The sequence below is a fragment of the Falco biarmicus genome, chromosome 2 (genome assembly GCF_023638135.1).
Source record: "Falco biarmicus isolate bFalBia1 chromosome 2, bFalBia1.pri, whole genome shotgun sequence".
Taxonomy (NCBI): domain Eukaryota; kingdom Metazoa; phylum Chordata; class Aves; order Falconiformes; family Falconidae; genus Falco; species Falco biarmicus.
This window is the reverse complement of record NC_079289.1, coordinates 107,669,819-107,958,176: the sequence shown is the minus strand read 5'-3', so window position 1 is coordinate 107,958,176 and position 288,358 is coordinate 107,669,819. Positions and strand designations below refer to the sequence as shown.

At 40.0% G+C, this 288,358-nt stretch overlaps 4 protein-coding genes and 1 long non-coding RNA gene across 15 annotated transcripts; 2 read left to right on the top strand and 3 right to left on the bottom strand.

Annotated features, from left to right (window-relative positions):
- Positions 1–46,741: 46,741 nt before the first annotated feature.
- Positions 46,742–68,185, bottom strand: LIPI (lipase I). The gene is made up of 10 exons (XM_056329240.1): positions 67,927–68,185; positions 62,906–63,282; positions 61,166–61,274; positions 58,558–58,659; positions 57,028–57,117; positions 55,687–55,854; positions 53,992–54,084; positions 51,838–51,949; positions 51,289–51,462; positions 46,742–47,529 (listed from the first exon to the last, which is right to left on the bottom strand). Exons 1-10 carry the CDS (start codon positions 67,973–67,975, stop codon positions 47,418–47,420), a joined length of 1,386 nt encoding a protein of 461 aa, XP_056185215.1. The 5' UTR covers positions 67,976–68,185; the 3' UTR covers positions 46,742–47,417.
- Positions 68,186–71,809: 3,624 nt separating this feature from the next.
- Positions 71,810–122,967, top strand: RBM11 (RNA binding motif protein 11). Of its 7 annotated transcripts, none has more exons than XM_056327404.1 (32): positions 71,877–72,557; positions 73,891–74,292; positions 75,951–76,113; positions 77,030–77,108; positions 77,870–77,963; positions 84,679–84,740; positions 88,256–88,397; positions 89,746–89,903; positions 90,971–91,148; positions 92,711–92,965; positions 94,460–94,528; positions 95,120–95,257; positions 99,970–100,116; positions 101,406–101,490; positions 101,607–101,673; positions 103,184–103,310; positions 104,690–104,866; positions 105,396–105,563; positions 106,624–106,810; positions 108,434–108,503; positions 109,462–109,522; positions 110,708–110,927; positions 111,418–111,572; positions 112,666–112,821; positions 113,912–114,111; positions 114,955–115,081; positions 116,471–116,572; positions 117,523–117,666; positions 118,317–118,475; positions 120,698–120,864; positions 121,841–122,035; positions 122,523–122,967. In XM_056327404.1, the coding sequence occupies exons 2-32, from the start codon at positions 74,290–74,292 to the stop codon at positions 122,632–122,634; spliced, it is 4,167 nt and encodes a 1,388-aa protein (XP_056183379.1). In that variant the 5' UTR covers positions 71,877–72,557; positions 73,891–74,289; the 3' UTR covers positions 122,635–122,967. The 7 variants fall into 7 exon arrangements, with proteins under 7 accessions (XP_056183377.1, XP_056183378.1, XP_056183379.1 ...); XM_056327405.1 differs by having other exon boundaries at positions 71,883–72,016; XM_056327402.1 differs by lacking the exon at positions 73,891–74,292 and having other exon boundaries at positions 71,810–72,016.
- A 2,809-nt stretch (positions 122,968–125,776) lies between these two features.
- Positions 125,777–134,826, bottom strand: HSPA13 (heat shock protein family A (Hsp70) member 13). The gene is made up of 5 exons (XM_056327409.1): positions 134,726–134,826; positions 133,233–133,573; positions 132,105–132,318; positions 131,321–131,488; positions 125,777–129,228 (listed from the first exon to the last, which is right to left on the bottom strand). Exons 1-5 carry the CDS (start codon positions 134,748–134,750, stop codon positions 128,558–128,560), a joined length of 1,419 nt encoding a protein of 472 aa, XP_056183384.1. The 5' UTR covers positions 134,751–134,826; the 3' UTR covers positions 125,777–128,557.
- A 10,677-nt stretch (positions 134,827–145,503) lies between these two features.
- Positions 145,504–156,123, top strand: LOC130144813 (uncharacterized). Its single transcript, XR_008820255.1, has 3 exons — positions 145,504–146,273; positions 149,460–149,585; positions 156,028–156,123. It is a non-coding gene; the product is annotated as an uncharacterized LOC130144813 (long non-coding RNA).
- An 8,209-nt stretch (positions 156,124–164,332) lies between these two features.
- SAMSN1 (SAM domain, SH3 domain and nuclear localization signals 1) lies at positions 164,333–262,835 on the bottom strand. Of its 5 annotated transcripts, none has more exons than XM_056327728.1 (16): positions 262,699–262,835; positions 247,801–247,938; positions 240,020–240,060; positions 237,575–237,612; positions 236,012–236,098; positions 229,767–229,834; positions 225,035–225,103; positions 219,915–220,038; positions 218,386–218,759; positions 183,121–183,192; positions 182,391–182,549; positions 180,248–180,368; positions 178,064–178,215; positions 175,579–175,785; positions 174,424–174,574; positions 164,333–165,578 (listed from the first exon to the last, which is right to left on the bottom strand). In XM_056327728.1, the coding sequence occupies exons 1-16, from the start codon at positions 262,720–262,722 to the stop codon at positions 165,373–165,375; spliced, it is 2,031 nt and encodes a 676-aa protein (XP_056183703.1). In that variant the 5' UTR covers positions 262,723–262,835; the 3' UTR covers positions 164,333–165,372. The 5 variants fall into 5 exon arrangements, with proteins under 5 accessions (XP_056183703.1, XP_056183704.1, XP_056183705.1 ...); XM_056327729.1 differs by having other exon boundaries at positions 182,391–182,546; XM_056327730.1 differs by lacking the exon at positions 262,699–262,835 and adding an exon at positions 249,246–249,289.
- Positions 262,836–288,358: the final 25,523 nt, after the last annotated feature.

Below are 288,358 nucleotides of genomic sequence, written 5' to 3'. Positions count from 1 at the left end.
GATGGTTAGATTTTTCCTATTTAAACTCAGAAGCAATACAGGAACAGCATAACAGTATCCATACCACATGGGACATTGTCAGGGCTGCTATCAGTGGGCCAGAGCACTCCTGGTCCTCACTTCTAGCTGGTAGCCATCGCCTTTGTGAATAGAAAGTGAGAAGTCATGAAATTCCCCCTCACATCTGCAAGAGCCCCGTACAGAGAAAACAGAACAGGTAACCTGATACACCTGTCAGTTTGCAGACAGCTGTTAGATATCAACAAGTGAGATACCATCAGGGTTCAGAGACCACCTACCTTGCAGGCACACCTTCTGCGCTGTGCTACAGCACAAGGGGGAAAGTCACGTTCATCCTTTTCTGTGAAAGTGGGCTTGGAGTACGTGAGGCAGTAGGGCATGCCAGAATTTTTTCCACCTTCCTAAAACCACAACAGATTCATGAAGATGAGGGAATATTTAGTTGTGAAGGGGCTGGGAAGGCTGGAGAAAACATTCCCACCAACACTAGGCTCCTAATTTAGGAGGCGTCTTCCTATGTCTCCTCCATAGCCAGCGAAAAGAGGACCCCCTGGGAGGGCACTGGAGAGCACCAAAATTAGACTCCAGCTGAGATTCGCTGCAGTGTAGACGCTGTGTCTTCCCCTGGCTACAGGAGGAGGTCAGTGAGCTTGTCCCCAGTGAAGCATAAAATAGGCTGAGGCGCACAGTCGTGCTCACACGGACACCTCTTCCTCTCCAGCTCTCCACTGGAGCGCGTTCCTTCATCCATTGCTGGAACACAGTTTCTCGTGATATCAGAACATATGCCCTGTGTTGTGATGGCTTCTTCAGTTAGGCATGCCTGCCAGAAACTTACATGGTGTAATTACAAACTTTCCAAAACATATTTAGTAAGAGTGATTCAGAGCATCAGCTAGCAATTATTGATTATTCAGTAACATACTAAATCATTAATTCACTAACTTATAATCAGGTTTGCTTTCAGAACCTTTCAAAATTTAAGTAACTATTGATTCTTCCATACTCTCTGATTAAAATTTAAAGTGAAAAATGTAAGAGTTGTAATATTTTTTTAATTGAATTTTTTTAACATCAGATTAACGCTGTAAAGAAAACAACGTGTAGTGCTAAGAGAAATAAAAGTTACCTGCAGGCATACTGTAACTTTGAATTAATGGTACCTGAATGAAAGGCATATGTTTTAACGTAGGTATTTAGCATTTAGAGAGAACTTTTTCCCATTCTTCTGTGTATTGAAACTTATCAATTTCACTTTTATAAAACACTGCAGACGTTCATGGCAATTTCATTAAGACTGAATAGGGGTTTTTTTTCCCAAAAACGTAGGAATCTCCTTTGCAATAGAAAGTTTAATTATTGGATTACTTTAGCTTTTAAGATTTTTCTTACAGTTTTTCAGATGATAGTATCTGATACAGGAATTGGCTGTTTCACTACAAAGAGTAGAAAATAGTTGTGGAAACTATAACAAGTGGTTAAAAACAGTTCTGTTGCCACCCACCACTGAAAAAATATTGGTTTACTTCACAAATGACCAAATAAAAGTCATTTTTTTTGTTTGTATTCTGATGTTGCTGCCTTTAGGATTTACAGTTTCAATCCTTTCACAAAACAGCAGGAAAATTCAGTGCTGAAAGCCAAGATTCCTAAGCAAGGCACTTAGCCTTAAACTGATGCTTTAGAAAAAAAATACAAAGTATCAAAGAGCTCATAAAGAAACAAAAAGAAACCTCTTAAATCAGGTATGTTCTTTCTTGCAGGAAAATGAAATGCAGCATGGTGAAAAGTAGACATCTGACTTGGTTGCCTTGATTTCCCACACACACACACCCCCCCAAAAAAAAAAAAAAAAAAGCCACCTTTCCAACATATGTATATAGCATGTTACACAACATCAACAGGCTTTGGGTTAGTTTGAAATAGCCAGCTACACCAAACTTGCAGAAGTCTTGCTTGCAACCTTATTTATAATGCTCAATTTCCACATTCAAAACACATCCCTACATAGTCTCCTGCAGGTTATGGTTAGAACACATCCCACAAATGATCTCACCCAGGGAAAACCCACAGTCTGCAGTGGCCCATCTCACTAGATTTGCGTACCAGGGATACACTCACCGCTCACACACAGATTGGGTTGTACAAACGGGAAGGAGCTGTGATATCGTGGTTGTAGCAGTGAAACACTGAGTCTTACAAAGGCTCCAGGCACAGGCAATGGGCAGCTCATAGGTCTTCCAGCAAGACTCTCGTGCCTGGATTTCCAGAGGGGCAGAAAGCAAGTGCCTCTGTGCTGCTGGTGTATAAGGTAAGCTGTCTTCTTAGCACACTGTCCACATATATACCACTTGGTGCAACTTTCCCTTGGGCTAAATGTACCAAACTGTTTACAAATCAAGCAGGTCTTCCCACCACCAGCAGCAGCACCTGGTACAGTTTGTATTGCCTGGCACATGAGAGAAAGACTCCAAAGCCATACAGCCCTCCCCATTCCACACTGGACTGCATCCAGCCCTGCTCCCCCTCTACTACAACTGAAATGCAGCCATCATCACCTATTACCAGGCAACAGCATCCATAATCAGGTAACAGCACTTGCCAGCAGGTACTTGAACTGCTGTAAATTTACACCTGAGCATATCTAGTTTGTGCGGCTATACAAACATTTCTCACCAGTTGTAACATGCCCCCACCCCAGTTTATTCCAAGCATTGTGAACTTTGCTGAACCCAGACAGCACATCCTTTTTAGACACATCGAATCATTTAGGCTGGAAAAAACCTTTAAGATCATCAAGTCAACTGTTAAAACCTGTTTTGTAACAATCTTAAATGAAGCAGAATATAATCCACATTCAGTTGACACTATGATATTTTAGCCTTTAAGTCTTTCTGATTCATAAAAGAGAACAAAACCAAAGAGTAAATAAAACTGTGACCAATAAACATAAGTTTCCTAATTACACTCATTCATACAAACTGCTTTTGCATTAACAGATCAAAATCAATATAATTGACTTTTGTTCCATAAAATCATTTGTTTTGGTTTTCTTTGCTATCTCATACACTAAGAAGTAAACTTACAATGCATTAAGAAATTTCAGGTAACTGGCTCTGTCAATACAGCATGAAGGATGAGGAAAAGTGGGTAGAAGAGTCACATATTTTTCACAAAGTATTGGATCCCATGAACAAGTTAATGATGTTTGAAGGGGAGAAAATATGAAGACCAAAAGTTTTCAAGTTGCTGAGTGATAATAATGGTGCCATCTATTGTGCATCCATCACACTGAAGTGCTTGACACATATTTTGGACTGTTTTCATGCATTTTCTTTATGATGATTAATAGTGGCATTGTACCCTCTGAAATAGCAGCCCATCACACAGAGAAAGGTGTACTAAATTACATTCAGATGATAATAATTTTGATCTCAGGCACACATGGAGAAAATACTAAAAGGTTAGGACCAAAAAAACCTGTGAAAAATACTCATTTCTGAGACGATGGTCCACAACAAACAAGAGAAAAAGGAGCAGGGACAAAATGCACAGCTTGAAACACAAGTGCCTTTCTGAAGCATCCATTACTCTGATTTCTTTTCCCCACTCTACATGTACATTAGAAAGTGGTGAGGTTTAAGATGTGTTTTCTTTTGTTACACTTTGAAGGAGAAAGAGAAAAACTAGATAAGATAATTGCATTTCTGTAAAAGGATGGAATAAAAGGTGATGTGTATCACCTGCCCACCTCTCGCGTCCTGGACGTGCTACAGTGGTCTGTTCTGTCTCTGATACAAATCAGAAGTGCACAGAGGCTGATGTAACATGTTTGTTTCCTTCTGGATCCTTAAACATTTTGGCTAAAGCATCTCTTCACTTCTTTTAGTTAGCACAGAGACACTCCACTGGTGCCTTTTGGTCTGGTGAGACTGGAAGCAGGGTTTCCAAGCCACCTAAGGTGACCTAAACAATGTAAAGGTGCTTCATTGCAAGCATGCTTATGCTGATACATTTTAGCCTGCTGCCTAGAAGGATGAAGGCAGTTACTATGGCTCAGCTAACAAGCTCTAACCATAACTTCATCTCTTCAGAGGTGGAATTTAGCAGGGGAATTTTCAGAGTGCTCTGACTCAACAAGAAAAATTAAGGGGAAAAAATCCCGACTCCTGTCAGAAGAGCAGGCATAATAACTATCTGCAGGAGTGTCGTAATGTATATTTAATGACTGGAAAGCACTTTGAAAGAGCTGGATGTGTCATACACATACGGGAATGCTAAATCACTGCTAGAACTTGCTTGGGAACCCGTGCAGCCCCATGCACTCCTGGGAGCTTAGAAGCAGAACCATGCTACAGCTTCCCCAACATGGCAGCACAGTCACAGAAATCAATTATTGAGTCTCTTGCAGCAGTCAATAGATTCGCAAGTCTTAATGGAGAGCAGCTAAGGGATGGGAGATGGCAGCCTGATTTGCGGATAAGCTCAGGTGCACACAAACAGCATGGTAAAGCCTGAGTAGGTTCATCAAAGACTGCCACCTTCCCTAACTGCCAATGTATGAATAAATAAGTCCCAGTTGTGCTATCTGATATGCACAGGATTTCCAAATGTGCCTGAGAGCAAGTTTAGTCCCTGCTGGCTTTTGCTTTTCTTTTTTTTATACAGTTACAAATGTATGTAATAATATTTTACAGACTGTTTAGAAAAACTGAATTAGCTGGAAGTTGATCTATTTAATACATGTCAGAAAGGCATATAGTATATGTGTAAATATATATATAATATACTATAGTTAAGAGATCTGATAACAATTTAATAACTTACTATAGTGTTGTTGATATACTACATATTTTTACAGTACTACCAGTACTAAGGAATACTGGTACAGTTATTCTTGTAAATCCCCCCTGCCTAACCTAATATAATCTTGGTGGACTTGGAAAAAGAAAAAATACAGGGCAGAATAACTCTGAAGAATGAGAAAGGTCAAAAATTCACTGATTTTTTTGAGTGTGAGTGCCAACAGAGATTGAGAGATTGGAACAGTTTGTTAGGTTTTTCTTTCCTGCTACATTAGGTATGTAAAATCCAAGTGGCCATAAACCCCAGGGGAATGAGATCATTAATGTTCTACCCATATCAGTAACCACACCTTCATATATTCAGAGAGAGCATAATTTACCAAGAAGTGTTTTGAGAGTATTCTAGCAGGTTTTAATATTTATTGGAATTATATTTACATCTCTTTTTAAAGAATCTCTCCAGAGTTTAGCTGCCTGGGCTTCTATAGGATAAAAAGGACTACAGCTAGTAAATTTTAACATCCTCAGGAAAGTCTTGGCGTAACTTTCTTATGCATAACAATATTGCATCTAGTGATTTAAAAGACCTCATCCACCAGGGTTAGAAACATCTAACTTTGAGGGAAGGCACTTGCCGTCTGTGAGCTGCAGAGGCCTTTATTCTGAACAAGCTTCTTGAGAACGTCACCTTAAATCCATCGTTCATCCAATATTTTATATCAGTGATTCCAGGCTCTAGCTAGCATATTTCTGTGACAAAAATTTCTTGTTTACAGGTTGAACAGGGAAGGAAATTCTTCTAGAGCTGTTTGTTTGGACTTACTGCTGTGGGGCACTTGTCATATTTAAAAGAAAATCTAGCATTCTTGGAGGCCTTGGGTTTTGTAAGAATGTCCTAATGAAGAAAGCAAAGCTGCTTTCCACATCATGGTTTAAAACAGGTAAGAAAAGGAGAAAATATTATACTGTGAAAATCAGCATAGTATTTAACATTATTCTCCCCACAGCCCCATGATACCTTCCAGAGGCCCAGCCACAATTCCCAGTCAAACCCCATGAAGTTGTGAGATGCCAGGTACAGCTGATGAAGAAATTCTGCTAACTGAGAAGCAGACCAGCAGATAAAAGAAAAATCAATGCCTGAGCGTCAGTACAGAGTAATAAAAGCAATATCTCATTTTGACACTTTAACTGAGGGCTTTTTTGGGCAAAGACTACCATTACGTCTCTACTTTCACCTGTTTAACCCCTGACGTCAAGTTATGCTTTTCCATGTCGTCCAGTATGGGTGACTTCTGCCTCGGGTCCAGTTGTTTCTCTCAGGCTACTGCTATTCTATTTACTCCAAAGAGCCTTCTTCCGCTCATAGCAAGCTACATGTGCATTAGTAGGATATCAGAGATTAATTAAATATCGTGGCTGTGATACTCAGATAAACAGGTATTTAGGCTCCAGGGTTTTGGTTGGTTTCCCCCTCCCTCCTCCCAAAAGGTGCAGACAACTTTCTCCTCCTCACAAAATATTTCACCAGCAGAGACTTCATAAATAGTAATGTTTTGTTCCTTATAGTTTCTAGCTGACCCTGTAACAGGTTCTCCACCTTCAACACTTAAAGACAAAGCCCTTGAGGTGAAGGCAATCCTAAGTTTTTTCAATGAACTGAACCATAGATAAAGATTTAATCTGATGCCAATTCCCCATGTTCATTAAGATCAGTTATTCCACAGAAAAATGCACACATTCCAAAGGAACTGATGTCAGATAAACAGTTTCTCCACTGCTCAGATAGCTGAAAAAGAAAAACATAAGTTCAAAACATTCTTTAAACAGATGACTCGGCTTCCAATTTTGTAGTCATTTGCAACTTGTGAAAAAGCCTGATGACCTCTTGCAGTTGGGAAACTTAATTTTAGCACAAACAAGTAGTCAGTGAGGGACAGGGATAAAGCAAGGTAATAGCGCCCACCTAGCACTTGAACCTGCACAAAAATTTAAATCAGAAACATCAACTCTACTCAGTTTTAGTAAAAACATACTAAGAAATGGATTTCATCCATAAGGTTATTTATTTTCCCTTATCATTTCTATATAACTGGATATAGGATTGGTGGGATTTTTTTCATATGTATTCTGATCTTCATTTACAGCCTGCTTAATTTAGGAATTTTGGAATAAAGGAATCCTCCGTACAAACATTCTCTGTTGAATTTGAGAGCTCTACTGACGTCAGCACAGATTTTCTCATTCATTCTTAAGTCAAGGAAAAATGTGCCACTGACACTGACAACTACTCAGAGAAACAGCACACTATAAGTAATGTATCAGGGGTTCAAGCAACACGTAGATCAGGTGGCAGTCCTCTGCATACAGGTAAAGGCCATTTAAGAAAGGAACACCACACATTTACACCCAGTTTCTACTTATTAACTAAAAAGAAACCTATACATCTGTTTTGAGTTTTCTTCAACTGCGCATGGGTTATTAACATTACCAAGACTGACAAGCGAATGTACATTGTAACTGTTAGTTCTACCAATATCCTTATGAAAACACTGTGTCTATATTAATCATTCTCATTTCTCCAGCTCACATTGCTGATGGAGTCTTGGACAGGCAAATGCAGGTAAACACCTCCTACTTGCATCCAATTTGAACTGCAGTAGAGTACACCTACTTCTTGCTGCCCAGCGATGAGTGAATCCTTTGATAAATTTTGTCTCTGTACTTCTGGCTTACACTTTGGGTAACGGCCAAAAGCAACCACCTTTGCCCTTGCTATCTCCAGCTTTATAAAAATGCCAGAGAAACAGTGAAATGTGTACCAGCTGCAAAGAAGTACCTGAAACCTAATATGCACCATGTGACTCCAAAATTAATAACATTAGGAATAAAATAGGGTTGGTTTTGCACAAGTATTTTAATTCATTAAGTACATATAGTAGGTTAAAACTGAAATACGTGAGCCAGTATCAACAACTTTAAATAATAAGCTCTGTCTTTGGCTAGCAGGATAGTTATTTCCCCAGATTTACAGCTGGTACGCTGGCTATTCTTGACCCAAGTTTTTAAACAATAAAATTAGAAACTATTTTTGCAACCCCGAAGGCCTACGTAAGGACCCACCTCAAGTATTAATGTTCCTTCTTGAGCATAAATTCTTTATCTGTACACATATGTATGCAATGGACAGATTTCCTCTTATTCAAAGTTATGAAAAGTGCAAAAGAAAGGCCTCCTGTTGTGTTGGTTGCAGAGAGCTTAAATTTATACAGTTGGATTTTCTTTGGTGCAACGTACCTATACTGAAGTGCCATCAGACTCATTTGCATTTCTATTACTTCCCCCAAGGTAATTACAACTATTTTTATTGCCTTTTTCTTACCATTAACATCAACAAAATTGAATATATTATGCCAGTTTCAAATTAATAAAGGCAGCCTGCAATTTCCAATTTACATACTACACTCTAATACCTTTTACGAGCTCAACTGCTTTGTACAGCGTCAGCCATAATTTGAAATAAAAGGCTCTGGCATTTTTATGCATTCAACTGTAAGTAAAAGAGGACAAGCAAGCGAAACTCCGGTGCCCTTTCACCGTGCCAGCACTTTACCGATTCCTCCCTGAGCTCTGGCGCCGAGATTTCCAGCGGCGCCCGGAGCGAGCCCGGCTGGCGGCGAAGGGCGCTCCTGCCCCCGTGCTGCCCCGGGACGTGCTCTGCCGCGGGGCTCCGCGCCCACCCTCAGACCCCCGCCCGGGCGGACGCCCCCCGGCCGCCGCTCCAGCCCCGGCCAAACTTGGGGAAGTTACCTGGCGGGAGGCGCTGCCGCGGGGGCGCGGTGCGGAGCGGTGCGGGGGTAGCGCGGTGCGGGGCGGAGCGGTGCGGTGCGGGGCGGTGCGGAGCGGTGCGGGGTAGCGCGGGGCGGAGCGGGGCGGGGCGGAGCGGGGCGGGGCGGGGCGGGGCGGGGCGGGGCGGGGCAGCGCGGAGCGATGCGGGGCGGTGCGGGGCAGTGGGCACCGCCGCGCCCGGGAAGGGACGCGGGGAGCGGCCCGGAAGGAGGCGGCCGCCCCGCCCCCCGGGGGGCACCCCGGCCCGCCTCGGGGGGACTAACCCGCAGGATTCCGCCTGTCCCCGTCCCCGTCCCCCCCCTCCTTTTTCCCCCTCCGCCCCAGTCCCCCGGTTCTTACCTGGGCGGCGGGAGGGGGGCAGCGGGGGCCCCGACGCGCGGTCCCGGGAGGTGGGGCGGCGTGCCCGAAGTTTGTCGGGGCAGAGCGACGGGCAGAACCCGCCGGAACGGGAGCCCCCGGGGGGCACTGCCCAGCCCGGGCGGAGCAAGCTGACTCGCTCTGCTAAAGGGGGGAAAAAACGTGGGTGGGCGAGGAAGGAGAGCGAGAGGAGGGCACCCGTTCCGACGGGCTTCTGGCGGTGCAATTACCGCCGCTGGAGGGAGGAGTTCGTGTAATTACGGGCCGCGCTCCCGGGAAATGCGCCCGAGCGGCCGCGCGGCGCGGCGCGGCGGGGCGGGAAAGTTGCGGCGCGGCGGCGGCGGGAGCGCTCAGCACCGCGGACAGCGGCGGGCGGGCCGGCCCGGGGCGGGGGCGGGGGCGCGGGGCGGGGGGCGGCCCTGGCTGCCGGGTGCGCCCTGGTCCACCGCGTCCCCAAGCTCGCCCGTTCTGCAGCTAAATACCTCGAACGATGGAAAATCGACTGTGCTTCCAGGCGAGCTATTCCAACAGCAAATTGTTATCACCCTTTGAAGGGTGGGGGTTAACCCGCCTGGCAAGCCGCCAAGGCGCTTCTGCCAGCCGTCACCCGCTGAAAATAAGAATCAGGTCATGATTGCTTGGATAATCACTAATATGCTACCAATACAGATAAATTACATTTTACTGCACGTATTCTGACTGATTAGTGATCCGCTACTGCTGGCTGGTAAATACTGTCCATCCTATTCTGCAGCCAAGGACATGGGGATAGAGATGAAGAGATGGTCGAGATTACACACATCGAGCCAGATCCCTGCGTGACTCCAGATCTGAGTGTACCTACCTGTGCGATCCTCTTCCTCCCAAGGTCATTTCTTTCCCTCTTCCTTGGTCCTTGCGTGTTAGTGCCTCAATGACACTGCAAGCAATACCTTGGCCATTGACACTGGATCTTTTCTAGACCTCATGCAAGCACTGAAATATGATTCAAGGTCCTCCAAATTCAAAAAGTCACTATTGTGAATGTAATACTCCAAAACAAAGCATGGTTTTGTGTGGAACAGTCAATAAGGAGCATGAGAATTGAAGTGGACCTTTTAACTACACAGAGATGAGTGTTAAGCAAGCAGAATAAGAATTCACATTTTAGGGTCTCTCAATCAGAAGGGTGAGAATTCACCTTTTGTGAATCTCAGCAAACAAGAAATTAAATACTTGCTATCTTCAGAGTTCATGAAATATTAAATAAGCATTCCAGGACAACAAACAAACTTTGCTTCAGCATTGCAGAATAAGCGTTGCTACAGGAGTGCAGCTAAGTTACTTTGGAAACAAATATTAATATATTATGGAGAGAAAGAAAATTTTCTTTACTAATAATTCATATAAAGAGTAAACAGACCTCACCTCTTGCTGATTGTTGGAAATAGTTCAGAGATAAAGGAATCGGGTCAAAATAAAGGCAGGCTTGGGGAAAGTTCACCAATGATCAAGACAGACAAGAGCTAGGTAAAGTGAATCTTAAAAACAATACTGCATGACTCTTCAGTTCATCAACACTTATATGATCTATTTACGTGCATGCATTTTCTAAATACATGTACAACATGAGAACAGCTGTAGAAATGGAAGGGAGTATGGAAGGCTGAATGGATGGAAATCCTCTGAAATAAACCCCTCAACTTTCTAAATATCTACTAAACTGTGATAGCTCATGCATTCTCTGCCTAACCTTAAAAGGACTATGAGAACTGAAATGCTGAGTTGATTTTTTTCATTTTTATTTTTATTATATATGCAATTTCATTTTTTTTGTTATATATGCAATTCCTCACAGTCTTCCCAAGATTTTTACTGTTTAAAGTATATTGTAAAATGTCTTCTTTTCCTACTGAACTTCTTGTTAGCGAAAAAAAAAAAATACAGATATATACACACACATTTATACACATATGACAAAATGTAATGCCAGGCATTTACAACATTTTGCAAAATGGAGCAAAACCAGAGGAAATATAGACTTTGAAATCTCAGGATCTGAGAGGTAGACAGGAACATAAGCTTCAAAAAAGGTTTTCAAAGTAGTAACACACTTAAAATCACGTCATGCAAGTTTTCCCAACAACAGCCTGAAAGCAGGTGTGCCAATTAGTTTCATCACAGATTGTGCAGTGAAGACACAGGCCTCTTTAGTGAAAGTGTCTTGGAGCACATCCAGTACTGGTACATGACTATGGATGTGATTGTGTCAAAATCCAGGCTGCTATGGCTTCAGACTCACAAGTCACCTTGCTACACAGATGGTCTGAGAGATGAAGCATGGAAGAAGAAAGCTAAAATGCTAGTGGCAGAAGTCATGAACTGAATGTGTCCAACTGCACGAAGCAATGTATGACATATCCTGCTGTGGCAGAGAAGAGTTTCTTTGCTTCCCTGTGCTAACCACTAATTCCCAGTCAGGAGGCTCATTGAGAGTAGTGACCGGTTTGGTATGCTCATTTTACAGGACAATCAAAAACATCCTTATGGTTAATATTTGGCAGTGCAGGTAAGATTGCTCTAATATGGCATGTGTTCTTGGCATCTGTGGTGTCAGTGCAGTTTCCACAGGATACAATTTTTGCTCAAGTAGCAAAAAATCCAAGTTAAACAATGGCCAAGCAGTTATACTCAGAAATTATTAGGGACTGGCTAACGATCAGCTTAGATCAGAATTAAAATGAAATAGATGAATTGTGTATTATTTTTAAGACAAGGGATCTTCCTTGGTTTCCTCTGCTTTTGCTATAGATAGACAGCATCCTCTTATGTCAGACAGCAGACAAGTGTGGAATAGCAGCCACAAAAATCTTCCTTCAATGAAGAGCTTATAGTCCAGTACGGTAAAAGTCTTGATAAGAATAATGTACTTAGTGTGTGGGCAGAAAAAGTTTTATGTGTTCTTAATTATTCATTTCTTTGCTTCTAAGTGCTATGATTTAAAAATGATGTGATGTGTACATGCAGTGTTGATACTCAGATAACTTAATTGTTTTGGTAATATAACAAGGCATATGATGTAATGTCAATAGACTGCACCTTGTGTGAGCTACAGAGCTTTTCCATGTGGATGCTTATCCTCTAGTGACAAAGCTAATGATTCCCAATATGTGTACAGGGTAAGAAAGAGACTGCTGTGACAGACACTTAATAAATGGTTAAACAGATTGGTGTGAGAGTCAAGAATAAAACTCAAAATCAAATCTTGGCTTTGAACTGGTTTTGCAATGATATAAGCAGATGTGAAAGATTTGAATGTGAATAAAACAAGAAAAGAAAAAGCCTGAGGGAGAAAGAGACCAAAGTAATGCAGCTACTTGTCCACACATACAAACTTATCAGCTTCCCTCCTAAAAACACGCCACCAAGCAATACTAACTTTATTGTATGTTCCCAGTAGCAATCCAGGCTCAAAAAGATTAGCGACTGTAGGGCAGAATGAATTTCCTTTTCTAGGCTTTTTAGTAAAGGAGTACAAACTATCTAATTAAATTATAACCATCCAAGCGGGTATTCATGCCTTCTAACCAGTGTTATCTGAATTACTACCTAGGAAAAACTCTCCAAGTATACAGAAGATCTACATTTCTAATCATGTCACCTAAACAGTGTTAAGGGGATGTCTTGCATCTTTTTTGTTTTCTTTTTTTTTCTTTTTTTTTTGGTTTTTTTTTTTTTTTGTTTTCATCCATTTGTGCTGAAAGAAAATAGAGCCAGAGATACACGAAACAGAGAGAAAGGGAAATAAAATCTAGAAAGTTACTATCGTGGTGGCCCAGCCATTCAGGGTCAGTCACATTTATTGCTCAAGTCTTCCCCCAGGATAAGGGTCTAAATGTGATAGGTATCAACTGACTGTGCAAAGAGGAAATGCTCACCTTTATGTACCAATTGTGTTCCATATAGGTTTTTTAAACACATATAGTCTACTCAAGAATGTTCTTGTAAGAATCATCCTAGTTCTGCTGTAAACTGTATCTTCCTGGAGAGGTTGCAAAGTTGTTTGTTGTTTGGTTTTTTGGTTTGGGCTTGGGGTTGGTTTGGGTTTTTTTGGTTGGTTGGTCAGTTTGGTTTTTGTTTTTTCGTTTTTTGTAAGATACTAGTATTACCAATAGGTAGAGGAAAAAAAACAAATAACAAAAAACAAAACAAAACAAAACACCAACAAAACCAAACCAAACCAAACAAACCAGGAAATCACCTCTTGTAGTCAAAACAGGAAGAGCAGCTAGAGACACTGTCTTTCCTCTCAGTAAGCTGATATATATCTGTATAGATTTCATGAAGCCTGAACTTCATGTATGAACATTTGGCACATTGAAATGAATTGGTATTTTGACAATGATTTCAGCAGAATCAGAAGATTTTTAAACAATTTTTAGTAGGCATGAGGTAGGAATGTGTCAACAGAATGAGAGGAGGATGGAGAATAAACCATATATGTCAAACACCTCTAATTAAACCTGAAGTATGTGCAAATCACTACCATCATTGCTGTGAGTCGCATTATCTTTTTAAAAGTGTGTTTACTAACCCCTTTCTTTCTCCCCAGTTAGTCTTGACTTAAGAGCCGGATTAACGTTCTCCTTGCTGAAAGGCGGTGCCCATTTTGAAGGGTGTCTGACACGTCCAACAGAAAACTGATGGGACAAATAAGAGCAAACCCATCATTGTGATATCAGTCATATCAGCACAAAGTAGTGTTGCATAACCTGGATGAACTAAGGTCATTTACCTTTTTCCAATTACTCAGTTTAACAATTAAGACTTTGAATGATAATTTGATTTAAGTAGTGTCAAAAGCAGTTACACTACTAACAGTACTGCCTAATTACAAATATAATAGTGTTTTTCAGTGCAAATTAACCCCTAAAATCCTTATAGTGTAGAAGGTTATGCACTTTGATTACCTTGTATCTAGAATCTGACCCAGAATCTCAATTTCATAATGCCAGACCAACTTCTAATTGATTTTATATCACCATTGATTATTACAACAGTGTAAGACTTCATCCAATCGAGTTATAGAGGAGAGGGAAAAAATCTATCACAAAGATACAGAAGCATCCATCAAAGATGCATTTAGAGCAAATGGACAATGCACTTTTTTTTTAAAGTTGTAATTGTATTCAAGGGAATGACATTTAGCAGCCATTGACTCTAGGTTATTGAAATATCCGGTGACCTTGGCTCCGCTTCCAAATGGAAGGCAAAACCACAAATAAAACTGCAGGGAATAAAGAAATTAAATTTTGGTCTCAATTACATTGTTTTGAAAATGTTCAATAGTAAGATAATGATCTTAATTACTCTCACAGCTACCAATTTTGGAATCCGTGCTTAACCAAAACCCACATGTTGAGTAATCACACAATCTGTAAATGGACAGAGTTCAAATACGTAAGTGAATCTGGACATACTTAATAGAGCAGCACAACTATTTTGGTAAGAGCGTGGTTTTCTTGACAAAATAGTTATACCAGTATATGGCTTGTCTTATATACGCCTAACACATGCAACACACAGGCTACTCTGTTACTATGTAAGATTAATCTGTGGTGATACAGCTGTGGTCACATTGGATGGGCATTTCCCATCCTCCTGTATCCTGGCATTTAAAACAGTAAGCTGATGTTTAGCAGTAACACCTCTTTGATTCATGGAGCTACTTCTTGTAAGGCAAAATCAAAATCTAAAAGGAAATTTTTTTTTCTTTTATTTCAGAAGGGACAGGAAAGGGTAGAAGTTGAAAGCCAGGCCCCAAAGTTCCAGTTTACGTTATTCATTTACAGCTTGAGTCTGCTCACTGAATTTAGCTTTTAAGTAGAGGAGGGGGTGGGAGGGGGGGGTAAGAACAGGAGCTCTCTCCCTGACAGCACTTGTTACAGCAGCACTCCTGATTATCGTAATGGGTTCACTTGTCAAGTATGCCTTTCATACCAAAAGCAAGGCTGTTAAATGTGAAGTTGAAACTGTGGGCTTTCCCCCCACCCCCCACCCCTTACCCCTCCCCCCCCCCCAAAAAAAAAAAGCACTCTCCACATCAACCCCCCGCTGATGAGCATTAAAAGCATTTTGATGCTTGAGGGACTCTATTTCCAGGGGGATATCACAGCATCTACCTGTCTTTTGTTGCTTCTGAACACTTTGTTCATGACTTCAACTAATGAGTCAGCACATAAGATTTCTTTAAAAATTCACTAATAACAAAGGTTTAGTTTTGTCTCTTTTGACCAGTAAGTGGCATTCACAAAAAAGCTCGATTTCTCACTTCCCATTCCCAGAAAACAACAGGCATTCTACCAACTGAACTGAAAGCCTTTGCTCATCTTCTCAGCTCTTTGGTAGCAAAATTCCTTTAAAAATATATAATCAAAGGTCAGTGCTGGTTTTGTATCAGCCAGTAATCTGACCCTAAAACTACACAGTGACCAGATGAATTATTGGGTACTTTTTCTTTAACATGAGCAAATAAACAAAAAACCCTCAAACCTCAAACACTTCCTCTTCTGCCTCAGAGGCAAAAAACCTGAGCACCAGAGAAGAAAGCAAGCCTTTGGTTCCTTTTAAACGAACACCCCTGCCATGCCTGCTTCAGGGCAGGACTGTCACCAGCGGCTGCAGCAGGCTGAGTGACAGGGCACAGTGCTGAGGCAAATGCCAGTGGCCGCTGCGCTGCAAGGGGAGAGAACCTCAGGGCTGCCCCCAGCCATGGAGGTTACGTTGTGCTGGGAAAACATGTTGCAGGGAACAGATGGACAGGTGGGGAAAATCATAACTGAAAAGACTGGCAATTGCTCCTAATAAAGGGGTTGTTTATGCAAATAATTACACCTTTACAGTAGTGGGAGGGGGGTGAGTTTAGCCATCACAACCGAACCAAAAATATGAGGCTATACGAGGAGAAAGGAAGGAAGCCAGGCCATTTCTGATGCTTTCCAGTAAGCAGCTCTCAGTGATCACTGGATATGTGGTAAACCAATTCGAAATGGATTAGGAAAAACAAATTACCCCCAAAATAGCGATAGGGATTCTGGCACAAAATGTTTATTACAAACAACAACAAAAATATGTATTCCACTCCTCTCTATCTTCAAAGGTGTCTTTTGAAACCTCAGCAATGTTGTCAGGACTAGATTCACACACACAATAATGTAAGGACAATTAAAAGACTCAGGAAGGAGACTTATTTTATTTTATTTCAGACTATTATTAGATGCACTGCTTAACTTCCAGACGCATGAAACCACATTTCTAGGAGATGGAGGGTTGTTTGGTTTTAGTGTTAGGCTGGGGAAGTTGACTTTCTTCCTCTGGTGCAGGGTAAGTCATGTACCCGTATGCTAGCTACCTCCTTACAAGCACAGGAGAGATTAATGTTTGTATGCCCAACAGATTGCCAAAAAAAATTAACAATAATCTTTCTGTTTACTATGTATGAAAGGAACAAGCTTCCAATTGCATTTTAAAGCACAGATGAGTAGAGTGCTCTGTACCTCCACATTGTTTAAGCTTTATTGGAAAATAAAAATTGTAACTATTGTTCCCAGCCTACCTAACTTAATAAAGAACTAATTTATGAAGCATTTCTGAGGTACTTCTGTTGGCTTTTAAACCATCGAAACACCTGCAACTCACTTGAACCCTTACAGACCTGCAATTCTTTGCTGGCCCATTATTCACAGATTTTATGTGTGATATTCCATTACAGATACTGCAGGGCACCAGCCTGCTTGCAGAATTAAAAAGAAGTAGAAAACGGCATTTTAAAAAACAATTAAGAGGAGGAAGGGAATATGATTGGAGGAGGGGGTGGGGGTGGAACATCCCCCCCGCCCCCAAAGGGAAACTAGATTTTTGATTATTTTTATAAACCATTTTTGTCTAGGTAACAAAGAGAATGAGCTAGTATATTCAAAGAAACCTCAATTCCTTTTGCTTCTGTTCTGTAATAGGTGTAGTAAAAAATCATTAATATGTTTCTGAAAGATGGGGAGTTGGAAATATAGCACCACAGCTATTGGTTATGTCTTTTATTAGAAAGACAAGTGATTGCTCCAGGTTTTCTTATTATACATATTAAAGGATTAATTCTGGAAAACAGCACACAAAAGTGGGAAAAAAATCAATAGCAACAGGGATCTAGGGAATAGATTTAAAAAAAATCACAGGAGCTGCAACAGTTACTTGTAAATGACAGATGGAAAGCATAAATCAATAGAAAGCTTTGAAGAAGGTACCATAGGAATAGATTAATATATACTCAAAAAAGATTAATGTTTTGTGTACGGCAAACAAAACCAATGGAACCAGTCATCATGAAATGGAAAATAATATCACATCCCATAATACTTTGTAATGACCTTGATAGGAAGAATCTGACTGCAGAGAAGTTACATCTTAATTAGGTAAGAATTTGTGCAACTTTGAAAGCATTTCTTGATCCTCTACATTAAATATAGCTTTTTACCTGCAAACTTCTCATAGCTTAAAAGCATACCTCCTTCTGAATCAAAGCAAGACAGTGATAAATACTATAATTTTCATATTTTTTAACTGCCTTTTTACCAATAGAAGTCCATCGTTGAAAACAACTTGTTGAGACATAACTGGTCAGAAAGCTACCAAATCAGACTTTCCGGTTTAGAAAGAATGATTCAACATCATTCCTTTATATAACTTCCCAGAAAGTTCTATGACTGTAACTTCAAATTCCACAGGGAATTTCTACTACCAAGCATGAATATACTGGTTAGGAAGCTTAGAATAAGGAGGACACCAGTTCATCTGTTCTTCTTAGATTTGACCAAGCAAAGTACCTTGCATTCCACAGCTCAGAAGAAATATCCATAAGAACAAGTTATCACTATTTTATGAAGAGTTTTCCTATCAATTTGTTCCTGTTCTTGCTTACATTTGTGTTTTATAGAACATACAGCTAGTATGGAAAAGAAGACTCTGTGTGTTGGTAATAAAGTTTTAAATAGATACAAGTTCCAGGGAACAGATTCATCTGAGGGGATTTAACAAAACAGTGTTCTTGTTTTGTTTTGTTTTCTTAAAATCCTCTTTCATATATTCTTGTGAGTTCATCTTAAAAGCAGACAAGCACATATATAGCAACGCTTTTTCTGAAATTTTCCTTCTGCTGCACATCAAAGGACTTTAAATGTATGTAAAAATCACTTTCATTACTTTGATTTCTGTGCTGTAGTGTCTTGACCCTTGCACTGTTGCTAACAGAGGCAGCGTGCTCTTCTTGCCTTGAGCTAGCCCACTGGCACAAGTGGCACAAGACTGGACTACTGGACACGCTGCCTGAGCAAGGATGTCCTGAGCTAAATTTTGTCCCATAGCACCTGTGCTCTGCTTTTGCATAAGGACAGATGAGCTGGACAGCTGCAAATATAAGCAATTAACTAGGGATTCCCTAGGTACTGGTGATGGATCTAGAAACTTTTAGTCTGGAACAAACTGCTCTCCAGCCATCCTTGCCTGGCATAGCAGCTTTTCAGGGACAGTTACAATACATTGTAATTTGAGCAGTTTAAATCACACAGGACAGGGAAGCCTCCAAAAGGAATATTTAGAACAAATGCACCACAGAAAGTACCACGGGATCACATGCTTGGTGATACCTGTACCTTTTGAAATCTTAAGTGGCTTTTTCAAAAATTCCAGTGTGGAGTATGCATGCTTTATATGCATGATAGTTGTATCTTCCTCTTCCTGAATTTTCCCTTGCTTTACTGAGCTCCTTTTTCTTGCATCTGGCTGTTTTATCCTTGAAGGAAACAGAATTGGAAGTACACATTCTGCTCTGATGAAAGGGCAGAACACAACTGGGGAAAAATCTGGATTATGACCCAGATAATGAATGTTCATCCTCTGCTCTTTGGTGCTCACATCCTCATCCCTACCCAGCGGCTGTTTGGGTTTGAAACACTTGGTACGTCACAATCCACGCAGAGTATTTTTGAAAGGTTTGAGTTTATTCCATTAACTTTTCATGAAGAGAAGGTTCTGGACAAGCAAAAAGAACCATAGGGTCTTTAGACTTTACCCTTCCTTCTTGTGAGTTTATACTTATGAAATATTAAAGCTGGAGGAACCTGTACGGAAACCTTGTGGAAATACCTGCAGATTTCCAGACTGAGCAGGGAAAATAACAAATACTGTTTCCCCGGTTCTTTAATCCACTATGTAAGCTACTCTCATGTCTTCTTTTCATCCTTTTACATTGGCCTATACCTATATTAATGTCACTATCTATAGCTAGTGTTCAGCTATATCGTATAAGTCTACAATATTGCCTCCTCTTATGTCAAAAATAATTCTGTACTGCCTCAGGCAATTTTTCTAACCTTCCCTTTCACATCACAATGTTTAGGAAGGCATTTTGCTCTCCTTTTCCCAACAACTTCTTCAGCTGTACCCTTGACATATTTTAATCAAGGTTTCTCTCTGACCAAAGGATGGACACCTCTCTCTTCCAATTAGTTAATGGTTTCCCACTTTCTGCTGCTGCTGTTGTTGTTTCCATCTTACTCACCATTCTCCTTGACCTCGGAGCAGCTGGAACTCTGAAATTAGATCAGACAGGCTCATGCAACTCTCAGCTGCACAGAAGCTGCTACTTTAGTTTTGCTATGTGTGTCCAAAAATATGCCAGAATTCTTATTTTGTTGTATAAATTACAGCAATGGTAGGTGAGTATGGATGGACATGACTATTTCCTATACAAATGAAAGTATGAAAATAATACAAAGCAGGAGACAGCTGCACTTGGTTTTTTAGCACAAACACATATAAGACACATAAGCCTTCCTAAAGGCTGTATTCAAAACACTCCTCATTCAACATTACCTTAAGAACAGCCCTACAAAAGGAGAGCTGCTAATGACAGAATGGTAAAATATTCCAGTGATTAGGAATGTTTTTTTATTAAAAATGCTGTACTGAGATAACGACTACTAGGGAACTAATCTTTCAATTTCAAGTACGCTATCATTATAATGCAAGGCTCATAGTAATAGCAGAAAGCTGGTGTGGGGAAAAAGGATTTTGCAGAGACAGACAAACCTCTATTTTACTTACTTCTGCCTCTTGTGAAGCATTATGTATGCTCTTAAGTATGGTCTCTAACACTCACTGCTTATATTTTACAAAAATTTTAAAAGGATATGGGCTTTAGCAGCAAGTACTTACTAAGAGTCTTTTTCTGCATGTCATTTTCCCAGTTTTGAAAAGGTAGAAGGCCATGCAAAGAAAATATCTCCTGAACACCACAGCTAGTAAGAGAAACATAAGGTAAAAGTATTGGCTGCAAATGTAACTGAATGAGGTAAATGAATCACAGTTCAGCAAGTACCTGCCACTTACTACACTAGGTATGGCAGTGTCCATACCACTTACGTACATTAATTGATCAATTAAAAAGAAAATAACAAAAATTTAAAAAATCAAGCTTGCAGCAGAAGAAGTAACAATTATTTCTGTTATTTGCATCTATCTTCTTACTTCATACTAGGAAAAAGAAACCTGTTACTATTATTTATAGAAGACACAGGATGGCATGTTAAATCTTTTGCTCCTTAAGGAGCTGTGCAATTTAAGTTTTACACTCCTAGCAATGGTTCCTGTTTTACCTTGATCTCTCTGCTATTAAAGTAGGGCAAGATCAGAGAGATGTTTGTTAAGCAACTTCTCTATCACTTTCATATTCAGCTTGAGTTCCTCTTACTGTGACATTTCAGTTTCATATACATGAGGGTCAAATATAGGCTGCCTGAGCTCTTTCCAGACACTCCGGAACCATCCACACCTCCTCTTAATTCTCTTACATTTTGCCAAATAATGAGGAATCCACACCTTAAATCAGGAAGATGAGCTTTAAAGAGTTGATAAGGTTGAATACAGGAAAAGTATTTAGGTCAGGTTTTTCAACTCAGAAAGCCTAACTGATATGCCAATTAATCTAAGTCTGAATCCCAATGAATAATGAGGCTTCTATTTCTACAATGCCATTACTTTCATTATTAGACTAACGTAAAATAATTTCCGTGATTTTACTGATGTAACACAATGCTTTATGTATGTTAAGAATTTCAACCTTAAAACAGGTATGTGTTATTAAACAAGAAAGTGAAATACAGAGCTGCTGAGTTTCAGTGAAAGTTAAAGGGAAAAAATGAAAAACAAAAAAAGACATTACTAGCAGAAGCTGTCATGGAACTTAGAATTCCTGATAGCTGATCTGCCACTTAAAACCCAGCAATTTATCTGAATAAAAATGGAGAAACCAAAGAACATTCTCCAGTTGTCAGTCATGGTAAGAATGATATTCACCCAAACAGCAGAAGTCCAGAAGTTTCTGTCTATGTAAGTGTCCTGGTTTCAGCTGGGACAGAGTTAATTTTCTTCTCAGTAGCCGGTGCAGGGCTGTGTTTTGGGTGTGGTGTGAGAGCAATGCTGATGGCACACGGGTGGGGTTGGTTGGTGCTGGGTGATGTTCATACTGAGTCAAGGACTTCTCAGGTTCTCAGGCCCTGCCAGGGACAGGGCTGGGGGGGCATGGGGAACTGGGAGGGGACACAGCCAGGACAGGTGACCTGAACTGGCCAAAGGGATATTACATACCATAAGATGCCATGCTGGGTATATAAAGCTGGGGGAAGAAAAAACTTTTGTTTTACCTATTAAACTGTCTTGATCTCAACCCAAGAGTTTTCAAATTTTTACCCTTCCAGTCCTGTGCCCCATCCCACTGTGGTGGGACAGAGCAATCAGCTGCATGGGGCTTAGTCACCAGCCGGGGTTAAACCATGACAGTAAGAAAAGAGGTAGACAGAATTGATCCCGGTAATTGTTTTCATCATTCACTGTAATTAAACTAAGAGAAATCTATTCACTCAGTGGGGTGCCCGACCAAACCATTACTGTCAGGTCACAGCTACCATGCATATCAAATGTAGCCTGATAGAGTTCCTTAAGCTTCAATGTGATTTCATCACGTAAATAAATAAATAAATGAATTCACCTCAATTCTACACCAAGATTCAACCTCACTAAAAATAACTTCAATGGCTTAACATTTGGAGTACATTTAGGCAACCTCTCCCCATTCAGAAGTGTCTGTGGTTAGCAAACATAGCCTCATTTGGATTTTTATTGCTCTCCTGAAGCACATGATTATGTCTCCAATGGAAAATGGGTATTCCATTGGCCACAAATGTATTATTGCTGGTTTAGGAAACCCTCCCTCCACCGTCACCTTTTGTTAATATGATGTCTTTCAAAGCATTTCACTGAGTTCAGTGCATTTTGATACTTCTATTTAGTGTTTTGCACTTCCTTTTCAGTTCCATCTCTGCAGTGTATCAAACTTTGCTCGTTACATTTCAAGCAGTGGGGCAGATAGTGTCTGCTAAGATACACTTTCAATTGAGCATTCAAAGTGCCTGCTTAAAATTCCCTTTGAATATATTTTTGTTTAAAATAAGAAAAGCTTTTTGGCAAGCCATTAATTATCACACAATTATTTGTGTCAGACTGTCATAAGCAGTGGATGTAGCACTATAAACAGATTTTATATCTAAATAGCAAAAACCTACTGACCAGCTTTCCCACTGAAAACTTCGTTGCACAATCCTAAATGGAAACCCTGCATGTCCTATGTAAAAATTATTTTAAGCACCTTTTTCTTAACTGGCACACTGTTATAAATCTGGCTGTTTCCTTTAAAAGAAAAAATCTTTACCCTCATAGGCAGGTTAAGCCATGCTTCTTAACAGTCTTGCATCTGTAGCTGCTGTTTTACTTTGTATTGAACATGTAGAATTATCTCCACAGATAAACCTAAAAATATTCAGAAAAGATTGAAACTGTCCAAAAGCACCTTTCAGATGTTTTTCAGTAAGTCATCCTCACTTGAACCTTTGATAATTAAAATTCTGGCTGCTTCATAATTTTGAGTTAGAAAACATCAAGCACTGGGCATTGAACTTCTCTTTTATTTATACAGGACTCAATTAGGGACAAATATCACTGAGTTTCTCCTACTTATAGAACATAAAAAACTCATCATAGATAACCAGCTCTTCTTTTTACTGACCATGTTTTCTTCCTATACTGGTTCTGGCTGGGATAGAGTTAACTGTCTTCACAGCAGCCTGTATGATGCCTTGGTTTGGATTTGTGACTAAACAGTGTCGATAACACACTGATATTTTGCCTGTCGCTGAGCAGTGCTTCCACAGAGTCAAGCCTTCCTCTTTTTCTTCACAGTGAGTAAACTGGGGATGGGCAAGAAGCTGGGAGGGGCGACACAGCTGGCCCAAATTGGCCAAAGGGATATTCCATGCCCCATAACATCATGGGGTACAGGAAGAGGGGGTTGTGGTGAGAGTAGGAGGAGGGCAGCAGGGAGAGTTGGTTTTCGAGATGGCCATTGCTCAGAGACTGTGTGCACATTGGTCTGCTAGCAGGAGGTGGTTTATGACTGCTCATTCATCACTTTTTGCTTGTTTATTTGTTTTGCACCCCCTCCTTTCTTCACCTATTAAACTGTCTTTATGTTAACGCATGAGTTTTCTGTCTTTCTTTTTTCCTCTTCCCATTCACTCCCCTACACCATCACAGGGAGAGGGAGAGGGAGTGAGCAGCAGTGTGGGTGTTTGGCTGCTGGCTGAGGTCAACCCACACCACCTCCTAAGTTATTCTATGTATTTTCTCTTTCCCTGTGTCCTTTCTTGCCTGCCCAGCAACCTGTTCCCCAGGCTTGATCAAGGTCCTTGCTTAGGGACAGAATTGAAGGACATCATGTCGAGAACAATTCCCTCCTCTTAAGTTGTCTCATAGTACACCAAGTCAGTCAAATGTGCTACACAGGACACCAAGCTTTTAATGAAGCTTAACATTTTGCAGATGGCAGCTTATGATATAAGCTGATCCTAGTGTCACCCTTTTAGTAAACAATTTTTAAACTAATGGAATTGTTTCCCTGAGAAAGGCAGTTACCTGCTGCTAAATTCACACAATTAGTTCCACTCACATAAACTGATATTTCTAGTACAGACACCCATAGCTGAATCCTTCTTCGAGTGTCCACCTGAAACACAATCCAAACAGTAATTGCACTGTGTGTAACTTCAATCTAGCTAATTTGGGTATTTGTAACAATCTAACCATAGCAGAGCAGGCTTAAACTTTAGCTGTATTAACTCACCTGGGACCTCAGGGGAGGTGCTCAGCCAGACAAACCTGTAGCTTCGCTCAGCATAGCCAGACAAACCCACTCCAAGCGAGGTGGCTGGGGAATTTCACTTTAAAAATCTCAGTGCAGCCACAACCTATATTAGATGTGACGATTCTGTATATGGTCTCTCATAATACAATATTTTACAATTTAGTCTACACATTTGGTCTGTTTGCAAAAACCTTCTCTCCAGACACCACAATCACAAGGCAAGAGAGACTATTTGCCCTGTCTACTAGCCTGCAAAGTTTTCATTAAATTCCTGGAGGAATTTCAGGTAAGATAGTCTGTAACCACTTATTGGCACAATATCTCCTAAAAGGTCATTGATTATTACCAACTGTGTCTATTAAAATTCAATTTTGTATGACATTTTAAGAAGAGCATTGGGCAATAAACTGCTAAATTGAAAGTGTTTTTCCAAAGACGAGAAGGTAGCCACAAGGGAAGACATGCATTGCAGACCAGTAAGATTGAAATAAACTAAAATACACTATCAATCTGTTGAATTAATGCCGAGGGTTTGATACATTGTATTTGCTGTGATAGAGATAGCAGTTGTCACAGAAAAAAATGTAGCATTAACCAGGCTTGATAACTATTACGGTGATAAATGCTAATGGACCGGGCCATTCTTGAGATGCTCGTGACAAAGTTGATGTCTAACTTATTTCAGGTGGGCCTGAAAAATATTTTTCCATTGCCCTTTTCTTCCAATGGAGTCTACCATTAATGGCCACTGCCATAATCATGGGCCTGAAAAAGAAGTGAGGGCTGATGTTTCTTAGAATTCTTCCCCCATCACCCCATCTTGCAACAGACCTCCAGATCTGGTGCTGCTGGTGGCTAGGAAACCTACAGTTTTCACATACTACTGGAATAGGGAGAATAATTTTGCAAGAATGGATTACCCAAACAGCCCTTTAGCAATTTGCAGTGACCCACCGCCTTTCCAGTATGCTTTTGTTTTCCCCTGTTTACACAAGATAATATTAATTCAGAGAAGCTACTATTTACCAGTCTGCTGAATTACAGGAACAACAAAGCTCATGAAACGTGTTGTATGATGTTGTTTCCTATTTGAGCTCTCTGACGTGTAATAACTACATGTGAATTCTGGAAAAAGTTTTCCTCTGAGTAGGGCATTGGTAACATCTTTCTCCCTCACGGCTTCTCTGGTACTTAGCATTAAGTTCACCCCACAGCCTCTTTCCCTCAGGGTGAGCTAATAGTATCTGCCTCTTATGCAGCACCTACTGTCACAAAATGCAAAAGCTACTGTCTCTATAGTATCTTCATTAAAGAGAAGAGTTAAATTTCAAAGGAACAGTTGGACAGAGAAGCAGCCTGACACCATAACCTACATGCTCGCAGGGAACTCAGGTTTCCTACTACCTACAGGAAGGAAGCACTTAAAATAACTGTTTAAGCCCGATTTGGGTAAGTTATAACTTTTTGTAATTTAATTGTTAGAATGCTACTAAGGCCAAATAATAGCTACTACACATTTTACTGGCATAGAAACTGTAGCAATCAAGGAGTGAAAAAAAGCAAACATTTCCAGCAAATCACTTCTCACTAATGGCAGCATAAATCTGCAGTTACCCAGTTGACTTCAATGGATCTATTTTACATTCAGGCTGCTGTAGCCGAGCATGAAATTCGTCCCAGTGATTTATTCCATACATGAGATAGATCTAGGTTGGACTCAGTTCTGCACTTAGAAAATGGTCTGTAGCTGAAAAATTCCTAGTAATTGAAGACAGATTTTGTGTTTGAGGAGTGTTTCCAGAACAAATTTTTTTAAATGTTTCAGGGATTGCATTGTTATGAAGAGTCAGATATATGCAGCCACCTATGACTTTAAGCGTGCGTTTCAGATAGGAAATAGTTCTTTGGACTTAGCTGTAAGGAATGGTTCTGTAAAGGTGATTGCTCCTGACATTCTAACAAAGGCTTAACTTCATGTCGCATAATTCCTGTATCTGTAATACAACTTCATACACCAAAACAAAAGCCATAATACAAGAGACAGAGTTGAAGGAGGAAATGGAATAAATCCAGAACAAAATCAGTTGCTCAACTTACTCTAATCTGGAGCTACAAGCTTAAAACACATTCATCATAATTACATAGGCATTATGGGTGTAATGACGACAGAGCCGGACTCTTCTCAGGGGTATCCAATGACATGACAAGAGGCAACAGGCAGCACAAATGGAAATACAGGATATTCCACTTAGACATTGGTTCCTCTAACTGTGGATACTTAAGATTCCTATTAGGTTGTTGCAAATTACTTGGCCACTCTTGGCGTAAAGCAGTATTTCAACTTATAGAAAAGTCATGCCTTATAACAAAATCTTTTGTACATCACAGATCAACAGTTTGGGGTTTTTTTTCGTTGCTGTTAAAATAGATCTGTCTTTAGGAAATTAACTCTTGCTCTACAGCACTTATTCTGCTTTTACAGAGAAACTAGATGAGCACTCACTATTTGCCATTGATGGACCACAGAATCAAGGTCATTTATATGGAAGCCTCCATCTCTCCCCCAAGAAATGGCTTTTAATTTATTGAATGTTTATTATCTAAAGAAAAAAAAATTGGTAGGAGAGTTGAACATTGTCTACTCTGACTAAACTCAAAAGGAGATTTTTCTGCCTTTTCCAATAGTGGCCTGATCTGAAACCTACTTAAAAAAATAATATTAAAAAAAAAAAAAGAAAGAAAGAAAGATGTATTTCCACTGATTTCAACCAGTGTTGGACGAGGCTCCCATGTCAGAACCCACAAAAGAACTAGGAAAAAAACCCATGACAAGGTAAATTAGATGTTTTCCTCCTCAACTGCCTAGTCTCCACGCTTTTCAGTAGCTCCACAATAGATGCTCTGTAACAAAGTTCAGAAGACATTTACATACCCATCTGGATAAAATATAAAATTCATTAACACCTTATCTTATAGATGAAAATTGCAAATTTAAAACCTTTCTTCTTGTGACAAACTTGAGTCTTTTTTTGTCAGTAGCGTAAATTGATGTTTCCCAATCTTTTACTTCAAGTGTTTGGTGGGAAATGTACAATTTGCACTTCAAAGGCTTACTCCAGATGAGTCATGTGCTTTACAGCTGTAGGAAGGTCTTGCAATTGTATCATTAAAGTCAAAAGATTTCCATATATTTAAAGTGACAGGCCTACATTTATTTAATTCCATAGAAAGTATTAGACCGCATATTGTTTGGAGAAGCATTTCAGCATATTTGGGTCTCTGATCTATTTATTTCATTGTATAAACTACAGGGTGCCCATTGCTTTACAAAGTCTCACGTGTGTGAAATAATTTACTAAATCTTAAAACACGACACAAAACCAAACCAGGTTCCAAGGCCCAAAGCAATCCTCTCAAAACAATTACTCCTGTCTTAAGCCATAATTTGATTGTACAATTTCACTTTTAAACCCATGTGGTACCAGAGCAAACCCTGACAACTTTACTCATTCAGTATTCCTAATGGAATCAGGAATTTCCCATCATAAAGATTTCATGAGAGGCCATCAGAGCGGCCATCAGATCCTGCAAGCATCAAAAATTACACCTGCCACCCGTGTAGAGAAGCAGCTCTGTAATTGCGCGGAGACACAGACATGTTCTTGTTCCCAATTCATATCCCGCATAGAGAGAATTTCTTCACAAAAGGATTTGGAAAGTGAACATGCCACGAAGCGCTGTCACAGCAAGCAGCTGAGATGGCCTCGCTCTCGGCTGCCAAGCCGCTGCCAGCGCTGGGAGCCAGGCTGCTCACACCTCACGGCGTGCCGCTGCTGGCACTGCTGTGCCAGGGCCTCGTGGCAGGAATGCTGCTCCTACCGCTACAGGCACACGGGGTTGGGGGGGCTGTTCGTTACCTGCTAACTGCCATCTACCCCCTATACCAGAATATATTAAAAAAAAAAAAAAAAAGCCAATGCACTGGCGCCAAGGCAACAGGCTGAATACATCCTTAAACCATCAAACACTTGGGAACATGACTTTCAAGGAGTCCGTGACATTACAACTCATGAGAACAGTATGAAACATGGTGGATTGAACTGTGCCAGGCAACACGGGGGCAGAGGTGGCGGTGCCCACCCTCCCCAGCCTCAGCTAGGCCAGGGAAGGCAACGGGGGTCTGCCACAGCCCAACCGCCCCCAGGCCCCACTGCAGGCCCCGGCCCAGCCAGGGAGGGACCAGGTCGGCCTTTGGGGGTGCCTGGCCCAGCAAGGCCCAGGGAGCAGGGGCACGGCTGATGGCAGCCCCCAGGCACGCGGGGCCTGGGTGCTGATTTTTCATCCAACTGAAACCTGCCGATGCGCAGCATCATTTAAAGTTTTGATTCTGCACTGTCCACGCCAGCTTAACACCGCTGTGCTCCGCAGCACAGCGGTCTGTCAGCAGAGGCGGTGAGGAATCGCAGCGCTCCCCTGCCAGCTCAGCGGGGCTGGCCTGAGCCCGGCCACTCTCCCCTCCGAGGCCAGGATGGCCACGGGCTCAAGTTCCCCATCGCCAGTGCCGATTCGCTTCCTCCTAGTACGAAGCTCAATTGAAGAACTTACACCAACAGCAGAAGGTAACTAACTCCAAGTTACTATTCCCATTAGTCGTTAAATACAATGCCGCAAGAAGTTAAACCCACACTGCAGTGATTACAGGTAAGCAAGTGTTTTTTGGGGGTAAGCTTGTTTTGGGGTAAGTCAGCTATGTTAACAGTATGTCCAGACTCATTAAAAGCTTGATCGCTGCAAAAGGCAGAGAACTCAGAGGAATCTTGTAAGGTAAAAGTCTTAATTTTTCATTGAGTCCTGCACAGCTTGGTCTGACTTGGAAGTGTCGACGACACTTGTAATAAAAAGAACTTTTTTTAAAAAAAATAAAACAAAAAAGCAGACATGTCTGAAAGCTCTAGTACTAAAACACTGTCAGCTAAAACTGATTGTTAGGGGTAAAATAAATGCTACAGAGAATTTCTTAACAGCAAAAAGCTCTTTTCACAAAGAACTCCATCTTCTATACTTCTACATTCCTCATCACTAAATAGCAAGTGCTTCACAAGCCTTAATGCATTTATAACATTTCTGGGAGGCAGAGGAATACCATTATTTTTCATTTTACAGATGCAGAACTGAAGCAGAGGAATGGGAACACTTTGACCATACCCATCAGTTTGAATTGTACTTCCTGGATTCCTGGGCCACTGCCCTAAATACCGAGAAATGCTTCCTACCACTCGCTTTTTATGGCTGTCAACAGGTGTCATCATCACGAGAAGGGAACAGAGTCAACCAAGATTTATTCTGCAGGATTTGCCACAAAACTGTCCTGGTGAGCAGCCTGAAAAAAATGATACAAACCCTTAGTTACTTATAGTTTCCATGGCCCTAATGTCTTAAGCCAGCAGTATCAAAGTAAACTTGGCACCAGCACTATAGAGAATCAGAATGTGTTCCCAGAAATGCTGCATTTTATGTTTTTCTGGCCTTCTGTAAATGAGCTTGAATTCCTTTCTCCTTCCAAATACATGCTACTTCATTCCAGAATACAGAAAAAAATTTCCACTTAGAAGAAAATAATACAAAAAGATTACACAACTGAAACATTTCTGAGTTTTCCACTGCCTTTTCCTGCAGCATTTTCCATTGAATGGTATTTTCCACAAACACATACACATGCATATTCATAGTATGCCTGCATAGATCATATTTTTCCTATACTCCCAAATTCTGAACTCTTCTCCAGCTCTACTGCATTCTTTCTCATCTGTTCTGTCTGTAGGTTAAAATATTTTATCTTTTAAAAGTGTGTCTACTAGATAAAGCAAAAGCATAAAAATCTGATGAATCAACCACATTACTTCTCATGTGAACTTCTTTAGTTGAACTGTTCATGTTCTAAAACCTGTAATGCTTCTGAATTCTTAATACAAGTGGATGTAATCAGAGGTAGTCATTGCTTGCGTTGATAATTTTAGCACTTCAACAAAACTGATTATAATGATCAGTCTCTTGGAATTTGTTTTATATTTTCTGATCCTTTTAGCACTCTGTATGGCTCTAATAAGATAAAAGGAATGCCTGCTTGAAAAAAAAAAGTTTTCTGCTTTCTTCCTCTTTCAGAAATTAAAACTCCTCCAATGCATTACAGATAACTGAAAAATGAAAATTATGTCCTCGTTTTCAACTCGAAAAATAAAACTCTTGCAGAGCAATTCAGTCTGGGAAGTCTGAACTGTAAGAGCAGCTGTTAGGCAGCATTTAGATAAGGTCCTTCTCAGTGCTTTGCAATCAGACAAAATTCCTCCTCTTTTTAATAGAAGTTTACAGAAGGGTTGAGTACTTCAATATTGAAAGCTTTCACGTATGGAAAGCATGGACATAGGAATGAAGGCTATTTATTTAACAAGTAAAGCACCTAATAAGGAATCCAACTGGAAAGTGTGAAATTCAGGGAGAAGTAGACCTGCAGTCGTCTCTACTAACTGCAATGCCCTGGGTTTAGAAAAATGTCATGTGATCATAACTTACATAAATTACCAGATTACTTTAATAGATAACCAAACCAATCATAAATACCTGCACAATGAAGTACATTGAACTGGAAAATTCTGAGATCATTGCTGAATGCTGTTGTTCACTTACACATGTAGCTATTTTGTGACAGTTTTCTTGCTGAAAAAGTGTTTAGAGTAAACAAATATTTATGTAGCATTATATTGGCTTCGATAAGAACTCCTATAGATATTTTTTAAAAAATTGGAATTTGCTGTGGGTAAGTTTTCTAATTTGTTTCAGAAAATGCTAAAATATTGTAGTAGACCAAAATTAAAATCTTAATTTGTTTTCTTTCTGGATTTATGTCCCATTATTACATGACATCCAAACAGCAATAACTCCTACTGACATGTCATAACAACTAAAACATTCTGTTACTCATATTCTCTCTCTAAAGCCAACATGAACAATTGAATGTTACCTTCAGATGGAAAAAAAAATATTGCAAAACTATTCAGCGTAGACACTTCTAAAGACAAGATTCATTATATTCTTTGGAAATATGCCTCTTGTGTCTGCTCTAATGAAAACACGGCAACAGGCACGTACCCAACCATCTTTGTACTGATTCACAAAACTACCATTTACAATCTAGCTGTAACAATTTTAAAGAAAACTTAAAATACAGATTAAAGGTGTGCTTTAAAACACATTTCTTTCTTGTGGTAAAGCCAGACCATTCTTATACTCCTGATTCATTTAATCTTTCCCGAGTTATCCCATAGAATTGGTTGGAAGTCAGTTCAGTAAGACATATTTCTGTAATTTGCTGGGTTAAAAAAAAATAAAAATCTTTCAGAGATGTCTTTTAGCTTATTTTTACCACACAGATTTTTCCATTGATTGGTTCACCCCTTTAACAGTGTGCTGGCAGAAATTAGAAACCAATAAATCACAATGAGGGAAGGAGGGAAGAAAAGAAGCTGTGACTGGATGTTTCAGATGAGCTTCTCAATTTAAGAAAAGCAGTCAGACCAGAAAGGTTAAGAGCTGAATAGACTGATCTGCTGAAAGTCTGATTCAACTAGCAAGACTGCAAACTGCTCCAACCACAGCAGGGATTTCCCAACTCCCAGGAGGATTACAGTGCATTCAACAGCTGTGATAGCATGACCTTGAAACTAGCTAGCTTTGGGACAGGTAACTGGAGCCACAGCAGCCAGGGTCTCAACTGAGCCAGAATGATTGTCCTTGAGGGTGTGCTGTGAACTGTATCTGGGAATTAAGCTAGGTCTGCAAAAGCTCTTTTCTGCTTTTGTTGATATTCTTTTCAAGCTAGTCTTTTCCAATTACATTTTGGCCATGTAGTAAATGAGAGTTTGAGGATCACTTAGACAGGAGTTTCAGCTTCTTTCATTTTTAATTACAAAGAGAAAAAAAAAAAAAAAAAGGATGCGACAAGATCTAAATTGAGCAGATTGATGCAGGCACAAGACCATTTCTGGAGAAAAAAAACATTTTAATCCTACGAGTTTCTGAATAAGCACTCATCCATATAAATCTTCAAAACACTCAGGATGGAATACTTCACAACATAAGCATACAAAGTAGATAATTACTGGCTTGCTTGCTGTTCTTGCCATGCTGCAGTTTTCATTTCACTTTGCCAAAATGCTAGTGCAGGAAAACACGGAATAAGAATGACAAAGAAAACAAACTTGAAGTGCCACCCTTAACAAGTTAAAAGACATTTAAGGATAGTTTTAGTGATCTTCTCTGCAATGACTGTGGTGTCAAAGCATATTGAAAAAATGTATGAAGAGCTGCAGAATAGGCACATAATAGATATTCAAACCCCCAAACTTTGTAATATGCAAGCATATAATTAGGAGAACAATCACAAGGAGAATAACAAAATGAATAATAAAGCAGCAAAACCAAATCCATCTGCACACCGAAGAACACCATGAATTCAAACCAGCCTGCATATAACTGAATACCTGAAAACCTATTTTTCATCAAATTTTTCCAGCTGTGATGACATTAACATATAGGCACCACATGAGAAATTGCTTCGTAAAAGATGATACAGAAAAAAAAAAAAAAAGAAAAAAATAGAGTAAGAGCACAATCAATCATTTAAAATAAGATGTTTAGGCTGCTTACTGGCAAGATTAAACCCAAATACTGCAATATGAACCTGCTACACTAACAAGAAAAACAGGGTTTATTTCAGCAGCAAAGTTTTACTGAAAGTCTTTCTGTGCCGCACCTACATAGGTATGCAAAACACAGAGAGCAGCAGCCTACATCCAGAACAGTTACCACACCCTTTTTCTAAACAGTATTAATCCACCTCCTTCACATCCCTTTTTACTAAAATATTACGTTCCTAATTACCATACCTAAACCAATTACTGCTATAGCAGTGTCTTTTATTTTCCCAAACATGGAGTGTTCTTGTCACCTTCGCTTGTTAAATAAAGGCCTCATTCTCATGGGGACTTAAATCTAACTTCACAAGGAATTAAATCAGTGGTAAAATTCACATTAACTGATATCCACGCTGAAGAAGTACCCAGCTAGTTATATTTGGTACTGCATCTGTCACAGGAAACAAAACCTTAAACATTAATGAAAAATGTGTGAATTAACTGACAGCTTTTCACAGGTGAGTTATTTACAGTATTCCTTCCATTTCATCTAGCATCAGTGTTGCAACCTGACATACAGCCTTTGGGTGCCTGTGAATGCAGGTAGCCAACAAACTAGCAAATTCTCCTCCTGGAGCTCTGCAAAGTGATGGCATCAGCAATGACACCAGGAAGGAAGAAAATAGGCTAAAAGGGAAGAAGGACAAGATGCAAAGGATATATTTTAATTAGGCTGCAGCTTCATTAAATCTGAGATAATTTCTCAGCAGTAAATCGTTCTTCCTATGATTGCCCCAATCTATTTAGGAGGTGCTCGTCAGCCCACGGACATGGTGACAGTCCTTCAGTCCCTCCTTGGCTAAAAATGAAAGGAGAGCTGATGGTTGTTATTTGCTATGCTGTGGCCTCACAGAGAATAGGTATTTTGATGCCCTTCACCCTTTTCCTGTCAGGTCACTTCCCGCCTGGATTACCAGACAACAAAACCCTTGTGGTTCTTCCTCTACCATGGATACAGCTGGAGAGAAATCAAAGCAGAATGAAACAAAGAAAACTGACTAGCCCCGTCTTGCAAGAAGGGAAAATTTCCCCCTTGCTTCCTTTCAATCCCCCACAGAGTGCAACAGTCCTCAGCACGAACTGCCGAACATGCTCCTTTTGTGATCAAATAGGTGGGGAAAGTGAGGAGTGAAGCCGGCCTTTTCCAGTTGTGGAGCGTCAGGGTGAAAAGCAACCGGGTGTAGTTGTTACTGCACCCCCATCATGCACATGGTGTGACTTTTTCTAGCTCTTGGATAATATCCTCAGCCAAGTATTCTCGCTTTCCAGGCAGATGTGCAACAGAGGGATTAAGTTACCCCTCTGCAGTTTTTGGACTACATAAATAAAAAGGCATCCATATAGGATGCTGTTAGAAGATACTGGACATAGCCTGGGTAATTGGAGATCTTACCTGGGCAAGCAAGGTATTTTTAACTCTTTAAGTTCATGTCTCCTCTGGACTCATTTCTATAAAATTAAAAGTCATCAGAGAAAATAAAATATTATACTTCATAATATTGATCCTTATAAATAATGCATGCTTCATTTTGAATTACTTCTATAACCCAATGGTCTCCTCTTGCTAGTGGGAATAAATTAATTATAACATTAGGAGACATTGTACAAAGGTTAAAAACAGGCATGCATACATTCAATCTACAGAAAACTAAAAAGTTTAGGTTAATGAAATGTCTGAGGAAAAGAGTTTTATTAATTAGCAGGTTCACAGCATTCTTCACAGCTATATTTTAGAGATGCCAAACTGTAATATATTAACGCTGTAGGCAAAAGCTGCATCTCCATCTAAAGAATCATTTCAAGCTTATTTTATTCAATCTTGGATCTTTTTTCTAGTGATTTGTATGCTGCAAAGCACTATCTCTTCTTCAAAGTCTTGCATGAGACAGAAACAAAGTGCAATGTTTATGGCCCTGTAGATTATGTGATAAAACTACTGAAAGAGCTCTGGTTATATTTATTTTTTAAAATGGATTGCATTTTCAAAGTTCCATTAGCATTGTACCTGATGTAGGTAAGTGTTTATAGATTTTTTTACCCTTCATTGGCTTTAGATTTGATGTTGATATAATCTTTTCTACTTTTTCTTTTTTTTTCTTTTTTTTTCTTTTTTTTTTTTTTTTTGGTGGGGCTGATCCAAGGCCATTGCAATTGGCAAGAATCCTTCCACCGATTCTGCTGAATGCTTCAAGACCTAGTAAACAAACAAACAAAATAAAGTACAGTACCTTGCAAGCTAACAAACTTGGAGCTTTCTGCATAATATTCAGAGAAGGCATGGAGTGAGGCATCCTGGCACTAGCTATCACACTGCTCCAGTCCTTCAATTGTGACCAGAAAACCATTCAGGACTAGATACTGTAATGCTTAATTTTTTCTCTTTTCAGCCTTTGCACTTTGAAGATTGTCAATAATGTTATTGTTGATTGGGATTGCTTTTTGTGAGATGGACACTTTTATTTTTTAAGGACAAAGCTTATTCTGTCACTAAGCATCACCCTTGAGAACCAAGCAGTGAACTAGATTTTGTGGTCCTGTGGGGTTTTTTTTGTTGGGAGGAAAAATTGCTGCTGGAGGGAGGTGCAGGAACGTGTGAGCTGCCAGACTTGCAGGCAGTTCCAGGGATGGGGACTTCTTGTTCTGTGCTTGAGTGGGCAGGGGAAGGAGGAGCTGCCTGCTGAGCCAAGTTTGGGTGGCATAGCTCCCAGTAAAGAGTGTACCAGGGTGGAGAGCAGCACTTGCTTGAGGCAGCACTTCAGCTGACAGTTCAGGATCCAGCTCTGACTTTAAAACTGGCTCATCTGAACCAGAATGAACCCCATCTGGCTCAGCCCAGAACGCAGCTATGTCCTATGAACAAAGTCCCCTCAGTGGACAGGTCCCTTCTTAGCAGTTTGAAGTTCTTTTCCCAAATAACACTGCACCCAAACAACCTGCCCTCTTTTCCCAGAGCATGTTCCAGAGCTTGTTTTTGTCATTATTTTGACTTTCTCTCCTTCTGAAAGACTTCCTACAGTTTTCTTTATTTCTCTCACTTTACACTGCTGATCAGGTTGAAGATTTGCATTATTTTCTGGCTCCATTCTTCGCAACTTGTCACCACTGTTGCTCTGGTACTTACAATATTCTTAAATCTACAAGCTTTCTAGCCTATCCCAATGAAGGTGACACAGTCTAGCTGGAGGAATTTAAACAGTAGGTCTTTGATACCAATCAAAATACACTGAGGTAGACTGGGTAGCAATTAGATTTGCAGGAAAGGCCAAAGTCCAAAGGGTTGCCAGCAGGGATCTGCCAGTTGTCCCAGCAACTGATTGCATTTTGTCTGCATCGCTCTGCATCATCTATCAGTCCTCAGGGAAGCACTTGCAGTCAGCTTCTGTTCAAGTCTTGACACCTACTTGCACATATGGGACAAATGTTTTGGGTTTGTTTTTTTTTTACAATAAAGATGCTGATCTGCCTATCCCCTGCCCCCTGACGTCTCCGAGCCTCCCCACTCAAAATGATCTCCAACAACCCACAATCCTTTTGCGCTGGCTGCTGAACAGCTGGTGAAACCCTTGGCCTCATTTCACCCAGTTATATTCTTTGTCTTTCATCAGTTTATCATATTTAATATATAGAAGTAGGTACTTCGAAGAACTAGAAAGACAGTAACAGCATGGCAAAAAAAAATTTTGATTCAGAGACATTAAAATATATATATTTTTTGATTGCAGAAGTTAGGGCAGATGGACCAGATACAACATAAATCAGCAGAAATCCTTCACTTGGTAGAGTTAAACACGATACCGTTGTATATTATATTATATGGGTTTTATATTTGTTTTAAAAATGGTTCTAGTTTAAGAAATTTTTTTGCAGTATTCTTTCCCCAATAAGGACATATGATTTCAAAGTAAATCTGACAATTTTGCTGGCCAGAAGTCTTTCTCCTTTTTTAGTTCAGAAAGAAAGGAATGCAAAAATGAGAAAGAAAAACATCCCACTTCTTTTAATTAGATCCAACTATTGATAATCAAGGGTGGCCTAGGGATCTTATTGACACACTGACAGTAACCTATATGAGAGGTGAGGCTTTTATTGCATTGTATTGGGTTTGGGTGGCGAGGTGTTGGTGCAGGGCTGCAGGGGCGGCCCCTGTGAGAAGCTGCCAGCAGCTGCCCCCATGTCCCACAGGGCCCGTGGCAGCGGCTCTGGGACGGACCCGCCGCTGGCCGAGGCCGAGCCCGGCAGCCGCGGGGGCAGCGCCTTGGGTGGGGGTGTGTTTAAGGGGAAAAAGTTGCTGTACTCTGATTTGATGGTAATAAATTAATTTCCCCAAGTTGAGTCTGTTTTTCCATGACTGTAATGGGTGAGTGATCTCCCTGTCCTTATCTCAGCCCATGAGCCTTGAATTATATTTTCTCTCCCCTGTCCAGTTGAGAAGGGGGAATGACAGAGCCACTTTGGTGGGCACCTGGTATCCATCCAGGGTCAACCCATCATGCATGCATATACATAGACAAGTACACAAGCCTACTACCTCCAATTCAACCAGGCTCTGAAGGAGACAGATCTTAACAGACAGGCAGAGTCGTACTGTTTCTGGAAAAATTCCAGTTTGTATGTGTCTTCAATAATGTGGACCTACCAGGATCCCATGTGTTTTGCTAGTCAAAACATTGGGAAATATCCAACATTCAGCTATCTTAGAATACGGTAATATGTGTTATATATACCACACCACCTTCAAACCATAAGCGCCGTTCCTGACACCTTTCATACAGCCCTCTGTTCCTTTAAGGAGAATCAGCTGGAAATCAAATGCTTTAAAGTGAAAGAATTGCTTTGAATAAGAACTGAAAAGCTAAAGCCCCATCTGCTCTGCATCCACAGTGAAGATATCTTGCTATATTTTATAGGAATAGGGGTATGTCTTGGCATCCAATACATGACAAAGCATGCACCGCAGGCTGAGCAGTATGCCATGCTATGATTAACTCCCCACTTTCCCCTTACACATGCCTGAAGGTTGGAAACCATGGACTAAAAGCATCCATGAGCATGGAGTAGGTGGATGGGAGGAAGAAGACTGAAAGAGCCTTTAGACACTGTTTGCTCCTTCCTTATGCTGTGTATTTGTTTCTTAACCGGAACAAAGGCATAACATGCATGTTATACACACAATAAATATTTTATGACAGTTTTGAGCACTAAGAAAATCTTTGATATTTGAGTAAAACGTACTTAATTGCTTGAGACTGCAATTAGGTAGGCTCCTGTTTAAGTGTTTACTTAATTCTCATCTTAACCAATCACTTGAATCACCTGGAGTTTAAGTGCTTTACTGAATTAAGGTCTAAAACTTCATTAAATGAAGTTGAGTCCTCACTCAGCCAAATGCCTAGACCTAGATTTCCACTCAAAATAGATTTCCAAACCTTAAGGAGATTTGGGGATTTTTTTGACACTTGACACGTATTAAAATAGACTTGGAGTTACAGAATTGCATCAATAAATATTCAGATATACGGCTGATGATTCTTCTGATTTCACCTCCTTCATTCCTACTGCCTTTCCAACAACATAACTCTAGGGTTATAATTTCCTTCACTGGAGATATGTCTGATTTATATTTTTAAAAGTGAGAGGTCTGGGGTCCCTCACATTCGCTTGGCCGATATCCGACTCTTTTGAAACACAGAAAGCCAAACCAGCCTTGCACTGATCTCATACATTTCTTTATTTCAGCTACCTAGGGTTTTTCAATTCATTCTTGGAAATCACTTGTCACTCCCTCTCACCTATCAGAAGGCCTCAAGAATCTACTTTGATTCATGAAACTTTCCTCCTAATTTATAAAGAAAGCATTCTGAGGTAGAAAATAAGGTTTAACATCAAGCCAGTTAAATTAGACTCCTAGTTTGTTCAACTTAAAAATATATTTTTAGAGATTATTTCTGTGGTAAGTACAATAGATTCCTCTCGAATACAGGAAAAACCTAATACCAGTACATACAGGAGCTATTGCTTTTCAGTCCTTAAAAAAGAAACCAAACTACTTCCACCTACTTCTTCTAATTTCAGACCATTTTGTTAAAATGCTTCGGAATCTAATTCACTAAAGATTTTTGAAAGAAGTGGCTGTGTCATCTTACACCTTGCAGAAATTCATTGACACATCAACTAAAATAAAGCACCAACCTGAGTTAGAAGCACTTCAAAATGGGCAGAGTTCCCATCTTAAATATACACAAGCATATTAAGTCCCTGGAAAGTCAAGACTCCAACTCCTCCAGTTGCCTTGCTTTTCCTTTCCTTTCTGTTTTTGAACAGACAAAATGTGTTCAAATTGCATTGTCTTGCATAGCGAGTAGGTTGGGTTCCCATCCTTAGAACACAACAGATATATATTCTGCATATGCTGTTTGGAACAGGGGGTCCCAAAACACTTGGGTTACTTTTACTTTGGGTGTAAATCCCTGCAAGTTCAAGGAACTCTGCTGATATAAGGTATAGCTACAGAGTTGACTCTAGTCTTCTTCTTTGGCCTGTATCTTTTACATTTTACCCTGTCCAGAGACCATAGATTATGCACAGGTAGATGAGAGCTCCCTCTGCTCCTGCTCTGAGCTGCTGGCTGTGAGGTGCCTCTGGTCTTGAAGTCTCTTGGCAGCAATGGCCGAGTTAATAAGCTTTGCTGAGATGCTGGACATTTTAATTTGAGATTTGAGGAAAGGTCTTAAAGTGGAAAAGTTCCAATACATATTGATACATAGCACATGTAACTGTCATGTACACGTAACTACTTACACTGGCGGCGATCTTCATAACGCCTTACCTAGCCACCTCGGGAGATCCTGCTCCATTGCCCTGACCTACTCTGGACTCCATTATGTGCAGAGACACAGCCACAAGGCTACTCCTTCCACTCAGGAACCAGAAATTAAACCAAACGCATCTTCATAATCTCTTGTATCACTTCACAAATGATGTTCATTCAAATTTTAGGGGTTTTCTTTTTCCACTGCAGTGATATATTCACTGGAATAGTTACAGACTAGTTGCAGCTGGAGTCTACTGACTGCAAGAAGCTCTGTATAAAACCAGTGTAGTCTGCCAACTGCTTATGATATAAATTCCACTATTTGCAACAGACTTCATGACTACATATTGTATTTGAATAAATACTGAGACAGATTGATATGATTAAGAATACATTAATAAAGCATCATTCATTTAATTTACTAGTGCTTTGTTAGTTCCTAATCTAAATATTGGCTTAACTCTCTGCAATAATATTTAAGCAAGTGTATTTTGACCTTAACACCCAAAGTATTCAAAGTTCATTTGTCCCTAACTAAAAAAAAAAAAAAAAAAAAAAAAGACGATCACGCTTCCCTTTGACTCGTCTTAAAATAATTTCTAACTCTATTGTCTGAACATAACAGCAAAAAAAATACTACTACTACAAAGCCAGGCCTCTGTCCTTTGAAGGTAGCACAAAAGAGAAGCGTTCTTGTTGTGATGAGTTTTGTGCATGTTGTAGTTCCTTTAACAAGGTTAACCCCACACTGGCACGTTTAACTGTGAAAGGAATAGTTAGTGAAAGGAATAATTTAAGATGTTGTCTGCATTGTTTTTGCTTTATAGTTTATGTGAAAAGGCTGCCCTCTTCTGACAACTTTTTCATTTCTTCTGTAATCTTACATCTCCATTTATAGTTTATCCTTTGTTTCTCTGTACATTGTATTAGTAGGACCATTATCCCTTTTCCTTACACTCATATTCAGAACAATGTAAGAAACATAGGTATGAGAAGGTTAAATACACTATGCAATTAATGTGTAAACTGCATGCAGTTGACAAACATGATAAAAATCACCACTTCTCCATTACTCAGTCAAGCAGAAGGCAAGTGGATGTCTGGTATTCTGAGGCATGGTGGAAATATTAACTGCCACAGATGTCACACTTCCACTTTTTAAAGAGGTGTCACCTTGCCATTTTTTTGGACACATCCATTGCATGGTGTCCTGGTTTCAGCTGGGACAGAGTTAATTTTCTTCTTAGCAGCTGGTGCAGGGCTGTGTTTTGGATTTGGTCTGAGAACAATGTTGATGGCACATTAACGGTTTTAGTTGTTGCTGGGTGATGTTTATACTAAATCAAGGACTTTTTGGTTCCTTGGGCCCTGCCAGGGAGAGGGCTGGAGTGACACAGGAAACTGAGAGGGGACACAGCCAGGACAGGTGACCTGAACCTGTCCAAACCTGAGCCAAAGAAGTATTCCACACCATATGAAGTCATGCTGAGTATATAAACTGGGGGAAGAAGGAGGAAGGGGAGGACATTTGGCATTGCGGCATTTGTCTTCCCGAGTAACCGTTACACGTGCTGGAGCCCTGCTCTCCTGGGGATGGCCAGACACCTGCCTACCCATGGGAAGTGGGGAATGAATTCCTTGGTTTGCTTCACTTGTGTGTGCAGCTTTTGCTTTACCTATTAAATTGTTCTTATCTCAATCCTTGAGTTTTACACTCCAATTCTCCTCCCCATCCCTCTGGGTGAGGGGGAGTGAGCGAGCAGCTGCGTGGGGCTGGGTTGTTGGCCAGGGTTAAACCACAACACATGGATACCTTTATCCACAGCATTTTGGCAGTATTTCCATAAGCCTTTCAGTCTGAGTCAGGACCATCCTGACTTACTACATCCTAGCTTGCATCCCTGAGCGGTCTCAGAGCATGCAGAGTGGGTTGCTTTCAAATTAAATGAAATTGAAAGATGCTTTCTAGAAGCACACCTAATGCACTCCGATCAGTACTGGAGAGTCAGTCAGTGGGACCAGAACAGAGCTTGTCTGAGGACTTGCTAGAGCTAGAGCACATGGTGAGTAATCAAGTCTCACATCAACGGTTAAGGCTACCAACCCTCTCCTCCTGAGCTGTGCTACTTGATGGCCACAACCACTGTCTCCAGCTGCACTGAAGTCACAACAGGTCAGGGACCTAAGCTTATCTAAAAGCTACCACATTACTTTTCTAGGTCATAAATCTCTGAATTAGTATTTCTCTCCTGCACTCCTCCATTACACAGAAGGATGCAAGGGCTGGATTTTGATGCAACAGTGCAGAGCCTCTTTGGCAGTTACAGTAAATCCAAGGCTCTGCAGGCATACAGGCTGCTGCTTCTTCACCTTGTAAGAAAGGACAGACAGTTCAGCTGGAATTGAGAACAACTGAACACAGACTTTTAAGGGTTAGCTCATTTTACACATTGAACATTTAATGTAAAAAATATACTCACAGCTCTGTCACCCAAGAGCCCCTCTCCCACTGAGTACTCCCTTTGCTGGGCTCACCTGCGCTTTCTCTCTGTGCCAGCCAATCTTGGTCCCATTCTTACACCAGCACACATTCAAGAGGAGGGGGAAAATTGGTCCAGCCCAGGATGGCTTAGAGCATGAGGGCACCAGTGCTGCCTTGGGAAACCATAGATGTAGACCTAAATCTCCCTTATGCCATGGACAACCAACTTGTGCTCCAAACAGGGTGTCTTAACTATAAACTGTATCTGCTAGGGAGCAATACCATAACAATTTCCTTACACTTTTTTAACAGAAGGCAGATTCTATCTCAACTTTTTGTGTGGAGTTCAGTTCAAAGCATTAGATGTGCAGGAGGCATGCCCACCAGACTAAAGCGGGAGGTGAAAAACCTGCTGAGACTTGGGATATTGATTAGCGAGGAGGCAGTGTCAAACTGTTCAGCACTACGACTGATGCACACATCGGGATATGCTCAGAAGAAAACTTAGAAACTTCAATGTGAAAAAATAAGCCGAGGCACCCACTCACCACTGAGTACTCTCAGTGGCAGCTGTCAAATGCAGAAGGTAACTCTGGAATTTGCCTAAATCCTGATTTAGTACCTTTTTAGGTCCCCATGTCTGAATCCTTCCTTCCTCACTCATATCAGCTGCACTGTACTAGTCCATCACTTGCCATTCAGACATTAATGTCTCATGTGGTTATTAATTACTATGAAATGCTCCTTTAGAAGTAACCTATAACTCTTATTTACAAAATTCACATAAAAAGAGTAGATTTTTTACAGGGCTTTCTTCTTCCTAAAAAGATACCTGACCTCCTTTCAGCATCTCTTTACTAAATTGCTTTCCACTCAGCTGCATATAAACTTAGCCATTAATTCCACCAACATACAGCTGCACTTCACCTTATACAAATAAATAATCCCAATGTGAAATCAATCCTTATCTGAGGCAGAGATCATAAACCACAGCCTTAACTCTATATAGCATCACTGAAATCAATAAAGCCATCCCAAATTCAACTAGCAAATGGTATTGTTCTACATATATTTAATCTAGACCACTTCAACTTATTGTGAATTAAGAGAGGATGCAGTGAACATCTCCTGTATTATAATTATGCAGTCTTTCATCTAAGTAAGCTACTGCTTATGCCAGTGATTACTAGTGCTTAATGAGTTTCTTGACATAACCTCACTGCCACATCATTTGAAACATTATAGTTAAAAGAAAAGATGAATTTATCAAATACTAATCAGGTCTAACACAAACACAGGAAAAGCAAGCTTATATTAGTTTTATAAACCTGGCACTTAAAAAGTTCATCTCCCCATGACTAAACACTAAATATAAACACTGGATGAAATCTCCATATCTTGTTGCATTTGATAGAAATAACTTAGAGTTCATTACTACAAGTATATACTAATGAGATCCCTTTGGTACTACTACCATATACTGGTTATTTAAAAAGCCTTCATTTACTCATGGGATATACCTTTCTTTGTACGTAAAGAGATTTTTCCTTACAGTTAAACACATTAGATAAAAAGCAAACTTCTAAAATAAAGTTAATAAAATTTATTGTTACAAATTGGGAAGTGTTTCTTGACTGGACAATTTTCCATTTTACAGGTGAGAAAACCAAAGCACGATGGTACCACCAGGCCACCCAGAAGGCCAGTGCTTATTGCCAAATACTGACCCAAGAAAGAACTGGAGCATTTGGAGCAGTTGTATAAAGCAAATATTTCATTCCAAGGCAAACTGATCTGAAATGACCTATTTCTCCATTTTAGATTTTCTCAATGGAAATTGATTTTGGGTTTTCAGCTCATTCTGAATTTTCCCAATGAAAACATATGTTCACCTTTTTGTAATAAAATGAGAAATATTAATGGATATTTTGTACTCTGACAGAGAATGCAAAATAGTAGTGCAATGAGTGCAGCTCTCTACAGCTGATGCAGAAGTGTGCTCTACTGAACTACCCATCATCATTTGCCTCAGAGCAGGGAACCCCCTGAAAGATTTTCATTTTCTGCCTGACCCTGGCATCCTCTGCTGAGCTTGAGGGAGGTGAAAGAATTAGTAAAAAAGTAGCACGTGGCAGTGACCCATAAAAAGCACTGCATTCCCGAACAATTACAGCACATTTTTCTTGGTGCTGGGACACAAGGCTACAGTCCAAGTGCTTAGCCACTCGAGAAGTGCAATTATGAGCTGGAAATGCACTGCCTCTTCTGAAGTGGAAATTACCAACTAAAATAGGAAAATGGTGGGGGCGGCAGGGGGGGGGAGTTTCTTTCTGCCTCATATTGCTTATTGGAGCCTCTTTTATCAACCCTGACGCTTATTTCCTTTTTACCAAAAGTTTACCCAAATCAAGGCAACAAGTCACTATTCCTATCCGACCCTTTCTGTAGGTATGTTTAAATATGAAAATACTATCATTACCTTTATACTGCACCACTGTGCAACACTTGGTCATGTCTGTATGCCTCCTTGTATCTTTTCAACATATCTTACCTTACATTTCCAGCATTTGTAACAAAAATTCCAGGAAGGTATCTCAGTCCTCAGCTCTGCACATTTTCTTGTTCGTGTCTTGTTCTACCCCACAACTCAATATATCACAACTGCTTGTCTAGCCATCATTTTGTCAGTATGTTTGTATGATAGATAAAGGATGCAGGAGACTTGTAATCCATGGGACATGAGTTTTGACTACTGCCTACAAGTATATATTAGTGCAAGTTTCCTTTCCAAGGTCTGCATTACCAGAGTTCTACCCTAATCTGGGGAGCAAGTAAATGGCAAAGGGTGAAAATGCCAACACCAGCAAATGCTGAAAAGGTAGAATTTTATGTGTCTCTGTCTTTAAATAGAGTAAGCTGTTGAAAATCAAGCTTGTATGGTTACATTCACAAAATAGGGGAAAAAAACCCACTTGTTTGACAACTACATCAATAATAGCTGTGGTAATAAACAAGCACTCAGTTCCACTACTGGAAAGAGCAGTATATCTACCCTTTATGCTGCCAATTTAGAGCTAATATAAGTTCATTAATTTTTCTATCTATAAACTTGCAATTGAGTATATCAAGCAAAAAAAAAATTATAGTCAAAAATCATACTCACACCTCTGCACTTCAGTTCTTCTCAGGAGAACATAAAATCAATTAAAAAAAAGCAAAAATATAAAACATAAAAAATATAAAGGGTTTTAAAAAACATGTAAAACTTCAGAGAAATTGCAGAAAGCAACATTAAAAGGAAATTTAAGAAGCCATCCGATACATTTCTTTGCCTGAACATCTGTCACCCATTAAAAGATTCTAGTTCAAGTTATCTGAAATGTACTCTTAGGTCTCTACGCTTTTTTTAAGGTGATATAAGAAATGGGTATTTGGAGCCAAGGTGATGAAAGAAAGGAGGCTCAGAGACCTGGAAAGGGGAAACTAGGGTTGATCAGAGCAAGGTTGGAGAAAAACCTGCAGAATGAAAACAAGCAGAACAACAGCAGGGTTTTTTTGTTAAAAAAAAAAAAAAGGAGGATAAATAAGAACAAAACAACAACCCCTCCATACACATGCATGTAAGCAGATAAAAGCATCTTTTCCTGTGCATCTTCTAATGGCTCCCTCAGAGGAAAGGAACAAAGAAGTATACAATAAAATAATAAAGCTGAGTAAGGTATCACCTGAGAAAACCTATGGTTAAGTAGTTACCATTTCTATAGAAGAAATATTTTTTTAAAAAAAGTCAGTCCATGAGCAAGTCTGTCCACCGTTCTGTATTTTTCTGGTGTGTCTTGACAAGTAAAGCATGTGCAGTGGCTGCTTCAGAGCTTTGCACATACTGACCAGCACGCTGGAGCTAGTTCTTGCAATGAAAAGGGCGAAGTTATAACTTGCTTTCCCTTCCTTAGGACAATGTCTTCATCTTCCTTCTAACCCAACTGTTGACTTTCAGTAACACTTACAATTCATAAGTTTTCGACATCCCGCTCCATTGACACTCAGATGAAATTGGTTAATAGATTCACCCAAATACTGCTGTCAAGAGCAGAGACAGCAGGGACATAAGAAAGGAAAAGGAAAACATGCATAGGACACATTTACACAAGAAATCAGGGTCAAATACATAAAACAACCTTGAAGAAAAATACACATATCTCTTCTTCAATCACTACCATCAGGAAAGGCAAAGGCAGTCTGGCACTGGAAAACCTTTTACTGAACTGGAGGAAGAATTCTTTATGTAGGACTTACTCCTGCTCACACTCCAATAGTTGCAAAGCTGTCATGGACCTCAACCTGAGCAGCAGCTCTAATTCCAAGAAGCCCAAACTGAAACAGAATGAAAATGCATTTATTTCATCTTCAAGTTGTTATCTTCAGAACAGACTTTAGAATTACTTCCTATCTGAAACATCGCTGCCCTGTCCATTTCCCAAAAAATCTGAATAGATGCAATAATATTCATCGACAATGAACATAAAGATAATTAATTTAAATAGCAAATTTACATATGTGCTCACAAATCTTATTGTTCCAATTCTCAGACTGACATTATCTAATGAGAAAACATTATCCAATGAACATAGTACAGCAAAACTGCTGTGTATTAGATCTGTAGATCACATGTACAGTATATTAAATTCACTTAGTAGACAGATAATTCTGTTTCCATGTAAAAGCCATTACAAATAATAAATAATTAAATATATGTATGACTTGACAAATAACGTGCCAGGATTATGCAGATAATTCATATTTAATTCAGCAGTTGCTTCACTGCTAACAAATAATAATGAATAGACCATTGCATGTTCTCCACCATCATACATTTACTTTATTCATATTTCCCAGATACATAGATATCTGTACTTTTCAATTAATTTCACCCTAAGGCACTCAAAGCCAGTATCTCCAGGTAGACTCTTGAAAATAAATCTAACATATCTCATTTCTTTTCTCATTGCAGTCTTTATCCTGAGGAAGAATCAAAATGCCACTGCTATAAGAGAAATTAAGTTACTAGAAGCTCTCTCTTCATGTACCCCCTCTCCTGACAAGGGATAGGTTTGAAGGTCAGTTCAATGTTCTCCATCAGTACAAAATCGTATCTGCACAGCTGCAGCCTAGAAATACAGAAAAAGAAAAAAAAAATGTGCACATCAGAAAAAGTTAACATTAATAGAAAAAAAGCCTCAGTATTTGAATTATTAAACCTCCAGTATTTACCACCTCTCAGAGACAGTACTCAGGACAGGAAGAAATGTCTTCTTAAGTTTACACCCTATTTTACGCATCATTTGAGTGGTTTTGCTAGACTGTGAACAACAACCAGGACATCAGCTGGATGGTGCAAACTGGCACAAGTAAGAAGTGTATCACATTAGTCTGAACTAAAAAGATGCAATATTTCATCCATTAATTCTCAAATTAATTCTTTATAACAATGGTCCAAGAACAGCTCAATTCCTGTTAACACTGGGCCTGAATAATTTATTTTGAGTTCCCTAGATATGAAAGTTTCTCTGCTTTCATCCCACAGAGGAAAGTAGAAAACCACATCATAATATCTTTTAACTCTTTCAGTTGCAATGACAGCACGCATAAGAAAGTTTCATGCAAAAGAGTAATTTGTCATCTAAAGACCTAGAAAACTCAGAACTGCATAATACTACATGAATACACACACAGAGGTCACACAGGGAGTCACACACAAAATCTTACTTTTTGACATCAAGATAGGTGCTTTGCCTCTTAGGACAGAGACAGGTCATAGCTCTGTCCTTCATGAGCTACTATAGACAGTGAGAGCTGGTTTGAACAGACAAATGACTAGCATACCCTCTAATGTCCCCTCTAAGGGGGTACAAGCTATGATTTTATTTAGAATTATCTTCTATATTTCTCTGAACTCACAGATATGGCTATACAACACAATCCACCTCAGACTGGGATGTAGCGTACAGTGGACCAGCTAAAGGACAAAGCTTGAGAAAGAACGTTGCACCAGGCACTTCTGTTGCTGCCGTTTAGTGCAAGATTTCCAGCCAGTCACGGCTCCACCTGTCTACATGTGAAAGGACTGTTGGATTTCTGTGTAAGAATTTGAGGCCTTTTAATGTCGCCACAAAGATAAGACAGTAGATTTTATGACTAAGAAGATCAAGACAAATTCTGGTATTCAGCATAATGCAAACCATAGAATTTCATCCAAACCTTCATGCACAATTTTTTTTGGTTTGAATTTAATGGTTTACTATTATATTATTTTTGTAGAGGAAGAAAAAAGAGACATAAAAGCACTGAAATTGCCAGCATTTTAAAAATCCTTATAAGAAAGAATTCACAGGACAAATTTCTGACCATAACAATATAAAATTATTGCATGCATCCATTTCCCAAGTTGATTTTCAATATCTCACCTAACAGTACGATGCTGTATTTTACCACATTTGCAACCGTATTTGCAACACAGCAGCACAATGTGTTAGCATGGTCATTCTCAAACAGCGGTCATCACCTGGGAAGGGCTCTATCTAACCACAGGGGGGACAATACTTCAACAGACCATAATGATGAATAGTAGAAATAAAATCATAGGGTTTCCAACATACTTGATCCCATGTGAAGTGCAATCCATCTAAGCCTGTGATTATTGAGTACCCAGAATGCCTTACAGGAAAGTAGCCCTGAGCAAGCAGCAGGTTCTCCAGTTCACCAACAAGGAGCAAAACACAAATAATTTTTTTGTTAGGCAAGGCTCTCGTAAGCCCCCACCCCGTGTGGCTTCTCTGCTCTCTACTAAAAAGCAAGGGCATGCCAGACTCTCTTGTTCAGTAGCGGTATTAATAAAGTCTTCTTTTTTATTACTCCTGTTGTTGTTTTGGTTTAAAAAATCCAAAGGTGGCTGGCCTAAATATCTTTGAGACATTCACCCTCCCCATAAATTGCATTTGAACTGACTGACAGGTTCAGAAGATTTTGGAAGAGCTGACACCTGGACACACACAAGTTAGGAAAGCTTTCTGGTTTTATGGGTGAGCAGGAATGATTTATCTCAGAGACCAGAAAGAGAGTCTCAGATTTATATGTACCTTTTAGCACTCCCACATTCCCACACCATCTGCATGAACAACGGCCCAGCCCAGTAGACAATTGTCAGTGATATTCCCCAAACTTCCACTGTCTGCTATTAACCCAGATCTGGGGAGACTGAGAACCCTGTTGTCTTTTATCCCTGCACCTGTCCCCTGTTTTTTACCTACTAGTTTTTATATGAATAATTTAAATATTTTTAATGTGGTTTCTAGTTGATTATCCTGTATTCAAGTAATTGTTGTAATTATATGTAACTAAATAAGGTAAATATAGGTAGTTATAATTACAATGAGCAATTATGTAATTATAGCAACCAATAGTGTTGTAACATCTGCATTTAAATTACCTCCACATGGTGATTCAATACACTATTTTCCACTGCTATCTAAAAGTATCTAATGTGCCTATATGAGTGCCATCTGATGAGGCTCTGTACAAAGAAGGACTTTAGTGTATTCTATATTAAAGCAAATCAAGAGCATCTTACTTTAAAACTAACAGGAATTAGAATAATGGGAATGAAAACCCAAAACCAATAAGGGCTGTTCACTGAAAATCTTCTTTATTTCCTAGATCATTATCTGAAAAAGTCCTGAATGCTGATAGCCTTGCACGAAATATATTTTCTGATTTATCACCATTTGGTTGAGAAAAAAAAAAAAAAATTAACATGATTTAGAGCTTTGATTATCTCTCATCACCAAATGCTTTTAAATAAAATCATGCCAGTTCACCTGAAAGCTTGAGACTTATGGCCTTCAACAAGGTAATAAAGTCTAATGGATATACGTTCTGGGGTACTATTTGGATTACTAAGTGTTCTGTTTCTTCCTAAGCCTCTCCCACCCATCTCCTCCTCTTTTCCAGTAAATATGAAATAATAGATTAATTTAACAAGGTTTCATAATTTTTACAAAGCACCATACCCAATTTCTACTAAGCTATTATCAGAAAGCCTTAAATGTTATTTCTCAAGTTAATAAAATAGACTGACTTAAGACTTAATCTTACTGTAATATTATTCCCACTCATTACTTATTTGATAACCATTACTAGGTTTTATTTTAAATTCTGACCTTGTTGAGTCTGCCATTCATATGAAGCAAATAAATGTAACAACTCTAAAATAAAGTACTCTTGCTGCTCCTGGATATTTCTTACCTAATCCATATAATATGTTACTTTAACAAGACGCAAAAGTAAAATTTAATTGCTAGTGCTATTGTACAAGTAACTCTGGAGATCTAAAAAATGAACATATGGCAATAACGCTAATGTATTTTAAGCCAGCAATAATTAATAAAAGCTTAACAATGATATTTAATTATTAAAAAATGCAGGTGATTTAATTTTAAGCATAGGCAAGCATAGACTATGTTTTGGTCTTGGAAGGTCTCTACTTTCAGCAACAAGACCAAAAGCCTATGCTAGTCACACAAGTAGCTGAAGTGCTCAATTTCATAACCAAGTGTGAAAAGTTGTGTATGGACACATGATTAAAATCAGAAAAGTGTTACTAAAATTTATCTTCTGGAGGAGAACTTAACCATACAGGTGTAAGTCAGGCTGGTCTACGTAAATGGTCCTTGAAAACCCATTGTGACCAGCCAGCAGCAGCAGCCTGCGTGACTTCCCCATGATAAATTTGATCTTGGGTAGGATGAGAAGGATATTCATGCATCTAGGAATATGTTATTAAAAAATCAATAGAGGGAAATACATATTTCTGAGGAAACATGCTGAGCAGTTCAGTTGATACACAACTTTGATATGTGACAAATGCTTACCTTTCTGGATTATTAAGAGATTTCAGACTCATCTGGAGAATCCTAAGCTTGTGTTTTGGGCTTAGTAAAGTCTTCGTAGAAAAGGTCAAGGAAATTTTTGATATTTTGTCAAGGTCTTGGTAAAATCCAGTTAGTACTTTGACTCTTTTGTATTGCTGAAATGTTGAAGCTTCACTGAAGAAAAACATTATAGCTAGTCAGGGTTTTGTTAGCCGAGTAATATTCATTATTGCTAAGCAGCATTATTAAGATCAGAAATCTTGCAAGATATATCAACTCTGATTGTTCAGAACAAAGATACCTTGAAGTGGATTCAAATGAGTACTGTGCAAGAACCTGGGCTAGTTCATAAATGGAGAGAGGATCATTTCAGTGTGAGGAGCATTGCCTCTGACACTGAGCAATCTCCATGAACAGGAGCCATGGCCAAGTCTTAACAACCCCATTATAATTTTTTTACTTACAAGTTAACAAGTTAAAAGTTCAGGAAACTCAGAAAATTATTCTTATAAAGTGATAAAAGAGATTCAGAGACAAAGCGCAACATACCTATTCATCTCTGATTCTACTGTGTTTCCAGCATAGTCTGTTATTTTAACTTTAATGAAACCTCTCCTAATGTTCTTATTCCAAGTAGTAATATCCAGTATGTAGTTATACACTGCAAAAAGAAATAGGAAATAACAAGATTCAAAGAATGACCTTAAGAGGACACAGTTGTTATTATCACCCTGTTAAAAGCATTCAGTGACTGATGACAGGAATAGTGACTCTACATTTAAGTTACCAGCTCAAAGCAGAATAAGGCAGCTATTGACAAAAAATAGCTTCTACCAAATGGCTGCTTGGAATGTAATTAGTGTATAATTTCCTCCAGTTCTTACATAAAAAGGATTTGCATCAGAAAGCTACCATCAGAAGTAGCATGAAAAGTTTGACCTGCCTAAGGAAAAAAAGCAGAATTAAGCCCTGACGAGCACCTTCAGGTTTTGGCAAGCTCTGCAAAGAGGTGATATTACAGCCATTAGCGTGGCAAGACTAGCACATTATCCACCAGAGACATGTCCAGAAAACAGCTGAGATACATTGGCAGGGAGAGGGGAGGAACAGCATCGGCACAAGCCTTATATATAGGCAAAGTGGGCAGTTAGCTAGGTAAGCAGATTAATCGGGCAGTAAAGCTGAAGAGACATTATTCCCGTGCTTGTGCCGATGCTGTTCCTCCCCTCTCCCTGCTGCTATTGCCCAGCCTAAGCAGGTGCAACAATACAGGTCCTCCAAGCACCCTTCCCTCAGAGAAGTCAACTTACCAAAACCTCTGTGTGGATACTAGACACTCATGGGGAAGACTCAGGAAGAGGAGAGGTATCTGATTGATCTCCCATGCTCCAGCCCCTTCTCCCCCTTTCCTGGAGGGCCCACGGCCTCAGGACAACAGGCTGGGTACCTGGGGCGGGCACTGCCCCGCTGAGCCCTCAGAAACCCTGACCTGGCCTTCCACCACACTTCTGTAACCACCACCAACACTGTAACTGTGCTATGGCTACCCAGAGGAAACACACCTTTACTACTCCCAAAGTAAGGAAGCCAATTTCAAAATTTCTTTTTGTTTTTTATATTGCTTTTTAACGTTCTTTTCTAAAAGACCAAGCCTCACCCTGTATGAAAAACTTGCCCTGCTCAGGTTTACAGTTTCACTTAGTTAAGACTTCTGGTTAATTTCTCTCCCCTCATGGTTTTATATACTGAGAATTAAAGTAAGGGTTTAGTTAACAAAGGACCTATTTTTCAGGCTGGTTTAGTAGACTCATTTTTCTTCTTGACTTTGCATATTTTCCCTTAAACTTACACTGTCATTACAAGGTTTCTCATTCCTCTCCATGTGCCTCCTCCTGTGTTTGATAATATTTGGCCCCCTCTTTTCTCTCGTCTACCACTCCTGTCCCAGAATACCATACATAATCTTTTTTCTTCTGCAGTGTACTTCTTCCATCATCAAGATTCACCAAAATCAAGAATTTTGATGAATTCCGAGATTTTAGTGTGTGTGAGAGTGAAAGCAAATCTGTATTTTTCTGTCAAAGTAACGAAGAAGAGACAGACCTAGCGGCCTGTGCAGCCTTGAGAGCAGGAAAAAGCAAAACCCAAGCAGACAGGAGCCAGGGAGAACAGTGGTAGCGTGTTTGGGTTGAGCTGATAGACCACTGGGAATAGGAGTTATGTAAAATCTGTCACATCTTTGTTAACCTCTCCATGGCCCTTTGGAAGAAACAGCAATGAAAGACAGGTTTCTTTTTTTTTCTTTTTTTTTTTTTTTTGTGCCCCAGCTAGGGCAGTCTCACTTCCCATTTTTGCTCTTGGAAAATGGCAGCAATGATCATATCTAAACAGGTTCTCTCACTTCCAGTTTTTTCCTATCACTTGATCCTCATTTTCTGGCTTCCTTCTTCCCTCCTGGACTTCTGGGTAGTTCATCCCATTACTTTTAAAGTCACATTTCTTTCTCAGTTCACTTATTGCCTACTCTGCCACAATCATTCTTCTTCCTCCAGTCTGTGAACTGACACTCATGGTTTATTACACCATTTTACACAGCAGCTAACAATAACTTTCTACTTTAAACATGCTTTCACTCCAGATCAGCTAACAAATAACAGCCATAACAATTCATGAAGTTTGGTATGTATGTATTCAGTCACTCACTGCAGAATGGGTGTCGGTCCGAGGTATCAAAATAAGCTTTTGTTGGTGAAGTCTTTGGGATTAACAGTTTTTTCCATCTATCAGCATGATAACCTGTAATCCAAAATTTAAATATTTCATTTCAGACATTTAGCAAAACCATGACACACATACAATTACAAAAAAGAATCTCATCCAAAGTGACAGATTTGGCTTTAATTTTCTTAAATATTCTCTGAGAAAGTAAATTGACTTGGAAAACGCAGGAATCCCCTGAGTATAGTAGAACGTAGCAGGTTAAGTATTTCATTCTTCTAATATTTTAGCATCACTAAAGTTGTCATAAGGTAATAGTTGGAATCTATTTAGTCTAGAGTACTAACTCCAAAAAATAGTGCTTATAAACTCCTGCAGAGTTAATAAAAACAAACCCAAAGAAGTAGCCCATATATTTGCAGAGAATAGTTACAGAACATCTTCATATTAGGTAAAATTTCTTTCTTCCTTTTTTTTTTTAATCATTAAAGTAAGTATTTTAAAACTCTTTAGTGTATAATTGTGGATATTATTTAATAAAATGTTAGATACTCTGTAAACTTCCTAACCTTATCGACGTAATGCAGAAAGAACTTTTGAGTTCCATGCTTATTGTCTTTGGGACTTGACAACTAGTCCTTGTTTCTAAAACGGCTGATCATATTCTCTTCCTCTTGATCTCTTTACCTAGACTGGACAACAAGGGCTAATTCCAGACTGCAGAGCTGTCACTGCACGCCAGTAAGCAGGAAAGCTTGCAGCAAAAGGATGCTGTTTCTCTTCCCAGCTCCTGGATTCAGGTGCATGCCATTTCCTCATAGGTTTTATGGTTATTTAAAAAAAAAAAAAAAAAAAAAAAAAGTGGCATCTGACTGGTCAAAGATTTCTCCACCTCTAGCTTGGGCATTCTGTACTAGTACATCAGGCGTGGTTAATAACCTTTCTGGGGAAGTTCTGGAGTCTTTCTGCCATATTATAAGGTCCCGTTATGGTTGGGTTTTATTATAAAATAGCATACAGATCTATCTATGCTTTTTCTTCAAACCTGATCTAACTAAAATAGGGTGTAAATCCCAATATAAAGATGTAAAAAAGATGTGGTACAAACTGAATGTTAACTTTTAATTAAATATTTTTAAAGTTTCGTTCTTGAGAAACCCCTGACAACTAGAAAATGCTCACACTACCGTAGCTCTTTTCAAACTGTCCCCAATTCCTCTCTAAAAGCGATAAAACCCCAAACACCTAAAACCCCCTCCAAATAAAAGCTTGATTCCAAAAGAAAAGCCAGAGAAACCATGAAGTTGCTGTAACCACTACTACTGTTAAATAAAAACCACATGTATTCTATGGAGGATAACACACTGTGAAAGCCTAAAGTGATGAACCAAGTAGAAGCAGTTTCTCTATAGCAAGGAGATCCATTGTGAACCCATTTCAGACTGGAAAGCATAATGATCAAAGGTTAGGAACATTCAGAGCCTGTGTCTAAATGATAACTATAAAGCAGACGAAGACATAAACTTTAAAGTACTTTAAGCAGTATGCAGCTCTGCCTGTGATCAGTCTCTACAGATCCCTTAACACAATACTACAGATCTCTGGAGAAGGCCCAGAAAGAGCTAATCTGGATTCCCTGGAAAATCTTACCCAGCCCAGAGCAGATATAGTAACACTTACCCAGTACTGGACAGGACATTGGCTGGTAAGCTTGACAATCAACACATTTTCCTCTCTTGTAATCCAAGTAAGAGTCACAAGGGTATGTTATTATGTCACACTCTCCTTTCAAAGATGATAAGAAGAGGAAAACAGATCTTTGATGGTCACACTTAAAATACTGAAGTCCTTCAGGAAAGAAAAAACAAAATATACAAAGAATATGTAATCATTTCTCTTCATCAAAGAAGAGGTGTTGTCAAAGCAATCCAGTAATCCCATTTAGCTGAATCGTTCTTAGTTACCCATGCCTTTATTCTTTGGCTACTTGCCCACCAAGTGTAAAAACTGGATGTACACACAGAAAAAGAAGAAATTGAAGACTATTTTGAATATTACAAGTAAAGCAAAAAGTGTTTTATATGTAAGAAATAGTGTACTAAATCCCATCAATTTTTTTTTTATATGTATATAGATATATAAAATACAAACATATATTTTTTTTGTTATAAAGCCTGAGTCTGAGTTAAAATTTGCCACATTGCATCCAGTGCAGAATATTTTGGCAGAAAAATTACCATGAAGAACACTTCAGAGATTATTCTCTATATATAAATTCCTTCCTCTCCTAGCAAAACAAACTATGAGAATTGTACAGATAAAGCTGATCCTGAGTCTTAATGGATTCTCCCATACTCACGGCAAGCCTGTGGAAGCCCTATGCTTTTACAGCTGCTCTAATTTGTAGCAGCACTGTGCTGACTAGAAACAGAAACACAGACAGACACAAACATATCCAAAAAAAAGTAAACAAAAGCAATGGACAGCAACCTTGCATAAGATTTATGGAGGTTGAAATAAGAAAAATTCCACAACAAAAGATCGTGTTGTAAAACTGCTTTCATCCCAGAGCCTAAAAGACTTGTCCAAACCCTAGTTCATCATTGCCAACCAGGAGGAGCCTAAGACACAAGGAAGACTTGAAAGCCTTGCCTTCCACATCATATGGAAATGATCCTGTCCAGACCACTTGGATACAAACATCTTTCCCCATGCCTAGCCATATATAAACACACAAAAATAATGATTGCTGTATGCAGACTGTATATGTAATAATAATTCCATCATACCAATAATAATGGTATGATGGAGTACGTATGCTTATAGGAAGATCTTTATTTAAATAAAAGATGTCAAATGTCTTTGTTATTTCTTATTTGCTGAGTGGGGATGAAAAATAAAGTATACAATGGCCTCAGCTGCCATATTATTGAATACGTGCATTGTCCATTGAATTCAGTTTAATCTTTTTTGATTTGATCTCAAACTCTTTTCTCATTAATTGAACACATTTTTATTTACCACTGAATACTGTTTGCGGACAACCAGGCTGATCCATTCCACCATTTGGATAGAAATCAATGGTTCCTAAAGGTTTCTTGAAACCTAGTGCTAAAGTAAAAAGATTATGCACCAAAAAAACCATAAACAACATTATGCAGTCAATAATTTTATCATTACATTCATTAAAAATAACATAAAGGTCTTAATTTTTCTTTTCGCAATCATACTGTTCTTTAGTTCTGTAAATGCAAGTCATGTTATGAGTTAAAAACTATGGGTTTTTTCTTTTTGAGAAAATTATACACATGTAAAACGCTGTACACAAACGTGTACAAATGTGCATAAGATTCCTATTGCCACAGAAAAAAAAGAACAGAAGCAACTATTCAGTGCTGTAGCTGAGGCATTATTTACACAAAGAAATTTATGAAGTTCATGTTCTCTCCAGTAACCAAAATTCCTTCCCAATGTAATTTTCATTAGAGTAATATTTTCCATTTTTTGCATGTGACATTGGATTCTGAGCTATGCTAAAGTAAGCAGCATATCAAAGTAGAAAAATCAGTATCTGACCTATGGAAGACCATGAGTAAGATTTAGCTCAGTCTCACCTACCTTCCTTTTTACCACACTTTATTCACATAACTGGAGCATTACAAAAATTGGTATTTTACAGCTTCACATATAAATTTGTATAGTAAAATGCTTAATTTTTAATATTATTCAAGAAACTGATATGAAATTACATGAATAATAGGACATGTCTTGTAGGTTTGAAAGGTTTACTTATGCTTTTGAGAGAAAAAAAGTAACAGACTATAGCATGGATGAAGCAGCCTTCACAATGTTCTTCACTTTAATGCTACAGTAATGCGATTTAGAATTTTAAGCAGTGGATTTGTAGTGTACTAATGTGATACAGCTGAGACTGTCTGTCTCAAAAGGGACCAAATCAGTGATAATCATGTCCTTACAACTGCTATGTTCATACACACTAGCACAACAAAACAATGTTAACACTGAACTATTTCTCAAATAACAGTATCATAAATGAATGCAATAGGCACACCTTATCCAATGTGCAGACTTCAGGTTTTTGTATTCAGAAGGAATATACTATAACAAGACATAAATGACAGTGGTGTAGTTGCTATTTTTGCATGACAATAAATGGACCCATGACTATACAGTTATCTACATATGCCTTCTGTTAGGTGTTGGACATAAAAGTTATTTTGATATTTTCAGGTTCAGTCATGAAATTTAACTCAATAACATGGCTACTTATGTCAGAACTGAACAAAACAGTTCATTATTGTTTAATTCATTAGCAAAGCTGACTTTCAATTTCTTCATGAATAGGTATAATAACATACAGTACAGTTTAAAAAGTACAGGTAATGTTAAAAAGCAACAGCACAGGAATCCATCTAATAACACAAAATATACTTCTGCAGCACAGTTTTGATGTTACTGAAATAGTTTGTCCCTTCTCTTTTGCTTTACTGCTTTTGAGTTGAAATAGGAAAGTTAAGATTATGTCATTACCATCACTATCTGAATGGATTACATCTACAAATTGTGCGTCAGTACGATCCAGTCTCCCCTCTGGAGGTTGTCGAGTGAACGAAGGGCCCGCTGGATCAAGTCCTGAATGAAAATAACAATAGCATTACAAATCCTGGGCTCTGTTTCTACAGATATATACAAGACCAACATTTGAGCATTATTTGTCAAAGACTTCATTTTCCTGGGATAATAATAGAAAGAAAAAACCAGCACAATTCTACTGAAGTTTCTATTCTTCAACTTGCTAAGCAAAGCAAGGGTCCCTACCACAAAACTGATCAACCCATATCTTTGAATTTCTCTCTTTCCCTAAGTAGTTGTGCTCATCTCCCAGTTCTCCAGATGAATATAAGCCAAAAGCATTAGGGATCAACTCGGAAGAATTAATTTTGTTCTTTTCCCTAGAAAATGTCATAGCTGTTATGTACTTCCTAAAAACAAAATGCACAAAAAACACAAGATGAAGAAATCAAATTGGATGGAGACAATTTCAAACATGCCTCCATCATTTTATCAGCTGCTGTTGCAATTACTTGTAGAAAAACAATTGTTATATACAACTAAGTGAAACACTAGCTTTTGACCACAATTTCACCTGAGGGAGGTCTGGAAATATTACACTTACATCAAAACTCAACTATGACAAGAGATTCCAACTGAGATCCACAAAAACCACTTTATATAAGGAGGAGGGGATTTGGGTGACAAAGTATTTGAAGTATAAACACTGCGTATTGTCATTCATTTTAGGGATAGGGAATTATTTTTGTGCAGCCCTGAAGCCTGATAATTTTCAAGATGGTAATTTCTGTCCTTCACAGGAAAGCAAAATTGTTAGCCGAGGGTTGCTCTGCTCCTATTTTCTTGACAACAAAAGCACAAAGACAGGAAAAGAAAAAGCAGCAAAGATGGAAAATACAACTGTCAATGCAAAACATATTCCTACACTTAAATGACTCCTAATTACATTCTCATGGACTGAAAGGGACAGTGTATGACCTCAGACTATCAAAACTTGTATTATGATTTAACTGGCAGATGTGCTGTAAGGAATAGTCTAGGAAGGTTCTCTCTCAAGATTGAGATAACCAAGACCCAGACTACCACAAAGTATCATGGAATGCCAGGAATTCACGTTTATAGTACCCCAGGTGACAAAGGTCATTGTTTTAATTGTTTATAATTAGTTTTGTATTTCCAAAACCTCCAAACAGTGATGAAGAAAATATCTTTTCCTTTTTAAAATCTCACTTTTGCAACATCAGCTTGGGACACTGGCACAAGTCGTTTGAAAGAAAAAGTATCAAAATAGTCACATAAGAGGTTACGGGCCTTGTGGATTTGGACTACTCAGTCTTTGTCTTTAGTCATCCATATCTGTAATTATAAGAAGGTGATTGAAACATTTCATATAATTCCATTAGACTGTGAGCATCTGAGTTCAGAAATGATACAGATCTGTGAGGCTCCCAGTTAATGTACAGAGAGGACACAGACCTGCTAGCCTAGCATTGCAGTCAAGACTGTCCCCAACCAGTGATGGCAACTCTAGGAAATTGTGTAAAGTGGAAATTATATTCTTAACAAACAGAATATAGCTGGAGCCTATCATACTCTTAGAAAATGCCCTGACTTTCAGATTACTGTACAAAAAGGGGAGGAGTCCCTAATTCCCTTTCTTAAGGCTGGCCACTGACTCCTCTTACATTTGGGGGAAAAAATTACTTGAGTACCCAAAGAGAGGGTTTGGGGAGGTATGAATCTCGGGGAGAGCTAACTGTCTTCTTTCAGTCTGGAAACAGCTGCTTTTTTAAATCCTAAACGCTATCAGGATCCAACAATCTTCTCCCCTTTGCACCTTTTCTGATACTTAGCTTAGTCAGCTTCCTTCTCAACAGGCTAGCTGCAGCGAGTTTTGCTTTCACCACAAGAAGTACGTGGAGCCTGTGCACTCAAATCAGTGCTGTGCGTTCTGCCTTAGGAACCAGCATCTAAAAGTTAATCCTAAACTTTGTGTGGTCCTGAAAATTGTACCCCCATGAGGGTATTTCAGTGTTCACTGTACGCATCACTCCCACAGATGGCAATGCTGATGATGCAACAAGGATGAGGTAAAATTTCCAGTATCCATACACAGGCTGCACACCTGATCTAAGCTTTCTGTATGAGACAGCTCAAAGTACTAAAGCCTACATCATGTTCAGATACCTCGAACTGAAACTAAATCCTTGTGCCCGATAACTGTGGTCTGACCAAGAGCTTTTGAACTTCCCTTCACAGGGACCTGACTTGCTCTGTCAATCAGACAGAAACTCAGGTAGCATATCATTTAGCTTCCATGGCATCTGGATGTAGCACTCAATTCTCATTTGAGAGATTAGAGGTAAGCAGGTTGGAAAATGTCATCTGTAACTTACATCCTGAAGGCAGACTTTCACAGAGATACTTTTATCAGGGATACATTTTCCCTCCTGTATGTTACTAAATAGTCAGTTCTCATTTGTCAGTAGTGCTAGCATCTATGTGATTTGTAGCTACAACAATAGAAGGTACATTAGAATACATGTATCAGGATTAAAAGCCTTACCTGTAATTCTGCCAAGTTTGCCATTATACTTCTGGCCAACAAAACCAGCTATATGAGCTCCAAGACTAACTCCAATCATATACACAGAGTCAAGAGAAGCTCCATCCACCTATCAGGGAAAAAAAAAACCCAAAGCCACAACCATAGTTAATTGAACAGACATCACCAGACTGCTTTAGTTTTCATTTGTTGTCAGTACTCTAAGTTATATCTCTAACTTTCTAACTTCATAAACAAATGTAAATTCCAAAGTTTTTTCAGTTTGCCATTCTGTACTAGTTAAAAAGTGTAGTAAATATGAAATTCTTTGACTAGAAAAATTTAAAAAGGAAGCTTGAATCACATTTCTTCCCAAATGTCATACTAGAAGGGGAGCAAGGGAGAGAAAAGGAAGAAATTCACCAGATACAAGAAAGATGAATCAAAACTATGAACTAGGAAAAAAATAAAATCTCCCTCTGACTTATTTTTCAAAGAAAATAAATTAAAAACATACCATTAACAAAGCCTTATGCCACAGAACCACTGAATAATGGTGCCAAATGCACACCTGTAGGAAAGCCTTACGATGCCCATTCTACAAAGCAGGCAGTATTTAAAAAACCCCAAAACTCTGAAGAACTCTGAAACAATTTCAACAGGCCTGCTGGAATCTCTGCAAAGTGATGGGATGCTATGTGGGTCTGACATATTGATATGTCCCAAAATGAATTAACAAAGGCCTCATGGCAGCTTGCCATGAATCAGTATGAAACTGATAGCTGAGGGACACAACATACCCCACCACCATCACCTGGATGACTCGCACAAAAAGATTGGCTTAAGCATGCCCTGCTGTCATTGTTTTGCCAGGCAGATCTGTAACCAGCAATTCACCAAAAATCTGTATCAAGAAATTTGCAAAATACACCTTTTTAACCCACTCTGGATTGGGGACTGTTCTGATAGACCTTTTTCATTTTGCAATCCCATAACAATAAACTTATTGTCATAACTGCAATTTGTTATCACTGTATCTAGTCTCAGAGGACAGATCCTGATATGCTTTCTCTTCTTTCACCCAAGCATTTCTTAGAATGCTGGGGTTTTTACTCAAATTTCATATGAGTATTTTCTTACTGCACAGCACTGAAAATTTCAGAGAATAGGAGGGAAAAGAAGTGATGAGAACAGAAGAAAAGTCAAGTGATAAATCTAACAATAGCATAAATGAGATGATAACATGCTTTGTTCATTTGCTTAAGCAATAAATCTAAAGCCCAGTTAAAACCACTGCCATCAACAACTGTTTCTGCAACTCCCTCTAGAATCAAGAAGCTTATATCATGTTGGAACAAATATTTATATCTCTGCCTGTGATTTCTTTGCCATTTAAAATCTTTAAATATAATAGTTTAATATTAAAAATAGTAGTGTGATGCTTTTGTAAAATTTTAATGCTGGATACCATTTGAATATCTCTCACTTCACCTCCCCACTGGTGCATTCACTCTTTCCAGAAGACCCAAAACTTCCAGCTGCCTAAAGAAATCAGATGCTCTCTCAGGCATACTTCAGTGAAAGGGAAATAAGAGCTCAGGTGGAGTTAAACATATGCAGTAATAACTGCATGCAAAGTTGTAAATACTTCAGTAATTTGATATTGTTCACTGGGCTTCTCTTTAGACATATTTTAAATATCCATTCCCATTCAAACTATGCTATTGAAACTTATTCAGAACAGATGCAACTCTGCCTTACCAGCATCTGGTCAACATAGTTTTTCAGTATTTCTGCAACTTTTCTGCAGTTTTCAACAGCAGTTATGTAATTCACAGTTGTAGCACCACGATTCCAATCAACTATAATGAGATTAATGTCCTCTGAAGACAGTAAAAGCTCCTTTATGTCACCTAGCCATGCCGGTGGAGATCCTGTTGGTCTGAAGCCATGAATAACAAAGACAATTTTCTTGGAGTTATTAAGGTACTCAGATGCAGTAACATTGTTTTCAATCAGTCTCTCAGAACAATTTGGATTTTCCCGTGTGTACAGTAGTAGCTGGACTTGGAGTTCTGTTCCAGACAAAGCATTGCCTATATTAAGGTCTGTAAATTCAGGACATTTTTTCTCCTCATCTGAAAAAGATTAAAACAGTACAGTCATTTCATTTTAGACCACCTGAAATACCACCTCTGCAATTTTCTTTCCACATTTTTGCACTAAAAGTGAAGAACTTCCATTTTGTTCACTCTAGACCTTTGGAATGAAGCGCCAGAACATACAGTGAACAATGAGGAGCCACAGTTTAACTAATAGCTCTACAGAAACCACTATGCTCCTCTGAACTCTTCAAATACAAAATTGAGCTTTCTAAGTGTTCCTGAACAATGTATTTTCTGCAAACAAATACAAATTAGTAGTTGGTGTTGCTAAGATTCTCTGCTTAACCATCAAATTCAGGTTCTCAGAATTTTGTCACAACTGGTGCGTGTTGCATGAACAAGAAGGCTGTAAAAATGAAGCTGGGTTAATTAGCATTGATAATATACAGCTGTGGGCTGGCTTCAGGGGCTGCGGGTTGGCCGATGTAGATGTAGGTGCAGCTGTGGCTGGTTAAGTTAAGTGGTTGAGAACCAGTGAAGAGAGAGCAGCCGAGGAAGAAGCAAGAGAAGAGAGAGCAGCCCCTGGATGAAGTGAGGAGAAGGCAGCAGAGAGACTGTACGAAGAGTATGCTGGTATGAGATAGTAAAAGACCTTGTTGCAGCTTGATAGTTTGGAGAGTGCTGTGACAATTGGCACCCCGTGTGAGGCCCTTCAAATTATGAGACTGAGTGTACTGAGTGGTGACAGCGGTGATGGCTGTGCTGGGGGATGTTTGAAACAGTAATGGCAGTGATCCAATGTAGCGGAGACAGGCAGGGATAGCCTGCGATCCAGATCGTGTTGAGATAGGCAGGAAAAGCCTGGGGGTTCAGATCAGATACTGGTAAAGGTGAGCTACTGGGATCAAAGAGAGGGAAGCCTGATCGCCCAGGAGTTGAGAGACTGAGGGTAATGGGTGATAGTGGCAAAGTACACAGCCAGATGTGGCAGCAGCCTGCAGCGGTGGCAGGTCCAGAGCGGGTTTGGCCAGACAGCGGTGACAGCTGTGCCAGGGGAAGGTGCAGGAGCAGTGCAGTGCCACGAGTGGCTCCTGCCGTTGCTTCTGCTGCTGCTCGGCCTGGTGGTAATCTTGCTGGTGTTTATGTGCTTGTTGAAGGTGTCACCAGTTGAAGAAGAAATGGGCCACAACACGGATGTTAAGAAATTTTTCAGGACACAGAATGATGTGTTAGTGCTGTATTCTAGATCTGCTGCTGCTGAAAGCTCACTCAGGTTGCTGTCCGGTGAGACTCAAGAGGTGAAAGCACAAGGCATTATAAGTTCATCAGAGCCACCCTCTGAAGAAATCAAAATCCCAAATGCTAAGAAAGCAGATAAGAAGAAAGGTGATCAACCTGCAGAAGATGAAAAGTCCAAGATAAAAGTGAAGAAGGAATATGAGTATGAGTTCAGGAACAAGTTGTCTGAATTGTATGAAAAGTTTATTTGTAAAAAGTTTGTGATGATTGGTAAAAACATGAGGTATGAAATATGAGAAAGAAAAAAAGGGAGGCTTTGTAGAGGAGTTATAGAGGACTGTATGAAAATTATTTGTAAAAAGGTTGTAATGATTGTTAAAAACACAAGGTATGAAATTTTAAGAAAAAAAAGGAGGAATTGTAGAAGAATAAAGCTGGGTTAATTAACATTGATAATATACAGCTGTGGGTTGGCTTCAGGGGCGGTGGGTTGGCCGATGAAGATAAGGTGCAGGTGTGGCTGGTTAAGTGGTTGAGAGCCGAGGAAGAGAAGAAGAGAGAGCAGGCCCTGGATGAGGCGAGACAAGAAGAAGGCAGCAGAGGGACTATATGACACCTATGCTGGTATGAGATGGTAAAAGACCTTGTTGCATCTGGGTAGTTTAGAAAGTGCTGTGACAGAAGACCATTGTAGTTCGTTCTTCCTCTTTTGGCCAGGGTAGCAAAGTTGCCAGTCCCTAAGGCCTTATTGTTTGATCAAGTGATAAGAAATGGCTGCCTGGTAGTACAGGGATGACCCAGAACCCTTCCCTAGTTTTGGATCACCATAAAGACACCATTGCCAAGAAAGAAAGAAGAAACACAGGAACCTGTTCTGAGTTTGAAATAGTAAGAATCTGTAATGTCAACATACATAATGGCACAAGAAAACCTGCAGTATTTAGCATTTCTGTACTCAGAGTGTTATGGTACACAAGGCTAAGATGTAGCTCGGTCAGGATCGACAAAAGAGTTGAGATTTTTCAAAAAGGTTTAAAAAAGACTTGGTTTCCCCTCCCCCCCGCCCTCGGTGTGCTTATTAACATCAAAAGTTAATGCTTAAAATGTATCCTTTGGCTGCTAAGGTCGCCTTGCATGGATAAGCCACCTCAGCATTCTGAGGACACCACCAGTGCCTGTCATGGCTGCTCTGTATGGCCTCTTTGCCTTCGTTATGGTATTAGCTGGTTTACGGCCAAAGAAATTTGGGCCCATCTCTTGACTTCTAGTGGACTGTGCTACTTTACACAAGGCTTTTGTCTGATATTTGATGGCATCTTTCTCAATGTTTCTGTTGCTAACAACTTTCTAAAACAAGTCAACTTCTAGAAAGCAAAAGTAGGAAGAGAAATAGTGCCTACTCAGTTCCTTAAAAATTAATTTTTAAAGTGCTGAATTTCTCAAGAATTTTTGAGTTGTAGGAGAAGCAGCTCTAGCTCTTCTCCTTTTCCCAGCAAGGGGCTAGCAGGCTGAACCAAATCCACTACATTTGCACATCTGAGACAGACAGTGGGCCCTCACTAGTAAAGGGCAAGTGCAGGGGCAGGGGGTACAAGGTATCTGAAAAATGTATTTGATGCTATAGTGCAGACCTAAACAAAGGTAAACAATGTGAATTACAGCACTTAGGGTGCCTTAAAGGTTCAATAAAGACACAAATTCACATAGGAATCTAGACCTCAAGGAAAGACCATATATCTACGATGATTAAACCAGTCACCTCTGGACTAGACCTGATAAAACCGATGTGTATTTGCAAACTGGAGCAGGGTTGAAGTTACAGAGCATTAGAAATGACCTGAAACTGCCTGTCTGAAATCAAACAGACAAAAATTTTATGCCTATTATTACCTTATCACAATAGCTGCAATTATTACACGTGGGAAAAGTCAGAATTACTTACATTTAAAAGTAAGTATTATCATTCTCCTAATTTAGACACTGAATAATGTAAGTAACTTTTACTGAGGTTACTGGACAAGTTAACTAACAGGAAGGCAACTCATCTCATTTCTCAGACTTATCCAAGAAGTTCTGAAACTGAGAGCTGTTCAGCTGCAATTTGAATTTAATGAAAATAATTTTAATAACCTGACCCTGGTAAAATGCCATACATGTGACATGATATTAAGAAGTTAATAGAATGTGTCGCATTTAATCTCTAGTTTTCATCTAATGATCTAGGATGAAAAAACTAGAACGCAAATTCTATTACCCAAATGTCATACACAAAGCTAAAATAAAAACCAGCTACTTGAATACATTTGCTATTCAGATGCAAAGCTAGAACAGGAAATTATTTCATTTTTGCCAAATATTATTCTTAAATCCATGTTTAAGCGCTGATCCTTATAATTCACTCCTACACGTCTAACATATAAAGATTCATGGTAAGATATTGTTGAAGTGTTCCTCCATATCCACTCAAATGTTTTGATTTCTTAACATTTGATTGCTAGAAATAAGAATTCTTCTAAAGCTACTGGAATGACAGGGACATAAAACAGAGACACAGTCTGGTTCATGGAAGTGAGAAATCACTTATACATAAAATAAAATTCCAAGGAAATTATTTTAACTGATGAAACCTATTTAATAGTTAGCAAATGTCAAAGGGAAACAACTCATTTACAAATGGCTGTGAAATGACAGCAGTTATTCTTTGAAAAGTAAATAGAGAAAAAAAATATTATGTCTTTACAGTATTTACCTAATTCCACAGTAAACAGATTTACAGATTTAATACTTTTAATTGTTTAGCAAGGAGTCATTAAGGGAAGTTTTTCAAACTCTTATTTCTGATTGATTACTGGAAGGAATACCCAGCTGCCCTTTCTGCACACCTATGGGAGTAGTCACATACACTTTTCTGTACATTCAGAACATACAGATATGTGTTGGGATGTTACATGTGCATTTTAACTCAGTTAATATTTTAACTTTCCTATGTACATTTGTAAGCGTTGTATCTTCTGTGGTTTAAAAGGGGAACACCGTAAGTGCACACTTTTTTTGTAAAAAAAAATTACTATTTAAAGCATAACACGTAACTTGAAAACCTGTCAACCTATCAAATAAGCAATAAATAATAAACTTACGTTAACACGTTAAAACTATTTCACAATTTCCTCTTTACTTGGTACTAAGTGCACATACCTGAGTGTGTCTCTGTGCAAAGTACAGCCAGAGATAAAGTATCAGGCTTTCTTCTATTTACTTTAAAATGAAAACCTACGTCCTAGTTTCAAAGTGATCAAATTCTCTTTACTAATCATCTGCTCCATTAGGCATAATTTAAAAGTTTTAATCTTTTGGTTAATTTAAATGAAGGAATATTCATTTTTCGATGCTTGAATAAAGCCGAGAGACTACATTACAAATAAGCTTAATGGTTCTTACCTGATTTCACCCAGTGTATCAAACAGATGAAGAGACACAATTTCAGCATGTGGAAATGGAGAAAAGCGATATGTAATAATCCACAGACAAGTGGCAAACCGAGTGTTTCTTTATAGTATGCTAGACTACTAACCTAACTCAATGCCACTGATGAACTAAGTGACATGTAGAGCAGGAAGCAGAAAGCAAAGCTGTGTTTAAGCTTCTGCAATTCATGACTCCTCCTATTGAATGACTTCAGTAGGTAGGGTAGTTTCTGGTCTTTAAGGGTTGGGACTGGGTTTTAATCCATTTTCCGCTCTGGCTATCAGCAGATTTACACAGAAGCAATCAATGTTATGTATTACTGACAACTCTGTTACATGTGTGGAATTTAGGAAGCAGAATAACTAGCGGTACACATTCAAGACCCGACCCACCATGTGTCTTTTTTTTTATTGTCACTCAAATGCAGTTAGAGGCACTGAGATGGGCACAAGAAACTTAGAACAAGAAGTCATTCTGGTGACAGAAGGATTTTTCTATAAGAACTTGAAAATACTTCTGAGAACTGTATCTACATAGATTATTTTTGCACAAAATTACCTTCTAAGCTTTTTCCAAAAAGTCATTCTCTAATCTAAATGCAGAGAAGGTCTGTGAAAACACTTACCTAGGAGAGAGATGGAGCTTAGAGACCCACAAAGCTCACCCAGAGAATGACTTGCTGGGTGTTCTGGGTATGTCCCTTAAATTCATTCCCTCTGTGTCCTCAACTACAAAACAGATGAAGAAACATTTATTTTTATGAAGCTCATTTATTTACAAACCAATTCACTGGGTAAATACAAGAAGACAAACTTCAGTTTCTTGGAGTTTAATAATGCAGATAAACTCTGCATTATTCAAGTGAGAAGTCTGGATGCTCAGTTTGTTTATATCTGGCCCCCAATTATTTCCACTGCAGGAGAAAGAAAAACATAACATAACCATTCAAATATGATGCAGGCACATACCAGAAATGTTTCTTGCATAGTGTAACCTTCACAGTCCTTCTAAACATTAGGTCTAGGTCTCCCTCTCTTCCTTCCACAACAGTTAACGGTAGTGATGGTGTGTGTTTTGTTACTACTTTTAAGTGATTGGTCTTTTTCAGCTAGCCTTATGATTCTGAGCAGCTCAACAAAGCTGCAGTACACAAGCTTCTGCAGTGGATAGCCTTTAGGAGGGTTCTTCAAAGGCTTTTCTGCTTTGAATGCAGCCATAAGAAAAAGATGACGGAGTGTACCTACTCATATGAAAATCTGTTCAGCTTCATCAATGACCTTTTCTTATTTTTTTGCTTCCATTTCTCAAATTTGTCACCCTATTCTGAGTAAAGTTCACTAAGGTAGCTCCTGTTATTCCTTTGCATTCCCTCTTCATCTCAAATCTTTGACATTTTGTCCAATTATTATTATTAAAAAGTACAGCCCTACTGACATTCCATTTTACTTAGAACAAGTAATGGTGCAGTGTCAATTTGGCTCTTTCCCCTCCCTACTTTTTAATATAGATAACTGTTACAACAAAAACTTAGAGCACCCAAGCAACCACCAGTTAGGCAGCCTCAGCATGCGCTCAGCATACAGTATGCATTCATATACAAGTTAAAAGTATGCAGAGCTCAACACCACTAAAAATGAAGCAGTAATAGCCCTGGTACATCTGCTGTGCTTAGCCAAGAGCCAGTCACCTATCTTCTAAGAAATCTTATATATGTACCTTTACATACACCTAATGCCACTAGTTATGAATGAACTGCATGTTCTTTTATACATGAATGCAGAAAAGAAAGGGAATTTTAGGTTCCCTCTTGAACTGAAAATCAGTAAGGTCAACTTACATGTAAGTAAAATACAGCACCACCCATGTTGATATAACAATCCATGAAACAGATTTAATGCCCTCTGAAACCAGTGTCACGAAAGAACTCCCTTACTAAACCAATGTCCATAAAGTTCTGTGTATTAATCAGGATGCTGAACTAGTGCCTGTTGGACTCACCTCTCTGTCGTATGACAAAGAGACTTTGTTCACCAACAGTGGCACTTATGCCACTTAGAAATTCATAAATCTTAACAACTGCCACTGTTTACACTGTAGTTTCTAATGACATCCCACTGTCAGGTAAAACCTTCAAGGTGATTCCAAGTTTCAGGTGCACTATCAAAAAGATGCGAGACCCTCAAAGTTCAGCTACTGCCCATTCCGGTTCACTGCATATTATGTCCGTTGCTTTTCTCACAAGGGTACACTTCTTCTCCAACTGGAATTCAGAATTACCAGCTCTGAAAATGCCTTCTGCAAACCAGCGGAGGATGCTAGCACAGCCTCTTCAGGACTTTGACAGTCCCCCCCAGAGCTCAGGACTGTTGCAGCAGTACCTCCTGGATGAACCCTGATGCTTTCAGGGGAGCCTATAGTCTGACAACTGTTAAAAACCCTTCAAGACCGATCAAGTATTTAAGTTGAAAAAAACACATAAACCCTTCATTTTATTACAGCACAAGATTATTATCATTTACAGGTAATAGAATGGCAATTTTACAATTCAGTTAATCCCCAAAAGTTTCTGATAAAGTAACAGCTAAAAACATTACAGTGTGGTTTTCAAGATCAAGATCGGATTCTTACGCAAGCCTTGATATCCTGATCTGTGGTCACATGTATTTCCCCTTCTAATCTTCTCTCTGCCCCCAGGGATTTCGTAATCTTGGGAAATCCCTTTCTTTTAACAATTCTCACTTCTCTTGAGAATCAAGCCACTTCTCTGGAAAAAATCCTAACTGCTAGCTTAAGAGCACTGCTCCCTTTCAGGCAGGCTGAAATCACACCTGGCTTTTGCAATGCAGTATATTTAACGATGTATAAAAGCTGTCTGAAGATTACAAAGGGAAAAATGCAGGAAGAAATTTAAGGCTCATTGTGTACTCTACACTGAGGCTTGTAACTCCTGTAAATTGATAACCCCTTTCTAAACAGATTTGACAAGACATTAAGTAAGCCTCCATTAGAAAATAATGGGCACGTTGGCAAAGCACACAATCTATGCTTGGGCAAGGGGGAAAATCTTCAGTAACATGTTTTCGTCATCAGGGTAACTTCTGAAACGTGCTCCTTCATAAAACAACACTTTAAAAAAAATAGATACTGAACAGTAAACGTACATGCTGGAAACCAGTTTGCAGGAACCCTGCAACAACGGGTCAAGAGGCAGGTATAACTTCAACTTTGAAGGCTGCAATCCTATCCCAGTTCCCTTTGGAACACTGCGAACCGTACACCATCTGACACTCTACACGTATCTCTTACTAGTAACTACCACAACGCTTCACCGCAGGGATGCCCAGATCCCTCCAGGGCCCTGCAGGCTCCCAAGGCCCCGCAGGGGCCCTGCCGGGGGCAGGCAGGGCCCAGCGGCTGCGGCTCCTGGCCCGGCGGCCACACCGGCCCCTGCTCCGTCCTCGCCGCTCGCCCGCGGCCTCACCCAGGCGGGAAGGAAACCCTCCGGGGCGAGGCCGTGTTTCCGTACGTCTGACAACAACAAAAAAAGAAGAAAAAAAAATTGAAATAAGCGCCTAACAACGTTGAAGGCCCCCACAGAGGGTGCCTGCCCACCCTGGCAGCAACTGGCCGCCGGCTCAGCGCCTCCCCAGCCCGCCGTGAGGCCAACGGCAGCCCCCACGGCCCCGCCCGTCCCCCCACGGCCCCGCCCGTCCCCCCACGGCCCCGCCCGTCCCCCCACGGCCCCGCCCGTCCCCCCACGGCCCCGCCCGTCCCCCCACGGCCCCGCCCGCCCCTCGCACGCAGCGCCGCGGCACCCGCCCGCGCTCCCGCGCGCTCGCGTTGCTAGGACACCGAGCCGCCCCCGAGCAGCGCGCCCCGTCGCGCGGCGCGGCGCTTTACGGCAGCGGGGCCGTTTCGCCCGAGCCCTCCCGCGGTGGGAGCCGGCGGCGGCGGCGCCGCCATGTCCTCACCGGGGCGGTGCGAGGAGGCGGACCGAACGCTGTTCGTGGGGAACCTGGAGAGCCGCGTGCGGGAGGAGATTCTCTACGAGCTCTTCCTGCAGGTGGAGGCCGGGCTCCCAGGGGCGGGACGGGGCCGCAGGGCGGAGGCCTCGGCGAGCCCCAGCCGGGCGCGGCGGCCCTGTTGTTCCCGGGGCCGGGCAGGGGTGAGGCGAGGCCCCGGCCTGCGGCGAGCGGCCGCGGCCGCCGGGGCGAAGCGCTGCGGGCGGCCGGGAGGCGCGCAGCCGGCGGCCGGGGCGGGCAGGAGCGCTGCGGGCGCTGGGCCTGGTGGCCGCCTCGGTGCGCAGCGGGCGGGAGCCGCGCCGTCCCGCCCGTCTCCCCTGCCTCGGTTTTGTTCCCTCCCGGTTGTGCAAGTTGTGGTGCCGCAGACGGGCCCCAAGTTATTGAGGAAGCTAAACGGTTTGAAATTGTTTTTAAAATCCCCAAGGAAAAAATCTTTTTAAAAAATTTTAAATATGTTCAGGGGAAGAAATTTTTGATCAATAATTTGATTAAGAGAAGTTAGTGTAAAACCTGAAAATGCGTGGAGCAGGTTTGCAAGTCATTAACAGAGCACGAGAGGCAGTAGGAATGATCTGTCCGCAGGTGGGGCTCTTCCACCTATAAATGACCTTTGTATCAAAATATTTTTATGTTTTAATGCTTGAGAAGATACTAGAAATTCCATCGGTGAGATTTTCGTGGAGGTGCTGGGAAGTTTCTAAGCAGCTGGACCTTTCAAACCTAAGCTTAATTCTCTTTCTTTGGAAATAAGGTATGCCAAGGAGGAAAGAAAACAGCAAAGACAGCAAACGTTAATGACACTGACTGGGCTTCAGTTCTGCTCTCACTTTGACAACATCTCTGGCTAAGCCAGGCTTATTAACTGGAAAGCAGGAAAAAAGGAGGGGAGGGACCATTCTATCACTAATGCAAGCTTCAAGTGACAAGATTTATTGACAGTAGTTGCTGATTTGGGGCTTTTCCTGAATTTGTTCATGGTGTGTTTTGGGGTTTGGGTGGTTTTTTTTTTTCCCTCCTGGTGTGATCCAGTCATCCTCTGTCAAGCTAAAAAGTCCCTGACTCTGACCCAGACAGTTTAGATGATAGCATGGTGACAAACTTGCTTCTACCAGTCCACTAATTTCTCCCCAGTCTCAGAATGAACCTTGCTTCCTTCTGGTGAGTTTGCAAAATAAAGAGTGCAAAAACCGAGGTGGGCAGAATAATCTGTTCTCTTCCTATTTCATTTGCTAAATGGAACTATTTCTACTCACCAGTTTTATTCCACTGATTAATCTGATATTTATAATCTGATACAGGCAAGACCTCAGCGTGCTACCCCATTTGCATCAAAAGGCCTTTCTGTCTGGTATATTTTAGTCCTTAGGGTTTTTAGCTGTTGCCATCTCTTCCTAAGTTTCAGTTTTTAACTTTTCCCTAAAACTGGCTGAGAAACAGTTGTTTCTTCTTCTTCCCCACCTCACCTCCTTATTTTCTATGCAGTCGTCTGTTAAACTAAATATTAGGTTAAGAAAGCTTATCTTACCAGGGGACATGAGTAATACCATATATCTTGTGTTACAAAAGTGAGAAAAGTGGATGTTCTCAGAATGCAGTTTTGCCAGACTCTGCATAATCTGCAGCAGTCATCCAACTGCTGACACTTACCTGGGTCTTTAGGTCATCCCAGTAACACCTACTTATGGTTTTCTTTCTAATCGTCTTGTTCTCACTCAGGTTTCTCTGTCTTTTGCTGCAACAGCTTATGCTTCTCATGGCAGTATTGTCCTTTCTTGAAAAGTATACAGTTCTATATTCCTGCTGTGTCATAGTCCTAAAGATGCAGTTTTGCCTGACCTGTACTATTTCCCTCATCAAATTATAAGCAAGTACCTATTATTACTTCTAAACTGTTAATATTTTTATTTATGAACAGGAAGACTACATATTTAAAAAACTGATCTGCAAAGGACTTGAGTGTGTTGCTTCTAGTTCTTGAGGAACCAGATCTGCCTCGTTAGGCAAATAATCAGAAGACTGGGTATGTGTAATTTCTTTTAAACCTGCAGTGTAGAGCAGGACAACAACAAAAATGCCTTAAGGAGCCAACTGAAGCAAAACCAGACATGTTCAGAATCTTACTGAAATCCCTTTAAAAACAAACAAACAAACTCTCCCCCCAAAAAACACAAAACAAAAGAAAACCAAACAAAAAAAACCAGCGAACTTCAAGATATTTGGAAAGACAAGATCAACATTTTGAAGATTCCTGCACAGGACAACCTAGGTAGTATCCATTGCTGTATAGCCTGATCACCTGCACCAATAATAAAAAATGGTACATTATTTTTGATTCTTTGTGTTTGTCTATATGACTTCCCTGCTTTTATGGGGGGGTGGGGTGTGTTTTATTTTTCAGCAAAAGCATCATATTTAATTGAGGATTAGTTTATACACAGCTGGCAAAAGCATACAGCAATTAGACATTATCACAGATGACAATTCTCAGTATCTTCAGTCTGAGGGTATAAGAAGGGAGATGGTTCCACATCATCACTAAATGCTCACAGCAGACAAACTGCAGATTTGTTTGACAGTAATCATTGAAAATGCAGAATAGTAGATTACTTTATATTGTTTATTTTCTTCATCTGAGCATATGCTGTGTGTTGGTTTTTTTTGAATGTTTAACTGTTTATACTGTTTAATTGCTTCAAAGCTGCTGTGAGTTAGCTTGTATTTGCCTGAAGCTATAGATGACTCCTGAGTGACTTCTGCTGAAAAGTACAGTGTATTTATCAGTAGTAGTAACAGAAGCCAGTTCTACCAATGAGTGCTGTCTTTTTATTCAGAACAATGAATTAATCTACTACAGTAATTTAGACAGTAATTTTTTTACTGATTAATTTTTTTGTCACTTATGTTCCATTCATTGCTTATCTGGATATTATATCCACCTAGTGTAAGTTGTTGCATCTTTAACACTCCTGAGCTGTGGCAGGAGGTAGCTGTTGGCCACTTACTTTCACTCTGTTAAATCAGCCATGTAGATGCACAGTTTGTTTTGATGAGAAAGTGTTCATTTGGTGACTAATACACTGATTCAGTCTTGTGTAGAGAAGATTCATCATCTTTGATATCTATTATGAACATGACAGTTTCTTCGAAAGTGGAGCCAGTATTTGTGGAATATCACTACTTTGATTTGGTTCTAGATGTACTATGCAAGGATTAAAATGGAACTCTTCAGTGAAGATATTTCAGCCAAAGGGTGTGGTTTGGAGTTTTCTTTTGGTGGGGTTTGGGGGAGCTTTTTTTGGGGGGGTTAGGGGGTGGGATGGGACAGAAACGGTATGTTATCGCTGATGAGATAGATGATAGGGTCTCTTGATTCCTTGCCATGCGGTTGTGATGAGGGCCAGGCAGTACAGAAAACTTTTTGTGGTGGTTCTGGAAGCACTACTCTATTCAGATGTGCTTTCCCACAGTGTTGATGCTGCCTATTTTAGGAATTTAAGGAAGAGTAAAATAGATGCATTTTAATAGGGTAGGTCATTTTTACACAGCTGATATTATCAATTTGCTTTTTTATGTTAGCCGTACAAAAAACCTGTGCAATAATTGTACTAGCAGCTGTACATGCGTAAGATAACTTTTGCTATGGAGTCCATAAAGTAGTCTTCCCCCTTAGCAGCTATCATCGTTATACTTTAAAAAGAATAATTAAAAAATCTGATTATTAAAAACTAAACATCACTTACAGAGTGATGCTTTAGTTCCTTTTTAACATTTGTGGAGCTGATTTTTGTTTGTAGAAGGCTCAGAATTTGAGCTTGGGGAATGTGGAGAGACGTTTTCAAAATTAGGTAAAGATTCTTACAGTGAGAAACTTACACTCTCTCTGACTGGCAAAATACACATCCTGAAATATTCAACATAGAACAAAGTGTCAATCTCTGTTAATTTCTGTGAGAAAATAATACAAATTTCTTTCAGGCCGGACCATTAACCAAAGTGACAATTTGTAAAGACAAAGAAGGAAAACCTAAGTCTTTTGGATTTGTCTGCTTTAAGCACAAAGAATCAGTGCCTTATGCAATAGCTTTGCTGAATGGAATCCGTTTGTATGGAAGACCAATTAAAGTGCAGTATCGGTTTGGTATGTTTAGTAGTGTCAATGATTTATTTATGTCTTTGTAAATTTTTGGGTTTTAATTACTATTTTTGAATCCTACAGGATTTTAAAAAGATGAAGATTTATAGTTGGAACAAATTGCACTTAATTTTTTTTTTAAGAAACAAAAACTTCTTGTGGCTTTTGCATAGGGAAGGATTCAATCTTTGCATTTTTTTGTTTACAAAGAGAATACAGTACATTGGTTCAGGACAGCATAACTTGCAAGCCAGCTCAGACCACACTGTATGGAAAATACAGCAGCATAGATTTTCACACCAGATTACATTTAGGAATCGGGGTGTAGCTTGAATCTGCACTCTGGCAGGAAAATTTGATTCGGTAAGTGCAGCAACTATCAAGCTGTTTGATAGTTTTTATACTAAAGCCACAGAATTATTTGAGCTGTTTTAACAGGAAGGGATTGTAATCAAAAAGTACAGTCAAATCAGAGGCACATTCTTCATGTTATGTTTATGAAAATAAACTTTCTAGCTAGCTAATAATTGGGCAGTGTTTGCAACCCAAACATTAAAGACTCGTGTACTGCTGTGCACTCTGCTGCTCCTTCACAGGCTGTACAGAGCAGTTGCTGGGTTTAAGTGGAATGGGTGAGGTTCCTAAAATCAGAAGCATCTCCTGTGCCTGTAACTGAATGGGAACTATTCTTTTACTTCAACAGCTCTGATTTATGCTTCTGTAAGTGAATAAATGATAAATGAATGTTTGCAATTATTAAAATTATTCTATAGATCACCTACAATAAAATGGCACCTTACCTTTATATACTACCTTAGATATACTAGCACACTACAGGTGACACAGAACACTTTCTGTGTTTTTAACTTGTTAATTGAACAATTGTAACTGAATAGTCATTATGCTCTTGTCTTATTTACAGGGAGTTCTCACTCATCAGAACTAAACAGCCCTACACATGGTTTTGAGAACTCTATTGACTTATATTCACCTTCGTATAGGTAACAAAGATCACCTGTGAATGATTATAATTTTTTAAATATCCTATTAAGAAAATGAGCTGATGTGGTAGACCAATCTTCAGGCTTTTCATTAAAACAGCTGTTGCATGCTTTAATTGCATACTTACTGATGTCTTGCAACAGGCTGTAGTTAATTTTAATGTTTAGTTGTTTAGCTTGTCAGAGGTTCATTTAGCTTGATTGTCCCATTCTTTATTTGTTTCTGCAAGATAGAGGACTATGAGAAAATACTGAAATACGGGTTTTGTGCTAAGAGAGCTTGTAGCTGGGGGGGGGGGGGGGGCGGGAACATGACAATGGAAATAATCTTTTCAAACACCACTGAGTTTATATCTGTGGGTTTTGTATGTATATGTGCAAGCAGCTGTCATGCACATATGAATACAGAGTTATAAACCTGTTATAATGGAAGTCTGAACACCTTGGATCTCGGATTCAGTATTTTCCAATGTTTCAATGTTTTTATGTACAAATGTGACAGAACTGTCTGTGGAAGCTAAAGTCCCATGGTAAAAATCCAGAACTCTTGCATCTGCACTTAAGTACCTGTGAGGATTGCTCATTAATTGAGCCTTTGGGTGTATTTTCCTTGTTTTATCAGTTTTTTCATGGTTGCAGTTGTTAATATCTCAATTCTCCTCTTGGATATTCTCATTATAGCCCCAGAGTTAAGTCTCAGCACTCTGGTAAGCAGTATGTGGTGGACCTCTAGTATTTGTACGTTTGCTTGTTCTTCCTAGGTGTCAAGAGCCTTATGGAAATCCTCCATTTCCTGTTACTCCTTTTCCAGCGAACAATAGTTTACCTCACGAATACTCAGGCTTTCAAAAGATGGTGAGTTTGTGTTAAAAGTTTAAAATTTGGCAGCTTTTTATGAAGTTGATTGTATTCTGCATTTCTGCAAACAATGGTGCCTTATTTAATGTCTCAAAATGTAGTTTAGGCTGCTAACATTTATGGTGTTAGGTCTATTGATTTTAGCACTTAAGGGTACTGTAACAGGGGATCTACCAAACCAAACTATTTTCTTACTCCAGGAATGTCTTAATGGTATATATCTTAGGAAGGCTAGAAATGTCGAAGTCTACAGACGGAGCTCTCTCCTGTACTGTGTTCCAAATCAAATTGCCTTGATGAGACAAGCTAACCTAGTAAAACTGAAACCATGCAAGCAATAGCTTCTTCATATACAGCTAATTCAGTCAAGGAACCTTTTAGCTCTTCTACTCAGAATTTCCCAGCGAAAGTTTGAAATGTCCTAAAACCAAACCTAAACGTACCCAACAAATCACCACTGCCCAGGTTAGGGCAACAGCAGTTTGAGGGTTTCTGGCCTGGACCTTTACATGCCCCTGCAGTTTTCACATTCGTGATTTACTTTCACAGCAGTAGATGGCAAGAACCCATATCCCACTTACCCTCTAACAGACCCCATCACACCTGGCCATTCTTGTCCTCCTATCTTTTGTCTGAGGTACTCCACAAGGCAAGGGAACTGGTCTCTTCAGATGGCAACCTGTGGGCCAAGCCCTACTCAGCAAACACATCATGAAGCTTCTGAATCTGATGAGTATGGATTGGTAAGACTGAAGAAACCCAGCATTTAATGTGAGGTACAGCTGTGGACAATACTGCTGCCACCCAGTCTGACTGGGGAATGGCCAGCCCTTTGTAACTGTGGAAGGGATGAAGTCTGGACAGATTACTCTTGCTAGCTGCAGTCCCAGCAGGAAAATGGAGAAGGTCTATTCTGTGTTGCACAGGTGTGGCGGTGGCCTGCCTCCCCTCTTCCCAGGCTGTGCCCTCGGAGAGGAGCTGGTGCTAGCACAAACTCTCCCATCTCCACAGTGGCTGGAAAGCTTGGGAGTGTACCCTCTCCCCCACTGTGCTCGCCAGTGAACCCACTCCTCACTAACAATGCACTACATCAACACTGAGAGACCAAACGCAGCAGACCAGCACACACAACCAACTTCATCCCTTTTTCTGACTGCTAGAAGGGATGCAGTATGTCTGCAGTGATAGATTGTTGCAGCCTCAGCAGGAAGTGATACTGTCACAGTGTGCCTTCACACATCTACCTCACCATTATTTGGGTTAGCACAGCAGGTAACTCACTCGCAGTCTGCCTGCTCATACAACATACTCGGAGATGCTCCCCGTCACTCTCATTACTGTCTGTCGGTAGAAAGCCGATCTTTCCTGACCTTTGTAATTCTATGCCTGTATTTAGGCTGTGCATTTTGTATGAGAGGTACTCTTGGGATACTTAGGGACTGCAGCAATAAGCTGGGCACTTACTGTGTTGTCCCATGTGCTTTGATTTATGGATTCGCTATACCTTGTTGGAATGCCTTGTTCCATATTAAAATTAGTTTACCCAGGTTAAAAAAAAATTGCAGACGTCTATGTCTTTACATTAACAGTAGGTGCTGCAGTTACAAATGTTTATAAAATACATAGATGTAGAATTGAAAGGAATGCCGTTTGATTACCTTACACAACGAGTAACTAGCAGGTTAATCTTAAATTGGATTATGTCACTGTTCTAACTTTGCCATGAAAAAATTGTCTACTTTTTTCCAGCTATACTAGTTGATATAATAAAACATAAAAGCTTTATTCTCAAACATTCTGTGTTATGTTATTTTATAACTTACTGGTATTTTCATTGTATAAGCCATAATGCATGCAAATTTAAATTCTTCAGAACTTCCTCATTTACAGTGTTAACAACTCAGATTTCTGTTTCTCTAGATGAACCATTTTTTAGCACAGCAGTATGCAGTACAGAGTCCAATGGGTCAACAATTTCCTTACTATCAGATGACTCCACTACTGCCTTCAAATTTATACTTTTCTCCCAATCAGAATCAAGCTGCAAATTTTAAGTCTGCACAGAGTTCTTTTGAATTGGCCCTGCCACATGCAAGTGACAGTCAAGTGCACCAGGTGGATGAAGGCACCTCTAAAAGAAAGAGAGAACAGCAAAGTTGTGACAGTGACACTAGTGTTGAGGATGACAAAATGAAACAAAGAGAGCGTGACCAAAAATACAAGAAGTGCAAAACTAAGAAAAAGGCGCATTAATACTGTGTAACTGGATTAATCTTTTTTCATTATTTGCTATTTTTATTTGAGATAAATATAATCTTTCATCTTTGCACTTTATTAAAAAAGGAATGTTCAAGATCCATATTATTTTTGAAATGTGTTCTGCATAAAGTATACTGATACTTTATTTAGTCTCAACCTATTTAAAAAGGAAAGTACTATTTAAGGTATAGGAAATGTTTAAGAAGCTAAAGTTTTCCTAATAAAGGAAAAAACCTTGTTGGTGTCCTGTTCATATCCCATCCCCACCCCCCCCGCAGGAAGCATGGAAGGCCTTTATTTCACTAACATAGGACTGTATGAAAATACATAATTACAGCCACTCATGAAGCATATGTATCATTATCACTTACAGAATGTATTTTTGTGAATGGTGTAAAAATTTTCTGGAGCCATTTGAAGAGGTGAGAAGGCTAGAAATTGTAAATGAGATGTACTCATCACTGAAGTATCAACACCTGTAACTTTTTTTCTGATTTAGCTCTGTTGTTACTTTCAGATAGGATCACCCTTGTATGGTTGTTGGGACTGTTTTTTTCCAGTAATAAATTTGAGGTAAAATAGTGCAAATGCACATAACTGCAATGTCAATACTCAAATGAGTGTGTGTTAAGAAAAAAGGGATTTTGGTTTTATTAAACTCAGTTTTATTGGTTACAATATTGGTTGCTTGAAAGGAATACTTTTCATCCTTACGCTGGTGTTGAGAAAGAATATCCAAGTTTACTGGTTTAAAGGTGATGTGTTTTACAAGCCCAAATGAGTTTCAGAAGTGGAAGAACATTAAGTTTGCAATGATTTCTCTTTTGTTGAATAAGATAAATCACAGCTAATAAAATCACTTTCTCTAGATGCTGCTTTTAACTTTCCAAAGGGATTACTTCTTTAGCCTAAGAGACATTCCTATAACGCCACAGGATGGCAACCACGAAATGACATCAGCAACTGCATTCAATCTTCTCTAGAAAGAACTTGGGGTAACAAAGAGTTGTGCCTTAAGTAAGATTTATACCTTATGTTTTAAGAAACTTGAGAAGTCTGCCCCATCCTTTTCTTCTCTACCCTTCCACACAAACATGTGCCCCTTTTTCATTTTTTTCCCATTTTTTCCCCACTAGTATCTTCAAGACTAAGCTATGTAGACATAATCTAACTTCTGTTGGAAGATACAATGCTGACATTATACCAGTAGGTCACTGATCACAAAAGTTCCCGCAATAATGGAAAAAGTTAACAAATACACTGGAGTTCTTTAAACCTGTTCCCTATGTTAAAGAAATTTAATCAAGCAGAGGAAGAATGTTAACAGTAGCTTAAGTTATAAGTGAAGTTCATCAAATGGAAGAGAAAACACATGCCCAAACTAGAGTTAGCCAACAGGAAGAGATGCTTAGTCAGGTCTACGCTAATGTGTCCTTCCAGACTTCCCTAGTGGATAGTAAGATAATCTGTTTTATGCAATTACACTCTACAAAAGGAATGTCAAGGAGGATCATATTGCATATGGCTGGTAAAATATCAATACAGTTCTTCTAAAGAAACAATTTTTCTTACTCTCTTTCTTCCCAGTCTTTTTTTTTCTTTTTTTCCTGAGGGATGTACGGATTTTAACACCTCTCAATATCCGTTTACCTAAAACTCATCTGTTAAATGCAGAAAAGCTGGGAATGTGGCAATGTGCTTAAGTTACTTCAGCTGTAACAAAATTTCTTTTGCACATCTGTAACTTAAGACAGCACTTTAGTGAGGGCCCTGTTGATACTTTAACCACATTGTCACCATGTTTAGGAAATAAAATACTGGAAAAAAAACCCTAAAACATTTGAATTTGGCCTCAACCCCCTATCTGTTTCAGTCACTTTAAAAAATCTTAGTGAATATGAAATTAATGTTTTCTATGTTAGTTGTGATTTGAAATTATTGTTATTTTGCCCTGGTCTTTCACTTCCCATGCTACTAGCCTGCCGCAGGACTTTGCTTTCCCTGCTGTCACAAGGTCTTGCATTTATACTTGTTTCTCTGTATGTATGTATCACAGGGAACACAGTGCATGGTTAGTTCCGTTACAATCTCCCAAACGTGGGACAAATCAGCATCGCTGTGGTCAGTGATGCATTCTCATTTAAGGTGGCAACGTGCCAGGTCAACAACAGCCAAAGGGGAGGTGCGATATTAACTAAAGAGTAAAAAATCAAGATACTGATCTTTAGTAACTTCAAAAAACTTTATGTTCAAGAAGAAAACTACAGCAATGGAAATTGCTATTATAGGTTCACTCCTTCCTATCTCTACACCTAAATACTAGCGAGCAAGCTGTATGAATCCTCCAAAAAGCAAATACTAAAATGTATTGGTAAATAAGAAAGGTCAAAGCTTGCTGATGTGGTCCACACTCTGCCAGTGTTCCCAGTGCTACAGCATCGGCCAGGGACAGGCCAGTTTCAGCTGCCGGCCCCACAGCACACATGGGCTTCCTCGGTTTTGTCCAAGGGTGTTTTGAGCTGGATGTGTGGGGCAGCCACGGCCTGCAGCGACCCGCCGGCACTGTGGGTCATGGCTGGTGCCAGGGCTCGCTGTGGGCCCACTGCTAAGCAAGGGCGGTTGTTTGGCACGTTCTGACACACGGATGAAGTGCTGGTAGCAGACATCCAGCGGGCAGCTAGCGGGAAGGGGAAAACCAAGGGTTTTTACACAAGACAGTCACAAGACAGGACGCACAGACACCGCCGCAGGCCGCCCCCTCAGTCTGCCGCGGCGCTGCCCGCCGGCACGGCTCGCAGCGGGCCCACCGCCCACCGGGCCGCCCGCCTCGGCGGCAGCAGGTGCCGCTCTGCGCGCACAGCGCCTTCGCCGCCGGCTCTGCGGCCGGGCCGCTCCACGGGCCTCGCCGGCTGCGGGGGGAGGAGGGCCGGGCCCCAGCTCCCCCGACGGCCCCTCCCGCGGGGCAGCCGCTAAGCCGGTGGCCGCCGCCGCAGGGAGCCATGGCCGCCTCCCGCGGGAAGCGCGGCGGCTCCTACCGGCACCCGCGTCCCGGCAGCGCGCAGGTGAGAGCGCGTGGGGGCGGGGGGAGGGGGCGGTCCCGGGGGGGCGGGGGTACCTGCCGCCCGGGGCTGCTGCTCCCCCGGCGGGGGCCTGCCTCGGAGCCGGTGGGGCGTAGTGTAGGATTCGTGCTCGGGGTGTGCCAAACCCCCGCAGGTGACAGTACGCCCCGGGTGTGGCCTCGGTTCGTGAGGAGGGGAACAGGGGTTTGTTCAGTACGTCTTGTTCTTTTCTGGAGGGAATAGGAACTTTGCCACAGATAGGAGTAGGATTTAAGCAGGGCGTGTTTGTGACCACGATTCTGCTGTGCCCTTCGATAGCACTAGTAAAAGGCGACAGTTAAGCCAGCAGCGCTGCGCGGGTGTCACCGTCGCGGCCGTGGCGAGCGGACACCGGCAGTGGGGCGAGCGGGTGCCCAGGCGGGGGGGTGTTGGAGCGGGAGGGCGTACGTACTGTTTTGTATTTGTTTCTTGGGTTATCGTTTAGTTATTTGGCTTTTTACTGAAAGTACGAGAAAAATTGTGGAAAATACCGAGGGTCTGGCAGCGCCCGCCGCACAGGGGTTCGGTAGCTGGGCTTGTTCCACCACCTACCGAAAGGCACCGAAACTGCATCGTCGGTTAGAAACGATTTTAAAGCTGTTAACTACTGAGGAGGAGAATTTACTCCCTAGGTGTGCTGAGGTCGGTCTTGGGTGTGGACTCACATTCCTCGAGAAGTGTGAGAGAGTTCGTATTTCTTCGCCTCTGCTACACTTACCTCCGCTGGCTTACAACATCGGCAGCAGTGCACCAGCCTCATGCTCTTCTCCTCATCTGTGTGTACAGAACTTGTTAGTAGCACTTCATCTCTCCGCGCCTGAAAGGAGTTTGCTGTTCTTTAGGTATTAGCAGTTGATAACTTCCGATAGCTAGGTTTTCAAATGGGGGAGGGGGGTAACACTGCAGGATTTTAACTGTCAGAGGTGTAAGAGGGGTTTGCTTGTGTTGGACACAGAATCAGAGTATCTCAAGTTGGAAGGGATCCAAAAGGATCATCAAGTTCAGCTCCTGTGCTGTACTGTTGGCATGATCATACTCATGTATGAGTATGATATACTCAAGGTTTATGTGTAAACTGAAATCAAGCCAAGGTGGTGGTTCATCTCCTTTTACAGCAAGTTAAGTTGTTCATCTAGTCACAAGACTGTAGATCTCTCATTCTTCATACCTTGTGTTAGAGTGTATTGGTGGGAGAAGATACCAGGCAAGTAAGTGTAAGTATAGACCTTATTATACCTCAGAATTAAATAGCTCCTAAACCCTGCGTGTTTAGTAAAAGAAAAAGAAAACCCAAACCAACTTTTTTTCCAGTCTTTCAAGTAACATTGATACTTTTTCCTTTTTTTTCTAAACAGAAACGCAGCCCTGAAGAGAATGCTTTTTTCTTCAGTAAATTAACATATTCCTGGTTTAGCAGGTGAGAATTTAAACTGCTTGTTGATGTTCATTGATGCTCACAGAATTACAGAGCACCCACTTAAATTTCACACCATGATTCTGGCTTGAGCCAAAGCCTAAGCCTGAGATTGCTGTTAGCTTTTTGTATAAAAATCAAAATTTACAACTTTTAGACCTCATACTCAAATATTTTATGGAGTATTGTTTATACATAGTAGCAGTCATTTTGTATGTTATCTAATGGCATTATATAGAACATTAATATTTTGATAACTGAGCACAATGTTCTTATCATAGAATCGTTTAGATTGGAAAAGACCTTTGAGATCATGCAAGTGTTAACCCAGGAGTGCCAAGTCCATCACTAAACCATGTCCCTAAGCACCACATTTACGCATTTTTTAAATGCCTCCAGGGATAGTGATTCCACCACCTCCCTGGGCAGTCTGGTCCAATGCTTGACCACCCTTTCAGTGAAGACATTTTTCCTAATATCCAAGCTAAACTTCCCCTGGCACAACTTGAGGCTGTTTCCTCTTGTCCTGTCACTTGTGTGAAAGAAGAGACGTACTCCCCACCTGCCTACAGCCTCCTTTCAGGCAGTTGTAGAGAGCAATAGGGTCCCCCTTTGAGCCTTCTCTTCTCCAGACTAAATAACCCCAGTTCCACCTCATAAGACTTCTAGACCCTTCCCCAGCTTCACTGCCCTTCTCTGGACACCCTCCAGCACCTCAATGTCCCTCTTGTGGTGGGGGGCTCCAAACTGAACGCAGGATTTGAGGTGCAGCCTCATCAGTGCTGAGTACAGGGGGACAATCACTGCCCTGGTCCTGCTGGCCACACTGTTTTGGATACCAGCCAGGCTGCTGTTGGCCTCCTTGGCCCCCTGGGCACACTGCTGGCTCATGCCCAGCCGGCTGTCAACCAGCACCCCCAGGCCCTTTCCCACCAGGCAGCTTCCCAGCCACTCTGCCCCCAGCCTGTAGTGTTGCGTGGGGTTGTTACTGCTCAGCTGCAGGACCCGGCACTTCTCTTGTCACAATAGACAATATTTTTAGACAGTGGGATATAAAAAGACAAATTAGGCTATCTTTTTTTATTTATTATCTGACTGTGTAAAGAGTGGCAGTAGATAAAAATTAATATAAGGTTTCCTTTATACTCCATGTAGTGATACAAAAATTTGCTAGATATCCAGGAACAAATATTCAGTAGTACATTGAAGGTATTTTCCAAGTAGCCAATTTCATGCTCATTTTTCTCCCTCTTTTATGGCAGGCACATGTTATTACTGTAGAACACCTGCTCATAAACAACAATGATTCTTGGAAAATATTCTGAAAAATAGGAACTGAAAGCTCAACTCATGCAGCTTCCTGTCACTTAGTATTTTGGTTGTTATTTCAAACAATTTCATGTGTTATGTCTTGTGACCGTTACTAATTTTTAATATTTTTCTTTCTGCTTTAAAAACCATTTGAATCAGATATATACACACTTCAAAAATCTAGAAGTGAGGAAAAAAATTGAAACTATTATAACTGTTTCTTGCTTTATTCAATATTATGAATTCTAAGGAAGAAAGGAAATGGTATTTGCTATTCAGAAGCTGAGACAAAACAATCAGATTGTTTCAAAGATTCAGAGTATTCAGTTAAACTCTGGTCCTTGAAGTTTGTCAGTTTCAGAGTAGCTTTGTTTATTTACCAGTCCTTATGGTCTACACCATAAATACAAATTTTCAGTTTTTCTAGAAAAGTTATGCAGCATACTGAGTGCAACACTTCTACATGATATTTATGTGTTTATTATGTCATTGTTTGCCCATATGTCCAAGCTAGGCTATCCTTTGCATTTTTTAACAAATTCTACAATGTTTAACAAAAAGGGGGGGGGGGAGGATTTTGGTTCTGCTTAGAGCTTATTTGGCTATGAAATAACTGGATTCAACTGAACTAATATTGTGAACATTAGATATGTTCCCTCTTTGCAGTCACACAAGCAAACACAATATATTATGGCTAATATATACTTACCTTAAGTGCTTGCAGCCTAGATGAGGAAGTCTCAAATTAATTGTTACATAATAAACCCGTAATGCTATATTATGTTACTTTGGAATTCAGGCAATCTGGAGCTTACAGTGCCGAGGGCATTTGGTAGATCTATCTATCCTCTGGCAGCAGTGAGTTTTGGCATTGAGATGAGTTACGCAGAATTCTTAAACAGTTCCCACTCAAGTACCAATGGGCTTGCTTTCCTCATCTGTCTCAAAAAGTGGCACTTTTAGTGAGAAGCTATGTTATTTTTGCCTTAATTTATCAAGCAAATTCACTTTTTATCAATGTTACAGTTTCAGTAGATATTTGGGTGGCTCTTGGGGATAACGAGGTCCACCCCCACTAGGAACATGACAATCTGCAAAAAAGTGTTTCTGAGTCATTTTCTGCCCTGTGATGAGGCACACGTTAGCCCCAGGGCCAGCGCTGGCGCTGATGGCACAGGAGGAATATGCTGGAGGTGCACACTGGAGAAGACAGACACTGCGCTTGTGTTGCATGCAGCAGGGAAGGAAATTCCCACCAGCTGGAAAGCATTAGGGCACGCACTCCATCTATGCATGTGTCTCTCGTTGATTCCTAGGTGTTTGGGACTTCCTGTAAGTTAGAGAACATTGTCAACATTAATTCTTTTGCATTTTTCCCACCTCAGAAATGGTGTGGCACAGTTTGAGTTGTCATAAATCTGACATGCTTGTCAAAAATTCCACATGGTCTAATTTTCTTTCAGAGTTCCCTCATGTTCACTGTATTAGTCATCCCTATTTTGCCATTTTTAAGAGCATCTTTAGGTTCTGTTGACACTAAAGTGTGTAAAAGCACTTTTTAAAAACAAAATTTTAACAGCTGAAGATCTGCTGTAAGGAAACTTCCATTGTACTTGTGCTGAAACCCGTAAGTTTAATGTTACCTTGGTTGAACAAGTATGACTAGCAACATAGTGAGTCACCATCCCTGGAGGTATCTAAAAGACAGGTAGATGTGGGACTTAGGGAAATTGTTTAGTCCTAGCCTTGGTACTGTTAGGTTAGCAGTTGGACTAGGTGATCTTAAGGGTCTTTTCCAACCTCAATGATTCTATGATAATGCAGTCCTGTGATAGAAAAAGTATTTCATTCCAGATCACAATAGTAAGTGTGTAATGATGCTATGCATTTGTTTATGTAATATTGTATTTTCCTGTAAAGAAATATGGGATCATAAATGTAGGCAGATTCTGAGGTTTCCTCAGAATTTGCTGCTCAGATGTGACAATCTGCTTGGGCTCTTCTTACTTCAGGTGAATTTCAGAGTATTTAAGGTGACTGTAAGTATGTTCCACTGTAGTTTGTGGTCTTTGGAGGATTGCATATGTTATTGGGATTATAAAGTTCATGTATATACACTAAATTATATCATTAGCTTCTTGAGTTAGTAGTTCTGCTTGGTTTGGCTGCTGTATTTCTTGCTCTATAAATTTATTGCTTTCTTTCAGACTAATATCTATAGGCTATAAGAAGCCATTGGAAAGGGATGACCTATTTGAACTGAATGAAAGTGATTCACCATACAGTGTGTGTCCTAACTTTGAAAAGCAATGGCGAAAAGAAATCCAGAAGTCTACCACAGGATTCATGGTAGCTATAATTCTGACAATAGGCAATATCCTTTTCTAGTTTTAAGGAGTCTAGAAGCTGGAGAGGATTTCTATAATCTTGTTTATTAAACAGCCTACGTTTTGTGTATCACAAAGGCCACTCAGAGTTGTGATCAGTGATCTCTAGTGTGGCTATAGGATTTTTCTAAATTGTTTATGTTCAAACTTACCTCTTAGAAAGATATCTGGTTACATTTTAACACTTCAACTGATAGAGAGTCTACCATGACTTTTACTTTGGTGATTAATTATCATTTGTCCAACTAATTTCTCTCTAAACTTGTCTGTTTCCCCATGTCTTACCTTTGCATCTGTATTTCAGCTTCCTTGTCAGTAGAAACTGGCTTACAGAACGCACAAAACAGGCTTCAGTTTTCTTTAATTTTAACAATATTAAGTTTTACAGATATTTGGGGGGGGTTGCCTGACTTATCCTGTGTGATTTTCATGTAAATCCTTGACAGTTTCAGTCACGGTTATTTTTTTGTTGTTGTAGTTAAAGTACACTAGGAGCTCTGTGATGTTAGGAAGTTCACAAGAGAGAGGACCTAACCTCTGAGTCCAGCAAGAGTGTAGTTTTTGGGTTTTAATGACTCACTAAGAAGAGGGCTCTGCAGAGTTTGACCTTACTGCATCTTTTCAGTGTTTTTCTTAGCTATTTATAGATTTGCCCTCTCTTCCACTGATGGTATACACACCACAACCCTTTTACCAAAGTGTTTTTCAATACGGATAATTTTAATTCAGATACTGTTTTTATTATGCAAGTAATATATAAAAAGTATCCTGTCCTTCATCACTCTGGTAATTAAGAAAGTTTACCTTTATTCTTACAAGGACTCAAAAAAATTTGCAATTGTTTAAGATAAATTCAAACTGGAGAAAATAGTTACTTGACAACTGAAAATACTCTGAAAGAATAGAAGGGTTATTCAATCTTAAATATAAAGTTGCTGTGAACCTGCTATAAATGATAATGCATTTATGTTGAAGCTTACCTCTGTGTTTCCTACACAGTTTTTTTGACCTGTGATAATCATTTGATGATTAAATTATTTTCTGAGTATCTTCATGGGTGTTTGGGACAGCCCTAGAAATTATATTTATCCTTTCCTGAAAGACTGCTAGCCAGGATAAATAAAACCAGACTTTGTTTCTTACCCCAAAACTTTTCTCCTAACTGTAGGAAATGCGCTTTTTCAGATCATAAGTACAGTGATGGCTTTAGATGGACACTCTAGCGTTACATATTTTATATTCGTAAATGTGGGTGAAGTTAAAAAATATTTTTTTCTCTTAATTCTGTACATATTTTTGTAATCTTGCAGGCTTCTTACATCAAAAGAGTGCTATTTAAGAAAAAAAATTTCCATAAACCATCTTTGATTTTGCCATTATGGCAAACATTTAAATTTTTATTGATTAAAGTTGCATTTCTGAAAGTTACAGCTGACATTCTGGCTTTCATGAGTCCTCAAATAATGAAGTAAGTTTTTAATGTGTTTCACTTTATATTTGGACACTAACAGTAATAATAAGGCTAAAGGGTTACCAGTATCAAAACCAAACTGAACAATAGCTTAGATGTGTAAAGACTTTATTTCCCTGTCCTAACCCCACCTGCCCCAGTGATTATCTGAAAATGTGCTAATGAGGGAAAACTCAAAGAGATCAGGAATTTCTTAACCAACGGACTGAGGCAAAACCATTCCACAGTATTGTATTTAAGCATTTAATACACTTTAATATGAAATCAAATGTTAAGAAAAATGGAGTACCAAGATATTTAATTTCCCTGCTTTTTTGTCAATATTTTTCCACATCTATTTAAAAAAACCCAACACTTAAGTATATAATAAAGTCTATACCTTCAGCATTTAATGGAAAACTGCAGTGACTGTTCTTATCATGTTGTTGGTAACATGATTTGTTAATTTAACAAGGTTGATGGAAATGGTTTTTAGAAACTGTGCTTACCACAGAGGTGTTAAGAATTTATCAAATACCTGTGTGTTTATAAAGAAAAGATTAATGAACATAATTATTGTTAACCTCCAAACTATACCCTGAATCAGTGTAATCCTGAAAAAAATTGTTACCCATAAAATCCATTTAAAGGCATCATAGTTGCTGGTTATTTAAGATAACCTCTTACTTACACAAAAATAAGAATTTTCCTCTAGATTTTTTTCTCTCTAACTTTCATGGTTGGTAGTTACAACCTTTCCAAGTATGAATATCTTCCTCTTTTTTTTTTTTTTTTTTCTTTTGCTTTTATGCCATTCTTTATTTGTACTCCATTGCTTGTGAAGTCAGCAATAGCACACTGATGTCTAGAATAGTATTTGAGAATTGTTTCTAAGGTAACAAATTGGAAAACAAAGATAAGACCTGCCTTTTTTTAACATTGTATTTCTTTGTGACCTTCCACCATATCTGGATCCAAAATTGACTTAATTAAACAAGTTGCCAGTATGTCAGTTTATTGCACTTCTTATTGTCAGTTGGTGACTTAATGCACAGAATTTAAAATTTATTTTCCTTCATTTTCAGAGCAATGATAATGGTCAGGGAAAATCGTCCAAGTTCGTATGAGAGTGGATATGGCTATGCTATTGCCCTGTTTTTTGTAGGTCTCTCACAAACTCTTCTCCATCAGTTATATCAGCGTAACAACATGCTAACTGCAGTCAAAATCAAGACTGCAGTTGTTGGCCTCATCTACAAAAAGGTAATAATGTATTCTTCTACTTTTCAAAACAAAACCTGAAATAAACATACAGTGTTAAAAGACATTACGCTTACCAGCATGATTAAAAGCCAGGATGTTATACACCAGTGTCAGGCTAACAGATTGACTTTATATTTTCATTATGATTTATTTATAATAATTCCGAATTTCAGCAGCATTTCTATTGTAATACTCTAATCTTGAAATTACATTGTCAGCCACCCGTACAGACATAATATTGGAGATACATGTAGAAACTGAACTGTTACTATTTTGATTATGGGTTAATGTCCAAATTTACTGAATAAACTGGCAAAACTTTCTAGGTTGCATGTCTGGGAAGAAGTAAGGGTATACATGATCACTGTTTTTACTATCTATTAGTAGTGAATATGAGAAGCTGAAGCTTGCTGGATTGTCTCCTTTGGAGGCTGATATTTTCCACCTGATTTTAGTGAAGCTGGTTTTCTGTTGAGTTGAGTACCCAGTAGGTTTGTTATTCTTCAGACGTTTAAGATAGCTATAGTAGAAATCTATCTATAACTTATCCCTCCTTAGCAATGTATACTGAGGTGGCAGCATTATCAGCTACAAGAAATACAGGTGCTAGTAATGTAAAAGTAGCTGTCTGACCTGCAAAACGTAAAAATGTTTACTATACTGTTAATATGTAGCATATGAGATGAAGCTGGTTTCTCCGTGCTGCACCTTTAGTTTACTGTGTTACGAACATGGCACGCTGGTATTTTTACTGCAGTATTTAATTATGAAACACAAGTTAAGGAAGCAAAAAAAATAATACAAATCTGAAATAAATTACCATCTTTGTTAATTTAAAATACAGCCTCTTTTCTCAAGAGAGTCAAACTGATCTTTTGACATAGACTTCTCAGGTATTTTCTGAACCAGTACATGAAATTTTACTTGTAAATTGCAAATCAGTTGAAGGAATTCATTCTCTCAAGTTACGTATCAAGGTGTGTCAGTTCATCAGATCACGAACAGCGGAGTAGAGGCTGCGGTTGGGGTGGGCATGGCTTCTGGCCAGCTTTCACATCCACAAGGTAGAGACAGAGCTTCTCCCTCTCTCTGAGCTGGGCAGTGAACGCTGCGTCAACTTGTGCTTTGCGCGTGGGGTGTGTGGTCGGATGAGTTGCTGCAGCACTGTCCTGTCACATGCAGGAGTTGCAGGTGACACAGTGGAGAACTGTGAGGCACTAACACAGAGGGAGAGGGGAGAGCATGTGTGTGCGTGTGTGTTTGTCTGGGTGTCAGTCCCGAGACACTTGAGACTTGTGCTGTCTGCCTGCCACACTGAGGTTACACGTGGTTGCAGTGAAGCCTGCTGTTGGCTCCTGCACTGGGAGGTTCTAAACTAGGCCAAAGCTGGGCCTTGCTGAGCCCTTCTTGTGCCAAGCTGTCCTGTTTATTTACTATAAAGAGTTGCAAGTGTGTTTCACTGAGCTCAGCTTTGCTCTAATTATTGCCCTTTTAGCTTCTCCCAGGTGGCTAAACCCATCAAAACTGTGGATTTTTGTGACCACTGTATTTTCTGGTTGCAGGCCTTAACTTTAGCAAATGCCTCACGACAAAACTATACGACTGGGGAAATTGTTAACCTGATGTCAGCAGATGCTCAGCAACTCATGGAGATGACTGTAAACATCAACCTGTTGTGGTCGGCGCCTTTTCAGATCGTCATGGCTGTCGTCTTTCTCTGGAAAGAGCTTGGCCCCTCAGTCCTGGCAGGTGTTGCGCTGCTCCTTTTGGTTATACCTGTAAATGCACAGATTGCAGCCAAAGTAAAAAATCTGAAGGTGAGATATTTAAATAAGTATAGTAAGGAGAGGATAAGCTGTCATAATAGAGGAATGAAGGAGGGGGGTTAGGTTATGCATGTATAAAATAATATTGGTACGTCTAAATCAAACTCAAAATGAAAAAGCAATACCAAGCTGCAACTGTTTTTTTTTGAGGGGGGAAGCATAACTGCAGTAAGAAAGCCGTATGTTTGATAGCTAAACTAGTATTTAGGTTGGATAGCTAAATTTTCATTATACCGAAACAATACTTTTGTATTAGTAAGAATTACTGTATAACTCAAATTTTGGAAACGGCTATGTTTTTCCATATTATATGAGTTATTCCATTAAATAAGGGATTTTCTAGAATTACGGCTCTCTTCCACTTTTATTACTCAGGTTAAGCTGCTCACTCAAATTTAGCACGTTCTCCTGAGATGATGGGAATTCCCATAGAGGTGTTGCATGTGTTCCTACTTCTTTTCTGCTTCTCTGATGCTACAGTTCTCTTGGCACTGTATTGCCTGTTACTTTGATAACTTCTGTGAGCTCCACTGAAAAAGTAAAAAATCTAGCTACAACCCTAAGTTTTGCACTGCTATGAAGCCAATTATTTGTCTCTGTTTCATTTTGCCTTTGATGGTGCAACATTCAGTGAGGACTGTGGGTCCTTATTAGTTCTTTTGTACGGCTGTGACAGTTTAGAGACATTGGGGAAAAAAAACCCGAAACAAATTCAAAGACCTCTCACCTCTTTTGCCGGTGAGGTGCAGCAGCTACATATGCACTTAGATCCCTACTGTGATATGAGAGAGAGAGAGAGAAGAAACACAAAGGACACACAAAAAAATCATTCTGTCTAAAAGTTTGCAACTTGTTGTTTTGTATGAATAAGACTCAAAACATTAAAGAGGTTGTTAATTGGTATTTTCGAAATGTGAGATGCAGAAGAGCCTGAGTGTAGCATAGCAGGGAGAAGACTTTCTGCGTTTCTTTGATTAGTTTTTTTTTCAATAACACTGTATTAATCAGTAACAGGAAACTCTCCTCCTAGCTCCTGTATATGTACATATAAGTGTATTCAATGTTTTATATTCATACACTATTATGTATATATTCATATATGTGTGTATATAGTATTATACTGTATTGTTGTTGAGTCTGTATTTACCTGCTTGAAGATTAAAACCATATTATCATTCCTGAATGCCCTGGGTACTGGAAGCCTCTTAAGATTTTAATTCAAGGTTAATAAAAATAAAAAAGACAAAAACCTAAAATACACTCGTTAAGATATTTTAGGGAGAAAATGTTATTTAGATGTACTTAATTCTTTATCCTATCTTTTTTTTCCCCTGCATGTATAACTGAAAAAGGTATAACTGCAGTGATAGTATGTTATTCAGCAAGGTAAAAATAGCATTAAAAGTATTTATTGCCTACAGTTCACCGCATACTTTACTTTCCAAAATTTTTTGCTCATTTTAAAATGAAAACATTGCTTTTAAGCAGAAAAGCCAAATGAGGTATTCAGATCAACGAGTCAAGCTACTAAGTGAAATGTTACATGGAATAAAGGTAATGCCACAATTAATAAGTGTTCTGGGTTTTTTGTAAGGACATAAAGATAGAAAGTAAGTTATTTAAAAGACTAAAGTTTTATGACTAATACTTCAGTGATAATGATAAAAATGTAAAGTGAAGATGTTTTAACATAATGTGCTTAAACGTGTTTTTGGAAAATATTTACTGGTTTAAGTTGATCTGAAAATCTTAGTATCCATGATGCATTAATTTTACTACCACATTTTAAATGATAATATAAAATGTGTTAATAGATGTCTGAAAACCTGTAGCAGAGTGAAATTTTAGCATAGAAGAAAAGCTTTTTTGTTGTTTATCCCATTTTGAAATAAACCAGCTCATCATTTATGATACATAAGTGACAAGTTGAAATCTGAAGAATTAAAGAGTGACTAGAGTATATCTTCCATAAGAACAACCTACTTCAGAGTTATCTTAGGTCTTGCTTTCATTTGTAAAACATCTAAATTTTTGTAGTTTGGCATTGCTGAATATTCGAAAATGACATTTGGAGCTTAAGCTTATTTTCTGCACCATGGTTACTGCTTTTTTGTTTTATTGAAATATGTTTGTTTGATTGTCTAGATCCTCAAACTTTATGCATGGGAACCCGCATATCAAAGGAAGCTCATGAGCATTAGAGAACATGAAGTGGATGTTTTGAAGTCGTCTGGGTACCTGACGACTTACTCCATGCTAACATTGACGTGTATTCCTTTTATGGTTTGTTTTATAAAAATACTCATTTATGCAGGAGTATTTCTCATGTTTCCTGTTGCTTTAGTAGCTGAATGGCTCACAAATGTTGCCTCACAGTAAACATTAAATCAACACAATATATTCCAATTCTCTAGGTTCTAATAGTATGTATGTATATAACTGGAGAAGAATGAGAGAGACTATGAATTGACCAAGCTTTTAAAGACCTCGGTTAGAAAGTTGAATCAAATCCAAAGCTCCTGAATCTCATTTCACTGTTTCAATTACATAGAAATGACCTACCTTCTTTATACTCCTTTTTAAGGAAATGCACTTTTGATCTGTAATTTTTAGCTATCCCTTTTCAAAGACTAAACTTCTAAATACATGAAAAAGAAAAAAAACCCAAAAAATATGAACCAAATTCATCCTGGCCTTATTTCAGTGGAATTCTATCAGGAATGCATTCAGATTTTTGGATCTTTAAGTCCCTCTGTTAAACTCCGTTGGAAGGTAAATGGAGGCTTCAGGGCTTTGGGACAAATAGTTAAGGGATCAGGAGCACAAGTAGTGTTCTCTGTCCTTCCAGTTGCAGGGAACGATGAGGGAAGAAACTGGAAGAGCCCGCAGATCAATGTCTGGCTCTGAGCCTGGTGTCACCAGCAGAATTTTGGGGTTTTTTTGATTATGGGTTGGTCTGCAGGACACCAGGCCTGCTGGCAACAAATGGGGTACAACTGTCTCAAAGGGGTGAAAGCATCTTTGTGCAGGAGCTGGCAGGACTCATTGATAGAGCTTTAAACTAGATTTGAAGGGGGAATGGGGTAAACCCAGGCTCACTAGAGATAAGCCTGGGCTCAACACGCCAGCGTTTGAGGGAGGGTGTGCTAGCGAGGGCCTTTAGCCTGCCATCTTAGTGGAGGTAGGGAATGGAGATCCATGTGGCAGCAAAGACACAAGGTTTATTGATGTGTTAGAAACCATGGAAGTGCCTGAGAACGATCACATGGGAATTAGGGCTTCCCCCCAAAAAACAGGTGACCCAAGTGAAGTGCATCTGCACCAATGCATGCCACATGGGCAACAAACAGGAGTTGGAAGCCATTGTGCAGCTGAAATACTGTGATATAGTTGCAATCACAGAAGCATGGTGGGATGGCTTACATGACTGGAGTGCTGCAATGGATGGCTATAAACCATCAGAAGGGTTAAAAGGGTTATAAAAAATCAGAAGGGATAGGCAAGGAAGAAGAGGCGGTGGGATAGCCTTGTATGTTAGGGAGTGTTTTGACTGTATAGAGCTTGATGATGGTGATGAAAGGGTTGAGTATTTATATGTAAGAATCAGGGGAAGGGGCCAACAGGCAGATATCATGGTGGAAGTCTGTTATAGACCACCCAACCAAAATGAAGAGGCAGGTGAAATATTCTGTAAGCAGCTGGGAGAAGTCTCGTGATTGCTAGCCCTTGTTCTTGTGGGGGACTTCAACTTATTGGATGTCCCCTGGAAATATAGCACAGCAGAAACAGTCTAGGAGGTTCCTCATAACTTAATGTTCAGCTTGACTTCTTGATACAGTGGGTGAGTGAGACAGCTATGGAAGGCACTGTGCTGGACCTGTTGGGTGTGAACAGAGAAGGACTTGTGGGTGATGTGATGGTTTGAGGCTGTCTTAGGCATATTGACCATGAAATTATCAGAGAAATAAGGAGGAGGGTCAGCAGAACTGCTGCCATGGACTTTTGGAGAGCAGACTTTGGCCTGTTTAGGAGACTCGTTGACGGAGTCCCTTGGGAGGCAGTCCTGAAGGGCAAAGAAGTCCAAGAAGGCTGGACTTTCTTCAAGAAGGAAGTCTTAAAGGCACAGGAGCAGTCCATCCCCATTTGCTAAAAGATAAACTGGCAGGGAAGAAGACCAGCCTGGCTGAACAGAGAGCTTTGGCTGGAACTCAGGGGAAAAGTAGAGTCTATGACCTTTGGAAGAAGGGGCAGGCAACTCAGGAGGACTACAAGGATGACTTGAGGTTATGTGGGGAGAAAATTAGAAGGCCCAAAGCCCAGCTAGAACTTAATCTGGCTACTGCCATAAAGGACAATAAAAAATTATCCTATAAATACATTAGCAACAAAAGGAGGGCTAAGGAGAATCTCCATCTTTTATTGGATGCAGGGGGAAACATAGTGATGACAGCTGAGGAAAAAGCTGAGGTACTTAATGCCTTTTTTCCTTCAGTCTTTAATAGTAAGACCAGTGGTTCTCAGGATATCCACCCCCTGAACTGGAAGGCAGGGATGGAGGAGCAGCATAAAGCCCCCGTACTCCAAGGGGAAATGGTTAGTGAACTGCTACACCACTTAGACATAAGTCTAAGTCCCACTGGATGGGAGTGGAGGTGCTCTCCAAGCCACCTTCAATCATTTGCCAACAGTCCTGGCTAACTGGGGAGGTCCCAGCAGACTGCAGATTAGCCAATGTGACGCCAATCTGCAAGAAGGGCCGGGAGGAGGATCTGGGAAACTACAGCCTGACCTTGGTGCTGGGGAACGTTAGGGAGCAGATCATCCCGAGTGCCATCATGTGTCATGTGCAGGACAACTAGCAGATCAGGCCCAGTCACCATGGGTTTATAAAAGGCAGGTCCTGCTAGACGAACATGATCTCCTTCTATGACAAGATGACCCACGTAATGGATGATGAAAAGGCTGTGGATTTTGTTCACCTAGACTTTAGTAAAGCCTTTGACACTGTCTTCCACAGCATTGTCCTGCAGATACTGTCTGGACATGGCTTGGATGGGTGTACTCTATGCTGGGTAAAAAGCTGGCTGGCTGGCTAATCCAAAGAGTGGTGGTGAATGGAGTTACATCCACTAGCGGCCGGTCACAAGTGGTGTTCCCCAGGGCTCAGTTCTGGGGCTAGTCCTGTTTGATATCTTTATTGATTGTATGGATGAGTGGATCGAGTGCACCCTCAGTAATTTTGCAGACAACGCCAAGCTGAGCAGGAGTGTTGATCTGCTGGAGAGCAGGAGGCTCTGCAGAGGGGTCTGGACAGGCTGGACCAATGGGCTGAGGCCAGTTGTATGAGGTTCAACAAGGCTCAGTGCCGGGTCCTGCACTGGGGTCACAACCACCCCACGCAGCGCTACAGGCTGGGGGCAGAGTGGCTGGGAAGCTGCCTGGTGGGAAAGGGCCTGGGGGTGCGGGTTGACAGCCGGCTGGGCATGAGCCAGCAGTGTGCCCAGGGGGCCAAGGAGGCCAACAGCAGCCTGGCTGGTATCCGAAACAGTGTGGCCAGCAGGACTGGGGAAGGGATTGTCCCCCTGTACTCAGCTCTGGTGAGGCTGCACCTGGAATCCTGCATTCAGTTTTAGGCCTCTCACTAAAGAAAGACCCTGAGGTGCTGTAGCATGTCCAGAGAAGGGCAATGAAGCTGGAGAATGGTCTGGAGCATGTGTTTTATGAGGAGCAGCTGGTGGAACTGCGGTTATTTAATCTGGATAAGAGGAGGCTCAAGGGGGGACCTTATTGCTCTCTACAGCCACCTGAAAGGAGGTTGTAGCAAGGTGGGTGTCAGACTCCTCCCCAGTAACAAGCAACAGGACAAGAGGAAGCAGCCTCAAGTTGTGCCAGGGGAGGTTTAGATTGGATATTAGGGAAAATGTCTTCACCGAAAGGGTTGTCAAGCATTGAAACAGGCTGCCCAGGGAGGTGGTGGAGCCACCATGCCTGGAGGTATTTAAAAGATGTGTAACTGTGGCACTTAGTGACATGGTTTAGTCATGGACTTGACAGTGTTAGGGTAACGGTTGGACTTCATTGTCCTAAAGGTCTTTTCCAAACTGAATAATTCTATGGATCAAACTGAAATCTTTAGGGATAAATGACTGCCATTAACTTCATTTACACAAACTGGCATCTTCTAGTCATTAACTCACAGAGGTGAAAAGGAATATTCCTTAGGAGTAGTGAAAGGGAGGATTAAGGCCATCCTTCAGTCTATGACCTTGATAATAACTGAAATATTTGAAGCAGTGAGCAAGAAAAATACAAAGTTTGAACTAAATGCAGTGAAATAATCAAGTTGTTATTTAGGGCTTATAGGAGTCCTTATACTTTATAAGTAGTTTAGTTTAGGATTCCTAGTATAGTTTAAGACTATTAAACTCAACAAGCAGAAGAGACCCCATAGGACAGGTTGTTAAATTCAGCATTTTCTGTCTGAAGGTTTGACTACCTGTTGTGTGAGAGCCCATCTTATTCTCTGATGACTACTGACTAGATTTTGGGAAAAAAAAAAATATCCAGTGATCAAAATAAAAATACCTGCAGTAAATAGTTGTATTTCATGTCCAATATCATAGCAAGAGAAAAAAAATATGAATTTCCTGAAACGTCATGTTTGAGTGTTTTATAAATGAAGAAATCAGTTCCTAAGATGGGAAAGTTAATTCATATAGTTTCATGTATATCTGGTTGGGTCAAATGCAGTACCCATGTTTTTTGCTCACTAAAATTATAGTATGTGTTCCTACACTCAGTATTGCAGCTATGCAGTAGTGTCTGTGTGCAGCAGTTACAGAGTCTCTGTTTATACATGAGCAGAAATGGGATCCCACACCTTTCAAATGCAAACAAAAATAGTATCTGTGTATAAATTGTAGTTATAATGTGATTTTGATTGTGGATATATCTTTTTCTTCTTTCTTTTTTTTTTTTTTTTTTTTACTTAAAAGGTCTCATTGGCTACGTTTGGAGTCTTCTTTCATCTGGACGGAGAGAATGCTTTAACAGCAACTAAAGTTTTTACATCTATTTCATTATTTAACATTTTGCGACTGCCTTTGTTTGATTTACCATCTGTGATCTCTGCTGTAGCCCAGGTAGAGATATTATGAACAAGTGCTGTAAAAGGCTGATATTTATACTCAAGTCATGTTTCATCTATTTCTAGGAGTGATTAAGTAATTTAATTCTTTTAAGTTCCATTTTATTGATATGAAACTGCACGGTATTTTTATGGAAAGATTAAGTGTGAAGGCTGTGTTTAAAGGATGTCTCTCAGTCTCTTAAGTAGAATAAAAATTGGGTAGAACACATAATTGTTCTTAATTTGTATTATTATTTTATGTGTATAATTATTATTTTATTTGAAAAAAGTGAGCATTCTGTTTCTCACTATTCTTCCTTCAGTAGGCTAGTCTCAGCTTCTGCTCCTACTCTCTCAACTTTTTTTCATAATACACTGAAGACAAAGTGTGAACAATTTGGGCTGCACACGTTTGAATCACTCAGCTGTTGTTACATATTGGAGCCCTTGGTACCAAGCAGGGAAGACCTATTGTGGACTCTGCAATACTGTGTTTGTCAAATCATTACTGAAGGAAGTGGAGAAAAAAGGAGCAGAGCTGTTGAGATACCATATCAACAACCTTCAGTCCTAATAGTGCACCAGTAGGGTTACCATATGAGTTGGGAACTGCTAGCTTTTAAGACTTTGTTATTGGGTATATTATATGAGCTGCTCATGAACGTGCTCTGTCACAGCATGTACACAAATCAGTTTTTTGTAAGGAAGGGGACCACTGTAAGCAAATACTTTTCCTGATTTGATTTCATTTTTGGTTAGCATAATGTAATATCGAAACTTTGTCTTTTGCTAAGGTTTACTTCTAATAGATTAAAAATTAGCACAATCTCATCTCAGTTTTTCACAGCACAGTAGTGGACATCTCATGATGCATTCAGGAAAATGTTGTCTTTCTTCATTATTTGGAGAGAGAGTTACTGTGCACTGTTTTTTTAAAAAAACAAAACCACCTAAAATGTTTTCACCACAGGTTTATGAAAACAAACTAATTGAGTCAAAGGAACCAGACATTCACTGATTAACTATATCTTCTAACACTGAATTATGTCAAGCATGCTCTGTTACTTTATAACTACCAAGCAGTAGATCCTCAAAGAAAAAAACCACTCATTTATTACTTTAGATTGTTTAGTATTTTAAGGAAAATAATTTTTAAATACCTAAGTACCTTTTTTGTCTATCTTCAGATAAGGAATATATCTTTCCATAATATCTAGAATTTTTAAAGTATTATTTAAAAAATTAGGCAGCACAGACATGTTATAAATAATATATATATGTATATATATGTTCATCTTGCAGACCAAAGTTTCTCTGAGCCGTTTAGAGGATTTTCTGTGTGCTGAGGATCTTAACCCTGAGGATGTCAATACAAACTACAGTGGAAGTAAGCAGTAACTATTAATTTTTAATTGCTCATCATTTGATATGGATGATCACTAAGAAACTCAATTAAGGGGATGGATTAGCAACGCTTTGCTTTTTTTTTATTTACTGAAACAGATCATGCTGTTGGCTTTATTGGTGCTTCTTTCCGCTGGGAAAAAAATGGCCTGCCAGTCTTAAAAAAGTAAGCTGTTTCTTACTTATTTCTATGTGCTCCTTTGGCAGAATGTGATGTCTATAGAGATTTTGTTCAGGTTTACTATATTCTGATTCAGAATTGTTCATGATGTTACATAGCCAAAAGAACATAAATGTGTGTGCTTTGGAAGATCAAGTCTGACCTGGTCTCCCTGATGCTCCAAGAGGAACCACATAAAGTGCATGTTCCCTGTCATAGTACTGCATAAGTACTATGGGAAGCCAGTGCTCTTCTTCCCTCTTCCTTCCTCCTTTCCTACCACCTGTCCTCTCAGTTTGCACAAGGGAGATTTAACTATAATATCAATGTTTCCTGAATTGCATTTTGGGGAGCATTAACTGCCAAGATGCCTTTTTGCCATTGTAGCATTTTATATTGCCGACAAGTAAGCTAAGGTAGTTTATGCAGCCTTGCGTTGAATACTGATCTTAAAATTGGGCTGTGACTTCCTTTGGAAAGAAGAAACAAACACTAAATCCGCTTTTCTCACAGTTTTCTCTTTTGCCTGAAATAACCTCTCTTTTTGTTTGACAATACCTAACAAGGTATTGCTTAGGTGTAAATTACGCTCTCCTGAAACTGCTACGCATTGGAGGGTTAGTAAGGTGAGGGAGTAACAAAGCTCTCAAGTGGAATGAGAAACCTATTTGATAAGGGCTCTACAGCTGTTAAATTTTGCTAAGGCAGCTGAAGAGGTTGCAACCCAGCTGGTCTAACCCTCTCACCACATTATCTACCTTATTCCTCTCAGGGCTGGGGGGATCACTTCCCGTAACGTGGCATTCAAGTGTCCACATCTCAGCCACCATAGCCTGCAATATAGTACCCAGGTATAAGCTGTCTTCAGCATCACATACAGACTTCATTAAAGTCTGGTATAGTCTCTGGGTACAGTCTTTCTCTACCTCATCTGTTCTCCAAGCTCCAGTCTGAAGGAACTATGCTTATCTTAGCGTAGGGCCTTCAAATCAGAACACACTGAGATCCAGATAGCATAAGGTGCAGATGCAGCAAGTGGCTCTCCTTGTGTAAAGTTTATGAGTACACATTGTACTTATTTTGACAGCAAAATCTGCAGGTTATGAAGGGCAGCTTTTATTTACCCAAACAGCTATTTTCTCCCTTAAGAGGGATCACTCATTGACTACAGTAGATGCTACGTGAGAAGTCTAGCAGGTGATTGTCAGAGTAAGATGGAACATGCACTGCAGGCCTTAGAAATAAGACCACCTATTGGTTAGACTGTCTCCCATTTGATTTTTATTATGATCAGATGAAAGCACAATCTCTTAACTTGCAGACAAATAAATTTATACTTGAAGTCATTATTGCAAGTTTCCGAACAGTATATAGTCAAAAGATATGCAAACTGAAGTACTAGTTTCTCATCATTCTGAGAGTAAAATAGAGTATCTCTTTCTTCAGTGACCACAACCCATACATGATGGAATGTTTACAGAGAGGATAACTAACTTGTCTTCCTCAATATTTCCAGCTTGAATGTCAGCATTCCTGAAGGCTCTTTAGTTGCTGTTGTGGGACAGGTTGGATCTGGAAAGTCATCTTTTCTTTCTGCTGTTCTTGGAGAAATGGAGAAACTTGAAGGAACAGTTCAGAGAAGAGTAAGATTGTCTGTCCGTGTCGCCCTGCTTTGCCCACTCGTCAATACCTAAATTAAGCAGAACTGCATTTGAAAGTGTAGTTTTTCCTCCTCAACTATTTATGATTGTATAAATACTGGCAAAGGTAGCTCCAGCTTCCTAAATCTTCAAAGAAAAGCAACACAATGACACTTTGTTAACGGTGTAACAGTTTCTCTTTGTTTTCAACCAAAGTGATTACAAAGCTATTTTCATTTTTTTATAATCTGTATAATTCAGTGCAAAAATCATGAGTGTTTAAGTCATATATTGAGCCCAAACATCTAATGGTTGCTGGTTTTGAACAGCTGTACAGACATGACCCAGTTGGAGCAGTCATAAACTGTTGTAGAAGATGATCATGTTTCTTGCAATGGCTTATGTGTAGAGAAGATACAGGATATGGAAATAGAGGGAAAAGTTGAACTTTATGCAGAGGTGGAATTAAGGTGCTGGCTTACCTGGTGATAGGAAACCCTGTAGCTTAACTTGTCTTGTAGTTACATAGAGCAGGGAAAGTCCCCATCCCAGAAAAGAGTTTAGGAAAGTTTTTTATAGGTTATAGATATGGAGGGAGTTAACATTTGAAAACCGACTACAGTGTTTGAGCCAATAAATTTCAATGGATAAGCACAATGTGGGTTAATCTGGTTGCAAGTGGATGTGGCAACATTAAAAGTGTCTCAGCCTTGAAAATAAGTGTTGAATAAAAATCCACTCCTATGGAAATCTAGTACAGTATTCTGTCACTCTTGGGGGATGGGGGAAGAATATGAAGTTGAGGTGTTCTGAATCTGAGAGTAGGAATTAAGAGGAAAAAGATAAACTGTGTAGAATCTTAACAAGGAAGGCATATACCCAGTAAGTGTGTGCTATCAATTTGTTGTTGTAAAATTAATAGATTTTCACAGGTCATGTAGCTTAATGGAAGAAAAGATCTAGGAGCATTTCTAATTATCACTTCTGTCCTGTAACCTTAATTTCTAATGACTGACACATTCCACAGCATGTTATGTAAAAACACAATCAAATTGTATTGCTGCATGTAAATCTTACAACCAATGCCTTTTTGTCACTGACATCTTTCCTGCAAGACTTTGCTCAATATATGTCCCAGCTTTGTTAGTTTTATTCAAAGTACGTGCTCTTAAATTAGTACAGGCAAGCTGTTATACAGGAATATTCAACTGATTCGTTTTATTATCTGACTTAGTCAAAATTTTAACTGTTTAATAATACTCAAGTTTTGGAGGTAATTACCGGTTACTTTGAGCTAAAGCTGGAATTTAAAATGTATTCTTAAAAGCTATTTTTCATGTTCAGAAAGCCCAAGTAAAAAAATTGTTTCCTATTCTTTTCAGGGTTCAGTGGCATATGTTTCTCAGCAAGCTTGGATTCAAAATGACAGTTTACAGGAAAATATTCTTTTTGGTGCAAATCTAAATATGCCGTACTACAAACTTGTTTTAGAGTCTTGTGCTTTACTGCCAGATTTGGAACAGCTACTGAATGGAGACCAAACAGAGATTGGAGAAAGGGTAAGAATTTGAGGTGTCAGAAATGATGCGATAAGTTAAGTTATGGCTTTTATGGTTTTATATATTATCTATTTTATAATTGTCACTGATGATTAATCAGTCCTCAGCCAAATACATCTAGCCCATCTCCTTACTTAGCTTACTTACTTTGAACTTAACTTCTGTTCAAGCTCTGAACTCTTATAATTATTAAAATAGCTCTTCTCTATACAGAAGTTTGAGTCAGCCCTGTCCTGTTCTCCAGGTTTCCTTTATACTCTAAAAATGCCTGTATGACTGTAAATAAAAGTTATTTTGTAGTTTTCTAAAGTATTTGCATTTGCTCATTCTGGAGTGGGAATTTAATCAACAGAGGCCAGGCTTTGCTCTAATTACTTGAAAATCCAAATGCTAACCTTTCTATTTTCATATCTAGTATAAAATTTACTTTGATTACCTGAAAAAAATAATGATGCAACTGAGTGTGATACACTGGTCTTCTTTAGTATTTCATATTTAAATGTGGATTATTTTGTCTTTCTTTTCTTAGGGTGTCAATATAAGTGGAGGGCAGAAGCAGAGAGTGAGTCTCGCTAGAGCTGTGTACAGCAATGCTGACTTGTATCTTCTGGATGACACCCTGTCTGCTGTGGATGTACACATTGGGAAACACCTTTTTGAGAAGCTAATTGGACCTTCAGGTCTCCTAAAAAGCAAGGTGAAGTAGGGTGTCATCCTTTCAATTTGGGGATGAACTGCTTTGTACAATACAACAGTAGAGGTCCCGGTCATTCTGCAAACGCTCATCTCTTACCTAGCATGTTGATGAAAGTCATTCTGAAGAAAGGGGCTAAATAAAAAGCACAGCTGATTGTGCCAATTTGAAGCCTATTGTGAAGGCATAGCACAGACCAAAAAAAAGATTGAGGGCTGGCCTGACCTGGGAGCCTGGAAGATTCATATAATATTTGCTCATTTTTCTTTCCTGGCAGCTTTTGAGGAGTGCTGTGATCTGCATATTGATCACTCTTGATCATGGTCACTGTTGATGCCTCACTGCAGTAAATAGGTTATAGCCAGTATAGGTTATAGAAAGAAAGGATTCTTGTTGAACAAAGAAATTCTTAGGGGGAAGTAGAATCAGAAGGAATAGACTCTCCTGTTTAAAAGCTGTTCACATGGGAAAGTAAGACAGCTTGTAAAAAATCTCTCCTCAGTGTCATGAATTAGGACAAATCATTCCTGCTGGCTGATGCCCACAAAATACATGTATTACTATGAAATACTTATTATTATGAATATGTTACTTACTATAAAGTAAATGTCTTTCACGTTCCCTCTCTCGCTTCTCCCTTTTCTTAATTTATCTGCTTCATGGGTTATAAGTGTCTGGCAGAAGCAAGAACTCTAGTGATGGTAGACTTGTAAGCAGATTTTGTTATTGAGATTATGAAACTACATGTAGTATGTTAAAACCTGTAATATCTACCTCTTATCTTTACAACCTAATCTAAACCATTCCTGACCAGGAGATACACATTAAGAGACAGATAAGTGCAAGTCATAGCAAATAGCTATAGGCATAAAGTTTGACATTACAATCAACAATTAAAATTCATGTAATAAAGTAGGCAATAAGTAACAATAATAATAATAATAGACAAATAAATGAGCAAAATCCCAGAAAAATTCCATATCTTTCCAGCTATCATAATATAATGTCTGCTTCTAATATACACTTTGTATTCTTTGTATTTATATGGTACATTGTGTTCCAGACTCGTATATTGGTGACCCATAACGTAACGCTCCTGCCTCACACCGATCTTATAATAGTAATGGAAAAGGGCAGAATAAGTCAAATGGGGACCTACCAAGAACTAATTTCAAAGAGAGCTAATTTTACTGAGCTTATTCAAGTCTTCAGTGCAGAGCATACAAATGAAAAGACAACCCCAGTGGAAGGTGAGAAAATTTGTATACTGTGTTTGCTTAGTATTTTTAGTTTTCATTCAAGCTTGTCAAAATATTCCTCCTCTTCTTCCTGTAAATGAATACAGTAATTGCTGGAAAATGTAGGGTATTTCTGTCTGTGTTTTGGTATAGAATTATAGGGTATAAAATAAAAAAAATCAGGCTTTAATGTCTTGAGATCAAATGGTTTACTCTTTCAACTAATGAACGTGTGATAAAACTGCCTTATGCAGCTGTTTACTTCTTTTACATACTGTATTAATTACCTGTTAAAGTTACCTGATTCTGCTAAGGATTTATTGCCCAATAAATAACTTATGGAAATTTCAAATTAATCTTGCAGTGTCAGTGATTATGTCCTGATTTATATTGGATGTTCCTGTTTCCATCACCTTAGACTGCTGTAATCGTTGAGCACAGCAGGGAAGGAGAATATGGTCCATTTGTAGGCTAAAAAGGCAAAACCAAAACCTTTTAGTACTCATATGAAATACTTCCAGCCAACAGGTAGACAGCATAAACAAACAAATACTGCATAGTACCTTAAAAAAATCATACTTACAAATCATTCATATAGATTGGGATTCAGCTTCTGTACCTGAGTTATTCAATACGGGCCCTTTATAGAGTTGCAGGAAAGGAACACGTACATTGACAATGCAGTCTGTTTGACCTGTTTTCATCATGTACTTCAAGAGGATATTAATTGTGGTTATTTAATTATGAGAGAAGCAATCTCTCCACATGACACAGAGGAGTCCTATGAGAGATGAATATCTGCAGACGTTTATAATGCTGGTTTCCAGTTAGCTTAGCACCTCTAAACTGAGCCTGTAGAAAGTACAATGCACAATCTGGTGCATTCAGGCCCTGTACTGGAGCCCGCACTCTCAAATATTTGCTGGGGTTTGACAGGGGGGAGTGGACAGACAGAATAGCAAATTTGCAAAAGAAAGCAGTGGGCAGTCTTGAGTTAGCTGTGTTGGGATGAAGGTATGAGGTAGCCATGTAAGGAAACATGTATTATTCGTGAAACGTAATAAAGAGAGGGAAGGGGAACCAAAGCAATGAAGAGAAGAAATGGTATGCAATGTGTTGTGATACAAAATTATACAGCAGAGGCACATTCAGCAGGATAGATGGACGCAGGAAACATATCTATGTCTTAACAGGTCTGTGGACAAAAATAACATCAAATATGAAAAGAAGAAAAAAATACATTCCTGGAAGAAAAAAGTATTGACTCCTTTCATTAACACATAAAGAACAGAAATGCAGGCCATGATCCAAGAATACTTTGAGATAAACACTAACGTTAGTATTTACAGGGATAGTAATACTTTAAGCAAGACTGGAATTCCAAAGAGACTCTAGGCTCATGGGGGAGATTTACCTGCTCTCACAGTTCTAGCATTTGGTCATAAGTGTGTCTGTCTTGTGTAGTACTTATTCCAAGACTAGGTCGACTTAAGGTGTTCGTAATTTAAATTATTGCAATGCATCAATTTGTTCCCATTTTTTATTTTTAACTTCTTGTACTGTATCTGTTTACTCGTGGTATAATACTGAAAATACATTTTTTATTCCCCCCCCCCCCCCCCCCCCCCCTTACAGTGATTTCTTCAAAAGAAGGGGGCCAGCTGGGCAGGAGTCTGCAACAAAGAGAACTGCTGAAATATAAAGAGTAAGTATTTTGAAAAAAAAAAAAAAAAAATTAGCCATTGCTTAAGTGATGCAGTGCTAGAACAACACAAAGTGCTGAAGGCTGCACCACTATGCTTCACTGTGTAAACACGGGTTAAGCCTGAATGCCCATTAGCAGTTGAGAGCGTGTATCTGGAGCTCACATTGTTTTCACTTTATACAAAAGAAGTCTCGTTAATGTGCTGCATGAGTTCAGGAGGTCCAGTTCATGGGCTGCTTCACAGTGCGTACCAAAGTACATTAAGCAGGAATGAAGGGGACTTTCAGAAGATCAACTGAGGTCACTGGTGTGGATGCAACCACAATTCCCTGGCAGAAATCTGACTTTTTGATATATTAACAAGTTGTTTATGCTCTTTGTTTTTCCTTTGTAATATTGATTTGTCTTTATCCACCTTTAAGAAAACCTCTGGGCTTTCTAATAGTGAATAACCACCTAGATGGATTTGTAAAGCACTGTAGTGCTGTATTTGCAGTTATGTAAGGTAGTGCAAAGATGAAGTAGATGAGACTCAACCTAGAAAGTTCAGAGAATGCAGGACACTTAAGCTTAACCACCCTGGTCCAAAAGTAGTAGGACTGGAAGCGTCAAATAATAAGCCCTAATCCTGGGCCCAGACAAGGTCTGAGAGCCAAGTTGCACGACACAACACTTACATGGCCCAGAAAAGGGCAGTCTTACATCTCTCGCTGATGTTTATGCAGGGCAAGCTCAGTTTTCTCTACACATAATTATACAAGAAATGAAAAGGTCATACCTAGTGTGTCTTCTGCCCATAATATTATTATAACAAGAAAAACAGTACACGTGAGGACAGTTTGTGTCTCCATAGGAAAAAATTACAAGATTTTATAGTAACCATTTTTGCTGAGAAATAAATTGATTATTCTTTGTATGAGGATTCACAAGAAGACTTGAAAGTGTTTCTTGTTTGCAGTTCTTCCTTCGATCAATGGAAAACACTCACTAACAATAAAGAAAAAGTTACCACTGGTGGCGTAAGTATACTAATAGAAAAAGCTTTGACTTTATTTTTTTCCCATAAACGTATTATTTTGCAGTTACAGTTTTCTGTTTCTTGTTAAGGTTGCCTGACATCTCATTACTGAATTTAAAATAAATTTTACAGGTTTTTATCAAATTTAAAGTAGGTATCTGAGATTTTCTATTTTGATGATCTGCTACTGGCTGTATTTTCACATTACATCTAGCTCCAGTCTGGTTTGCATATTTCATAAAGAAGAAGATGAAAAAAGCTTTTACCTCTGTTAGAAAAACATTCTGCCTGTCTTACCTTTAGGAAGTTTATAAATACCTGTGTACTGGAGGAGGGAGTAGAAATTTTGCATGGTAATACTACTGCAGTATTGTTTTATGTTAGAAGCACACTTTCTGCAGTTTCCATTAAAAAAACGTGCCAGTTGCTAGGGAAGGGAAAAAGAACAAGTGAAACAGGAGTGTGGAGAAGGTCAAAACTTACTGGGAAGCTGTAGTTTAATTAAAATAAGAAGGGGGGAAGAAGGTGTGAGTTTCTAGCAAGATGGTAGAAATAGACGCTTGAGAAAAGGAGTTTGCAGAAGAGACAGAAAAGTTTGTGCCAACTACAGCTCATTTCACTTCAGACCCTGTAATGAAATCCAAGAATCTGTCATTATTCTGCTTCTGCAAGTTCTGCCTTTCCAGTGGCCTAGCTGAGTTTGGTCCCATTAGTCCTCATCTACACCAAGGATGAGATTTTTCCTGCTGACACTAATGTCATTGACTCCGGCAGCCCAGAGTGGCAGGTCTAAAGTTTCTAGTCCCATTGATGAATAGAGTAAGATTTGCTTCATACAAACTGCCCAGGAATTGCACTTTTGTTTCCTTGGGTTTTGGGGGGGATTAGTTTGTTTTGTTTGTTTGTTTGTTTCGTATAATCTACATGTGTATGTTTTTTTAAGTCTTGACACTGGAAAATACCACAAGTAAGTTTGCCTATGATATGTATCCTTAAAGAGCAGAGTGTAGTGGGAGGGGAAGTGTTTTTACAGTATGTCTTCATATACCTAAGTTGTCAGATTTATTTAAAAAATAATTTAGATTTATCCCGTTCCCATTATATAACTTGGATCTGTATTTACAATGATAATGATTTTAAGGGTAACTTTTTAAAAAATATATTCTTTTTTTTAAAATGTATTTAGATGAAAATATCAGTCGTTTTGAAATACCTCCAAGCCTTCAACTGGCGATGGATGTGGCTCACCATAGCTGCTTATTTAGCACAAAATGCACTAGCCATTGGACAGAATCTGTGGCTGAGCACCTGGACTGCAGAAACAGCCAAAATTAGTGATTTTACAGAGTGGAAACAATCACAAAACTATAAACTTCTCATCTATGGGCTTCTGGGATTCATACAAGGCAAGGATAAACATTTTTGACTGTTTTCTCACCATTTGCTGAGTTTAATCTGCCTAAATGTGTATTAGTAAAGAAATAGTCCTGGTTGTTTCATAAACAGAATTGTATGCAAACCAGTATAATAGTTTAACCTGGGGAGAGAAGAAATATACAGACATGTAGAAGAAAATGCTATTTAATTTTATGATACTTCTGTGAATTTTTGGAATATCAAAGCGTAACCAAATGAAGTTATGTTGGCATCTCAATGAGGAAGGAAATCAGTGTTGATGTGTTATGGCATGCTAACATGAAAGACTTAACTGCAGGAAAAACATACTTATGAAATAGTCACATGTATCAACAAAATACAAAAATGTGCATTTGTAAAACTAAGATGTGAAGCACAACTGTTGGATTGCTCACTGTGGTAGAAAAGTGACAGAAACAAGTTCCATCTCCTTTCCCTCCCCAACCATTCATAATGTCTTTTAATTTATCCATTCACAAGGTCTTCTCATTTGCTGTGGTGCTTATGTGCTCACCAAGGGATCCCTGTCTGCCTCTCGGACATTGCATCATCAGCTGTTAGATGACGTGTTGCACCTTCCTCTTCAGTGTTTTGAAACTAATCCAGTTGGTCAGATCATCAATAGATTCACAAAGGTGAAGGAGAAAAATCATGCGTATTTTCCATTTTATGAGAATGAAGCTTGAGTGACTACAGATTTAATTCCATTTAGTATTGTTGAAAACTTAAAGATATCAAAATAAGTGAATGCGGTATCTAGCAGTAGAAAGCTGTTTCAGTGCATAAAATCTTAAAAAACTGTCTCAAGCTATTTTCTTACAAAACCATCAAACCATATTATTAGTAGTTGTATAGACCTTATCCAAGACTATTAGGAGGCCATTCCTCTAAAACTGTTGCTGCAGTGCAATGAGTTTACGAGACCTAAACCTGATCTTTTTAAAAAAAAACCAACCTGTATTTTTCTTAGATAGTATACTGTATATCAGAATCAAATGTTATTGTCAAAACCAATTAATACATTAAATTCATGTTCTTGGAGGTGTATAGACATAAAGTGGATGTTATTTTCTGTTTGTGGTGTTTTGGCTTTAACTGGAACCTCTAATACACATACAAGTGCTATTCACTGTGACTTTAATACTTCCCACTCTCATCATAATTAGATCGTTGCATTACTGATGCATTACTGATTACTTCAAATACAGTGACTGTTGGTGGCTCTGCTCTCTAGAATAGAAGAGTGGTTGTATAATACACTAAAAGATCAGTTGATTTAGGTTTCACTAAAGCCCCTAGTCTTTGGTAGTGATATATTATAAACTGGGTTTGAAAAAGCTTTACCACATATAGTAAGAGATTAGTAATAGATCAATATGCTTCCAGAACTATGAACAGGAGTATACAGAGTTAGGATTTGAATTCCTGGCCTCCTTTCAGTCTGATATGCTTTATGTAAGCTAAATAATATTGAGTAACAAAATAGCAAGAGCTGTCTCTTTTTGACTTTACACACTCTGAGCCTGTTCTCTGACATACAAGTAGTCTAAAAGCTATTATGTCTTTTTCATTTTTAGGCAAATAATAATATATGAATACATTCATTAGGATATAATCAGGGGGGATGCTACTAGATATTTCAGTTTTATTCCATTTTTAAAGATACTTTCTTGAAGTTTTTAGTGGAATTTACACATAAAATATTGATTCTTCTGTGCATCGTTACAGGACTTATTTATAGTGGACATACGTTTCCATTACTACCTACGAACTTGGCTAAATTGTACACTAGATGTTATTGGAACCATTCTGGTTATCACATCTGCCTCACCACTATTCATAGTGGTAGTTATTCCCCTGGGATGCATTTATTTTACTATCCAAGTAAGTGCATTAAGCTTTTACAAGGATTTCTCAATATATGTGGATCAAATGTTCAAAACAATCAAGGATACCGGCTTAAATTATTCTTTATTGTGAAAACCAAAAAACAAACCCCAAACATACATACATACATACATACATACATACATACATACATATATATATATATATATATATATGTATACAGAACACATGTGAAATTGCTTTCAGAAAAAAATCCTCAGCTTCTTAAAAGGAAATTAGAACTCTTCTTGAATATATCCTGTAATGCTTGGGAAATTTTAACATCTTCTGTTTTTCTCTTTATATTTTCCTTTTTCTTAGGAAGATACAGTATTGATACAGATCCCACTGAAAAATTTGATTAAGTTACCTGAAAAAAACGCTGTATATAATAGTGAAAATTAAAAGTTGAAGGGTAACCCTGAAACAACAGATGTAAAATAGAATAACGCCTAAACTACCTGTGCTGTTTTTTGTCTAGAGTGCCAGTTACACTACTGAGAAACCAAAAAGTAATGTTTCAGGAAGACTAACAGCTGCATTCTTGTTTCTTGATGCTCAAAGGGTGGTCTGTGATTAAAGACCTTAAAAGATTCTTAAGAATACAGAGGAAGGAAAAGAGTGCCTGGATTCAGTCTGTTAAATAATTTAAATACAGATAATATCTCCTTAATAATGAGTGAATTAAAGGCTGAATTTCATCTGAGAAGGAAACAGAACATTCTAACTTGAAGTTTACACAAAAGTTTTGGTCGGTTGTTAGACACCTCTTGTGCTATAGCACGTTTTCTATAGAATTTGGAAGTAATAGTCTCCTATTTTAAACTTGCCAGTAATTTATATATTTCAGTTATGTCAGCACTAAAATAATGGTGTGTCCCAAGAGACAGATTTTTCTTTTTCTACACTGTTTGTGAATAGCTTTTTTTATGTGTAGACACATTCAACTTTTTCATATTCAAAATTTGCAGGAATTACTGAACAGATTTCTTAACTGGAAATACATATGGCAAATATTTTAAACAAAAAAAGGTAAAAGAAACTGTAGTAACTTAAAATGTCTGTTTTGTCTCTACTGTTTTATTAGCGATACTACATAGCGAGTTCACGACAAATTCGACGACTAGCAGGAGCATCGCATTCTCCTGTGATCTCCCACTTCAGTGAGACTCTTGCAGGGCGCTCAACAATTAGAGCGTTTGGCCACCAAGGAAGATTCATTAGAAGAAATAATGATGTCGTGTATGAGAACTTAGTGTACTTCTACAACAATGTTATCTCAAACAGGTACTTTACAGCTGATCTGCATCTGTGACTAAGACTTTCTTCTGTAGAATTCCACAACTAAGGGTTTACCTCTAGTCAGAGGAACCCACTGGGAAAAAGGAGGACAAGAGCAATTTATCCACCACTTTTTGTAATGAATGGGTAGATTATGTCTAAGCACTAGGGTTTCTTCTTTATGTACCAGAAACTAGCAGGTTTATAGAAAATATGCATAAACTGCCTGGGATGAGACTGTTACGAAAAACCAACAACAACGAACAGGAAAAAAAATTAAAAAAAAATGTTTACCAATAGGTCATGAGCATGGAGTGTACTAGTTTCAGCTAACAGTTCCTCTTACAAGTTTACGAACAAATTGAATTTATATTTTGGTAGTTCACGTGAAAGTAAACTGGTGTCTGTACCTACAGGCACTGGGCGGGTCTTAGAGAGTGGAATCTTGCGTTTAAGGAAATACGTCCATTTCCTCTCCTTCCTTTGTGATTCAGTTCAGCTATGGGCAGAGATTAGCAAGGTGAAGGTTTTCAGATCTGGTTTTCAGTCATACACCAGATTTTTTTCCAGATAGGAAGAGCAGGAAAGCAGTATGAAGAGTAAAGGGAGCACTAGCCAGGAGTTGAGACACCTGCATTTTGTTTTTAACAGTGCTGCCAGTTCTAGACATGTTATATTCCCTCCCCCGTCCACCTGTAAAATGGGAATAATAGTACTTATCTCTTTTGTAAAGTGAGTATATGGCTAATACAATGATCTCAAAGAGTCATTATATTAGCAATATGTTTGCTGTACTATCAAAAATTTTGTAGGTAATTCACATTTTTTCTTTGCCTTGATTTAATACAGGTGGCTGTCTGTCAGGCTTGAATTTCTGGGAAATTTAATGGTCTTCTTTGCTGCAGTGTTTGTAGTACTGGCTGGAAATACAGTGAGTTCTTCTACAGTGGGTTTATCAATATCCTATGCTCTAAATGTAAGTAATGTTTTTCTTTTTTTGCTGCTACCACATTGCATATGAAAAAAGAAGGATACATACAATGTGGCTGAGTAGGTGAATATGCACAGTAGCATCAGCAACACTAAATCCCATGGGCAGAACAGAGTTTTCCTTTGCATTCCATTAATTCTGAGAAGCTTCACATCAATTATTATCCACTTTTGAATTTAGATGAAACAATAACTATTAAAACATACTTAAAAATCAAGTTAACTGAGTATGACTTGTTTTTAAGTGTTCTGATAAACCAAATAAGAAGCCTAGTCATGCACAGCCATACTTCATATTTGATTTCTTGTTCTTGTTCACTTACTAAATGTTATGTAGGAATGCTTACTAATAAAATCATTTACTTGGGTGTTGTCCTTGTAAAAGTAATAAATGAGAGCCACATTTGAAATGTGTCTCGAGGTAAGGTAAACTGTACTGGTAAGTTGCTAGTTAAAGTAAATCCTAAGCATTATGTATACAGAAGCTAAGCATCCAAGTTTTATGTTCTTGTGATACTCAGGAGTCTAGTGGTGTTCAGATTCTCACTGTGGTGAGTGCTTCAGAAACGCAGCTGAGAGATACTCATGAATAGAAATACAAAAAAATATATAGACCTGTCGTGGCATAACCACATCACCCCCAAATCACAAAAGTTCCATTTTCTATTATCCAGAGATAGAAAAATCTCCTTTATATCATCTTAATCTTGGTGATGACAATCACAGGTACTGCACAATTTTTCAGCTTCATCTGATGTCAAATTGGCGCCATTCTTTATTTAGTTACATACAGCATCTCAAAATGGTTGACTCCAAGAATTCTTCGGCTCACTTTTTTCCTACAGAAGTGGGAATATTTAACCACAGAATTGGTGCCACGGGAGTGGTACCTATTCTCTGTGTGTAAGCATTCCCAGTGCTTGAAGATGACAAATTTGGTAGACATGGTAGACAAATATCTTCATTAAAAATTCTTTGTTAAGTACTGCTGGTTTACTTTACATGGGAGTCGTGCAATAATGTACATACAATATGAGCCATATAAGTTTTTCCTTTCAACGTATCGTACAATTACCTTGCACTTTCTGTTGATCTTGAAGTAGTTTCAGATTTCTGGAGCTGTTATGTTAGTGAAAATTACAGTAGCCATTGGGCAGTCTGAAAGCAGACAAGAACTGCTCAGAGGAATGCTCAGATCAGTGATTTTCTAAGAGATAGTTCATTTGGTGTACCATCATTTTCTGTACACTTTTTTGCTTCTGTGATTAAGCATCCAGCTTATGAGGTAATTAAAGTCAGGGTAAGTTTTGAAATCAGTATGCTTTATTTTAGCAGAGTAAAATTTTTATGTTCTTTGATGGAACTATTTCCCCAGATAATTCAGAGTCTAAATTTCTGGGTGCGTAAAGCGTGTGAAATCGAGACCAATGCAGTTTCAATTGAAAGAATCTGTGAATTTGCAAAAATGGATAAAGAGGTGAGCATTTTTCTTGAAATGGTGAGCATTCTTCTTGAACATAATTTCTATACACATAATTTATGTGTATAGAAAATTACTGACTTTAATATTGATGAGTGGTAATAGCAGGTTATAATTTGTTATTAAATACTTTCTGATTTTTTTTATGTTGAGAGTAATATGTAGCTTCTTCATTACATATATAGTCATACCAATTTTATTCCTATTTTGAGTAGTAAATTTCTTGGCATTCTTCTTAGCAATGGATTTTGTAGTAAGACTAATGCAGCTACAGCTCAGGTGAATTCTCTATGCTACGTGCCACCAAGAGAAACATTTTAAGAGGGGAAGAGAGGAAGATAAGCCTTGCAGACCCCTAAATGTTACTCACCTCATGTGTGGAGAGATATTTGTTTCAAACCAATTTGCCTTGGTTATTATGCTTTTCTGAAAGCAGTTCCCATGTCAGGGAGGCATGAGAGCCTTGGTCTGTCTTGGAAACAAGATGCTTTTCTACTTTGTCATTCTCTTTTACCCTCCTGCCATGTTTATGTTTCTTAACCTTTGTCCACATCTTCCTGTTCTCTCCTACTCTACTTCTTAAAACAAAATGTTTCTCAAAACCCATGCATTTTAAATATCTGGGAGACTGGGCATCAGATTAAACTCAGTTCCTGTCCATTGATGGAACAAATACCATACTATTAGCAACTACCCAGTTACACAGAGTTTACTTTTTTAAATGTGTATAAGGTGTTAAAAAAAGACACAACCCCAAACCAAAAACCCAGTCAGGGTGCTTCTGCCAAGTTGTGTTTATGAAAGTAGGTTCTCCTTCCATTACGTGGCATTGGAATTATCCTAAACCTGCTGGGATTTTTAAAGAAATATGTAATCTTCCTAATGTTTTTATTAATTTGTAACATTTTTACTGCCATATGCTGAAATACCAATGATTTTAATTCCAGAAACCATGGATAATGTCAAAAAGGCCACCAGAAGGGTGGCCGGATAGAGGGATAATAGAGTTTGTTAACTACAAGGCTCAGTACAGGAAGGATCTTGGTTTAGCACTGGATGATGTTTCTTTTCAGACACGGAGTAAAGAGAAGGTACTGTATATAATAAGAGATAAATCTGGGTATAAAATTCTGTTTTCCAACTTTTTACTTCAAAAAGATTTCATATGAGGAAACTCCAATACTAGATATGGCAAGATGATGTTGAACAGGGAAGATGTTAAGTGGGTAAGACATTAAAGAAAAGACAAATGAGAAAAGGAAAAGTATTTTCCTCTACTATGTAGACATTGTCATCCCTGTAAGAAACTGAGATAATGTTTTATGAATTTGGTAGTTTTAGGGAAAGTCCAAATTTGAAATTAAACCTCTTGTCCACTGTGATGAATATTTATGTAGAGAAATACGCTGCCAGATTAGTGCTAATCAATTTTGGGTTTGGGATCAAGGAACACCAAGCAAGACCTAGTTTAGAGTCCTTGGATGGAGCTGAGGAGTGCTAGACAAAAGGGAGGAGAAACAGAAAGGGTTCCCAGGGAACCAGGTGTAGGCTTCCACAGCTTCTGAGGGAGAGCTGATTGTCAGTCACGTGTTCCGAAAGTGGGTTTCCACCTATAGGGTTGTATGTTGATCAAAGAAATTGATGTTTGGAACTGGAAGTTGAAACTGAATTCACTAATAATTTTTCATGTAGAATATGTACATTGGAATGTTAAAGGCTTCATCAGAATACTTTGTTTCAGGTTGGAATTGTTGGAAGAACGGGAGCTGGTAAATCAACACTCACAAATTGCTTGTTTAGAGTTCTAGAGGGATCTCAAGGCAAAATAATTATTGATGGAATCGATATATCAACTATTGGACTCCATGACCTACGTGGAAATCTTAACATTATTCCACAGGTAAGATGTGTTTTAGCGATAACTTTTTTTTTTTTTTTTCCCCTGTACTAACACAAGACACTTGTTTGGTTTTTTTTGAGAAATTATAACCCTGAAGTCCACAGGCTACCAAGAGACAGAGGCATAAAACGCCAATAGAACTTTACTGATCTTTGAAAATAGGTCTGTTATGGTCTATCAGGTTTTAGAATTGAACTTTCGAGAATCTTAGCTATTTGATTAGACATTAATCTTCAGTACTTTTGGCATAATGCTTTCCTGAAAAATGTTCACATATCATTAGGATTGTGTTCATGCTGGTACACTGATTTACATTCAAATGCTCTAGCGTAAAGTAAAACCTAGAAAACAAATTTAATGGTCACCTGAAGACTTTTTGCCAGTTCCCTGAGTGCCATTCATAAAACCGTTTTTGTGCATGGGTGATGTGAACATAATTTTTAATAAATTTATCTGATATTTTCCAAAGGAAGGTTTGTTTTTTGTTTTGTGGGGGTTTTTTTGCTTGCTTTTCTGGAGCTTTAATCCTGGTAATATTTCCTATGTGTCTCTGCCATAGACTGAGCATGGAGACAAGGCTAATATTTAAAACCGAATAGGCTGGGTCTTTCTAAGAATGGGCTGAATAGAAAAAAATGCGTATATATTCCTTCAAATCCTTTGCTGCTTTCCCTTTGAGAAATATATTTGCTCAGGGGAATGATAAATTTACAGGTTTTGATACAACTTTTGGTTCAGAAATGAGAATACTGAACCAAATGAGATTATGCTGCAGGACTTCAAAACACAACAATTCACACATGCTTGGCTGTTACCTTTTTCTTGTTTTAAGCAGCTAATACCCTACACATCTGGATGACATCTGACATTTGTAAATTGCACAGTATTTTTCTCAACTGCAGTTGCAGGTCTGGTTTACTGTGGACGGAGTATGTCGGATCCACATTAATGCAACTAAGTTGAGAGAGGTACAGGAAAGTTCAGTGGACTAGCAAGCTGGGACCAGAGAAGGAAACTAGAACTGGAAGGGTGGAAAAATGGAGACTGGAGCTTGAAGAGAATAGGTGGTGTGTGGAGGGTTGAACTGCCTAGGTCAGTAGAATGGAGCTGTACAAAGATAAAAGTCTGGGACAGAAAAAAGGGCATGGCAAGATACCAGAGCTTTCAGTGTGCACATTCACTTGACTGATCTGAAAAAGTATCTCATACAAACGATTTTTAACAATTATATTGAAAGGTACAGATTTGCAAATTACTTTGATGCTGTTCTAAATGCAAGTAACATGCAGTTTAAATGAGGAATATGCACAAGATCTCATACAGTCCTTTTTGTTTGCTTAGCTCCCTCAAAATTACCGCTGTTCTGTTTGCACGGAACTTGCTAGTGAATGGTGTTGGCCTTTCACAGTCTAACTATTGGGTCACAGTGACTGTGACTGCACTTAGTCAAGGTGTCTGTTCACTGCCTCTAGAAACATTGGTTCTATTTATAAATCTGTGCAGGTATTCGTACGTTGTCAAGTACTGTTTTCTTAAATTCGCCTTTTTAAGAAAAAAAAATTCGTGTGCATCCAAAAAAGGTGTTTAGACTTAACTTGTTTCTACGAGTTGTTTTAGACTTAATTTGTTTCTAGAGTACTTGTTTCTACGGTTGTAAGCACTAGATGTGATCCATATGCATCCTGGCATTTACTAGTCTACGTCTAGCGTTCCAGACATTCTCTGCTGTATCCAGTGCACAAAAGCTAGTGATGCTTATTTATGCAATAATTGCTTTTGTTCTTATTGCTGAATGTCACCTTTCCTGGACAAAATAAAGAATATTTGACTTACAATCATAGCCTGCTAGTTTTTCTTAAAAGTGCTTATGAATGTAGCATCCAGTGCTTGGCAAAGCTGACAACAGTAATAATTCATGTGGTTTTGCAGTTGCCAGGTGCCAGGCAGGCCTTTAAGTCAGCCATAGACCCGGCAGCACAGAGAATGCCTAAGAAATCTGTTGCTCTTCATATTTCACCTTTATGGAAGAACTGAGCACACAAAGACTCCACAAGATATTTTTTTTTTCATCCACCAGCTTCAAAACGTTACAATTTACCTCGCAAAGCTTCATTTCCAAAATTATTTGTCCCAGTTCCCTATGTTAATAACATAAGGATTTATGGCTGATTGTGTTTTAGGTTTGTGTTGGCATTGTGCACTCATGTTCTGCTGTTATTTAGGACCCCATCTTGTTTTCTGGGACAGTGCAGTCAAATTTGGATCCACTTGGAAAACACTCAGATCTTGAACTGTGGGAGGTACTGGAACTGTGTGACTTAAAGGTTTTTGTCCAGTCACTCCCAAAGAAGCTTCTTCATGAGATTTCAGAAGGCGGTGAAAATCTCAGGTACATAAACAAGATAGTGCTATTGCAGTTATTTTCTGTACTGTAAAACTGTGTGTTCCTTCAGAGAATTTACTTCAGAAAGTATCAGTGTAAAAATGACACTTCTCCCATCATTCTAAATAGAATTATTCTGGTAGTAGGAGTTTCTTTGAGGTGGCTTAACTTGTCACATCTCTGTAAAGTCTATGGCCGGTGCTGCATGGGAAGCCAAGAAGCAGACTATTTGCAGCCCAAGTATATAAGTAGGTGTAAATCAAGGAGCAGGGAGGGGAGCGATTTGTGCACCACCTAATTAGATTTAGATAGAAAAGTGCTCGTTTATTTAAATTAAAAAAAAAAAAAAACAACAACAAAACAAACCTCCAAAAATGCCAAACCTGGAAAGAAGGCAAAACTGGAGAAAGCTCATTCCTTTGCTTTATTTGCTTAAGCAAAGCAACCGATTATTTCCTTGTAAAACATTAACCCATAGTTATGTAAGGAAGGTGACATTTGGAATAAAAGGACTCTTAAGCTCAAGAAGGCAAATACTGAAGTTTTTGGCAGCAAAGGGGCGGGTCTTAAATGGAGTGTACTGAATATCAACTTTTAATTTTTTTGACAGATCATATTCAGGAGGAAGTTTCTAGAAGGCATGCACCACAGCTAACATATAGGTGTATCCACACTTTTACAGTGAACAGTATTAAAAAGTGTTTTAGCATTCAATCTGGCTTACAGAAATCGAAGGCAAGACTGCATTTATGCTACAGAGCTCAGCCACAGGTGTTTAAGAGTCACACCTTAACTGTTACTGGTATGCTGAGCAATAAGAAATAAAAACTTTAAAACGAGCTGATTATATTTCACTAGTCTTTCCAGAAGTCTAAAGTGTTGTTAAGAAATACAGAACAGGTAGGCTCTACAGTAATCTCTACTTTACATTATTCTCCCCTTCCTCAGTGTGCCTGACCTGACCTCAAAATTTTTTTAACAGTGTTGGGCAGAGACAGTTGGTCTGTCTGGCTCGTGCTTTGCTTCGAAAGACAAAAATCTTGGTCCTAGATGAGGCAACAGCTTCTGTTGACATGGAAACAGATAATTTGGTGCAGTCCACCATCAAAAGAGAGTTTTACAACTGCACAGTATTAACTGTAGCCCACAGATTACATACAGTCATGGATTCAGAGAGGTAAGTTTTGCTAAGCCATTTTTAAAATAAAGGGCTTCCTTTAAAGACATCAGTTTTCAGAAATTAAATTTTACACTTTTTATCCTTAGTATCTTTGTATCTGTACAATCCAAGGTATCACAAAAGACTTGAGCAGCAATATTAATTATTGATAAACTGTGTTCTGTTTTCCCCTTCCAATTATAGAATTAATTTAATATTTTTCCTGCTAAGGTAGAGGTATAAGCTGCTATTAAGACCACTTAATTCTCTAGAGTAAATGGACAACACTGTAGCATTTTTACCAATTAAGCGTAAATGCCAGTTTCAAAAGGCTTTTTTTTTAATATAGGAGTTCCTAGCTTTAGAAACCAACGAATTACCTAGTACAATGATATTTCTTGTAAATAAGAGTTCCCAGTATCCACAAACATCTGTATAAGGACTGGAAAATAATGGGTGAAGGGCTGGTTTTTCTTTTCCTGTAATCTGTGCTTTTGCATTGTAGAGTGCTCGTTCTGGATGCAGGAAGGATTCTCGAATATGATACACCACATAATTTGTTACAACGAAAAGGTGCCTTTTCTGAAATGGTTGCAGAGGCTGGCATAAGAACATAAAGACAACTAATGACTGATTTCTTAATGAAGATGAGAATTCCTTACTCCAGTAAACACTCAAGGAATATCTGGCAGTCCACATATTTTATATGGAATATATGATATTCCATATAAAATAACTAGCTTACTCAAAAGCTCCTCACAGCATTGCTATTTACTACAACTACTATCTGTGTATATTGATCAAGTTTCTTAAAATGTCTTTCTGATTTTATACAAATCACATATTTTGATCATACTGGCACTGGAAAACATAATGAAGCAGTGATTTTCATGGCATATTTTAAGTGTTGCACTAGTAAAGACTGAAAAATAAATCTTGCTGTTCACACACTGGTTTTAATTAAAAAATAGTACTTAGGTTGCTCTGACATTATGCCTATTTAGTTAACACATTCTTAATATAATTGCAAATTCATAAAAAAAACAGAACTGCTTGTTGTATGGACATACAGGCAGAGGTCATTTGGTGCTGGTTTTTAGGACACACGTATTTGCCTGTACGCTTAGGTAATTCTTGAGGCAATAAATTTGCCACATTAAGTTAATTTTCCTTTCACCCTTGTGATTTCTGAATAACTAAAAAATTATTTCAAGTAACTGAAACCCACATCTTATGTATCTAACTGAGCATTACAAAATCACATGGTAAATGAATCCCAGAAAAACGGAGTTAGGTGCGGCTATCTCTTTGCTTGTAGATTCTTATGCAAACCTCAATGCTAATTACAGCAGCAGGACAGGTTGTGTAAATTTGCTGAAAGTGCGAGTTAAACATACCTAAACCCGTATAGGCCACAAACATTAATTTTAATTTTTATTATAGTCCCTGAAACCCTTTAAATTTAATACCAAATCAATCAATGCAATCTTCTCTTCAAAATCTGAGAGAAGATCCCCATCAACTGCTTTAAAAAAAAAACAAAATAAAACCCAAGTCTGGAAGAGACTGGTATGACAACATTTCTCAGGAGAGAACACAGCTTTTTGCTTTTCATCTCATTTTCCTCTTCCCCCATGCCCTCAAGTGAGGCCAACAGTATCTTCCCAACAGAGCAGACCCTTTCCATACCAACATTTAACTTCCCTGTGACATTCAAAGTGCCACCGGCAGGCTCTCCTGGGGCTCTGCTTCCCCCAACCTTGTCCCCATCCCTCACCCACCTTCGTGCTCCCCTCCAAACCCACCCTTACCTGGAAGTATCACAAGAGGAACGGGGAAGGACCGAAATGAGTCCTATTCCTAAATTGCTTAGTAAGTTTTAGGCATAAGGCCCAGGGAGGGAGACTCCAGTACCTCAAAACCCAATCCCTTTTACAAAGTTCACAGAAAATAATCTGAGGACTGGCATTAGTGCACGGTAAGTTTTACTTTAATTATTATTATTATTTGTGGGGAGGAGGGTTTTTTGTGCTTACTGGTGGGCTGACATCGCCATACAGCTTTGTCCTACCTTCAGACCACAGTTGGAGAAAGCTGCTGACAGTAATTGCAAAGTCTTAGAAAAAATAGAATGGTGGACTAGCGTCAGCAAAACCCAAATAGCCATTCCTGGTCGTTCTGCAAGCTGTAGTCCTCCCATATAGCAGTACTTTGGAAAAGGAGGCGCAGTAGAGACAGAGGCAGCATAATGTGCTCCCGATACGTTTTCATGCAGCAACAGCTGACCAAAGTGAATGACCTAACAGGCTTAGGGTAGGCAGGGAGAGGCAATTTTGCAGTAACCCCTGGGGGTCAGGTCCCAGCCTTGTCCCATTGGGGCTACTCATAGGCACCCACCCCCTGGGAAAGGCTCTGGCCCCCAGGGGCCGCTGACTGCTGAGGCTGCTGAGAAAGTGCTCGGGGCTGTTCTCAGAGAGCCCTCTGCCTGGGCAGGTGGGCTCCACTTGGTTGGAGATGGCGTGAGGGACCCAACTGTCCATCCCTTTGAGGAGCTGCTGCTTCCTTTCCTTTTCCAGCTAGGCTGCTGGGGTTAAGGAAGGGAAGGGTGGGACAGCCAGGGTGTTGGGGCAAAGTCTAAAGGGAGAACAAGGTGCAGAAGGGCACGATGACTGTTTTTCCTTTTCACAGAGAAGCGTGGAGCAGAACCTGCTCATGCTTTGCTTCAACTTCCCTGCAACATTCGAAAATCCCACAGGCAGCACCTGCTCAGGCACCACTTCCCCCAGTCCTGCTTCTAGCCCTTGCTTGACACTTCCCTGGCAGCAACACAGGAGAAACTGGGAAGACGTTTGAGGGAAACTCCGCCTTTCTCCCACAGGACCATCCCCATTTCTGCCCCTGGCTGCCTGTTGGGGGAAGGCTGGACTAGGCTTCGAGATCATCATCATGGCTTTTGCCCTGGGGAAGCAAGAGGCTCACAAATGCGCTGTAGCATTTTCTCTGGCTCTGTTTCTGGGCAGCAGTAGTCCATGAACACGCATAGTGCAGGCTAAAAGATTAATTTATGAAACTGCACCATCATCCAGGCTGTCTAGACCTTACATTTCCCAGCCTGAATGCCAGGATGACATACATGCAGAAAGCCTCTCACAGCTGGAAATACCAAAGAACAATTTGGCACCTACCTGGGACAAGCTTCCCAACCTGCAACTTGTCAGACATCACATTTACTCATATTCTGCGTGAACCTGTCTGCATCCTCCACACTGCACCTGCAGGGAGCCATTCCCCACATCCATCCTGCAGGTGCTGACAACAGGAGGAAGGCAGGCTCTGTTCCTGCCCCACATCCTGTCATCCAGCAGGCAGGGCACAAGGACAGGAAGGACAGGAGGGGTGGGAACTGCTCCCATGCCCAACAGGAGCAAATAGTTCACCGTCGCCCCCTTTGACCTGGGTTTCCCTCCCTGTCAGTGCTTCCCCCTTCCTCCCAGTCACTCCTTGCTTTTCCTTGCACCAACCCGCGTTTTTCTTCACAGTTCTGTTCTTCCACCCCAAACTGCAGCTTGAAGAGGTTTTTTCCTGTTCTTCCACCCCACTTCCGCGTCAATTCCCAGAGAAGCACTGTCATTTCAGGGTACAGCAACCCCCTGACCAGTTAAAGGATTACAACCTCATCCTCTAACCTCCAAAGGCATCTCAGGAAGACAGGGAAATAGTGCCGTTACAGTATTTCCCTGCAAAACTGAAACAAATGTCCAAGGGACAGAAATTGCTTTTATTAAAAATATTCTAAAATGTTATTTATAAAATGCATTTCAACATCTGCACTTGGAAACAATTCAGGAACATACAACTGGTGAGACATTTATACTTTCAGAATTTTAACTCGTGAAACAAGCTTTAGCTAAATAAATTTGTTACACACCCACCACCACAGGCAGCCACACTCAGATTTCAAGGACTGCAGGAAGATTTCAGCCTTCAAATATCCATTTAAAGAGAGACTTCTGGTAAGCAGTATATGTGCACAGCAGGAAATACCCACTTAGTACAGTGGACTCATCTTAAAATCCAACAGTTTGTGCCAAAATACAGTATTAAAATTAAAAGATACAAAATAAATAACTTTATGGCAGAATTCAGAAAAGTTACTTAATAAATACAGATGCATTGTGAAATACCCAATGTGCAGCCATTTTTCTACTAAAAAAATAATCTGCATAGAAATCTGAATAAATAACCTTTTCGCGAAATATTTAAGATAAACAACTCGCCCTTCCCTTACAATTGACAGATTAACACTGAAGGAGATTTAACTCCTCCAAGTGAAGGAGTATATGAAAGAAAAAAAGTACTTCATTTATTTGCACTGAGAGTTTTAAGTTTCAAGTTACTCCCCACACTCCTACCCGCAGTCCCAAAACTGCAAAAAGCCTCCAGTAGTTTAAACTTCACTGTGATATGGTTCTGTTTTTATACAGGTCTTCTCATTTTACACAGTGCATTAAAAAAATGAAGACTAAAGATCTACTGTAACTCCAGTAGACTTTGAGATGAAATTTACAGCAGGGCAGAAGGAAAGGCCACAATGACTCCAAAGACACTGGAATATACGTTGAATACATGTTTACATCTGCCCCAAACAGCAACTGCGTACGAGAACCGTACCATATCTTGGCATATTAAGCCATGATTTCACTGAAGAGGCACTTGTTTCAATGCAGATGTAGTTCCTGGAGTTCCACACAGACTTAGACAGGGTCACTTTCAAAGAGGTTACAAAGAGAAAAAAAAAAAAATCCTCAAAAAAAAAAGTCCCTTTGGTTTAATAGAGGAAATTAGTTGGTAGTATTTTGGGAATCGAAGTTAAACGATGCTGACAGAATGGTTGTATGGAACTATGATCCAATTCAAGATGTTTATAATTGGATTACTTCAAAGATACCTTTAGACAATAGCTATACAAACAGCTGAATCAGCACAATTGATCTTTGGCAGTACCGTAAGTCAGGCCTACCGCCAGGAGAATAATAAGCCTACTTTAATAGAGTCATAGATTAAGTAATAAATTTAAGCCCCATGCTTTATCATGGCAAGCTTAATGCAAACAAAATTATTCCGGAGAATACAAGAAAATGCATAGAACCACCTGTCACTAGAGCTTACCCGACTAAGACTGGGTTGATAGATGATGAAGCCAGTCTTAGCTGAATAAAGTGTTTTATCTGTGTAGAAGTTTCTCCAATGAAAAGAATTCAACCCACCTTTAGATACTGATTTCACATTCCAAAGAGAGCAGAACGTCACCAATATTATTTTTTTTCCTTCAGGTCATTAATTTTTGTCTCCTCATGCATTTGCCAGATAGCTGTGTAGCAAACTATTTGCCTAAAATGAAGTCCTAAGAAGTTCCACCTCAAATCCCGAGTTACACACACTGCTGCCTGCCCAAAAAAACAGCTACAGTCTCTGATCCACATTCAGTTTAGAGTGAGGGTATGACAAAACTCAAACCAGAGACACAAGCTAAGAAGTACGAAGTAGTTGGGTGAATTTTCATGTACTAGGACTACAGGAACTAGACTTCATCCAGGTGGTCCCTTCTGTCCCACACTTCCTCCCTGAGAACAGCATGGTTTTGGGTACTCCAGGGGTAAGACATCACATGCTTGCAGATACAGAATGAAATTCATGTTGGTCAAATTCAAGGAAAGATATACAGGTGTGGCTTTAAGACACGTAAAATTACTGCAGTTTTCAAATAAGGCAGGGGAGGTATAAATAACTGGCAATATGCCCTTGTTCTCTGTGGAGAACATCAGTGGTATGACAGCAACACCTTATGTTAACCATCAAAACCAGATCAGGAAGTAATAAGCCCTTGGAGACACACTGAGTAACTCTACATTAGCAAGGGACAAGTTTTAATATAGTTCGGCTGAAACATGAGACAATTTGCCATATAGCCTCAGTAATACCATTATGCTGTTATGAACAGCAGAAGAATCAAGTGAATGTGTTAAATCTCATTCAAGCTGCATCATGCCTTTTAGAAAGGTGTTTAAATGCTCAAATGACTCAACGTAATAAATACATTTAAACTGAACACTGCTAGTGCTATGTGCGTTAACACTGTTTCACATTCTTTCCAAGTAAACACATTGGACCTGGCAACATCTACAGTACCACACCACATTATCCCTAACCTTTGGTGACATGCCCTTTGTATTTTAAACATACACCTCTTCAGGATTTGCTAATAAAATTTAGCAAGAAAACATGGGTGCGTCATCACTAGCATTTTCATCCACAGTCCAATCTACAAGCAAATACAGGACACTTCAGAACTTCAAAAATTACTTGTACCTTTAAAATAACATCTAACTTTAACAGTTATGCATACAGCGACACCAAACTGGAATAGATTTAAAGAGAAGTATAATACAGCTATAATTAGGCTCCACTGCCAGTCAGACAGGTATACACCATCAGAGTACACTTGTGGAGAGATGGAATGCATTGGGGAAGAGTTTCTTTTCAGTTAAAATTAGTCTTCCGTAAATGCTTATTAGGAATTTCTATAGCACTGACTTGAAGAGGCCAGGACCCACCAACAATTCCTGCTTGGATGGCCACGCCTGTTACAACTGCTAGATCAGGATCTACAGAGGTGTTAGGTTCCTTTCCAAAGAAATCCTGAATAACTTTGCGTATTTGAGGAATCCGGGTAGAACCTCCAACTAACACGATTTCATCCACTTCTGCTTTGTGCAGGTGGCCTTCCTTCAAAACTTGTTCAATGGGCACAAGAATCTTCTGAAAAAGATCCTCATTTAACATCTCAAATAGCTTCCTAGAGATTTCCATTTCAAACACAACTTTGACAAAGTTGTTCTCTACTTTTGAAGTGTCTCCAAAGTTTTTCAGATCTTGTGTTTTTTGTGAAGGCTTGCCTTTTAGCATAGTGTCTGGTTTTACCTCACTTTCTGGAAGTTCTTTGGTAAGTTTCCTTTCTGGCATAGTCAAAAACAACCTTAGTGTAGCTGCCTCATAAACAGTCAGATTTAATTTAACTGCTTCCACAGCCTGTCTGAGGCGATGTATTTCTTCTTTTCTTGTTGGCAGAGAACCGTATGTTTGACGGAGCTGATCATACAAATACAGCATCAACCTCTGATTAAAATCCTGTCCTCCAAGTTTGTTGTTACCTGAAAGATCAGAATAGAAGACATCACACACATCACCTTCAAAGCTTCAGAAAGCAGCACACACTGTCTTTTTTACTGGGAGACTGTGTTCAAGGGGCCAGAGCAGTGATAATAGGACCATAAGCACAGCCAAGAGCTCACAGCACTGCAAGAGCAGAGGTAACTTGTCCGCTGGAAAACACATGATGGATAGTAATTTCCAGGTTTTTATTTAACAACTATTTCAGAATCCACCTTCCTTAACATTTTCTCCCTGGAACTAAAAAAAAGCAGCGGTTGTTAACTCAGAGGTACTCTCTATAGAAGAAAACACCGATACATTTCTAGCTGGAACCCTGTAACTGAAGTGCAATGTCTCACAGCAAATTGTTTTTCCAATTAAAATTCCCAGTTTCAAATTTCTCTCTCTGCCTGCAGTACAGCTTTATTTGGATTATTGTTCTAACAGTTTCAAGTTATTCAACATCTTCATGCACCCACACAAAAAGCTACATGCTACTGAAGTATATATATAAACCCTGCTGAAAGCAGAAGGAAATGATAAAATGCAAGCAGTGAACGTCAAGCTCTGTTAACAGGTGTATCTTGTATTAGCCTTCAGAAAGAAAGGGGAAAAAAGTATAATATATAACCAACCTCAACTGAAAGATTATTTTTGCACCATGTTTTCAAAACCTTTCCAACAATTGTTCATGCTTTCCATTCAATAGTGAAAAACACGCCCTGCAGATTTTCACCTGTGTTGAACAATACTCTCAAGAGTTTCCACCATTTTGTTTTGACTGAAAACAGGAATTCACCTAGTGAACCTCTGTCAAGATAAATCAGAATGAAGCTGCTGGAGTATTTTTTGCTGTTCTGCCCTTACTGGACTGCACAGCAGCTCACATCCAGAACTGTTGACTGAAGGCAACGCAGACAGCACTGCACCTCAGACCTGTCTGAATCCAGGTCATCTGAAAAGCAGTTGCATATTCACTACAGTTTTACCAAACACTGCTGCCAGAACTCTTTGTCAGGTGATTAAACACTCTGGCACATACATATCACAACACTTACCTCTGGGTTAACAGTTCCCAAGCCCTGCCCAACTGAGGTGGAGCCAAACACAAGGCGAGGATGTTCTAAGGCACATGTCAATGATTTGGCAAGTATTTCCAGCTTGGACAATGGCAATAGAAAGATTTGTAACACTCCCAGACTCCAAAAGTCCAGTCAAAGTAATTCTAATACTCACCAGCACTTTACTAGTGGGCACAAAAGTTAACAGTCACAGATAAAAGGAAGCCACAACTTACTCCTTTCAGTCAACCAAAACCTGTAAGCTTATCTGTCCTGGTTTCAGCTGGGATGGAATTAACTTTCTTCTTAGTAGCTGGTACAGTGCTGTTCTCACATCAGAGCCAAAGCACAATGCTGATCACGCATTGATGGTTTTAGTTGTTGCTGGGTAATGTTTACACTAAGTCAAGGACTTTTTGGTTTCTCAGGCCCTGCCAGCAAAAGGACTGAAGGGGCACGGGAAACTGGGAAGGGACACAGCCAGGACAGGTGACACAAACCAGCCAAAGAGGTATTCCATACCACAGGACATCATGCTTGGTATTATATAAACTTGGGGGGTTAGCTGGGGCTGGGGGATCATTGCTTGGGGGCTGGCTGGGCATTGGCGAGTAGTTATACTATGCATCACTTGTTTTCCTTTCTCCCTTTTCCTTTGGATTTTATCCTTCTCCCCACCTTTCCATTGTAACTGTTATTATTATTGTTAGTGTTGTTCTTTCCTTTTTATTCTGTTTAAATTATTAAATTGTTCTTATCTCAACCCTTGAGTTTCACATTCCTTTCCAATTCTCCTCCCCATCCCTCCAGGTTGGGAGGGGGGAGGGAGCAAGCAGCTGCATGGTGCTCGATTGCCAGCTGGAGTTAAACCACAACATTATCTTCATCTCTGACACCAGTCACAAACCTAATTTTGCATGAAAGGCAGCTGGGAACACATTCTGTTTTAAAAAAAGCCCCTCTAACAGTGACTTTAGGTGTACCTTTCCTTTCCCCCCTCCTCCTTGAGGAAAGAAAGCATTTTTCTCACCTGCCATAGCTCGTGTGAGGAACATCCCTCCCTGCTTGTTCAACAGAGACACATCCAAAGTTCCTCCACCCAAATCCACCACCAGCACATTAAACACATCAGCTTTGTGGAGCCCATAAGCCATAGCTGCAGCTGTGGGTTCATTGATTACTCGCAAAATCTGCAGCCCTACAAAGAGCAAAGATACAAAGCAACAGTCAGTACACTTCAAGAACCTGCAGCTCTCACATCATAATGACATTTGCCATTAGCTGGGTGGTTTTGGTTTGTGGGTTGTTTTTCCCCCCCCATCAAATTTACCCGAAGTAAAACATGAGATCTAAAGAAAATAGTCTTCTAAGCAGTAATACTCAATGAACTCTTTTCCTTATTTAAGGTAAGTACTACTAAAGTAGCACTGCTTCAGCATCAGGGCAAAGTAATGTATGATGATTTGCTCAAACACATTTCTTCCAGGAAAACCTTGCTAAGGAGACTTATTTCACATGTTCTGTTTCTCCTTAAATTACTGTCCAAAGGTACTCTGTAAAAACTCTCTATTTAAAGAATACTAAAACCATTGCTGTGCCTGAAGTAAAACTTAGTTGTTCTAGCAATCTGTGCATTAGTAGCTGCACCTGTCATTACCCAAGAGGTCTCTGCTGCTCCTCACAATTGTCAATGGTCTGTAAAAAAACTAAGTAATATCCATTCTAAGGTTTTCTATCACCTCCCCAAAGACTTTGCTGTGAGTGAAATAGACCTAAAAGTTTCCCACAAAAACACTGGAATAAAAAGACATCACCTGCGAGGTTAGCTGCCTTAATGGTAGATTCCCGTTGCCTTTCATCAAACTCTGCTGGCACAGAGATGACCGCCTTTGAAACGGGGATGCCAAGAGAGTCTTCTGCCATTCCTTTCAATTTCAGTAGCAGCTGAGAGCCAATGTGCTCTGGAGTGATACGAAATGTTTTATTAGTCATCACAGAAAATTCAGCTGATCCATTGTTGTTGAAAATCTAGGAGGAAAAAGCAACACAACCCAGAGGTAAGAAGTCTTTTTCTTATGCTGTCCCCCCCTGCTCCTGCTAAGTGTTTTATTTGCATACAGTCTGTTTATTCTGGAAAAACATGAATGTGCTTTTGCCACTTCCTAAATCACTTTTGTTCCTTGATCACAAGTATTATACAAAACATGCTACTTAAGAGGTGTGAGTGTACCCAAAGTAGTGACACCCACTATGCACAGGCAAGACATTAAGAAGTTAAGACCTAGCAACTGCGTAGTAATCTTCAATACCACACTCAGAGATAAAATTAATGCTTTTTAACGACTAGGTCTAGCCAGCTGATAAAGCTTCCCACATGTGGTTCTTTCTGAAAGGAAGTAAACAGGTTGGTACTGGAACAGCTTCTCTTAACAAGGAAAGAAAGCAAAGATCGAATGCAGTACCTGAGAATTTGTCTCTTTTCAGCAAATACTGCACTATGCTAAACTAACGCAATACTTTTTTTAAAAAACAGCTTTCAAGATCTGCTGCTGGTCGAGTAAGCACTAGAAAAATACTAGGGGAAAAATGCACTGGGATAGAGAAGACATGACTTTTTTTTTTAGAATATTATAAAAGAAGTCAAGTTTCAGTTGGAATTTCAAGTTGAAATTTATACTTTTATAGAAGTAGATGGAAGTTTATGCAGAAACACATTCCACAGTATAAGACAGAGTCCTCTGGAAAATTACTATCAGCTCTCACACAGAGGAACAGAACTTCTACAACCATTTCCTCCCCCCTTCTCTGGATACCTCTTACAGTTTTCAAGCATATCAGATTTAGCCAAATGACTCAACGTCTGACAAGCTGGTCACCTACTACATGTTTCAAGCATCCTATAGCTTACTGCTTGGAGAGAACTGAATAAGATGGCTACTTACCTTAAAGGGATACCTGCTACTTTCACTTTCTAGTTCTTCTGAAGTAAAGATTTTGCCAATGAATCGTTTTGCATCATATATGGTGTTCTGAGGATTTGAATCAGCCAGTTCTAGGCCATCATATCCTACATACACACCTCTGTCTGTGAATGAGACTATACTTGGTATGCTGTTGTGCCCATTTTCATCTGCAATAACCTTCACCTGCCCTGTTCCAGGAAGAAAGACACCAACAGAGCAGTAAGTTGTGCCAAGGTCAATGCCAATTACTTTTGGTGTAGGCATTGGTAAATATTGCTGTGCTAGATAGCCAGCTAACCAGAGAGCCAGAATAGCCGAACCTGAAACACAGATTTTTAAAAAGTAAGAGTTAGAATACCTACTGCTGCGAACTTCGAAATCAATGCAAATTACACAGTATTATACACTAAACCTCATGCAGTTTTATTTCAGGGTCTAAAGCCTGTTCAGCTACTTCCTTAGTTTTCAAAATCGGGCACCTGCAAATTCAGGTCTCTTAATTCAATAAAAAGTGGTCAGAAGAGTCAAAAATCTTAGGCACAAAACACTAAACTGATTTTTAAATGCCCAAGAGGCACAGCAAAGGCAAACTATCACCACCTTGTGATTCTTTTTCTTTCTGCAAGGTCTTTCAAAAATATAGGCTAACTAGTATTTTGGGAGGAATTGCCTATGAATAACCCCTAAGGGACATCTAGTTAATGAGGCTGCACAGAATCACACTGAAATAACAGAATCCCAACTCAAACATCTCGTCCAACTTCAATGGAAGTCTAAAAATAAGGAGATGCAAGACATGCTAACTCCAATTTCAGTCACAGCCCCCAAAGAGCATCTTCCCACACCTCTCAATCTCTTCTGTGCTTTGAAACCAAGGGGTAGACTAGTTTAAGTGCAGAACAGGGTTTTTGATTTTGTTGGGTTGTTTGTGTTTTCCTAGTTTTACATATAATCGACAAAGCAAGAAACCAAGAAGTCTACCTAAAAGCAATGCCTTGGAAGTGGAAAACCAAGCACCAACATGCAAAATCTGAGAGACATCTAAATAGGTTAAATTTCAAAGACTGGGCAAACTTTTTGCCAGCAAGGAAGGGTGGTCACAAGTACGCTTCAAACGGAATAGCGAGAAAGAGAACTTTTACTTCTGGCCGAGAATCTTCTAAGGCGTTTCTCAGCAACACGCCACCGCACGCCCCGGCTTTCCGAGCAGCGAACGCCGCCGCCGCGCCAGCCTGAAAAGCCGCCGGCAGAGACTGCGAGAGCCCCAGCGAACCCAGGCGCTGGCGGTCGGCGCCCACCGCCCCAAGAGAGGTGACAACAGGCACCCGGGCCCTGCCAGATGGGTGCCACCACCGGCGGGGCGGCCGCTCGCCCGCGCTCTCCCGGCCCCACCGCCGCCCGCCCCCTGGTCACCACATCCCCGCAGCCGCCCAAGGGGCGGACCGGGCCCCTAGGCCACCGTCCGCGCTCACCCAGCACCGCCAACTGCCCGGCCATGGCCGCCCGCAGCAGCGCCGGCCGCCGGCTGCTAACGGCTGCTTCCGGGCCGGGCCGCCCCCTCACACGCAGCGGCGCGCCGCGGCGGCGGGAAAACCACAGCTCCCAGGGGGCGCGGGGCGCGCTGCTTCCGGCGAGCGCCAGCCAATGGGCTGAGGGAAGAGGCGGGCGGCAAGCAGGGGCGGGGCGGCGCAGGGAGGGAGGGAGGATGCGCGGCACCTCGCCAGGCGCATGCGCAACCAGCGCCGCGGTGCCTGCTGGGAGCGGTAGTTCGGCCCGAGCGGCCGCCTTCGCTGTGTGGGGCGCGCTGGGCGCCGCTGCGGCGGCCTGGGGCTGTAATGGCGCCCGGCTTCCCGCCCGCCTCCAGCCTCCTCCTGGCCTGCGGCACGGGCCGGTGGTGAGCCGGGGTACCGGGCAGGGGCGTGGCGCGGGGGCCGGCCCGGGCAGGCGCCGCTGCAGTCACCGCCCCCCGCTCCCCCCTCCCCAGCACCCTGCTGCCGGCGTGAGGCGTTAGAGACCGTAGATCTGGCACTGCCGAAAACAGCGCACGTTAGAACTCTTTGGCCTTTAAAAATAATTATAGCAATTGTTATTTCTTTTTTATGGTTATTACTGGCATTCGTTTTCCACAACCTTTAGCTAAGGCGAAATGGGCAGCTGCCCTGTCAGCCCTGGGGCAGAAACAGTGAAGCGACGGCCCCAACTCTCGCACAACATGGGGCTACTGAGGCCACGGCCTTTTGGAACAGTGCCGGGTGCTGTGGTGAAATGGCCATGGCTGTGGGCACCCACAAGGAAAGCCCTTCCTCAGGGGCTTCACGTTTCCTCTCGGTGCCAGTTTTCATGGCAGACCGAGACCATCTGGGACCTGGGAAGGGGTTTTGGCCCAACACATTACACTGCAGCAGGGTACTTGCATTTCATCTGCTCTCTTACCCTGTCTCTGGAGAGAGCAGCAGGGTGTCCTGCACCAAGGTTACAATCTCCCATGTAAAAACTTTTCGTCTTCTCTCCCTGAAGTGCTCTGGTGCATTTTTGCAACTTCACAGTGCTCTTTGAATGCAATGGTTCAACAGCGAGACAGCCATGGCAGCTTTTACCTCTTTATATCAATGGTGAGGGGAGATTTCCTTATTGCCTACTTTACATCTAGTCAAGTAAGGAGAATGCAGATGAAACCTGCCCCTCAAACACATCCTGGAGGAGAATAAGTAGTTATTAATCCAAGAAATAAAATGTGAAGTACCATGCGGTTTTGCTTCTTATCACCTGTTCCCCTGCTAAGCACTGCTCTCCTAGGGAGTAACGGATTTTCAGGTTCTTGCAGATCAGGTTTCTGTCTCAGGCAGAAATTGTGAGAATCTGGTGTTTCCTTAATGCAGTATAAATGAGATATTTTTAAATAGAAAATGATCATAAATGAATAGTTGGTACACAAATAGCGTAGTGGAAGAAAAGTTAGACTAAATTCTATTGTAGTTACCATCTCTAGCATCTGTTTCTCCTAAGTGATGGAAAGACACAACCCAAAAGTAATTCCCAGGAGCTTACTTCTTGTAAGCTGCTTCTATATGCAAAACGCAGCACCGCTTTAACTTAACAGTAAAATATGTAAGCATTCTCCATTTATGGTTAACATAGTTAACAGTGATGTGGTTCATTCTCTGCATGAGAAAGTGGAAATTCCTTGGTAAGGGAAGAGAATGTTAAGCCATTCAGCTTTCTTAATGACTCATGATCTGACTGTTTTCTAATTATGTTTCTAACTCATTTCTTTTCTATACATAGGAGTTGGATACTTTAATTGTCTTGAAGTGGGACCATTGTAATTGTACTTATTCTGAAGTTATTTAAGTGGGGGGAAACTTGTAATCATTGTTTACAGTATTTCTTTGCTTGTATAACTCCAGAGCAAGCACTTTGTATTTTATGCAAATGTCAGTGGGTGGTGAGGAGAAAAAAAAAGGTTTATGCTAAAGAGGACATACAATTAATCTGAATTTTGCTCATAATTTTTGATAGTTAATAGCAACCTGATGCTTTAGTACATAGGAACCATCTGAAACATCACATTGTGGAATGTAGATACGTAGGCATGTTTTTTAAAAAATACTGAATCAAACCCTCATTTCCTTTTTCTAAAGGTTAGGCCAAGCTCTGTTTTTTGTCCTTGAGGTTAAAACTTGGAAAGATAGTGGGATCACTTGGTGATCTGCTGAAGGACAGAATTAAAATGCCCTTTCCTGTATAGCTTCCATTCTATCTCTTCAAAGCAAAGGTGCTTAATGAATTCAATGTATCACTCAAGGCCTGGTCTCCCCACCTGACTCTTACTCCCCGGAGGCCTGGCTGTTCCCCGCAGAATTACACAGCACAGGCCACCTGCCTGGGAGTCAAATCAAGGAGAGCATCTCAGCATGCTTTCTGCCCTGCAGCAAAGGTATATAATACCAGAAACTTCTTCAGAAGCATCTTTCTCCCTGTAGCTCTTTTTGGCTTTGATGAAGTTTGAAGATCGGATCCACCATGCGTACTCTGTAGTCTTTTGAAGGGAACGTGATCTTCAGCACCCATGCTCAGGTGAAGTCCAGAAGCGCCCAGTTTTTTCCCCACATCTTCTCCATGACCTATCAGGACCTGCTCATGGATACTCCTGGACTCTGCACAGAGATGCCAGACTCATCTTGCATCTGCAAAACTGGCAGAACTAATCCTAGTGAGCATGCCTTTGGTTTTTTGGGGTGCTATACCCAGGGGCAGGTTGTTCAGGAGCACAAGGTAACATTCAGTGTTTCTGGAGAAAATAGCTTGATTTTGCACAGAATAATTAAATATATTGGTCAATAGAGGGGAGAGGCTTATTTGGCTGAGAAGGGAAAACCGTGCGTCGCCCCTGCCCCACAGGCTGCCATGTGGGGAATACATAAATGTAGTTAGGGGCAGACACTGAAAGGCTGGTTTGTTTTTTTTTTTTCCCTGAAACAACATGCTTTAGCCACTTCCTGTAACAGCAGGCAAGGCACGTACTGCCACGTTGAGCATCCTCGCCTGAGGGTGGGCAGTGCAAGTTCAGACCCATAACAACCCCTTCGAAAAAGCCCTTCATTGCGGTAAAGCTTCACTGGCTGTAGCTGCATGAGGGTAAGCGAGGTGCTGTGGTGACGTGGGCTATTAGGGCTGAACAGATATATTCCTATCTGCTGGTTTGGCTGCTGGGTCTGTGTTGGCTGTGCAGCATCAGCCGGCCCTTGGCCACCACCCACCAGGACCTCAACTCTCACCCACTGCAGAACTGAGTGGAAGGTGGGCATGCAGCTAACTCCCTGCAAGGGTCTGGGCCACATGCTTGTTTGTCCTTATTCATTCATCTATTCACTCTGGTAGTAAGCTGTTTATAACATTTCAAAACAGTTTAGGGGATTAATTTCCTTCAAGGGGCTGTTGTTTTCCCCTGGTGCTTTGATAGGTTGAGGTAAACATGGTTTTGTCTGCAAGTAGCTTGAGGGAGAGACTTGTTCTTACAATGTAAGAGCAGAGGCTGGTTCTAAAACAGTCTCCCATCAGATGTGAACTGGTGTCTGCAGGAAAAAACCTGCTACACTGGGGAGTATCGCTCAAAACGTAGACCTGTGATGTGCTAAACACAGTTCAAGCATTCAGTATGCGTGGAATCAAATACAGCTCATTTTCATTTGTAGAATGCTTTGCATCAGCTGCATCCTCGCACTTAGAGAAAAGGGAACTTGCAAAACACCCTCTTTTCTGCCATCATACAAAACAGGGCCTCATCTTTCTAGGGTTTGCTGAGTGAGTGCTTTCTGCACCATCTCAGTCGTTTTCAAGCCGATGTCTAAAACTAACAGAGGGTGCTGGGATATGGTCAAAGCACAGTGTGATCCCAGCATCCCAGTGTGATCAAACTGTGTTTTCCTATTGTGAAGGAGGAAAGGGGAGAGGGATTTGGATCCACTTCTTAGGTGGAGAATGTATTCAATGTCTCTATGAGAAAGGAGGCAATTTATTTAGATGCTAAAATCTGAAACCTCATTTTCAGTTTTAACTTAGGTGAAAGTAGGTTCACGGCAGGTAGGCTGGAACGAGATCATCTTTAAGGTCCCTTCCAACCCAAACCATTCTGTGATTCTTAGCCTTAGTGCAACCGCATTGTCAAATGTACAGAGAACTTCACTGATATTTCCTTTCCCTGATTAAAACATTGATCTTCTCCTGCTGTATACAGTTGGGAAAGATTTCACTAGTGCCCAGTCTTCTCTGACAGCCAGTTCAATATCAGGCAATTGCAAGAGAAGTATAACCTTCAGTTTAGATGCAAAAGTTTCCATTTAAATTCCAGCATATAGCTTAAAGATTTCTGGCTCCTGTTGAGTGACTGACTGACCATTGCCAGACAGGTGCACGATGAATTCTTCGTTAGCCAGAAACCCGTTCCCCAGCTGGAGGCAGTGGGAGCGGCTCGGGCTGCTCCAGGGTTTGGTAGCCCCAGAGAGCTGAGCCACGAAGCCTGAGACAACTGTGAGAAGCTTCCAGCAGATGTCCCTGCCATGCAGCGCTGCATCCTCACACTGCTTTTGGTCTTTGACAGATACCTGCAGATTCATACAAAGTGTGTTAACCTTTTGCAATCGTTATCCAAATTCTTGTAAAGGCGTAAGTCATGAAAACGGTGCCTCATTTTTCATTACATTTTAATTGCCTTAACATACCCATTTCACTGAACCCTCATGAAATCATTTTGAGGTTAACAATGAAATTACTATTTCCCCTTTCATGAATACAGTTGCAGTGAACGTAACCCCGTAGATGTCCAGGAAAAACAGTCTGGAAGAGAAATGAGATTTTCACAGGTCTCTCTTCCCCTTCTCTACTTGAATTTCAGTTGGTCTGCACACTGGTACAGTTTGCTGTGGTGTGGGGCAGAAAAAAAAAAAAAAAGGCAGCCACCTTTAATTGAAGAGACAAAGCAGTTTTGACACGGGTCTGGTTTCTTTTCCTGCTTCACCATAGTGCCACTTTGGGTAGGTGTTGCAAGGCCAACGGCTGAACGGCAGCTGTAAGATTAGCTGAATTCTCCCCAGACACAGCAGCCTGGGTTAGTGGGGCTGAATCATGTCCTGGCTTGAATTTGTGCAGATGTTTGGAGCACATCATCTACCTTCTGCTCAGCTCGGTGTCCTATGCGGAATCAGGGAGAACAACACCGCAGTAACTCCGAGGGTGACAGGAAAACTGATTATTGGTACAACTGTTTGGTGACAAGATGCTGCAAAGTGCATCCTAGTGCACAAAGAGGATAATACAGCTGGGAGTCTTACCATCTACATGAATCATGACAGTGATAATGATAATGAACAAGAGTCCCAGCAGTCTCCCAGGAGGCCATTTTCTCATTCATGTTGTTGCTATGTATATGAAATCCATACAGATGTCAGTCAGGCTTGTCAGTTTTGTCTATTACAAATGACAACAAAAGGATAAACAGAGGAATGCACTCAAATATAGCTGCTTTAACAGCGAGCTCCCCAGGTAAAGGAGAAGAGGTTTGGCAGTATGTGTGGTTAGAGAAAAGTCCTGCTTTTTTTTTTTTTTTTTGTGGGTACAGAGGCTAAAGTATCAGAGTATTTATTTTACACTTGATTTTTTCCTGAAGGTGTCACCTACAGTACTTCAGCAGGTTTGTACATTGGATAAGAACGTTTGGGCCTTTACAGTGAATCTTTCCACTGACACAGATCTGTTTCCATTATCACTGGCAGGTAGTGTTATGTTACTCCAGGAGCTGTGTTCATAGAAGAGCTAGCCCCTGGCCCAAAGTACTTCTAATCCAAGTATACAGGAGAAATAATAGGTAAGAGCATGCATTCCTCTTTGCATAGTTTGAAGCAGGGCAACACAGAAATTCAGGGACTCAGCAAGTCAATATACAACAAGCTTGGAGGGCAAACACAGTCTGAAGCAAGATGTCTCAAACACCATTCCAGGGAGCTCACGACAACATCAGCCTTCTTCCATTCTTTTAAGGAAAGGAATCTGTATTAAAACGGGTCAGCAAAGATTTGATGGGAAACAAATGTCCTCATTTATAATTGCTGTTTGAGCAAAGTGGTAGTGGCAATTCCTAATGATCTTTGTAATACATATCTGTCCTGCAGAAACCAGGGTTATTATTGTGTAAAGATTCACAGAGATTTAGTTCAAACACAACTAATATGTGAACAAGCTCATCCAGTATTACAGAAACTTACTTTGGTTTTATTTCTGAGTGCAATACATGAAACCAGTATCCCACAATGCCTCTTCCATTCTCTAGTTCATCTGAAATAGGGAAATAAATGTTGAGAACACAGAAGAAAACTCAGTGTCATCAGCCTAAGTCAAGGTCCTTAGTGTTGCTTCGTACCTTCTCAGAACCTCTGGTCAGTTGGCATCCACTTCACATTAGTCTGCCTGTGCCAAGGATTGCAACGTACCTGGAGGGCTCTTAAACCTATTTCTGACAATGTTGATGGAATCATTCCGACATTAGTCAGATTACGCTTACAAGACAAGCAAAGATGTTAGCCACAGCGTGTCTTCTTTTCTCAGCATCACTCCCCCATGCACTGTCATGCGAGTAGCAAGTGTCTGTTTAGCCTGGAGAGAAGTTTGTTGGAAGCAGATACTGTAAAGTTAGAGCTGTTCCTGAAGAAGTGTGCACTGCTATGGAAAATGATCCATCCACGGAAGCAGAAATGAGTCTGTGCAATCACAATAAGTGCCAGCTTCCTCTCTGGTTCTTGAATGATTGTGCTGTGTGTAGGTCTGCTGGACTGCATCAATACCTTCTTGCAGCCAATAATTCATTGCCATGCTTTTGGCTCAGTCCTGCTGCTCAGATATGCAAGTGCATGCTTTTGCCTATTTGAAAAATTGGCTATTGCATATGCACACACCAGCACAGTAACAGACTTTACAAGATTTGTGAAATCTGTGTGCCAGCATATCTGTGGGCACTGAGCCCTTAAGCTTCAGAATATTTTTACCGAATATAAAATACTGATAAAATGCAACTGTATGTTTATGTTATGCTTCTAAGAAACATTTCTGACTATGTGCAAACAATCTCACTGGGCAGGACTGCTTTTGGGTTTTTCCTGTTCTTAGCACATAGCACAACAAGGGCTGGGGCTGCCAGCATGCTGAGGTGTTCCCCCAGTACCAATAATTCCAATTAAACAGCAGTGTGAGGGAGGGATTTTGCAACCTCAGAAAGATGTAATAGAAGTGTATTAATTTCTGATGAACTGTTGGGACAGAGAATGTATCTCTTCATACGTTCTGGAGAAGCCCCAAATGTTTCCCATCTCAGTATAATAGCTCTTTTCTTGCTGTCAGTCATCCCAAAGTGAGCAGAGCTGACAGTTGTCAATTCTTTCAGATTTTCCCTTTCCTAAGGACTTTGACAGCTTCAGCTGCAGGAACAACAAACTTATTCCTTTTTTTCCCCCTTTACCTGTTTACTCACACAATAGCTGTCCTCTCACAAGGAGACATAGATTCAGTTCATATCATGCAACATCAACACTTCACCCTCACTTTGCTGAAAAGGATCCGAGGAGCAACACAACATGCTACCTGTTCTTCTCTGGCTGCTGTACGCTACAGTAACCATCTTCCATGCTTTAATTTTGAGAAGCAGTTAGGCATGACAGAAGAGCTTAGGATAGATGCAGATATATAACGATGTGCTACTGAAAACCGATACAATTAGGCAACTGCTACACATCTACAATACCTGCAATACGCATACCAGCAATATAAACAAAAATAAATGGTAAAGAAAGGTTTTACAATTTCCGTGGTAATAAATAATCCAAAGTGAAAGATCTGTGTCTGCATCCTTGTTGCTATTACATTCATGTAAACCAAAAGAACAGTTGTATATCATGCTGTGTATGGATAAAGTTAGTAATATGCAGATTTTGAAGTTGAATTACACATTCTGGCTCAATATAGGGAAAATATGGCATGTCTGGATAGTTCCAAAGGGTATGTGATATGATTGGGAGCCAAATAGTTAAGCCTCTTTGGTAATTTGATTTTTTTACAGTAGATCTCTTATAAACTAACATTGAGTTGACTGTTACCTGCAGTCACTGAGGGCTACTAATTCATTGTAATTCCATGTCTTCATTCTGATTTCTGTGTGTGGGTAAGAATGCTGTATTATATATTTTAGTTTTGAATTGTGTGGCCCTAAAATCTGACCGGGTCAAGCAAAGCCTATTTATTTTTTCTGGAAAGTTCATTAGACAAAAAGCTTTACTAGCTAAAACCTTTCCCCGGTTCTCAGAAGAACTCTTTAATTTTTTTAGTGCAGATTGATAGATTTTAGCTGAAATGTATGATAAACAGGAGCAAAGCTCTTCCTGTAAAAGGCAGCCCTAAGAAAAATGTGGTTTAGTTTTCAGCCTACGTTAATCTTAATGAGATAATTCATGGAGGGCCTGACAGGAAAATCAACTTACTATCTCTATGCCAATTTAAAACAATGTGTATTATCTATCTGTTTTTCCTCCCCTTTATGTAAACACAAAGCTTTCTCTATCCTATACTGAAGATTGGCAGAAAAAAAAAGGCACTTTTTAAACACAGACATTTTAATTGACTTGGAGGAAATTATTGCTGCTGGGAAACTGGTCCACCTCTCTTCGCCTGCTGCTGCTGATCTCCATCCAGCTGGGTGCTTTGCAACCTCCCTTGCTCCCGTGCTGTTTGGCACCGCTGGCTTTTCCAGCTCGTGGAGCATTGAGAGAGCCCTACACACAAAGCAGGGTGAATCATGTGCCTGACCGTATGTGAAGAGTGCACAGTCTGACAATGCCATCCAGTAACATCGTCTTCCTGGCTTATTTTCGGCAGTAACAAACCCATCTACACAGCAATATTTTGAGCTAAACAAAATTGAGAAAGTATCAGGGAGAAAACTGTTCGCGATGAAAGAAAAAGGCTGCATTTGTTGTATAGTGCATTAGTGAGCCAAACTGTTTGGTTCAACCTGCTTTCACCACTGTTGTACCTTTCCAAGTCCATTTTCCAGCTCTTTTATTTTTTTTTAATATGGAATAAATGTTCCGTCTACCATTACATTTAAGTTATTCTATGTGACTATAACATTCTGCTTTTCTCTCTGAGCAGGCTGTGTTCCATCTGAATGGCAAAATGGATAGAGGATTGCAGCAGTTAGAGAAGGAAAAGCTGTATTAGACTGGAGTCCATCATCCTGTAAGGGTATGATATAATACTGTGACAGAGGCCATGTCAGATATTAAATTGATATAATGCAGAAGTGTTTTACACTATCTGAAATTATAATGAGAGAGCAGCCCAGGAGTGGATTTCTTGTTGGCGCAATAGTCAGTTTACCCTAGGAGCGAGAGGTAACGCACAGACTATTACAAGAAACAGACTGCTGGGCTAATTTGTACAACTGTCTTCTCCAGGACCAGCCCTGTGTGTTTGGGTCGCTAAGGTCCCAAGTGACACGCTGTTGCACCACCAGCGACATGCTGCGATCCCCATGTCTCTCGCCAGCCAAGTGGCAAGGGGCTGATTCAGTCCTTAGGGCTTGAAAGAAAATCCTTCAATGCCAAGGGGAGTTTTGCCTGTGATTTCGGAGTAACCTGATGGCAGGCTCTGTGCAGCACCAGAGGGAAGGACAGAGCTCAGTGCTGCGGCAGGTGGCACTCTGTCCCCAGTCAGCCCAGCCCCGTCCCCGCTCGATTGCAGGAAGCACCAGGCAGCTGGAGGTGGTAGGGTTTTGCTTAGCATCTGAAGGCAACTCTGTTGTCTTGCTGGGAGGATGAAAAATCCCATGGCATGTTTGAAGAAGAAGAGGTATAAACCTTTTGGCATCCTGGCTGGGCCCAAAATTAAATGGATCTATTCTACTTAATTTCTCCTGCATTTTAATTGATGCAGTTGTAACTGATGCCTTGCTTCTCTCCCAGACTGAAGCAAGCTTTGAAATAGCCCTTTAAGTGTACATTCCCTCACTCCTCCCTCACTCCTTTTGCCCAACCCCCCCCCCCCCCCCCATTGTCAGATAAACCAACATCTAACAGTGCTTGTTAAATTTGTACTGCACATTAATACAGTTGTGGAAAGTGGCACTGTAGAAATATCCTCTTTCATAACTACTTTCTGTAGATTTTTTTCATCAGAATATAGATCATGGAATAGAAATTATTTTACCCTCTTCTGCTGCTGGAGGTACAGTTGTGAAACAAGGAATATCTGTAGTGCAGTGCTTTGAATTCTCACAACAGTTTTTTTTCTCTCAAAATACTTGTAACAAAAATACATTGCACCAGGTGCCCTGGTTTCATTTCTGTATGCTCTCTTCTCAGAGGTTTCATATAACTCAGAAATGGAAAGTCAAACTACACAGCATGCATTTGCTGCTGCTGAGCATATATATGTAGGGGTAGACTAATAAAAATACCACGTTTCTTCTCAATACAGTGTACATTTCCAATGCTGAGTAAATACTAAACACAATGGCTGAAAGATCCTGTTACTAAGGAAACGAACTCCCATGTTATCTTTAAATATATATACATACTCCTTTTGCTACTAAAAAAAAACTTCTCAAGATTTAGTGAACTGAATTCTTGATGAGATCTGTCTTATAAAAGGCTAAACGTGGTTGCCTCAGACTAGACTGTTGAGTTGACAATAAGAGTAAGAACAGAAGCTGATGGGAAGGATAATGATTTTCAAGTCACAGAGTTTTGGCCAACTTGCACAAAATAGGTGTTAGGACAAAACTTTTCTAAGGCCTGTGTATGCCATAAGTGCCTTCAGAGAATTAATATATGTAAATATTTGATAGTGCCTCCTTCTGAGACAGCTCTTTTTGCTTGCTATGTTAGGCAGACCAATGTATTTCTCTAGTATGGTAATTATTGTTACTAATGAGCCTAAACAAAGGAATGCCCAGCGGCATGGAGTATGGTGTGTAGTCTCTCATCTTGCTGTTCGTATTTATTTCTGTATGCATATCCTTGAAATTAGAACACAACATATACTATATAGCAAGCCAGTGTGCGTAACTCAGTGCTGCCCCAAAAGAGTGAAGAGCGCAGCTGAGGCATTACTTGCACGGCAGTTCTCACCCAGCTGTCTCAGCCACAACTGACTGTTTTTGCCATAAATATGTATTTTGGGGGCCACTCAGCTGTACTTTATACCTAGTGAAAAAAGAAGAGTTCCCTCAGTGGGAGTTTAGTGCTCATGCTTGTGCTGGTGCAGTGTCAGTTTAAGTCAGGTCTGAAAATTAACTCAGCAATACCACCCCAGCAGGAAGGGTGTCTGAAAGCCCAGAGCTTCATGGGCTGACCTAAGCCATCCTTGGAGGCAATCTTTGGTTTCACGGCATGATGCCTGGGGAGTACATATACTCAAGTGGACTGGACAAGTTTGCAGCTTCCTACAACTCACTATACTTTCAGTGAAGTACTACAGGTAATAATAAGGTCTATATTCAAGTTTGTAGGAATTACTTTTTTTAAAAAAAAAAAAATATGTTTAAATAACTCCAGCTTAAATATCCCAGCAACTTGGGACACTAAATTAAGTTGTCTCTGAACTCTGTTATTCAGCCCCACATATTCACTGGCAGTGAGTATCTCTGGAGAGCCCGTTATCGGCAGGTATAAAAGGGATCACAGAATAAGCTTGAGAAACAGTGAAATGGCATTAGGTGAGCCTTCCTCTTCCAAGCGGAGTCTTAACCTTAGTCCATCTCTTACAGCTGTAAGTACTAAGGTGATTCACAAATACTTTTTCCATCCTTTCTGTTACATCTAAAATTTATTGTCCAGAACTGGGGAAATTCACCTGTAGGGCACAAAGACCTCTCAATGCTTCAATGTTTTTTTGTTGTTGTTGTTTTGTTTTTTTTTTTAAACCTGAGACGAGTGCCTGTCCCTTTTCTCAGATCATGTAATAAGGCTGGGAGGTCCTTATCCATGTCCCTCAGTTAACTTGCTCTCTCTCCATGGCTGGAGTCCAAGTACTTTCAGCTCTTTTCAGCATCTCAGAAGTGACACCATTCTGTTCCCATTTTTAGAAAATACCAGTGATACACTGAGTCTCAGAAAAATCCTTGCTCCTAAATAAGCTGTTCTGGAAGAAACTTCTCTTGTCTCATTTCCTTCCCAGCCTCTTCAGAGGTTTCCCTCGTGTGGTCGTAAAGGCGGTACTTGTAATTAGGGAAACTCTTCGTTCCCAGCACAATTGATACAGTCCTTTTGCCAATTATGCCCCAACAGGGATAATAGTATTTTATTATCCTTAAATCCAAAGGATAAATGCATTTTAACTAAAGTGCCCAAACCCAACGCTTAACTGCAATGTAAATGAGGTCTGTCCCATACAGTCGTTTTCCTGGCTTACCAGCAGATGCTGGAGGAACGCACCCTCCTCTTGGAGGCCTCTGTCCATCTGGAGTTCCCAAGCAGCCCTTAGGCTGTGCTTCTTCCTTTTCATCAACAATAAGCTCCTTGCTCTCAAAACCTCCAGGGAACGCGGATTACACACGCATGGAAATGGGATTTTTTGTAACAAGTGGCCAAATGTTCAGGCATCTTCTCTAAAGACATTTGTGCTTCTAGTGAAAAAAAAAAGAGCTTGATCCCAATAAGGAATCTATTTCTAAATTAATAATTTTTAAAAACCCTCAAGTCTGAGATACATTAAAATACAAGGTGACATTTGAATATGTACTGTGGGTCAGACTCTGGTGCTCTAGGGCACATTGAGTACTGTTTTACTTGCAAGTAGTTCCATTAATTTCAGTGACCCAGTTACAGAGTAAGACACCACCCAGCAAGAGAAAAGATGTTAAAAATCTGCCCGCAGTATTTGATGATAATTTGATTTCTGTACTGCCTCCCAGACCCAGTCACCCCATTCTGCTTTCACCACAGCACAGCATTTCTTTCATAGATGCTGACATCTCTAGATGGCTGTCAGCCTTTGTGGTGAAGAATATTAGAACAACATTGTAGCTGTGTCAATAAAGCAGATATACATCCATTCATGTGGAGGATATTTTTTCAGTGGCACTTGTGAAATTCCTTGGATTTTTTTTTCATTTAAGTTTGATATTCAGGTTTCTGTGACTATGGTAACTTCTGTGCATTTGCATATTGTAGGCTGTGCAGCCACAAAACTGCATTGGAGATAATTGATTTTCTCCCAGAAGTAATTTGGTGCTCTTCACTTCAGAGATCATCCTTTGGATTATCGACTACTTATTATTAGTCATTTGCAAAATTATTGCTGTGGCTATGAGGTTCACAGCCCTGTCAGACTTTCGGCTTTTTTTCCTCAGGGTTTGCTTCCTGACCAGGAGGGTTTTAATCCTCTTGTAAAAAAAAAAACAAAACAAACAAAAAAAAAAAAGCCAGCTAGCTCTGCTGGTACCTTCTCCCATAAGGCTGACATTTCAAATCAGTTCTTTATCAACACATGCTTCTTGCTTGCCTTTACGATAGCCTCAAAAAATGTTAGAAAGAGCTTGGTCAGTGATGATAACCTCTGCTGAGCACTGACCTATAGCAAGGAGAGAAGTGTCTCAGGATGACTACAGTATATTAGCAAATAAGTAGTTTGTGCTTGCACTTGACTATACTGTCACCCTTTTCAGTGTTTCACAGTTGGACTAACACTTTGTTTATAATTGCTCAACCCCATTTTTTTTCTGTTTCAAATGAATTTAGAACTTCAGCATAAAACCTTGCTCTAGGCTAAATGGTACATAAACTGCCTGCTGCAATTAATTGTATTATTTAGTCCAAAATTTTCAAAATTATCAAAACAGCTTTTGAAAATTCAGAGCGGTCTGAGTGTGTGAGTCTTTTTGGTTTGGGTTGTATGTTCTTTTAATGACAAAAGGAGAAATTCCTGTTTTAGAAAATGTTCACCAAATGTATTGATAGCTATTAAACTTAGGGCCAATCGTTGCTTATGTTGATTTTCAAAGCATTTAGGACTTCACAGAAGTGGTAATGATAACCTAAATATAAGGGCATGTTTGAGTTTTGGATACTGCTTTTCTCTGCACTCTATTTTCATAGCAAGAAAGTGGCATTTGTCAGGCTCTACAGTGTTCAAACACTGCAGGTAGTATTAGGAGTGACTCAGTGCTTCCATTACCATCTGTGGTTCCCTGCTTGTGCCTTTGATGGTTTCTGGCTTGAAGTTTAGGTAATCACTGAGTAGGAAGGACCTGGGTTTAGTTCTGCTGTTGTATCTGAACTAGGCATAGGGGTGAAAATGATGAAACTGTTGCAGTAGCATCCATGGCAGTACCATGGTACCTTCCACATTATGTGTTCTTTTGGTTGTGAATCAAAGTCCATGAGCTTCCTGACGAGTTCATCACCCTGTGCCCTGTGGTAAAAAGAATGCAGAACTGGGACCCAAGAATGCATATAGTTATACTGATGTCCCAGTCATGGTTTCTGTAGTGCTGGAGAAAGACTGATGTGGAGGTGTGGTGTTTTGGGACAGAACGTGGGATAACAGTAAGGGTTGTGGCTACCAATAACATTTCTTTTGTGTAGCGTTCGTATACATACACATGCAGGTGCGTATTCACAAACCTCTCATTTTCCTCTGAACTGATAGGTTTCTCTTTATTAGGAGCCCTTGTCATCTGCCCGTGAGGGGCTCAGAAACATTCCTGTGCACTGGAGAAGGATCCTGAGTTTCGTTAGTCTCAGCCCGGCCCTGACAGACGAACCTCTCATCCCAGCCACAGATTTCTCAGTAGGGGTGATTCTGCAAACTTCTCTGTAAACTTGTTCCATTGCTTAACTTTTCCAATAGTTATAACATTTGCCTAATATTACATCTAAATTCCCCCTTGCTGCATCTTAAATCTATTACTTCTTGTTCTGTCCTTGTTCTCTAATGAGATTAATTGGCCTGCGTCCCCTTTGTAGCAGCCCTTTGCATATTTGTAGACAGTAATGCTTCCCCTCAGTCCTCTTTGCTCCAGACCGAGCAGGCCCTGCTCTCGTAACCTTTTCTCAGAGGTCTTATTTACTAACTCTTAAATCATTTTTGTTGCTCTCATCTGAACTCTCTCCAATTTCTCTGTCTGTTTTAAAACACGGTGCCCCCAAATGCGTGCCGCTCTCTGAGCGAGGCCTAGCCGATGCTAAGCAGAGCACAGCGATGATCTTGCTTGTTTAGCGTGAGGCATTTGCCTCCTGCTCAGGGACCCTTGCACAGGGGGCGAGGGATGGGTCTGGGGGAGGGGGGTGGCTGCCACCAACACACTGGTGACAGAAATACCAGGGTCCAAGGAGGAAGAGCAAAAATAAGTATCATTTTTTTGGTCACAACCAGTGAGTGGAGGATATATTTATCTTACTTCAGAAATGGTTATCAAGGCAAGGGGGTTTATTCTGGTTTTGTGCCCCATACCATTCCTGACGCTTGCTCGGGGGCTGGGAGCGGAAGGCGCCGGGGTGAGGCGGCTTTGCCAGGGTGGCCCGGCAGCACAGCCATGGCTTGGGCCCCGTGGCCCCGCAGCTGGTAGCTCACTGCCCGAGGTGGGTGGGCACTGTTTCCGAAGCTCCGAAACAGCAGCTAAGAGGTTATTTCCAAATCCTGTGCCAGCTCGCACCAGCGAGAGCTGAGGTGCTGGTACCCTCAGAACTGTGTGAACCCAGGGAGAATGTAGAGAAACACAGCAGGGTGTCACCCATAACAGCAGCCACCTCTGTCTTGTGTAGGAGCTTTTAGCAAAACTTGCGTCTCTTTACAATTTACACCCATGATACAGGGACAGCGACACCTTCCAAGGGGTGCCATGTGACGTACTTAAAATGTCTGACAGGCTTTGGAGCTGAATCCAGACCCTTCTCTTTCAAACATCCCCTGTGACTTTGCAAAGCTTGGAGTCAGCCCTGGAGACCCTCTGACTGGAAGCGCTGCTGAAGATGATTGCTTCTTTCAGAGAGCAAGACAATACTTGCTGACACACTGTTTTGCCTGCGAAGAATTAAAAACTCAGCAAATGAATTCTGCATAAATGTTCCAGTCTCAGACTTTGAGGGAGAATGCAAGCAGTAAAAATACAACTCCATCCCAGGCTCCATTTTCAGCAAAGGCACTGGGCCAGAGCTTCAGCTTTGCTGAGTCCACGTTTGTTAAAGCGGAGCGGGAAACTGGTTATGGCTTCCTAACTCCTGGCCTGGCTGCCAGCCCACAGCCAGGCTGGGGCAGCCATGGAGCTGCTCTGACATGTAGCATCAGCAGCATCTCCAAGGCCTTAGTCACAATGAATATGGATGGACAGTGGTATAAACCGGGCGCATCCCCTGTGCCCTTCTTTCTTTTCCTCATCTCTGCCTCCCCTGCTGACATGACCCTTGGAGCAAAGGTGGCAAAAAAGCAGCAGCACGCTCTGAGGGAAGATTTCGGTGCTGGCAATCAATCATGCATGCAGGTAGCACAGCTTCTCTCTTTTACCTCAGCACCTCTTAAGCAATGCAGACAGAGAATGTGCCCACAATTTACGAGGCTTGTGCTGAATGCAGCCAGCATCATTGACTGCTACGTTTTTCCAGATCGGTGCACCAGTATGCTGCTTAATAGACCTCTGGCATAATGTGCAAGAGTACCGAGCTCTATACCTTAGAGCTAAAAATGAGAAGACAGGAAGAGATGAACAGCATAGTTGTTTTTCATACTGCATGAAGTAAAATTACACAGGAAGTAAGTCACCTCCTGAAAAGACTAGACACAGAGGAGTTATCTTTCTCAGGTAAATTAAAAAGAATGATTAAATGCCAGATAGTTTAGAACATGTATGGCAAATACAGCACAAGTACTTTTCTTGCTAAGAAAGTGGCCATGTAAGTTACCAACTGACTTTAAAACAACAGAGAAAGTGGAGTTACAAAAATTGCTACTGCTAATTTACCTTCTGGCAGGGGTAGGAGAAGCCGGCTTTGGCTGGGCATATTACTTCATACGGTAGTAAAATACTGCAGCTTGTAAAGAGTGCCTGAACATGTGAGGACATGGTGTCTGGGTAGCTCCATGCTTGACTGATGGACTTGCATGGCCATCACAAAAGCTTCACGTATTGGGCAAAGAGCTGTGAAACCCAAACCCACCTGACTGCATAGTCTGCTCTCTTGGCTCTGTAAAGGTATGGGACACTGGATTCACATAGCTGACTGAAAGCAGAGACACTAGAGCAAGGTCTGCAAACCTGTTCTCAAATCTGCCATCTCTTTGGCATTTCTTGTTAGCCAGGGTCAATACACCTGCCAGAGGAAATCTTTTTCCCAGGATTTTCTCTTGCTGTCCCAACACTAACCGTGTACTGCCTCAATCACAGCAGGTAAGCTAGGCCACAATGGTCCCTCCAAAGCATTAGAGGGTTTTTACCACAGCCTACTTAGCAAGTATCTCTATATCAGATCTTGTACCCAAGGAAAGATTTTTTTTTTCACCTGTGTTCATCCCTTTCACTTCTCACCAGCTAGCACATTACTCATATTTAAAGGAAAAATATAATTCATTTTAAAGACTGTCCCACTCTGTATCAATTTTTTTCCATTCATCTCAGCAGATGCTGGCAAGTTGCAAACCTAAATACTAAGGGACAGTCCTATAGGGGACTCATCCCATCTCTAAGCTCTGTGATTCTGGAGTTTAGCAATTTTATCTTTTTGAAGATTTGCCTCCTCCAATAAATAAGTGCTATTGTAATTGTCTGGGGCTTAACTGGAACTGATCTGTACAAAACCTTCCCCCACAACCCTTGTTTCTTCATAAAAGGGAAAGAATAGCTGTATTACAGCAGAACAGAATTGTCTGCAGAGAGACCTGCATTACTGCACAGAGAGCAGTATCACTACCCCGCATGGGTATTGGATGCAATCAAACCTTAAGTTAGGACCTAACAGCTACAGACCTTTCAGCTCCCCAGTCAGTGGGAAGTTTGGGGGAATTTCTTCAGAGGCTCCTGCTCTGTCAGACTCCCAGCATGACCACAAATTCTCTGACTCAGTGGAATAGTAGTTAAAAATAAAGAAGGGTGCATGTGTGTGTGTGTGAACTCATCTCTCTAGTATCCTGGGCCAGAGAGAGAAGCAGAAAAGGTTTTATTATTCAGATCAGCAGCATATAAACTCAGTTCTTCCCTGCTTTGGTTTGGTTACTTCTCCAATTGCTGTCTCAGAGCAATAGGGGAAGAAGAACACCACAGACTAAAATTTTCTGTTTATATCAAAACATAATCGTGCCAACTTAGCCTCTTCCTCCCCCACCCTTATAAATGATGGGGGTAACTTCTACAGGATAGGATAGGAAGGGTTCAAACAGTTGTTGTTTTACCTTGTTCCTTTGAAACTTATACTTCCAGTTGCCTGTATCTACTTTGTTACTCAGCTCCTAACAATGTGATATATCTATAGGCTATCTATAACCTTTTTAAAAAAATAATCTTTAAAGGATGAGTGGGACAGGAAACCCCTGTATCTTTTAGAGACCAACCCTAAAAGCAGATTCCTTCTAAATCCAGCTATTCCAGTTAACAGGGCTTGGCACAGCCACTACGTCTACTATCCCAGACCTTAAAAGATAATTTATTACAGAACTTTGAATGTTTCCTGGCTCAATGCATTTTTTAATATACTGGATCATCTGCATCAGTGTCTCTGTTCACCTTATATTTCATGAGTAAGTAAATTGTGGAAGGTTAATCTTTTCTATAAAAAAATAGAACTTTATGTGGAAGTCAATATTGGCACAGTCTGTAGAAGAACTGTGTCTCAGGTGTCTGGGTGAATGTTTTGTCTGGCCTTCATTGCAATTCTTTTGGTTTTGCTCAACCTTTCTTCTTTCTTTTTTGCTAAAGCTAAAAAAAGAAATTTAATAAACTAACATTAGTATCAAATTCTTTAAATTGTCAAGTCATACTCTGGCTAGTTTTTGCTCCTGCATAGTGCTTTACACCGTGGTGAACATTTATGCTTACAGCACATCCCTTCATGAGTGATTTATAGTGTTTAAAAGCTTAGATGATCTTGTGGGCTTCTTGGTTCCTTGGTGCTTAAGTGGACTCTTGGCTCTGTAGCAGCGATTCCAGATCTAGCAGGCAGCAGTGCTTGATTGCTACCATACTCATCCAAGGACATAACTAGCGGTATGAAAGATTTCTCCAAAGACTGATGCACACAATTAACTGAATTACTTCAACAGGGTGTAGGTAGAATAGATTTAAAGTGGAACCTGTTACTGTGCCAGTGGCTGGATGAGGATCCTGCTGTGCCAGTCGAGGGGGAAGAAAATCCTTCTCTGCCAGTTCTCAATGAAGAAGTTCTTGCTGTGACAGCAGATCTAGCTTGCACACTTGATTTAATGCCCTCAATTACCATATCTTTGTAATTATCATCCATGTCTGATAAGTCTTGTGGAAACTATCAAGTCTTGAGTAGAGGATCTAGGAGTCTTGTAAGAATATAATGTCTTGAATTGATCTTTCTGTTTAATGTTTCATCACTCTGCTACCGATTGATCATTCTTTGAATAAAATGATAGCATAGCTGTATGCCAACACTTGTGATTCATTTTCACTTAGCTAATCAAAATGTTGTTTCACAAGACCCTGATGATGTTCAGGATGCCTTTTAGAAAGTATTACCTTACTCCAGGCTGGCTGACTCAGATGGTCTATTTCTTATAACGTTACCAGACCAAACCCCATGATTTATGAGGCACGCTTTCTGCTAGCAAATAGTTCTTATGGGGCTGCAGAACTGTTTCATTGCAAAGTTTTTCAACTAGTGAGAAATCATTGTAATTTTTTTTTTTTCAGTTGAAGGAACTGTAGCATATCAGTATATCCTTGATCAATAACTGCACATTTTCTCTTTTTACATGAAATTTAGGGATTAGCAGAAGATTTCTAGCCTGGTCTGTACAGATCAACCATTCATCATTAGCTAGCCAAGCCAAGCATCTGTTTTCACTCTGTCTCATGCTGAAACCATAATGCTGAGATTCAGACACTGACGTGTTTTTAGGAGGCTTCTTTTAGCAATGCGAACAAATTAAAAGAAAATGTTTCACTTCTTCTGTAGTCATGAACCATGTTCATGTTTGTAGCTGAACTGAATTTTGAAAACACATACCTATCAGCCATGTATGTGACTTGTACTTTTTTAACGAATACTAGTTGCTCTTTTTACTTATGTAATACTTTATAAACAGTGTAATGGAGTTTGATATGTGCTATAGCAATGAAGTGGTAAGTAAAGGTCACCTTTAGGAAGACCTGGGCACTGAGGTAGTATCATAGAATAATAGAATCATTTAGGTTGGAAAAGCATGCAGCAGTGAGTCAGGATACCCCAATGTAGTTACGAGACTGTAGTTCTCAGACTGCAATAGTAGGCAAATGTTTCATAGGTCTTAGGGACACAGGCAAATTTTACCCAGAAGGCCAAGCATTTTCCTACAGTTCCATGTCCAGTATAATTATGTTGTCAAGTTTTAGCTTTTTTTTTTATATATATATATATTCCATGAGCCTCAGTAGCAGTAGTACCAGGAAATTGCACTGTAGCACTGAGCACTGTCTGCCTACAGCAATGACGAAGTTTGTGAAGGACACAGAAAGCACAGAGCCCCTGTTAACCTTCTGTGAATGCAGGTTTGTTTGTACACTCTGAGAAAGCAATCTTTTTTCCCCCTAGGTCTTTGCACAGTCTCGTATGTTTTCTTTTCTAAAGAGAGAATACAGCACTGTAGTCATTTTATAACTATCATCAGCTTCAAAAAGACTGTAGAAGCATCTGATAGGGCCAGAATTGTGATTCATGGTGTCAGCCACTGCCTTTCCTGTTCTTTTTTATGAAGTGAGTTAAACAGCCTCCCAAACGTTGACAGGTTGGATATAAGCCTGACTCAATAGCTGGTATGGTCAGTGGCTGGAATGGTCACTGGATGGTGTCCTGCAAAGTGATTGATAACCCATATTGGTTTTCATCTTGATTTGTTTTGTTTTTTCTTTTTAATTAGCAATGCCATTATTAACATCTGAGAAAACAAGCATTTCTCTAAGTCCAGTGATTCACCTGTATTTTCCAAAGTGTGATTATTAATATTCTCATTTAAAATGTTGTGCATATGTTTCGCAGACCAATATGTCAGACTTCTAACCATTTGTCTTTGCTTTCTACAGCATTGATGGTCCATTGAGTTAGTGATGCTTGTGCAATTCCGGATGAGAGCTCCCAGTGCTCACGTGGTATCATTTCTTCCTGATTAAGCAGAACAAGTGAGCACCTGATTGACTTTTACCATAAATGCTGACATTCTGCAGCCAAAGGGGAGAGGGAAAAAAATATCTTTGGTAGTGTTTAAAGCACACAGGCCATTTTCAGCAGGGATTTCCATTTCAAGAGATTTGTTAGTGTAGTCTTGGATTAGTGTATGCATCGAAAGCTTTACTTAGGAAGATTTTCGTCCTTTGAGGCACAGACATACCAAAGCTCTTTGTTGTTCCGAATCCATGATTATATGCTGAATAATGAATATTTTTAAAAGCCTTATGCAGCTACACTGTGACACCTCACTAGTTTCAGCCAATCTCACTCTCTTTTTTCTTTTTCTTTTTTTTTTTTTTTTTTTTTTTACAATTCCCAACATAAAACTTTTTGCAAAGACTTTTAGCAATTTAAAAGCTCTTCAGTACCAGGCAACTGAATTGCTGAGATGCTGATTAAAAAAAAAAAAAAAAAGTAATCTTACACTGATTTTGTTTTAGAACAAGCTGACTAGCTGCAATTGAGGTTAATTGACCTTTATAATGGATACACAGGACAGTACTAAAGCTGTATACATAAACTGCAAGTTTATTTGAAAGCAAATTGTGTTAATTGACATTCATTGTGCATCTTTCTGTTGTTTATTGCTAGTTGCTCATGTGAATAGTTTGTTGATATTATAGATAGGACAAACATTTGTTTCAGATAAATAGGATTTTCAGTTGAATAGGTTTTAATTAAATGATCCCCTGTACTCAATTTTGAAACTGTGAAGTACTGTACAGTATGTAGCTAATCCTGTTATCTAGGATCTTATATTGTTGAAACACATCTCACACAAATTTGTTTATTTTTGGCAAATGTGTAAATTCTCTGCCAGTTGTGCAAGGTTTAGGTCTTTCTCCAGAGTAAAATATGAAATTATGGTGCTGCAGAGACTGAGTTTATGCAAGAATTGTAGGTGGTTGGTCTGTCTCACAGGACAAACCAGTGTCATACTAAACACACATTCATTGATATGCAAGAAGTATAAGTCACAGTATATACCACTTTTGGCACACATGGGTCTTTTTCTGCTAGACACTCCACCACTTTCCTTTCAGAGACCTCACTGTAGGGCCTGTCCTATATAGCCATAGGCATCACACTTTTCACAACATACAATATTTTTGATCCCTTAACTAAATTTTTACATATATCCACAAATCCAGTCCAAACCAGTCAATTTTCCCATTATTTTTTTTCCTCTGGTGAAGCTGACAAAGTCGCTGGTCATACAACCACTTCCACTCATGATGGCTTTCCCTTCACTCTGAAAACAAAATGAAAAAGCAACCCCTGCAAAGTCCCAGATGGAAGCCTTTTCTAGGTTACAAAGCACATTTTGCTTAACAAAACTAAAATGAGCAAAGATTGCTAATATATTTTTTCTAAAAATAAAGCAGAACTAAGAAGACAGGTAGATGTCCTGTAGGCATGTTCATAGCATTAATTGAGTGGAGCAGAACTATTAGTTACGCCAATAATCTTTTAGCTCCCTCTGATACTCCATCGCTGCCTTTAAATAGGTATGTAGCTAGACAGATAGGCAAGGAGGTGAAGTAAGTATTTACTGTATATTTTTACCACAAAGGTATTTAAAGAGAGATAACTGTCCTTCCACCAAGTTACATTTTATTTTAATATGTTGGTGTAAAGAATGGTGCTAGTCATTCACCTCTTATGTTAGAGATGAGAACAAACTTAGAAGGCACAGTAGTTAGGTAACGTACAGAGATTTCTTTGAAAGCATGAAAGTTTTGCTGTATTCAGTTTTATCTAAAGCATATTTTCCCCACATGAGTGGCTTTCTCTTTCCATTTCTTTTACATTTGCACTCTGTAAAGTGTAAGGATATTGCCAACAGTATTTTAAGAAGTGATTTCCCTGGAGGATGTTTTTTTGATAGCCAGCAAGGGACTGCTTTCAAATAGGATGGTGAACATTTTAGAGGGATTTGTGATACAACATGCATTGCAGGCACAACGTACAAGTATCTTCTTTCTTTTCACAGAAAAGTTTCAGAAGTCTGGGGCCCTGGCTGAGCTAACCAGATCCACTGAGACCTGCACTGAGTACTGGGCATCCAAGCAAAGCAGGTCAGTGGTGTCCAGATGAAGGTGCTTCCAAAACTGAGAGAGCAGAAGCAGCAGAGGCTGGCTGTCATGACGGCAGAGTGTATACTACTGTATTCAAACTCCATCCCAAGTCACCAAGTAGCTCTTAAAGCTTGTATGCTAGTTTGCTCTCAAGGTAGCTGTGATTCACGCAGTTTGGCTCCTTCAGCAGAAAAAAAAACACTTGAGAATGATTCAAGTTGAAGTCCTCCCATGTCCTCCCTTGACCATATGGACATGACTGGTAGCCAATGTCAAACAGTTTGTCCACAGTCTGTCAAAACTATCCTAACCCTCACACACCCTTGACATGTCTCCATGTCCTAATGCTGAGTTGCACAACATGTCTATACCTTTGATATTCCACCCTAAACCCCCATGTACAGCACACAACAAGAGAGCCCTTCCATATGTGGAGGACACCCCTAGAAACCATGACTGAGGAGGAGGGACAAGTATTCTGGAAGACCTGGGTTGCACAGGGAAAGTAATAGGAGAGTAGTGAGGGTGCATCTAATCCTCGCTCACTGTGAGCATGGAGGAGCCATGGAGAATCAGACTTTGAAATCTGAGATCTCTGAATGTGGATAATTTGAGAAAGCCCAGAATTTGCCACAGCCTCACATCAGAGCACCACTGAGCAAGGGGACATTAATGTCGTTGGTTGGCATGTGGAGTGGGCCTTAGGAGGTGAGGACTTGTGGGCTCTGCCCAGGGAACACATCTATTGTGGGATGCTGGCCAGGTTTAAAATAAGCACCCCAGGTATGTGAACTGTTAAGAAACACCACTTGCCCTCCAGCCCTCTTGTCCCTTGTTTATATATGACCCCCCGGCACAGGCAGCTTTTCTGTGCTCTTGCTGTCAGCAGACAGATCTCATGCCTAGCAGACAGTGCTAGGCATGTCAGACCAAATTCTGCCTAGCCACAGAAGATGAAATGACCATCTCAGATCCCCTTAGCCTATCACGGGCCTCCTTCCACTTGTTTCCTCCTAGAGAATCCATATTTCCCAAGAAATTTGGGTTCGTTGCAATGACTGCTGTTTATCATGCATACCTGATGCAACTGCAGATTTAACAGCTGTGTTTCCCTGAATGTGTTACTAACCCCAAGTCCATTTTGCCATGTGCTTTTAGTGGCATTTCTTGTCTTTTCCTAGACAGGAGAAAATACAAGAATTGACATAACTTTTGTTGGTCTTCTGGTGAACAGAGAAGCCCTTATTTTATGGCCAGGTAAAATATAGGGCTTGACAGAGCTGCTGGCTGGTTGTCAGCCTGCAGCAAGGTTGCTAGTTAGTGCCAGCCCACAGGCCAGCCCTCAGGACATCAGAGGCAGATAAGGAGCTTCAGGGTAATGTGTTCATGAGGTAAGAAAGACAAACACTGCCATATTATAGCCTCTTTGACATTCTCCCCTGAGTTGTAGGGAAAAACCTTGTCACCTACCAGGAACCAAAGATCAGGGATGCAAGTGAACACCTCATGCAGGAAATCCTAGACCAAGAGAAGACATTCACACCATCCTATGTAACACATTCCTGGAACTGACCGAAGAGCATCATCGCACAAAGCAGTAGTACATGTACACAGCCAGCAGACTGAGTCAGAGCATGATACAAATAACCTCTTCAGTGGATAATGTAATCCAAAACCTCATCTTTGAGCTGTGAAAAAGAGGCAGAGGGTTTGCCATCTGTCATGGTTTAACCCCAGCCTTTAACCCCAGCCAGCAACTAAGTACCATGCAGCTGCTTGCTTGCTCCCTGCCTCTACCCCCAATGGGATGGGGAAAAAATCGGAAAAAGGTAGAACCCATGGGTTGAGATAAGAGCAGCTTAATAACGGAAATAGAGTAAAATAATAATAATAACAACAGCAACAATAGTAATGATGATGATGATGATGATGACGACAACAATAAGGGAGATAACAAAAACAAAGAGAGGAACAAAACCCAAGAAAAACAAGTGATGCACAATAGAATTGCTTACCACCAGCTGACCAATGCCCAGCCAGTCCCTGAGCAGCAATCAGCCGCCCGGCCAACTCCCCTCAGTTTATATACTGAGCATGACATTCTGTGCTATGGAATATCCCTTTGGCTAGTTCAGGTCAGCTGTCCTGGCTCCGCTCTATCTTGGCTTCTCATGTACCTCCTCACTGACAGAGCATGGGAAAATGAGAAGTCCTTGACTTAGGGTAAGCACTACATAGCAACACTAAAACACAAGTGTGTTATCAGCATTATTCTCATGCTAAATCCAAAACATAGCACTGTACCAGCTTCTAGGAAGAAAACTAACTCTATCCCAGTCAAAACAAGGAAACTATGCTGTTACTAGACATGATGGAACTACTTCCCTCTGACATGCAGGAAGGAAGTCTGAGCCATCTTAAAGATCTTTTCCAACCTATGTGATTCTACAATTCTACGCTATGATCTATGATGACATATGACTCAGTTGCAAAACAGCCATCGAGGCTGTCCTAGGACAGACAACAATGTGACCCAGGGCACTGAAAGAGTCTATGACATGTCTTCCTTTAACTGTTGACACCACTGATTTGTGTACATACGTGTGTATCAGTGGGCAGAAAGAATACTGATCTTGAGTTGATGGAACAGCAAATTTCCAGGGAAGGGGTAGGTTGTACTCATCCTGTGAACCTAGTGACATCTAGAAATGAACATGTCTGGTTCATAGCACCTGAGGTATCCTTTTTTTCTTTCAATATTGTCTTGTGCTGTCTGCACCAACCTTCTTTTCCAATGGCTCCACCGGTGTGATGCAGATCCCCTGACAATGCCAGAAATTATTTTACTTGCCACTACCCAGGAGCAAGCACTATGGTATAAAGGTCCCTTTTATATCATAGCTAGTCAGCTGGGGGCTTCCTCACATCACAGGAGACACTGGCCACTCAGTGGTAGGACTGGTGAAGTATGGGACAGATAACTGAGTGGTAAGGTGGGTGGAAAATTGGCTGGACTTTTGGGCTCAGAGAGTTGTGCAAGTGCTGCAGAGTCCAGCTGGCAGCCAGTAATTAGTTGAGTCCCTCAGAGATCAGTCTTCTCTAGAATTTCCACAGATATGCCCACGTTCTGCCTTATGCTTCATGTGCTCATTCACACCTCAGCAAAATGAATGCAAACCCCTCCTTGTTGCTTGCCTCTACACTGATGAATTTATGCCCACTGACTTTCAGAAGTTTTGTTACAAATCCTGGAGAGCAGGATGATGACTGCCAGGATCTGCAGGCTAGTCCACATGGATTGCAGGGCTGCAGTCTGGCACTCTGCTACCCTCTTTGACAGTAGAGCAGCCCTCCTTTAACGCCATGCCAGCTGTGAACGGCAGTCAAAGGCAGCTGAGCATGAGGCAACACTGCTAAAGCGGTGTTAATTTTGATCAGGGATGGCTCTTCCCTGGTGATGAAGGCGCCCGCCACCACCTGATTATTTCTGTGGGTCACTGTCCTGGTTTCAAACTGGGATGGACTTAATTACATTCTTAGGAGCTAGTGCAGTGCTGTGTTTGGGCTTTGATGTGAGACCTTTCAGTTCCTCAGGCCTTGCTAGCGAAAAGGCTGGAGGGGCACAAGGAATTGGGAGGGGACGCTGCCAGGGCAGCTGGCCCGAACTGGCCAAAGAGGCATTCCGTACCATGGGCCATCATGCCTGGTATGTCAGCCGGGGGGGTTGGCCAGGGCGGGCAGGTCATTGCCCGGGGACTGGCTGGGCATCGGTCGGTGGGCGGTGAGCAGCTGCATTGTGCACCGCGTGTTCCTTTCTTCCTTTCCCTCTGGATGTTCTTCTTTCCCTTCCCCTTTTCATTATAACTGATTTGTCATAATTGTTGTTGTTGTTCTTTCCTTTTTATTCTTTTTCAATTATTAAATTGTTCTTATCTCAACCCTTGAGTTTTACGTTCCTTTGCAGCTCTCCTCCCCGTCCCTCTGGGTGAGGGGGAAGTGAGCAAGCGGCTGCGCGGTACTTTTATTACCAGCCGGGGTTAAACCACGACAGTCCTCTGAGTCTTTCTGAGTTAGAAGCTTTCTGCTGCGGGCAGGCAGCAACACACGTGCCAGCAGCCAGCCCTGCGCTGCAGCCCTGGGGGAAAGTCTGCTGCACCTGCACCACAGCCCTCTGCGGCAGGGAAATCCCCACTGGCTGAAGGCTAGAAGGGCTAGCCTCGCTGGCTTCACCTCTACTGATTGGTTTTGCAGCTTTTTGTATGCTTTGTAACTCCAGGGAACAGTGGACTTTTGGTTATGTCCAAGTAAGAGACTTACAAAACTTATAGTCCACCTTAATCATAACGGAAGGTTAATAAAAGTGAAAAGGGATCTGACACCACTGAGAAAGTGGCAGAGAAACAAAACCTCCGCTGTTTGCTTCTCTTCTCTGTCTCTGGGACAGTTTAAAAATTCCTCAAAAGTAGCTGAGATCTCCACCAGACTTTCTCCAACAGCTCCTAGAATTATCTTTTATTCAGTTAGCCCAGCACCAAAGCCAGTCGGAGAACTGTTCGTGCTATTACAGTCTAATCCTTGATCAGTGGGATTAACGAGACCACTGAGAGACAAAAGAAGCCTGCGTGTGCTTCTTTTAGGAAATAAGCATTTTTTTTCCTTTGTGGTACAAAATTTCCTCATTTTTTTCTCAGAATAGCTCGAGGGAACGGAAGTTTCTCAGCTTGAGATTTAATCTGCTCTGCCTTCACAGGAAGTTACGAATGCCTTGAACAAGCTTTCAGTCAACACGTTTTTCTAAATAAGAAACCCTTTGGACAGAGCCTTACTGCTTAAGGGTCAGGAATGGTTAAACCACAGCTCATGCCCATAGTTCCCATCTAGTTAACCTCACACCTTTATGCTCTTACCATTAGCCCAAGATACGCAGGGTCTGATTCCTGTAAAATCATAGCAGCCGTTGGGCATTTTGCGCTGTTGAAAGCCTTGCCTGTCTCACTGTAACTGGTTAGGGAGGCCTGTTTTCATTTGCAGACTTATGCAAATAAACATTGCTCAGAGTATTTGTGTCACGGTACGTCTCTGGTCTCTGCGGTTGTTAGTCCTCGACCCAGCTAACTTAGCTGTTTCTCGGCAGTTATAATCATGTTAAACTCACCTCAACATATTTTTACAGCTTCAGCAATTTTACAGGTGTCTAGATAGAAGCAACTTGAAGACTAAGCGTCTCTTGCTGCGAAAGCCAAAAGATAAGCCCCGTTTTGAGAAATTCAGGCTGACTTCAGTCATTCTCTAGAATGAAGAGGTGATTGAAGCCAATCCAAATACATTATTTTAGGAGTTATTAAAGTAATATTAAGTAAAGTCAGTACTGCATGTCATGGCATGCTACTATATCTAAAAAACCATCTCTCATGTACTTCATCCCATCAAGGGATTCTGCATCCCCACTATGCCTGGCAATATGGGGTCATTGATGCTCAAGGATGATGATTGTTGCCAGCATAAAAAGTAAGTTACAACCAGAAACAAATCTTAGCATCTCCCATTCCTATTTATTTTTCTAAAGAGAGTTTATTTACTCCAAATCTTTGAAATCTAGTTCATGCCATTTTCTAAAATGGACATTTTTATACTATAGCCTTCAAAACAGGTTTGTGTATTAAAAGTCAGACAGCAGTAGCCATTTGAGGGGTCATGAAAACTACAGAAAGTATTTCAATTGGGAAAAAAAAAGAAAAAAGGAGAAAAGCTTTGCACTTGTTTATAGCTTCTTCAGGAATACTATTTTTGGCATGGAATTTTCCATGTTTCATCTCTTCTGAAGGTGATTTTTTTCTAAGCTGTCATCAAAATGTGGAAACTTTAACATAAATGCAAAATGCCTGGAATTATGAAAATTGTGTGACTAATTAGTGAGCAAAAAGTTTCACTATTGATTTGATACAGATTATTATGCATAATAATAATAAAGGTAAAATATAAATAAAGCACTGATAAAAATGCTCAGTGGAAGTTGCCATTTACTGTGCTAGTCTTGGAAGACAGCAGGTTTTGAAATGTAATGACCGCATTAAAAATCAAGTAGTTTTTAAAGGGCTCAAACACATGATTCTGTTTATTATTGAAAGAAGTACTCTAAAAGAAGACAGGCAGTTAAAATGTGTATTCCAGTGCAAAATGTACTGGGAAATACAATAAAATCTCATATGAAAGACAATAGTGCACTATAACCATATTAGCTTCCAAATTTTGTATACAAACAAGTACTTTATTAACAAACTTCACACCACTCACAAAAGGCAAGAGCTTCACAAAAAATTATCATAAAAACATAGCATAGATATTGATTTTTTTTTGCTCCAAGCTTGCATTCTCTGTATAATGCTTGAGAAGAATGAGAACACGTGTGAAAATAACAATAAAGAAATTGCCAGTGCATAAGCCATTCACTTGGCTATGTTCTTTAAAAGATAATGAACGCAGAGAGCTCGATTCATATTTACACTGCAGTTTTTTCGTACCTTCAGGATAAAGTGTACAAGATGATAGTCTACTTTAGAGCTTGTCTTGGAGAAGAACAGTGTGAAACAGCTTTAATATTAATGAGAATTAGCTTGATACTTTTTAAAGTAGGATGTGAATGTATCCACCTTTTTATTATGTTGATATATCAAAGAAAACACATTCTGTACAAATATTAGTAAAACACATCTGAAAATAGAGACAGTGTAGTTAATCTGCATCATTTTAAAATAAATTTATACAATATTTACATTTTGGATGGTTCCAGAAATTAACACATCCAGATTGTGTACCACTACTTAAACCAATTCTCTGTTATTATAGAAAATGCATTTGCTGTACAAATATTTATAAATATGTATGTATAAACCTTTTCACTGAAATGTCTGTGGATTCATTGAAAAGAAAAGCATGAGATATTCTTATTATCAGCTAACATTTAGCTATCAAGTGTCCACATATTAAACAGTCTAAAGCGTCAGACATCAGACAGAAGTAGATTTTCAGTGTTGAGAATATTTTGTGTTCTGCTTCTGTGCTATCATACCAGCAATACTGATTGTCTTTTCTGAAAATCTGCAGAAAAGCAGCAGGGCTGAGTCAGTTTGACTCAGTGATTGTTATTGACTGCACCATGTCAGACAGGGTTTCTGGGTCTACTTCTTCTTTACCGTTATCTGAATTTTCTGATGAGATGTAACAGCCAGAATCTCTTGGGCAGTCATTTAACTGTGATTTGTCAAAGCCATGGTGAGGGCTTAGGCTTCGTGTCTCCTGACCACCCTCAATTTTCTGCTGCTGTTCAACTAGAAAGAATAGAAAAAGAAGGGAAAAAATGTCAAAATAAATATCCTGGGAAAGAGTTTGAGATAGAAGCGTGACTGTTCTTGAAGAACTGTAGAAACAGAGCTGGTAATATACACACGACTAGATCAATATCTTTTGTCTATCAGAAACAGAAACATCAGTATCAAAGAACTAAAACTACAATTACACGAGTATAACAACATCTAAGTTGATGTTGAGGTTGGCTTTGATCCTGCAGTGTGCTGCTCAGAGATGAATGCTGGAGCCTCTGGCATCGTTCTTTAGACAGAGGTGCTTCAGGCTGTCCACGGGTGCAACAGTCACCATGAGTGGTCACCATGCCCACAGTGGAGATGGCAGCTCTTCCCCTCCCACATTCATGTATTTCAGAGCCTGCTCATGCAATTAGTTGTGTAGCCTACTGTGCCTTGTTTATAACGCACTGCATTGTAGATGATGTGTCTTTTGAACGTAACCCCCACCGGTTTACCTACTCTGTGCACTCTGTAGTGAGATAGAATGCGCTGGTCTTCACAAGCACTCAGCAAAAAGATGTGGTAATTGGGTTTTTTAACAGACTGGGCTTTTCAGTGGCTGATGGAAACTTCCTAAGCTTAGCTTGATATCCAAAAGGTTATTTTCCAAAACAGAAAGACCTCAGAGAAAGCTAAGATGCCTAACTCCTGCGTATGATTTTTGAATACTGTTCCAAATTAGAAGCAAATTATCTTGCGAATGATTGTCCTTGTTTAGCTGCTGTATGACTAATCTGTTCAAACTCAAAAATTTGCAACTCCATGAGAGTATCAGCAGACCTCTCAAAAAAAGCTCAACAAGCTGATGCCTTGCAGACAGGCTATACCTGTATATCATACATCTAATATACCTTGTGGCTAAAGTTCATGTTTGTATTTTCTGACTGTGGAATACATGGTTTGCTCACAGTAAATTTATTGAGAAAACAAGCTATAAAGCCTTTCCCTTTCTTACATTTTTTGTTATGTCATTCCTGTAACTGTATTTTTACTTCAGACTGTGGCTTGCGTTCCAAAAAAAAGTACAAGGAGCAATTCTCACAGGAAACAAATAATTTTACCCCAGATTTTAGCCCTTCAGAGAAATTGTACCTTTTGGCTTTTGCAAAGTAAGTTCCCTTTTTTCACTGGACTTGTTACTCCATGTTTAAATACTTAGCTTTAGATCTTTAGTCAGATTTAAGCTGTCTCAATTCAAGTCCAGGCAGAATGGAAGTCCTAATACATGAAGGATTTTATCCTTTGTCAAAATCTAAAGCTAGATTTTAGCTCCCAGAATTATAAAATTTCTAGAAGAAAAATTCACTTTGACATTTGTTTCAGTTGTTGGAAATTATAAGATTTGGTAAGATGGGAAAGATTTTACATTTGGATCCATATATTTTTTTAGACCTTGTGTTGTATCACAAAGAATAAATTAGAAATTAAAAGTTGAAATGTTTCACTCTGAAAATACTGAAATAGAACAGCAGGAGAGTCAGTACCTTTCTTCATTGCATGATATTTCAACCAACTTATTTCACAAAGCATTTTGACGTACTGAGAAACATTTTTAGATCTTGATGGAAGTCTTGCAGATTTGTTTGGACTGATTAATTATCTTTAATATTTTTCTAACTTTCAATTGCCTAATTAAGTGAATAAACTAATTTGATTTTTCGGGAAAAGAATCCAAAGTCTCAGCTTAGTCATTCTTGCATTAAACCTGAGGTTATACACATAACCTGATGTATTTTTTTTAAAAAAAAAATGACTTTAAATACTTTCCAAAGAATAGAAGTCTCACCTTGTTCCCAAAGAAATTAATGGTTAATTGCACTTGGGTGAAAGAGTACACCTTTCATCAGATTTAATTGATATCTGTAACTGTTTGATCTCCTCGCTTTACAGAACGCAGTTTGTCATGTCAAATGTTATCTCTCTTTGCAGGGAAAATATTTGATCATGTAAGGTCCAATTGATTTCTGATTTAAATCAGGAAGGAATTACAAAAGGCATTACACCAGTGAAGGTATTCCTGCTGCTGTTAGTAGCAACAGAAGTAGCCCAGCACAAATAACAGCAGATGCCCCAGTAAAGCCTTGTCTAAACTGTGTCATGAGCATCTCGCACCCGTCCCAGGCCTTGGTCACTGGAGGCTGGCAGGGCTCAGCCGGTGACCGGGTGAAGTCTCCCTGCGCAGCTGCGGACAGGGCTCCCCTGCCCTGTAATCCCCTCATCAGCCTAATGCTGCTTGCTGGTACTTTTACAGCTGCTCTAGCATCATCTGCTGCCCTGGAAAGCAGTGACCTAAAAAGTGTTAATCCTGTTTACATTTTCAAGGTCAAAGAGGAACCTCCATCCATTTTGTTTTACAATGGAAAGAAGACCAAGTAACTAGTGGATTAACAAGAAAATGCTGTTTCAGTCAGTATACTAGTGCCCTGTAACTAGTTATGATAAACTGAGTAGTTCATATGTGAAAAACAGATCCTGAATTCTTTTGTAGTGATTTCTTTCCCTTGTTTGTTTCAGGAAAAAAGAGACAGACAAGTCTGGAACTGAGATTTTTTTTAAAAAAATCTCATTAGGTCAGCTAGCAGAATAAGAAATTTCTATTTCAAAAACATACCGAAATTTAAAACCTCTGTCTCTTCCCATAACACTGGAAGAATTTTTTACATGAAAACCAAAAATCTTCAGGTATTTGAGGCAGTAAAAATATTATATTTTCTGGGTTTTGTTTTGAGCAGAAAAAGTTTAAGAACACCCTGCTCATATGTAAGATTAAAAGACTGAAACCAAATTCTGACAGTTTTTTTTTTCTCTTTAAAGTAGCCTTAAATATTATGCAGCAACTGCTAAACCACTTGAGCAGGATACTGAGCGTTATAAATATATGTATGATGCAACTATATCTGTTGCTTCATGAGAAAAGAAACTACGCTTTTTTTTTCTTTTCTTTTTTTTTTTTTTTTTTTTAGCTTTTGGCTCTTACATTCAATTTTACTTATTTCCTTCCTCTAACATATACATGTTCAAGTTCCAAATTAGTAAAGGTAAGTTTGCTGTCTTAATCTTTTGGACATCAGAAGAAAGATACAATTCACAGGAAACAGGAATTGATAAAATTAAACTGCTGTTAGATGTTGTAGAGTCATCAGAAATAACGATCTTATCATTTCGCTACAGTAAAGCAGTTCCATATAAGATAAATAGCTTTCAGTCACTGTTGTCTGATATGGCCAGAAGAGTCCACGATACGCATCATTTTGACACAAATATTCTAATACTGCTTTAGACGGTAGGATTATACTCAGACTGCTGAAAAAAAAGTGAGGCCTTTAGCCTTGGTAATAGCTGTGTGATGCATACTTATTTTCCTCACTGTTTAGATCTTTGAAATGAATATTTGTTATTCAATGGCATAGATGTGCATGACACATGCAGGGATAGATCTTTTTTTTACCTTCACCAGCTTTTCCCCCTTTTTTAATGAGTTTAAAGTCCCGATTAAGAAAGCACTTTAAGCTCAGATTTAAGGCAATTCAGCTCAAGACTGTACAGAGGTCACACATCACTCCTATGTTGTTATGTTGGTTTAAACCAGATGACTGGCAGGAGGCTTGGATTTTGTCTTGGAAGAAAAAAGAAGTCACCCAGCAGCCAGCCATACTTCATGGGTGTGCCCTCTGAGAGTTTGCCTTCATGAGTTTTTCCCAGAAAGAAAACCAGGCTAGGAGCGTGATGCTTTGGCCTGAGTCACTTGCATGCCTTCCTGGAAGGTGCAGTGGTGACGTACTGAGCAGCACCACACAATAACTGAACAGAACAAAGTGCGTCTTTCTGGCTGAGGTTAGACCTCCTAGGTACATATCAAGGCCTTCTACCAGCCTGTAGTGCCTGTACTAGTTAGACCGCCTAAATTTAAACATGAAATGAAAACTCACAAAGCATCAAACTCAGAAAGGATGGTTTTGAAGCATTAAATGGTGATGCTTCTTGAAAAGGAAGCAGAGAAACCTGAAGCGGTTCTGTACACCCATGCAATACTTTGGGGTCTCAAAGGAGTAAACCTTTTGTGGGTATTTACAGACAAGCAGCTTAAAAAATTGTGCTCACTGAAGTCAGTGACATAGCTTTTCTGGGAGGGACACTGAACTGATGTGAGAGTCTATGGTGAAAACAGGAATAAAAAGCTTCTGTTTTCTCTAAAATCTGGAAGCAAACATCTGCCTGAAAAAGGGTGAAAAATACTAATACTCATGCAAGGATGAACTTCCTTGGGAAATCTGGAAATACTATGTCCAGGTCAATGAGTTGTACCACAGTACAGAGGGGGAGATTGTCTTGGAACACTATTTGACCTTGACATTTCATTGTAAAATCCCACGTTCTTGAAGGGACTGCCCAGTGTAAAATGATGCTGGGTCCTCACATAAGGAATGCAACTGAGAACTGAAAGTCGTGTCCTCAGCTATCTACTATCTTGCTGTCCAAGTACAACAAATAAGGAACAAACCATATCTGGTACTGGCAGTGGGATTTCTGGCACTTAAATATGAAAAGTGAGCTAAGGAAGTGGATTTGGGGAAATAAGCATACAAAATTATTCCCCAAATTGCACATATGCACCTTGTTTTTTCTATAAAATGAACTGTATGCACATATCCAATGAGTCTAATTCTTCTTTAACTCAGAATAGCTTCAGACTAATATAACCTGCTGGACTTCAGGAGTGAACCTCTTGACTTACATCATCTAAGTGAGAAGAGAATTAAGGCTATACACACAAAACCGCGTGTCCTAGGAAACAGTCAAGAAAAAAGTTCCAAACTTCTTTTATTACTTTATTCATTAACCATCCAGCAACTGCTTCGCTTTAAAAATAGCATCCTGCAAAAGCACAGACATCCATCTCCTGTCTAGAAGCCATCTGGGAGAAGAATGGAAAGCTATTAAGAAATACTTTATGAAAAGGACCTTTTTTTTTCCTCTCCAGCCATGAATTCATGGAAACCAATCATTTTGTCCAAAATATATAGGTCTAATCAACTTATAAAAAATTTTAAAAGAGATCTGGGAAGAGGGGGGGGGGATGTTGTGAGGAGCTTACAAGACCTTGCAGTTCTAGGATAGCTGTGCAACATGAAGTATTTGAAGATGGTGAATTTGGGCCTGGACTCCCAGGAAAGGTAGAAAGAAGGTAGTGGAGGACCAGGAAGCAAAATCTGCCTAAAACCAACTATGTGGTAGCATTTGCTAAATAAAACTTAGTTTTTAATTCTTGGTATAAGATGGGTTAAGTTTTTCCTTTCAAATCCATTCAGGTCTAAATCAAACGTAAGATGAAAAGATTCTCACTGCCAGAAATGCTACATTTTGGACAGCTTTAAGAAGCGTATAATGCGAAAACTATTGCTGCAGGTCTTTTAGTTAGAAAACTCAGTAACTGCTTATTCTGCAACATGAATTATATAGTCACAAGTATGCGGCATGAAGAAATCACTTAGTATAACATGCAATAAATGTCAAGAAAAAGCCAAGGAAAGGAAAAGACATTAAAAGCCCTGTAAAAACATCTGGACATTTCACAATATCAGATATCACATTAAAGAAGTATTAAATCTCTTTTTACTACATTTATAGTAGAATCTAATAAAATGAGGCTACGTTTGCGCACGCTTGGCTGTTCTGAATAGTAGCAGAGTCACAAAAACTTGGAAACCCTTGCATTTCAGCTCTGGACCGTACCTGAGACCCCATCCATTAATCAAACACATGCTTCACAGAAGCACGAATGTAATGCAAAGACATGGAAGTCTTCCAAGCTTTGTGAGAAAGATGGGCTTAGAACAATAAATATGGTCTATAGCCTTAGTACGTTTTTTCACAAAGCTTATAAAAAGAGTGAACTTTTATCTGGAGAAGTGCTGAAGTTATATCTAGAACACTCTTGGTCGGTAAACAGATTACCTTGTAGCTGTGGGTAATTATGCTGCTCACTTCTAAGCAATGCAGAAAATCAATTTTAATTAAAAAATCATTTATGCTGGACTGAGTCATGCCCATTTAGGAAAGAAAAAAATATTGACCTAGGAAAGTTCAGTTCAGATGCAGGATTTACTTTCACAGTAGCACCCACCTCTTTCAACCCAATTTTCCAATTGGATTGACAGAAGGACAAAGAGGTCAAATGATTCGGACAAAGTCAAGCCCAAGCTGAGCTTATCCCCAAGATCATCTTGACTCCCTGTCTTTCATTATAACAACTTAACAGATAGCTTCTATCAATTTTAGTCTTCATATCTTTCTTTTTAAAGCAGATTTGCTAAATTCTGCTCTGTCCCTACCAGTCATGTGACAAATGCTACGAACCTTTGGCAACCAAGACAAGACAAGGATTTGATTCAGTCCCAATTCAAGACTCTAAACCAGGAAAGTATTTATGCATGGCTTACCTTAAAATATACGTGAGTCTTATGAAACTCAGCTACACTTTAAATGCATGCTTATAGCTGGCACAATTGTATAAAGATGTCTTGGTTCCGGTCCCTGTGAGTATTCATAAATTCTGGGTATATTGTTTTATTGAATATGAATACTGGAAAGATTGGCTATACCTATCAAAGTAGATGTGAAGCAAATATTCATTTTTTCTTTTCATCTAAGACTACAGTGTCATCACTGAGTTTAAAGCAAGGGCTACTTTATAAGATTTAATGTTATTATTTCCAGAACCATTACAAGAATTTAAATACTCAACTATCATACAGATAACATCAGGGACACTGTTTTGCCTGGAGAATTGACTTAATTCCATGCTGCCAATTAGGAAGAACCCTATTTGAATAATTAAGGTAATTTCCTTAATTTTCAGTTATGGTACGTGTAAGGACCTTGTTATGTTTGGTCCTTGCACACGTGTGTGTAGAATTTGAAGTGTGAAGACACCTTCAGAAAAAGGAAAACTTGGTCTCATCTTCTAAAAAGGTTAGGTGTCTAAGGCCGCTTGCTATGGTTTTTGTCGCACAAAGAATATAAATAGTAAGCCATATCCTCACACTCTTGTGGTCTGTTAAAAAACATTGTTTTGGTTTCATTTTTCAAACTGCTGCAAAACTGCAAAATTACAATCTAGATTTTTTCATTAACTTTTCTGGTGTAATATACTGACAAAGAAAAGCATACACAATAAAAGGTGCAGAAAGTGCAGCAAGGCTAGTTACCAAGAAGTATATAAAAATGTGCATACAGTCAGTTTAAGGGAAAACTAGGGAAACAAATGTATTTTCAGATGATTTCCAGCTAGATCCCTGCAATACAATTCTTGGAAAACGTAGCCATTTTTTTCCTGGATTCACCCTTTCAATCACTACTTCTACATAGACGGCCCTTCAAGAGCCCTTTTCTAGCCTGTCATCTCTCTCACAAAGCTATAGACCAGAAAGAGCTACTGAACCTGGTGGGCAAAGAAACCCTTTTAGTGCCTCTCTAACGTGTTTGCAAGAACCTTACTCTTTCCCTGAAAGCTGACTGAGAACAGGAAAGACTGCATGTACAAATGGGGTCCCCAGACAGCCCAAACACACAGTAAAAACAAGGTCAGCAAACACACAAAGCGGGAGGTTAGAGAACACACGCAGGAAAAGCTGCATGGATGAGGTAGCCAAAGACATGCATAGAAATCCAGAGAGATTTATGTACTGCAGCACACAGGGTATATATGTGCATGGAGGTATGTGCATACATATGTACATGTGCTGCAGTGAGAATTGGAAAGCTGCCTACCTACTGAAGAGATAAAAAGTGGGCATCTGACAGGAACTGATATTAAAATATCCCAGAAAGACATTGCTTTTCTGGGTGTCCTTTTCTTTCTTTCAGATGCTTCTCAGTTGCAAGTGCACATTTGATTAAATGACTGCTCAGCACAGGGGTGAGTATGCACAAATTTCAATGAAGACGAAAATGTCTCCTGCTTTGGCTTAGTGTCTAATTAAGTAGATGCTTAACTGTAGTTTCTAGGAATTTGGCATAAATTATTTAAAATTAGAAGTCAGGCTGGAAATATCATTAAAATATCATGAGAACAGTATTTGCTGTTCTGTATCCTAGCTTTTCCACTCCCAGTGAAAGGAGCAAGTGAAGAAAACAAGGGTGATCAATACACATACATTTACATACACTGTATGATCAGCTTTCAGAAGCTCACCGGAAACTTGAGTCAGAGTCATTTTGAGAAAAGGATGCAAACCAGATATTAGTATATATTTAATTTTTTTAAAAAAACATTGCTACAAAAGAAACTGATTTGGATAAGGATTTAAGTGTGAGATGAAGTGAGGGAGCGAAAAGCTGTCTTATTCTCCAGAATGCTGTTTAAAAAAACTTTAAAGAAAATTCTTTACTGTAGCTATTTGAAGTAAGTTATGTTTTGGTTAAGATACTAGCACAGAGTTTGAGAGGTTTAATTTTCTGCTCTTGCACAGACCTTGTGACTTTTGGGAAGTCACTTATCCCGTCTGGAGGGTTGGGTCCCCAACCATAAGTAGGGTCGTTCTTAAGCAATAGTTACTACTAATCTCTAGTGTAGGACCTATACATAAGAAATATTAAATAATTCACGTGTTGCTAGTATAGTAATCATATACATATCTAGAAGAGATGTATGGTTTGCTATCTGAACAAATAAGACAATCATCTTATTCCATGTTTCATATCTAAAAGAAAACTGGTTTAACAGGTCAGTGTGAGAATCACTATTTCTTTAGAAGTGTTTCTTCAGTTAAAACTTGCACATGACTCTTAACAAAGCTTAAACACTTACTGTCATAGTCCTGTAGATTTTCAATTGCTGATAACAATCTTGCCCTGTCTTCTGGATTTGAAATATTTAATTCAATCAGGTGGCTCTCCTGTAGATCCTTTAAGTCCTCTAGAGTTTCATAGCCATTTAGCAAGAGGGTTGATGCATATTCCTACAGAAAGAAACAAGCAAAGCCTCTCATGTAAACAAGCACTGTGTTTAGTACAGGAATAGGAACAATTTCTCTTTTACTTTTTTGTCAGGTTGAAATGGGCTCTGTTCTTCAGTCTGATTGACCCACCTTTGGCCTAAAACCAGAGCTGGAGAGCAAGCCAGGACAGAGGCAGAGATCCCTGGGGGTTCTCCTGGCCATCCCAGCATCTATGCCTGAGCTGTCTAAAAGAGTCAGGCAGCAAACTGGACCCAGGACAGAGGCTTGCCAGAAATTATTTGATCTGCCAGTTGTCTGGACTTTTGTGGGTCACCCTACGAATGCATCCCATGCTGGGTCCAGGAGGGTCTCTGAGGAAGGGTGTGCTCTGCCTTTGCACAGAAGGAGCCCTTCGACATAAGCAAGGTGAGAATCTGAGGGAGGCCTCAGCTGTGCTGTGTGGTCCCCCTTGACCAGTGTGTCAATGCGGTATGAAACTGCACACACTCCAGGGAAAGGAGTGTTTGCATCAGCACCAAAGCAATAACTGTTATTAAAAATGTTATCTGTAAATCATGACCTAATTATGCTTTGACACTCAGTTGAGAGCTAGGGTTGCAGTGAGGGAGAGAGGTGCAATATGAGCATAGTGCAAAAGGACTATTGCTCCCTAAAGATCACAAGAAATTAGAAACCCAAATTCTAAATGTTGGCACTGGAGTCAGACTGCGGTCCTCTCCCTGCGCTGGCTGCACTCACCCACCTCCTGTGCTTAGGCACACAACTGCAGTCAGGTTATGGTGACTTGACAAGTCACTACTGTGCCTCTTAGCCTACCCAAACGATGCAAAATGCAGTTCTATAAGGCAGCCTCATCAGATAAAAGACAGACACGAAGCTGCTTAGCTTTGCTGACACCAAAACCACTGAAACCTGCCTTTCTACATCTGCCTGGAAATGACATCCAAACCCAAGTGCACAGAAGTGAAACGTTTCAAATACAGCGGGGAAATGTGTTGGCTGACCTGCAGGTGGACACAGTCCAGGAGCTCTTGCAATGTTTTAGGCTCGGTCCTTTTGCTTCCTCTGGGTGGCTTTATCTTTTTGGGTGCAGCTTCCTCTTCCAAGATAATATCCACGTAAATGAACTTGAAGTTTCCTACTTTGTTGTTCAGCATGCCTGTCCATATGCCCATGGGGGTTTTGCAGATGATATCTATGATGTCTCCTTTCTAGAACAATAAAAAAAACCACACCACTGCTTACACATCTGGTTTGTTATATGTGGCTTTTCCTCTGTGTACAAAAACCAGCACAGGCAGCACAGAATCTCAACTGGTCAGTGCAAAGTAACTTTTTACAACTACCCAGCTTTAGCTCCTTTGCTTTTATAAAATCTCAGCAAAGTAACTACAGAAAAAGGAATTAGTCCTTATCTCTGAATTCGTGGGAAGGAGAGGTGTTTGTGCTCCAGCTGGTCCCTGAAAAGGTATAGGGTTGCATCAGCAATCAGCTTTTGCCATGGACAGTGGACGTAGCTTTGGCAAAAAGCAAGGGAACACTGTGAGGTTATCTTTCAAGTATGTGCCAAACCATTTACATGATAATGTTATTATCCAGCATCCCAAGGGTCTTCAGAAATTGATAGCTGAGCTATGTGAAAGGTGGACTTTTACTCAATTTACAGTAAAAAAAAACCAGCTACATTTCTCAAAGGCAATAAAGAACATTTAACTGTCTTAATATCTTCCTGTCTGTCTTTCCCAAAGTACTGACAAATTTTTCTATTACTATATTAACACCAGAGAAAATAGTGGAAGGTGCCTTAGCAGACAGATCTAGAGGCTTCAGCCCCTCCACACTTGTGCATCCACTCATAAATGTGAGGCAAAAAAAAGTGACAACACAGCTACTTCAAAAGGGCTTTTTGGTAAAGGTGTTCACAGGCATGTTGTGAACCGAGGTCTCAGCTTAGCAAAACAGTCACTGGGAGTAATTCTCATAGTAAGAAGGTTCCCTTGTAAGTCATAGCCCCTACACAACTTGCTCCTGTGACCTCAGAATTGAGTCCTCTCTTCAGCGCAGGTACCACAGAATTTATAAAAATGTTGAAAGCCTTTAAAGAGTTATCCAACAAGTCCCCATGTACAGACTTCATTTGGCATTCTGTTACAAAGTTAAAAATCTACTCAGTTTATTAAAATATTTGTTAACAATTCCAAGAGTTTTGACTCTTTTCTGGTCTGGTCAAGAAACTGCAAAAAAAGCAGCCCCCTGGTCTTGGTACAAACCCAAGTATGAAATCGACTGTGTTTCAGTGACCTGGTTTTGTTAGAATATGGAGCTCAGAGCTATGAGCACGTTTGAAATGGAAACTAAGCAAACATTTGTTTAAAGCTCTATAAGCACACATATTATTCTACACACTCATGGAGGTTTAGGAACTTCAGACGTGGATGCAGATGAGGATTAGGCAGTGGCTCTAAGCTAAACTGCAGATGCACTGTGAATTCAGATTCAGGGTACTGAAACTTTGTGAAACAAATTTAGGGGATTTCAATGCTAGAGTAGTTGTTTACAATTCTAAGATACACAGCCCCAGTGACTAAAAAAGGAACCTGTGTGAGCCAGCAGACATTTGCTGTTTTGAGACCAGTTAAACTGTTTTGAAAGAAATCCACTAGGTGGGGGTGGAAGTGGAGGGCTGCAACGTGTGAGTGGTGAAGGCTGCAAGGACTGGCAGGGCAATGGAGAAGGAGACTGCCGTGAAATACAGATGAGGATTTTGACAAAAAGAGGCTGTGAAGAAGAAGAAAAGATGCTGAAGTGTGAATATAATCTGGATATGGATGCGTTTATAAAGAGGGAAAAGAATGAAGTCCAGGTTACAGCCATGAGTAGTCTGAAGGATGATGATATGGAATGCATCTGCATGGAAGGAGCAGAAAACGGCTGGGCTTTTCTAATAATGTTCAACCAGGTCCACATCTAGAGCTCCTTTTTCTCGCTCACACCCCTGCCGTGTTGTCAGGGCCAGAGAAAATTCATAGTTCAAAGGTATGCTTAAAGAAAAGCTTAATGGAAAGGCAAAATGTTTTCATTAAAGACAACGGGTGCCACTGAACTTTTGATATATGCTACTTGTGACTGGAAAAGCTGGGGAGGCAACTTCACATCCCATGAGACTCAAGTTTGTCTTACTCCAGACCTAGTATGCAGGAAGCAACATGGTTTTTACTCTAAGGAAAGCTGTGGTATCCAGGTGGACACCATGATGAGGTACCTACCTGGAGTCTATGCCTTAAAAAGTCTTTCATGGCAGTTGGCTTTGCAGCATTGTCTGAACTAAGTCCTTATAAAAGCATTGCAAAAACCAGATTGATCTTGCTTTTAGAGCATTATACATGCGCTAACAGTTAGAAATGCATTGGTAAACATTTTCTTCACACGTAAAAAATGTGTCCCCTGGCATTCTTACTGGAAAAGAAGAAAACCTGGTGGTTGTCTTACCTTGATTTTCAGAGAGTCGGTGTCATAAGGACTTGGTGTGAAGTCAGTGTGAACCTTGGCTCGACCGCAGAAGGGCCCACTGTAAGGGACTTCATCATCAAACCGGAGGCTGTCCCTGTTGCTCGTTCCATCTGAGCAACTGGTCACCCCACCTTAAAGAGAGACAAGTTGAGAGACCTCCTGTACCAAGACATACAATTCTGCACAGCAGCCAAGAGGAAAGTGTTCGGAAGCACAGAATTAGTGAAAGAGTGTACTCTGTGTGGTTTTGACACATTCCAGGAAAAATAAATTCAATAAAAAGCATATTGCAAGGGACCGAAGAAAATAGATAAGACATCTTTCATTAAAATCATCACTACAATAATCTGTTTCTGGTGATGATACTAAAAGAATACACATTTTACCTGCAGAATTTATGAAATATTACCTCTGCAGATTAATAAAATGTACTCTAAAAGTGCAATTTAGGGAATTAATTCTGCTGAACTTCTCCTGTTTATTCAAAGAAATGAAAACAAGTACTGTAGAAGTTATTTTATTTCATTACAGAGCTAGCTGAAACATCAAAGGAACCTGCATTGCGGAGAGAAGTCTTAATCTTATCAACATTTCTGCTTGTCATTTTATCCAAGTTGAGCAATAAAATATCAGCAGAGTAATTCAAGCAAATTTGAGCAAGCTCTGCAATATCCCATCCAAATATGTTTTTAGATAAGAGCAGCAGTGTGTTGGAAGTAAACTCCCATACACAATTTTCACAAATCACATCATAGAAAATGATCATAAAAATGGTTTTGTTTGAGGTGATTGCTTAAGTGCACAGTTCCGTCTCAGGACCAGATTAACTACTAAGTGCAAATGGTCTGGACTGCATCTCAAGTCCCCACTTAGGGCTCATGTGGTGCCTGCAGTGATGGCAGGGCAATGTCACCATAGGCAGCTGTGGCCTGCTGCCCAGCAAATATCCACAGCAGAGCAATGGACAGAGAGGTGGAGGCGAACTCTGCTTCTCATCAAAGATTCATCTGCCCTCTGACTGAGACTACCCTGTTGGGGGAGGGTTTTCAGTGGGTTTGGGGAGAAGGAGACTGTGCCTCACTGCACCATGACCTGAAGCCACCAGGTCAGGCCTCCATCACCTGTCATCTCAGAGAGACCTCTGACTTGGTCTGCCTCGCATCTGCAGGGCGAAGGATGAAGTCACAGCCACTACCCCAGAAAGGATGCTTGTGTGGCTGCACACAGGGATTGCAACCCTATGGGTGCCAGCACCACGGCACTAATAACCCCAAGAAACTTTTATGACATATATGGCATATATACCAGCAACATCCCCTATAATATTTTTTTCTTTTCTTTTCTTTTCTTTTCTTTTCTTTTCTTTTCTTTTCTTTTCTTTTCTTTTCTTTTCTTTTCTTTTCTTTTCTTTTCTTTTCTTTTCTTTTCTTTTCTTTTCTTTTCTTTTCTTTTCTTTTCTTTTCTTTTCTTTTCTTTTCTTTTCTTTTCTTTTCTTTTCTTTTCTTTTCTTTTCTTTTCTTCTTCCTTTCCTTTCCTTTTCTTTCCTTTCCTTTCCTTTTTCCTTTCCTTTCCTTTTCCCTTTCCTTTCCTTTTCCCTTTCCTTTCCTTTTCCCTTTCCTTTCCTTTCCTTTTTCCTTCCCTTCCCTTCCCTTCCCTTCCCTTCCCTTCCCTTCCCTTCCCTTCCCTTCCCTTCCCTTCCCTTCCCTTCCCTTCCTCCTTCCCTTCCCTTCCCTTCCCTTCCCTTCCCTTCCCTTCCCTTCTTTTCTTTTCTTTTCTTTTCTTTTCTTTTCTTTTCTTTTCTTTTCTTTTCTTTCTTTTCTTTTCTTTTCTTTTCTTTTCTTTTCTTTTCTTTTCTTTTCTTTTCTTTTCTTTTCTTTTCTTTTCTTTTCTTTTCTTTTCTTTTCTTTTCTTTTCTTTTCTTTTCTTTTCTTTTCTTTTCTTTTCTTTTCATTTAATAATTCCACTCTTAAAAATACTCAGTTTATTTCTGGAGAGGTATATCTACCCTAGCTTCCATCCATTTAGTCAAATTACACTTTTGCCTGCCAGACTGAAGAGCTCTCTACCATCACATTTCTGATCACCAGCTCTGATACCTCAGACTTAAACAGTAGCAGTATTGATCCAGCGACTGAATAAGAAGTGTGGATGTCCTGTACTTACTAGATGAGCTTTGGCCACTGTTCAGACTATAGAGACTTTCCATAGAGTCACTGGCTTTTAGGGAGACCTTCTCAGTGTGTGTTCCACCACCAGGATCATTATCATCTTTTCCTTCTTCATTCTTCAACACAAAAAACAGATGTTAACCAGCAAGAAATGTGTTTTAGATAAACATTTGGTTTTTTTCTTTTAAAACATCATTGGAGATTAACTCATCCTTACACTTTATTATGAACCACCCTATGAAAGAAAGCATTTTAGTATCCTGGTACTAAGGATGCCCAGCACCTTGTGATCTTGGAGAAAACCCCTGCCTCCTGTCTGCCCCACTCACTTCATTGACTCCTGCTCAAGCAGCTGAACTGATCCCCCATCCCAGAAGACCACAACATACCACAGCAGTGACAAAGGTTTGTAATGGGGAATTCGCAGGCAGCCAGATAGGTCTGATTGTCTCAGAGGAGGAAATATAATGTTTAATTCCGAAAGCACATGGCGAAGTGCTAGTTGATGTAGCTGTGCTTTATGTTGAACTTCTGAAGACCATGGGCGCTCGGTGGCAGGCTGGCACCCCAGCCAGGGCATTCAGGAGGCAGGTTGCCCACAATGAACCGCATTGGTGTGCTCTAGCACCATGCTCATCACATTGCCTGACCTACACATTGGCCTCGAAACCCAGTGCATTTCAGAATTAATGGATGCATGTTTCCCTCACAAAATCTAATGGTGTATGAAATTGGCCCCTTGAGTTTATAACATTAAATCACACCTCAGGAATCACAGCCTATTCCAAACAATAAGATCCATATTTCAATCACAGGTAAGTTAGGGACAATGTAACAACTAAATGAAATAATGATGAGCTTTCAAAGGAAGGAATTTCTTCAGCAGATTTCACCACATTGTCAACGTCTGTGATATTCTGATGCAAATAAAACATCCTGCACCACATAGGAAGTTACATCATATTTGGGGAAATATGAATTATTCATCAGTTGGCTGATGAAGTCAAGCAACAATGGCAGCGCATGGATGACGTAGAGACCCATACAAGTATGTATAAGGCATAGCATTGACTATGTTGGTTTTCAACAAAGACAGTGCTTGTTACACCAGTCAGCAGCGTAGCCCATAGCTTAATCAGCAGGCCAGTATTGACTGTCATCATCTCCTGCAGGAATTAAAACCATGCTACATGTGTGTCCAGTCAGATAATTCAATGAATTTGTCATGTGAATAATTTCTGTAAATTTGCAGAAGCTAGATTTTGAAATTCTGATTTTTCTTTCTTATAATGTAAAAATCATGGCTTGCAACCTCTTGAACTTTAGCAAAAAAAACCCCACACACTAAACTAATGAGATAGGATTCCTTGTCTTTGACCTCCAGAAACTGTCTAAAGGTATCCTGTGAAACACTGCTTTCTACTTGTGAAGTTTCTTATTTATTTTCCCTACTTATTTGATATTGATATGTGTGAGATAGGAGGCAGACTAGCTAGATTTTTTAGGATGATTAACTATAAGAAGTCCTTTTTCCTTATGTTTTAAAATTTGGAACTCACTGTCACAGTATATTGAGAAAACAGGGTTTGCATTGTGTGAAACATACTTTTTTTATGTTTAATAAAGATATGTTCATTAAGATTTGATAAGGTAAAAACAGATAAGGCATTTGAATTGTCATGCTCTAAGGATGCTGGGTGACCTCTACAAAATGGACTTCAGAAACAGTCGGAATCGAATAGAAGATAAATTCTTCTAACGAAGCATTTTGTACAGGCTGAGAATCAGACTGCCAGTGGGGTTCATCTGATACTCCCTTGTGCCCACATCAGGACATATTTTTGTGATGCTTATCCAAATGCTTCTTCAGGAAAAAGCAAAATTAAATGATACGAAACTCCTGTGTCTATCTTGGGCCCTTACTGGATGATGCTGTAATTTTATATGTGCATGTGTGTGTACATTAGCATGCACATGAAAGAAAGGGTGCCTACCAAAAGCTGTTTTAATTCAGTATGTGTTACCACGTTTTATGGATTGTGTTAACATGACAATTGAAACATTAACAGAAAAATGCCCATAACATTTTTGTTTCACATGTATTATCATCTAACATGAGATTCTTAAGCTGTATTTACCATCTCCTCAGAGAGTGCCTTGATGTACTTTTTACCCATCTTTTTCTTCATGGTAAGGGAAATGGCTCTCATCTTCTTACCCAAACTTCCTCCATTATTTGCTGCTTTAGCCTGCACTGCTTCTCCAATGTCACTTATAGTCTCCAGCTCAGATATCTGCTTTGAAACAAAAAAGTAAGCAACAACTCACCATGAAAATGAAATTTGTTGTAGTGGAATAGGAATTACAGGGAAATATTAAGGACACCAACGCTGTTAGGATGACAAAGTCAGTCATAGCCGTTTTCCTGGGGAATTGTGTACCTAAACCCGTTTGCAGCACACCACTGTATGCATGAATGACAGAAAAAATGTATTTTATGCTAGAAAATGTTATTTCCGATTGTCCTTGTTCTTAACCCAAATAAGAATTGAGGGGATTTTTCATGGATCATGAAAACAAAAGTGACAGATCTGCAGGTTGCGTACGTGTGCCGGTTACTTTGGGCATACACCAACCTGAAGAGCACTTCTGTCTTTCTGGGAAACTGTTTCTAATCTTCACATCAAAGTACCAAAGTTTAGGTCTGATTCTCTTGTTCATTTTGGCAAGGACTTAATCACCGAGACAGACCCAGGTGCACAAGCAAAGTTCTCCCCAGTGTACATTTCCACAATGGTTTCCCAATGTTTTTGAATAATTGTTGTGGGAAAGTGAACTGCAAAAAGTAAAACTTTGTGTTATACAGACCTCAGCTGAATCATCTGTCTTTGATATTGAGTGGTGCCTGAAACGGTCAAAGCTTCCAAAGCTGCTTGTGCGCTGGAAAAAAAAATTAGAAAAAAAAATGAGAAGACAAACCTTGACCCACCGGTGGGGTTTTGTTCTGTTATTAAGACTTAAATACAACTGTCAAGTCACTTGTTTGCGTTAACCCAGATCAGCGGACCATCAACTGCTATAACCAGCTAGAAACAAACTAAGAGGTAACTATAGGGAAAAGAATTGTAACTGTAAAGCCAGAAGCAGAAAAAGTGAGTAAGAGAAACAATACTGCTTCAAATACTAATTAGATAATGGATATAATTATGAGTTCTTCTACATCAGTTTCACATTACTTATACACAGATTTCTATGAGTTACTTCTAAGTAAGATTGCTGTCTATGAGCTTAGAAAAAAAGATGTTTCCATAAATGTCATACAAGATATAGAGTCAGTTTTGGTGGTGTAAACTGTGGCAATTTATACAGTTTAATTTTGCAGTGGGGAGACTGTTTACAGTCCTTTGCCAACAAGAATCAGCAAGAAGTGACAAGGATTATGAATACATCTTGTCCAAAATGCATACATTGTGGAGGGTGTAAGTAACAGAATAATCAGGCAGGACTCATGTTTGTCTTCCCAGTCCTCCAATTCAAAAATATGATTTTTAAACATAAACAGGTACAGTTTTTCCCTGTGCCACAGCTTTGCTTAACATTAGAAAGGCTGCATCACCTGAGCGGTACGCTAAGAGACCATGAATGGATTGCTTTTACTTCCTTCTACTTTTCACCCTTTCTGCATGTGGGTAAGTGGCATGGCAAGGAGGGAAGTGGCACAGCAGATTTTTGCAAGAGAGGTCGCACAGAAATCCCTGGCAGACACGCACAGGAAGAGCTGGCTGACACCGCGCTGCCTATGGTGGCAAACCGCGGGGAACTGGCATTGATGGCAAAGTCAGAAGTCCCTTTAAGTGTAGCTCTAATAATGGCCAGAATTTGGATATTTATCCACTCTACAGTGTAAGAGCTTGTTTTTATATCTTCACCAGTACTCAAATCTAAATCCAGAATTACTCCTTTTTTAAAAAAGTTCTTCACTCTTCCATACTAAATGGAAGCCTTTTAATGCAGTATCAGGGTTCTTGAGCAGGGTTTAACTATTATGTACTGTGCAATATCATCTCAGTATATTTCTGAGTATTCAAAATCTCCTGTGGAGGAAAAAAAACACTGAACGAAATAACAAATCACAAAATAAATACATCCTGAACAATTTAAGAAGTGATTTCAGACTACCTGGCTACAGGTTTTCCTGCATTTATTAATCCATTTACCTTGCCCATGTGATTTCAGCCAAACTGGATCCTTGCTCCATTGCTTTCTTCCCTCACCCCCAGCCACACAAGCCCTCTTTTGATCTCCCCCCGGTTTCTAAAGCATGTATCGTGTCCCCTTCCCTTGACATCTCCAGCTACCTCCTTTCTCTCTCCATCTGGGAACGCCACAAGCCTCAAAAGGGCCTGTGAGCTCCCGGTTCTGCCTACTGTTACAGCTTTCCAACCTTCTCTACCAGGCAAGAATTTTCATGAGGTAGCCTCAGAGGCAACTGAGGTAAACCATCCTTTGGGCAACAAAAGAAGAGGAGAAAAAGACTGGTTTAATAGCCGGTCCCATTGCCTGCCTTTGCATTGCAGATGTGCTAATGCTGGCATCAACCTGCTCAGTGATGGTGAAACCCCTCAGTGGTGGTGAGAGGAGCCGAACTGCCCGAACAGCGAGCGCTGCGGGGAGCAGCACCTTTGCCGTGCCTGCCCTCCCGTCTCCTACCCAGGCGCCAGGGTTGGTGATGCTGCATGAGTGCCGTCCTCCAGAAAGCCGGAAAACCAAACACCTGTTTGAACCGAGACCTAAGCAATGACTTCAGCCGCTTGCAAATTTCTGAGTGCTGGTACAGCCCCATACCTGCTCTGTCCACAGCCACCTCTGTGGGACTCATCAGCAACAGTGTCAGGCTCCTGACGCCACACGGGGTGGCAAGGGGGCATTCAGGCTCTGCAGCCATGATCTTAAGGAAGGAGTTTATCAAAATGATACCAGCTATGCCGAGCACACACGTACCTCCCCTGTGGGTTTCCATCCAGGAAGAACCCCATCTTATTCTGTCCCTGCTCACAAATCACAGGGTTACTATCCATATTAGCTCCTTTATCTCTTACATGCAGCCACCTTTAAACTAAAATTAGTTTGCAGAGGGGGGAAAATATGACAAAGAAAAGCTACGGGAAACCATGTGAAAATACTTTGTTTTAAAGTTTCCATTTGAGAAGCAGAAAATCAGCATCACTTGGAACACAACTGAAAAGCTCCTTGCTGTTTCATTTCCCTGTTTTCCCACACTTTTTTATTAACCAGTTCCACAACTCCCCCAAAAAAGTAATGTGGATGTAGCAGTGGGAGATGCCTGAGCACAGCCAGATGGAAGAGGAAAGTGTACCCACATTTTAGGTCCGTGTTCTAAGCACTGCAGCTTAAAATAATAATAATAATAATAATAAATAATAATAATAATAATAATAATAATAATAACAACAACAACAACAACACCACCACATAATTTTTTTCCACATTTCTGGGCACATCCAACCTGAAAAATATTTCCAGCCAAAGGTTATTTGAAGAAGCTGACCCAGATTTGTGAATATTTTTGGACAAGTAAAATGACATTTACTATTCACTGGAGGGGGGGAGGGGGAAATCACACAGCTCTCTTCTTAATTGATTGTCACCTCTCAGAACATCTCCATTGGCTAAACATTGTTGGTTGTTTGCTTTTACCTTGTGAAATTGAAGAGGACAATTTGGATTGTACACTTTAATTTTATCTAAAATTCCCATAAAGAACTTTGCTATTAAGTAGATGAACAGTAGCCTGTGATGAGGGGTTAGCTCAGTAGTATGATATAAAAACACAGCCCCAAGGATTATGGTTCTATTAGACAGGATTAACACCTTTCACTGGCTTGTCAACCCAGCCAAATGTGCCCTGCAGCGTGGAGGGGTAGAGATAGAAAGAGGGAGGCTGGGATTCACAGCAATGTTGGGAAAGTATAAAATAGTCTCGCACAGCGATCTCTATACATACACTGACCTTTCTGTTGCTTTCAATCACTTCAAGATGTTTAGTAGGAATAACTGTATATTAAAGTGCAGATGTGCTGCAAATACTTTAAAAGGAGCAAGAGGAAAAGTGTTGTTTATTGTTCGTCTTACCTATAAACAGCTTGAGCACAGGGAAATCAGTTATTCTTTTTTGACCCTTGAAACAACCTTATATCCTACATGTGCAGAAGCCTTGGGCTATTTTGTAGTATACTTCAATGTTGCTTCATCCCTATTAAATATTAATAAGGGTTACAGGATGATTTCCACTATTCTAGATAATGGTCTTGTTGCACTGGAGAGCACTAAATAGGGCTGCTTCAGCAATTCTCTGTACTAACTTTTTCCATTAAGTAATCAATAGCTACCACCTTTTAAAAATGTATTCAACCCCATTATACTGATAACGAAAAGCAGATTTAGGAGCTCTGGGCTGCAAAGGGAACAGGACTATTACTTTCAATAGTGTCAGTCACTGCATTAGTGTCAGGGAACACCTACTTTGTGAAGATACGGACAGGCCTTATTTCCAGGTGAAGGGAAGCTTTTAAAAGAAATGCAAAGCTACTAGGAGAAAATACGCTATTGACTTTTGATACCAGGATTCAGCATCCTATAAAGTTAAGTGATCTTTCTAGCTGGATTCATGCAAGAGCTACCAGTGGATACGTTAAGGAAATATGAATTTGCACAGTAAAATCTAATGGAGGCATGGGCAGGAGAGAAACTCTTTTATTTTCCTACACAAGGACTGATCAGATAATTTCTACAAATCAATGCATTAACTTTCATCCCTTCCCCTTGGGTATACCTAATTAGCATAATAGAAAATATTGAAGATATTTTTCAGTATTTTAAATCCTTCTTCAATCTTTTCGTATATCTTCAATTCCCTGAAATCTATGAACTTCAAATTATCATTTCAAAAGGGAAAGTGCTATGTAATTGCTGTTTATTTTTATTTGGACAGTCTGCAGTTGGTGATCTGGTTTGTCTGTAAATATCCTATCATTTTCCCCAGAAAATGGTATGGCATGCAAATAGAAAAACAACAAGAGGTTCTGCAATTCATGTCCTTCTGTTATGTATATCCTTCCCTTGTAGGGCATGTCATAGGAGAAGTCAGTTAGTTCTTATGATAAACTAGTCAGAGCTTCTCTGTGTCTAAAGGCAACCTTTGAGCCAAAACTGGCAGCAGCTATCCTACTAATAATCATTGTGGGTGATATTCAGCTCATATTTTCCTTTGGACAATTCACAGTGCTCAGAGATCTGGTTCCCTGCTGTGAGAAATTCTGGCCCATTATGTTTTGCTTCAAGTCCTATTCAAAATAGCTTTTAAGTCCAGCATGATGCAATGCCTTTGTACTGACCGTCTTGCACAAGGAAATCTCTTCAAATTCCTCCGTGCATTTTCATATTTAGCTTCCATTCATCCTTAGACTACCCAGACCATGTAAGCAGTATAGGGGCAGATGTGGCCACTGGGAGTAACAAAAAGGGAGCTCAGCATGTTGCCCAATTTCCTTGCCTGCCAGGCACTTGTATTCTTCCCTTTCTCCTTGGAAGAAGCCACAGCATCTCCCAAGAGGACAGTCTGTGCTTGTTGCTTTGATCGATGGAGATAAGTGGAGCTCAGGATTTGATTCATTTCTTCTGTTCTCTGATGCTACTAGTCCTTTCAGAAGGGGGAGACTAGTCTGAGAATGAAGTTGAGTTGCTAAAGTAGGGATGAATGTTTCCACTCTGCTGGCTTATCTTCTTACATAGATAATCAAAGAAGTTGCCTCCTACCTTCCCAGAAGGCAAGATACCAATTTTTAGCTTTTGGGATGTTCTGTGAAAAACCAGCAACAAAAACAAACTCCTGACCTCTGTATAAAGAACAAGAATTTGCATACAAGATTCACTGTCTTTCCAAAGAGTAATAGAGAAGCAAAAAAGACAGGACATCATGACCTCTCTACCTCAGGGATTTTTTCCTATTTACACATTAGTTACACATATAGAACTTCTGACCACTAACCAAGCTATTAATATAACTTTATAGCCCACACGAAACATGGCCTAAACCTTGTACTTCACCAGTCAAAAGCCATAAAAAAGATACAGCTTGTTCTTGCTAACTCAAATAGGGCAATCTACTGAAATGGCATTTTTAACTGGCTTAAAAATGACTCTATAAAAAGGGTGGTTGTTACCGTGGTCTGGTACTCAGTAACTGTGTGGAGGTGGGGAGAGAGGGGAGCAAAGTGGTCTTTGGACAAAACTGCCACCATGAGCCTCAGAGCAAACACCCTAATTTTAACGACAGAAAATGGCTGGAAAAGATAAGCTGTATAAAATAATGAGTTAATCACAGTTAACACTCCTCCAGGTCAACAAACTTCACCCTCCAAAGTAAATGCTGAGCGGCTCTGTTATCAGTACCTCTCTGGTACCAGCCCTGGCCTCTCAAGCCTGAACCAATGCTGACATGAAGCACGTCATTTCCAGTAACCCAGCCCGTATCCCAGTTTCCACTGGAAACTTGGCTCTCGAGTGCTTTCCAAGGGCACCTGGTGCAGGGCAGGCCCCAGCGCAGCTGAAGGCAGGGGGGCAGTTAAGCGAGGCCGGCTGGTGTGCAGGTCTGTAAGTGTCTCAGGAAGAGGCAAGCCGCATAGGAAGCCTGAGCAAAAAGGCAGTTTCTTCTGGCAAAAAATATGCTGTGTTGATTTTGCTGGGGCTTTTTTCACACATTTGTGAGGAACTAAATGAGGAAGCAATTTAAGAAACGTCGATCTTAACACAAAGAAAGTTTTTTTGCAGCCGAGTGTTGCAAAATGTGCAGGGGGGGAGGGACCTGACTCCTCTTTCTTTAAATGCAGACTGACCCTGAATTTTGAGAACCAATGTTCCTGCCCAGTTGCTGCAGAGCACTCTCAGTTCCCGGTGAGAAAAGTCACTCCAAGTGCTCTTCTGGCAGTCTATCGAATTCTGGGAGTGTGCACACAGGTATTTGCAATAATTATGTAATTAAGACTTTATTATTTATATGACATTTAATTAAAAGTGACTTTCAGTGGCACACAAAACCATGAAAAGAAAATGACTTTAAAAGAAGGTTAAGGATGTGTGACAAACTCAGAGCAGCTATGAAAATGACAGTTAAGGACTTGGCATGATGTGCACTTCTACCTCCCTGCTATCCTTTTTTACCCTTCATTTACACATGGGCAGAATCACCGAGGGACAGGCCTGGAAATGCACACCCCCCCCAAAGAACTGTGACAGCAGCGAAGGGGAGCATTCTCTGAGTGCAAGCTGGTTAAACACTACGTAAGCATCACAGGCTTTGATCTTTAATCCCTTAAATACCAGCATCTTTCCTCTCCTGAAACTTCCCCCTCTCCACACCAGGTGAATTCAGAGATGAGTTCTCATATTTTAAAAACGAATCACCTTGCTTCAATTAAAGTCCTTTCCCTGCTTACTTGTACAGCACAATTTTATTAATGCTGTGTGCTATCTAGGTCCTGACCTTGCAGGGTTCAGCTGGATTTCTTGTGCCAGAGAAATTACTCACATGTGTGTTTGCAGGCTTTAAGTGAAGACAAAAATATATACGCCCAAAGATGAGCTGAGAAGCGTGTAGCCCCAAGGGCTCAGGTTTAAAGGGAGCCCTGTGCCTGTGCAGCACACGTGGCGTGGGGCAGCCAGCGTACTCCCCCATCGCCTCCTTGTGCTATATGTAGCCTGCACGCGGACTCACGCAGGGAGACACAGCGTGCCCAAGGGCTTTCCTGCTCCTTCCAGCAAGCCTGGGAAGCAGCCGCAGCTGCTGACTGCAGCAGTCTCCTGCCCACCCTGGAGCGGGGCAGCAGGGGAGAGGCAGAGAACACTCCTGCCTGGCGTGACAGTGTTCCGGTCAGAGCCTCTGCAACTCAACCGTTGTACCACAACCGTGCGAGATCTTTTACAGCGGTTGTTTCGATGGCAGCGAGAGCCTCCTTGCCTGTCTTACGCTTTGCCCATGCGTGACGTGGGAGCTGGTCCTGCTCCCGGGGAGTCACCCAGAATGAAAGGCGGCTTCTGCATTCTGTGCTAGGGAGAGGCACATTTTCAGTGGAAGGTGTTCCTTCGAATGACCTTCCAGAGGAAACAAGATGAAAAAATAACCTCTAAGTCACGGTTAAATCTGACCGTCCCAAAAGCTCATTTGGTTTTTCTGAAGAGTAAGCAAACTTTAGAAAACCCTTACACAAGTTTTACTGCCATCCTGCAGCCTTATCCTTGACAACAGGTAATGACCAACAATAAGCTAATTCTAAGAAACTTGGGGGAGGGGGGAGAAAGAGAGTGAGTTTTTATTACTTTTAAATGAATGTTTGATACATCATGTTGGTTCCCCTGATTAATGTTCACAGCAAACTCAGCCATTGGAGTTGTAATGTTTCTGCAAGCTTCCCTACAGCAAAGCTTAGCCATTAATTCAGTGGCATATGTCAGCTCAGCAGAGCAAGGTCACTCTTCTCTTTCAAGGGGAACCTTTTTAGAAATAATAAAACTGACAGAAAGTTCTTTTTTGCATGCTTTATGTCACCTGAGGTTGAGTGCTGCAGTTAATATCACAGAGCTTATAAACATTCCCATCTTCAGCAGTCTCCAACCCCACTGGGCTCTTGGAACCTCAACTTTTTTTTTCTTTTTTTTTTTTTTTTTTAATGTAATATAGTGACAGCTTTATGTGGTGCAGATATACAGTGTGTAATCCTAAATGAGTAAAAAATGAGTAAAAAATGAACAAATCTTTTCTTAGGCTTTTTAGAGGAGAAATTTTTGAAGGCGCTAAGAGACTGCTGATACTGTACTATGCATTTAGGATGTTAGTGCTTAAAGAAAAAGATATAGGATTAGGGACTTTGTCTCCATGGCTCCTTGCACATTTGGCTAAACGGAAGGAAATGTAAAAAGCTACTGGTCCACCTTGTTTCCATATCACTGTTAACTGACACTGCAGGCTGCAAACTGTACATGCATGCGATGTAGAGAATACAAAGTTAATTGGTCTATTTATGGAACAATTTTGAACTTGCAAGTAAATAAAGATGTGTTAGTTATCTGTTATGACAACTAATTGTGACTGGGACTTATTTATCGGGATACAAATATCACAGAACATGATAAGCAAAGTAACTAGCTGAAGAATAAGATCCAAACAATAGGCCAGTTTTTTCCCCCTCATTATCTCCCTTCAGACATCCTGACTACACTTGATTAATGAATCCATAGTGAGATTAGCTGAAATTGCTTTAATGGAGATACAGTACAGTAGAGAAGCAAAATTCAGTGCAGTATCTATCATCAGTCACTGTGAATTTTAGTGTTTCATCAAATCTATATGTCCATTTATTTACATTATTTTTATCTCAGAAAACAAAATAAAAATAAAATAAAATGCTATACGCATTTAATGAGTTAACTTTTGACCCCTTTAAAATTATGACCGGTGTCACCATTTTCTCCTCTTCATGTCTCTTCCCTTTCCAGAAGGATGAGTTCCAATGTTGGCTTATTGCCATCCACAGGCCAAAGTTACCCTTATCGCCCAGGGGAAGAAAGCACACGTGGCACTTCACTGCAGCCTTGCAGGCTCCAAAACCTGGACATGCTTGCACAACGCATGCCTGGGAATCTAAAACATGTTCCTTGGAAATTTGAACTCATAAAATAAATTCAGTAAGCTTTTGGGTTTGGACCAGTATGGAAGCTGAAAGAAGGTTTCCAGCTCAGGGTGCCCCTGTGATTTAGCCCTGCATAAGAATACTTCGTAGTGCAGAAGTTATGATGTGTTACATTCTGGGTTTTCTTTGTAGCCTAAGTTCTATAACTGTAATCCTGGGAAAAAAATCTAGTTATCTGAAGACAAGATAGCATCCTGTTTGTGTTCAGGACACATACCAGAAAGGAAAGAATACAATCAACAGCTCTTTGTGGGTACCGGGCACAGCAAATGGTCCTAGTCTAGCATGGGCATATCAATTCCCCTCTCTCCATCTGATTATCTTTGTGGTATGGGGTTATTGCGATCACAGCTCAGTGGAAAACTACAGTTTCATCTCACGAAAAACAAATGTACCAGATCCCTGAAGCGTGTTTTTACTCTGACACATGACAAAACTGAGACTGACCTTTTCATCGCTCCCCAGCTCCCACAACCTCTATGAAAACCATGTGTAGTTGAGAGACACTCACCAATGAGATAATGCTACCAAGGCAGAGAGAGCAGTGAGGGCTTTGAGGTGTTCTTTGTACCCCAAATTCAAGGCCATACTCCAAATCCTATTCAAATCTGGCCTATCACAGCGAAGGGGATTGTACTAGTCATGAGGTTTTAGGCTTTCACAAACAGATAGGAATGTGTTGCCTTTTCCCTTTTCTTCAGATACTAACTAAAATCCCAAACACACAGTTTTCTAACATTTTACCACAATTACCAAGAGACGTTAATCAAGCAAATGTAAGTCCCATTATAGTGACACGAAGAAAATCATGGAAACTCCCCAACAGAAAATATCAGAAGAGCTTTGTGTACTTGTGACTAGACCTGAATGCCCGCTCTACCATCATCAGTCATTTCATGCACCCTCTACACAGGCTCTGAGCTGCTCATGAACCATGTCCCCTTTCCAGCTCTGCAAAACGGTTTTTGAACTTAACATCTGATCTTAAAACAGGAGGCAGGCAGACAGAAGTATGAGAAATCCAGCACAGCTGTGGTGAGTGAAAGCAATCCACCAGAGCTAAAGCTCAGCATCCACTTTGCACAGGTGAACGCAGCAGAGAGGTGAGCTGCAAGAGCTCATCCAGCTGTCTCAGCCACTTTGTCACCTCATCTTCACACATCTCCTTTTGGCTATACTGTTGCTAAGGAAAGCCAATTTCTTTGTCTTGGAGCTGCAGGCTGCCAGTGACAAAGCTCCGTCTCTACCTCAAACACAATGGTAGAGGTCTGCACTGTGGTCACCACGGCTTTTCCGTGTTTTCTGGTTGAACGACACTCCTCTAGTGCTTCTCTTCTCCCTGAAGAAGCCATGAGAAACACTGCAGTAAAACTTTAAGCCAAGTACAATTTCAGTAGCCTCATACCTCACTTGCCTTTCAACATACCTGGAAGAACAGCAACCCTGCCATACCTTCTGAATGAGGTCAGCATGACCAAGGAGAGGAACTTACAACTTCCTACAGTTCTCAAGGAAGTAACCATTCAGCATCCCATGGACATCAAATGCAGTGAGGTTACTTGGTTGTTCTTGTGAAGATGATGAAAGAGATGAAGAGATAAAAGGGTAGGAAAGGGATGAAAACTTAAACCAGAACACATAATGGTGCAAAACAGTAGATCACTAGATCTTCCCAGAGAAAGCTTGTCAGCCTCAGTGCTGGGTGAAGGTTAGAAAGAACACACCCTTTGCTATTGACATTCAGCTTACCAGAAAGATGCCAGTAAATGTTACGACTAGCAGTTAAGCAGCCTGAAGACTGTGTACAGGTGAAGTCATTATCCAGCTTTCTATGTATCCATGGAATAAACCAAAGAGGTATGGGGGGAAAAAGTGACAGTACAGCATATAATATGTCAAAGAAGCAGCTTCCCTGAAGCAGTTAAAAATCTCCAAACTTTTCCCTAGGCTGGAGTTGCAGCCTCAGGTTTTGGAAGGAGAAAAAAACTAAGAACATATTCTTGGGTGTACTGCAAGTGGAATAAGATAGTAAAGGCTAGAAAGGTAAGAGCGAGCAGGTATACAGGAAAAATTTCACCTGTGAAAAAAATATGTGGTTATTCATCTTGCTGTGAATATCAACATATGTGACACACACCTTCATCTGATGCATGAAACAAAATTTTCCATTAGGATGGCTTAAAGGACTTATGACTTGCTAAATATTCAGAGCATATATATTCTGTAGCCTGGTGCCAAGCAGCTAAATGTCTAGAAAAAACACTGACATTGCTAATTTGTGGAAAAGGGTGTAACTTTTTAACAACTGAAGTAATTCTGCTGTCTCTGTTGCCACGTTTCAGAACACAAAATTTGAGAGATATGGTGAGTACCAAGGCCCAGAAGACTTACTTTCCTTCTCTGGAGTGGGAATTGCTAAGGGTTTCTGCCCACACATCAAGGAATTGATTCTTCTGGTTGAAATGTTTGCAGCCACCCTCAAACTGCTTACACAAGCTGCCTAGTGATGGCTTTACAATTACCTCAGTCTGGGTTTATTATCTGACACAGATTACTAGAAGAGTGTTGAAACCTACAGAAACCTGTGGGCCACATCCTCTGCCTGCCCTGCCTGTACATACTTACAGCTTTTTTCCAGCAATGACAGATATCCCGGACAATGTTTTATTTGGCGTATTTTGGGTTTCCTAGAAGCACAATATTGAAGTAAGTCAAGTGCTCTATAAAGCCAGTTAAAGAATTAAAAGGCAACTAATGCTGACTTATGTCACCTTGGCAGCTGTGCTACAGTGTTTAGCAGACAGTACAGTTATAAATGATGGGGTTGATAGTCTGGTTTTTAAAAATGGCTGGGTAAGGTGGCTCAGGCATGCTTCTGGAAGTGCTCTTGCTTGCTTAGGAAAACAAGGAACTGAACTGCATTTGTCACTCTAAGCAAAATGAATATTAATGTAAAAATATTCCCTTCAGGAGACTTCCTCTCACTTGTTTTAAAATATTCTGTTATTAAGGACTTAAGCCTGGCTAGTGAAGGAAAACCAAGACAGGGAACAAATGAGAAATTGCATTAATTTTGAGCAAAGTCGGTGAAAATTTGAAAAGTGCTGTCATCAAGGGAACACACAAAAGAGGCCAGGACTGAACCAGGCCACAGATGTCATTTTTTCCTTTGGCACAAAAGCTAGTCAAGAGTTGTGTGAGCCTTCATTGAGCCGGTGTGTTGATCTGAGCATCAAAATGTGGAGTCTGGACATCCTAACCAGCCTCCTGGAAAGGGGCAGGAGAGGGACAGCTGTTCTTTTGCTGCAAAGACTCTGGACCTTTACTTTCCGGTGAGTAATTGAGGAATAAAATTCCTCAAATTTCAAGACCTCTAGAAGAGGTATGCTAACATAGATGTTAAGACACAAACAACTTTATGGAACTGCTGTTGAAAATAAAAAAAATTGGCTGATGATCAAGAAGCAAGATGATAATATAAATGAAGAAAAATAAAATACTAGCAGTGGTAAGACGAGCAATAATATGATTACAGAGCCTTCCACTCACAAGAAAAATAACCCAAGGTTAACTCTAACCTTGTTCTAGTTTTTTATGAAGCCTGAGGGAGAGAGGGCACACCTTCTGAAGTGTCACCTGCAATCCCTTTTTTCCCCATCTACACATACATGGTTATTACAAGTATCATTTTTTCTTTCTCTGAATCCTCCCTGATAAAGGCCCACAGGTATTTCCACTATAAACAAGGTTCTTAAAACTACTTCTCAGATGTTATCCATTCCTGCTTATTTTACAGAGTGAAAATGGATTTTGACAAATGTTCTTTCTTCAAGAGACAATGCAGTAAAGACCTTTAATGACAGAACTATGTGTCATCTTTGCCTATAAGCATAAATTTGCACAGCGGGCAGTACAGTGAAAACAGCTTATCATCAACTCATCACCTCTCATCATTGTTAGAATGAAATGCAAATGGAAACAAGGTTTGGTTGTGAAAATTAGCATCTGTGACATTAGCAGTGGCTCATTTATTCACACTCAAAATTTCAGGGAGAAAGAAAAGAATATAAAACTTGCCATTTTCAGAAGTCTACCAGTCTTTACCTTTAAAATAAAACTAAAACCCTCAGCTTTCCCTACTCAAGGATAAATCCTAGTTAATATTTATTAACACTGAGCAATATCTTCATTGCAGACCTTGTCCTACAGAAGATCTAATTATGTCTTGAAATATTTTTGGTGTTTAGTTTTGCTGTATTTATTTTCTATTTACTTTTCTTTGATAAGTTTTCCCCATTGGAGAATCACAAGCCACTGTCTAAGAAAAAAGCATCACCAAAAAATTTGCTTATAGCATCTGTCTGCGCTACAGGCTCCAAACACTTAGGCAAGCGATAAACTTTACCCAGATGACAAATCCCATTGAAATCAATGGGATCACAGCTAATTTATTCATTTAAGTGTTTTCAGAATCAGGATCAGGCCTTCTGTGAAGAATATATAAAAAGAGGAAATCCTGGCCTGAACTCTATGGCAAAAATGTGCAATTGGAAGCAGGGTTTCATTTAAAGCTTATAAAAAGGAAAATTATTGGTATGAAATAGTACTAGGGGACAAAATTGCACATTAAAATATTTCCTCCTATTGGATTTGCCACTATTTTCCCATAACTCTGAAAACAAATAGTTTATCACCTAAGCAAGTGAATATTGATTTAATTAGAAGCTTGGACATATTTTTGCCTAAACAAAATGCACAGGCATTGACCCTGAATTGTCTTACACACCAGCAGTAAGCTGAGTTTCAAGCACCAAGTACATTTGGAAGCAGAATAAGGAAACAAAAATGTCTCAAACCTTTAGCATAAACATAGATCAACTGTCATGTAGAATAATGACACAAGACTTCCTTCAGTCAAGCCAGTGAAAATGGCACAAAGTCGTCTTTGCTTCAGCTTGAAGTAAAGCCAAGAATCATCAAGCAGTTCTCAAGTTTGCTGTGTCTGTAGGAATTTGAGAGAGAGAGAAAAGAATAGGCTGTGGCCAGCACCTTGCAACCTGTGAAGTGGACAAGGGGATGTTTTACAGATTATTTGCACCTTCCATTGTCATTTGCACCTGTTCAAATGTGTACAGCAGTGCAAAGTGGAATGCAGAGTGGCTGCTAAATGCTTTAACAGTGTTTTATCTGTATGGTGCCAGGATATGGTGCTGCCTGAAGTGTCTACAGAACAGAAGACTAGTTCCTGTATAATTTCTCAGAATCTTTTCTCTTACCATCTTTCTAAATCTGCTTCATGCCACTCCCCAGATACACTGACGTCAGTAACATTATAAGGGCCAAAGAGGCTAAAATCCAGATCATTTTAGGGGTCCTTCTTTCCTCCTCTAAGTCAACTTCTTTCCTCCTCCCCAGCCCTTTAAGGGGTGGTGGGACAGACGGCACAAACTCATAGCTGAAACACATCTAGTAAAAGCATTCCCTCCACTTACTGTAGTACTTTCCTGCTCCATAACTAAAACTCCAGCAATGCAGGAGACAGGTTCTCCCTGCAGTGAGCTGGTGGCGCTAAGGCTGACTGCAGCCACCAGCATGACCATGAACCTCAGGGCGAGGTGTAAGACCTAGTTTGTTTGACCTCACCTGCTCACAAATAGTACTGCAGCTCCGAAGAGCTACACCATATAAACCAAGCCATGTCACGTCTGATGCAAAAGAAAGGGGGGCAGGTGGGGACGGAAAGGAAGCGCTGAGAGCTGCCTCTTGGTGGTGGTCCTGATGGGAGGTGCAGAGGCTCTGTTGTGATAGAAAGTTGTTTAAGGTCCTGGACAGACAGATAGGTTAGATTAGATAGGCTTGATAATAGAGAGCTTGGCCCATCAATTGGTTGAGTTTCTTCAATATCAAGCAGGGTATTTTTAAGCCTTTGGACTTTTCCTTTTTAGTTCAGCTACCTGGGTCTTCAGCTGATGTACAATATATAAAAGTACCAACAGTTCCACAGCAGTACGTGCAGTTACAATGATAAACATTGGCAAAAGATCAGAATACTTCCAGTATCTCTTGCAAAAACATTTCTCTCACATTTCTCTTCCAATTTTCTCTGGGATGACACAATGTAGATTGTTTTTTCCTAACAATGAATGCTTATTTATATAGTGTACATACAATGCATTCAGTAGTTATATACAAATCCATGCATAAGCAAAAACTGCCAAATATGCAAAGAAGTTACTAGCATGACTGCAGCACTCTAGAAATCCTGCTGTCTAATGGAACAAAACTGAAATATTACTATTTCATGGCATAATATCAACCCTTTCACAGCAGACACTGAGAGTTGCAAGATGCTGCTTTTTGTTTATGTAGCACCTAACACATCTGCAGAAGTCCCTTATGCACCACAGTAATAAAGTAAATGCATTGCAGGTAGAGAATTGCCAGTTAGATACTGATAATCTGTGTTGATCCTGCATCGGTCATTGACTTGCCCACCACTGCTAGAGGGCAGGGAGAGCGAATTGCCTCAAGAAGTGTTTTACCAGGTTTGCATGGTATTCCTTCATCTTTATCAAAAGACATAACTGGATGCTGATATTCTTCATGTTAGAAAGTGATAAACCCAAAAGGATTAAAAAGCAAATGTTGGTGAAACACTTGAATTAATGCACAGAAATTCATACAACTGTGATAAAGATAACCGGTCACCGTGGTTAAGATTCATTTACCTAAAATGATCTTTTTGGTGTCCTTTTTGAGCGCCTAAGGTAGCAAACCTGATTTTCACTTAACACTCCAGACCTCACAGCTCTCCCACAGGTCTTGCGTCAGCCCTGTGCGGATGCTGGGAGACACTGGGTCTAAGCTGCCTAAAGGCAAGGTGAGGTATCCCAGGAACCGCACAGTGACAACAGCATCCTGCCCTGCGTGTATGAGGAGGTACCAAACGCTGCCTGTGCAGAGCAGCGGCAGCCAGGAAGTGATCTAGGGAAGTCTCTTGTGAAATCCCATAACTTCTGTCGGGAGGTAAGGACCTGCGCCCCTATTACCCAATGCAGTATTAAGCAACTTAAGTATTTGCGTCGCTTCCGTGGGGCATATTTCAAAACATGCTACAACAAGCAAAGTTTTCTATTCCATGCAGCATGAGGCTGTGGCCTCCCATGCCTTTTTTATGAACAGTGTACTCAGCAAAAACATGCTCATTGTGGAAAGTTTTCACAATTCTGTGCAAAAGTGGGACTGGAGTAGGTGGTGTTTCAAAGCACGATACAGAGGCAGAAGACATGACGAGCCACTTCACCAAGACATTTCCATTTTTGTAAACATTTACAATAAGGCAAAGTCAGCACAGCAAAGTCAGCAGGTTTGACACTCAGTCAAGTGGTTAGACTCTTTTTATCACTACTTTACACATACGGTGAATCAAATCCATGGCCATGATATACACAAATATATTTGAAAAGCCACAATGCCAGCATTTTAACAGCACGGAGTGCATTCATGAATGAGTAACTAACTGTATAGAAAAAAAACCCAAAAAACCAAACCAAAAAATGAAAATCAGACTGTTGTTAGGGAATGTCTTATTCTGGAAGAAGAGAGTGATCAAAACTGGCTTTTGAAAACACTTAACAGATGGGAAAACAAAGCCCATCCACAGAGTCTCTCGTGGACATTTCTTGCTTAACCTATAGTGTAATTAGCTATTAATTATACTTCTTCCCTGGCATTAAAAACAGTATGATGATTGAACAGAAGAAAATGCATACCATAGTAGCCAGTGAAATGCTTTAAAAACATTAAAATCTATGGGAAAATGGGTTCACAATTGTTTCAAATCCATGGAAAAACATTAATTTTAATTGTTAATGAGTCATAGTCTAAAATTGCAAGTGCAATACACAAAAGCCAGTGCTGTATAAAACCAGAAGACATTCCTGCTGGAACAGTGCCTGCAATAATCTTTTAGGACACAGAAGTCACTAAGTGAAGTGTATTCCCAAGCAATGAGAAGATGGGTCTGTAAACTTGGAGACACTGAGTTACGGAAAGCAGAGATACACTACAAGGCTCCTCTAATCTCTTGGTTAAATTGTCAGCACTGATAAACTGAGGCAGAAATGGATACTGAGGCACTGGGGTCTAGCAGTAGCCATTTCTCTTCAGGCTTCCAATACACTTGCAAAGGTAATTTTGCACCCAGTCCAGGGACTGAAAAGAAATTTCTAGCACAGGACACATTCTTATGCATCTTACAAAACTCTCACTTTCTTTCTTGCAATTCCAGTTTGTGGAAGGTGTCCAGTGTAGCACATTATCAATTTATTCAGAGTATTTCTTTCAGGCTGAAAGGATGATCATTCCCAGAAAAGTGAAGATGACAAACACTGATTGCCAAGTCCCGCTCTTCTTTTGGTTATGGTGGTGCAAAAGCAAATATATTAAATAAGGAACAAATCTAAAAGCTTTTCTAATTCTTCACTGATTCTCAAACTTTTGTTGAACATCATCAGTTTATCATAGATAAAAAAGAGAAAGGGGATTTTTGCGAGATGCTGATGCAGAACATGTAACTATAGACAAACCCCAGTACCAGGACTCTTTAGCACAGCTATAGCAGCTTCACAATCATGATTCATTGGATTGGATCATTACTGTTATAAAGTGAGTATATACTGAGATTATAGCACCAAGGCACTTGCTAACACATCAAGAAACCCTGAAGCTAGGATTTAAAAGGAAGTCTTCCTTTTTAAAATTTGCTAAGAATTCCTCTTATTATTCATTGGCAATAAAAATTAAACATTCTTACCTTTGGCTTTTGACTTTTCTCCTTATCAGACACATTAGATGGTTTTCTCTTCAACATTTTTAATTCACGCTTAGCCAGATGAACTGTAACTGCTACTACCTTGTAACCAAACTAAGCACAACGAAGCATACTACACATGCATACATCGGTTACACAGTTCCTTATTCTGTCAGGATGTGACCTCACACGGCTGCTTCGCGGCATGGGTGAGCAAGCTGAAGTCTTTAGGGAGGGAGTGAAGAAGGGGGTGAGGAAGTGACGGGAAAGAAAGAGAGAGGCACTAAGATTTGTTGAAAATGAGGATAAAGTTCAGAGTGAGAAATGCTTTAAAACTGACCTCCTTCTGTGTCACTGTCAGGCCTCAGTAAGACTTTGGACAACCTCAAGAAAATTGTCCTCTTTTCCTTTCTCATTTTTCCTCACTCAGCCTTGTGGCACTAAGCGCACCCTTCATTTCAACATGTGCTGGGACTCGAATATGAAGAAGGTGTGCTGCTGTTCAGAGGACCAAGGGTGATTATTTGTCCAGAAAAAAAAAAACCAAAACAAAAAAACAACCACCAGCAAAAAAACAAACCACTGTGCACCTGTAGTACATGGTCTGGCTGGTCCCTAACACCTCCCTTTCTCTCCTAGCTCTACAGGAATGCAATAAAAGCAATGAGATTAAAGGTCACTGTTTGGTAGAGAAGGGACGTTTTCTAAAGCCACCTTTTTCTTTTGCATGATGGAATGAATTTTTGCCATTCATCACAGAATTTGGATGCCCTGAAACAGCACTTTTCAGTCCTCTGTTGTCTTTGATTTGGTGACAAAGCCACAAGGAGAAAAGGCAAGTCTAACAGGTGGCTTACAACAAAAAGACAGAGGAGAATGGCAAAGGTCCTTTATACCCTCTTGAAAACCAGTCCAGAGGGTAAAGTGGATGTATTAATTTTTTTAATTATTTTTTTGATTTTTTTCTTAATTTTGCTTAATATTATTTTCTAAAGTCAAACAAACAAAATTCCTAAGTATCCTAAGTAAGACTCACTTGTGGTGAAACATAGGCCACAAAACCTGAAACCATGAAAAATTCCCAATTTTTTGCTTAAAGATGGAGGCAAATTCTCAATTTCAAACCTCGAACTTTTGGTCCATCCACAGAGCATCAATTAAATTTTAATTTAACATTACTACAAATAAAAAAATACATGTATTTCTAAATAAGTTGCAAGAAAAAGTTTCAAGATTAAGTATCAAGAAAAAACTTTGGTATGAATTTTTTTTCCCCAAAATTTTGATATTATTTCAAAATTATTTTTTTGTTGAGAAAATGTATTCTAAGCAGCTTTTACTTATAATTTTGTCATAGATAAAAGCTCTTTTAAAAAAGCAAGTCACTGTGAAGGTCTCTTGCACCAACTAAAAATTCAGCTGTCGTGAATCCAAATACCCAATGCACAGTCAGAGTTTCTTGCTTTATGTAATTTTTAATACTGGATCTGGTTGAACTCAAATTTAAAGGAATGCTAAATCAAGGAACCATCCAAACCAAAACCCAAAAGAACTGATGGTTGAAAGCCAGTAACAAATGCACAAGTCTCATTTCTTAGAATTACCTTTGCCAGTAAACACTTGTGAATTGTAAAGCATGCGTGAGGAGACAATGCTAGATAGGCAAGTAGTCTTTTGGCTGAATTGCTCTTTTCTGTCATACGAATACTTCAGGGAGGGATAAGACACTGCTCATCATATGAATTACCATTTCAGTTTGCTTCTTCTATTTAAATATTTAAGAAAAGTTTTGGAGGCTGCCTTGGATGCCCATGGATGGGCACCTGAATGGGCTTAGACTGACTGATGAGAGAATAATTATTATATGCTAACGGTATAATAAGTTTTTCCTTTACAGACTTTCTAAGAACCAAATTGGTAAAAAGGGGAGGAGGAACTGGGGTTAAGGTGCTGAAATGCTGCTCAGTATAATGCAAGACTGTTCTCCAGGTTATTGGATTGCAGTGGAGTATGTGTTGAACCTCAACCCATTAACCAAGATGTTTCACTTCACATTTTAATCAGCACTACACTCATGTAGAATAGAGTTGAATTCATTATTAATTTTATTAATAATAACATATCAATCAGAGCCATAATAATTGTTATAATTAGTAATCAATAATTAATTGATAACAATGATGAACTCTGAGAGGTATTTTTCTTTTCTAGATCTGATAACACCACCTGAAGTGTCCATTGACGTTTCTAACCATAACAAGGTTTGACCATGGATACTTAATTAGCCATAGTAATTCAGCAGGGCCATATGTTGTTATAGAAGCTGTATGCATGTTTAATAGTAATTAAACCTGATTATTTATGTACATAGATGTATGTGGTAGTATACTTTTTCTTTTTAATCTGATCCAAGCGTGAGGATTAAATCAGACTCTGCTGATCATTAGACTGTGATTTCCTGTCTCAGGCCACTGTTAAAATCTTCATGATTAATAAAATGGGAACTCATCTGACGAGTAATATATGAGCTTCCTTTCTGTAGAATATTTATTGTTAAACAGGAGGAAAGAGGCCATTTCAAGAGATATAGTACCCACCCATATCTATTTCCTTTCTTCATCCACATATCAGAAAAATTATAGCAGCTTGAAAGCTGACCTGATTATGTTCTTGCCCTTGGAAGGCTGACCCACACTAGCTTTAAAAAGTAAAAAAGCAAAGAAAATCAAACATCTATAACATTAAGTTCATTTAATTTAGTTAACCGATGCATTTCTAAAGGACCTCTTTTGAATTAAAGATTAATAATAAGCTGGGTGCTTATATCCTCTGTATTTGAAGCTAATTTTTCAAAGGGGAATGGATATCTATGCAAAATTAAAAGAAAAATTCTCTTACATAGTTTTCCGTTGGACATGACTGCAGGTAACATATTCCATTTCCTCTCTGGTCTTTGAACCTGATCCAAGCCCCAGTGAAATTAATAGAAGTTTTTCAGGTTAATTTTATGGGGCTTGGATTGACTCCTCCATCCTGAAATACCCAGGCAATGTCACTCTTCTGTGTGGGAAGTCCAATGGGGAAAAAGGCTATCCACTTAAAAATAATTAAGATGACCCCATGAGAATGATTCCCACTGCCATTGTATTTATAAAAGGCAACATACCTTATAGCTTATTATTATCATTATCCAGTTTTAATGAATGGACCGTGATGAATGGTCCTGGACATTCCAGTGCTTTATGTGCCTTCCTCCCACATGATGTCAAGTGCCACAACAGCTCCATAACCTCTCAGTGGCTCCATCTATTTCCCTTGCTCTTAAAGGAGAGATCACTTCCAGCCTAAACAGCAAGTGTAAGCTTATCCTTTCAATGCTTGGTTATTGAGACAAAACTAACAAGTAGGGTGCAAAGTAGATTGAAGGGTTTAGTATACTGGCCACCTGTCAAAAAGCAAATGAAAAGAGATTTTTTTTCGTATTAGCAACTCATTTTTTATTGTCTGTCAGACAAACTTTGTCCAAGTTTAACTGGAGACTCAGAGATACCTTGGGGCTGTACATTGCTTTCCCTAATGCTAAGCAACTCTAGAGTGTGTTATTCTGTTTATTTTAATTAAAATAAGACTTGTATTTTGTACAAGAAAGGAATCATGCCTTCAGCCTGTGCTTTTATGTCCATGATTCTCCCTGTATGATCTAGCTCCCTTAGATATTGCAGAAATCTCAGAATAGCAAGTGGATCTGAGTGAATAATTTGCAGTGAATAATTTACTTAATAAATTTAATCTTTATTTCCTCAAGGAACGTTCATGAGCAGAACACAATTTCCTCCTATGTATTAATTATGGGCCAGAACATAGCTAGATACTTCCCTCTCCTGGCCTAATCTGAGCAAGGGCCAGCCACAGTTACAGTCACTGCTACTCCTCAGCAGAGTAACTACCTCCATAAACTACCACGGCAAAGACTCTGCAGATACTAAAAGGAACAAGTGTAGAAAAATGGAGTTAAGCCCTCCCTCCCCTGCCAACAACTCATGAAAGAAGGCAGATATTGCAGGCTGGGCTGTCTTTATAACTGTTTAAACAAAACTGTCACTTTTAATCTTAACTCTGAAGACTGAGGCTGATTTTCCATTGGGATGTTGGGGAATGGAGCTGGATGCTTAAGGTCCCATCTCTGAAACTCCCACACTCACTGCAAACTCATCACTGCCAGCATTCAGAATGGTGATGAAAATTGGTCCAAAACGATTAGGGGCTCCATGCAACAAAGTATGTAACTCCCTATTGAATAGGCTCCTATGTGATTTTCATCAGGAATAAAAATGAAGAAGCTACAGAAACTCACAGTCTTCGAGAGAAAATACGGGATTAAAGAATATTTTAAGTTGACACCCTTGACCTGGCAGTGTGTTGACACTATATCAAGAAGACTCCTATCCCATGAAAAGCATAATTCTTATGAAGCCTGCAGAAACTGGCTATTCCGCAAAGCTAATAATTAACATCTGAAGTTTTCTTCAAAAACTTGATCTTTGTTAAATAATTTACATTGGGGGGATATTTATTGTCATACATCCACTGAAGCAGCATGTGGGAGCAACAACAGAGCAAAGTCTAAACTTGTTTAAGCAACTGTCAGGGTGCAAAGCAGCATCAAGACAAGTCCCTGGAATTGTGAATTCAGCCTCTCTCACACTATTTGGCTTCCTTCTCCTCCTGAAAAAAGATTTTTGACATTTTTCCTTCTCTTATGCTAATCCTTTGCCACTAAGGTCAACGGAGACACAAAGAAATACAGCAGGGGCAGGCTATAGAGCATCACTATGAGAGCTCCTACCAAATTTAAAGATGTGTCTGGTAAGAAAAAAAGTAGTTGCTACTCTATGAGTAAGAAAAAGTGTCTCATTGCCAGGCCCTCAGACTGTGTCCTTGGCATGCTCCCAACACCACCTGGCCTAAAGCGAAAACGAAGTACTAAGAACTTATCTCAAACTTTGATCCCAACACATTCTCATGCATTAGCAGTAGATGAACAGATCAGTCATACCTACACTATGTCAGGTTAGTAGTAACACTAATAAAAATCTATACTATTGTGACAGAAGGATTCTCAAGGAGATTGGCTTTCACCTATTGAACAAATCCCTTTCTTATTACCTTCAAGAGTAAAAGCCAAAGTTGTATCTATATCTTCTAGGTATTCCTGTTGGGAAAACTCAGAGTCAGCAAGGTTGGTGTCTTATAAAACACAGCCACAGCCTTATTCAGCATCCATGTAATAATTTCCAGCAGAAATATATGCATCACTGGTGGTTTTCCTGTACAATTTATTGTAAGCAGAACACACTTTACTGTCTGTGATGATAACAGAAAGCAACTGGGCAGGATGCTGCTGCTGTGGGTTCAGGCATGTAAGTGAAAAGCATGCTGCTTCTCAGAGTGAATGTTAAAATGATGCTTAAAGCTACATGGCAGCGTTCATGCCAGAAGATCTCAATGGATTCTGTTAGTGAACACTGTGATTACTAATCAGCTACAAGGGCATTTTATCCCACATAATTTACAGGTTTATTTGACTGTTGTTTTATAGTTATCCAGCTGAAGCTCAGACTCCCAGAAATGCATTTACAGATAAAAAGTGACAGCTGCCTTCCACATCTATTCAGAAAGCTCAAATATGAGATTTTCGATAAAGGGAACTGATACAAAAATAAATATAGGCTCTCTGTTTTAATCTCATACACAAAACGTGACATGTTTCATTTGGCATTTAGAAGACCAACAACACACCAGCACTGGCAGTGCAGCAGGAGGTTTATCCAAGCTCTGTACATGATGTCTGCAAGCCTATCTCTGATTAGAATCAATATCAACAGAAGTAAATTTTGATTAACTCTAATGCACAACCTGCTGTCAGGAAACTCTTTGTAGTTTGAACCATCTTTTACAAGTAAACATGTCCTGCTGAATTTCTTCACTGATGGCAGAATGTCAAGCTGCTGTGCCGTCACAGCTTTAGAACTACTGTGCAGATGCTAACATGAAAAGGAATAAAGTGTGATACACTGCATATTCACTTGTGGTGCTTCAATTTCATTTTACTTCTAGAGGAAAATGCTGTTCTCCCTTTCTCCTTGAACATGGTTTCAAGTTGGTGGTAAACATAATTTGGAAGGGACAGAGAGGGACAAGATGGCTTTATTTGTAATTGTGTTTTAAAACACAAAAATGCTTCTTCATCAAGAATAAGGTGATCAGTTTGAGTCTTACATTTTATTTGCTTAGAACACTCTGCACCAGACCTCTGGGCTTATCTGTTGCAAAACTTGGTTCAGGTGCTAACATTAATGGCCATACCCTCAAACCAAGCAGGATGTGGGTCAGGCTAGCTCCATCAGCAGACCTGCCAAATCACTCGTACTGAAAATGAGGCAAGCAGTTGATTTGCTCTCATGCTCACTTCCAGCCCGAACCGCACTGCACGGAGCTCTGGTTCCTGCTCTGTATGTCCTGTCTGGCAGGTGTAGCTGGTTACCTCGATCCATCAACTGCTTGGTCCAGGGCAGGGCTGATGGAGGGTGGGCAAGCTGCAGCCATGCTGAGCTCTCCCATAAAGAAGAGGAGGCACTTTTCCTGCTGGATTTCAGCACTGAGTCCCTCACGGAGGAGGACTGGCCAGGTGACTGCTGCACTCTGTGCCGGTCATGGCTAGTGCCCTGCTTGCCTCACTCAGGGCTTCATGGGATGCTTTGGACTGTGGCTGGCTGGTCACCATTAAGTTGCCCCAGGTCAGCTGAGCCTCACTAATGGGGAGGGAACTTGCTCTTAGCCCATCAACAAGATGAAGTGAAGCACAGTCACATAAATTTCTTTCATTAAGGGTTTAAGATAACATGCTTTATCTCAGGCTGTGGGCTTAAAGCGCTCACAGGGACAGTCATGGTACTCAGTAGGTAAAAGGTAATTACTTACATGTCAGTAACTTGTCTTTGGAGAGAGAAGGGAATGGAAAGGGGAGGCTGTCTCCGAAACTGTGCTCTGTGGAAAGAGAGATAGATCCTTTGCCTCTTCACAAACACCCCACTTTTCTTCCAGATTCCCTCCACCAATCTTCATCTTTTTTTCATTGTCTTATCAAACTCTTTCCCCTCTCACTTCCCCACAAAGTACATGAGCTTTTGACTCATGCCTTGCATACCACTTCTCTAGAGAATTTTTTTTTACCTCCTACTCTCACCTATTTGGTCCTTTATTCTTCTTTATTTCATGTCTTTTCTGTGTCCTTCACCTTACTGCTGCCACAGAAAGCAGAGGTTGATGAAAAGGAAAGAAAACTTCCCTCCCAAAGCTCCATGATCTGCTAAAAGTTCCACTGAGCCTCAGACAGCCAACTGGAGGGCAGTCTTACTCCAGGAGCAGCAAAACTCCGACAGCTAGGTACAGGCCTGTTTGTACAAACTGGTGAAGAAAACTGTTAATCTTACGCTCTTCTAGTTTGGGAGGTGAAAGCTCACAAAAACCTTTGAAACATCCTTTCATTCAAATACACCTATAAAACTAAATAATAATACCTAAACCCCTAAAAAGTAGCACAGTCATGTACCATACAGATACAAACTCATTAGATTAAGAAAATAAAGTTTTAAAGCCAAGGAAAGGCAGAATTAATGCTGTGATGTCTGAATCTCACCCCATGCGTGCATGTATATTTATGATTCAGTTATAATGATGCAGCTTTAATATTTACCACATTTCTGCTATTGAATGGCTGTCTTATTCAGTGCAAAGGATGAATCTGAATGGAGGTAAAATAATAAGTGCAAATAAAGTGTTTGAACTTCTGCCCTTTGGTGCACAAATGTGTTCTTGCTTGTGCAACACCCATCTAATGTGTAACATAACATACTGTCACCATTTTGCAAAGGAAGCCTGAGGCAGACAAGTTAAGTGATTTGTATAATATCACGCAAGAGGTCTGTGGAAGTGCAGGGAATTGAATCTGCATTATCCACGTCCTTAATCACTGGATCATGATTCACAGAGTTAAGGAAGCTATGCTTCTACCAAGAACTGGAATAAGGATTTATTTTGTCATTAAAGTTCAGTAAAATGGTAAGAAATTGTATTAAAATTTATTTACTTTGTAGTTGATCACTGACTGCACATAACCCTCAGGTTTTGACCCTGTGGTTAGGTATGCAACAAATTCGAGTGAATGTAGCTGCAAGTGAAGTTTTGGGAGTTTGACTTCAAGGCTTTCTGACTAATCTGAAATAATCTGAATAATATCTTGCCTATCTTAAAATGGCCACCAGAATTAATTGATTCTGCCCTTTTCCACCTGTACATATCTTGCTGTAGGACATAAGCTGTCATCTGTATTTATCTGAGAGTAAGATCTGCCTTGTGAGCTAGCATGGCAGCGAATGCACGAGTCCCTGCCGTAACTGAGGGCGCACATATTGCCGTATTGCCATGCTGGTTAATTTTTAGGGGAGTTCTGTGGAAGCAAGAATGATCTGTGAGGAAGGAAATCTAGGTATTAGAACACCTACACGATCCAGAGCTAAATACAGAAACCCTCAAAATATCTGATTTTTTTTTTTTTTTATCTCATGATCTTAAACTATCTGAACTCTTGATTTTCCTACTTCCCACACACTGTTTGTCGTCATTTCTTGTGGTATGCTACCAAACATAAGTTGTAAGTAGAAGTGAACAAGAAGTTTCATGTAATTTAACCTAATCAATTTGGTCCTTTCACAAAAAATACTCAGCCAAATTTCTTCAAATGGATTGGAGTATAAGCACGTCCAGCAAGAGTTATGTTATGTTATGTTCAAGTTTCCAATTTGCTTTGCTCATGCATTAGGGAAGGTGAACTTCTTTCAGTCAATTAAATGCCTACAGAAATTCAGTCCAGAAATTTCATTACCATGGGTGAATTCCTTTCAAAATAAAAGAGAATACTCAGATACAAGTCATCGCCCAGTTCTTTCTGAAAAGCCCTGGTCTTTGTCTTCTAATGATCTGTTCCTATACCTGAAGGTATTTAAATAGTAGAAATAGAGGTGTGTCCACTGTGTCTCCATTGTTTCACTACCAATCTTATTTTCAAGCCTTATTCTTGTTCATCTTACCCACAACTATTTTTTCAAAGCTGGGTGAAAATGCAATATTCAAATTAAATTTTCAGTTTCTAAAAAAAAAAAGTTTGAAATTATGCAAGACATACCCTGCTTTAAGAGAATGCCACAACAGAAATATTTCTTTTACTGGACTTTGAAACACGTTCATTATAATAATGCTGCAGCCCTGGAAATTTTAATGCCTTTCTGGCACTGAAAATCCTCACTCTTCCATTTATGCCATTGCTGAGCACTGATACCATGAGACTTTTCCTACATTTCTGTGTGAGGGTGATGAAAACAGAACCAATGACTTCGGATTTATGAAAGGCATATTTCACAAATAGGCTTTACAGGAACACTTCAAAGCACACAAAAAAAACTTACCAAGGAGAATAACTTGCTCAACCTACACTCACAAAACAAGCAAGTAAACATAATCAGCTCCTAATCTAGCCCAGAACATCCAGAAAATTAGCGTACCCCAAAAGAAAAGTTATTTGAATTAGCTGGGGAAGAAGACAAGGAATATCAGGCACTGTTGTATGCACTGATATCTACCACCTACGTATTCTTGTAACTTAAGGTCAGTGAAGATTGTTCAGTCATCTTAGGTTGTGGCTTCCTTACCAGAGCCTTAGCCTCAAAATCCTTACCAAATTAGTCATGTGGGTAGCACTTTAATTTCAACTTCATCAGGGACACTGGAAAAATCTGAAGATAAGCTTCTAAGCTTGCTTGTTCCCCGGGATGAAGATGAGCACGCACAGAAGGTATACTGAGCTAAGCCCACTGAAAATTAAACATTGTGACTACAAATGGGAAGCTTTTCACCAACTCAACAAGCATAAGATCAGGCCAAAGTTTAGGTTTCAAAAGTGAATCTATGCAGAAGTAAAACTGCATCACTTTGTGTAAGGAGATACATTGTATTTAAAAATTTGCAGTCTTGGATAGGCAGATGCCAGGGCATCTGATGGCTTCACTGGTCAAAACATTCCTGCTAGCATCAGAAGCTAATGCATTAGCACAACACAGGATGAAAACACACCTTATATTAGCGGATTCACTTGGCAGGAGCACTGCTCAAGAAGAATAACATATATTTTTTGCTTTCTGTGGTGTATGGGAAGAAATTATAGCTTTTATTTTTTTTTAATATAAAATAACAAGAAGAAAAATGTCAATTATAAGATATTGGACTCACAACAGATCCTCAGAAGGATAATATTACCACAGCATAGGTATATAAAGCAGCAGACAGACAATACAATCTATTTCTTTCAGTATGCAAAAGTGCATCATTTTGGCAATTCCAAAGGATGTTAATAGGAAGTCATCCTTTCATCAGTTTGTTATCAACAACTGCACTTCGTTTAATTATATTTTGACTCTTCATCATGTTTCATGAAGCAGGTAGGATTCCTTTTTGCTATTAAGAATTCATATGCCATTTACAAAGAATAAATATATGAAAGGCACATTTTTCCCTACACTTCCAACAATTATATTACCTTTCATACTACATTCATGACAGTAATCCAAATTAACCTTCCATTTCTCTCTCTAGCTGTAGCTCTGCAGTACCTAGCAGCTATGTCAGAAGAAACCCATGAAATCTGCTGAGGTGAATTGAAATGTTCTTCTGCAGTTATTTGTAACCATATTAAAAATGTTGTGGTATTTTAAAATATCTTTTACTGCAAATAAATTCACTTAATTATCATTCTGCCTTATATATACTAGCAAGTACTAGCAATCCAACTTTACAGAACAGTCCAGCAATGTTTGGAGGGAAAAGTTTGGAATTGTTAAGCTTTTTAATAGAGTTAGGTATACATGCCTCTAAGATTAATGGAAAGTGTGACATAATTCCCTGTATAGCTATGAAAATTCTAGTAAGGTATTAAAAATATAAAATAGGACAAGAGTTACCATAGTGAAAAGCAGCATCACCAGATTTTTCATGTTTTTTAAAACCTGCTTTGAGACTGCATGGTCAAAGTCACCACAGATGACACTAAACTTTTCACATTACTATGCAGGAAGTAGCAAAAATCCCTGTAGGGTGCAGAATGGCAGCGGCAGATACTTGCTGTCAGATACTTGCTATCAGCACGGTGCAATGGTGCAGGTATAGCGAGGCTGGACGCCCTCCCAGGCTCCTCTCTTCCAAGCACAAGGCTTGAGAGATGAAGCCTCATGCTTTAAAAAGTGATTTTCTCTCACATTTTGTATTTTACTGAAGAAGCCATACAATATTTACCAACTTCCTGATGTAATAGTTTCTTAAATAAAGCTCCCTGTGACAGGAGACAAAGTAAGACTCTACAGACACTGAAGCATCAGGAAAATGAGTTCTCTTCAGTTCACTAGCATTTCTATCTTTTTGGCTGAGTTCGTGTTTTGCTTGGTATTTCCAGGAAAAGTAAACACTGAAAGTCAATCACAGATCTTGACTTTTCTCCAGTTTTAAAATCTAAGCTGTTCCAATTTCACCAGCATTTGACTACGACAGACATGCACAAACACATTTCAATCTCCACCTCCTTACAAGGTTTAAAATTCAAAATAAGCTTTCACATGTTTCTGAGACAGAATTTGAATGGGAAAATAGGGAGTGCCTTTGAATTTAACCATGTGCTAGATTTAGCTGTAGCACTGTTCCTTTTTGTCTATCAGTTCATGTATCTTTGAAGACTCCGCAGTCTGAGGAGCACGGGGGCATTTCTGCGAGAGAGATGCTGAGCACACAGGCTGAAGGGCTGAGCTGGGCGACTGATGGGGAGAGCAGGGTAACAGATGAAATTAGCTAGAATGTTATAAAATGCAAAAGGAAGGCTGTCAGGGGCTTGTCACTGAAGATATGACGAGATGAAAAAGAAGCAGCTGGGGACAGTTTCATATCTTAGAAAACAAAGAGTGTTTTCACAGCTGAACACCCATCACGATGGTTCTGACTGCTTTGCTTACTGCCACCCTTTCAACTGCTCTTCATCTCTTCCCCAAGCAAAGATTTTGGGCGTCAGTTTAAGTACAGGACTTCCTAACATGAGCAGAAAATAGATTTACACTTGGTGAAGACCTGTCTTCCTATCTTCTCACTGAAATAGGAATAAGTAAGAGCTACAGATTTTCAACCAATTACTTGTTACTGGCACTGAAGCAGCTAGAGTGACCAGAGCACTTGAAAACCAGTGTCTCAGAAAAGCAATTTGGGGATTTCCAGGCACTCTTTTTAGTGCTACATTTGTGCCAAATAGGGATTCAAAATGTAATTGAGAAAGCTCTTCTAAGGCATGTTCAGGTGTCTCTCAACAGAAAGGCATTAGCTGAAGAAAGGAAAAAATGCAGAAAACAGACAAATTGCTTAAGAAAACTGAGCAGCCAGAAAGTCCATTAAAGCCGACAGCATTCTAGAGCACAGGAAAAACTGCTGGCTGAAGTGAAGTAGAAATCTTCCTGCAGCCATTCTCTTAGCTGTGCAAATGGTAAATGCAGCTTTCAGCTTTGAAGTGGGTTTTGCTAAGGAAGAGCATTCTCTGTCCTGCTTGTTCATTACCAGCTGTCCACACTCTTCCCCCCTACTTCACTAACCAAGAGAACAATGATCCGTCACCGGCATCACAACAAATCCAAAATCCTGTGTAAACCTCAAGGCAATATACAGCACCTCTTTGAGAACCAAGATGATTAGGAGCAGCAGAGGCAGTGCAGAGTGCGGGGTAAGAGCAATTGTGGCGAGCAAGCAAGGCTGGGATGGAGCAGCCAGGAACCAGAAACTATTAAGTAGAACATGTCAGGAAAAGCTTGGACAAGAAAATGTCCAAAAACAGAGCTGGAAATAAGTGTTTCTTGAACAAACAAATGAGTGTCAAACTAGACGTGTCTACTAAGGGTCAAAGGGAGATGCTGAGAAATGGCTTGTCTGGCAAGAAAACAAGCCAGAGCAGGAGGAAAGCAGAAAGCCACAAAGTCACTCAAAAGGCAGAGAACCACGGCCATAATAGCAGGGCTAAAATAACTGTGATTAGACCAGAACACATTCCTCAGAGGAATATGGAGAGAATGAACACAGACATCGGCATCAAGTCACTTGCAGTTTTCTTAAACTTACTGCTCATTCCATCACAATGCAATACATTCATATTGGAAAGAAAGCAGTCTTTGGAAGATTTCTACTCTCCTCATAACCTGAAAATGGGACGTGAAAGTATCTTGCTCTGCAGCCCCCTTAGATTTTTTTCTTCCTAATCACCAAATTCCCAGGTCTTCTCTAGTCTTGGGAAATGACCATCATCTTTTCATTCTCACTGAATACCAAACACAGGTTGAAACAGATAAATATTCTTATGGTATCAATGACTAAAACCTTCTTCTGTGAAATGCAACCATGCTTCTAAGATACAGCAAGAAGAGAAACCCCCTTCCAGCAGCTCTTGTCTGATTTATCTCCAACAGGAGACGTTGCCTGCTCTCCCTTTCCTGTAAAGGATGCCTGTGTCACCCTGCAAGCACAGCTTCCACCTTGCACAGTTATTGGGAGAGCAGGTGGGTCAGCCAGTGAAGCAGCATGTTAAAGTATTGAGGGAGAGGAGAAAGGGACTCATTAGCTTTTCTCTCTCTGTCTCCGGCTGTCCAAGACAGTCTGGGAACACTTTTATGAAGCGGACCCCTCAGCTGTGACCCCACCGTGTGCTCCACACTGTGCATGTTTCAGGGCCAGTCCAGCCCATCAAGCTCCTGTACTTTCCAAGCTTCTGACTCTGGGTTTTCCATGCCTTACACAAGGTTGCAAAAGTCTTATGTAATTGCACAGATTGAGAAAAAGCAACAGAAGGCTGAAAGGGCTTGTATAAAAGTCATATAGACATGAAACTTCTAAGTGAACTACTTTGCTAGGAAGATCTTAGCGTACAAGTAACAGAAGGGCAGCTTCTAGTAACCACAATTTAAAAAATATAAAAAAGGAGGAAAAAAAAAATCTGACAGACAGCTGAACTGTTTTCTGCAGGGCTAAGCTTGAGGAATAAGAAGTGTAAAACCCAATAACCTTTCACACTAAGGCCACGTGAGCGTTAAAGTGGTGTCTGGACAGTCTTCCGTCCTCTGCCTGATTTTCAGCTGATATATCACATTACAAACACCAGCCTGGATCGCTCATTTCCCTCCTGAATATACTTTGTGGTAATAAGAAAATGTACAGCATGGTAGTTTCTTTATTGAGGCATAGGGGTTTTTTTCTTTTTTGCTGAAGTATTCAGTATTTTTTTAAATATATTCTTCCACTTTCTAAGGAAGAACTATTTACAAATTAAATATCTTTAGGAAGAATATCAGTAACAATAAATTCACACGGCAATTCTGACACACCAAAAAAAAAAAATGCTGTGTTGCCCCTAGCAAAATTTTGACCAGCCACTAATTATACTGTAAACAGCTGAATAATGCAGAAAAAAAATGACCTATGTCTAAGTTAACTTTGCACAAAGTTGCTAACGGTGGCACTGTGGCTATAAAATGGTAACACAGCACACTCAGTTCTGTATTTAATCAGAGGACAGAAATGCAGACTTCTGAAATGTTTTCATAATACATGAAGGTGTGCAGGATGGGTGAGATAGTTGTCTCCGATGTCCCTGTGCCGGAGGCGGTCAGCTAACACAGGTGTTTATTGTCAGCTTAACTGGGGGAGGCTGAAGGAGGAGTCGCTGGAGGAGTTTGGTGAGCCTGTTGCAGCTGAAGATGGATGTGACTTTTGCAGTCTGTTCTCACAATTTTTGGTTAGGTGACCAGCTTGGATGATCTCTGCCAGCCTTTTTATTGTTTTAGGTGAAACAATCGGTGGCAATATGAAACACTATAAAGGAGGCTATGTAAAGTGCTGAGGAGGAAGAAAGGAAGAGGAAGAAAGGAGTCATAGGAAGAAACTGGAGGAAAGGAATTAGGATCACTCATATTTTATATCTCTAAACAGCAATCTATCATTAAGAGATCCAGGTCTTTTTCCTCATGATTACGGGGGAGCACGACTTAATTTGTTATCTGCACTTCCAGCTTTAATTAAAACTAGGCTCAGTCAGCCTTGTGTATGTTGCTGAGATGAGTCTGGATAATATGTGTCCAACCTAGATATTTGTCTGTCCCCCAGAACAGACCAGCCACAGTTTGCTGATGGAATAGCAATGTCTTGAACCTTAGTCTTGCATCTAACCAGTTTTGCTTGTTTGCCTCAATTCAGGACATACCGACTACATTTCAGTAGCGCACCTTCACGTGATGCTGCAGGAAAGACAACAGAGTAGTAGCCAAGCCAAGACCAACCATGAAAATGAAATATTTTACTCATAGAATCAGAAAAATTATTATGGAATATATTGGTTTTACTCTAAGTAAATCAACACCAGAAGGAACATCTGCATTGTCCCCAGTGTCTGATCCCCTCCTAGCAAAGCCACCAGTGTTGGCTTGTTTGATTCTTAAAAAGCAAAACTGAAAATCCAGTCTTTGTAATCTTCAATTGAGCCAGTTGGTAGAATGCAAATGCAAAGAATGAGATAACTTTCCATTGCCTGTAATGTAAATCTAAAGACACTAAGCCCACAGAGATACATTAAATTCAGGGAGCCTGTCAGAAAAACAGATGGCAAAATAGACTATAATGCAGAAAAAAACCCAAACCACTAAACCTCTTGCTGGCACTTAATAGTTACATGGGTAGGACAAATCTCACCAGGGTAGAGAATGTTAACAACCTGTTTGTGACAAAATGAAATAAAATTATTTGAATTGACACTTATGCTCTCATAAATCTGACCGACATGTCTATTATCACTATTTTGCCTTGGGTCTTCAGCCTTAGCTTGGGATGCTGAAAATTGCTTTCATTAGGAGCAGGCACATGATGGAGCCCAGCATCCCTGACACAGTTTGGTTTCTGGGCTCCTATTTAGTGGCAGACAGGAGGACTCACCCAACAAAACGCAGGCTTTGTTCATGGCTCCCAGCCTGTTTCTGCCAATGCTCTGCCCTAAAGGTCTGTCTCCAGGGGCTCTCCCTGGCAGTTTGCAGTGCTGAGACTGTCCACAGTTTTACTGCTGCACCTTCCTCAGTCTTTTTTAGGGGTAGTTTGCTTTCTTTCTCTCCTAATGACACTTCCATCAATCAAAGCTTTAGCCTTTCTATTTCTATGTCAAATCCCAGGACAATCTTCTGGGCTACGTTCAGCTAGATAAATCCCATGTTTCAGGTGCTGCCTGTTGCTACATCAGCTACTGTGTCATTGAAAAGAAACTGAACTACTACATCCATGTATTGAGAAATGTAGTTGCTATATTGACCCACACATCTATGCATGTGTACCTTTCCTAATGATATACGAGCACACATTAAAGAAAATGCTGTTTTCAGCAGGAGACTCTCTGATCTGAGGTTGTGGTTGCACAGGTCTCCATCTGAACACTCAGCTAGCAGGTCAGCAGGTATCTTGCCTCCTGTCGTTTAAATGAACTTTCCTGGGGGTTGGCCTTATTGCACAGTGAGAACCAGCTCTGTCCCTGGAGCGCTGTCGAGGGAATGGGCATAAAGGGAAAGAGGCTACTCTTTACTTCTTCCCTGACGTATTATTTCAGTCAGCCACCCATCCTCCATGTCCTTACCACTATGTGGAGTGCCAGAAGACCTGCTGTGCCCAGTGAGGAGAGGGAGAAAAGCCTCACTGCAGTGTCCATATTTTGTATACCTCACCAACTACAGTTTTTTCTTGCCTTTGTTTTTCTAGTTTTAAATATCACCTTTAAAAAAAGCCTGCAATTAACATAGAAAAGATACTCCAGATAGCTATCCAGAAAGATAATTTCAGACTAAACTCTTCTTTGTATCTGGCCCTAAGATCTTCTTGCTGCCACAAAGGTAATTGCAAACATAGGCTCCACCAGCTGAGCTGATCCAAGAAAGCAGAATCACCAATCCCCCTTCAACCTCTGACATTTGTCTAAATAACTCTGGTGTCCTTTACTAGTATTGCAGTGACCTCTAGGGGCCTGATCCAAGCCCACCGGCTTCATTGTCTCTTACTGATTTACGCCAGACCTCCAGAAAATTTTCTGAGCCTGGAAGGATGAGTATTTAATGAATACAGATGAAAAAACCAGTGTGTCTGATGAGAAACAGAATAGCCTCAAGCCTTCCACCTCAATGCTGCTGATGTCTGCATGGTTAAAAATGAGCTACCTAGGGCTGTATGAACCCCTGGTGTTAGCCTGAACAATACATTCATATCCATTTACCTGAAATCTAAATTTGGTTTATTACATTTCATAACCACATGGAAGATGACAGCATCTCTTTAATGCTGAATCAGAGCAAAAAGTTTCCACTTTTTATGCATATCAGCACAAACGAAACCACTTCCACTTACCCAGGAGTACTGCAGATCCATATCAGTTAGGGAATATGTAAGATGTGGCTGATGAGAAGAGCAAGTACAGTTTTCCCATTCTTCTATTTTTGAAATCAAGAAGTCACAAGGACAGAGCTGGCTGTCAGGAAATGGCTTCCAGTCACTCCACAAGTGAAATTCGGTTTCCGAATGGATTGAAATAGTTCCTAAGTTATTAAGCCTGGAAGTATATGAGTGGCCCAGAGATGCAGAAATAAAATCTGCCCTAGTCTCAGCTTCTTTTCTCCTTACGTTGTCTTTCCAGGTCTTCTTTTCCTGAGGTTTTGTCAGCTTCATGCAAGACGTTAGTGCTTCTTCATCCTCTTCAGAGAGATAACCATCTTCTAGTGTATCTTTAAAAATGCAAATACTTCTGTTATAATATGTTGCGATTCATAGAGAAAATAGCACATTTTTTTTTTTTTTTTTTAGTTCTGACTGTTGCATTATATATATTGAAAAAGCCAAGGACTCCATAAAAAACAAATAATAATGATAATTAGGGAGATGAAAAGGATTTTGTACTGGGTCAGACATCTGAGTCAAAAGCAAGATTTATTGTCCATTTGGTAAATGTGTCTTGTTCCCTTTCCAGCCTTTCCAGGCTTTTGGCCTGGAAAATGCTACTGGTTCTGCACTGAACATGAGAATTTACTAATTAAATGTCATATTGCCGCATAGTTGCAGAGACCATGAGTTTAGCTTAAATACTTGAAAAGTTTGGAAAGCTTTTCTGGATAATTCCGCTTCCACCCCTTTCCAGTGTGTATGCTGTAGTTACAAAGTAGTTGTTGAAATCCAAATTTCCTCATGTGTTTCAGCCAAGCAATGATTTGGCTTGAGCAGTAGTCCTTCAGATAGTTTACACTCATTTTGCTAGTTTTCGTTTGAAAATAATCATATACACAAACACATGGTACAACAAATTCATGCACTGTTAAATTACTGTTGGCAAAACAAGTTCAGCTGAAGAACTGTGGCACAGTCAGATCAATGATCTATAGGGCACTCCAGAAAATAACCTGAGCTCAGCATTAGTTCGGAATTTCTGTGTCTTACAGCCCTAGGCAATTCGGTATGACGAGAGGACGACTTGCTTGTCGTATCACAGATCTTCCTGTGCTCCCAGTTACTACTGGCTCGCGGATTAACACTGAAAGTTATCATTGCGTTTCTGAGTTTTGCCTTTCTTGTCTGAAACTTGATACAAACCTAAGAACTACTCTAAAAACAAACGGTGCTCTGCATGGAGACCCCACTGTTATACAATTCTGTTTAGATAAAATCCCCACTTGCAAGATATACTGTTACAAAACTCAAGCTACTGCGACAGGAAACAATTTTTCACACTATGAGGAAGTCAGGACTAAAGTGGTATCACAGTAATGTCTCAGTGGGGTTTGAAAATCATGGGTGGTGAATGACAGACCAGGACAGGATTGTTTACAGTTATGTTCAATACAGTGTCATTTACCAAATGTTGGAAAGAATGCTGATGCTTTACTTACTGAGGGGGAGCAAAACATGTTTGACATCCTCCAGGCTTTGTGTACTTGGTTTTTTTGTTCGGACCAATTTCTGCAATCGTTTTAATGTTCCCATGGACTCTGTTTTATCATCTGGTTCTGTACCCTGGCAAAAAACCTAAAGATGTTAGAAGCATTCAAACCGTACAAATAAAAGGTAAGGGCAACAGGGTGATTCTTTTGATAATGACAAAGTCTCAGATTCAGAGAATTATCACCTACAAAATGCTTTTAAAAGCAAGGCATTCCTTGCTTGGGACCAATAGATACAAAAAAGGGAAAAGGCAAGTCACAAGAGGCATCTAGCTTAGATCAGTGTTCATATTGCTGTTTACATATGACTTTTCTTTAATGCCCCAGTATTATTTATTACCTAATTCCAGATTAGTTCCAGAAAACATTTTAATATATGCAACCACTACATTATCCAGAAGCATTTCAGGTATGCATGGAATTCCCAGATGTGGTGAGCTACTGCATTTAAATATGTATGGAGGTGTGTTCTGAAATACTGATGTATTCCTTTATTCAAGACCTTATTTCCTTTCCTAGATCAAATGACAACAATGTAAATGACAATCCAATTCCGTTATTGTACGTTCCAACAACATCCTACTGGAGAAACTCAAGGTTTGGCTACTGCAGGCTCCTGGAGCAGGAACTTTATGAACATGCAGCCATCTCAGACACTTTCACTTATGTGAACCAGCCTTGCAAATCAGTTCAGAAACTCTTGAGTTCTCCTCCAATCAGACTGAATTTCTACGTGAGCTTTAGAGAGAAATTTCATACTCTGACAGCAAATAACCTCTCTCCCATAGTCACGTGCAGTGTTTCACATGGGATATCTGCTTTTCATTAGAAACCAGAAAAAGTAAATATATTAGAAACTAGTAGAACCATAATCCGCCAATGGCTACTTTCTGGAACAATACTGCCTGGCTTCTATGGATGTTCACCTATTTACACCGATAAAGAATTCGGCCTATTGTGGCAATGCATCTTTGGTGATATTACAAGTGATTAAGTGCTAGTGCTGATGTTATCAGAAGGCAGAAATGCAGAGACCTTTATTGCACTCTCCCCAACAATTAGGTCACACATCACAGATCCTTTCTACTTCCTCACATGCATAATCCTTTGAGACAAAGTCATCATGGAGTTTGCCAGCACAGTCTAATGTATAGTGGGCAGGCTGCTTCAGGAGGAGTCTCAAGAGATTCTGAACTCCTTAGCTTTCATTTGGGTTAAAGGCTTTTTGCAAAATCTTAGCATGAAGCCCACCTGAAACCCCAGCATTCACATATTACAGGCTACATCCAGCCCTAGTAGCAATGATAAGGGGAAGGGTATATATTAATTTCAGATTTTAAAAAAGACCAGTGTTCACTTGACAGATAACTGCTTATAAAGGTAGCTGTGCTTCAGGTACCAAAAGTTCAGGTATTTTTCTATGAAGACATGAGGCTCTGTAAGCAGAAATAGAAGTCCAAGACTTCTATGCCCAGGCAAAAGACATTTTTATGTGTTTAGTTAGTTTTGTGTCAGTAGACAATTGTGTTGACATCATAAATTGAAGCAAAGAGTTAGTGAAAGCTAAGTGAGAATAGGTGAGATGTTCCCCTGTATATTCAGATGTTTGGTTTCAAACCTTGAAAGGGTTTGTACCAAGTTATTTGCACTACCAGTTCATCTTGGTCCAGCTATAAATTGTCATGGCGATTTAACAGCCTACAGAATCAGGTATATCCTTCTCATGTAAGACCAATGGTCTAACAGAATATTAGAAATTGGCTTGAACCAAGCATGACCTAGTGAAATAAACATGTACCCACATGTGGAAAATTACACACAAAAAAAATCTGAAACTATTTTATTCTTTCAGGCACTGTTCTGATGAAATATTCTTAGCTATGTAAAATTATTAGTTATTAGTCTATCTCTAGATACACCTTTAATGGCTTTCTTCATGCCATGATTCCACTCATGCTGGTGAAGCTATGCTGGCTTCTTTCCTTAAGGCTAAGTTCTTAGGAGTCCTCCTCTTGCTAAACACGGTGACTAATGCAGACTTGCCCATGTTGGATAGCACTTGGGTTTAGACTCCCTCCTTCTCAGCAGCATGTTAGGTTTCTTGAAGGATGCAGACTGTACTGGGAACTGGGACTCAAACACAGGAATATAGCAGGAAGCCAGAGAGTTGAATATAAACACCTTTTCATGTCTCCAGTGTCTTTTGTAAGTTATGGCTACTTTGGTATTTTAGTTTCCATCAGGGGCATATATTTGGAGTGAGTTTCACCACTAGCCCTGTAAGCTGCGTTTTGGTCTCAAAGTGGCACAAATTGAATATATTGCAGATGAAATTAAGATGGAAGATGCTTTCTAGAAGTTCAACTGATGAACTCCAGCTACTGTTGGATGTCTAACAGAGAGGATTCCAACACAGATAGACCTCCCATAATGCACGGTGTGGACATCAGCTCATCAGGACCAAATGTTCTGCTGTGCTGATACTCACGTATTACTCTTTGCTAGTTCCTAATATAGACAAAACCTGGGTGCTTTCAATTTCTGCCATTTGAAGAATTAGTTATTTTATTTTGTAGACTAAATAAAACCTAGCAGCTTGGAGTTTAAATCCCTTTAGGTCTTCTTGAGGATCTTCACTGTAGGATAAGGTCTCAGCAGACCTATCTTAAAGCTGTAGTCAGCTTAAGGCCCTTTCACAGCTTGCATTTGAGTATTCATCATCCACTGTGGGCCAAATCCAAGCACCCTTCGATCAGTCATGTTCTGATTTGTATTTCAAGCCCCCTTTCCCCTCTTCCAAATTCAAGATAGTAGGACTCCAGTTTTACCTTAGCTAAAGAGAGAAACTGAGGTGTAATTTTTCAGTCTCTCGTTGTGAGATGTCTTTGCAAAATAAATCACACCAGTTTTAAAGTGCTAATATTGCTCTAGTAGATCTCTTGTAGTAATAATCATTTATTCACTTATAAGTAACGATACAAAAGCAACATGATGACTTTGAGTTATGATCTGGGATTTCCATCATGGAGACATCAAGATAAATGAAAGATAATCTATTCAGATAATTTTATTAATGGCAAACTCTAATCCTCTTTACCTTAAAAATACTCATTTGGTAGAGTCTATTGTTAGTGACATGTCATAACTGATTAAATAATAAATACAGTGACCCCCTTTTATGGAGAAAAAAAGCTCGTACAGTATCAGTTAGTGATGGGACAGCTTTTAAATTTGCAGTATTTTATTTTGGTTTACCTAAGCACTCAAATCCAGAAGTTTAGCTGCCTATCCAAATAGAGGTAAAACATTCTTTGATGTAAAAAACAGACAGACTACCCGGTGAACTGACCATGCTGGTCTCACAGGTTTTGTGTATTGTCCTGGCAACCCTCAGCTACCGCTTAGGGAAAGCCTGCATAAAAGCGAGAAAAACCCACCAAATGTTATGTGTTGGTTTCAGACAATTTTCTTCTTGATGTTTGTGTTATCTAGAATCTGGTATTTCTAGTTGCCCTTCCAGGATACGAGAGAAGGAAACGCAGTGATGGAATGTGCAGTGGTACTGGCTGGATCAGTAACATACACTAATTTGGAGTATGCTGCTTTCCAGTACCTTCCTTCTCTGTGGAATGGAAAGGGGTTTCCAAAAGCAATTATGGGGGAATATTGAAGACCAGTGCACAGAGCAGTAAGTTTCCACTCATAAAAAGTTCATTTAAAACCCATTTGAAGACTTCTAAATTCTGCTCCCCCCCCACCACCACCACCTTCCGTGTTCTAGAGGCAGAGCATTTGCTCACTTGAATGTTATTAACTATACTTGTGTTTTGCCCAATCTATAAGCAAAGCAAAGCTATCTATAAGGAAAGTATTCCCTCATGGACAAGAATATTCTTTATTTCCCTGCTTAACAGGTTTTAGTTATGAAAAATCATGTCACACCACAAATAAAAATGAATTGTGTAAAAAACCTTATCACAGCCTGTCCTTTAGTTGCACATAATTTGCATGAAGTGTGCATGTATACTTATGGACAAAAAAAAAGTACATTTTAAAAATGCACTTATAAAAATGTGTAACAGCAAAAAAGACCTAAATTGTGTCTGATAAACTGTTTCTAGTTTATCCTAAGATATCCTTAATACCTTAGAAATCTTTGCTCACTGAGATGTCATGAGGATTAACCTGATGGCAGAAATACAGCAATTTGGAAGCCAAGTGTAAAACACTGTTGGTCAGATTCCAGCAATCTCAGTCCTCTTGAGCACTCTCTTTCCTGGGTGTAACTGCATTAATTTCAGTAAAAGTACTTGCACAGCGTGTCACTTCTCAGCATAAAGAACTTAGTCATGGCAGAGTCTAATCTCTGTGATTTTTCCTCAACTGGTTTCTTTCCTGAAGAACTGCAATGTTTTAATCGTGATTGCCTATGCACTTAAATTCAGAGTACAGTGTAACAGTCAGAAGAAAAAAAATACTGCGTGTTTATTGTGTCAATGGTGCTACCATTGCTGTACCATAGCAATTTTTGAAAAGGTTCAGTAATACCCTTGTTGGACATAGAGGATATTAAAATATTACATGATGATAGAGAACTTTCCGCTGTATTTATACAGAGTTAGATCTCTAAAATGCACTGAACGTGGATAAATTTTATGTTAACAAATGTCAGTTAAGCCATGGTCAACCAATATAAAGACAAGTGCTGACCAAACATCTTTCATGTGCTCCTACCCACACATATCTGACCTTTAAATAGTCCCATTATTTTAGTCTGGTACTCCAGCTACTCAAAATGACTGCAGAATCAATCTAAGCAGGCTAGGATTATAGGCAGATTTTCTCCTGCAAACCACAGAGCAATAATAAAATATTCTATAAAAGATTAAGAAATATCATGATTAATAGCAGAGATTAATAAGGTACTCTATGAAAGATCATGATTAATAATATGGATATGGGTAAGATTTTTCAGCTTTTGGGGAAACAGCATACAGTAAAGGAAATCCTACTCAAACAGCTAGTTGCTGCTGCTGAAAAACAAATGAACAATTTTCATATCAACTCACCGTTTCACTGTTACCAGCCACACTTGGGTTGTGAACTCGCGGTGGAATCCACTGCTCGTAGTTTATCACCTAGATGGTAAGAAAAGCAAAATAATTTTTTTTAAAAATCCAACATAAATAAGATGAGTAAACATAATGAATATCATGTCGTTGAAAACAGATTGAGAGCTCGGCAGTCTTTCAACACAGTATTAAGGGCATATAAAAGCAATGGCTGACATACACCAGCTGACACCCATTGAAATCAGTTTGAAATTGAACTGTCTTAATTTCTTTAGTTATCTGGGGCTCAGTAACATCTTGGAGACATCACAGTGTGTGTGGTATAGTGGCAGAGCCATCCATTATATCATGGGATACTTGGGTCTCATCCTAGATCTTGGCTCTCTTTTCTCAATGAGCAGGAAAGCCACAGAAGACTTCTTGCTCAGCAACAACCCCCTAGCTGAGGAGCAAATGTCACTGATGCATTTTCTAAAAAGGGTCTTGTTCAGTTTGCCTCATCTCGTCTGGGATGTTGAGCCCCAAGGGTATGAGTTTGAATTGGATTAACAATACAGAGAAAATGGGAGACTCCTCAGAACTATGCAAAGACAGGACTATATACACTTTCATCATCTGCCTATAATCCATTTCTTGGTCACAATGTCCTCATGATAGGAACACCATGAGAATACACTTTCCTTGGGGCACTGATGCAGTCCCTAGTGGGCAAGCCTGACAGTGCTTATAGCTTATCAGTGAAAATAATGAACACTAGCCTTTTTTCTTCATGAATATGAATGACACTTTGAAGGCTGAATGCAACCTAAGAATTTACGTGAGAAATGAGGCATGAAACATTTTTGAAAATGTATTAGCCCAAAGACTGTATTACTTCATATTTTATGTCCTTCCCAGTATGCTACAAAGGCTTTGAGCCATCAAGGGAGCCCTGCTAGACATGAACAAACAAGAAAAAAGATATGAAAAGTAAATGCAGAAAGTAAAGCTACTTTTTATGGTAAGGTGCAATTATTACAGTGTTGCTCATGCTGTGTCCCTAAACCCATACTTCCATTCGAAACCCCAGCTTTCTGGAACTTACAGAATGAATGGAAAAAAATGAGCATCTATTTAGGAAATGGAAATGGATTAAAGTTTTTGTGAAGTACTCAGGGAAACTTATTTGCTGCTCTTTTTTTTCCATCTTTATTTTTCTTTCTATTTTTCTTTCTTATTTTTTTTCTTGACTGAGAGGAAAAGTAACCTAAAATGTTCATCTATGCTATTTACTCTTGCTTGTAAAATGGCCCTTCCGTGTCTCAGAATCACAGACTCCACAGACCAGCTGAGGCAGTAATACACCTCTGGGGATAATTAGTTAGCTCCCGGCTCAGAGCCGGTCACCAGAGCAAGTTGCATAGGTTCACGTCCTGACAGGTTTTGCGTATCTCCAAAGACAGCCTTTACACAGCCTCTTTTGGAAGCCTCCTCCAGTGTTTGATCTCCCCTCAGATCAGTAAAGTGTTTTCTTTATGTTAAATGAAATTTCCTGTGTTTCAGTTTGTGCCTATTGCCTCTCATCCTGTCACTGGGCACCACTGAGTACAGTCTTCTTTACATCCCCCATCAGGTGTTTGTGCGCATACATCAGATCTTCCTGAGCCGCCTTTGCTCCAGGCTGAACAGTGTCAGCTTTCTTAGCCTCTCCTCGTATGACAGATGCTGCAGTCCCTTAATGATCTTTGTGGCCCTTCATTGGACTTACCAGTATTTTCCCTGTTTCTGTTGTACTGGAGAGGCAATAACTGGACCCAGCACCCATATGTGGTGGGTCATCTCACCACTGCTGAGCAGACGGGAAAGATCACCTCCCTCAGCCTGCTGACAGCACTCTGCCTAATGCAGCCTGAGAGGCTGTTGGCCTTCTTTGCTCCAAGGGTGTGGTCAACTTGGTATCCACCAGGACCCCCAGGACCTTTTCTGCAAAGCTGCTTTCCAGCCAGTTGGCCCCCAGACTGTACTGGCAGAAGGGGTTATGCCTCCCTAGGCTCAGGATTTTGCTTTTCCCTTTATTGAACTTCATGAGGTTCCTCTTTGTCCATTTCTGCAGTCTGTTGAAGGCCTTCTGATGGGCAAGGAGAACTCTCTGGTGCATCAGCCACTCCTTCCAGCATTGTACTGAATGTGAATTTGCTGAAGGTGTTCTCTATCCCATCATCCATGTGATTAATGAAGATGATAAATGGTACTGGACCCAGGACTGACCCCTGGGGTAAATCACTGGTTTCCAGTGGGACTTTGAGCCATTAATCACATTCCTCTGAGCCCAGCAGCTCAACCTATTTCAAATTCAGTTCACTGTCTACTTGTCTAGTCCCTATTTCTTTAGTTTGCCCATTAGGATGTTTTGGGGGACAGCGCTGAAAGGTTTGTAATGTCAAGATAAACAACATTCACTGGTTTTCCCCTTTCCATCAAGATAGTTATTTCATTGTAGAAGACCCTCAGGCTGGTCAGGCATGATTTCCATTTCATAAATCCTTGCTGATACCCCCAATTATCTTCTTGTTCTTCACATGTTTGGGAATAGTTTCCAGGAGGGTTTGCTCCATCACATTCCTATGGATTGAAGTAAAACTGACTGGCTTCTATTTCATTGGATCTTCTTTCTGGCCCTCTTGAAGATAGGAGTGATGTCCATGGCAGCTTACACTCCAGTTGCATGAGCTATTCCACCACATTTCTGTCATGCTGAAAATGCAGCCTTACAGCTGCATACAGACCTTTTAATTCCTCCTGTTCAGTCCCCATGCTGTGTGCATCAGCCTACAGGCACTACAGGTGCTCATTTGTGCTGATTTTGCAGAAGTGTGAGAGCCTCCCACATAATGCTGTTCCCTCAGCATTTCCTTATTTGTGTGCGTAATGCAGTGCAGCAAACGAAAACAGACATCATCAGACTGTTTTGGAAGCTTTAAAGAGCATTATATAAATGTTATCTTAATGATAATGAAGACCAGAGGTAACAATCACTAGAACTCAAAATAACATTCTAAAATATTAAATTTTTGAAAAGCAAGTTCAACAGGTCTCAAATTGGTACCAAAGCTTGGAGGTATCCAAGTCTCTACAGCTTGTTAGCCATGTGCCCCAAAAAAGTCTTCAAAAAATTAGAGAAGTCAAAAATAGAACTTTGCTTTTAAAATGGGGCAAATAGTTCATGGAGAGATGCCTTAAGGGACTTTAAGGAAACAGACTTAAAGCAAACATGGGCCTTTTAACTTACTATTTCTTCTTCCTTCCCCCCCCCCCCCCCCCCCCCCCCCATTCTATCATGTCTAGGGAATGGCCTCCAGGATCTTAACCAGGAATCAGCCCAGTGGCTGCCATGGCAGGATAGGGGCAGAGTCAGGCATCCCTCACACCAAGGAGGAGAAGAACTGCTGTGGGAAATCAAAGAATAATCTGTCTTCTTAATACTTGGAAGGTGAGAGGAAGAGAACAGAGAAAGAGAACGAGACATGCAGAAGAGAAGAGTTCTTTTCTCCTTGCTTTCCTCCTCACCTACTTTTTGGCAGCAGTGAGAGGAGGAGGTAATCATGGGAACAAACTAACAATACACAGACAGATAAAACCCTGAGGGAAAGCAGGAGAAATCTGGAACACACTGAAGTCACCAGTTTCCAGTACAGTCATCTGTCCCCTGGTAAAGCAGATCATTTGACTTTTCTTTTTAAGCCAGATCATGTCTCTGGCCTACACTAGAGATGAGCACTGCATAAAGTCTGGATCTTCACAGTTCTCCATCTTCTCTCAGGTGCCTTCAGGGTGATGCATGTATGCTTTTTTCTTGCTTTTAACGTAAGCATCCAAAAAGGTTTCCTGACTTTGTATGGAAGCAGCAGAGGAAACTTAGCTTGGAGCCTTTAATAAAGTTTAATGTTCACCTTGAATGTAATATTCTTTCAAGGAGAATTTACCAGATTTTCAGCTTTCAAATAATGTTGTATTAATTCCGCATTTAGACAGACACATAGCCATACAAACATATAGGTGTGTATTACACACTTTTAGTCGGATTCCCGAATGGGTAAACTGTTACATCATGTGAGATCAGCAGCGCTAAGCTGAGTTGCATCATGACCTGGCCCTTTAAGTAACATAATATCAGGGGAGACATAGGACTAGAAGTGAAATGAAAAGCAAATGCCAGTCATTCTAATTCCAGAGCTACAAGCCTTTCTCCTCACTGCTCTGCTGCTCACCAGCTGATGGGCTGTTACCTACTTTTATGTAATTATTGTTATTATTATGCAAACCCAAGGGTCAGAATTCCTCAATTCCTCAAGCTAGTGAGATAACTAATGTAGTGTTATGAGGAGGAGATATGGCATATGTTTATAAAAATTCAGAAAGCATTAGGATACATATGCCAATATGGATCACGCAAGACTGATCTAAACACTCTAGTACAGATCTTGCTAGACACAATTCCAACACATCAATTTAACAGAAATGTATTCACTCAGGGAAAAAAAAAAATCCTAAGTTTTAAAATCCATATGGTCTGCATAATGAAAATGGTGCACAACTTAGGTAGTCACCAGAGTTTCTTTTAAACTCAGCTTCGAAAATACATAGGCATACTGAGTATGAAGTTTAAGTTAGGCAAATACTGAATGGGAGCAAGAAATAGACATTTTATATGAATGAAATTTTAGATTCTGAAAAAAAATACTTTTTTCACCTGGCATGTTGTTTCTTCTATCTTCTTTCCTTGCAGCAAATGTATCCCATCACTAATAATATTATCTTCTGTGAATTATGTTAAAAAAAAAAAAGAAAGAAAAGAAAAGAAAACAAAACATGATTTAAAATGTCCTGTTTCAATTTTTTTTTTAATTCATTTTTTTTCAATCCTGTTTCAAATCCTTCTTCTGAGGAATTTAATTTGAATTACACCTGATATTTTGAGCTGACATTTTGACTCTCTAAAGTTAATTTTACATCATTTAAGCAGGCATTTTCTCTCAAACTGCTTTGAAGTAAGACTACAGAATAAATTGGCAAACTGGTTCCTGTAAAGAAAACTCATTCATGCGTACTTCTTCATCTGTACTTAGTCCTCAGTTTACTAACCCAGAGCCCCACAAAGCACTTCCTCTTGCCCTGCTAATTTAAAGCAGCAGGGTGTAGAATATTCATTTAAATAATGGACAAAAATTTCTTTGTAACTGAGATGTGTTTATCTCAGGTTAGATTAGAAACTGCTTTCAAAGGATGAATGTCCTTCCATTTCTTCCAAGAAATTAGTGATTTGCATGGGAAGGGTATGTACCTTCATTACAGCAATGAGCAACAACAGGTCAAACAACTCTTTGAAAAGACTTTTAATTTTACTAAGTCTATTTAATGAACACACATATATAGAGATATACGTGTTCTTTTCCAGGTTAAGTAAAGGTGGCCTGTCCACCTAAGTCAAAATTGGCAGTTTTGTCTTTTTCAGGATAAGTGACATGTCATGATTTTGAGTCTCATTTGATGTCCCTAGTTACTACCTCGAATCCCATCTAGCAGAGAATGGGTACTTCATTTGTAATCCATAAACAACTGCGGTAATTTGATAGATTTAACAATAGCACATGAATAACATACAAACACAAACCGTTACAACTCACTAGATCTAACAATAGCATGTGAATAACTTGCAAACATATGTACAATGTCAACTGATGAGAATAATGCTCTGTTAAACGTTGAGCGACGTTCTCTTGTCAGGAGATAGAGTCCAAGTCCATCCAGTAACCCGTAATTACTTTGATGCCATTTTCCTCTACAACCTAAAGGGAATCCTATAAATTTGATGGTGACGATGTCTTTTAATTCTTGAATTTGATCTTTTAAGTGTTGATATTTTTTTACTTTTTCATTAGCAGAATCTGTTAAAGATGTTAATTTGCTCTCATGTCTGATTGTGACATTGACTACGAGGGCCTGACTTTCCTCTGGCTTAAACAACTCATTTTGTTTATCTTTTAATAATGGTTCCTGGAAAAGAAACCAACCTTTTTTCTTAGACTCATCAGCCAGAATTTTGCATATTTGATTATGTCTTTCAATTCTATTATCTTGTATTATGGGGCAGTAACTGATAATGTGAGCACAGGATTCACCTTCCACCTGGCAATGTCTACAAGATTTAATATAGGTTTCATACCTGCCCCTTGCCAGAAACTCTCTAGCTGGATATGTTAGTTCTCAATGGTATTGTCCAAACAAGTTTTCTGTGAGGAATGCCCCTATAATGTTCAATCCAGTTATTACTTATTTTGTCTTTCTCAAAATTCAAAATACCACAGCCCTGAGATACCAGTTTAGTTAAATTTATAAATTCTTCTTTTCACCAGTTAAAAGGCCTCAGAAAGGTGTTTTTTTGAGCAGGTACTTCCCATTCCCAGACTGATTCCTCCCCCTCAGCAAATATCACCAATTTTAGATCCCAAGTATTTTATCTTTATCTCCTCCTGCTGCAATCCACAATCTCCCAAATTGATTTTTTGATATCCTCCTGCCTAGCAGCTTCTCTTATTGTTTTATCCAAAGACTATGCTACCCTATCCATCCTTCCAGCCTGTACACTAGGAACTAATCCTACAAGTCTGGCAATACCTAAACTGCCACCCCTTGTGCTAGAATATAAAATTGCATCACAGGTACTTGCTGGTAGATGTAACCGTTCCTTGATGGCAGTTCTAAGTACCGAGTCAAGGGTTTCTAAATATGCAACTTTTATGTCCGCTTGGTCTGCCAAGTAGATCAAACGTGGTAAAGTATAACCCTTTAAAATACCAATTTTTTGAAATGGTCTCAGGGGAGCCTTTCCAATTTGATATAGCCGATTATTATTTTTGTTAGAAGTTTTGATTTTATATTCGAATCCTTGGATCGAGAAATAGTTTAAAATACTTTTCCAAACTAACAGGTTAAATCATATTCAAGGGAGTGCCATTAACTGACCGTGAAGGACAGTCATTAATTGCCATTAATGTAATTAATTCATCTACTTTGAAAGATCTACTCTTACTCCCAATCTTAAGGCAAAGCCTCCACCATTATACTGCTGTGGAAAGGCCCTAGTGATTAGATACCATCAACACAGAGGCATTCAGTCATTTAGCAGGGAAAAACAGAAGCAAAATTGTCTGCTAATCATAGCACAATGTGCTATCCTATTTTTCCAAAGTTACTAGAAACCAGTAGAAATGTGTTGGGTTTTTTTTCTCATAAATCATAACTTGGCATCTTTACTGATGCTGAGGAATATCTTACAACACCAGTAGTTCTCCTGTTTGCAAAAGGACAACTTAACATACAGATTCACCAAGGCTAACTGTAGGCAGGTAAGACTGATTCCATTGTTTTCTTTACAATCAACAGAAAAGGAAAGATTAATTCTGTGAATAATTCTGAGTGACTGAGATCCCTCAGTGATCACATGAAAAAATTTGCTTGAATATGATCATGGATATTTATATTCAAAGGGATAGGTAAGATCCTAGTCCTCAAAACACCTATGCTTATGTTGGAATTGAATGAGACTACAATGGGTATAAAGCTAGACAAAAAACCCCCTAAGCTCATGTGAGTGAACAATTAAAGGGCCACTGTACAGGCAAGTTAGCACACATATTTTCATAGGTTATTTTTAAGGCAAATCCTGAATCAAGAGACATTTTTAGCATTATTGTTTTTTCCTAAAAGAAAATCCTCTGCAAATAAAAACTGTAACAGAATAACAAGTAATCTTACTCATAGTTTTGCAACTTGGATGTTGTAAGACTGTGTTAAAACTTACAAATTACAGTCTGGGCATTGGACAAAAAAGAACAATTGTCTTTTCACATCCTAGTTCCATGTTGAAACCAAGGTCAGCTGCATAGAAAACCCCATCAAAACAATTTCCTTTATTTGCCATGTGCGTCAACAGGAAGAGGAAAAATGAGTCACAGAAAATATTATCACACCAGTTTGCCTTTAGAGGCTTCTGTAAGAGCTTCTGTGGTAATAGGGCAATGCCTTTCTCCTACAGACTTGATGTTTACAATAAAACCAAAAGCTTTCCTAAAAAGTATATTACATTGCAAATCTAACGTGACTGACCAGAGTTTAAGTTGTCTCAAGGAGCTACAAATCTCCTTGAAGTGACTGAAGGCCAGGTGTCTGACAATCCAGTTGTTTATTTAAATATAGAGCTAGCTGGACTTCTAGAAGCAGTGTAACTCATGTCAAGCAGTGCTTATGCAACACCAGATTAACATAACTGGGTTGTTTCTGGTCTGCAGGCTGATTAGCTTTCACCTCCTGCAGGCATCTCCGCACACTGTAGCCCTGTGCTCTGTAAGCTTACTCAAGGTTAAACCTTGCAGCATTCAGTCCTGTGCCCACAAGTCCTCTTACAGCCTAGTCCAAAATAGTATTACTTGGTAGCTGTTTGCAGCTAAATCACAAAGAACCGCGAAGCAATTTATAATGACCTCAGCCTGAAAGACTACATACAGTGACACTGCTTTTAATGACATTTCATTCAAAACCACATGAACAATGGCAAGTTATCAAAGCAAACCTTAGTGGTGCCCCCCCCCCCCCCAGCCATGATCTCTTTTGCTAGCTGTAATAACAGTTATCCGCAGTACTCTTAAATCTTGCATAAATCACCTCTTCAATCCATTGAAATATGGAATAGAGTATTTGGGTAAAAAAAACCTCACAAAAACACCAACACATGCAAAAGTTATATGTAAGCTGCAGTGTTCTTTTCTTCCTAGTTTGGCAACAGGTACCAGTCACTTCACTGCAAAGTGAATTGGGAGCAGTGGAGAATTACATCCACTGACTCTGAGAGGTGTCGGCTCTTTTCTGTTTGTCTCTGTAATACCCTTTCATGGAAGCCCAATGACTGTGACTTGCACCCTCAACTTTTTCTACAATGATGCTTTTAGGCTGACAGATCTGGTACTTGTAATTTGGGTTTGGGCTTGTGAGCAAAGACGGGTATTACCACTGTTGTGTCTGTGGGATATACATGTTTTTACTGCCTTATCAGTCTGGAAAATTGATTTTTGTAGAGGTAATACACACATCAGCATTAAGGACCTAATTCAAAGGCTACCAGTGTCAGTGGATGTTTTTTCATTGATTTCAGTGAGATTTGGGTTAGGTCTGTGAATACAGCTCTGAAGCAAGCAGAGAAGTCTACGCTGCCCACCATGCATGGCTTGTTACAGCTAACAGAAATTCATATTATGCAATAGACTGCAGACCTTGAAGGATTATCTCTGTTAAGAGAAAGGTTTGATCAATAGTGACAAATTATCTTGATCAACAGTGATACACTGTAAATCTCCTTGCAATGGTTTTCGCCACTGTGTGAAGGGGGCTTCCCTTCAAATAATTTTACTGCAGTAGGGGAAAAGGAGATTTTTATTTAGCTGCCAGCTTTGCTTCCTGTTCCCTCTGGGCCCCTGCTCTTCAATTGCAACACTTGTCAGCTTTTAAAATGTGCACTGCTTCTTTTGCATGCTTTGGATATTTAAAAGGGTAAAAAAAGTCTTGAGTAGAAAAGACTCTGGAGGGAAGTCAAAAAGTTCTGCTTTCTCACTCAGCCTTTTTCCACCTCCAAACTGTCAACCTCTGCACTAGTTTGAGGAATTATTACAAAATGGGTTTGGTTAAAAGTAAGACTTGTCAGGAGAGAGATGCCTAATATTCCTTTCACCTGTCATTACAACCTTTTCCCTTGCAAGCCAATGAGACTAGCTGAAGGTCCCTTTTCCCCTCATCTGCTAGTCACAGAAGCAGAGTTCCTTTAAATTTTCCCGTCACCTCTTTTTTCTGGTTCTGGTTCCAAGAAACCCAATTTGCCCACACATGGGCAAATACGATAGGTACTGCAATGTCAGATCTACTTTCCAAGCATTCACCATTTTATCTTCAAGTGTGAAGTGAATGAAATCCAGAGGGAAAGCTGGTGCCCTGTCCTCTGCTTTCTTTGGCATATCCAGGTAACAGTGGAATCTCCTGACAGTGGATGATACCAAGACCATTTGTACAGGAGCTATTTGGATGATATCTAAACCATTTGTACAGGAGATACTAAAAGTTAAGGCAATGGCCACCTTCCCACTTTGTTGGCTTAAGTAGAGAACAAAACATGCATCCACTTTAGTTTCACTTATCTTGGTTTCTGATTCTGTTGAACCTGGTCTGGTTTAGTCTGATTGTGCAACTATAATGAATTTACCTTGACTTTAAAAAGTACAAATACAAATTCCATTCCTGGAAGCAACATTAAGCAGATTATCAAGGCTTTTTGTTTTTCTTAAGAGTCCAGTTTGTGTTTAAATAGACAAGGTGACTGCTCACTTGTTATTTCCCACAGTTCTTTTAGTGAATTTATACTGGTTAACAGTGTCACTAGCAACTTTCCATATATTAGCAGTAAGGTTGTTTCAATAAGTTGGTTAAAACAGGTTTAGGAAGAGAATTGGAAAAAAACATTTGCCTACAAAATTTTGCCAGCTCTGTTTTCCAGCTGTCACAAGGATTTGTCTGGGGAAATTTATACCGTTTCCCTGTTAGATACCTGGAGCAGTATAAAGTATACAGGGAACATGGATTCCTCCTGTAGGCTCATGTTATAGTTGGCAAGCCCTATACAACACAACTACAGCACTCTGCTGTAGTGGAAGTCCTCCTTGGCTCCTGCACTACGGAGTGAATTGGTCACAAAGTGTGTTCTTAGCTTCCCAGTTTTAAGGTAAGCTTTATTCTAACTACTTTTTTTTTCCCCCTTGAGGACAAGGTAAATTTCAAAAGGACTTGACAAACTATTTAGCTAGATTACTGGTGAAAAATGAGAAATTTTCCTAGGTGCCCTTTTAAATACTTTGTGGAAAATGCAAAATCAGCTGAAATATGTTTAGCAATTACCTTCAAGCTGACAGTGCCTTCTGATGTACGAATCATTCTCCGACTTCCTGGAACCCTGCCAAAGTGTGCCATTCACATTTTTCCTGTCTAAAGTAAAAGCACAGAGAGCAGTCACCTGAATTCACAGCAAACGTGAAATAACAGGAAGGTCTACAAAAATAGCATCAAAGGCAAATCAAACAAGCTTGCAGAATGGTGTAGCATCTGCTCGAACTTGGAAATGAATTAATATTTTTGCAATATAGGAAATTCGATGGAAGGATGGTATCTATTGGGAGCAGGCCTCAAGTTTTACCATCTTTTGCTGCTGTCTGATACCTCATTTAACACTGTTAAAACATAATGAAAATGGTTGTTATCTTAACCCTGGTTTTAAGACCTAGGAGCTCACAGAACATCTGTGCCTCTATTTTGCTTCCAGGAATTGTATAAATATAATTTAATTTCACAGTTAATGAGCCAGTGCATTTGCAAGAAATAGCATCAAAGACGCGCACATGTGTGTCACACACACTCCAAGGCTACTACTGTCTCAGCTTGAATGGCAGAAACTAGGTTGGCGTTGAGAACAAGATGGCCATTCTCTTCCCTCGGTGAACTTCAAAGTGATCATGCTTCACAGCACGTTGATAGCTACAAGGTTTTTGTGCTTTCTGGTTTTCGGGTTTTTTTATTATTATTATTTTGTTTTGTTGGGTATTTTTAATGTTGGGTTTCACTCTGACTGTCAGAAAATTTTCTTTATGAAAGCACTTGTTGACTCTGTCAAGTGCTGGGAATTCATTGCAGCCTGGATGCTGCAGCCCAACTGATGCTGCTCTGCATGAAAGTCTTCCCAGTGCAGGGCTACAGAATGAAGTCTTAATGTAGGGGAACTTGCATCTATCTAAGACACATTGTTATGAAATATAACAGCATCATTACAGGCAGATATAAAAAACTTTTTACTCAGTAAGGACTAGATACAGCAACTAAACCCAGACTCAAAAGAATAAATAATAAAATGCTAATAGGAAACTCTCACTGAAAAAAATTAGGAATTTTTACTTTTTAAGAAACTGGTGATTATTTCCTCCATGGGATTTACAAAATAGGACCCATTGAATCACAAGTGTGGATAATAATATGCAGTGCCAGGACAGGCTGAAACAAAAACCCTGAATTTCTTCTTCAGTGAACTTGTCTGTGAAATCTGAATTAAAGTAGTTTAATATGGAAAAAAGCAGGGACCTGAATTTGTTTCGATCAGAGATATTTCAGTTTTTCATTGAAATGGTTAAATGAAACACTGGGCATGCTGGGTATTTCTCATACTGTCCCACAATAGGTTCTTGAAATCTCAATTTGTTTTCTATGTTTAGCTAGTTTGTTTTCAGTGTCTACCTACAAATGTTTCTGTGGAAAGCATGGGCAGGGGGAGGTAGAAAATATTGATAGCTTAACTGTATTTTTTCCTTTCCTTTACATTTGCTCCAATAGCTGTAAAGCAAATCAGACCCTTTAATTAAAGTTTACTCTGTGAGATTAGCAAGTATACAGTAAATGATTTAAGCAGTTACTAACCAAATGCTTCATTTTCAGACATGGACTTCTGGATGGATCTAAAAGAATTAAAAGAATTTACCATTAGCTGAAAGGCGGAATGAAAAACGAAAGCACATTTAATCAAATATGGATATTTTCAAACTAATTCTTCAAAGCAGGCCACAGGGATTTAGCTGTGCAATTCCCACTGGCATTAATTGGTGTTACTTGACTTTTCTCATTCACCCAATCATCTACTCCCACATGCCACGCAAAGCTCTGAAAGCTTCTGAGTTTTCATTCTGTAAAAATATGTTATTCAAGTTTTTTGGAATGAAGAATTCATGACTGAATCAGGGAACCCATCAGGAAGAATATAAGAGATACTTTTCTTTAGACATGATCTGAAGTATCCTGCAACTTCTAGAAATTATTTTCTGAGGTTTGGTGACATAATAATGGGTCAAACCAAAGAGCTACATATGAACGTACCACCTCCACAAACTTGGATGGCATTTGATTGCCCAAGTAAACCTTGAGCTTTTTGCACATTTGCATCAAGGAATAGTCCTAACTCATACTTCCGTCTGTGGTGATAGTTTATAGATGATGGCTTAAAGAATATATTAGCTTAACAGAAGAGAAAGAAATCTTTGAATCAACAAAGATATACCCTGTGAATTAATTTCATTTTGTCTATAAAAAACCCAATGGACAGTAACTTATGAGCTAGAGGATGAAGCCAGAAGATTGTACTAGACGAGACCAGAGACTCTGTAATCTGTGACAATGATCAGCAGAAAGGAAAGAGCACAAAAATTGAGATACATCTCCCAGCTTCAGGCACGTAGATGCTGAAGGGTTTCCTGAGCAAGACGGTGCAATAGAACTATTGGTTTTTTAAGGATCTGGTCCGTAAGTACTAGTTCCTTTTGAAACCACTTGGTTTATTCTTTTTGCTTCCAGAGTTCCACAATTTAATTCTTACTGTCTAAGCAAGGCATACTTCTGTTTATTTTACTTCTGCTACTCTGTTTCAGTTGATACTTTCTTGTTGCCCCGCTGTAAGAAAAAGAGAATGATAATTCCTCATTCACTTTCTCCATATCTACAGAAAAGGCTAATGTGAAAATTTCTGCATTATCAGTGGAGGTATCATGCCAGGACAGTAATGGCTGGATACTCACAATGAAGTAATTTTCATTACAAAATCTTTTCATGTTCGGTAAAATTATTTTCATCCAGCTTATTCATTTTTTCTATTGATTAATCAAACTATCTAGACAACCCTTCTAAATTCTGATAATTCATTTAGAATAGGATTAGTTTTAGAATAGAATAGTTTTATTTGCATTGTAAGATTTGACACTATAGACTACTATTTCTATTCTTGGGGCAGACTGAATTCTGATTTAAGCAGGACACTCATAGGCAGCTAGGTGATTACATGATGTTTGGTAGAGTTTGATAGGATGAACCTTGGGTGGGGCCTACACAGCAATTTGGCTTCCTTAAAAGTGTCAAGGAATGATGAGAAAACCGTGAATACCGGGTTTTAATTAATGCAATTTTGGGAGCATTTTTACAGGGCCCTCATCGGCCACAGATAATGAGGTCTCACAGATCTGAGTGCATATATCTCTGTGTTTGCAGTTGGTAAGTTACTAGTGTTTTTATCAGATGACCAGAAATGGGTTGAAACTGTTACTTAAGACAAAGGAGCTCTTGATTTTCTTTGAAATCTTTATATAATTTGATATTTCTCAGCAATAGACATAGATTGCAATTGATGTTCTGAATGTAGTGGAACCCCAACTAAAAAAGAAGTCACAGCAGACAGATAAGTTCTGCCTCTATCATTCCACTAGGCAGGATTTTGTATTTCGTTTGAAGGGGACCACTTCAGTAATGTAATAGCCTTCAACCTGAAGCCAAAAAAGAATTTTCAAAATAAATTCCTCTGCATAGTAACATATATTAATCATTAGCCCAAACCATAGCATTGTGTCTTAATGAACGGATGCAAAGCATGCTGCTGTCACAAACATGCTTGATAAAATATAGTCTGACCTGCTTTATCTGAATAATTTGCCAAACTACATTTTTATTTGGATTAAAAACACAAACAAAAAAATCTTCAGGAGATTATCAGGTCAATGGTGCAAACATGCTATAAAATAGGTTACCACTTCAATCTTTCAGAAAAACAGACATATGGTTAAACCAAGCTGAGATTAACTGCATTTGATTTTCGCTGTCCTGGTTCTCATATTTTGGAAGAAAGCTTTATGTGTATGAAAAAGTCATGGCAAAAGAGCTTTAGTACTGCATTACAAGCTTGATACTTGCTTTCCAACTGCAACATTAATACATGTACTCTGTGAGAATTAAAGCAACATAGGCAAACACTAATAAAACAACAAGGATGAAAGGAACACACAAACATAGTGACACTGTGTAGACCTCGAACTGGTCTCAACTTACTTTCTTTTTTTGGTCACTGTGCTCTCAAAGTCAGGAAATTCCTTTTAAAAAGATAGAGAAAAGAAGTCTATGAAAATCCAAAATGTTTAATCCATACAAAATATTTTCCTCACTGGAAAGACACTGAATGATGTACTTTTGGTGTGTTTTCAATATCTACTAACATGTCCAGTCTTTCTTTTTCCAACAGCTGAAGCTGTGGAGGACAGTGCAACAGAGAGCATATGCAGTTATGTGTTTTGATTTTAGGAGGCTTCAATATCCATGGCTCCCAAGAAGCTGACAGCCATAATACCCCTGAAAAGACAGAGAACAAAATTCTTACCCCAAGAATGAATATCATATTTCTTTCATAGTATGATTCTTTTATATTTTATGAGTATAAAATAGTATCATAGAATCATTTAGATTGGAAAAGACCTTTGAGATCATAAAGTCCAACTGTCAGCCCAGGCCTGCCAAGCCCATCAGTAAACCATGTCCCTGAGCACATCTACGTGGTTTTTAAATACCTCCAGGGACGGTGATTCCACCACCTCCCTGGGCAGCCTGTTCCAATTCAGTGAAGAAATGTTTCCTAATATCCAAACTAAACTTCTCCTGGCATAACTTGAGGCTGTTTCCACTTGTTCCATCACTTGTTATCTGGGATAAGAGACCGACCCCCACCTGCCTACAGCCTCTTTTCAGGTAGTGGTAGGGAGCAATAAGGTCTCCACTGAGCATCCTCCTCTCCAGACTAAACCACCCCAGTTCCCTCAGCCGCTCCTCATAAGACTTGTGCTCCAGACAACCAGCTTCGTTGCCCCTGGACACGCTCCAGCACCTCAATGTCCCTCTTCTAGTGAGGGACCCAAAAGTGAGGTGCAGCCTCACCAGTGCTGAGTACAGAGGGACGATGACTTTTCTAGTCCTACTGGCCACACTGTTTCAGGCAAGCCAGGACGCTCTTGGCCTTCTTGGCCACCTAAGCATACTGCTGGCTCATGCCCAGCCGGCTGTCAACCAGCACCCCCAGGCCCTTTCCCACCAGGCAGCTTCCCAGCCACTCTGCCCCAGCCTGTAGCGCTGCGTGGGGTGGTTGTGACCCCAGTGCGGGACCCGGCACTGAGCCTTGTTGAACCTCATACAACTGGCCTCAGCCCATTGGTCCAGCCTGTCCAGACCCCTCTGCAGAGCCTCCTGCCCTCCAGCAGATCAACACTCCCCAACAACTTGGTGTCATCTGCAGAGTTACTGAGAGTGCACTTCATCCCCTCATCCAGATGATCAATAAAGATATTAAACAGAATGAACAGGACTGACCCCAGTACTGAGCTCTGAGGAACATCATTTGTGACTGGGTGCCAGTTGGATGTAACTCCATTCACCACTGCTCTTCACACTCAGCCATCCAGCCAGCTTTATACCCAGCACAGAGTACACCCATCCAGGCCATGTCCAGACAGTTTCTCCATGAGAATGCTGTGGGACAGTGACAAAGGCTTTTCTAAGGTCAAGGTAGACAACATCCACAGCCTTTCCCTCATCCACTGGGTGGGTCGTCTTATCGTAGAAGCAAATCAGGTTCATCAAGCAGGACCTGCCTTTCATAAACCCATGCTGGCTGGGCCTGATCCCATGTGCCATGTGATGGTACTGAGGATGGATGATCTGCTCCATAACCTTTCCTGGTAACAAGGTCAGGCTGACAGGCCTGTAGTTTCCCAGATCCTCCTTCCCACCCTTCTTTTAGATGGGTGCCACATTGGCTAACCTCTGGTCTGCTGGGACCTCTCTGGTTAGTCAGTAGTGTTGATAAATGATGAAGAGTGGCTTGGTGAGCTCCTCCATCAGCCCCCTTAGTACCCTCAGATGGACCCCATATGTTACAATGGGATGTGGCTTTCTGAGGGACACAGAAGGACAGACTGTAACCCCATTTCATGCAGAGGAAGGTGGAAGAGAGCAGGAAACTGCAAGTAAGCTTGAAAGTTGTGCAGGTTGGCCTGCAAAAGCTGTGAGGGGCACCAAATTGGAATCAAGCACTGGTCTGGAGGCAAGATCGCAAGGTCCCCAGTGTCCAGATGGTATGCACTCTGACAAGATGCAGGAAGGAAGAGAAGAGTTATGTGGTTGTTGAGAGTGAATAAAAGTGCGCCTCATTCTGCAAGCAATGCCAAAACAGCTCACTGCACCTTTGCTGTCACAGTTACCCAGGGACTTGAAGTTAATTTTAACTTTAAGAAAACCTGAGGATGTCATGCTAGGACAGAAGAGCTCTCTGATCCCTATACTATTTTGATATCTCCTGAGACAGAATATCAAAGCACTGTATCACTTTCATTTCTATTTCTTCCAGCCTGGAAAGCAGAAACTGGGATAAAAATGTCCATGATGAATGCCACTTCAATCTGCTGTGCGACAAGAGACATTAAAAAAACCCCAACCATTCATTATTATATAAATATGAAAACTTCAGTGTATGGACCTATTTCTCATATTCTTATGTTTAATTTATTTCCTTTGTGTAATACTGTCACATTTGCATGGCTCTGACCACAGTAATTTAAAAATGTCATCCACGTTGCATGATGAAAATCCAAAACATGTACTACATAAACCGATGTAAGCGCATAATTGAGCATTTTATATTTTTCCCCTCCTCAGTAAAACCCATCATAGACTTTCAAGCTTCTTCAGGAGACTGCATTAAGAAGAGGCTGTTTTACTGCACTGAGGTTATTTTAGCTGAGTGTAGGAGGTCCTGTTAAGTACCTGAACATTTGTGAATGCTTATAATTGTATACAGCTTCTACAGATTTTTTTTTTGCATGTGTAGAATTGTTCACAGATGCTGTGGGAAGATCAAAAGAGTATACAGAATTTATCATCTACTTTGCAATATTGCAAGCAATGTAATGTAAATTTCTTGCTGAAAAGAAATCAGCATTTTAGTCTTGGAAAAAATCTTTGCAAAAGCTCTAAAGAAATAACTACACGAGGTGCACAGGCACACAGAGAAGTTGGAAAATGCTGAAGAAGTGATTTAAAGGATTTTTTTGAAGGGGTAGTGTCAACATCTCATTAAAAAATATCAAATATTTGATTTCAAAGAGTCTTGTTAAAGGAAGAATTATGCATGGAGGTCAGAGACCAAAGGATATTGTAAGTTAGAGTCTGTATAAGACCCAGGGCTTTCTCTAAACCTCACTGTGGCCGTATACCTGGGAAGACTATTAATTTATGCCTTCACATGCCAAACACCTAGTGGAACATGAAACACAGAACTGTAGGTTTAATCTTCTGCTCTATGATTTGAAACCAGTGCTTCAGCATTAGTTTCTTAAAATCCAACAAAAGATGCATTTATGGCATCACGTTATACATTGGGGTGATATTCATGTGATCACTGGATATCATGGGATGCAGTGCCACAGTGAAATATGACAGTGGGTTTAAATGGCCATTTAAAAATGTCACCTTTTATCCAACACATCTCTTCTTGCTATGTCTGAGTCAGCTGGCCAAATCATGGTACAGGAATAAATGACTCTTGTTTGTACTTCTTTTTTTAATAATCTTTTCACTGTTGGACTACACTTAAAATCATACGTAACTTCAATCTGAAACTGGAAATTAAGCAGTTTTAAAAACATGTTTTATCTTAGAGTGTAAATTAAGGTTCACCTAGACTCTGCTCTCCACGTTCTCTGAAGTACATAATTATTTTATTTATGGGAACAATTCTTTCCTTCCCTATCCCAAATATGAACAATCTGTTTCCTAGAAACAAACTGCACACATGGAAAGTCAGCATTATGAAATTAGTAATAAAGTCCTTTCCTCCCAGCTTTTATCAAATAACTCTGAACTAAAGAATTGTATGAGTCCCTCTGGTGTTTACAAGCTAGTTTACTAGAGCTCCTGTGTCTGTTAAGACTTGCAAACAGGCAAATGATCATTTCAGATAACTTTACCCTCTTCTTTCCCTCACTGGAACCGAATGTCAGTTACAACGCTGCAGATGAAATCAGGTATCATGACTGATTGTGATTTTCCTGGTAATAACTTAGAACAACTGATAAATTACTTGGCACTTCTCTGATACACAGGCTAGTCAATCACATCACAGTCAGCAGTTGAAAAATATGTGGATCTCATGACGTTTGGTGATTGCAATCTGACAGGAAATATATGAAAATAGTTTTAATACTGAAGACTCTTCTTGAGCAGCTTAAGACAGCTCATGAGGTAGAAGAATGCAACACCAAGCTTCAAGAGGTAGAAATTCAGTTTCCCAGTTAATAGCATAGCTATAGGCAAAGAGTACACATATGATTCATTACATGCTGTTGGCTACCAACTGTTTCTGAGGAAAGTCCAATTCAGTTTTGCTATGCATAAGGTTCAGGAACAACTCCATAAATCTATGTTTGTCTTTCTGTATGAGAATATTACTGTTACTGAAGCTGATCAACTGGAAAAGTAACCAAAAAGTTAACAGGCCAGTTCCCTGAGAGGATTAAAATCAAAAGGCATGTGTGTATAACGGGCACAAGACACTACCACAGGAAGCTGGGGTGGGAACATTCCAGGCAAAACATTTCATATACTAAACAGGTCTTCTAAGTTATGTGAGGGAGAAGAACAGTGTACGTGAGAGAAAGATTATTCTTCCTCCAGGCTGTGCCATTTGGGCAGATACTTGGCCAGGGCTAAAAATAATCATGGTTCAAAAAGGTGCCCAAATTGTATGTTCACTGAATTATGTCATGCACAGCTTCAGTGACCACCGTACCGTGTATATCCCACATCTCCAGCAGAATGTCACAGCCTAGCTATGATTCGGACAAGTCACAACAAACAAGACAACTGCAAGAAAATAACTACCTTGCTGCAGTAGAAGGATAAACCTCCTCTAGCCCTAGCCTCCCCTTTTTAAGCTGAGGGGAGCAGACCTCGAACACCTGCCCTATTGATTTCTGAAGATGTATAGAAAAAAAGGAAGGCGGCAAAGCCTTCTAAGGAGGAAATGTGCAGTACCAGGCTGCTCCACCCTCAGGGGATTTAGCAGCTCTGTGGAATCTGCATGGCCGTGGTTCAGCCAACCACTTAAACATACACTGGAGCCCATACCTACTTAGCGGTGCACTTAAGTATGTGCATTACTGAATAATGACAGATGGCTAAATCAGGGCCTGAGGGAGCCAATAATGTTCTGAATTTATCATGCTGTGGGGGCCACCCTGCAGCCTGGAACCAAGTGACGGAATTAAAAATGGGAGAGAAGTACAAATGGGCTCAGTTAATAAGCTTAACAGCTTCATCCAAGGTGTAGGTCTAATAACTCACATGCTAGAAATAGCAGATAAGATTACACATAGTCCTTTGGCCTTAGCGATATTTTTCCATAGGTCTTACTGCCGACATGTCATCACTAATCTTGTTTTCCATTTCTAGAGCGTATTTTATAAATAATCATGTTGATTCTACAGCCAGCACAGTGACACAGCATCCAGCCGTTATTTTTAGTTAAATGCTCAGCTGAATATTCTCTCAAAACAGAACAAAATAAAACCCACCACCAGTCTTAGGAAGCTTCTTGTTAATAGCTAGTGAGCTAACAGTTTGCTTACCCATTTAACATTGCTTTTATTGATGGTGAAATTTAAACTTAGTGATGAATAAATGTGCCATCGCTAAAATATCCCCTTCAGGAAAACAGAAATGTATGATAAGAGGTAGCAGAAACCAAAGTGCTGGATTATTCTATTCACTGCTGTATATGTGTCTTCACGGACTATGCATTGCCATACCATGAAAACAGCACTGAGCAATGTGAAAACTATTTTGCTACAATTTGTTTAGATTAACACAGAGGATTTTCCGGTCCAACAGTAGTAGCAGATCTGCTTCTCTATGTTGGCTCAATGAAAATGAAGTTCTGTATTGGATTGGTTGATTACTTTTATTTAGCAAAAAAAATTATGAAACCTAACTCTATACTAATAAAACGAAGAGCCTAAAGTAATGCTGTCAAATGAGAAAACCGAACAAAACAAGAACAAGCAAGAAACAAAAAGCCTGACCTAAAATATCACTGCAGTTTTAATTCTTAGTCTTACACATCATGAAAATCATAGCATATGTCTTTACCATATCTTGATAAGATAAAGGATAATTTCTAGTAGTTAACTATTTCAAAGTATATTAGGACATCACATGTCACACACTGGGTACAAACCAAAAACCAAATCTGATTTCAATTTTAATTTTACTTCTAAATACTGTTCCTATTAGATGAACACCCATTGGACAGGGAAATATTAGTGTCGTTCTCATTAACTACAGAGTTGGTTTGTAGTCACAGCAAAGGGGAAAAGATTGAATAGTTGTAGGAGCTGAACTATAATGTCCACCTTTGTTAGTAGAACGGCATGTTTCAATAGAGTTGTGTAACACAGCCCTAGCCAAATAGCTAGAGCTTCACACAACTGAAATACTACAGGCTTGCTAGGATCAGGTTACAAGTGATATTTCACAGCCATGATTAAACACACTTAGTTGGAACAGTGTAGAGGTGGCTCATTCTTACAGTAACAAGGTCACAACCTGATAACGGGGAGAAACCTGTCACACAGGAGAGCATCTCCTACCTACTGCAGTAAAATGTTAATGTAGGCATATTTCAGAGCCCAGGCTTATAGATCTGTGCTGATGCTATGACGAATCATCTTGAGATCTCTGCCCTGTTATGCTCTCAAAACCAGGACCACTATATAAAGCACCGAGGTGATTATCTGGAAGAGAGGGGCATGCACAGAGTTGGTTGCAGCAGAAGGGCCTGAGAAAAACAGGCTATTTCCATTCCTTTAGGAATTCAACAAGTGCATGCCACAATTCCCCAGCCATTCTCCTATCCCACCAGCTCTTGCACTTTCCTCACACAAGTCCTGTGTGCAAACCTGCTTTGTGATACTGCAACACCATAGGTCCAGCAGTCTCATAGGCACACAGCACCTAACCTGGAGCGCACACGGGTAAAGCTTGGCATAATTTCTGAAGGGAGGACAGTCTTTCTTCTTTGAATAATGAACCTCCTGTTTTCTTTTTAATCCTTCACCAGGCTGCATCATATGTTGCTATAGATAGAGATAGTAATTATAAATGAAGGAGCATAGTAAAGTAGAGAACAGAGATTATGAAATGAAAAAGATTATGAAATTTAATATACTATGTTAAAGTATTGTCAAAGCCTCAATGATATATTATACCAATAACATACCAATAATAAAGGATTAAGTAGGGAAATATTATTTAGGAAGAAAAAAAACCCAGAAGACAATCTCCTTCATGTTTGCCTAATGAGGTCTTGTAAAATGTAAAGGTTATTCCAGAAGCCATGAGTTACAAAATTCATAAAACTCATACTAGAAATGCTTTTTTTTTTAATTATTATTAATGAAAGGAACAACCAGAGACACCAACAGTATATCCTGTAGAGACAAACTCAACTAATATCTGTTCCTAACATTTTCATATGCTATGACTTGCAAAGAGAAATTCCCTTGTACAGTGGGGCTGCACTAACCTCACTTTGCTACTAGCTGTATAGGAACTCATGACCTGTTTTTCAAGGGTGCCTGTTAGGACTGGACAGAAATCAGGTCATTTGCTACAGAGATGAGATTTGAACAGTGGCTTTAAAAAGCCTAAACAGTTCAAACTGGCAGTTAAACCAGCTGAACACACATGTGCCTTCAAAATATGATGCAACTTTGCAATTAACTTTTACTTACCAAAGACATAGACCTATCAGGTGGTCCACAGTTTACGTGCACGCTCACTGGAGTGCTAGCCCGGATGTCAATAGGAGTTGTATCCTTGGGTTCTTGATGTTCTGGGACAGGCTCATACAAGCTGTCCATTGAGCCCTCCTAAAACATATTTAAACAGCTTTTGAAAGATGAACACTTGTAAACACATTAAAATAATAGCAATTAAAAAAGCAAGTAGTTGTGATTTACGAAATAGAGAGTGATTTTGCTCCCCTGTCTTTTGAAATAATTTATTGACTTCTTTCTTTAAAAAGCATATAGAAACGGATTATAGTAAGTACTCAAATGCTAGAGTTCACAGTATCGTGGCTTTGATTCCATAGCTTGGCAGGGGTAAAGCTGAGGGTACAGGAAAAATGAACGTTATCTTCTCAGAAGGAGTAAAATCACATGTATATCTCCACCTGAACACTATGTGAAAATTCCTGTAAAAACTATGAAAACTATAAACAATTAAAATTTCTATATAAACTATAAAAATGTTTTATAGTTAGTACTTCTTTATGAGAAAAATGTTAATTTGATGCAGAAAAGTAACCCTATTCTCTGGAAATAAACAGAAACAATTCTGCCAGCTCCCAGAATTTGAGCCATGATTTAGGCTCTCAAAATTATGAGAATGGCTAGAATTAAAAATAAATTCCATTTGTATTCAAATTTTTTAACTCATGTTATAATGCACATGTAAGAGGGTTCTTTTTCTCCAACCACCAAGAATATAAACATTTTAACAGAAACTAAGATTTTCACATTTATCCCACTGTTCCAAGAGCCAGGATTACATATACATACCACCATTCCATAATTCAGGAGTTAAATGAAAGCAGATGGCAAAACTAAACATGCTCTATCTAATGATCCTAGAGTTTAGCTGTTGCCACTTTGATCTGCACCGAACATTTTCCCAATGAATTTTGATTACTGATTTTAACTGCATTAATTAAGGAATAAATCAAATTTATAGCAGTGTGACATACAGCTTAGCAACACCATTGAAATTAACATGGTATATTATTATTTAAAAGCATTTGTTCCTCTAGTAGAGAACATAAACACAGATGTATATTTGAAGTTATATTGTTAATACGTAAAGATTTACAGGCAATATTATTGAAACAGCAGCTCAAAGCCATGACTAATTTTTTCAGCCACAGTGTTTACGTATGGACCTTTATTTGCTTCAGTCTACTAGAGTCTTCATAAGCCAAGATAAATATTGTGGGAGAAATATTACAAACCGAACCTCCTGAAAATGCTCATGTTATATACTGGTGTTTATTCTAGGAACTAATGAGTTAATGCTTCCTGGGAAAGTGGTGCATGGCTTATGAAGCACACTACACATGGCTTGTGCTCCTAACAGACAACTGCGCCTGTCTATTCATAAGAACGGTGTTTTTTCTTACTGTAACTATGTTGCCATGTAGCAATGATGGTTCAGGCTCCCAGTCTGAAGTTGTTGATTGAGCATTTCTAGACAAAAATGATGAGTATAAAACCTTATTACATACTTCTGTGATTCCACAATGTAAAATGTAACCATATATTTCTCCCCAGATTGGGAATAGTAGAGGACTTTGGTGAAGAGAGTATTTAATTAAGAGATGGAAGCATAAAAGAGAGCTCATGTTAAAGAGAGGGCATGAGAAAGAGAAAGAGGGAAAAGAGAGGGTGAGGAAGAATGAAAGGAGGGAGAAGGGGGAGAGTAAGAAAAGAGAAAAAGAAAACAGAAAGAGATCAATAAAAATATGTAAAAGGAGATAAGGGGGGAGGGAAGAGCAAGAGTAAGAGAGGGAAAAGAGATAAGGAGAGAGAAGAGGAGAGAAGCAACAAGAAAGCATATGGGTGAGCATGTGAGAATGGGTGCTCGGGAAGGTAAAGAGGGAGAGGGTGAGAAAGGTCATACAAGAAAGAAAGTTCATGTGAAAAAGGTGGAGTTCAAGGGAGTGAGAAAGGACAGGTGTGTAAGAAAAGCAAGTATGCAGAAAAAGAGCAAGTGCATGTGAAAGAGAGGGAGGACATGAGGAATAGGAAGCATGTGAATAGTAATGAGGGCATGGGAAAGAGAATGCATGAAGGAAGTGGAGCACATGAGAAGGCATGAGGGCACACGAGAAAGAACACAAGAAAACCTGAGTGCACAAGGAAGAATAAGCGCACAGAAGAGTGGGTGAAGAAGAGAAAGAAAGACAAGATAGGAAGGAAGAGAGAGAGACTGTGTGAAAGCAAGTGAGAGTGAGAAAGGGCAAGAAAGAGAGCATGAAAAAGATACTAAGTAAGAAAGAGAAAGCTTGCCTGAGGAAGAGTGAGCATAAGGGCATAGGAAAGGGTGTGAGTGCATAAGGAAGCATGTGAGTGTGTGAGATGGGGAAGAAGTGCATGGGAAATAGCAAGTGCATGTGAGGAAGAACCAGGGAATGAGAAAGAGTGAGGGCACCAAAAAGAGCAAGGGCACAGAAAGAGTGAGGGTGTGAGAAAGGGAGGGCACTCAAGAAAGAGAATGCACAGAAAGAGTGTGAGCACAGACAAGAAAGTGAGCAAGAGGTCAAAGGCATGAGAAAGAATGAGTACATGTGTGCAGGAGTATGTGAGAAAGACCACACTAGGAAGAGGGAAATAAGGCATAAGAAGGAGAATGTGTGGGAAGGTGTGAGAAAGAGAAGGCATGAAGAAGAAAGTAAGCATGAGGGCATGGGAAAGACCAAGTGCATGGTTGCAGGAAAGGCCACAAGGTTGCCAGGAGTGCAAAGTTGTGAAAGAGAAAGTGAAGGTGCAACAAAGAGACCAGGCATGAGAAAGAGAACTAGGGCATGAGAAAAGGAGTGGACATGAGAAAGAGTGTACCGATACCCAGAAAGAGCAAATATGCAAGGGAATGTCAGCATGAATTATAAAAGAGTGTGAGCAGGACAGAAAGAGAGGGAAAGAGAGAGGGTGAGAGACAAGGAGCAAGAAAGCAAGAAAGAGCAAAAGCTAAATAAAACAAGAAAGGGTGAGAGAGAAAGAGGGAAGGCAAGACCGAGAGAGAGAGAAAGAACATGTGAGAAAGAGTGCTAAAGAAGAGGGGAGAGAAAGAGTGCATGAGAAAGATACCCCCATGTGAGAAACCGTGAGTGTGAGGGCATGGGAAGGGGTGGGCACAAGAGAGGAAGGCATGAGGGTGAGATAGAGCACAAGGGTGGGATAAAGCACATAAGCATGTGAGAGTGTGGTGGCATGAGAAAAGGTAAGCATGTGCAAGGAAGAATGAGGGTGCGAGAAAGAGAGGGGGCACAAAAGAAGCAAGGCCACGAGAAAGGAGAGCACTCCAGAAAGGGAATGTGCAACAAATAAAGAGGGAGACAGCACAGGCGAGGGGGGCGCAGGAGAAGGGGGCAGAAAGATGGAGTGAAAAAGCAAGGATGAGGGTGTGAAAAGGATCAAGCACAAGGTTGTGAGAAGGGGTGTGAGGGCACAAGAATGTGAGAGTGTGAGAAAAATCAGGAGCATAAGAAAAGGAGAGTGCATGAGAAAGTATGCCTGCATGCAAGAAAAGGTGAGCATATGAGAAAGTACATGAGAGAGAATGAAAAAGCAGATACCACTGAAAACGAGAGCAAGCACACATGAGAGGGAACACTCACAAAACAGACTACTCATGTGAGAAGGAGCAAGCGTGAGGGCACAGGAAAGGGTGTGAGCAAGGAAGGGTAGGCTTGAGGGCCAGAAAGCATGACAGTACAAGAAAACAAGCATACAGGGAACAACAGTGTGAGAAAGGCAAGGGCATGAGAAAGGGAAAGTGGTTGAGAAAGGAAGTGTGCAAAATAGTGCAAGCGTGTGTAAGCAAGGGTGCAAGAAAGTGCATATGTGAGAGAATGACAAGAGTCAAGAAAAAGGGAGGAAGAGAGAGAATGTGAGAGAAAGTGTGCTGGGAAAAGATGGCATGCAAAAGAAAAAGCAGACACAAGGAAGCAAGCATGAGGGCATGAGAAAAATGGTGTGCGAGGGTGCAAGAAAGGGTGTGAGGTCACAAGAAAGGCATGATTGTGTCAGAAAGGAAAAACTGCTAGAAGAAAAGATGTGATGGTCAGAGAAAAAGAGCAGGCCCAGCAAAGTAAATGTGAGTGAGAGAGTGCCCATGAGAGAAAAACAGGGGAATCCGAGAATGGAAGAACAAGAGAGGGAGGGTAAGAATGAGAGCAAGGGGAAGAGTGGGAGAGATCATGAGACCGTTTAGAAAGGGGGAGAGAGATGACATGAGAGGTGCAGAGAGTATATGTGAGAAAGAGATGGTACGTGAAAGAGATTACACAAGAAAAAGAAAGTGTGTGTAAGAAAGTGAGCATGTGGGAACGAGAAACAGTGATGTGAGAAAAGGGATGGGGTCATGAGAATGGGGGGGAAGGTGCAAGAGAGTGCAAGGCCACAAGACAGATTGGGTATGAGAAAGGGAGTGAGCATGAGAAAGAACAAGATAACTTGTGAGAAAGAGCATGCATGTGAGAAACATGTATGCAAGGTAGAAAGTGAATGCTTGTGATAAAGAGCTCTCGAGAAAGAGGGAGAAAAAGTGCAAGAAAGTAAGTATGAGGGCACGAGAATGAATGACCATGAAGTCTCAAGAAAAGGAACAAGGGCATGAGAAAGGGCATGGGGTGCAACAAAGAAAGTGAGATGATGAGAAGAAGAGCAAGTGTGTGAAAGAGCAAGACCATGTGTAAGAAAGAGCAGGCACAGTAAGATGTGGCTACGAGGGCACAGGAAAAAGACTTAACATGTGAGAAAGAACAAGTGTGCAAGAAAGAGTTTGAGTGTGTGAGAAAGATGTCAAGAAAGAGATAGCATCTGAAAGAGAGTCAAGAATGAGGAAGAACAAAAGGGAAGAGGAAGAAAGAGGGAGAGGGAGAACAGGGTGGGGAGATAAAGCTCAAAAAGAGATTGAAAGGCTCCACCAGAAAACAAGAGAGAGAGTATAGCAGGAGAGAAGGCATGCATGAGAAAATGAGTGTGAGAGCATAAGAACAAGGATAAGGTTGAGAGAAAGGGTGTGAGGTCACAAGAAAGGGGATAAGGTCATGAGAATGGGGCTTGTCAGAAAAGGAGTAAGGATGTGAAAAAAAAAGAACAGATTGAGAGAAAGGGAGCAAGCACAGGAAGCAGCATTATCAGCTGAGAGACTGAGCAAGTGCATGAAAGAGAGAGAGACACTCCAAGAATGAAAGCTCTAAAGAAAGAGAGAGCTAGAGCTTGCATGAGAAAGAGTAGGCATGAGAAAGGATGGGTGTGATAGCACAGGAGAAAGAGCCAGCACGCAAGAAATAAGGGAGAGCAAGCATGCAAGGAAGAGCAAGCTTGCTAGAACGGGGAAGAAAAAAAAATAAAAAAAATAAAAGGGGGGCTCAAGAAATGGACTTAAAGAATGACTACATTAAAGCGTGCTAGTGCTAGAGATGGGGAGACAAAGCGGGAAACAACAAGGGAGAAAATAATATGAAGAGAGGGAAAGAAAGAGAAGGATGAAGTGAGAAGAGGGTGAAGAGGGAGAGAAGGTGTAAGAGACAGAAAGAGGAGGGGAGCACGGCAGAAAATGAGGGCGTATGAATGTGAGAGGCAGGGATTGTGAGGGAGACAGAGTGCACTAGCAAGACACAGTGTTTAGGAAATAAGTGGTGTGAGAAAGAAAACAAGCACAAACGCAAAAGAAAGCAAGAGCAATTTTGCAAGAAAGGGTGCAAGTTCATGAGAAAGAGAGTAACATTACAGGAATGGGGGCATGGCCATGAGAAAGGGTATAAGAGAATGAAAAGGGGTGCCTTGGTGCAAGAAAGAGCCCGGAATAAGACAGCAAGCAAGCAAGGAAAAGCATGATGTGTGATAAAGAGCCAGTGCACATGAGAAAGTGCATGTGTGCATGTGAGAAAGCGATAGCGAGTTAGAGAGAGGGACAACTCATGGAACAGAAAGAGACGAAAAAAGAGGAGTATAGAGAGGAGGAGACAAGGATATAGCAAATTAAAGAGAAAGGGGGGGAAGAGAAAGAAGGAGTGAGATGGAGAAAGAGAGAACTCAAGAAAGAGGGAGTGTGTGCAAGAAGCCGGGAGACTGCGAAAAGGAGAGAGAACATGCACATAAAAAGAGTGAGTGCAAGGGCACGAGAAAGAGAGTGGGGTTGCAAGGAAGGGCATGAAGGTGCAAGATAAGGTGTGAGGAAGAGCATGGATGTGAGAAAGAGCGTGGCCACAAAAAAGAATATGATCACTTGCAAGAAAAAGCAAGGATGCACCCAGAAGAAAGATAAAGAGGGAGAGAGGGAGAAAGGGATAGAGTGAGAGACCATGCAAGAAGGGGTGGGGGGTGGGGGAGCAAGAAACAGGGAAAGAGGTGGCACAAGAGAGAAAGTGCATGTGAGAAAGCTAGTGTGAGGTGTGAGTAAGAAAGAGCAAACCTCAGTTTGGTGAGAAATGGCACAACGGCTTGTATCAGCACTAGTAGTGGCCAGCAGGACACACAGCCCCTGTGCTGGTTTTGGCTGGGGTAGAGTTAATTTCCTTCATAGCTAGTATGGGCTATGCTTTGGATTTGTGGTGAAAACAGTGTCGATAATACAGAAAAGTTTTTGTTATTCCTGAGTAGTGCTTACACAGAGGCTCTTCACCCCACCCCACCAACAAGTAGGCTTGAGGTGCACAAGGACTTGGGACGGGACACAGCTGGGACAGCTGACCCCAGCTGACCCAATGGATATTCCACACCGCATGATGTCATGCTCAGCATATAAGGCTGTGAGGAGGAGGGCAGAGGGGCGCGTTCAGAGTTGCTTGTAACTGCTGTGTGTGACGGAGCCCTGCTTTCCTGGAGATGGCTGAACACCTGCCTGCCCATGGGAAGTGGAGAATGAATACCTTGTTTTGCCGTGCTTGTGTGTGTGGCTTTTCCTTTACTTATTAATCTGCCTTTAGCTCAACCCACAAGTTTTCACACTTTTACTCTTGTGATTCTCTCCCTCATCCCACTGGGGTGGGGAAGTGAGAGGGTGGCTGGGTGGTGTTTAGCTGCCAGCTGGGGTTAAACAGCAACGACCCCTGTACTCATCACTGAGAGGCTGCACCTTGAATGCTGGGTTCCGTTTTAGGCCCCTCACTACAAGAAAGACATTGAGGTGCTGGAGCATGTCCAGAGAGTAACAAAGCTCATGAAGGGTCTAGAGATCAAGTCTTACGAGGAGCAGCTGAGGGAACTGAGGTTGTTTTGTCTGGAGAGGAGGAGGCTCCTGGGGACCTTTTTGCTCTCTACAACTACCTGAAAGGAGGCTGTAGGCAGGTGGGGGTCGGTCTCTTCTCCCAGAACACTAGCAACAGGATGACAGGAAACTGCCTCAAGTTACCAGCAGAGGTTTAGATTGGATATTAGGGGAAAAAATCTTCACCAAAAGGGCTATCAAGCATTGGAACAGGCTGCCCAGGGAGGTGGTGGAATCACCAACCCTGGAGGTGTTTGGAAGATACGTAGACGTGGCATCTAGAGACATGGTTTAATGGTGGACTTGGCAGTGTTAGGTTTACAGTTGTATTCAATAATTTTGAGGGTCTTTTCCAACCTAAATTATTCTTTGATTCTCCAAAATAGTGCACAATCAAGAGAAAGGGCATGAGGGCATGAGAATAAGCATGCATGACAAAAAACGAGCATGCACAAGAAAGAATGCACATGACAGGAAAAGGGAAAAGGAGAGAGAGGAGTAACACAGAGAAAGAGGGAAAAGGGATAAAACAGGAGGAAGAAATGGAGAGAGAGAGAGAATAGACTGAGCATGAAAGTAGGGAAAAGGGTGGATACAAAAGAAAACAGGGAAAAGTGTGCAATATTTATGAATATGTGAGAAAATGCAAGTGCAGAAAAGAGAGTAAGCACATGAGAAAGCAAGAGAATGAGAAGGTGAGAGCACTTGAGAAAGGGAGTGCACAAGAAAGCATGAGTGTATAGAGGAAAGGGAACACACAAGGAAGAGAGTGAGGGTGTTAGCAAGTAAGAAAAGGAAGGAGGGGGTGGGTGACCAAGGAAGAGAGAGTGAAAGCATGCATGAGAGGTGAAAAAAAAGGAACAATGCAAGAAATAATGTGTACCTGAGAAAGCAAGCATGAAGTTGTGAGAAAGACTGAATGTTAGGTTGCAAGAAAGGATGTCAGGTTGTTAGGGTGCGAGCTTGTGAGAAAGGATATGAGGTTGCATGAAAAGGCAGTGTTATGAGAAAGGGTGTGAGGCTGCAAGAAAAATTGTGAAGATGTAAGAAAAAGAGTGTGCTCAAGGATGTGAGAGTGGGGGTGTGTGTGGGGTGTATGCAGAGACAGAGATATCTAAAGGGTGAGAAAGCACCTGTTCAAGAAAAGATGAGAGCTCATACGATTAAAGAGAGAGTACTGGAAAAGAGATTGCATGAAGAGAGAGGTGACATGAAAAATTGCGTGCAAGGGCATGAGTAAGTCACAAAAAAGGGAACAAGGTTGTAAGAAATGGGGTGGGGACATGAGAAAGGGCATAAGAAAGGGAGTAAGGGTGCAAGAAAGAGTAACTGAGAAAGAGTAAGCACATGAGAGTGCATGTGAGAATGAGAGACAGTGAGAGCAACAGCAAGGAAGAACTAGATAGAGAAAGAGCAAAGGGAGGAGACAGAACTTTTAAGAAAGCATTCCGGAAGAGGGGAGAGAGACAGGGTGTGGGGAAAATACAGAGTTGGTACAAGAGAAGTGAGAGAGCACCAAGAAAAGCTCATGCAAGAATCCAACCAGAGGTATGTCAGAAAGAGCACAGGGTCACAAGAAAGGGCATGAAGTTGTGAAGACAGCAAGGGCACAAGTCATGGAACAGGTGCACCAGCATGTGAGAAGGAGTGAGCATGTGCATGAGAGAAAGGATGGTTGAAAGACAGATGGAAGAAGGCAAAGAAGGAGGGCAGAGGGAAGGTAGGGGGGAAGCGGGAGAGAAAAAGAGGAAGAGAAGGGGAAAGACAGCATGTGAATAGGAGTGCGCAGGAAGGAAAAGCATGGGAGGAGAAAAAGAAAACGTGTAATAAAGTGATGGTGTGATAGAGTGAGAACAGTCACAAGAAAGTATGCAAAGTAACAGGAAAGAGGTGTGAGAAAACACAGGCATCAGAAAGGTGCAAGAAGGGGAGGAGAAAAAGCAAATTCATGTTAAAGAATGCATAGACGGTGAAAGAGAAAGGGCAGGCATGCAAGGGAGATAGATAAAGCACATGTGAGAAAGAGCGGGTGTGAAGGTGCAAGAGACAGTGGGCAGGAGAAAGGGCATGGGTGCACAAAGGCATGAGCGCGTGAGAGCAAGCATGTGCAACAAAGTATGCGAGAAAGAGCTAAAGCATGAGAAAGGCAAATTGTGTGTGAGAAAGGGAGAGGAAGAGTGAGGGATAGAGTGCAAGAGAAAGACTGAGAAGGGTCATAAGAAACAGCATGTAAGAAAACATGCCAGAGAGAGTGCCACCAAAAGGGAACATGGGAATGAGAGCCTGGGCAATACAAAGAGCAAGCACAAGGGCACAAGAAAGGTGGGCTCCAGAAAAGGCAAAGGTGTGGGAAAGAGTGAGGGAACAGGAAAGAGTGCATGAGAGAGCAGGCTCAAGTAAGAGCAGGCATAAGAAAGAGTGAGTGCACATGAGAGGTGCAGAAGAGGACGGTCAAAAGTGAGTAAGGGAGTGCAAGAAAGGAAGTGTGCTCAAGAAAGCACAAAAAAGTGAGAAACAGAGCACCCAACAAAGAAAAAGCACACCTTCACTTTATGAAATAGTTTTATTTGATGACTGGTTTTATACTTTGTAGGCATATATATCGCTTGAAGGAGGGAAATATTGAAGGAAATAACTCCTTCAGGGCAACCCAAAGTATTTAAATGAAAATGAATTATTCTTGCTTCTTTTTTGTTGTTGTTGTTGTTGTTGTTGTTGTTGTTTTGTTAGGTTTCTTTTTATACCAAAAAAGGCAATTTCAGTAGTTTTCCATTTCACACATCAACTCTTTAGTAGTCCTGAGCACACTAAACATCACAGAGCAATATAAGAGACAGCAGAAGAAAACTAAATCCTGGAGTAGTTAGTACATTTCCTTTCTCCTACATGGGATGAGAAAGCCTTTTGAAGCCCTTTGCACCAGAAGAGAAAAGATCCTAGTTCAGATCTAGAAGGAACTAATTGTAGCTCTTTTCTTTGCATATTATTATCATGGCATGAGAGACTATATCGATCATAAGGCAGAGAGAGGAGCATTTAGTAATGCAGTCAGGTCATTCTCCAGCTCAGCATTTAAATGTGAACTCTGGTGTATGATGGGATGATAGCAATCCAGCTAAAATAAACAAGGAGTATATGAAGATTATTACATGGGAAGTACTACAAAGCTCAACCTCTTAGATCTTTTCTACTCACACTACACTTTAGATGATGGTCTTTCCACATTCAGGTAATCATTCTTTGTTAAAACATGTGGTTTTAGGTCAGATTAAGTAACATCACTTCCCAATAGCCATAGCAGCATTAGCATCTTTCTATTTACTCTATGGTTTCTTTAACATTTGGAAGCTTCATCTAATTAATAATTTATCTACTACACTGCTTTTATTAATACTTATTTTCTCTGCATCTTGCATGATAGAAACATTAGTTTTTAGTGCCAGAGGCTGTTTCAGTTTATAACATTAGATGTAATACATTTTACATTGTACTGTCAGCACATCTTTAAATGAGCTCTAAAAATAAAATATATAACTAGTTCAATGACTGAAAGTCACTAAGGCGATTAGACTTTCACTTGGTACTTTAAGTTTTACTAGCAAAAGTGGTGTTTAGCAAGCTACCATATGGAAGAAAAATAGGCAAATGCAAGGGATCTTATTTGGCTTAAACCCTAAGATCAGTGGTCAATTTGAATAACTAATCTGAGTGACCCCATGATTAGGAGTGCTGTGTCCTTTCCCTACTGCCCTTCTTACACAGGTCTCTGATATACAAGATGCTGGCACTTAAGTGTCTGAAATTGTTCCCTGTCTTCATTAGTTCCATTACTAATGCCACTGCTCACTGCCAAAGAAGGTAGGACCTAGTCTTTAAGTATTTCCTTGTGTGAAGTCTTTCATGCCCCTCACATCCTTCTTACAGAAACTTTACTGAAATTCAGTTTTTCTTTGCAACAGAAATATATGTGGTTGCATCAATCTTAGTAAATAAAGAAGAATGAACCAGAGCACTGTAATGTGATCATCTGCACTAGTGCCCCCTGCCAGAACAGTCCCTGGCCCACACTTGTCTGAAGTCAACTAACAGACATCCAAACAGCTCCTTGGCACAGTTGTTAAAACACCATCAAAACTGTACTTGACAGGCAGGTTGCATGCAGTTGCCTTGGTTTGGAGGGTTTGCTAGAACAGACTCAGGTGCTTGTGTGCCAAGGAGGCTCAATGCCTGGACATGTTCCTGGATGTGTGTGCGTTTTTAATGGGAGTCTCTGTAGAGAAATGTGTGAAAAGTCTGTTATTTGGGCTGAGTGTACAACCATGGTCAAAGATGGCCCCATCTAAGGAGACACTTCTGCTTCCAGGAGTAAATGCTACAAGACAAGCAAAAGTATACCCTGCCAGACAAGAGAATAACTCAGGACAGGATCAACTGGTAGTGTTCCAGGTGAGTTGTTGCTAACCCTCAATACTGGAGAGTTGATTCATATACCCTGCCAGACAAGAGAATAACTCAGGACAGGATCAACTGGTAGTGTTCCAGGTGAATTGTTGCTAACCCTCAATACTGGAGAGTTGATTCAGGAAAATAATCTAAGGAAAATATTCTACCTTAACTAAAGAACTTCATGCTCAATAATATCTATTTCTCAGATTTGTGGGATGTTGCTATTTATTAGGCAGCGTATCAAAACAGATGGTTTGGCAACATAATTTCTTGCAATGCATACAGAAGCTGTGCTTGATCTGGGTACCTCTCCATATATTGTCCATAATACAAACAGTATTGTTTTTATTTAATTGTCTGACATGCTAAGCACCATAAGATGGAAAAGACACAGCAAATTCAGAGTCTAAGGTTGAAATTTTAATGTAATTTGTCTGCAAAAGAAGGGACATTTATCCTTTTGATCATTTTGTAAATGGAAAAGGGACACAAGGGTTTGAAGGCAAATCTAATTTGCCTGCAAATCCCTTGAGACCAAGGCAAAAAAATGCGTCTGATGCAAAATTAATCTCAGTTGAGAAGCCAAACCATTCTGATGTCAACTCAGGACACAAAGTGCTGCTGAGGAAACACCCCATGCTGGAGCACTCACACGAGAAGATCAAAGGGCTCTCAGGCGGCAACAGGTTGCAGGAATCTCTGTCTGCCTCCCTGGGAAAAGCAGAGTCTAGTCCAGACTCCAAAGCCCTTACAACCATCTTGCGACTCATATCTTCAGCCTCCATGTCACCACTTGCTAGACTGGCCCATAATATTGTGTCTGTCATGCCAAAAATATGCCTTTTATGGACACGTATGGAAGCAAACCCACAGAGAGTCAAATCTGACAGCAGAAACTGATGTTCCTTTAACGACCACAGTGTGCCACCACTTTGGATCAGCCAGAAGTCTGGTTCTACTCTGTTTTTAAAGAGAATATCCTTGTAATTCCCTCAAGTTGTAGTTTACTTCAACTGCAATACTCCATAGGGTTGAAAACTGTTGTCTGAACTATAAAATAACATAATTTGAAAATATATGTACACACACACGTACACACAAACATACACTCATTACAGCCTGAAATCTTGTCAGTCAGTCTACGTGAGGAACATACTTCCATGAGAATACTATTTTTTGGGGCAGCTTTTTTTATTCTGTCTGCCAATAGTCTAAACTCTTCGTTGGTTTCAGGTTTAGCAGTTACTCTAGAAGTGCAGTTGATGTAAATCAGCAGCGATTTCATCAGTGACTATTCACATCTACAAAGGAACTGGCTCCTCTAGTGTCTTTAAAAGTTGTCTTTAAACCCTAATTATTTTATTGCTGTGCATTACTTCTGAATTGACTCTCTTGAAGAGAAAAATATCCTTATATTGATACTTCAACCATTTTGTTGCTAGCCTTTTCACAGTCACAGGACAACAGAGTGAAAGTACCTAGGGTACATACTTGGATCACTAGCTCATTTCCAAGCTAGACAATCTGATTACAGAAAGCAACTGCACTGTGTCACATCCATAGAGAGGGCTGCACAGGGCTCTGCATTTTATGAAATGCTTTAGTGACCTATGAATTATCTTTAGATCTTGATAACTTGTGAGGTGTTTTGCTAGGTGCTCAAAAGATTACCAAAGCCAACAGAATGGCTCCCACGGAAAGCTTGTAAAGAACAGAGGTTATCTTCTTAGCAACAATCTTTAAACAGAACTAATTATTTCATTACAGAAACTATCATGGCACTAGCTTTCACTTGTCTGCACCATCCATTATTACTGCAGCCATTATCTCTCTCACAGAAACTCCAGCTGCTGCATACCTGGCTTAACAGAGAAACTGTAACTTGACCGACTGCCACCCACACAATCTACCTCATGTTTTGTTCAAATGCTGATTTCTCAACTGATACAAGGCTCAACACCTTTTTGAAAAGCAAACTACATACATGGAAAGCAAGAAGCTGCCCCGATGGAACAATGAAATACTGGTAGACCTGTTCTTTCCCAAAGAATTTCAGAAATCAGTATTTTCAAGCTGTTACCGATTGTACCAGAAAGTTATAGTTAACTTAGAAGAAATACACATGTATTGACATGAAACTACGATCAAAAGTGTCGTTGAATTCTCAGGGATTTTTTTGGGGTTTTTTTTTTTTTGTGAGTGACCCTTGTCACAGAATCCTAAAATACCGCTGCATTTTACTCTAAGTACTCCAAAGCAGCTTTTAATCCTTGTGATCTCAAGAACACCAGTACTCTGCACTAAGATAGCATTAGCAATCAGGAACAACAGTTTACACAAAGCAGCTCCCTTATTTGAATTTGTGTCAGTGCAGTTTGAATAATGGTTTTTATTGTTCTTTCTAAACATATGGGGAAGATATACTAAACATCTGGACAAAAGATGAAAAACGGGCTGACAGATCTACTGTGCTGTGTAAATACAGCAAATACACTCATCTAATTACCGTTACTAATACTGAGCATTGGCATTGGCAGATGGTTAAGCTTTGAAAACAGAAAGAGTTTCAGTGGATTTCCTATCCTGATAAACCTGTTCGTTCTGACCAGTTGCCTTGGGGCAAGGGAAGTGAGTGAGGGGGAAGGAGAGAAAGTGAAAAAAACACTGAAGAGGGTCTTAAATCAGTTCCTCTGCCTGTGAGTAAATATTGCCATATGAGTGGGCTAGCCCTGATGACTATATATTCATTCTTGGCTAAGAGAAAACTAATGCTTCAAAGTTTTAGCAGTTCTCTTACACTACTTAAGGAAAACAGATACTATTATCTCAAAAAAATGAGCTTAAAGCAATTTATAGCATACATATATTTAGTAATTATAACATATACATGAGTCATTTTACTGTGCTCGGGTCAAATGCCTCATGTTTAAATCTGCATGTTTTTGTAATAGTCACAGATAGTACACAGTATATGCTTTTTGCTTAATCTTATTTTCACTGAATCATATTTTGCCATGTACAATTTCTCATACATAAACTCTTTTGTCTATGCTAGAAAGACTCACTGTTGCTACACAACCTTGCACAGTTTGAGATATAACACCTTGATTTTTTTTCATCCAAACACACCCACCAGTTCAGTTTATCAACTCAGCAACCCACTAAATAAAAACATATGTGTGTACACTTACCAGAGAAAAACAGAATAGATTCATGTTGGTATTGTGATCCCCTCCAGCACCCCAAAATTCTGCTCCACAAACTCCTGCCGCACAATGCAGCTCCTCCTTGCTCTCCCAGCTGTTTGTACATTTCTCCCTGGAGATTACTGCAAGATAAAATCCCTGCAATAATCCATTGGATTCAAAGCCCATTATCAAATGAGACAGGCTTCCCCAGGACAGTACAAACTGTTTTCTGAATTAAAGAGCAATGTTTACCAACAAAACAAAAACATGGTCTGAATGATTATGATGGACTCAGGAAATGCTCTCTTACAGGCTGTTTTTTCTAATTCGTTTATTAACTAATAGAAATAATTAATTTTTTTTCTACCTAAAGCCACAGGAACATATAGCTAACTCCAAGGCAAATATTCTCAGTTTACTCAGGTTATCAAAAGACACACAGAAATTCTTGGAAAATGCTGATTTTCTATACAGATGAAGTAATTTAGAAAATTCAGTAATTATTGTTGACTACATTTTGAAAGGAATCATCTTGCTTAGGGACCTTGGAAAAAAAACCCAACAACTGTGGGCCACAATCAAATTACTAAAAGAAAAAACCCAAACCCAAATGAAAACCTCACACCCTGGACCTGTACACTAAAGAACAATTACCAGACTGGTGTCTGACATGTTGACTGTTTGATGTTACAGATTAGGACTAAACCAATTTTGCTATTAGAAAACATGGCAAATTTGGAAATTAAAAAATTGAGAGCATTCAAAGCTGATCCATGGGTCGTAATGAGAGGTATTACAGTGTATATGGACAGGCAGATGAGGGATAACCAAACAGTAACCAATGTCACTAACTGGTATAAATCAGCAAAATTCCATCACTCATAGTGCAGAACAGTCTGAAGAAGAAACAATGCCAAAAGCACTGCGAGCCTCAAAATGTTTCAGATTATGAAATACCTGAAATTAGGCTGGTTTTGGAATAATATTTCCTCCCAACCCACAATTAATTTCCCAGAGCCCTTAAGTGAATACTATTTTTTTATATGAACAAGCAGCAGCTGGTACCAAAGACATAAGCTGAAACACACCACAAATGGAGAGGTGGCATCGTTTTGTGATTAAGATCTTTTTTTCCTTTCTTTGGGCCCAGAGCTTCATACCTATAAATGTCAAACATCTCCTTCATTGCTCATACTTCTGACTATTTCAGTTTATTCTAGTAATTTTGCAGTTTGATCCTGTACCACAGTGAATTTGAAATGTCCATATTTTGGCAGAATAAATACATTTTAGCCTGTTAGTTTCTGCACTGAACAAAACCCAAACAAGGCTCACACAAAGGCACACCAACAAACACCAGAGGACAGATAAGTTCCAAGATTTTAAAAGGAAAAGGTTTTTAGTTTGCACTTTTCCTATTTACTGTGAAGTATATGAAAGTTTTTTTAAGGCTTTTCCCAGGCTTCCTTTTCACTAATAATTTCAGGTTGGTTTCACATATTAGAAAAACAGGGTTGGCTATGAAGAGCATCATGAAAAATATTGGTTTTTAGAAGCCAGTTAACCACAGACTTCTCATTAACTCCTACAAACTTGAGGGACACTAACAGATTTTGTCAATTGCCACCTAGTGACACTTTCCTAAAGTGATTATACAAAAATAGACATTTGAGAGGCCTAGCTTGCCACAGATGGGCATGCATTTGCCTTGTGCTTATTTGCTAGTTTCCTCATGAGGGAGGAAGTTCTTATCCTTCCTGTGCCTCAGGTTCTCCAGCTGGAAAAAATGAAATAACAGCACAAACCTCATGTGCAAAGTACTATGAGGGTAATGAACAAAAGCACCTAGTCCTAGCTATGGAGAATTACCTTTTTTTCCTTCTTTCTTTCTCTCTCTCTTTTTTTTTTTTTTTTTTTTTAATGCCTATTTAAAGTAATAGCTACCTGCAAAACTCCAGAAAGACTGAAGAGCTAGCAAAATGACAACATACAATAAGGAACCAATGCCTAAGTAACACAGGGGACATGTTTTCATTTAGATTGATTTAATTTCTTGATTTTGGATTGTAGCTTTTGAGGGGCTTTTGCTATGCATATTTACTCTGAAATTTTAGGAGGAAATTTCTTAATTTTATACCACAGGTCCTTGAGGTAAGAATAGCTAAGAAAGTACAGATCTTATACTAAGCTATTCAGTTTTCGTTGTGCTTGTATTTGTAGACATGCAGAAAAGAGAATAATTTAAGAAGAAAAACAAATGAAAATATAAAAAGCAGCCTGTATCTACAGTTACAGACATACACATATATGGCAAGTAACTATACAGGAAGGCAAAAATGCAGAGTTGTACAAGACAATCTCTTGTGAGCAGAAATAAATGCTCATCTGGAAACTTTCTAGGGCATTGAAACTCTTGTTTCAGTTGTTCTTGTTTCACCAGTTGGACAGGTGCAATTCATCACATCAGGCTTGGAATCTCACGAGCTAGGCACTATTTCATTGAAGTAAAATGTGAAAACCAAGAGGCAGGCTTTTCTCAAATACAGAGCTGGAGATTGAAACTGGGAGTCATACCGGTTTAGACTCTGTGGACGTGCCTGCTGAGTGCATGCCCCAGATGGCTTGTTTGACTTCCTTCATTCTCCCAGAGGCAGACCCTCAGCATTCAATTGCTCTCATTTCATATCCTGCTGCATTCATCCTTTTGTTTCCAGCTGTATCAGCTCTCTGCTTATATCTATACCGAAGGCATTATGGTGACAGTACTGGCTGAAAGTTATTCAAGTCAGGTTTAAGATATTCAGTTTAAATATCCTGCTCTAGAAACATAGAAATTTAACCTGCTCCGATTTCCATTCTTCTGGGCTAGTAGCTTTACAAGAAATACCCTTCAGTGAAGGCTTCAAGTGGGATCCCAAAGCACTGCTGCAGATATTTTGGATACAAGCCACTAAGATTAAAGACTGCAAAGTTATTATTGCATCTTTTTTAGTACTTACAGTGTTAAGACTCCTCTTATGAAAAGGTAGCATTTTAGACCTCTACTAATTCACTGATACAGCCGTCTATAAAGGTCAAGTTTGTTGATAGGCCTATGATGACATTACCTATGAGGTTCCAGACTAATGGATAAATTACAAACTGTGAGGAAACATCTACTGTAATAATTAAATATTAGATAATATTAATAATTAAAATTAAATTATTAAATACTATTTTAATTAAAATAAGATGCAACAGTTTCTTTTTGGTTGATGAGGGTGAATAATATAAATAAAATTCTCAGCAAGAGTTCTTAATGCTACTAGATACCATAGCTGCCTGTGTACATAATTTGAGCTTTGAAAAAAAAAACCCAGTATCTAAGTCTGAATGTAACATCAGTGTTATACCATCTATATACATTTTATCTGGTATAAATAGAGCAATTTGCAGCAACAGGAGCACAGCAGAACAGCAAACCTGCACTATAATGAGGGTGCAGAAATCAGTTTTACTAAACAGAAAACCCTTGAATCTTCACTTCCCAGCTGAGATCTTGCACTACTGTTATCGTTTGATTCTCTTTCTTTACTGCTACATAGTTTTTACATCCTTGGGCTGTACATCCTTGCAAGTAGTTCAAACACATTAAAAACCCCAAAATGCCCACAAATCAGGGCTTTCATATATAGGGGCTATCTATTCCTGCACAGTGAATAGACTTTGTAGCTAAGATCTCTAGCCATCCTTGGCCTTTTTAGGAGACTGGATTTCAGCTGTGTATTTACAGTAAGTGGCTACCCATAATCTAGCCTGGCATACAAGCAGTTAAGGTCAAGCCATGATTTGGGTACTCACAATTCAGCCTTGGCTCCAGGCTCCCAGTCCTATGATAGCCATTCTACTGGTGAAACTTCATCTGTCACTGGGAGAACTCACTAGGAGAGCTGTGCAGTTTGCAGATATCTTTGGTTTGCTGGACAAAGGAAAAAGAACATATTAGTAACTATTAACTTGGACACATTTCAGTACATCTGGAACTAATATTTACCCCTATTTTCTTCTCGTTTTCTTCCTCCCACAGGAAATCTATCCTTAAAGTAAATGTACATCTACTTCTCCTCTCATCATCATCTATTTGTCATCTGACCATCTTCATATAGATTTAAAACTAAGAGCAACAATGCTACTGCCTGATATAGCATGCGTTAAATATATAACTAATCATATGTTAAGTGGTCACATTTCTCTATTCACTGTTCACTTTATTCTCTATTCACGCCACATAAAAGGCTGAACTATTGCTTCATCATGGCTCAAAGTAAACATAGTGTGTTGCTACTAGGCTTCACAGGCTATCCTGGTGGAAACTGAGAGATTTAGAAATTACATCAGAGGTCTCCCATTTCTTTGGAAAGGGTCTGCGTGTCTACTTTCTGCAAATGCCTACTCAATACACCACATATTCTCTCTCATGTGAAGGCAGCAATGTAGGAGGCACACTGGATAAAGACCCTACCTTATTTCATCTCCTGTTCACTTACAGTAGGCAGCTGGTAAGGCAGATCTGTGCAGAATGCTTTCCTTGTTGACCCACAACCCACGACAGAGTGCTCTATGATAAGCTACTATTTCATTCTAGGAAACTGCTATTACAAAGCAAGTTTAACCTTTTCTGTCATGAACATCCCCTGAAAATACTTCAAATGGTAGAAAGCTCCATTTCAGACCACAAATACAATAGTGTCTCTGAGACAGAGCTACTAACATTTGATATTCCTGAATCAAACGTTCCAAACACTGGCTCTAAACTGCATCTACTTAATAGTTTGGAAAGGACCCATGAAGAGCCAGCTAAAAATCTGATTCTTAAAATGCTATTGATTTTTTTTTTTCTTTTAGAATCTCCTTCAATTTAGAGACAGCCTCTTCATTTCCACCTTTTACATTCAGCAGCTAATTAAAAATTGGTAAGGAAGAAGCTTTGCAACCCACTCACCTCTGCCAAATTGCAGTATTCCATTCCTCCTTTGAAAAGACAATTTTACAGATGCAATGATCAATTCAACACAGCAGCTTTTACACTTTTGCAACAAGGATTTGCAACAGAATTTAGCTTGGTTAAAGATTATTTTAAGCTCACTTCAGCATAAATAGCCGCGACATTCACTTCAGCCCAGAAAATCAAGCAAATAAAGACAAGAGCAAATATTCCATAACTCAGAACCAAACAGGCAAGTAAAATGATTTCGCAGTTTCCAGAATCCCAGGGAAGGTCGGTGCCTATTAAAGTCACTTGCAAAATTCCCATCAAATTCAGCACAATCAGAATTTCATGCACCTTCTCTTGCTAACTGATCACTTTTAATCACAACATCATAAAAGCACATGAGGTTTCCCATACAATTCATTGTAACATTCACCCATACCCCAAAGCTAACATTCCTTCTAGGATAAATAATCACATTGTTTTTTCCCTTGTCCCAGAAGATGTACTTTTTTTTTTTTCAGAGCAGTTACATTTTAATCAAAGGAAAAACTGCATCTCTGTTCTAGAGAGGAAATGTTTGTTTTCCTTCCTAAATGGAAGGACCAAATCCTCTGCTCTATAATTTTACTGAAACTCGGTGAATCTGGCCCACACATTCTTTGCCACTACCTAGCACTATACTGCAATTTAGAGTGAAAACTGCTAACATCTATCGTCAGGCCAATTTATGTATTATCAGACAAAACTGATGTCTACAGTGAATTATGGGTATAGGAGTCATTATCTTCCAGGAGCACCTTGAAAACGAGATGTCTAATCTCAATAATGTAAGTTTCCTGGTTAAATAAATCCCCTGTGCTTACTAATTCTATGCATTTATAGAAAAGATGTCACCCCCGACCTCCTTAGACTTTAAAAAACATTTTAAAGCCTCAAGGGGATTTGAAGCCTCATGAAACAGAATTGATTTCTGTACTTACTACTTAATATTCTTAATCACACAGTTCATGCGTTTTTGTTATGTAATGGATTGGGAAATTCAAAGAACCAGCCTGTTTTGCAAACATTTAGCTTCCCATCACCCCACTTCCCTTTTACTTTGATGGCTTCTTTTTTAATATCAAGATGGCAGTCTTATTAAGCACACCCTGCTTGAAACAGCTCCAAACAATTGACGCTGCCCTCTAAGTCTGTAGCAATCCAGGCCTCGTGTGTGATCATTTAAGAAAAGAACTTCAAAAAGCCAGCAGTTTTCCAATTCACTCTGTGAGAAAGATTGCCTCTCCACTTTTGCCTATGAGAATTCAGGTTAAGGACTTCAGTCATCTATTTCATCCTTGAAAGCCTGATCCAAAGCTAAATGAAGCCAAAAGGAATCCATCTATCGATCTCAGCACTTCTGGCAAATTCAGAGCTCTACCAATTTGTATGCTAAGTTGGATACAGCCTGAGGACAATCTTTCTCACCTAACTTGCACCCACTACCTGTGGCCATAGGCACCCCAGTCCTGTTCCCACATCCCCTTTACCTCTGGGAGTACCCACAGATGGCTGCTGCCGGCACCGAGCTCCAAGTGACACAGAAAGAGCCAGCTGGCTCACACAGCCCCACGCAGCTGGCTGAGTAGCCTCTGAGCAGAAAGCGCTGGTTTATCCATACCACCATCTTACTTGCAGCTTTCTGCACTGGAGCTGGTTCCCAGCCAGCCAGTTCAGACTCCTGCCTATATCTGGAGACACAACACAAGATTAAAAATATTCTTCTGTCCTTCAGGAGTCTATGCTGAGACTGTTGGGTCCTTGTCTCTGCCCTCAATCTCTTACAAATCAGGAGTAACTCACAAGACAGCGAAGCCACAGTAACATCTAGAATTGAAAAACTAAAGCCTAACAGTTTCATTGGAGAAGTCCTGGCTTATGTTTTAATTTTCTTACCAAGTTTGTCCGAGTCTCACCTTTTAGAAAATCAAAATTAGGGAATCGGAAATTCCTCATTCAGTCTTCATACATCTCATGGATCCTTAGCTGATTTAGATATGTACCTGCTGCCCATGGCCTGTTCTTTCACTAATCATTCCAAATAAACTCTGCTGTACAAGCGCCACATTTTGACCACACTAATTTTATGTTAGACTCAGTAGCTTTTTTAAACCATCTTCCTGATAAAAAATAAATTCTTTTATACAACCAGAGAAGATCAGCATTCCATATCGGTTATACATTAAAAGCTATACAGCTGCTGTTGTGTCAGCTAAAGCTTTTCTCTAACACTCTGCAACTCAGGTTTCGATCTGTACTGTGAAATACAGTGATAAAACTTAATATTCTAGACCAGTTCTGAAATGTGAGTACCAATGCATCCAGGAAGTACAAAATTTGCTTAAAAGACAATGATCTAGACACTTCAGGGCTGCAAATGTAGCCATGAGCTGGAATCAACCACACAAAACAGTTCGAGTTCCAGCAAGTACTACATGCTGCTATGCAGAGCACTTCTTCCCACTTTACTGTTTTACATAGCTTAACAGCTCCACACTGTTTGGACAGCCCCTTAATATTCTTTGGAAGTTACTCGGAATAGACTCTTAGTTGGTAGGTGTTAGCAAATCTTCATATTTTTCATCTGAGTTATGCCAGCTCATCCAGTGTCATGAACCAGTTACGCCCACATAGCTAATTTTTGCGACACTGCTATTTTTTAGAGGCAAGGATACATCAAGTGATGCAATGGAAATTTGAGCTGTTTACATCCCTGTGCATGTGATGGCAGAGCCTCCAGCTTGGAGTGTCCTCGTTTTTGACTATCTGTGACCCTGCTATACTGTCTTACTGCCTCTCCATGTGTTACAGTGCTTTCCTTCGCTTCTACAAACATACCATGCCATGTGAGAGACAAAAGACAAACTGTATTTGCCTATTAGGGACTCTTTAAAAAGTCCTCATGCCCTATTGCAACTCATGCCTTTACGTACCTGCAAAATATGCCCTGTCTGTACCCACTATGACTGGCTTTCATTAAGGTAATCAAATATGCAGAAGAGTTTGATGTTAAGGGGAAGAAGTCTGTACACTGCTGTCAGGACATGTTGCAGGAACAACACATGGTATATCAGTGTGTTCTAAAATATTTAGGGAAAACAAAATTTAAATTTGATTATCACATTCCAGTAAAAAACTGCATCAGCTAAACACTGTCTGCACCAGTCACATTAAACCCAGGCTTATACAGTGGGAACTGTAGATGCCATCTGCAGCCCTAGAATAACCTTGGCAGCCTACCAGCACATATTCATTTCTGTGGAGAACAGCCTTGCTTGCTGTAGCTGAGTCCTCATGGTACATCAGACTGCCAAATTGTCTCAGAGCTAGTAACTGGATATTATCACTCATTTAAATCCATCCTAGTTAAACAAGATGCTTGGAGTTGGCAGTTCCTGAAACTTTACTAAAGGTTGAGTAGGTCATCTTACTTGCCCCCCGCCCTCCCTGCCTCTATTTAGCAGAACATGATTACTTCAGGCAACTCACTAAAAGCCTATGATGAATAACTTGAAAACTGGAACATACATTGAAAACTGGAACAAACATTTAAAAAAAAAATAGACCCCCCCCCAACTATCATTGTTGAGGAAATTTCAGTATCGTTCTGCTTTAGGTAGAAGAGTGTCTTTCATCGGGAGAATTAATATCATCCTAATGGATTACAGAGAGATTGAAAGAGGAGACAGAGGGAAAACTGCACAGCAATATTTCTGTAGCTGCATAGAAACTTCTACCTGTATAGCCTAACTTCTTCTAACTTATGAGGAAAAGGAAGAATCAGGACAGTTCTTGAAGACTGGCACCCGGAGATTCACAAGAAGGGTGCAGACAATACAGATACAGTTACAGTTCAAAGACTTGTACATCAAAGAGTGACCCATCCCCCTGTGACTCCCCTTGCTCTTATTTCACTCAAATTCTTCAAAGTAGGATTCAATGGAATAGATGACTCTTTTATCCTGGATAACCATGGAACAGCCAAGATTTACTCTAATTCTATTGAATCCAGATGTGGTTCAACAACCTGTTACCCTAATAACACACAAAAGAAAACACTGCTGTATGCAGATAGTGATGTCCACGAATAAGCTCCAAATGCCCATCAGGAATAGCTTAGTGAATCACACACATATTGGCTTAGTGCTACAAACTGCTAGAAGCGATTTTATCCAGCATAGTGTACAAGTGGGACTTCAAAGATGGCTCCACAGGCCATACAGTCCCACCTTCACTGCAGGCACTCACGTGGTACCATTATTATCAGATCTAAAACTTAACAATTTTTAGTACAGTTAGCCTTTGAACATCCCTATGGCAGTGAGTGTGGTACTATTCCCGTGTTATCATACAGTTGAGCTTATTTTCAGTCACTAAAAATTATAATCATATACATGTCACCTAGCAGTCACTTATGACGGGACGTCTGAATCCAAAACACTGATTTTCAAGTCTGTAGTTCAAGTTGTTTCCTCACTCTTAAGGTGCTTAACGATACTTAGAAATGTAAAGTCTGTCTGTGAAGAAATCCAGATACTGTAGAACTCTTGACAATACTGAGCAGCTAGATAGCTACCCTACATTTAGGAAAAATCAGGATCTGTAGTTTATGCATTCATGTTCCTATGTTACCTCTGAGATTAATCTGATTGCATTCCTCAGAGAAAACTTACCCAAAGAAGCTGTACAGAGAATAAGGGTAAAGAAGTGGACAGGACTTGCCCCTCCTGCTTCTTACCTGACAGCCCAAGGATCGCAGCCCAACGACTGTAGCATCCTTTCTCACCATGGGGATTAGGGTTCAATTTTTTCTTCTGGTTTCTGTTCTCCTCTTCTGTGTGATTTCTCCAACCACCAGGTGAGAGACTTTCTCCTTCTCCAGAACCTTGAATTAGTTGTTCTTTTCTATATAGAGTAATTATATGTCACTCGAACTAAGGGCGGGAGGGATGAGGTGGGGAGATACGCATATGTTTGCACATGGCACTCAGGCCTGGGTGCTAGAGCAGTCACTTGACAGGGGATACAATTGGATTCCCCAGTCCCAGCTCCAATAAACATTAAATATTAATTTAGTTAACTGGAGCAGAAATGAAAACTGTTGCAGCAAATAAAATCAAATGTTTTGGAGGACTGGCTATAGGTGCTTAGGCAAGAAGTCTGCAGAAACCTGAACCACATGCCAAAGTTGTAGATTTGTGTCCTGAGCACACAGTGAAGATACTTGTTTGTCCTCAGAATGAACCTGGGAAAAGTTTAATTCTCCAGTTAGTCTGTAAACTGTGCAGTACGTGTCATAAACTGTTGGTCTCTAATTTTCTCTGTTATCTCTAATGCATGACCTCTGGAGGGATGAAGGGGATGAAGGATGGCATGCATCTTCTTACTCTGTCAGCTCCCTGCTTACTCACTGCTTACCTCCTTCCTCCAGTCTCTGGGAACTTACAGGAGATAAACTGTCAGGATGAGGAAGGAGCCATTTCATAAAGGCAGTGGGAAAACCAAATGCAATGAGCTGATTATTGGCAGCTTGCTGCTGGGTGTAGCATTAACCACAGTGAAGTCAGACCATTTTGTCAACAGTGCCTTGCTGTAGAAGCATGGTCAGATTGAGTGGATGCGGGGAATCTCATTTAAGATAAAATGATGATACTATATGAAAATTGAATAGGAGAATATAAACATATATGCATATGTCCTATCCCAGAACTGGAAACTCGTAATGCTACTGTGAGTGGTGTTAGCCATAGACATAGCTTTGCTGGTATAAGTTTACAGTCAGTTAAAGAAGACACATTATTTTTCTCACATACAGCAAGAGAGGCATGATATATTATTAAGGGATTAGTAAAAAAGAAAAAACACAATGTAAGGACTGGAATCAATTTTCTGAATATGACTAATAACAATTTCAGTCACTGTTGGAGATGGGATACTCATCTGTTCTTGTCCAAACATCTTAGTATACTGAGCAGTATATGTGCTTATGTGGTCTTAAGTACTGGAGAGATGTTTTCTCATTTCCAAAGCTATCCTACACTTGGATGCTACCTGTTGATTTCATAATAATCCTAGTAGTGGAAGACAAGCTAGAGTCCAAGCTACAAAAAGCCAGTGGAAGCAAAGATGGATAGAATAAAAGCTAGGAGATACAAAACAGGTCTGTAGCAAACATTTGCAGTGGAAACTGAGAGCAAAATACCACATAACAGAGATTCAGTGCAGCTGTCTATGACAGGTTCAGGCTTTCACACAGAAGTCCTGCTGAATTTGACAGAGAAATCTGATGGAAAAAATTTTAATCAACTCACTGCTTTCAGGATGAAATACATACTCTTGAGGCAGAGAAGTAAATGTGTATATATATGAATACTGGTTTAAAATCCAGTCTAGAAAACCTGCAAGTATATTTTATTTTAATGGGTTTATTTACAAACTAAACAAAAACTCTGTGATGTCATCTGTTTTACAGAAAATCACAGTAAACTTGCCACTTGAGCATTATAACTTTGGATTTGTAGAAACTCAGAAATCACTGAAAAACTAATGCAGCCATAAAGCTCTGCTAAATCTAAGTGCACAGCTGAAACAGAAGTGTCTAGAAAAAATACCAAAGCATACAAGTGAAAACAAACATGAGGGGGATATAATTACAAGGGATAACGAGACTTTGGTTGTAATCTCTTTCTTGTATTGGTATTATCAGCTGAATCTTTGGATAGGCCTGATCCAAAGTCTGCTAAATGTTAATGAGGGTTTTTCTTTTGATTTTAATAGGTTCTGAACTTAATCCTAAAACATTTCATTTTTGTGATGTGAAGCGTGGTATATAAACACAAACCTTGTATGACATGAAGTATCACAAATAGTTTCTCATTATTCTTTATTTGTAATGCAGCAAAAATAGCCTTTTTAGAAGTAAAGAATCAGGAAAATAATTTTTTCAACAGTGCGTTTCTTGGGTACATACACTTAGATTTTGGCTTAGATGTATTATGATCAATATTTCCAGGTGAAGCAATTAATTTCCTGTTTGGCATGTGAATAAAACTCTTGCAATGCAACTTTGACTTTCATTTTAGTTGCAGTCTGTTATTGCTAATGAAAAAAATACTTCTTAGCTTTTCTAATGTATCAGCTAGATAAATTGTTAACACTTAAGAACTCCCCAGGCAGTAATGAATGACACAGTTTTCTGTGTTATCCCTGATAAAGTTTAGGATATGGAAAGCAGTTTAATCCTCTTTCTATACTCTCCCATCTGTGCTTTAGAGCTACCATAAGTAAATTACTACATACTGAAGCACTGCTTCAGATGCAATTTCATATTTTCAAAGTTGAGATAATTTTACTCTACACTGTATTTTTTAATCTTTGTAAAAAACCGTAAAATATTTAAGGAAGCAAAGTCAGATAAAACTGTTGAATTTGAGAGATGGATGGCAGCTTTCAGTGAAGCAGACCTTTCATAAAGGTTGCCTGGAATACAGAGTTAAGCCAAACAAATCACTTCGTTTACAAAAAATCTGCAATGCAAAGTGTTAAGATTTAACTCAATTGTAATCTTTTGTTAATTATAAGGCAGTCTTTATGCAGAAATAATTGCTGACAAATATGGCTTGAGGCACTCTTTTTATTGCACCTTAATATGCTTTTGCCTATGCCTAATGTCTTTGATTCTGCTTTCATATTGCAGAATGAATTTACTTGGTACAGTTTTGCCATTAACCTGTTCAGTCACGGTTAAGGCTCATTTCTTTCTCTGTGAGGGAAGCTTAAGTTTTGTGTTGGATTTCTCCACATTTTATCAGATGTGCATTTTGCTGCTGTCTAATCATTATGGATGAAGGGATTGATCTAGTGTCTGTTGGAGTAAATTGACTGACTCAGTTCAGAGGCTGAGCATAAGCAGCTGCTCCAAGAGTAGAAGTGAATACAGAGAGAGAGAGATTGATTTAATAAACTTCTCTATCTTGCATTTTTCTGCATCCACATTAAAACCTACATTCAGTAACAGCACAGAAATCCAGTCAGTCCAGTGTCTTGCTCAGGTTACAGTGTGGTTGTGGAACAGCTGGTTAATGTTAAACCTTCACAAAACTGAGATTATACATAAAGGAAGCAGCAGATACTTTGAAGAATCTGGAGCCACAGTGCAGTATCTAAGAAGGACTGCCACAAATCATCGAAACACTGCCAGAGAAAGAGTTCCTCTGTAACCTTTTGTTACTTTGAATTTCAAAACAACATCTTACTACCTGTCTTATGTCCTGGGACTAACCTGAAGAATATATCCCACCTAATGACCTAAACCCAGTTAAACAAATGTCTGTCACCTCACAGCCAGATTGCAGCAGCCCAGCACTTTCTCTGAGACTTGGCAATTGCTTCTGAGACTATGGAATTCTCAAAACTGAGTTGAATGTCCTGAATTCAGGGTGGAGAAAAAGGGTCCATGGATTTTTCTGTGGCTCACCCAGCTTTGCAGGGGATAGCCTGCTGACATTGAAACAGAACTGTTTCGTGCACTGCATGCCAGTAAGAAACTCCTCCTGTTCATTTTATTTTCTCTAGGTCTTCATTGCCACACACCGGCTGCTGGGATTGCTAAGGAACAGGCTCCCATCTTCACCGCCCTACCCACACCCATCTGTTCCTCTGGTGAGAGGTGGGGTGGGTGGTGAGCAAAGAGCCTGTCAGCCAGCAAACCTGGATTTGTGCTCACCAGTGGAAGAAGTGACACATGGAGCTGAAGGATGCTTGGTAACGATAGAAAACTTGCCATTGTGACTGAATTATAGTTGGATATTGTTGAAAGAATAGGGAAGTGGGACAGCTATGCTACTGTAAAGATGGCAGTTTCAGAGAGCTCTTGAAAAAATAGATATACCTGAATATAAGGCACTCGTGTGGTCTTAAGTTTGCCCCTTTGGGTACCTGGTGTGATGGTATCAATACTGACAGTAATCCAAGGGATCATGCAGGAGAAGCGGGGAGGGGGCTCAAACCCTGCCTCTGGGAGGGGAGGGAAGCTCACTTGAAAGCTGATGCCTCAAAGGCAAGAGAATGAGTTACCTTGTGCCCAAGAAGGTCAGAGAACAGGGGGAACTGCTGGCAACAGCCTGCTTCCCCCCTGCTTTGCTCCTCACCCCTGCCCCTGCACCCCCCCCCCCCCCCCCCCAGGCAGGTGGCAGCCTGGGGGGCTCTGCCTGCCCCACAGACCCGATCCCAGAGACAGCGCTTGGCCCCCCGCGCACCCCAGGGTCTCTGAAGAACAGGAGGGGGAAACAAAGAAAGGAGGCGGAGGAGGAGGACCTGTCTACTCTTCTGCAGTTTAACCTGAATATCATTCCATAAAATTAAACAACAGATGCTTCTCAAGGGCACGACACATTGTGGAGGCCTCCCTGAATCAGGGGGGCTTGCTAAAGCCTTCCAGCTAGGGCTGACGGATTTTCTGATAACAGAAAATGAAGCAATCTAAAAATATGATCTTCCAGCTACCCTGACAATCAGTTACAGGTACTTCATAGCATGTTTCATAAATGCCAAAGCAAACTGTCCTGACGCCATTAGTCCTTTACTTAAGACACAGATGGAAATAGATGAGCTAGTTACTTATGAATATTCAAAGTGCTGTTAGGACAAAATAAGCATGTAGGCATATTGATATGAACACTTTTAATAACCTGATCCAAAGGTAACTCATGGTTTCCAGTCCTGAATACTTATTTTTTTCATTTCTGTGGCTATGATACTACTTGACTGTGTTGCTTATGGTACTACTGTATGCAATAATAACTTAGAAGTATACAAACAGAAAGCAAGCAGGCTTTTGAAAGGGCTAGTCAGTAATTAACTAGTTTTTATAACTTGTTGATAAAGGAATAGAAATACTGTACTTGGTACAGTAGAAATTAAGTTTAGGCCTTGGATACAAATATAGAGCAAGGCACATGGTTTTCTTAATGGAACAGTAAAATTAGTTAGCCTTTTAATTAATTTGTGTGTGAGGTTGGAAATTTTTGTAAACAAGGTAACAAATATTTTGGAACTGAGCATTCATATAAACTGCTAATGAAGCAACGCTGGGACTTCTGAGACATGCAAAGTTATTGCCTGAATAACGCCATGACTCTACAAACATCGTAATATAGGAGGGGTGTAAATAAAATACTAAGTACATCCAAAATCTTAAATATTCAAAGTAAATTCAAAGTATATTGTGGAGCACCAAGCCAATGGATGGAACACAAAACACAAGTAAACTTTGTGATTTAGACATAAAAGCAGCAAGAATTTCAGTCACAGGAGGATCTGTTTCTGTAAGACATCTTTGTCAAGCTTTGTGAAGCCACAAAAATCCTGACTGGGATGTAGGGGTCTTCTTAATAGTGAAAAACATTAACAATAAACAGTGTTTAACTTATCTGTTGGTACATCTACCATGCAAATGTACTGTATCTCCTACTGATTTCTAATAACATTCATGGAACTGTTTAGGAGGAAAAGCTGCATTCAAAAGTCATCGGAGTGCCTTTCCTGGTCTACCATTATCTGACAATCAGCACCTCTTCACTGGAGCTTGGGATGCAGACAACCAGAGTCTCACTGTGAAACCAGAATGTATGACACAAAAAGCTAGGAGAATGTTTGACAACAGAGTAAAACGACAGGTAAGAAGGTCTTGATAAACCTATGGAAAGATTTCTTTGTTCTTTTTTTAAAGAAGAATTTGTGCTTCCTCTCAAAATGCTTTCCAGGAAATACATATTTCCTAATCAGTTCTAATCATAAGTTATTACTAAGGGCACTAGTCTTTTTTTTTTTTCTCCCTCTGACAAGAAAAAAAAAGGCAGTTAGATGACACAGATGTCACTTGTTCTCTTGAGTGTGTCCAACTGTGCCAAAGCAGTATTACCTATAAAAGACAGTAAGAAGCATTTGAAAACATTAGTGTAACCAGCTAAGGGCAGATTACATTTGGGCTCATAAAGAAGGAAAGGAAGGGGAGGGATGTTAGAGGAAACAGGGGCAAAGGAGGGTGCAAGAGAGCTCAGTTCATTCCCTGCCTTGAGTTCACTTGCAGACACAAGACCCAGTCTGTTTTTTGCAGCTTTGTAGAAATGTCAAGAGTGTTGAAAGCAGCATCCATCATTTCACCAAAGGGGACAGGGATTTGACCCTATTCACTCATGCACTGGCCCACAGAGCTGGCTGCGTATGTACGCTGTGTATGTATATGCACTCGATTAAGAAGGCTCTTAGAGGCTACCAGAGGGCTTTCAGGAGAACTGTGTAGTGTTCTCTGAGTGACTCTGTTCTTTGGACATGAAGTGTCAAAAGGGTAGCTAGCCCAGGCAGGTCCAAGAACCCTTGAACACTTTCATGTTCCTTAATGCTGTGCTTTCGACATAGTGTGTACAGCTAGTCTATACACTGAGTTAAATAATTGTGGTTAATCGGTAGCAGCCTTAATTAAACTTTTGCTGAGCAAATTTAGTTAATCGTTCAAAACACATTTGTGAGATCCTGCAAAATGAGCAGCTTACCCTCCACCTTTGTGAAATTACTGTTAATCATTCACTAATGTCTGCATCATCCTATTTAAACCTTCCCCCTGTGGTTTTAGACTTCTTTCTGCTTGCTAATCCACCACAGGGGAGAGATATGTAAACATGCAAATACATTTTTGTAGGCTTTTCCTATTTGTGGTGGTAGGTTCTATCAAGTCATATTTATAGCCTCACCAAGAATGATTTATAATTCATTCGTCTCACATTCAATTGAATTAATTTAAAGGTATAATTCAATTTAACAAACATGCAGCTCAGTGTACTGAGCAGTGAGATGTACTGCAGCTGTTTCAGGCGTGCTGCACTTCACCCCGTCTTTCTGCTTTCAGCCAGCTTCCTGGCTCACTGGTATTCTTATATATCAAACCAAGCACCACACCAGCACAACAATGGACCATAACAAGGCAACAACAGCTTTTCAACCTCCAAAACCTCCAAGCTGTGTCACTATTACCTAGCTGTCCCAAATTTCTGTAAATTCTCCTTCTTCATGAAGAGTATGTCCTTTACTGTGCAGCTCTCTCTCATAAAATCCGGTTGATATGAGCTACCGCACTCTTACTCCTAACTCTGCTGAAGTCCATTATAGACAACCCTTTCCTGTGATTTATGCCTCATTATAAAAATCAAATTTCTTGGTTGTCAAAAGTAAATTGACTGCAGCAAGTTGAAGGAACTAACTCCCTGACATACAGAGCCATCACGCCAGTCTAAGGGTGTAACTTCAGATGTGGTAGAAGGATATCCTATAAATATAGAGGTCTCTTAGAAAGGAAAATGAAAAAACGATTATCAGGTGGAGTGAAGAAAGTGCAAACTGCCTCTCTTCTAGCTGTAACCCTAATCACCAGGATGGGCTGAGACTTGGCCCACACTCAAAAGCCATCACCCAGACAAAAAAGCTGTCAGATGAGAAATTGGTCTGCGAGATACTGCTCCTCTTGCCAGCCCTTTTGCAGCCCCACTACAGCAGAGGATCTAGGCATTGCCTCTCTCCTAACACTAAACCTGATCTTCATTGCACTTTCAACCATAAACCTAAAACGTATTGTCCTCTGAACCATAGCATGGGACCCCAAGCCATGGCTGAGATTAAAAATTTATTACAGAAGAAATCTTTTTGAAGTCTACACCTTCCCTTGGCAGCCCCCATGCAGCCTCACTCCATCCAGAGCCCCAAGATCTGTCTCTCTCCCACCTTTTTGCCTGCTTACAATGTTAATCCTCGTAGTGGATATGGACTAAGCTTCAGCTAAGGATAAACAGAAGTGGCCCAGAAAAGGAGTATTTTGGCAACCTAGCCCTTTCCTTAGCAGCTGCTCTGCAGCCATACTCCAATGAGGAGTATAGGATTTGTCTGTCTCCTAACTCTAACCCTAACTCCAAAATGAAGAATGAGCTGAACCTTAACGCAAGATACCACCCATGGCCCAAATGAAAATGGTGTCAAGAGAGAAATATTTAGCAGTCTAATCCTACCCTTAGCATTCTCTTTGAAGTCACACTCCAATGACAACTCAGTGCTTTGTTACTCTCCCAACCCTAACCCAAAAGCTGGCTAGCATCACGGTACTTGCCTGCCACTGCCCCTGGTAGCTCCTCTCCAGCCACTTTGCAACACAAGAACAAGATTCTGCCTCTCTCTAAAACTAAACATAAACTCTACGGTGTAGCTTGGCCTTAGCTCAGCATTAGGCCAAAACCCCAAATGTGGTACAGACTAAAAAGTAGTCAGGGTAGAAGTATTTTTGCAGCCTACCTCATTCCCTGATATAGCTTTTGCCTATCCACACCAACGAGTGCTCTAGGTTTTGTCTCTAAGCCCAACCCTGAACTCAACCTTGTTGCTTGGTCTTTGCTGAAACTTAGTTAAGGAGCCCCTGTGCATGGCTAGATAAAAAAGCCAGGAGATTGATACTCTTCTAGCCCACCACCCACTTTGGCAGCCCCTTTGCAGTTCAGCTCCAACAAGAATCCTAAACTTTGCCTCTATTCTAATGCTAATGCTATTTCCAACCCTAAGGGCTGGCCTTTGCTCAGCACTGACATGGCAAATCTGGTCGTGGGCAGAACAAAAAAGTCAGAGGAATAAGGTTTTTATAGCCCACGACATCCCTTGGCAGTTACTTGGCAACCCCACTAGCCTTTGCCTCTCCCCCAGCACCAAATGCAAACCATTTCAGAAAGTTCAGGCTTGCCTTACGGCCCCTGGGAAAGGACCAAATGTAAAAAAAAGTTAAACAAAGTAATATTTTTCTAGCCCACCACTTCTATTGGCAGACTGTTTCCAACCCAATGCCATCTGGAGCTCCCGACTTTGTCTCTCTGACCCTGACAATAACTGTCACAGAGAGCTCAGCCTCACCCCAGGACCCTCAGCCATGGTCCAGATGAAAAAGCTGTCAGGCAAGTAATATTTTTGGAACCCACATCTTCCCTTGGCAATCCCTTTCCAGCCAAGACCAACAAGAGCTCTGCACTATATCTCTCATAAGCCTAACCCTAATTCTAAGAATCACAGAGAATTTGGCCTTCCACCAGGATTCCCCAGCATGGCTCGGATGACAAAGTTGTCAGGGTAATAATATTTTCATAACCGACCACTTCCCTTGGAAGCTCCTTTGGAGGAAAAGCCTAAAAGGAAATCTAGTTTTTGTATCTCTCCTAACTCTAAAACTATCTCCAACTCTAAGAGTGTCTAAATCTTACCCCTTGGCCCCCAGGAATAGCCCTAATGATAAAATGTTCAGGGGAGAAATCTTTCTGTAGCCTACCACTTTCCTTGGCAGACCCTTTTCAGTCTCATTCCTACAGGAGCTCTCTCCCTCCTGTCACCCTAAATATCCCTAACCCCATGTCTTGGCTGAGCCTCAGGCAAGGACCCCCAGGCACAGCCTAGATGAAAAAGTCATCAGGGGATTCATCTTTTTGTAGCCTGCTGTTTCTTTGGTAGTCTTTTGCTGCTCCACTCCAAAAGTAGCTGTAGATTTTGGCTCTCTCCTAACCCTAACGCTCACCATCACAGGGGGTTCAGCCTTATATCAGGACTCCCAGGCACCATCCATATGAAAGTGCAGTCAGGGAAGAAGTCTTCTGTAACCCACCACTTCCTCTGGGACCCCCTTTCCCACCCTGCTCCAATGGGAGCTCTTGGGTTTCTCTCTCACCTAACTGTGGCTTCAACACAGGAGGTGGGATGAGCCTTACTCAAGGATCCCCAGCCAAAGTCCAGGTGAAAAATTGTTCAGTAGAGGAAGCATTCTGTAGCTCACACTTTCCTTGGCATCCCCTTCACAACCCTGCTCCAGCACTGGAATTTGTCTCTCTCTTTACCTCTCCCCTAAGCTTAGGCTTGGGATGAGCCTTACCCCAGGACCTTGCTTTCTCTCTCTTACTCTACATGATACCATCTGAAATGTCACTGTGAATAACAAAGAAAATTATGAATAACTATTGCAATTTCTGAGTAAGACTGCATTTCTGTTTTACATGTAAATCATTGATTTTTATAGCTAATTATTCGCTGAATTAAAATAAGAAGCACAGTACATGTTCAACAGACCCTTCATTATATCTTTCTTCATTGATCTAATCAACCATTCCTCATCAGTGCTGAAACGCTACTTATATTCCAAACTTCCTTCAAACCATCGGCAATTCTAGCAGAACAATTTTTGAATCGACAAGGATCTACTATATGAGCCACACATTTAAAATAAAGCAAAGGACCACATGTATGTTTTTCCTTTAAAAAAATAGAGATGCAATCATAAATTTGTTTTATTGGAAATCTTTCAATCAAAATTAATGACACCATCTAATTGCATAAAAATACGTAGACTTTCTTAGACACCTACAGACTCTAGCCCCCAGTATATTTCCTCGGATTTTCTTAATTTTCCTCAGCTTTTTTGCAATGTTCTTTGCTGCTTCTGCAGCTAATAGCACTGAAGGTGTGTCACAGTCAGCTGCATTTCTGACTGACTTTGACTTCCCCGTGCACATGACCAAGAAGCTATGGTCAGCAAGGTTAGCAATAGACAGCTGTGGGGCTGAGTCTGGAACAAGGGATGAACTCACATCTCTAGCTCTGCAGTGAAACACCTTAGCTATCCATCAAAAATTAACAGTGGAATTAATTTTGTTTAATATTTTAAGTATTTTATTAATTAATAATATGAAAAAGTATATCTTTCTGCTGCATATATTAAATGTAGGACATGACATGTAGAGATTTAGAAATTACTTTTTTCCTATCTTTCTATACGTAAGAAAGCTTAGAATAATTTACTATCTTAGAATACCTAGAATACTATCGCCATCATTCTCCTTTTTCCCATAATTCCTTTCTCCCTGTTCATGCAAACATACATAAAATCCCTTACTAGTTTTAGCGTCATTCTTTTCTGTTATTCTTTGTAATTATCAATGTACTTCAAAACTTAGAAAAAAGCATGCATTACAGTTACTGTTTTGTGTATTCCATAACAACCTACATTATCAAAACAAGAAAGCTGAATATATCAAATTCATCACGTGAACAAGCTGAAACAGAAGAAAGCATTTTCCTTACATTTTTCTGTTTTGATACTTCTAGACTTATTTATTGCAACAGAGGGAACCATATTTATACCCTGATAGGTGATTCTTGAATTAACATGCCCCTTCAAGCTTTAAAGGCAACCATCCTCCTAATACAGATTCTGACTTCAGTAAAACCTGAAATTAGCAACTATACCAGGTTTCGGATCAAAATCGTTTATTAGCAGTCCATCCCCCACCCCCATCATATCTGAAGAATGTCATGGCCTTACAATAGCACGCTTTTTGAACCCTTTCCAATTTCAGATATTTCCTTTCTCTTTTAATACCTCATTGCTTTTGCATCAATTACAGCCTGACCTAAAGCCACACTGGCAGTGAATGTGATATATAGTAGAATCCATTTAAATGAATTTCTGATGAAAGAATAAAACTGTTAAAAGAATAAATTTACTGCACAGATTTATACAAATCCTGTATATGCACTGAAATCCTCTTAAAGGAAAAACTGATGGAAGATTAAAATGTTAAATGAATTAAAACCCAGCGTCCTAGTGAAATATAATGATTATTTGACCTATTAAATGAATAGTTCCACTGACTATATAATGGTAAGTATTCAAATATACGACAATTTTAAATATATAGTGAAAAAATGTAAAGCAAACAATGATCAATGGGAATATCTATTAAGACAATAAACTTACAGAACAGCAGTGAAATGTTCTTGAAAGGTCTTTGTTCACTGAGGCATGAAGCTAGTAAGTCCTTCATTTCTATTTAGAAAGAGAGATTTTTAAAGATTCTTAAAAGTTTTAATTGCACAGCATAAACGTAATTTTTGCTTTGCTTAATTTCAACATATTAAAATGTCCGAGAAAGCCATTCTCTGCCCTTCCAGCTGGACTCTCCACCTGTGGTTATTTATTACGGTTCTGTTTTAAAAAAGGTGTTGACCAACATCTGCCATTAGGGCTGTCTGTGTTTCATTTTATGAAAAGTATCTTTTAAAACTGTGCCAAATTTGCCATAACTAGTGAAATATACAAAAACATATGTGTTGTGAGCACTGTAACATTTATTTTATTTTTTGCAATTTTAATGTATAGTCAAGAACATAGCAGATATACGTATTTCTGATAAATACTACATCCATATCTTGCAATGCTAAAGTAAAAATTAAGCATTTTGTCTTTCCCTATCAAAAGCACTATTTTAGTAACACTAAAATCGTGTGAAGTGATCCCATTTTGAAAAAAATGTACGCTTTATCTGTATATCTTGGTTTTGGCCAGCTCTTCAAGTAACTGATTTCAGGTTTAAATCCCAGATTAAACCACTAAAAACGTGCACACTAAATCCCCTGACAATGAGCTGAAAACTATTTTATACACCAGCTTCCTACCTGAGAAGAGCTGAGATCATATTCAGTTTAGGTCATAGGTGAAATGAGTTTGTCAGTCACAATCTAGTCTGTAATGAATTTATATCTTGATCACAAAATTACTGTACCACCCAATTAAATATTGCCTGAAAGGACTGTTCATTAGAGATGACCATTGTTAGGTCTTGGTTATTAGAGACTGAAGTGCATTTTCAGTGTACGAAGAACTGCATGATCCCTAGATAGCCCTGTTTTGGTAGCAAGATGCTGTGCATGGAAATGTCACGCTTCCTTCTGTCAAGTCTTTACATTGGCACCACTTTGTGTTTATGTGGCGTTACAAATTTGAAAAACTTCATATCAGGGAACACTATATTCTTTGAGTCACAGCCTTATCTACAGAAAACGCTTTGTAGAAATTCAAGGGGTATTTTTAATACCTACTTATGTGACTGTGACTATCCTTTTGCCATTTAACTCACAGCCTCTATGTTTGAAGGTTGGATGGGTAAGGCAATGCCTTTGTTGGAGGCATCTGGCTGGCAGTGAAGCATGCTGAAAGCTACAGCTTCCCTGTACTGAAGGAACAGAGTATGTGCAAACTGCAGGCCACCAGAGGAATGCACATGTACAGGTGCAAATTTTTAAGTCCTTTCTTACAAGAGAAGATGTCTTCTGCTTGTATACCTCCTGAAAGCAAAACCAGATGGATAAGAAAGACCAGGACGGCTACTTAAGCCCCCTAGGTGAGGTTAACGTCAAATCCTTCCAGTTTCCCTGTGATTCTCCTGTGAGCTTCAGAAAAACTTTGGGAAGGGAAAATTTGACTGCCTGACTAGCAAATTGCAAGGAAAATATATCTTGAGAGATCTGACAGTGGAAAGCTTCCAAGACAGAATTTCTCCTTGACTTTCCCTTGTTACATGGGTGATATCCCCATTGTCTTCCACTCACACTGAGATCTGAGACTACAAAGAAATTTTTAATTTACCAAAACTGTATCTACCATTATGTTCTGATAATCAATACACAATAATAGTCATAAAGAACAAAGCTGGACATAACCATGCAAACACTACACTCATTCCTAAAATTATATTCTACTGTACCTTAGAGAGCAAAATCCTACACTGAAAATACAAGCAGATGGCAATAAGGAGACAAAGAAGATTAACTCCACAAATAAAAAAACTGTCTTGATGATGAGGCCCAAAGAGTTGTGGTGAATGGAATTACATCCAGCTGGCACCTGGTCACAAGTGGTGTTCCCCAGGGCTTAGTACTGGGGCCAGTCCTGTTTAATTGATGATCTGGATGAGGGGATGAAGTGCACTCTCAGTAACTTTGCAAATGACACCAAGTTGTTGGGGAGTGTTGATCTGCCGGAGGGCAGGAGGCTCTGCAGAGGGGTCTGGACAGGCTGCACTGATGGGCTGAGGCCAGTTGTATGAGGTAGAACAAGGCTCAGTGCCGGGTCCTGCACTGGGGTCACAACCACCCCACGCAGCGCTACAGGCTGGGGCAGAGTGGCTGGGAAGCTGCCTGGTGGGAAAGGGCCTGGGGGTGCTGGTTGACAGCTGGCTGGGCATGAGCCAGCAGTGTGCCCAGGGGGCCAAGGAGGCCAACAGCAGCCTGGCTGGTATCCAAAACAGTGTGGCCAGCAGGACTGGGGAAGGGATTGTCCCCCTGTAGTCAGTACTGGTGAGGCTGCACCTTGAACATTGTGTTTGGGCCCCTCACTGCAGGAAAGACCCTGAGGTGCTGGAGCGTGTCCAGAGAAGGGCAACGAAGCTGGAGAATGGTCTGGAGCACAAGTCTTATGAGCAGCTGTGGGAACTGGGGTTGCTTAGTCTGGAGAGGAGAATGCTCAGTGGAGACTTTATTGCTCCCTACCACTACCTGAAAGGAGGCTGTAAGGCAGGTGGGGATCGGTCTCTTCTCCCAGATAACAAGCAAAAGGACAGGAAGAAAGAGCTTGAAGTTCTGCTCAGAGGAGGTTTAGATTGGATATTAAGAAAAAAATTTTCATGGAAAGGGTTGTCAAGCATCGGAACAGGCTGCCCAGGGAGGTGGTACAATCACTGTCCCTGGAGGTATTTAAAAGACATGTAAATGTGGCACTTAGGCACATGGGTTAGTGGTGGGCTTGGCAGTGTTAGGTTGACAGTTGGACTCAATGGTCTTAAAGGTCTTTTCCAACCTAAATGATTCTATGATCCTATGAATACAAACATACTGGTTCAGAGTTTTTCAAATTGGAAGTTTGATGAAGAGATGATCACATTTGAACTTTGATGCTATGTTAATGTAGTCTGTGAGACTATCTTGTTAAGAAATGAAAAGTAGTTGACAGCTGGGAAATAAACAGCTCCTGTTGACAAGCTGCTAGAGACACCAGCCACTGAAAAGAACAGGAGATGGCCGAAACAGGGTGTATCCAAAGCCAATTAGGAGTCAGTAAAGCTCAGGTGAGAAGCTGCACAAGAAATATGGTGACAGAGCCCTGTTTTGGTAGTGGTTTTACTGGGGCAGACAGAAAAAAACACTTTTTCTTAATGATGTAGTGACAAACTAGATGGCATGTGGAGTGCATTCCAAGAAGCCTTTCAAAGCAAGGACGGAGAGGATGCTGCACATATATGCAAGGCTTAAATACCTTCTGAGACATACACAAGTGTTTTTAGCTTTATGGGACAGCACAAAAATGTTAGTGTAACGAAGGAGTTGGTTGTTCCATTGCCACACATAAACAACAGCTTGCATAATCCAATATTCAGAGTCAAATCTTTTGCAACACATCAGAGGCAACTGCATTTCCATCGTCATCTCTTGGGTCTTCTCTTCTGAAAGCCTCCTCCCTTTTAACAGTTCAGCCCACATCTCTTTCTATTAGTATAAAAAGGAGAGTCAGCTCACCGTAGCTGATTATCATTCTGATTGAACACTCAGATCAGGTAGCTGCAACCTGTCCTCTAACCCCTTCTTTGCCAAAGTCTTCTCTTAAATAATTGCTTATCACAGTGGTGGAAAAAACTAAATGAACACAAGAAGGACTTAAACACCTTTTAGCTTCAGGAAAATAAATAACTGAATCAGAATCTGAAGCTATGAGTTATGTTTAGTGGGTTAATCTGATTTACATCAAGAAAA

Excerpts from the sequence above, each read along its gene's own strand:
- LIPI (XM_056329240.1), bottom strand. The coding sequence starts at position 67,975 with ATGCTGAAATTGTGTCTCTTCATCTGTTTGATACACTGGGTGAAATCA. Across the intron at positions 57,118-58,557 it reads AATCCATTCAGATAGTGATG|CACTAGGTTTCAAGAAACCT; the intron begins GTAATGACATAA and ends TTTTTACTTTAG. Across the intron at positions 47,530-51,288 it reads TCTCTTAATAATCCAGAAAG|GCTGCAGCTGTGCAGATACG; the intron begins GTAAGCATTTGT and ends CTGTATTTCTAG.
- RBM11 (XM_056327402.1), top strand. The coding sequence starts at position 71,915 with ATGTCCTCACCGGGGCGGTGCGAGGAGGCGGACCGAACGCTGTTCGTG. Across the intron at positions 77,964-84,678 it reads ACTCAGGCTTTCAAAAGATG|AAACGCAGCCCTGAAGAGAA; the intron begins GTGAGTTTGTGT and ends TTTTCTAAACAG. Across the intron at positions 114,112-114,954 it reads AACAATGTTATCTCAAACAG|GTGGCTGTCTGTCAGGCTTG; the intron begins GTACTTTACAGC and ends GATTTAATACAG.
- HSPA13 (XM_056327409.1), bottom strand. The coding sequence starts at position 134,750 with ATGGCCGGGCAGTTGGCGGTGCTGG. Across the intron at positions 131,489-132,104 it reads TAAGGCAGCTAACCTCGCAG|GGCTGCAGATTTTGCGAGTA; the intron begins GTGATGTCTTTT and ends TGCTCTTTGTAG. Across the intron at positions 129,229-131,320 it reads CCTCACACGAGCTATGGCAG|GTAACAACAAACTTGGAGGA; the intron begins GTGAGAAAAATG and ends CTGATCTTTCAG.
- SAMSN1 (XM_056327728.1), bottom strand. The coding sequence starts at position 262,722 with ATGAATCTATTCTGTTTTTCTCTG. Across the intron at positions 220,039-225,034 it reads TGGCTGGTAACAGTGAAACG|GGTACAGAACCAGATGATAA; the intron begins GTGAGTTGATAT and ends GTTTTTTGCCAG. Across the intron at positions 165,579-174,423 it reads AAATCTACAGGACTATGACA|TTGAACAGCAGCAGAAAATT; the intron begins GTAAGTGTTTAA and ends TATTCTTTCTAG.